The 288,358-nt window shown below is 40.9% G+C and overlaps 2 protein-coding genes across 3 annotated transcripts; both read right to left on the minus strand.

The window, feature by feature from the left end:
* Window positions 1-3,899: 3,899 nt before the first annotated feature.
* LOC140737960 (uncharacterized) lies at window positions 3,900-30,605 on the minus strand. Of its 2 annotated transcripts, none has more exons than XM_073064854.1 (3): window positions 30,489-30,605; window positions 16,394-16,460; window positions 3,900-10,232 (listed from the first exon to the last, which is right to left on the minus strand). In XM_073064854.1, exons 2-3 carry the CDS (start codon window positions 16,423-16,425, stop codon window positions 9,425-9,427), a joined length of 840 nt encoding a protein of 279 aa, XP_072920955.1. In that variant the 5' UTR covers window positions 16,426-16,460; window positions 30,489-30,605; the 3' UTR covers window positions 3,900-9,424. The 2 variants fall into 2 exon arrangements, with proteins under 2 accessions (XP_072920955.1, XP_072920954.1); XM_073064853.1 differs by lacking the exon at window positions 30,489-30,605 and adding an exon at window positions 30,189-30,346.
* Window positions 30,606-79,532: 48,927 nt separating this feature from the next.
* On the minus strand, window positions 79,533-217,461 carry nwd2 (NACHT and WD repeat domain containing 2). The gene is made up of 7 exons (XM_073064855.1): window positions 215,912-217,461; window positions 119,456-119,544; window positions 116,627-116,743; window positions 102,262-102,465; window positions 92,636-92,747; window positions 90,436-91,025; window positions 79,533-83,957 (listed from the first exon to the last, which is right to left on the minus strand). The coding sequence occupies exons 1-7, from the start codon at window positions 216,060-216,062 to the stop codon at window positions 80,022-80,024; spliced, it is 5,199 nt and encodes a 1,732-aa protein (XP_072920956.1). The 5' UTR covers window positions 216,063-217,461; the 3' UTR covers window positions 79,533-80,021.
* Between the last annotated feature and the right edge of the window lie 70,897 nt (window positions 217,462-288,358).

The raw sequence follows: 288,358 nt of genomic DNA on the forward strand, positions 1-288,358 counted from the left end.
GTATTAGGCTGTAGATTTCTATGTTCTATGCTAATGTGGTACTAGAGGGAACAGTTCTTTGTACTCAGATGTTGGTAATATATATAGATGATTTATAAGAGGAGCCATGGAGTCACAGCATCGTGGAGCAATATATCTTGGATATAGGTTCCTTTGGTGCAACAAGTCCATATTGACCACAGTGCTCACCCAGCTAGTTCCAAAAGCTGAAGAGGCATTGGTTTATATGCTGGGGATTTATCCACCTTAATGCATTGCATGGCTGCAAATAACTCCTTCCTGGTAATATGAATGTCCTTAAAAACATCTCCACATGTTTCCCTTATCTTCTGAGCAACCATAATATTCTCCTCAGTAAATATCAAGGAGAAATATTTGTTAAAAATGCCATCCTCTCCTGTGGTTTTGCTGATCTTTGAGGGGCCTTGCTCTCTTGCAAGCCACCCTTTTGACATAGCTGTAGATCCTCTGGGATTTTCCTTGACTTTGCCTGCCAGATCCATCTCATACTTTCTCTTAGACTTCTGATATCCATCTTAAGACTAAATGTAAGATTTCTGTTTGCTGATGAGCTATCAGATGGGATTGAACATCTGGAAGAGGATTCAACAAAACCATTTAGACAAATTGACTGAGTCGGCAAACATGAAGTTATCCAGTCTGGTAGGAAGCAAAACTATTATATAATAGGGGTAACTTTGGGAAATGCTGATTTGCAGAAGTTCTTGGGTGTCCTTGTGCACCAGTTCACTGATTTCAAATATCCAGATTGAGTAAGCAGTAAAGAAGGCAAATGGTTCCTTGGTCTTCAGTGAAAAAGGTTTTCTTTCTTTCTTCCTTTTTCAATCTTTTTATTGATTTAAAAAAGAAGTGTGTATACAAACAGGAAGAGAATATCTCTGGTATAGATGTAAATAGCAGTACATACAGAAGGTAAAATAAACAATATCAGAATCACACATAGTGTTGATCTACAAAGTATAAATTTGATATAGAATGCATCATTCTCCTCTAATCAATTTATGAAGAAAGGAAGTACTATTAGGAATTTTTATATAAAAGAAAAGAGCAAAAAAAAAACACTATTCTAAACAGAAAGGAAAAAAGGACTGGGCAGTCCATCCTGAGAGAAAAACCAAGAGAAGAGAGACTCTCTGATCAAATCCAAGGTTCTGAAATAATAGCTGGAGGAGAATCAGTACAAAAAATCAGACCATATGAAAATGCTGAATAAAAGGTCGCCAGATTTCTTCAAATTTAAAGGATGCATCCAATGTCCGATTTCTTATTTTCTCTAGACTTAAACAGGACAAAATAGAGGAAAGCCAATATAAGGCAGTAGGAGGGTTAGGGTCCTTCCATTTAAGTAAAATGGCTTTCCTAGCCAATACGGTTGAAAAGGCTATCATCTGCTGAGCGGAAGCAGGAGTATATCCTGCTTCTGATGGAATAATCCCAAAAATAGCTGTAAATAAGTTTGGTTGTAAATCCAGATCCAGCACATTCGATAAGGTTTTAAAAACATCTTTCCAAAAATTCTCCAACTTTATGCAAGACCAAAACATGTGAGTTAAAGTGGCCACCTGTGTATTACATCTATCACAAATAGGATTAATGTAGGGAAAAATACAGGCTAATTTATCCTTTGACATACGTGCCCAATGCACTACCCTGAACTGTATCAAGGAATGACGGGCACAAATAGATGAAGTATTTACCAGTTGAAAAATTTTACTCCATTGATCATCTGAAAGTAACTCTTGAAATTCCAATTCCTGGGGAGCTTTAATTTTATCGTTAGATAGCATTCATAAATTCAATAACCTTTTATAAATTGTAGCTATTACTGCTTTTTGGAGTGGTTTAACCTGGAAGAGGATATCTATTATATTAGATGGATAAGCAGAGGGATAATTTGGAGGCAAAGTACGTAAAACATTCCTAATTTGTAAATATCTAAAAGAGTGTACATTGGATAAATCAAATTTATCCACTAGCTGAGTAAAAGACATTAAACAATCCCCTATAAACAAACCTGAAAAAGTTATTATTCCTTTGGTTTTCCAAATTAAAAAAAACCTGATCTAAAATTGATGGTTTAAAAAATAGTTACGATATATTTTACTAGAAAGGACAAAATCATTTAATTCAAAAAATCTGTGAAACTGAAACCAAATTCTTAATGTATGTTTAATAATAGGATTAAGGTCTTGTCTACCAAGCTTAGAGAGCAGAAAAGGAAGAGGAGTTTCAGTAAAGAGGCCAAAGAATACCCCTTCACCGAGTTTTACTTCAATCCCACCCATAAAGGACAGTCATATATGTCTGAATAATAAATCCGACAGGTAATATATTGAATATTTATTGCCCTGTAGTACAGTCTAAGATTTGGTAAAGCCATACCACCCTCCTTTTTTAATTTCTGCAATAAAGGTTTACTCAATTTAGGATTTTTATTGTTCCACATATAAGATCAAATTTTAGAGTCTATTTTGTCAAAAAACCATTTAGGAACAAATGAAGGAACTGCTTGAAATATATATAAGAATTTTGGTAGAACTATCATTTTAATAGCATTAATTCAGCCAATTAATGATAGCATCATAGGAGACCATTTAGAAATTATTTGTTGGATATAATCAATAAATGGGAAAAAATTATATTTATACAGATCTTTAAAATTCTTAGTAACTTTAATACCAAGGTAAGTAATTTTTTTTAGCAATACTAAAAGGTAATTGCTTATACTGATCCAAATGATTATTAATAGGAAATAACTTACTTTTGTATAAACTTATATCCTGAAAAACTACTAAATTCGGAGAATATGGATAACTTAAAAGGAATAGATTTCTTAGGATCTGAAATGTAGACTAACAAGTTGTCTGCATACAACAAAACCTTATGCATTTTATCCCCTCTCTTAATACCCTGAATAATATTGGAATTCCGAAGAGCAATTGCAAGAGGTTCTAGAGCCAAGTTAAATAACAAAGGACTAAGAGGACAGCCCTGCCGGGTACCGAAAGAGGTTTTCAATACAGGAGCAATTTCTTTTTACAGATATACAGAGCCTTTGTGAGATATTACCTAAACCATTGTATCTAGATTTGATATTCCCTGTACTTGTCAGAGTGAATGCAGCAAAGAATTGAAGATTCCTGAACTGGCAGAATGTCAAATGAGGGGAGATAGAGTTACCTATGTTTGTCTTCACCAGATTTTAGTAGAATGAAAGTGGATCTCATTGACACAAACAAAATTGTGATTGGAGTGCATTTCTCCTGATTGGGTATTCTAGAACCGGGCATTGCAGCCTCAGGATACTTTAGAAGTTTTGGACTTTGAGGAGGATGGTGAACATATATTGTTTACCACAGAGGATGTAGGTGTCAAGGTAAAAAATATATGGCATGAGGAACTAAAGGGAAAAGAATGGAAGTATGATTTTCAAAGGGAGGATAAGCATAATTGTGCAACAGGCTTGAAAGGCTGAATAGCTGCCTACTCCTGCCCCGAGTTTCTGTTGCTGTGAAATAGGTTATTCTGCATTACATATTGGGGAAATTTCCCAAGAAATCCACAGTAGGTAGGTAGAATGCATTCAACCCAGGGATTGGTTATGTATTCTAATAGTAAGTACATTTTTCGTAAACAGGAAAAAGTGTTATTTATGTGAGGTTGACCTTATCTTGGTATCTCATATGCACAAGCTTTATCTTTTCCATCACAGCCTACATCATATAAAAAGCATTTATCTTTCTTGTCATGCTTTTTGCTTGAAAATCTCTTGTGCTCTTTATTCTCCTTGTAAGGTTTAAGTTCTTGTTATTCCAAGGTGGTGATAATTTACCAAAGGATGTTTCACGATGACAGTAATCTTACACAGTGCGTTGAAAAAGTGTTCAAAGTAAATTTTATTATCAAAGTACATGTACTGTATGTGACCATATACAACCCTGAGATTCATTTTCCTGCGGGCATACTCAGCAAATCTATAGAATAGTAACTGTAACAGGATCAATGAAAGATCAACCAGAGTGCAGAAGACAACAAACTGCAAATGCAAATATAAATAAATAGCAATAAATAACAAGAACATGAGATAACAGGATAAAGATGCCTTAAAGTGATATCATTGGTTGTGGAAACATCTCAATGGGTGGTATGTGCAGTTATCTCCTTCTATTCTAGAGCCTGATGGTTGAGGGGTAATAAGTGTTCTTAAACCTGCTGGTGTGAGTCCTGAGGCTCTTGTACCTTCTACCTGCTGGCAGGAACGACAAGAGAGCATGACCTGGGTAGTGGAGATCTCTGATGATGGATGCTGCTTTCCTATGACAGCATTTTGTATAGGTGTGCGCAATGTTTGGGAGCCCCAACAACTATTTTCACATTTTACTGTTTCATTTTCTAAACTTGAAATATATTGAAGTAGGATATTTTGAGCTAATCTACAAAACATTGTGAATCATGTCAAATTGAAAGAAAAGTTCCAAAACCAGTCAATTTACTAAAACTTTAAAAAAACAAAATTGTGACGCTGATAAAGTATTTAGCCCCTTCATAATTACTATATGAACTTTCCTCAGATGCAACATACTGTATTACCTTGCCAACTGACCCAATTTGCTGATGTAGAAAATTAGAAAATCAACTATTTACAATGAATTTGTGAGAATAAATGCCCCCTCTGTCTGTAAGGTCCAACAGTATGGTAGATATTCAAAAGGCCAAATGAAAATGAAGACCTAAGAGCATTCAAGACAAGTCAGGGAAATTATAATAGAGAAGCACTGATCCAGGGAGGGGTACAAGACCATCTCAAAGACATTGAACATTCCTCAAAACCACTGCCACACTGCCTGGATCAGCCTGCCCCTCTGAATTTAGTTGCCAGAGAAGAATGGCACCTGTAAGAGAGGCTACTGTGAAACCAGCAGTCACTCTGAATGAGATGCAGAAGTCAGTGGCTGCAACTGGAGATGATAATACATGGCTCCACAATCTCTATTTATAGAAAAGTGGCAAAGAGAAGCAGTGGCTCTAAAAAAATTATTCTTGTCCATAAAAACTTTGCACAGTGTCACTTAGAAGATACTGTAAAGATGTGGATAAAAGTCTTGTGGCTGGATGAGACTAAAGTGGTACTTTTTGGCCTCAGCAGTAAGTGCATTAGTCAGGTAACACCATCTCTACTGTAACGTATGGTGGAGGTAGCATCATGTCATGGGAATGCTTCTCAGCAGTACGGAGTGGAAAACCGTTCAGGGTTGATAGGAAGATTTATGCTTCTAACTAGGGAGAGATCCTGGATAAAAATCTGCTAACTTCTGCCAGAAAGCTTAAACTGCAGAGGATGTTTGTCTTTCAGCAGGGCAACGACCCAAAACACACTGCCAGAGCAACCATGGAGTCGCTTCAAATGAAGAAAATTGAAGTCCCTCAGTGGCCCAGTTAGAGTCCTGACCTTAGCCCAATCAAACATCTCTGGCCAGACCTCAAGATTAATGTCCACTGCCGCACACCATATTACCTGACACAGCTTGAGCAATTTTGCACAGGGGAATGGGCAAATCTTACTACGTCATGTTGTGCAAAGCTAATAGAGATTTATTCAAAAAGACAATAAGTGCAAGAAGTGGTTTAACTAGCTACTGAGCAAAGTGGGATGAATACTTTTGAACTGCTGAAAATTCAGCTTTTGAATTTTTAGTTCTTCATGCTTTACAATTTTCCTTGTTTTTTGGGCTGTACTGTGAAAAAAGGAGCGTATGGTTCACAAATACAAATTCTCAGTTAAATTGATCAAAATCCCTAGCTGCAATACTCATTTATGTGAACAAAGGGTTGGGGGCTGAGTACGTTTTCAAAACACTGTGCGTTCAGATTGCTGCATGCATCTGTCCCGCAGCAGTGGGAATTAAAGCTGGTTTCAATAATGTGGGGGAATCTCAGCATCTTAATGAGAAATATTAATCTAGATGATTCAATGTGGAATGAAAATGAAAATTTGTAAGTTTAGTATTTTAGCCTATAACATAGTGATGCACCATCAATAACTCTTTGAGACGTGAGGCGAGATATCAGCTTTTATTGACTGGAAGAAAGAACAAGCTGCAATTGACCACCATGCTACAGCCTGGAGACTGAGGGCAGGGCTCAGGCCTCAGTCACCTTTATACCGGGGTCTGTGGGAGGGGCCACTGGAGCAGTCAGCGGGGGGGCGTGTCCAGACAGGTATATGTAGTTCACCACACATAGTAAATTAATTTTAAAATGTTGCCTGATTTCCATTCTTTTTCATAAATAATGGAATGGCATCCAATCTTCCATTCTTCCATTTCAGTGCCATAGTTGTTAAACTGATATGTGCATTATAACGAATGTATCTTCAAATTAATCATTAAACTTCAAGTGGAAATCATTGCATGCTGTAGATGTATGATCTTGTATCTTGTTTTATCACCTTGTATATTCTAAACTGTCATTCAGGAAAATGACTTGTGCTCCCTCCTTTTATTTATAGGTTCCTCCTTTGATTTAAGTAATTTTAATCTTTTTCTTTTGCTTTTGAACTTTACTAATTATTTTTGGCTGGAGCTCTTTATTTTAATCCTTTTTTGGGATCTGGATGTCACTGTAGGCCAGAATCTCTAATTGCCTTTGAGAAGAAGATTGTGAGTCACCTCAATAGCACTTCTTCCGGTGAAGGTGTTCCACGTAAGGTTTAACATCACTATCAGTTTCTCCTGCTACCCTCAACAAAGTAAATTTTGATCTCTGTTCCTGCATTCATTTTATAGTTCAAGCAACAATCTGCTGTAGGAATTCAGCAAGGTGAGCAGCATTTGTGGGAAGTCAATGTTGATATTTTGGGTTTAAATCCTGCAACGATTCTGAGAGAGTGCAGTGGCCATCCCGAATTCCCAGTTGTGTGCCATGTCAATTCCCTTTCCCCTTCCCACACTGACTTGTTCATTCTTGCCCTTCTCCACGGCCAGGGTGAAGCCCAATGCACATTGGAGTAACAGCATTTGCCTGAGTAGTTTACAACCCAATGATATGAAGTTTTCCAATTTTGTACTAGCTATCCTGTCTCTTCACACTCAGTCCTGATGTAGGGTTTTTACCTGAAATGCTAATAACTCCTTTCCTCCTATTGATGCTGCTTGACCCGTTAAGTTCCTCCAACAGATTGCTCATTGCCTCTCCCTATCTGGCTCCATATGCTCATTATCCCCCTCACCTGGTTCCATCCCCTACCTCCCCCTTCCCTCTTACCTCTTTATACTTGCTATCTCCCCTCGACACTCTCAGCCCCGAAATATCGATCATCCCTTTGCCTCCACAGATGGTGTCTGATCCACTGAGTTCCTCTAGCAGATTGTTTTTGTTTTGCTTCTGATTACACCACTTGCAGTCTCTTGTGTTTCCATAATTGTTACAGCCTGATTTCACCCCTGGTGAGCCCATATTGTAATGTCTTAATACCTTATTGTCAGCCAACTTTCTCTAATGGCAACTATTTTGGTATAAACAAGGATGCAATCCACTAATAAGAATATGCCAAATATATAAGAATATTTCATATATGCATGGAAACATAGGGAGTAATTTGGAATCAAAATTTAAACAGCAGAGATGGTCTCCTACATTTTGTGTGGGTCCTCTATCGTATCTCCAGAGTGATAGACTGTTGACTTAATTTTGTGCTTAGAATCTGGCAGTACTTGATGTTTACAGTAAATATCTTGGCACTTAGTTAAACCTTTGGAAAATATTACAAAAAATGCCAAGTATGATGAAGAGATCATGATGTTCCTATGGGAATCTCCCAAAGCGTATTGTATGATGTGTTGGTAGATTTGAACTTCCAGAAAATGTTTTATTGCATGCTAGATTGTTTTCATTTTTAACACTTGATAGTTATTTTCATGTTTTGTTGTGTAGGTGAATATTTTTCACTTTTAACTGAGTTTTAAGTGTAAAAGTGATTAATTTATTTTCTTTGCTGATACTTGTTAACAAACCAAGCATGCTGCATTATGAACATCACATAAAATATTAGTTGTAGAAAAATTACATATTTCAAACTGCTATTTAAAATATATTGAATATCCATATATTATATAAAATTCTCAGCTGAACTCTCCCGAACTTCTAGTTCAGAATGCTGATTGCCATTTCCTGTGAGAATAATGAGTTTTCATTCACAACTGATAAATATGTAACACATATATTGTAGTATATACAAAACTTTTCATGACTTCCGGTTCATTAAATAATCATTTGTGGCAGTTTCAATAAGACAGCCCACATCACTTGCAGTTTAGAACTTGTAAAAGCCAAACATATGACTTAATTGTCCTGCAATGATATCACTTCTAAAGTCCCTGTTTAAATGTTCCATCTATTTTCAGACAGAAATATCTGGGCCTAGACATTAGTTTGCTTCTTATCAAGCTGTGAAATTACTTTGTTACATTCCTCATTTGCTTTGATTAATATTCCAGTCACATGTATTTTTACTATAGGATGCAGTGTAAATTTTAATTTTTCATTCTATGATTGCAGTTGTGGACCAACCTATCACATGCTACTGGATTTCAGACCTTTCTCTAGCTCAGTGAATTAAGATACAATATTTATTAAATTTGTTTGACTTTGAATGAAGTTGTTTTACATCTAATAATGGAACAAAGATCTTTGCACATACCAAAGAAATGCATACCTGATATAAGTGGTAGGACCCTATGTCCTCATTTCTACTGCATTAAAACACAATCTTTTCATATAGTCAATATCCTTATGGGAAAACATCAGTATAGTGTATCATATCTAATCCAATCAAAGAAGACAAGACAATTTAATGGGTGATTTTTCTGTAAGAAACTCCCTATGCAACACCACTGTGGAAGTACCATCATTACTTGGACTACATCACTTCAAGAGGGCCATTCACCAATACCTTCTAAAAAAAAATGCCCTTGCCAACAATGCCCAATTGCTGTGAATAAATAAAAGAGCCTGTCATTCTACCCTACAATTTTGAGGAGGATACTGCCAGCGTTCCCCTGTGTAACTTCTGCTGCATCATCTTTTGAATGCTCTGCTCCCGAACAGGAACCTAAACTGTAACTGAATTAGTGAGATTACCCAATATAAGTGTCCAAGATCTCATTCACAGATACTCCAACTGAACCAGTCATGCTGCAAGATCCTTGTTCTCCCACATTTATTCTACAACGGCAGACCCAAGGATTATCTGTCTATCTTTTTGAATACTTCTGTGTATTAAAAAAATAACTTTCTAATATATCAATCAGACTCTTCAGGATCTTGAAGTGCCTTGCATTGTCATTTGAAACCCAACTTTATGTTACAGTCATCAGGTCCACTTTGGTTCAATGACACAGATGACTTAGTCCTCCAGCTCATCGTCTTCCCCAGCAGTCGCAGCCTCCAGTGCTGCAAGGGCAGCTGCCACCTCTGCATCCTGAAACTCCAGCCTGAGTTTCTCTTCAAGCAAACTCCTGCTGAATTTACCATCAATGGCAGAAGGAGTGCCTTCTAGATCCTTTTGTCCATTTAAGGCATTTGGATTTTCATTAGAAGATGGGTTGGAAAAAACTTTGATTTCATCAAGGTCAGTTTCCACATTGTTTTGGTACACTTCATTTTCCCTGGGTGACAATTTATCATTATTCATGTTGGCAATTTCATGATTGTCTGCTACTTTCTCTTCTTCCAGAGCAACAGCGCTAACTTCTGCGGGACAATGTGTAGAGAGTCCATTGGTCGTTAGACAATCATTTTCAGTTCCTGAGCCATGGTGAGGTACCTGTTCATTTTTATTCATAGCTTTTATATTGTACGAGGAGCAATTATTTGTATCAGTGGGGTGTGCAGCAGCTCCAATTGACACTTGATGTACTTGGTTATTATTCAGCATGTTTGTTGCATCATTATTAGCGTTGTCTTTAACATCTTCAGCTATCTTATTTTGTACAGATACAATATTTTTCTTCGATGCATTACTTTCCCTTATTTCTATTTCTGCATCTTGTTCTTCCAGGTTTATTACTTTGTCCAAAGTTGAAGCAACAATATTGTTGGTTTTGTCCTTTTTGTTGTGAAATGTGGCCTCATGCTTAATGTCGTTGTTTTTACCATTGATTTCATTTCTCACAGTGGATGGTAGTTCTACAATAGCTGGTCCAAAGATGTACCTGAAACAAATACAAAAATTGTGTATTTTTGAAAGGATGATTTAAGTAAATGTTAACAATATTAATGTAATGGAATCTATGATTGTGTTGCCCTTCACCTTGAGATCAGAATCTCTTATGGCTTTTATTGGAATAATTCATGATACAATGCTTTGGAAAAAGTATTCAGTCCCCACAACTATTTTCACATTTTACTGTCTCATTTTCTAAACTTAAAATATAATGAAGTAAGATTTTTTGTGTGAAACTACAAAATGTTGTGCATCATGTCAAATCAAAAGAAAAAATCCAAAAGCCATCAATAATTTACTAAAAATTAAAAGCCAAAATTGTGAGAGTGAGAAAGTATTCATCCCCTTTGTAATTACTACGCTAACTTTCCTCAGGTGGAATATATAGTATTACTTTACCAACTGACCAAATTTATTGTTGTAAGAAATTGGAGGATCACTTGTTTTCAATGAATTCAAAAGAATAAATATCCCCTCTGTCTGTAAGGTCCAACAATATGGTAGATTTTCAACAGACCAAACGAAAATGAAGACAAAAGAATATTCAAGACAAGTCAGGGAACTGATAATAGACAAGTACAAATCTGGGGAAGGGTTCAAGACTGAACATACCTCAGAGTTCAGTGCAGTCCAATGTGAAAAATTGGAAAAAAATATGAAAACAGCCACGCTGCCTAGATCAGGCTGCCCTTCTAAACTTAGTTGATGGAGAAGGATGGCAGTTGTAAGAGAAACTGAGCTGCAGAAGACAGTGGCTGCAACTGGAGATGAAGCCCATGGCTCCACAATCTCTAAGGCCTTGTACGTAAAAGATATTTATGTAAGAGTGGCAAGGAAGAAGCCCTGACTTAAAAATAAAGCATATCCTTCCCCATGAAGTATTTGCAAAACATCACTTAGAAGATCCTGTAAAGATGTGGAAGAAGGTCTTGTGGTTGGAAGAGATTAATGTAAAACTTTGTGGCCTCAACACCAAGCACCACGTGTGGCATAAATCTAATACTACGTATCAGCCAGGTCACACCATCCCTACTATAAAGTATGGTGGAGGTAGCTTCATACTATGGGGATGCTTTTACCCCTGACATCTCCTCTGTACCTATTTCCAAGCACCTTAAAACTGTGCTTTCTCGTATTAGCCATTTCAGCCCTGGGAAAAAACTTCTAACAATCCACGCGATCAGTGCCTCTCATTATCTTGTACATCTGTATCAGGTCACCTCTCATCCTCCTTTGCTCCAAGGAGAAAAGGCCAAGTTCACTCCACTTATTCTCATAAGGCATGCTCCCCAATCCAGGCAACATCCTCTGCATCCTTTCTATAGTACAGTATCCACATTCTTCCTGTAGTGAGGTGACCAGAACTGAGCACAGTACTCTAAGTGGGGTCAGACTAGGTCCTATATAGCTGTAACATTATCTCTCGGCTCTTGAACTCAATCCCACATTTGATGAAGGCATACACCATACACCTTCTTAACCACAGAGTCAACCTGTGCAGCAGGTTTGAGTGTCCTATGGACTCGGACCCCAAGATCCCTCTGATCCTCCACACTGCCAAGAGTTTTACCATTAATACTATATTTTGTCATCATATTTGACCTACCAAAATGAACCACCTCACACTTATCTGGGTTGAATTCCATCTGCCACCTCCAGTCCAGTTTTGCATCCTATTGATGCCCCACTGTAACCTCTGACAGCCCTCCACACTATCTATGACACCCCCAACCTTTGTGTCATCAGCTAATTTACTAACCCATCCCTGGATTTCCTCATCCAGGTCATTTATAAACATCACAAAGAGAAGGGGTCCCAGAACAGATCCCTGAGGCACACCACTGGTCACCGACCTCCATGCAGAATATGACCCGTCTACAACCACCCTTTGCCTTCTGTGGGCAAGCCAGTTCTGGATCCACAAAGCAATGTCCCCTTGGATCCCATGCCTGCTTACTTTCTCAATAAGCCTGGCATGGGGTACCTTATCAAATGCCTTGCTGAAATCCATATACACCACATCTACGGCTCTACCTTCATCAATGTGTTTAGTCACATCCTCAATCAGGCTCATAAGGCATGACCTGCCTTTGACAAAGCCATGCTGGCTATTCCTAATCATATTATGCCTCTCCAAATGTTCATAAATTCTGCCTCTCAGGATCTTCTCCATCAACTTACCAACCAGTGAAGTAAGACTCACTGGTCTATAATTTCCTGGGCTATCTCAACTCCCTTTCTTGAATAAGGGAACAACATCTGCAACCCTCCAATCCTCCAGAACCTCTCCCGTCCCCATTGATGATGCAAAGATTTTGAAAATAGTTTTTGAAAGTATGTGATGACAGCTAGTTTTATACATCTGTGCTGATAGGAATTAACTGGAGCAGAGAGAAAGAAATGTGTTTTAAGGAATAGTAGAGATTACCCAGAAAGACTGGACTAAAAGATTGACTAATTCGACCTGGACAGACAGTCTCTCTCATTTGAGGGAACTCTATCTGACCTGCCATACGGCAGGTAGGGAAGCAGAGAATCTTGGGCTTTGTACCCACGGACTGACCACTAAGGTTTCAGCAGGTGTGATGATGACTACTCCAGCCTGTGGCCCAATGCTCAGACTTATTACCTGTGGTTCCCCCACTAATCTCAACTAACTTGTTTTGGGTATGAAGAGCTGGCTGAACCGATTTGCTGCTCCCAAAGGCACCTTCCAGGGCAGGGGGATCTGCGTACTTGGAGCAGACCTTGGGTGCCAAATCCTGAAGTTTTACCCACAGAACACCTTGCCTTTGAAAACTCACCAGTGTCAGAGGGCTTTGAATTTGCTTTTAAATTTCTTTGATTGCAGTGGGATTCAAACATTTTCCTAGTAGATTTAAATAATTAAAACAAAACAATAAAAGCAAAACTGAAAAAATTAACAGAAAATAACATAATGATAACAGATAATTAAACACATCAACATTCACCTTCCTTTCAGACAAATGAATACTGTTTTACTTCTCAGTCCAGGGTGTAATATTGAGTGCCTGTCATCAGTCCCTCTGCTCAGCTCCACAATGCTGCATCACTGGACTCCATGAAGAGTCTCTGACACAGTAGAAGTTCAGAAACACAGCATGACACAATGGAGTGAATCTCAGTCAAGACCGTCTCACTGTAGTGTTGCACCTCACCTCCAGCAAACTTCGTGTGGAACATGATCTAAGTTTCAGGATAATGGGAATCAGGTCCTGCTCAAATGACAAACCACTCAGAACAAGAAGCTGGCCTTCATACTTAGTATCCCTTTACAAATCTGCCCCTACTGTACCGCGCTGCCCTCTGACAATATATAAGCTCTCTGGAAAACATGGACTCTTTATCATGTCTTGAGAAACCCCTCTCAGTGAAGGCAGGTGCTAAAGATAAAATTTTGAATTGCCAGCTTAGTCTTTGGGCTAGTTGTGGTAAAGGGTTTTTGAAGAATAAAACTTCAGACTTGGCACAGAACTCAAGGTCTTATGGACAGCAGTAATTCTTGTCCTATTCTAGATCCAGGATTATCCACAGTAGGTGCCAAGGTGGAAGGATAAACAAACTCATGTCAATACCCTCGCTAAGCCAACGCTCCATCGTTGAGGCCCTAGTCATATTCAGCTTGTTATGTTGATCATATCATTTGCATCCACAATACCAGATTCTGGAAATAGTTGTTCTATTATAAGTGCTTTCAAAGAAAGAGATTACAAGGCAGGTAAAGGATATCATTTAAAAATGTGCTTAGAGCCACTTGAAAAAGAAATAGAAAACCTACAGGCCCTTCGGCCCACAATGCTGTGCCGAACTTTAGAAATTACCTAGGGTTGCCCATAGCCCTCTATTTTTCTAAGCTCCATGTACCTATCCAAGAGTCTCTTAAAAGAGCCTATTGTATCCGCCTCCACCACCGTCGCTGGCAGCCCATTCCACACATTCACTACTCTGTGTTTTAAAATAAAAATTTATCCCTGACATCTCCTCTGTACCTTCTTCCAAGCACCTTAAAATTGTGCTCTCTCATGTTAGCCATTTCAGCCCTGGGAAAAAGCCTCTGACTATCCGCACAATCAATGCCTCTCATTATCTTGTACACCTCTATCAGGTCACCTCTCATCCTCCGTTGCTCCAAGGAGAAAAGGCCGAGTTAATTCAACTTATTCTCATAAGACATGCTCCCCAATCCAGGCAACATCCTTGTAAATCTCCTATGAACCCTTTTTATGGTTTCCACATCCTTCCTGTAGTGAGGTGACCAGAACTGAGCACAGTACTCCAAGTGGGGTCTGACTCAGGTCCTATATAGCTGCAACATTACCTCTCAGCTCCTGAACTCAATCCCATGATTGATGAAAGCTTGTATGCTTTCTTAACCACAGAGTCAATCTGCACAGCAGCCTTGAGTGTCCGATGGACTCGGACCCCAAGTTCCCTCTGAACCTCCACACTGCCAAGAATCTTACCATTAGTACTATATTCTGCCATCATATTTGACCTACCAAAATGAACCACTTCACATTTATCTGGGTTGAATTCCATCTGCCACTTCTCAGCCCAGTTTTGTATCCTATCAATGTCCTGCTGTAACCTCTGACAGCCCTCTACACTATCCACAACACCCCCAACCTTTGTGTCATCAGCAAATTTACTAATACATACCTCCACTTCCTCATCCAGGTCATTTATAAAAATCATGAACAGATGGGGTCCCAGAACAGATCCTGAGGCACACCACTGGTCACCAACCTCCATGCAGAATATGACCTGTCTACAACCACTCTTTACCTTCTGTGAGCAAGCCAGTTCTGGATCCACAAAGCAAGGTCCCCTTGGATCCCATGCCTCCTTACTTTCTCAATAAGCCTTGCATGGTGTAATTTATCAAATGCCTTGCTGAAATCCATATACACTACATCTACTGCTCTTCCTTCATCAATGTGTTTAGTCACATCCTCAAAAAATTCAGTCAGGCTCGTAAGGCATGACCTGCCTTTGACAAAGCCATGCTGACTATTCCTAGTCATATTACGCCTCTCCAAATGTTCGTAAATCCTGCATCTTAGCATCTTTTCCATCAACTTACCAACCAGTGAAGTAAGACTCACTGATATATAATTTTCTGAGTTATATCTACTCCCTTTCTTGAATAAAAGAACATCCGCAACCCTCCAATCCTCTGGAACCTCTTCCGTCCCCATTGATGATGCAAAGATCATCGCCAGAGGCTCAGAAATCTCCTCCCTCGCTTCCCACCGTAGCCTGGGGTATATCCCGTCCTGTCTCGGTGACTTATCGAACTCAATGATTTCCAAAAGCTCCAGCACATCCTCTTTCTTAATGTCTATATCCTTAAGCTTTTCAGTCTGCTGTAAATCATCCTTACAAATGCCAAGGTCCTTTTCTATAGTGAATACTGAAACAAAGTATTCATTAAGTACCTCTGCTACCTCCTCCGGCTCCATACACACTTTTCCACTGTCACACTTGATTGGTCCTATTCCCTCATGTCTTATACTCTTGCTCTTCACTTACTTGTAGAATGCCTTGGGGTTTTCCTTAATCCTGCTCATCAAGGCCTTCTCATGGCCCCTTCTGGCTCTCCCAATTTCATTCTTAAGCTCCTTCCTGCTAGCCTTATAATTTAAAACATCGTGCTGACTTTTCAAAATCTCTGGCTCACTGCTGCTCTCAAGATGGTCTTGAGAGCTTGGAGGTCACGTGTCAGGAGGAGCCTTCTATAACTGGCAGTAGGGGGACATCATCTCACATCATGCCGGGCACCTTCTGCCTCATTTGAGGAAGAGCCTATGGTTCTCGCAATGGCCTTAAGAGTAAGCTTAGGATCCACCAATTTGGACCAGAAACAAGTCATCCCTGATCTTTTGGAAGAAGAATACTGGCCTCCTGTTCAACTCAAGCTTCCACATTTGATGGTCAAGCCATGGATTATATGGTGAAATGTAGGCGATAGTTAGGAGTTAGGTGAAGTAGCAAAAGAATAAACAGTCATTGAGAGCTTACGTTTAAATCTAGTGCAAATTTGATGCAGAGATCTGCAAGCGTTATGACCAAGCAAATACATGTGACACCTTTTTAAGTATGTTGACTCCAAAACTCTATTTTACTCACCTTTTTATCATTCTACAGCACCTGCACCCCATCTGAGCAGCAGTGGTCAAATCTTGGGAGGCATATGCTGTTTAAAATATTAAAAAAATGATATAACAACAAGAAATTGCATTTGAGTTTAATAGTTTCAATAATAGTATGTTCTGTTTACAGTGCCAAGGTGTGTAATATGTGTCCTGCTTCAATCCTGTTAGACATAGCATAGGTACTGGTCCTTTGCCCCCAAAGATTCATGGCGACCCAGATTCCCATCTAAGCTTGTCACATTTGCCTGTATTTGGTCCATAAAAACACTTTAAATATTATTACGTCAGCCACTTCCTCTGGTACCTCTTTCTGTATATGGACAACCCTCTGTCTTTTTAAAAAATAGTACCACCCTGGGTTCCTCGTAAACCTCTCTCCTCTCAGCCTAAACCTATGTGTTCTAGTTGTTAATTCACTAATCCTGTGAAAGAGACTGAAAAAGTTTAGCCTATCTAATCCTTTCATGATTTTACACACTCTATAACACCCTATCTACAATGCTCATTCTTCTACACTCCAATGAATGAAGTCTTAAGCTATTCAACCTCTTCATAACTCAGTCCCTTGAATCCCAGCAATATGCTCATAAATCTCCTCTACACTCTTCCCAGCTTAATGACATCTTTGCTTTGTAAAACTGAACACAAGCTTCCAAATATGTCCTGATGAAGTATTATACAACTGCAAAATGTCATTCCAATTACTAGACTCAGTGCCCTGACTGATGGAGGCCAGGATGCCAAAGGGCTTCTTCAGAATGTTAAGAATGTTAACTCTGTAAGTAAGGAAGAATAAATGCCAATGGCTTGTCACGTCCAAGAAAGTTTGTGCTGATAACTACATAAAGTTATCCAAGTCAAAATTATCGTAGGTTTAAATAATTGCTGCTTTGTACTGAGGTTGCTGATATCAACCTTAAAATCGGTGGCTTAAGGCAGAAAGAGGCAGTTATCTGGGATTTGCTGCTACTCATAATTTTTCCAGTTGGAAACTATTAATACTAATATTTTGATATACAGTAATTAATTTAAACAATCATAATTGCTTTATATCAAGCGGATGTTTTTCACTGATGTATTGAGAGGATAATACAATTGTTTTTAAGAGGTCTTAAATATTGACATTTTTCCAGTGACAGAAGGATATAAGAAATTATAATATTATAATGAGTTGACATATAATTCAAACAGAAGTCGTTTAATTATTGAAAGAATCAGGAAGGGTGTGGTATATAATCTGTTTTATGCTGCAGTACTTAATGACAAATTCCTGGCATTTATTGTACTAAGACAGCACTGCAGGGCACAAAAGGATAAGAAAATAGAACATACAGTGAGGAGGAAGCCTATTGGATGTACAAAATGAACAATAGTGAATTGAAGTGAATGACAAAGCAAGTTAGAAATTGGAAGGGGGTCTAAAATGGGCTATTAATTTATGACTTGTTTTTTGGCATCACAACAAACATTTTCTCTCTCATAACCTTGCAGTGTATTATACTGCAGGTTCAGTGCCTGTATCATAGAAGCACCATACTTCTAGCTCTTAAATCTATGCATGGATCTACATTATGAAAGCCAACCATGTAATAGCACAAGAATGTAATAAAGACAGGCATTAGTCATAAGGTCTATTGAGCTTTTTCCTCCATTCAAGAAAATCATGTAAATTCTTCTAGACTGCCTAACTATCTTAAAAGAAAAAAAGACTTTATATAGCATTTTTCACCTCCTTTTCAGAACATCCCCATATGTTCTATTGTTGCTATTCTTGTCAACCCTGCTATGCTGCCACAATACAGTACATGCCAGAAATCTGTTATAAAGCACAAGACAGAATAGTCTTGATATTGCATCCTCCCTGGATCCTTGTATGATTAAAAAATTTCTGTGCATACATTCAGTGTTTCATGTGTGAGATGTAAAGTAATTAAAAAGTGGGATATTAAGTAGTTTTTACTTTTGGAACAGATGAGATATTAACTCAATAATAGTTTTAAGTGCTTGCAAGTTGCTGCCATTATACATTCCTTTTGATGATTGAATTGATTGTACACTTCAGTGTGATTTTATTTCCTCTGTGCATCTTTTCAGTTAGATTTTACTTGTGTCTTAATTTTTCCATGCCATTCACTATGATAAATATTTTTGTTACTCTTCTCCCTACTTCATTTCCTTGTCAAACGTGAGTCAAAAATCCGTTTGATAAGATGAAGTCCTGATGAAGGGCCTTGGCCTGAAACATCGATTCTTTATTCCTTTCCATAGATGCTGCCTGGCCTGCTGAGTTGCTCCAGCATTTTGTGTGTGGTACTTTTGATAACACATTAGATGTTTGACCCACACTTGCAAGTACAGGAAATACATATAAAATCATGCCAATTATTCTAAGTCTTCTGTAGAACTGTGTAATGTCCTAGGTCTGATGCCATTATTGAACAAAAATCTTCTTGAAATTTTATTTTACAGCATAAAATTAAACTACAAGTTTGATTTGTATGTTTGTGACTGCAAAAAAAATAGTTGCAGTACTTCCTTGTTTGCAATGAAATGCAAAATCGGTTGCTTTGGAAACGAGAAAGAGGAAATGGAAAATTTTATTTACAAGATACTAGGAACTTCAGAACTGGAACAGTATTTGAATATATGTCTCACTAGACAGTGGTACGACAATGAAAAAATGCCATCTGAAAGCCTAATTGAACCTTGGTCTTGCCTGAACAGGATGGAATATAAAAGTGAGGCATCTATCATACAAAGTTTTGATCAGACCCCATCCAGAACATTACACTTAGTTCTGGCACCAGGCCTCTGCAATCATATATTGACCACAGATAAGGGGCAAGGCAGATTGACTGGGATAATATTGGAATTTAAAGGGTTAAATTACAAGAACAGATTCTATAAAGCAAACACGAGGAAATCTGCAGATGCTGGAAATTCAAACAACACACACAAAATGCTGGTGGAACACAGCAGGCCAGGCAGCATCTATAGGGAGAAGCACTGTCGACGTTTTGGGCCGAGACCCTTCGTCAGGACCAACTGAAAGGAGAGATACTAAGAGATTTGAAATGCGCATTTCCCCCTCCCCCCACTACTTTCAAATCTCTTAGTATCTCTCCTTTCAGTTAGTCCTGACAAAAGGTCTCAGCCCGAAACGTCAACAGTGCTTCTCCCTATAGATGCTGCATGGCCTGCTGTGTTCCACCAGCATTTTGTGTGTGTGTTGGTTGAACAGATTCTATAAACCTATTTGTCTTCCCATTAGTTTATAAAACTGAAGAATGATCCAGTGGAATTGCCTAAGCAGATAACAAATTCCATAAGGTAGTTACAATGAACCAATATTATTTGTTGAGAGGATTTACAACAAATGACCACTGTCTTTTAAACAAAACCTTGCAAATTGGGAACAAAATCAGAAAGCACTTCTTTTGTATAAATGGTGGTGGAAGTATGACCTGAAAGTACTGTGGATGCTGGATTAATTAAAATATTCAAAATTGAGATGAAAGGACGTTGGCTTTTAGGGAGATGGGGTGTCCAAGACTAATGGGTGAAAGGTGAGTAAAAGAAATGGGACACAGATTAGTAATGAGCCAAATGAATGGTGGTATAGGTTTATAGAGAGAGATGATTTCTCTGTTCTGTGTTGCTGGTTACTTTTAGTCAACCTTTAAAATGGCCTATTGAATAAGACTTTTGCAAGCTGGCATTTCCCAGAGAGGATTAACCATGGGTTTATCTCATGGTTTTGATCCAAGTAATGTTTTCACATCTAATTAGCCCTTAATGAGGAATTGGGAACATTTTGGGCTTCCTACGGGAGGCTGGCCACCCGACCTGTATCGACATGACTGACTGGTGGTGAAAAGAATGTCCTACATTGTCTATTTTTAACATTTTTTGGGGGGTTCAGCTCAGGTCTGATATGAACAAAACATTAAGTCCTTGTATTTCATGTCAGATTGGGTGGCTGTTTATAGATACTTTATAAATGTATTGTTGCATGAGGGTAAGCCTGTGTGGGGCTCTACAATGCTTGGTGCTGTGTGCATTGACTGTGCCTGACTCAGGTCTGGATTTCAGTCTTGTTCTACACCTGAGTCTCACATCTACCTATCTTCCAGTAATACCATAATTTCAGTCATTGCTGAATGTGCTTCTTCTATACTAAATTCTGATTTGTGCCATTCATATTGCTTTTCTCTCAAAAAAATTACCTGAACCCTTTGCTTGGTTTTGTATTTACTTAAACCTGTTTTGTCTCCAGCCATTTCTATCAGATTCAGTTTGCTTTGAAGATCTATGGTTATGAATTCGATTGTTCAAAATTGTTTGAGGTATTTACTTCCAATCTTTACAATTATTTGATGGGTTCTTCGAAACTTCAGAGACATCTTTTAGGTCTCAAACGTCTGATTCATTTGTTCAGCGTGATCCTTTGTTGTATCTGTCTGCTCACTTGGGTTGCTTGTTTTTTTATGTCATTTGGGTATTTATGCCAAAAGTTAACAGGTCATCTGTTAACCTGAATAGATACAGTGCTAGTTAGGAGAGGGGCCACTTACAGCTCACAGCAACTCGTGCCCCGATAAATTAGATTGATTATTTATTCACCCAGAGTTTTTAGTGAGAATAATTTTGACATTCTCTATTTAAATGGAGGAGTTATGACAGCTTTGGTAGCATTGCAGGAGTACACCCTTGCGCAGCAAACTGTGGAAATACAGAAGTTGCTGCATGTGACTCCCTGCTCTGCCACAAGATGTAGCGCTACAGTAATCTGCAGGACTAAATTAACAAATGGAAGTTACAGAGATGAGTAAACTGTAACAAAAAAGGCACCTGAAAGTGTTATGCCTTTTTGGATGATATGTTACTGAAGTCATGACATCAGTAGTGGGGGAATTAGACGGAGTCTGATTAGGAGGAGTTAGTTTGGCTTTGTCATGCTGGTTGAAGCTTCTAGAGTTTTATGAAGATGTAACCAAAAAGGCGGATGAGGGCAGGGGAGGGGATGCTGTCATTTTGGGCTTTGGTAAAGCCTTAACATTGTAGACTCATTTGGAAGGTCAGGTTCCATGGCAAACGGGGAGAGCTAGTTAAGTGGATTCAAAATTAACTCAGAGGTAGGAAGCAGAGAGTGTTTTTGAAGGATGTTTCTCAGAATGGAAGCTGGTGTCTAGTGGTGTGCCATGGAGGTCTGTGTTGGGAGCCTTGTTATTCTTTATTTATATAAATTGATTTGGATAGAAACGCACAAGGCTTGATCAGTAAATTTGCTGATGGCACAAAATTAAGATGTGCTGCTATATAGTGAAGAAGGTTATTGTCAATGACAGGGGAATATTGATTGGTTAGAAAAGTGGGCTGAGGAGTGGTAAATAAAGTTCATTATAGTTAAGAGTGAGATGATGCATTTTGGAAAGTCAAACTAGATTAAGGCTTAATCTCGGCTGGGCATGAGGTAATGGAACAGAGTACCAGTGTATAGTTAGTTGAAAGCAGTGTTGCAGGTGGACAGGCTGGTGAAAAGAGGTGTTCAGCTGTCATTAGTCAGGGCATTGAGTACAGGAGTTCAGAGGTCATGTCGCAGTTGTGTAAATCCTTGGTGAGAACACATTTAGAGTACTGGTCACCCTATTATAGGAAAGACAAGGTTAAACTGGAAAGTATGTGGGCTTGACTTACAAGGATGCTTTCAATATCTGAAGGCTTGAGTTATACGGAGAGGTTTTTATTCCTTGGAAAGTAGGAGGATGAGGGTTGATCTTATAGAAATGTTTAAAATTATGAGAGACAAAAGATGGATAGTAACAGTGTTATCCCCAGGGTAGCTGAGACCAAAATGAGGGGCATAGATTTGGAGTGAGAGTGAAAAGATCTAAAAGGTATCTGATGAGAACATTTTTCATGCAAAGGATGTTGAGAATATAAAATTACCTGAGGAAGTGATTGAAATGGGTAGAATTGTATCATTTAAGAACCACTTGCATATGTACATGGAGGGGCAATGGTCAGAGGGATATTGGCCAGATAGAGGAAATAGGGACTAGTTGAGTGGGCCCGGACTCATTGGGCTAAATTCTCTATCTATGCTATACTCTTGTGTCGTTCAATGACTCTACTAATCCATGGTCACTGCTTTATAATCTCTGCAGCTCAACTGTGTTGTTGTAGAGTCAGACAGCACAGAAATAGACCCTTTGGCTCACTGAGTCTGTGAAGACCATGAAATGGCCATTTATATTAATCCCATTTTTCATTCTTCCTGTATCCCTTCCAACTTCCTGCAATTTATGCTACTCACCTCCACACTAGGGCAACTTACAGTCATTAGTTGACCTACCAACACACAGATCTTTGGGATGTGAGAGAAAATCATAACACCTGGGATAAGCACATGCAAAGAAGGCATGTAAATTCCACACACACCCCAATGGAGGTCAGGGTTGAACCTAGGTCACCAGTGCTGTGTGGCAACAGCTCCGCTGGCTACTTGTGGTGAGCTACATATACCTGTCTGGACACGCCCCCTGCTGACTGCTCCTGTGGCTCCTCCCACAGACCCCTGTATAAAGGCGATTGAGGTCTGAGCCCGGCCTCTCTGTCTCCAGGATGTAGTATGGTGGTCAACCACTGCTTGTTCCTTCTTCCAGTCAATAAAAGCCGATATCTCGCCTTTACGTCTCAGAGAGAGTTATTGATGGTGCATCACTACTCCACTCAAAATCTCATGCTATTGAAAATAATAACCTTTTTTAATGTTAGAAGTCTGTTTGCTGCAAAAGCTTCTACAGTTTCAGTTGCATGTTAACGTTTGAAAAGTTGGCCTTCAAATGTATGTTTTACTGTGACTGGCCTTAGTTAGTTTAATGATGTCACCATTTCTAGATACCAGAGGTTCCTTATAGCTGGCTGATGCCTGGAGAATTCTGTGCTGGTGAGACCATTAAATTATTGCAGGCAGCGATAAACCCTGTCCAGAAAACCTGGTTCTTATTCATTCTCCTGTTCTGCGATTGTACAGATTTTATCCTTTTTCTGATGTTGAGAGACTAATCCAACAGTTGCAGCAACTGTTAAAAGGCAGAATAAATGTGTTCTTCTTCTTCCAAACAAGAGGAAAAACTGCAGATGCTTGAAATCCAAGCAACACACAAAATGCTGGAGGAACTCAGCAGGCAAGGCAGCATCAATGGAAAAGAATACATTTGATGTTTTGGGCCGGACCCTTCAGCAGAATGGGTCTTCTTTTAGTTTACTTTTTCTTCCTGTTAACACTTCTGGCAAGTTTCCTTGCGAGTCTGTGATCACACATTGATAGTGTGGAATATTGAATTCCTTATATATGTAATGGACCCTTTGGTAAATTCTGAAAATCTCCAGAGTTACAAAATATTATTTAATACCCACCCATTTCATTGATGATCGTCTCTCTTAATGGAATTCGAGAATTAAAAAAAAAGTGCTATTCTTTTTCAAATAAATTCCCAGAACTGCTTTGCATATTTTCACTTAACAGATGTACTCACCTTGTTCTAACTTTCGGTTTTTAGAAGTTCAATTCTTTTTAGGGTCTCCGTAATCTCTCAATAAATGCTAACACCATCTCTGCAAAGGTGGGTTAAAGTAAACTGGATACTTGGTGACTCAACTGTTGCTGGGACCTGAAGGACTAAGTTATGGAGAGAATTTGAGCAGGTTGGAACTTTTTTCACTGGGGTGTAGAAGAATGAGGGGTGATGTTATAGAGGCATATAAAATCATGACAGCAAGGCTCCCAGTCTTTTTCCCAGGGTTGGGGATTCAAGAAAGATAGGCCATAGGTGTGAGGTGAGGGGAGAGATTTCAGAGGAACCTGAGGAATAAATTTTGTACCCAGAAGATGGTCAGTAAGGACTGTCAGAGGAAGTGGTTGAGGTAGATACATTAACAACATTTAGAAGGTAGATGGATAGGAAAGGTTTTAGAGCAGGGGTCTATGGCATAAAAAAAGGTTGGGAACCCCTGATTTAAAAGGATACGAGCCAATTGCAGGAAAATGTGACTTGTTTAGATGGGAACCTTGGCCAGCGTGGACTAATTGGGTGAAAGGACCTATTTCCATGCTACATATATGACTCTCCGACCCCCTCAAAGAAGAAATTCTTCCTTATTTCTGTCTGAAACTAATGACTGTGTTCCTAGTTCCAGACTAGGGGAAACATCCTCTCAGTATCCACCCTCATAATCTTACATATTCAAATACATCAATCCTCTTTCTTCTACATTCAAGTGAGGTAAAGGTCTAACTTGCTCAAATTAATATGTCAGTCCCTTTATTAACCTACTGAATGTTCTCTGCACAGTTTCCATTGCAGGTATATTCTTCCCGAAATATTGACACCAAAACTATGCAGCATACTCCAGGCACAGTCTCATACTGCATCAAAACTTGCTTGTAAAATAAAATTGGAAATTGGAAAGCCTATATTCTATTTACCATTTATAGGCTTTGTGTGCCAAGATCTAGGACCACAGTTTCCATTGTACTGAGACATTTTGTCAGCTCACTCCATTAATAAAAGATACAGGTTTTCATTCTTTCCATTGCAGATAATCTGATATTTTCCTACATTATACTCCATTTGAAATCTTGCCTACTCCTCTATTTGTATCCACTGGTGGGCTCTCTAATTCTTCTTGACAACTTATTAACCCACCTGTCCATGTATCATTACTGAATATGACTACAGTATACTCAATCTCTTCATCCGTCATTAATACAGTTTTTAAATGGTTGAAACCAATTCCCCGGCATTACGCTAGTTCAAATGCCAGTTTGAAAACTACCCAAGTCTGTTTTCTGTTAGTTAGCTGATTTTTTGTCCATGCCAATATTTTACCCCAATCCTATTTGCTTCTGTGCAGTAATTTTATGTGGGATTTTAATGGATGTCTACTAGAAATCCTATATCTGCTTGTGTTCCTTTATCCATTCTATTCGTTACACACTTAAAGAACTAGAGCGAATTTATCAAATGTGATTTCCCCTTTCTTTAAACCAAATTATCTGTACTTGATTACCTTACGATTTTCTAAATTGAGTGGCCATGACCACCTTAATTTTAGATTCCAGCATCTTCCCAAAGATGATGTTAGTGCAACTGATCTGTAGTATCCTGCTTTCTCCAGTTACTGAATAGTGACGTTACATTTTCTTTTATCAGCCCCAGATTACACCTGATAACCCTTTAGACTTCTGTGGTGAACACGGTTTCTACTTCTAACTTATGCTACGTTAAAAAACATAGGTTCATATTTAAGTAGCCTTATCACATTTTAGTGGTTATCACAAAATTTTATGGTAAAGCTGAATTACTTTTTTTAATTTGCCAAAGGAGCCAGTCAGTATAAGATAACAATTAAATAAATAAAACACATAAATAGGCAAATTTAGCCTAAGTAATGCATTGCCTTGGTGTTACAGATCATGCACAGTAAAATAGTGAGCATCAGGCACAATGAGCTGGTATATTGTGTTTGTGCATCATATACCAGGGACTCCCTGTGTGATGGATGTCCTGATTTAATGGAAATCTGATTCTATGCAAATTCTCTCATACATCAGTAAATTATTTTTCAGAATCGTAATAATACCACAAAACATTTATTATTCATTAATGATTGGTTACAGTATGGATACCTTTAGTTTAATTGTGGTAGTGTCAGGGTGAATATTCAATGAAATAAATAAATTGTAGTTGCTGTATGTAGAGCAATATGATATGGATAGCTACAGGCAAGGAACTTTTCTGACTTGCAGTGAAATTGACTAATGGACATCTCAGTACTGCCTGTGTTACCCAAGGGGGAGAAAAACCAACAGAACGCAGGGGACCAATACAGGATGATTGAATTTCCTCAATCAACCCACAGTCCTGATAGAACGAGAGGGAGAACTTGCCTTATTTTTGGGTGCCATTTTGGCTACTGAAAAAATGTGTAAGCAATGTACTGCATACAGTTTGTTGACCTATAAACCCGATGTTTCATATCAACATTAATGTGACTTAATTTTCTTGTTTAAGGCAGACCAGGAAAACCTCCCATGCTGATAATTTGATTCCATGCTGTGCCTTAAAGCAAGCAGCATTGTAAACAATATACCTCATAGAACCTCTGGTGCGTGGAGATAGGATTTCAAATAAATAAAAGACAAATAATTGCATGTTTTGAAAAATCATTAAATAAGTATTAGATTAATTGGATGCTTGTATTTACTCTCATTGCTGCTCTCTTTAGCTGCAGATTACAATGTCAAACAACCGTTTTACTGGAGATTGGTTTTAGTTTTGCCTTTCAATTCAGGGATTGCTCAGCATACCTGCAAAACTACACCCTTTAATCCTTCAGTTGTGGTGATTGTATGTTTTAACAATATGACATTGTTAGGTAGTGGTCACATAAATTACTAACAGGACAAAAAAACACTCCAATTCTCTGTATTTTCTGAATTTTAAATAAATTACTTCTGTGTAAGTAAAGTCTGGAAAGATTTTCCCTGTGTCCATGTAAAAGAACAACTGATTGGTTTAAATTCTCCAAGAAATGTTTTTAAAAAAGGAGGGAGCAATTGGCCCGACTTCTGTACAATATGAAAACTAAGATGCAAAAATGCATCTGACTGCAGATTGCAGACTACCTATTGTGGTGAACTACATATACCTGTCTGGACAAGCCCCTCTGCTGACTGCTCCTGTGGCTCCTCCCACAGACCCCTGTATAAAGGCGATTGGAGGCACTGCTCCTCCCTCAGTCTCCAGGATGTTGTGTGGTGGTCTCTTGCTGCTAATTGTGGTCTCTTGCAGCTAATAAAAGCCTCCCATCTCCGAGAGTTATTGATGGTGCATCACCTATGTATTATTCTATAATTATTACCCTAATTTTTTCAATAATTCTCATAAAAGCTGTTGCTAGACTTGTTCTGCTTCGTCTCAGAGGTGGAGTTTAAAGTGAAATCCAAACAGAGAGTATCGCAGTCACGTTCTCAAGTTCTCTCTTAATGCTTTTTCTTAAATCTACCAATAAGTGGAGCTGGAGAGTAGATGCTTTGTGCAGAAACCATTGAGATTCCATGTTCAATCTATTGTTCCCTTCCTGTTTTCCTCCCCAAATCCCCGATCAGATTGCTAGTCTTGGTTTAAAAAAGCTGATACATCTTTACTCTCATCAAAGCAATGAACCACCTCAGAATGCCTGGCAAGGATCCACATCTCACTGGCAATATGCTCAAGGCTAAATTGTTTGCACTCTTCTGCAGCCTGCTTATGAGTTAAAACTGCCCTATGACAAATTTAAGCCTTTAAATTTCACTGTTAAGTATATTATTTTTTCACATTGTTTTTTTTTCCCAAAATCTTGCCATGTTGCCTTTTTCCTTGCCCATATCTAGCCATAACAATAGAATTTGTGGTAATAAGCTTTTAAAGATCATAATGAATAATAAAAGCTATACATCTTCCTCATCAAATTAAATAATATTTAAAGTAGCTTTCATTTTGCACTGATATCCTTTCTCTCTGCCACCATGAATTTGATTTCTGTTCCTCTTTTGTTATTTGCTTTGGATTTCCAACCAGTGTGACCTTTCTGTTTCACATTAATTAATAACACACTTTAGAAATACTGCCGACATTTACAGTATGTATCTGTCCTTGCAATTCCACTATGGCGCAGAGGAAACCAAGCATTCAAGACCACATCACGAGCATTTCACATTGAATCTACTCACCAAAAATCCCACTGACCAGAAAATGTCAGCTACCCATTGGAAACATTTCCATTCAAAATATACATTTTTTTTTAGTAACACAGTTCTTATTTCTGCACTCAAACATAGCCAATTTTCAGAACACTTTCCACGTCTCCTTATGACATAGATGGAGGCCCTTTGGCCCTCTGAGCCAGTATAGACTCTCAGAGTAATGTCATCATTCTCCCATTCTTATTCACCTATAACCTACTCCTTTACTCCTGCTCAATAATACTGTCTCAGCTTCCGCTCCATCATCTTTCTTCCACCATTCACCTACACAAGAGGTAATTATAGTAGACAATTGACCTAACAAGCAGCACTTCGTTATGTGAGGAAACAAGTGAACTGGAAATCCACGTGACAACATAGGGAGCTTTAAATGGAGAGTGCATGAGATTGGGATTAAACCCGGGACATTGGAGCCCCATTGCTGCCCTGAATTTACAAATTATAATTAAAAGTATTGCTAGCTGTTGCAGTAATGCAACCTACCATCGAGACTGTTGCAAATTCAAGAGCAAATTGGATATCTGTCTATGGAGCAAAACATTTATTATTGTGTTGATTTCAATGTAATGAGACTTAGGAGTGTTCTGCAATGATTTGACAATGTGCTTATTGAATAATCTGGAAACAGATCTTTTGGACCACTGCATCTACACAGATTACTAGCATCAATCTACAATAATAGAACATAGTACATAGAATAGTACAGCATAGTACAGGCCCTTTGGCCCACAATGTTCTGCTGACCCTTAAACCCTGCTTCCCATATATTTCCCCCCACCTTAAATTTCTCCATATACCTGTCTAATAGTTTCTTAAATTTCACTAGTGTAGTGTAATCCTGCTTTGCTTTTCACATCCTCATCAGCTTCATTTCCCTCACCCCCAACCACCACCCATCTATATCTTGGGCAATTTATAGTAGCTAATTAACTGACCCATCCAGCACCTACAGGGAAGGAAACTGGATCACCCATGGGAAAACATGTGAACTCCACAGAAATAGTAGCAGAAGTTAAGATTGAACTGACTTCTCTGGATCTATGAGGTACTACATGTGGCACCATTATGGTCTGCTAGACCATTACTTCCACAAAATGCACCCACTGACTTTTTCTCTGAATCTTCACCTAGTATGAGGAGAGAAATACTTTACTGTATTAACACTACACATTATTCTACACTAGTTCCTTACAATTAATGTAAAACTAAATCTCCTGAGACAAGTTCTGTTTGCACATTATTAATAGGAATACAGAATACATTTGTAGAGTGATTTCAAGCCTACAGCTGCATCTCCAGATTGGGAAGATCATAGGTAAATAGAAGGTAGTTTTCATCCCATCTTTTATAAGGCTATTCAGATGCCTTGTGATAAAAATATTCTTTCCATATAAGGATCATATTAACTCATAGTGTAAGTGAATTTCACTAACACTCTACAAAGCCTATTGCAGCAGGTGCAAGTTCAAAGTCTGAGCTATTAACGTTTACAGTAATCCTGATATTTGTCAGAGAGTATTTCTGAAACAAAGTTGCTCGTTAACTCATTAGGGTGTGGCCTCATTTCAAGCCATATGATTATAATAAACTGTATTCCTTACCCGTACCAAGATGTGCTGTAAAAGTACTCAAAAAATCAAGGGAAAGCAGTGATCGAGCTGTGCAATATCAGAATCTATTTTTTCTAATGGAATACCCCTTTCTGACTAACCACCTGTAGCTTTGTACCTGCTACAGGAGCTTGCTTAAAGATTGAACAAGGAAATGTGCAGCAAAATTAAAGTAGCATGCTGCATTAAAACATGCACCTCTCAGATCCACGTACTGCTTCTCACAAAAAGTGAATGCTTGGCTAAAGTTCACAACACAACAGTTTGGGAAAAACATCCTGATTGCCGGTCGCCACCCTACCTGTCGTACTAAGCTTGCATATTAAGACTAAGGTGCTACTCACAGGCACTGGAAGCCCAAGGTGTGTACCAACAGAACAGGTCAGTGATCCGATCCAGTATGTGACGAATTTTCCAAAGGAAACGCTGAACACGAGCTGATCGTGTTCTGAGTATTTCAGAAAATATGACAATGCTGTTCATCTGACAACTCGGAGTAATAGGTGTGTCACCTTGGTCAATTTGTCTATTTATTTAAATGTAATGAAACAAGAAACCAGAAATGCTGCTGCATCATGTATTAATTATTAAACCAGCCAAAAGTTCCCACTCAATGACACAAGATAAAAGATTAGTTTCTGTACCTGAGGCTTAGGCTCGTTGAGTCAGGAAAGGTGGCTCTGATTATATGTTCTCATGGTTGGTTTCTTGCATACCTTCTACCTTTGAATTTAAGATAGATGTCTGAGGCTGCTTAGTTCTGGATTTGCATGACCTCTCATATTGCTACATTTGGCTAAAGTCATTGGTTATTAAAATACCATGTGACTGGAAATCAAAATAAGTACCTGTCTTCTCGCTCACCAACCTGCAAGTTCTTTAACCCTTTCCTCATCTCTCCCTCTGGGCAATATTTTGCTGAACACAAGCACTAAACCAACAAATGATTTGTAGTAATGTTTAAGAGGTGTAACTCAAATGAAATGTTAGCCTCAAGCAAACCTGCTCATTCTATTGATTGAAACATGGCAAATATATGTGTGCCATGAATGAGGATAATGTACAACTGGATTAACCTTGTATTTTCTTGAGATATTATAACTTTGTGGACAATACAGTTTACTTGCTTGTGTGTTTCATAAAGTAACACATGATATAGCATCAGACCATAATGGTCGAATTGAAATTAATATTAGAGTTTATTTCCTAATGAGAGATCTGTGTGTAAGCTAAAGACATATAACAAGTGATGATCTTGTTCAATTTATACAGCACTCTATCCTTGAGGAAAATAATAGTTCCAGAATTTTTTAATCCTAACCATCTCCATACAAATGTTTTATGATTGATAATCCCCTATAGAATTCCTTTCTCTTCTTCTCGTCTTTTAAACCTATGATATTGAAATAACTAGTCTTGCCCTTCCTGAAGTCCACAATCATCTCTTTGGTCTTACTGATGTTGAGTGTAGGGTTGTTGCTGCAACACCACTCAACTAACTGGTATTTCTCGCTCTTGTGTGTCCTCTCGTCTTCATCTGATATTCTGCCAACAATGGTTGTATCATCAGCAAATTTATTGATGGCATTTGAGCTATGCCTAATCACACATGAATGGTTATACAGAGTAGAGCAGTGGGCTAAGCACGTATCCCTGCAATGCGCTATTGTTGATCGTCACTGAGGAGGAGATAGTATTACCGATGCACACAGATTGTGGTCTTGCAGTTAGGAAGTTGAGGATCCAATTACAGAGGGCGGTACAGAGGCCCAGGTCATTGCAAGTATTTCTGTAAATACTAATGGAGAAGGCATTGTGCCAGTGAGTCTACTCCAGGCCTTGAGCTCTAAAAGGTTGATGCCTAAATCTATCAACCATATGCAAACACCCATGAAGTAGAAAATTGATGGAGACTAAGTATTGCTGGATAATTCCCACAGTTTCTACCTTCACTTATCCTTGCCAGCCGCATAACAAGACTATTTTGCTGGGCTGTTGAGCTGATTGAATATTGGTTTGGGATTAGGGCATGCTGAAATTGGTTTAAACTGATTTATTATAATATTTACCAAGGTACAGTGAAACATTTTGTTCTGCATGCCATTTATACAGATAATTTAATTACACCAGAGCATTGAGTTAGTGTAAGGGAAAAGCTATAACAGAATGCGGAGTAAAGTGTTACAGTAACAGCGAAAGTGCAGTGCAAGCAGACCATAAGGTGCAAGGCCAAAATGAGATAGGTTGTGAGGTCAAGAGCCCATCCTTTTGTACTAGAGGACCATTCCATAGTCTTACATTAGTGGGCTGGAAACGGCTCTTGAGTCTGATGATGTGTACTTTCATGCTTTTGAATCCTCTGCCCAATAGAAGGGCGGTAAAAAGCGAAATAGCACTACATGATGTGTAGGAACGTCCTGGTGAAGGCTTCTTTGTCACTTTCCCTCCTATGTACTCTGCATGGCATTTCCTTACATTACGAAGAAAAGCAAGAATTAATTCCAATGGATGATCAGACCTGTATCCTGTTGTGGTCTTAATGCTGTAACTTGATCCATGTGGAGATTCTTCACCAAATGTAGATCACCAATCAATTTATTCTGCTGTTCAGCAGAATAGTTATTTTGCTTATTAAGATAAAGGATGTCTTTGCTGCATAGTGCATAATGTTCCATTTCAGGAATGGTATCGTACAGCCTGGTGTTGAATAAAGCAAGCCATACACTACTCCAGTATGCTTTAAACCTGAGCTCAAAAGATTTAGACATTGCTATGGCCAGGTGTCATTTTGATTTAAATGACAAATTGCAGAGGTTTTTTTGGTTCAGGGCCTGTATCTACAAAGAATTTGATACAGTTTTTTTTAATAAAAGGTATATCATTGGTAGATACTTCCAACCTATTTATGAAGGTAGAGACGTAAGTGACTGCTGGAATCTGGAGCAACAAGTGATCTGCCAGATGAAGTCAGAAGGTTGAGCAGCCTCTGTGGGAGGAAGGGGATTGTCAACGTTTCAGGTTGCAATCCCGCTTCTGGATTTATGAAGGCAGATTTGGAATTGGAGAAATCAAGGCCAATCACTAATCCATTCTGCCACCTGATTTACTACAGAAGTCTGTGATTTTGTATAAATTGATAAAAATGAAAAGATCCAGTAATAAATCCAATATGGAATGAAAAAAACACTTCTCAGAGAGAAGACAGAATGTGGAACTCTGTTAGATAAAATAGTTGGAAATATGCAGCTGAGGGAGAACATTTGATAAATACAAGAATAGGTGAATAGAATATAACATAAAGTTAATATACTCGATATTGATTGGAGGGGAAGACTCATTTTGTAATGCATAAGCAATTTCAAATAATTTTAATTTTTCATTGCTATAACATTTGAGAGAATGTGTGATTTATTTTATGATATATTAAGCAATACCTCTGGTTCTTTTGTAAAGAGTTACTTGGTGTCACAGTAACTTCATTAAAGCTCCTGGAGTGTTCTCTTTTTAACAAACAATAGTTTCCTTTTCAAGCCTGCTTTGCTGAAAATCTTTCCTTTGGCCCTATTGCCTGTCTGTGAGTAGTGAAGTGAAACCACATGGCAAGGTCTTCAAAGGTTAAGGCATTTTCTCAATAGTAACTGCATTCCTTACAGGGGCAGGCAGACTTTGAAATGTTCACATAACTGGTGTCAAGCTCACGAGAGCTCTTTGCAACTGTTTGGCCACTGCAGGGATGAGACAAAAGCAAATGTTAAGTGAAATGTAATTATTTTGATTATTTATGTTGTTCAATATAGTTATTAAAAACACAGCTATTCAGGAAACCATTGGCTATTCTCAATCAGCTTTTAACGTTAGTTACCTTTCATCTTCCCCTTGGTCTCTTCCCAATTGGTCATTAAAAGTCACCAGAGGTGACAAATCCAATTACCACCAGGAAGTAAACAAGCTAGAGTCCTGGTGCAATCACAACTGCTTGGACTTGAGTGCCCTCAAACCATATTGACTTCAGCAGCACTGTGCCTCCTCTCCACCCACTCATCACCAACAACTCTAGTTAGCACTGTTTTGATGTTCAGATTCTTGGGCATCATTATTTTGCAGGACATCATGTGGGAGAACCGTATCACCTTCACTAACAAAAGGCTCTGCAAAGGATGTATTTCTTGTGGCAGTTGGTAAAATTCCATTTTCCCCAGAACGTGCTGGCGCAATTCTACACTGCCATCATAGAGAACATCCTCGCATCAGCCATTACTGTCTGGTTTGGTGCAGCAATCTCTCACAATATGTGAAAACTACAGCAAACTGTTAGGACAGCAGAAAGGATCATTGGCTGCGGTCTATCATCACTGCAGGACAAAGAAACAGGCAGGAAAAATTGCAAACACCACTCACCATGAAAACTGCCTTTTCTAAAAGCTCCCTTCTGGGAAGTCCTATAAGGCTATTAAAACAAAAACTTCACACCATTTAAAAAAATTTCTTCCCTCCCCCACCCCAGGAGTTAATCTTCTCAACCATTCTAGTTACCTCCCCAACCCTGCTCTATCTGTTACCCACGTCACTGCCACTGCACAGTAATCATGTTAAACCACATTTTATAATGCTATTTACATTGTAGGTTTGCGCGGCTGTTCATGCTTTATGCCATATTCATATTTTAACCTCTAACTTTATTTTTTATATAATTCCTTATTCTTTATAATTGTTGAATGTTGATATTTTGTTGCGTGTTGCACCCTGACCAACACAACACAGCAAACTCCCAATAAATGTAAATGTATATGGCAATAAAGTTTATCCCTGATCTTCCCAATAGCACATAGTGTGGGGTTGAATTATCTACCTGTAGAAGGATTTGGTCACATTTGATGAGAAGCTTCCATTTTCTGACACTTGTTAAGTTATGACATTCCGTTTGCTAGTATATAGGGTACAGATTATATTGAATGGATAGCATTGACTTTAACAAGTATATGCTAAAGCCAAATGCAAACAGGAAACACTGGAAACATTTACCAGGTCTGGCCAGTATTGGTGGAAAGTGTAACAGTTAATGTTTCAGGTTGGACATCTTTCCGTTATGTTTTCGCAGATCCTGGCTGACTTGCTGAGTGTTTCCTGCATTTTCTGTTTTGATTTCAAATTTTTAACAGCTGCAGTTTTAAATTTTCATATTTTAATCCAAGTTTTATTGGCTTTGTTATTGGTTAATTGGGATAGGAAAATTGCTGGCCATTCAGTTGTTGAACAGATTGTAGCTGAGAGATAGAAAAGATATAAAAGATCTTTACTCAGTCTTCTGGAGACATTCTGCAGATGCTGGAAGTCTAGAGCAACAGACAAAATGTTGGAGGAATTCAGAAGAACAAGCTTCTGAAGAATCCAGAAGATCTTCACTCTATACATTTTTCTGCTCTCTGCAGTGATAGTTTATACTTACACAAAGGCAATAATTAATAGCTATAATTACCTTCTTAATTTTCTGTTTAGAAAGCAGACAGTTACCTTTTACAGAATAACATAACAGGAGCACACGCCATCTCACAGAACTACTTTGAATATTAAATACTGGTATCTGTTCCAAAAGCCTCTGAGCACAAAGTCCAGACACTCAGGATACACTGGTTTTGTTCCAGCGTTGAGAGATGGCTTCTTGTATCTACAAACAGCCAGAGTATTAACTGACAAATCAGACCTGTCCTGAACCGTACATCATGTGGCAGAGATATGCCTTTAACAATGTTTTAATACATGAGATGGCCACTGAATATCTTCCCTGATCTCATCATGAAAGTTCAATGAGCACCAATTGAAATGACAATTCATCTACTACGTAGTTTTAATGGTGCAGTGCCAGAATGTCCCATGCCCAATGTTTTTTGATGGCCTTAAAATATCAGTGGAAGTTGAAATATAAATGGTATTTCCTGAATTTCTCATTTGAATAAATGACTACTATATCTATGCAATTACATAACTCCTACACTGTCATCTGCAAGTTAAACTTATTCTGACACAAAGAAATGAACATTTGACCTTTGTCCATTGGAGTGTTCCTGTTTGCCTGCCTTTTAAAAATTATTAGCAAGTACAAGCAAATCCCTGTCAAACCCCGACAGGCCATATTTAAGAGAAGAAGTGTCGCATCCCCTTTTCCAGTTATAAAGGAGCGCAGCCAATTTGTTATTGAAGCAAATGTCCAATGAGGCTGCCTTTTGGGCTAAATCAAACTCAAAAGAGATGTTGTATGGTTTCAAATCGAAACAAAAGGATTCAAGATTCAAGTACATTTATTATCAAAGAATATATAAATTGTACAACCTTGAGATTTGCTTGCTTACAGGTAGCCACAAAGCAAAACACCCAAAAGAACCCAATTCAAAGAAAAAAATAATAAAAATAAATGACGGACACTCGATACACAAGAGAAAGAATAAAAATACAAGTTATGAAAGCAATTGAAACAAACAACAGTGCTTTTGAATATGAAGATCACAACATAAATGTAAGTGTGCACCTGGACCTAATTTACAATAAGCAATGCTGAAATAGAGCAAATTTTCCAGTTTGGTCATTCAGTATCGGTATTATTATTCCTTCAGATGTTGTGGGACCAGCGTAGGCTAGAGTTTCCTCTACCTAATGCCAAAAGAACTTTCTTCCCTTGCAGTACAGCAATATTTTGTGATGTCTTACATTGCAAAATATCTCAGAGTATTTCACAGATGAGCTACCAAGCAAAAAAAATTGACACCAACCGATGTACAGAAATACTTGGAAAGCTGAACAAAACACTTGATTGAAGTAGTAGATTTAAACGGGATTGCTTGAAGGAAGAAAGAAATCAGAGAGGTTTGGAGAGGTTAATTTCAGATCTTAGGGCATTAGCAGATGTCTCAAGGTCATCATTTGAAGTGCAAAGGAAATAGGATTACACGAAGGATCAGTATGGGCAAGTGCAGTGTTGAAGGGCTGTAAGAAGTTGCAATAAATGAGAGGTAGTGGGAAATTAGAATATCAATATGCAAACTTTAAATTTGCACCATTTCTGTACAGGGATCCCATGTTCATGTGGAGTGGATAGATGAGTAGGGCTCTGCAGCAGCAATTCTTCCTGTGTTTCTACTTGAAATATAAAATTATTTGAGGAGACTAGCAAGAGTAGAGGTAGTTTGTTATGGATTGTGGGTTGGAAGGATATTCAGAGATGAAAGGGCATAGAGCCATTCACCCTCATCTCCTCCTTTATGACAATATTTATGATTAGCTTAATCTGGTCAGCCAGAATCTGTACTTCAAAATACCGAGCATAATTTTAAGCATAATTACGTCCACAGGAAGAAGTCTCCAAAGATTGATTCAATGCCAAAAATAGCCAGGCAATAACGAGCTTTCTAACGCACAGAAGACTGTTTTGCAAGTTAATCTTCCTGACATGATTATGTAAATATAAGCTATTTAAAGAATCCTTCAAAGGGATTTTTATTAAGATCTTAAAATGAAGTACGTATACCACCGTGCCAGGATTCAGGTGTACTATGTAAGTGAGCTTGCTGTGACTCATTAATCAGCACTGCAAGAAAAATAGAACAACAGATCGTTAAAATATCCATTTAAATTGACTATGTAGAGGAATTGGAACTCAGATTTAAAATCTTGTTCATTTCAGAGTGATATGATTGACTCTTGTATTTTTGGAGTGCAGTACTTGATCCAGAAATAAACCTCAGGTATATGTGTTCTGAATGTAATCATCAGAAACTCTGGCGATAAAAACTTTTGGCGAGGATTTCATAGGATTTGCTTGGTTTTCTAGTGCATAGTAATCACAGGTTAATATTAATTCATAAACACGAGATTCTGCAGATGCTGGAAATCTAGAGTAGCACATATAAAATGCTGGTAGAACTCAGCATGACAGGCAGCATTTATAGAAAGGAATAAACAGTTGACGTTTCAGGACTGATGAAAGGTCTTGGCTTAAAACATTGGCTGTTTATTCCTTTCCATAAAGGCTGCCTGACCTGCTGAGTTCCTCCAGTATTGCATGTGTTAGTTAATATTAATTCATCTGTTCATGATACAAAAATGCATTCTTAACTAGAGGAGCAGGTTTGGCAACACTTGTGAAAAAAAGGTGGATCCTCGTGCCTCTGCTCAAGAGCAGAAGGGCATAAGAGATTAGAGCAGGAGGAGAATACTTGGCCCTCAGGCCTGCTCCATCATTCATCAAGATTGTGGCTGATCCTTCACATTTCCACCGTTTTCTCTCATTCACCCACACCCCTTGATAATCCCGTGATCTACTGATTGCTATTTTGAATGAACAGGCCTGTCTTGAGGTTAGAGGATTGTTTGTGTGTGTGGGTGAGTGGGAGAGGGGAATGGGGCATATTACATTGGCACCAGAATTTATAACGACACTTGATGCACCATCAATAACTCTCGGAGACGTGAGGCGAGATATAGGCTTTTATTGGCTGGAAGAAAGAACAAGCAGCAAATGACCACCACACAACATCCTGGAGACTGAGGCCGGGGCTGTGTCTCCAATTGCCTTTATACCGGGGTCCGTGGGAGGAGCCACGGTCTGTGGGAGGAGCCACAGGAGCAGTCAGCGGGCGGGGGGGGGGGCATGTCCAGACAGGTATATGTAGTTCACCACATTCACCCCCCCTTTGTTATAAAAGAGAGTCCCCATGGGGCGAAGTTTCTTACAAGTATATTTACAGGTTAAGTCTATCAGGCGGTCGAATCTGTCGCTGCGATCTACGTAGCACCGGCTGTGATTGCACAGGTGCCGGTGGTGATTGTACCGGAGACGGTGGTTGTGCTGGTTCCGGCCTGACTGGAGGTGTCAGCCCACTAGGCGTCAGTGATCCCTCATGCGTGTGCGAGGTGCCCGGTATGGGAGTGTTGTGAGGAGTCTGTGTAGGGCTTGGTGTGCGCGGTGTCACCTCGGGTACAGGGTTCACTCACTGTCAGGAATCCTCAGTTTTGTGGGACTTCGTCATATACCCCGCTACTGATCACACACACACACCGACCCGCACATCCCACCCAGCACCATGCCAACAGCTGTGTTACTGACACCACTTGCAGCCTCTCCACCCTCAAGATCCCTCCCCCACTGCTGTTCACCAACCTGACCCCCGACTGTAAACCTGTGGCAACTAAAAGCAGGAGGTACAGCGCGGGAGACAGGGCCTTCATTCAGTCGGAGGTGCAGCGGCTGCTCAGGGAGGGGATCATTGAGCCAAGCACAAGTCCTTGGAGGGCCCAGGTGGTTGTTGTTCGGACCGGGCAGAAAAATAGGATGGTCGTGGACTATAGCCAGACCATCAATAGGTTCACGCAGCTTGACGCGTACCCCCTACCCCACATCGCGGATATGGTCAACCAGATAGCTCAGTACAAGGTGTACTCGACCATAGATCTGAAATCCGCTTATCATCAGCTCCCATTCCACCCAGAGGACTGCCCCTACACCGCCTTCGAGGCGGGCGGCAGGCTCTATCACTTCCTGCACGTCCCCTTCGGTGTCACAAATGGTGTCTCTGTCTTCCAGAGGGAAATGGACCGGATGGTGGGCCAGTGCCAACTGAAGGCCACATTTCCCTATCTGGATAACATCACCATCTGTGGTCACGACTGGCAGGATCACAACACCAACCTTCAACGATTTTTCCAAGTGGCCAAAGCCCTGAACCTTACTTATAACAGGGACAAGTGTGTGTTCGGAACCACCCGACTCGCTATCCTTGGATATGTCGTGGAGAACGGGGTCATTGGCCCTGATCCCGACCGTATGTGCCTCCTGTTAGAACTCCCTCTTCCCACCACCCTCAGAGCCCTCAAACGGTGCCTGGGCTTCTTTTCCTATTACGCCCAGTGGGTCCCCCATTACGCAGCTCTTGCCTTTGAATTCTGGCTTACATGCTTCCAATCATACTTGGAAGCGATTCCAGTGACTGAGCCTGCCACAGTGTATAAAATCCTCCTATCCAGAGTAAGTCCGAAAGTATTCTCCCTTATCAGAGACCTGCCGACCTACCAACAGGCACTGGACGCCCTCAAAAGACAGTACCTGCGGCCGGTGAACACCGTCTACGCAAGACATCGCTTAGCGACGCAGCGACAGCGAACCAGCGAGTCGAGCGGGGAGTTTCTCCGAGCCCTACAGACACTCGTGCGGGCCTGTGACTGCAAGGGACTGACGGCGGAACAACATGCGGAGCTGCTAGTACGAGACGCCTTCGTTATGGGGATCAGGTCAGTGTACATGTGCCAGCGGCTGCTTGAAAATGCCGAACTTACCTTACGCTTGGTGATTGAGACGGCCGACACGTTAGAGGCTGCTCTGCACAACGCTGACGCTGTCCAGCCGCGTGATCCCCCGCCGGTTCCGTGGACACTGCAGACCCCGCCACCTGCGAGCGAATCCACCACTGCCGCTGCCAGTCACGAGTCCACGAACTCCCCGAAACCGACCACAGCTGCTGCCAGTCACAAGTCCGTGCAGTGTTACTTCTGCGGACTCGAAAAGCACCCCCCGAAAATGCTGCCCGGCCCGAGAAGCTACCTGCTCCCGCTGCGGGAAGAAGGGCCATTTCGCCAATGTCTGTAAGTCTGAACCACGAGTGGAGTCGGGCAGCGCTGCGTGTGAGGCATGGGGGCCGCCATCTTGGATGCTGCCATCTTGCCTGCCCGCCTCGTGCGAGACATAGGAGTGGCCATCTTTGTTGGCGCCACCTCGCCCCGCCCCCGACCCACGGGTGCTTACCGGGCACCAAGACGGCGGTTCAACTCTGGCCTCCGTAACCCTCGACCAGCTTGCAAGGTCAATGATGGACATCCTGGTGGAGGGGCACAGGACTAGCTGCCTGTTTGACACGGGCAGCACTGAGAGTTTTATTAACCCGGACACGGTGCAACGCTGCGGACTCGTGACACGGCCGGTAAGTCAGAGGATCACCATGGCTTCTGGGTCGCATTCCACAGACATCCGGGTGGGTTGTGGAGCGACATTGGTGGTGCAGGGCACAGAATACCGGGGTCTGTGGGAGGAGCCACAGGAGCAGTCAGCGGGGTGGGGCGTGTCCAGACAGGTATATGTTGTTCACCACAACACTTGCGGATTGTTCCCAGCACATCTTTAGGTTGTGTTGGTTGTTAACACAAATAGTGCATTTCGTGGTATGTTTTGATGTGCGTGTGATAAGTAAACACATCTGAATGTGAATCTGAGCCTCTATTGCCTTCTGGTATTCAGCTCTTTGAGTGCAGGGCACACGCCTCACCTCATTCCTATATGTCCTATTCTTTATTTGGAGACCACAATTTCATGGCACAAAACTTCTTAGCCGAGGGAAATTTCCATCTTGCATCAATCTTTTCAAGATCTGTAAGATCTTATTTCATTTTCCTAACTTTAAGAGAATAGAAGTTTAAGTAATCTTTCCTGCATGCCCCTTTAAAAAATAAATGATAAATGGTTCCGTTAATTATCAGAGAATGTATACAGTATACGACCTGAAATTCCACAAAATACAGAGGAACACAAAAGTCCACTTTCCCCCCTTCCCCTCCCATTTCAGCAGAAAGTGTCAGCATCTATCACCCACAAAGCAACAGAAAAACTCCCAAAGAAAGACCATGATCTGCAATCATTGTTTACCAGACAGGCTGTCTCTCTCTCTCTCCCTCCCTCTCTCTCTCCCCCTCTCTCTCTCTCTCTCCCCCTCCCTCTCTCTCTCTCTCTCTCTCTCTCTCTCTCTTCCCCCCTCCCTCTCCCTCCCTCCACAATACACAAAGCTGTGCCAAACATGTCCTTACCTTAGAACTTAGGTAGGGTTACCCATAGCCCTCTATTTTTCTAAGCTCCATGTACCTTTCCAGAAGTCGCTTAAACGATCCTATCATTTCCACCTCAACCACCGTTGCCAGCAGCCCTTTCCGCGCACTCACCAGTCTCTGCGTAAAAAACTTACCCCTGACATCCCCTCTGTACCTACTTCCAAGCACCTTAAAACTATGCTCATTCGTGTTAGCCATTCCACACAATCAATGCCTCTCATCATCTTATATACCTTTATCAGGTCACCTCTCATCCTCCGTTGCTCCAAGGAGAAAAGTCCAATTTCATCCTATTCTCATAAGACATGCTCTCCAATCCAGGCAACATCCTTGTAAATGTCCTCTGCACCCTTTCTATGGTTTCCACATCCTTCCTGTAGTGAGGAGACCAGAACTGAGCACAGTACTCCGTGGGGTCTGACCAGGGTCCTATATAGCTGCAACATTACCTCTTGGCTCCTAAACTCAATCCCATGATTGATGAAGGCCAATGCACCATATGCCTTCTTAACCACAGAGTCAACCTGCACAGCAGCTTTGAGCATCCTATGGACTCGGACCCCAAGATCCCTCTGATCCTCCACACTGCCAAGAATCTTGCTATTAATGCTATATTCTGCCATCACATTTGACCTACCAAAATGAAGCACCTCACACTTATCTGGGTTGAACTCCATCTGCCACTTCTCAGCCCAGTTTTGCATCCTATCGATGTCCTGCTGTAACCTCTGACAGCTCTCCACACTATCCATAACACCCCCAACATTTGTGTCATCAGCAAATTTCCTAACCCATCCCTCCACTTCCTCATCCAGGTCATTTATAAAAATCACAAAGAGTAGCGGTCCCAGAACAGATCCCTGAGGCACACCATTGGTGACTGACCTCCATGCAGAATATGACCCGTCTGCAACCATTATTTGCCTTCTGTGGGCAAGCCAGTTCTGGATCCACAAAGCAAGGTCCCCTTGGATCCCATGCCTCCTTACTTTCTCAATAAACCTTGCATGGGGTACCTTATCAAATGCTTTGCTGAAATCCATATACACTACATCTATGGCTCTACCTTCATCAATGTGTTTAGTCACATCCTCAAAAAATCCTGCCTTTGACAAAGCCGTGCTGACTATTCCTAATCATATTATACCTTTCCAAATGTTCATAAATCTGCCTCTCAGTGGATGTTACCTATTTCACTGTGAAAGGGGAGATCAACAACAGTCGCTGTTATGATGATAAACTGCAGCATTGGTTTTATCCTGAGATTCCCTGAGTCTAGAATTGGCAAGAAATTTCCCCCACCATCGAGAGAAAGATAGAGAGTCATTGCTCGACTAGAGAGAATCTGCGGCAATGAAATTCTGATACACCTTTTCCCATGATGCCTCAGTCAGAGGCATTGGCCTGAAATCGGTCGTCCACAAGGCTGCAACCTGGCATCTTTCATGCCATGCCTGGAGAGTGTTGGAAAATGGCTGTTTAGTCAGTGAGCTCCAAGAACAGGAATTCATCACCATGAAAAACCACAGTTTGAGTGTTGTTGCAGATCAGGGACCTCAATAGAATCCCAGCCACCTTGAAAAGGGAAAAAGAGACATTACACAGAGGAATTTAAGCTGTTTATCTTTTCTGCATGGCCCAAAGCATATCTCTTTTTCAGTAAGGAGAAAAATCTGTACATACATAATACTTCAGTTCCTGTAGCTCTGGTAATCATTTTTATTCCTTTACTCGAATCCAAAGTTCAAAATAAATTTATTATCAAAGTACACATATAATTACCATATACAACCCTCATTTTCTTGTGGACATACTTAATAAATCCATAATAGAATAATAACTATAATAGAATCAATGAAAGAGCACACTTATATAGGTGTTCAACCAATATCCAAAAGTCAACAAATTGTGCAAATATAAAAAGAAAGAAATAATAATAATAATAAATAAACAGGCAATAAATATTGAGAACATTAAGACGAAGAGAAAGTGAGTCCATAAGTTGTGGGAATGTTTCAATGAATGGGAAAGTAAAGTTGAGTGAAACTAACCCCCTTGGTTCGAGAGCCTCATAGTTGAGGAGAATTACTTGTTCTTGAAACTAATGGTATGAGTCCTGAAGCTTCAGTATCTTCTTCCAGATGGCAACAGTGAGAAGACAGCATGACCTGATGATGATGATGGATGCTGTTTCCTGCAACAAAATTTCATGTAGATGTGCTCAAAGTTGAGGAGGGCTTTACTGTATTGGACTGGGCCGTATCCACTACTTTCTGTAGGATTTTCTGTTCAAAGGCATTGGTGTTTCCATACCAGGCTGTGATGTAGCCGATCAATATACTCTCTACTACACGTTTATAGAAGTGTGTCAATTTTAGATGTCGTGCTGAATCTTCACAAACTCCTAAGGAAAATGGAAATACAATGAAATTTTACAAAAATCTGTACATAACAGGCATTGACTGACAAACAACCAATGTGCAAAAGAAGACAAAATAAACAAATAATGATACTGAGAACACCAACTGCATAATGTCCATGAAAGTGGTCTGTAGGTCTTTCACTAAAAAAATGGAAATATAAAATTTGATTTACTAATTGTGATCAGCGCTTGCAAGATGGGCTTCAATGATTTCTGTACAGTGATCTCTGGGTCCTTTGTTGTCAGCATTACCTAGTTTCTTTGCTTTTGTGCACCAAAGTGGATGACTGCATACTTTTACCTATTATATTGCAGCAGCACTGATCCACGTGGCAGCTCATCTGTCACAAGCTATCAATGTGATATAAACTTGTTGATTTCTATTATTTGCTTTCTCTTTGTTACCCATTTCTCGATTGAGAGGAAAAGATGCCATTCAGCAGTCTAGGTCTGGTACTTCATATACAGTTGACAATGGTTTTGAGGTGAGCTTTGGACATTTTGAGTCATCAGGCAACATATAGACAGAGGGAAAGAGTAGGTAGTGGTCCATGTCCTTGGGCAGCAAGCTCACACATCTGTTCTGCTCTGGGGGACTCTAATAGAGACTTTAATGAGCAGGCATGTTGAGATTCTTGGGATAAACTGTGACCTGACTGAAAGCCGATATGAGAGGTCATAGAAGTGTTCCTGATCATTAATTCCATATCTTGCTCCTAATTTCCTTTGATTGTGCCGCGATTCCGATCGTTAATTTCCCATTTGTTTCTAATTCTCTTTGGTGACATCACACCTTGTTTCCATCAAGACCTGCAGCATAAGAACCCCGGCGTTACAACCACTAGTTGCCAGATCGTTGGTTTTGCCAGTGTGGTAATTAACATTTCCCGGCCACTTAGAACCATGTGTTCTAAGTTTTGCTCCAGTTTGAAGTTTTACCTATGAAATCCTGTCTCTCCGTCTCAAAGCTCTGGGTCAAGATCCCTCCTGTTTGCTGTTCAACGTTCACGTCTGCGTAAGCATCCTAACTGAATCTCCGTGCCTGTGTCCTGCACTTGGGTTCGCTTCAGTCACTCATTGCAACAGAACGATCTGACCACAATGGACCCGCGGACATGAATACCCCGCAACAAGCCCTTGCCAGCCATGACTCCTTACTGGGTCTGCACGATCAACTTCTCCAGGAGGTCATGGAGAACCTCCGTTCCCTGTCCGCAAACGTAACGAAGATCGGTGACCAGGTGGACCATGTATCCACTCATCTTACCCCATCTGCTCCTCGAACTCTGTCTAACCAGCCCAGACAGCCTGTAGTGGCAACCCCCTACGTGTCAGCAACACCCCCACCAAGAGAGCCGCACGTACCTGAACCAGAGCGCTACACTGGGGATCTGGGGACGTGCCGGGCCTTCCTTCTGCAATGCTCCTTGGTGCTCGACCAGCAGTCATCCATGTACTCCACGGATAAGTCAAAGATTGCTTATATCATGGGGTTGTTGCGGGGAAGTGCATTAGCGTGGGCTACAGCTGTTTGGAATAATCAACTGGATATCTGCTGTTCTTTCCCCACCTTTATCATGGAATCAGAAAGATCTTTGACCACCCCGTTCGTGGTAAAGATGCCGCTAAGCATCTACTCACTCTCTGTCGGGGCTCACGCAGTGTTGCTGAATATTCTGTGGAGTTCTGGACGTTAGCGGCCGACTCGGGGTGAAACAATGAGGCACTCCAAGGGGTATTTCAGAATCGTCTCAGCAACATGGTGAAAGACAAGTTGGTGGCTAGAGGTGACACCGACAGCCTGGATTCCTTGATCTCCCTAGCCACCAGGTTGGACAATCGTCTTTGAGAATGCCATAGGGAGAGGTCTGTTCGTCCACCACCTTTGGCCACTCCATGGCACTTATAACCATCTCCCACCCGCACAAGCCTCTCTTCTCCTCCTGCTCCTAGAGTAGCTCCCAGCCCAGCCGTTTCCATCGCCCCGGGAGGGGAACCCATGCAGCTGGGACTGAACCGCCTTTCCCCCACAGAACAACTATGGAGATTGAGAGCAGGTGAGTGTCTATATTGCAGCCAGTCTGGTACTGAGGGAAACCTTTTGGATGAAGACATAGCCTCCCAGGCCAGAATTCCTCAGGAGCCGTTGAGTACCCCTCTGGAAGCCTGGGCACTGGACGGTAGACTTTTGGCCTGAGTCACACACTGCACACCACCCCTGTCTCTTAATCTCTCTGGGAGCTCCATCGGGAGCAGGTATGACTAAACTTAATTTCCTCTCCTCAAGCTCCTATAGTTCTTGGATACCCCTGGTTAAACCGCCAAACGCCTGAATTCCCGCCAAACCCATTGGGCATTATATTTTGGCCATTTCAGATTCACACTCACCTATCATCCGGGGTCCAAGAACGGGATGTCTGATGCTCTCTCCTGTCAATACATTTCTGAGGAGGGCCTTCCCAACCCTGAGACCATCCTCCCACCATCCTGTGTAGTGGCTGCTCTCACCTGGGAGATCGCGTCTGTAGTCAAGGTGACCCAACGGACTCAACCTGACCCAGGCAATGGACCCTCCAGTCGCCTCTTTGTGCTTGACTCGGTTTGGTCTCAGGTTCTCCAGTGGGGGCACACTTCTCATTTTGCCTACCACCTCGGAATCGATCAAACTCTGTCCCTTCTGAAGAGACATTTCTGGTGGCCCTCCATGGACACTGACACCTGTTCCTTCATTTTTGCCTGTTCTGTTTATGCCCATGGAAAAGCCTCCTACCGACCACCTGCTGGGTTGCTTCGTCCCCTACCTGTCCCTAGCCGTCCTTCGTCTCACATTGCATTGGATTTCATTACTGGACTACCCCCTTCACAGGGGAACACTGCCGTACTCACCATGGATTTCTGCCTGACATTATTTCTGACCGGGGCCCCCAGTTCATCTCTCAGGTCTGGAGATCCTTTTGTCAAGCCCTTGGAGCCTCAGTAAACCTGTCTTCCGGCTTCCATCCGCAGACTAACGGTCAAACAGAATGAGCAAACCAGGATTTAGAAGCAGCACTGCACTGCATAACCTCCAATAACCCGTCATCATGGAGCACCCATCTCGTTTGGGTCGAATACGCCCACAACTCCCTGGTCTGCACCGCCATCGGAATGTCTCCCTTCGAATGCTCCCTCAGTTACCAACCCCCTCTGTTTCCTGCACATGACATTGTTGTGCCTTCTGTTCAGGCCCATCTCTGCCAGTGCCGTAAGGTCTGGAAGGATGCACGTGTGCCCCTGCTCTGCTCAGCCAAATGCAACTGGAGGATTGCTGATCACCATCGAATTCCTGCACCAAATCATCGGCCTGGGCAGGAGGTTTGGCTCTCGTCAAAAGACATCCCCCTCAAGAATGAATCCAAGGAACTCGCTCCTGGGACCATTTGAGATTGAGAGTGTCATCAACCCCTTGGTGGTCAGACTCAAACTGCCCAGACCCATGCACATTCATCCCATTTTCCACGTCTCCCAATTGAAACCTGTGTCTGTCAGCCCTTTGTGCCCTCCTGCCGAACCCCCTCCATCCACCTGGATCATTGACGACCGCCCAGCATACACCGTCTAATGAATACTGGATGTGCGCCACCGAGGCAGGGGGCTCCAGTATCTGGTGGATTGGGACGGATACAGTCCTGAGGAGCGCACCTGGATTCCACGCTGCTTCATCCTGGACCCTTCCCTCATCCATGATTTCCGTTAAGACAATCCAGACAAGCCTGGTGGTTCACCTGTAGGCTCCTGTTGGGGGGGGGGGGGTATTGTCATGGTCCTGACCATTAATTCCCTATCTTGCTCCTAATTTCCTTTGATTGTGCCATGATTCCAACCATTAATTTCCCATTTTCTCCTAATTCTCCTTTGATGACGGCACACCTGGTTTCCATCAACACCTGCAGAATGAGGCTATATCCACACTAGACTGGATAATTTTGTAAACACCAATTTCGCATAAAAACGATAGGTGTCCACACTATGCATTTTTAAAAATATCTCCGTCTGCATTGAAATGGAAATTTCGGTGAATCTCCTCCTACCACATACGCAGGACACATCTACCGAAAACAAGCGACATGTTTGGTGTCGAATCTCGCCGTGAAAGTGCGCATTTGTGTAGTTACAGACTAGAAAAACTTAAAACGACAGACAGCTGGTGGCTCTCGCGCAGTAGAACTTAAAAGTAAAAGAAAAACAAATACTGGAGCGTATGGAGGCAACCGACAGGGAGTTCACAGACAGATTGACTCGGCTGATGACGAACATTGAAAAACTGACTAACTCTGTTGCATTAATAAAGCCCCTTGTTAAATGTATAAAACATGTCTGCATCAGTGTTATCTTGTATTTCCATACAATGTTACATTAGGCTGTTACACATCTATTGTCAGAGAAGTACTTGCATAAATAGGTAAACCACCTTCATACGAGCAAGGACAGAAATCAGGGCAAAGTGAGTATACTTATTTATTCAGTAAGTTATGGGTCTAAGTACTTGGTGAGTATATTTCTAACTCTTCTGGCTTCAGTCTCGCTGTCGTCTGTTCTGAAATTGTTAGGTTGCGTTCAAGAAAAAAATGAAATAACACGCTGCCGTCTGACAGCGTTTTCAGATTTCTCCGGTTACCCCGTCCACACTGCTCCGGCCTATCCGGCGTTTTCAAAAATACACACTTTGGAGAGCGTTTCTGAAAAGCTTTGGTTTCGGGGGATGAAAATGCCATTTTAGTGTGGACAGAGGGTAAAAACGAAGAGAAAAGGCTTTGGTTATGGATTTATCCGGCATAGTATGGATGTAGCCTAAGAACCCCGGTATTACAACCACTAGTCACCAAATCGTTGATTTTGCCTGTGTGGTGATTAATGTTCCTGACCGCTTGAGAAAAGTTCTAAGTTTTGCTCCAGTTTCAGGGTTCCAGTTTCCTATGAAACCCCATCTCTCTGTGTCAAGGCTCTGTGTCAAGATCCCTCGTGTTTGCTATTCAACGTTCACGTCAGTGTAAGCATTCTAACTTAATCTCCGTGCCTTTGTTCTGCACTTGGGTTCGCTTCAGTTGCTCATTGCAACATGTTCAGCTCCATCTTTGTATGGAGCCTGCTCAATAAGGTTTCCAGCCAGAATGCAGTGCCCAGCTATATGTTACAGCTTGGTGATCTAGCCATTTACGTAACACCCACTGCAGAATAGATAATTAACTTGTGGTAATTGGTTTATTTGTCACAGTTTGTGAGATAAGGTGACAAGCTTTTCTTTGTGTGTCATCTAGACAGGCTGTGTCATACATATCTTGAGGTAGTAAAAAGGAAAACAGAATGTAGAAACAAATTAGACAAACATCACCTCATATTTGGCCTTGGTACTCTGTACCGTGACAGCAGGAAAAGCGATTTCTCCAGCTTCCAGTAACCCCTCCCCTCTGTCTTCACCTTTTCCCCTTATTCCACTGCCCCCATCACCCCATCTCTTTCTCTCCTTCCTCCCTCTTGATCTCCCCATCATCCACATAGTCTTCCATCTGCTTCCCCTCCTTGCCTCCTTTCCTGTGATTCATGGTCCACTGTTCTCTGCTGTCAGATCCCACTTTCTTCAGCCCTTTGTCACTTCTCCCTATCACCTTCTCACTCTTCTCACTCCAATCCCACTCTTCACCTTCCTTCTCGTGCCTTTCATCCCCCTCAGCTAGATCTACCGACCACCCACCAGCTCTTGCTCCACCCTATTTATACCTGCTGTCTCCCCTCTTTCTTTCCAGTCCTGAGGAAGGCCCTCAACCAAAAATGTTCTCTGTCCATTTCCTTCCTTGAATGCTGCCTTACTGCTGAATTCCTCCAGCTCCTTTACATGTTGCTACAGAATTAGAGCTTCTGCAGTCTCTCATGTCTGCAGAATATAGTGTAATGTTGTGGATACGTGTCATTTGGGTGGATCCTCTTTTGTCCTCTCCTATCAGATTCCTGCTTCTTCACCTATCAGCTCCCAGCTTCTTACTTCATACACCCACCCACCTTCCCCCTCACCTATCACCTGTCAGCTTGCACTCCCCCCCCCAACCTATTATTCTGATATCTTCCACCTTCCTTTTCAGTCCTGATGATGGGCCTCAGTCAAAAATGCCGATTGTTCATTTTCCTCCATAGATGCTGATTGACCTGCTGAGTTCCTTCACATTTTGTTTGTGTGGTCAAGATTTCCAGCACCTGCAGAAGCTTTTGTGTCTCTAGATTCCACCTAGCCTGTGCTTATTGCAGCAATATCCGTCCCTGCTTTTCCTACGGATACAGACTCAGGCATCCTTCTGAGATAGGAGGAAGTTTCCATGGGTTGCCATCAAAATGGCACATGCTGCAGGCATCAGGCTCAGTGACTCATAGGTTGGCTTGGTAACGGGCCACGTAGTTCTGAATAGGGTGGAGCATGCTTCAGTCTACTGCAGTCTCCCCTCAGAGACGGAAGTAGAAAATGGCACACCATTTTCTGCCCACTAGAAAATTATCCCATTTCACACAGTCAGGGCCCGAGTGCTTTACAATGGTAGACAAGCCTTTGACATGTTCCTATGGTTATATTAATTGAACAACCAGCTTGGGTAGCTTCCTGAGCAGCTGTAATTTGCAGGAAGTTGCTGTTGGACAAATGAACAATGGTTATGTCCTGAAAGTACAGAAGAAATGGTGAGACTCCCACTTGGTGCAGATAATGGTCAACGGGCATTGAGGTGGAGCCATAGTAACCCCTTAAACTCCACGTCCATGCAGGGTCAAGGTCTTGTTACATCTGGGCATAGGTTTGCCCAAGGTGAAAGGGATCCTCAAGTGAATCACACCTTGACAGCCCATGGTGCCGCAGTCTTCTTGCTCCTGTACAGTCTAGGCTTGAGCCCCCATAATGGTGAGGTTGTGTACTTAATCAGATGACGGAAAGGCGTGAGACAGGCTCGTCAGCGGAATCTCACCGTGAGGACCCTAGTAGCACTTCCCACCGATCTGCTGATCTGATCCAGAAGATGAGTGGGTTGGAAGGGGGGAGGGTGACCAGGTAGTGATATTCACCTCCAGTGGCAGAAGGGGGTGGATTTCTACATGTTGCCAGAACTCCACATACAAGGGGCTAAATCTGTCATTAATTACTGACAAAATTCAGAACCTCTGGATGCAGGACTTCTCAGAGAGATGGAGATAGCAGAAGGCCCCTGAAGATGTGAGAAGACTCCCCTTGCCAGAGTCCTTCTGCTCCTCCTCCTTGGACTCCTCTCACAAGTTGTTCCTTCCCTCCAGCACTCTCATCTCGGTTTCCCATCTCGCTGAGCACCCAGTCCAGCCAGTACAGAAGTATTGTTAATAAGAAGCCACTGTGGCTTCACCACGTGGAATTAAGGGGCCTCTCATGAAACTGACTGCTAGCAAATTTGCAAGAGCTAGATGATCCATTTCAACAGCACAGGTATGGAGCATGTGCTTGCTTCTCTATGTGTGGTCTAAACTGAGTGTTAACTACATAACCGTGATTCAGTCTCCTAGGGGAGGCACCTATCAGCAGTTACACTTGGACTGATGACAGCATTGTGACTCAAATGCACAGAAGAGCTCGGTTGGGAGTCTCAGGATACGCAGAGTGCTGTGCATTGTTGCTGCCTTTTATGACCAATTTTATGCTAGAAGTATTTCCCTTAGAAAACACACATTACGTGATTGAATTTCTAAGCCACTTATTAAACCTGCGCAGAGTCCTGATCAAACCATGCCGGGAGGGGAATGAACCATTATGTGCAGTTCTGATCATTACAGGAAGGATGTGGAGGCTCTGAGAGAGTGCAGAAGAGGTTTACCAGGATGCTGCCTGGATCAGAGGGTTGGACCGTATTGTATTGTCTTCTCTGAAATATCAGAGGCTGAGGGGAGATCTGATGCGAGGTATAAAAATATGAGAAGCTTAGATATGGAAAATAGTTCGAATCTTTTTCCTGAAGCAGAAATGGCAAATACCAGAGGACATTCATTTAAGATGTGAAGGGGAAAGTTTAAGATGACTTGTAATGCAACTTCTTTACACAGACGTCGGTCGGTGCCTGGCATGGGCTGTCGGTGATAGTGGTGGAAGAAGATACAATAGTGGCAATTTAGATTGCCAGATAAATATGCAGGGAAGTGGAAGCGTATGGGTGATGTGCAGGCAGAAAGGATTTAGTTTAATTTGGCATTGTGTTTGGTGCAGACATCATGGGCCAAAAGCCTTGCTTCTATGTTAGTTCTAATTCTGAAGAAGATATAAAAGAGATCTACAAAACAGATAGCAGAGCTGAGAGAATGAACATACCTCAGCAGTCTGGATTATTTCTGTTGAAGAGAGTGGCGCGGTGTGAAAGTATCCTGATAGATCTCTAAGGAACTGGATCAACTGAGATAGAATATCACCATTTTCTGCTGTGATGTACAAACAGGGGCTACAAGTAGAAGATCATCAGAAAAAAAATACAATTGGGAATTCATCATCCAAAGGGTAATTAAATAACTTTAAAATATATATATATTTGCAGGATGTGGGCAATGCATTTGTGGTCCATTCCCAGTCATCTCCGAGGTTATGGTATTCTCTTACCAGGCTATTTCAGTCAGCATATTGCTAAGGGCTTGGAGTAATGGAGTTGAACTCCATTGCTCAGGGACTTTGGAGAACCTAATGCTATTTTTTTTTATGACAGTCTCGTAGGTTGATGGTTGCCATTGATGATATCAACTTTATTTTATTTCCATTTGGATTCCCATCTGATGAAGTGAGATTTTGAACTCACTTCTCCAGTCCTCAAGGTACTTGTCCAGCAACTTAATCACAATGCTGGCAGTTAAGTGAAGCAAACTGATCTTGTCTCCTGGTCCGTAACATTCTGACCCCTGAGACGGCAGAGTTTCCGACAGGTCAAATACTGTAGTCCACGAGCTCTTTAGGAATACTTAAATGAGGATACGTATACTACTTTATAGTCTGTCAACTCACTGCAGCTGGAGATCACAGTATCCCATGAGCTACGGTTCTGAATTTTTGTCACTGTATTCAAAATTTTGTGACAGGATCTGTGTCACATTGAAGTAATTCAGATGCAGTGTTCCCACCACCAGTCAATACAGTAATTATTACATCTGAAAGGTAATTTGATGTATCCATGGGATTGATCTCTAGTGGTCACACTGACATATACTCAGTGCAAGAGGCTTCAGTAGTACAAACACATGAAAGAAACCTTTATTACATATGCAGATCCTTTAACTAGTTCCACTTACCTTTGACTCTCTCGACATTTTTGAGCAGACCCTTACTTTTAGATCCAGCAGCTTCCTGCCTTTAGTCTCAATTCCAATGTTCTTTTCCATCTAAACAATCCGTTTAAAGCCCCTTTTTATGTGAACAACGCCATGCCCCCACTTCCTTGGTTACATGCTTATGATGTCCTCACCTATTCCCATGATAACCCATGATATCCAAGGTTTCACTAATCTCTGCCACATCACAATTTCCTTTCTGCTGCTGAATCTCATCATTGTCACAGTTAGAAAGTTTTAGGACCATGAACCATTAAAATCTGAACCTGGGAGATTTAATGCCTCGGTTTTAGCACAATGTCTTTGAGGAGTTAGCAGCCATAGAATAGCAGTTAGCTATTTTATTTACTCTGCCTTGGTATTCCTGTAAGTTGTACCATATATAGTTAAGTGGTATGTGACCTTCAGCAAGGCAAATGTGTGAATACAGCAAGCCATGCTGGGAATGGCGCACACCTAACCGAGTCACCACCTAACACCCTCACCCCCACCTTCCACTTATAAAATACTTACAGCTAAAACACAGACATTATCTGCAAGCAGCATTGCTTCATCTGATGGCTGAAATACACTGAAAATCAGTGCATGAACTTAAAGTTACTCTTCCCCAGAAAATGTGTTTGGTAAGCTTTCTCTATTTGCTTATAAACAAGAACTACAGTGGTACTTGATTACACTGTTTGTGTCCATGATCACCTTGTTGGGAATGAACTCAGGCTCTTCCTCGACCAAGAAAAGTTTGGCAGATCCTTACGGCTCTCGGTATGAAATCGTGATGAGGTGGTAATGACATTACAAGGGTCTGTGAATACAAGAAAAAAAATCCAGTTTTAAGTGACTGACATAAATGACTCTATGACCGTAAATACCAATCCGAGATTAAGGCTGGTAAATAATAAAGAAATCCATTTTATACATGAAGGATTTTTTATTCTGTATTTCAGTTTATATTAGTTGAATAGCTGAGGTAAAGAGACCAGGAAGTTGATCTGCACCATTAAATGTTCATTGCACTTGAGCCCCTCACTGTAAAGCTGACCATTGCCTGTGGCCTCAGACACTGCACAGTGTGCCTGCCTGTACAGCTCTGAAACCCACAAAGGAAAACACAGCAGGTCCAGAGTGACTGGACACCAAACAACTCAACCCACTGGCCTAGAGGGTTGGTCATTGGGAGCCCAGTCAGTCCTGCGGAATGCGGGTGGGGTCCTGGTGGGATAGGGGGTGCGGGGAGGGTATTGTGTGCCCAGCAAACAAAGCCTTGACAATCACAGCCTGAAGGTGAGGGGGGAGTGATCAATCAGGAGAGGAGAGAAGAGGGCTGGAGATGTGGATGTTCAGGTGTCAAACTTTAAGATGGAGAAGAGATTCAGAGACTGAGCCCTGGGAGAGAGAGGGTGTGAGTCATGGAAATGGTGACTGCAGGTAGGTGGCTGCAGATTGGAACCCAGGGGAAGATGCTCAGACTTTGGTGTATGGGAAATGAGAATTTGGTCTTGAGCTCATAAGAGAAATGTAGTGCTCTGCTGAAATCAATGAAGTTATAGAAGTCAAATATGACTTTTCTGGGGTACAAGATGACAAGTGCATGGTTTTAATCTGATATAAAGACTCTGTTACGGGAGGAGCACTGTAGAAGCAATGATAGCCACGGCTGAGTTCCAAGCCAATACATCAAATGAGCACTGCCTGGTGATTGATCACATTTTCTGGCCACATGCACCTGGTGCTTCTCATGTACAAGGTTGGATCCGTGGGCCAAAGGGTTCACGGGATTGGAGATACAAATGGCTGCAATTGTCTTCTGCTCTGGAAAGAAGCAATTTTCACACATGGCAGTGTTGGAACTAAAACGACAATATAGCGTGTGTTCAGATTTCCAGTGCATAACACTTCAATGTTGCGAAGAGATGTGGCCAGCACAGCAAGTTTATTTGCACTGGGTCGCTATGGCAGCACCTGAGCACTGATCCAGAGGTCACTGTGACTGGGTGAATGTGCAGCCTCAATGGTGGGTGAGCAATCAGACCAAGTAGATCTTTCTGCAAAACCACAACATCATGAGCATCTGCAAAGCTCTGGGGAAGCATGGGCCTTTCCTTCTACTGTGACATAGAATTTGCTGTAAAGTCCTTGGGTTCTTTGTAACTTCCATAAATTATTAGAGATTCGGGTCAAATCTGAGTGATTTGACCTAGAATTTCCTACATTTGGGTATTGTTGACAGGGAAAGAGCGACTTCTCCAACATGAGATTCTATCTGCTTTGCATCTTTCATTGGGGGCACTGCTTGTCCTCAGCAGCCTTTCACCTTACCTGTCTGCCCACTTCAAGGCCTCTTGCAAAAGTCAGCTCCTTCCAGCTACATCCAGCCTGCCAGTAAGTGAATCCCCCTGTACTGTATATGAACACTAATGCTACACATTCAGAGTCCGGGGTGCCTGGTACATTACATGACCTCACTGTTTAGAGCCCAAGACTCTAAATACACAAAATCAGTGTCCATCTCTGACACCGCTTGGCCACGAGTCGGCTCAGAGGCTGCAGCCATTTTCCTATCCTGATTGCTCTATCATGGGCACTGCCTTGGCTATTTAGCAAAGCTCTTCAGCCCAGTGGATCAATAGATGGTAGAGGACATGGATTTACAGAGCACAGAAACAGGCCATAAGCCCACCAAGTGCCCAGTTACACAAATTCCACTTCCCCTCTGTCACCCTCATCAAGTCTCCCACAGTGATTCCCCTGCCATCCACCAGTATTAGGAGCAATTTACAGGAGGTGAGTAAATGACCATCCAGTGCACCTTTGGGTTGTCAGAGGAAACACAAAGAAAAGGGAGGACAGGCAAGCCCCACACAAACATCACCAGCAGTCAGGATCAATTGTAACCCCTGCAGCCGTGAGGCTACGTGCTGCCACGCTGATACCCTTGATTCCAGCAGTAGAGATTAGGGGCAGCAAGCGTCCCAGTTCAATTTGAGTTTATTTTACTCCTTGTATTTTTTTTAAACAAAGAATTAACAAAGGAAATCAAACCATACTGATTAGTGCATTTATGAATCAGGACCCGGCACGGCCTGATCTGAGAATTCATAATTGTTCTCATATCTATAGCTAATACACAGCTCTTGCTGGGTTTGTTGGCTGAGCTTTATCTTGCTGATAGCAATCCAACGATAAATCCAAGGAGGTGGAAATAGGGCAGAAACAATTAACAAGGACTGAGAATTGTGAAGCACATCTTAGACCATCAGACACAGGAGCAGAATTAGGCCATTCAGCCCATTGAATCTACTCCATCATTTCATCATGGCTGATCCATTACCCTCTCAACCTCATTCTCCTGCCTTCTCCCCATAACCTTTCACACCCTGACTAATCAAGAACCTATCAACCTCTGCCATAAATGCACCCGGTGAGCTAGTCTCCACAATTGTTCGTGACACTGAATTCCACAGATTCACCACTCTCTGGCTAAAGAAATTCCTCCTCTTATCTGTTCTAACTGGACATCCTTCTCTTTTGACGCTGTGCCCTCTGGTCCTAGACTCCCCCACCAAAGGAAACATCATCTTCACATACATTCTATCTGCCCTTTCAACATCTGATAGGTTTCAATGAGATCTCCTCTCATTTTTCTAAATTCCAGTGAGTACAGGCCCAAAGCCATCATTCGCTGCTCGTATGATAAACCTTTTATTCCTGGAATCATTCTTGTGAACCTCCCCTGAACCCTGTCCGAAGTCAGCACATCCGTTCTTAAATAAGGGGCCCAAAACTGCTCACAATACTCTTAGTGAGGCCTCACCAGTGCCTTATACAGCCTCAACATTACATCCTTGTGTTTATACTCTAGTCCTCATCACTGATTCAACCTGCAAATGAACTTTTAGGGAATTCTACGTGAGGAGAGTTCCAAATCCCAATGCAACTTGGATTTTTAAATTCCCCATCCGTTTAGAAAATAGTCTATGCTTATATTCCTTCTACCAAAGTGCACGGCCATTCACATACCGACACTGTATTCCATCTGCCACTTCTTTTCCCATTTTCCTAATCTGTCTAAGTCCTTCTGCAGCCTCTCTGCTTCCTCAACACTACCTGTCCCTCCACCTATCTTCATATTGTCAACAAGATTGGCTACAAAGCCACCCATTTCTTCATCCAAATTGATGATGTAGAAGTGGTCCTAATACAGACACTTGTGGAACGCAACTAGTCACTATCAACCAATCTGAAAAAGAATGCTTTATTCCCACTTTTTGCCTCCTGAATCAGCCAAAGGTCTATCCATGCCAGTATCTTTCCTGTAAATACCACGGCCTCTTATCTTGTTTAGCAGCCTCATGTGTGGCACCTTGTCAAAGGCCTTCTGAAAATCCAAGTACACCACATCCATTGTGACTATCCTGCTTGCTATTTCTTCAGCAAATTCTATCAGATTTGTCAGGCATAAATTTCCCTTAAGGAAACCATGCTGACTTTGACATATTTTGTTAAATGCCTCCAAGTACCCCGAAGCCTCATTCTTAACAATTGACTTCAACATCTTCCCAACCACTGAGTCAGGCTAATTCCTTACTTCTGCTTCTTGAATAGTGGAGTGATATTTGCAATTTTCCAGTCCTCTGGAACCATGCCAGAATCTATTGATTCCTGTAAGTTCCCTCACCACTGAGAGGGAACTTGATGATGGTGAGGGCAATATGAGTGAGGTTAATATGAGTGAGGTTGATGTTCTGGAGTATGTTGATATTAAGGGTGAGGAGGTGTTGGAGTTGTTAAAATACATTAGGACGGATAAGTCCCCGGGGCCTGACGGAATGTTCCCCAGGCTGCTCCACGAGGCAAGGGAAGAGATTGCTGAACCTCTGGCTATGATCTTTATGTCCTTGTTGTCCATGGGTATGGTACCGGAGGATTGGAGAGAGGCGAATGTTGTCCCCTTGTTCAAAAAAGGTAGTAGGGATAGTCCAGGTAATTATAGACCAGTGAGCCTTACGTCTGTGGTGGGAAAGCTGTTGGAAAAGATTCTTAGAGATAGGATCTATGGGCATCTAGAGAATCATGGTCTGATCAGGGACAGTCAGCATGGATTTGTGAAGGACAGATTGTGCCTAACAAGCCTGATAGAGTTCTTTGAGGAGGTGACCAGGCATATAGATGAGGGTAGTGCAGTGGATGTGATCTACATGGATTTTAGTAAGGCATTTGACAAGGTTCCACACGGTAGGCTTATTCATAAAGTCAGAAGGCATGGGATCCAGGGAAGTTTGGCCAGGTGGATTCAGAATTGGCTTGCCTGCAGAAGGCAGAGGGTCGTGGTGGAGGGAGTACATTCAGATTGGAGGGTTGTGACTAGTGGTGTCCCACAAGGATCTGTTCTGGGACCTCTACTTTTTGTGATTTTTATTAACGACCTGGATGTGGGGGTAGAAGGGTGGGTTGGCAAATTTGCAGACGACACAAAGATTGTTGGTGTTGTAGATAGTGTTGAGGATTGTCGAAGATTGCAGAGAGACATTGATAGGATGCAGAAGTGGGCTGAGAAGTGGCAGATGGAGTTCAACCCGGAGAAGTGTGAGGTGGTACACTTTGGAAGGACAAACTCCAAGGCAGAGTACAAAGTAAATGGCAGGATACTTGGTAGTGTGGAGGAGCAGAGGGATCTGGGGGTACGTGTCCACAGATCCCTGAAAGTTGCCTCACAGGTAGATAGGGTAGTTAAGAAAGCTTATGGGGTGTTAGCTTTCATAAGTCGAGGGATAGAGTTTAAGAGATGCAATCTAATGATGCAGCTCTATAAAACTCTAGTTAGGCCACACTTGGAGTACTGTGTCAAGTTCTGGTCGCCTCAGTATAGGAAGGATGTGGAAGCATTGGAAAGGGTACAGAGGAGATTTACCAAGATGCTGCCTGGTTTAGAGAGAATGGATTATGATCAGAGATTAAGGGAGCTAGGGCTTTACTCTTTGGAGAGGAGGAGGATGAGAGGAGTCATGATAGAGGTGTACAAGATATTAAGAGGAATAGACAGAGTGGACAGCCAGCGCCTCTTCCCCAGGGCACCACCAGTCAGTACAAGAGGACATGGCTTTAAGGTAAGGGGAGGGAAGTTCAAGGGGGATACTAGAGGAAGGTTTTTCACTCAGAGAGTGGTTGGTGTGTGGAATGCACTGCCTGAGTCAGTGGTGGAGGCAGATATACTAGTGAAGTTTAAGAGACTACTAGACAGGTATATGGAGGAATTTAAGGTGGGAGGTTATATGGGAGGCAGGTTTTGAGAGTCGGCACAACATTGTGGGCCGAAGGGCCTGCAATGCGCTGTACTATTCTATGTTCTATGTTCTATGTAAGATCATTACTAATGCCTCCACCATCTACTTCTTTTAGAACCCCGGGGCGTAGTCTATCAGATCCAGGTGACTTATCTACCCTCAGAACTTTTAGTTTCCAAAGCATTATCTGCCTAGTTATAGCAGCTGCACTCACATCGACCCCTTGACACTCTCGAACTTCTGGCATGCCGCTGGTGTCTTTCACAGTGAAGGTCGAAGCTACTTATTTAGTTCATTCGTCATTTCCTTGTCCCCCATTACTATCTCTCCAGCATCATTTTCCAGTGGTTCAATATCTACTCTCACCTCTCTTCTGCTCTCTATAATATCTGAACAAATTTTTGGAATCATTAGTGATATTATTAGCTAGCTGGCCTACATATTCCATGCTTACGGTTTTTTAGTTGCCTTCTGTTGTTTTAAAAAAACATTCTCAATCCTCTTCCTCCTAATTCACAATAATTATTTATTTAAAAAGACTTTTATGACTTCTAGTGTTCTGTAAGGATCTGTAACTGGGTTTATAGCAATGCAAAGCATTCAAAATGGCTTAATTAATAGGATAGAATATTTACTTGAACACAGCTAAGCATCGTAAACTTGGAAGCAGTGAAGATCAAAGCATTAAAGAATAAAGTGATTTTAATTGGTTAGGTAAATAGGAAGAAGTCTGGTAAATGGATTTTGAAACAAAGAAAGTGAAGTCATCCATTTTGGACCTCAATGTGGAGAACAAAAGTAGAATACAATGTCAGATGTGATGAATAGCTAGAAAGTTCTGGATGTCCTGAGACCTAGAAGTACATACGGTAGATAAATAACATGCCTGAGCTGGTGCAAAAGATAATCAGAAGGATCAAACTGATGTGCAAGAGGGTGGAATTTCTCTGACTCCAGTTAGACTGCACTATCTGGCTCTTGAACCAAAGTGGCTAACTTCTTTGAACTTTACTTGCTGTATCATTGAAATGTTTCCACAACTTATGGACTCACTTTCAAGGACTCTTCATGTCCTGTTCGTATTGTTTATTTATTTATTTATTTATTTATTTATTATTATTTTGTATTTGCACAATTTGTTGTCTTTTGCATTCTGGTTGAGTGCCCAAGTTGGTGCGGACTTTCATTGATTCTGTTATGGTTATTATTCCCTTGTGAATTTATTGAGTATGCAGATGAGAAAATTAATCTCAGGGTTGTATATGGTGATATATACGTACTTTGATAATAAACTTATTTTGAACTTTGAATCTCTAGAGGTATTTATGGAAGCCACACCTTGGAGAGAATGCGCAGGCCTTGAAGGAAGTGTAGCAAAGGTTTATGGATAATATCTGGACCAAAGGTTAAAGTCCAGGCAGCAGTCACCCAAAGTGGGATCATACTTCCTGGAATTTAGAAAAGTAATGGTTGAATTGTTGACGTTTCAGGCCGAGACCCTTTGTGACGAAGGGTCTCGGTTTGAAACGTCGACTGTACTTCTCCCTATAGATGCTGCCTGGCCTGCTGCGTTCCACCGGAATTTTGAGTTTCCAGCATCTGCAGATTTCCTCGTGTTTGGGTTGATTTTTATTGATTTTTTCAAGTTTCAAGGGTAATTAATAGACGTGTTAGAGGTAAAATAGTGCATTCATGAGTAATCCTAATCCCTGAAGATATTTTAAGATTTCGAACTATAAGCTTCATTCCTTTCTCATCACATTTAAAAAGTCTTCTGTAAGCGTCTAGTAGCAGTTTTAGTTTACATAATTTCAGAGTAAAGCATCAATGTTGTATCCTTGAGCTTTCTCTCAATATAATGCAGAAGTGCTGCCTCAGGTCTTCAAAAGGGATTGATTGCAAGGACACCTCTCTGCTTTCAATGACAGTGCCATTTGCCTTTGGGTGAATCCACTGTAACTGGAGATATTCAACACAGGGTTAAGAGCAATCTAGAATGCAGTGGTTTTCACAAATGTTGTTCGACTAGGGGCACATTTCAGTGTTTTTTACCTTCCTGTAGTTTTAATTTAGGGCATTGAGTTTTGATTTTGGATTGAAGTGCACATTTCAGGCTAATCCACGTTTTGATTAATTCTCCACAAAGGCAATTTGCAGATGCTTTCCAATGTGAAAGCTGATATTCAACTTGAATTTATCATTTGTTGAACCATAACATTTAATTTTATTCAGGTTACGCAACAAATAACCTCAGAGCTTTTTGGAGTCATGAAGCTTCATAAGACTATTGTTTAGTATCTCACTTCCTTAGCTAGCTTTTTCTGTGAGGATTAATGAAGAATTGCTTTACAATTTGTCAATTCTTTGTTCCCACTCAGATATTTAGCCTCACCATGTCATAGCACAAAACATGTGATTAACCGAAGAGCTTCGTCTGCAAATGCAGTCAATATTTATATTGTATAATTTTACAAGCCATCCTTTCAATTTGCTGCTAAAAGCTGTTTACTTATTTCCAGTGTGGCGTGACTCCCTTTACCAGTAAAGCTTGATTCAAAGCAGTTAAAAATTAACCTGCTGCGCAAGGTTGCCTGCTTATTCAGACATTTATTCAGGTTGAGCAGGTGTTAGCTAACTCATTTGCAAACACCAGTTTGCCCAGCTGTAAGCAAAAGTGCATCATGAGGAAAAGTCAATTATCCCCTTTTGTATCATGTAAATTAAATTCTGAATTAAGATCAGTCTTGAAAACAAATACGTGCCCCTTACAACATACACAAAATGCTGGGGGAACTCAGCAAGTCAGGCAGTTTTTGTGGAGCAAAATAAGCAGTCTATGTTTTGGGCCGGCAGCAACATCTCAGCCTGAAACATCGACTGTTTAATGCTCGCCATAGATGCTACCTGGCTTGGCGAGATCCTACAGCAGCTCAGGATTTCCATCATATCATTCGCAGACGATGGAAATCCTGAGCTGCTGGAGGGTTTCGCCAAGCCAGGCAGCATCTAAAACCTGGCCACTGATTCTAGTTCCTTCTTTAACATGCAAATCAAAAGATAATAAATTTATTGCTTTTGTTCAAATCGGAACAACCATTAGATTCCACAAAATGAAGAGTTTCTTTACTCTGTTTAGCTTCCTGCTGTCCTTTCTACTCCTGGAAGTGTGTTTTATTATTGATTCAAATTATGCTATCAGGATTTGACCTTCCCAAGGAGGAAGCTGATCTCAGGATTAAATATTGCTGACGTACAAGTGGAACTGTGTATGAAACCACAGCCCAGAATTTCTTGGATTCCTGAGCTACTTCTACTCGCTGTTCACCTCTCCGTTAAATCCACATTTATCCGTGTGTGGAATTTTGTGCTAGAACTTCCTGAACAATGCCAGTGCTGAGCTGATTGGCGAGGCTCTGGGCCTCACTTCAAAGGTCCCAGAAAGTGATGGACACAAGAGGCTGCAGATGTTGGAATCTGGAGCCACACACAAAGCACTGAAGGAGCTCAGCGAGTCAGGAAGCATCTATGGAGGGAAATGGACCGTCAGCTTTTTGGGTTGAGACCTTTTATCAGGAATGGAAATGATAATCTGGTCACAGAGAGAGACAACAAATAAACAGTCCTTCAACTCACTGTGTCCTTGCCAACCATCACTTGCCTGTTCACATTAATGCTACTTTAATCCCTTTTTACCATTCTCTCCACTTTCTCTGATATCCCCAAAATTCTATCACTAATGTACACGCTAAGGAATTTTACCTCCAACCTGATGGCATGAACATCAATTTCTCTTCTGGTAATTTTTGTCTCTCCCCCCACCCCCACATTTCCTCTCTTCTATTCCGCACTCTGGACGCTTACCTCTTCTCCTCACCTGTATATCACTTCCCCCAGGTGCCCCCCTCACCCCCTCACCTGTATATCACTTCCCCCTGGCACCTCTCCTCATCTGTATATCACTTTCCCCTGGTGCCCCCCTCACCTGTATATCACTTCCCCCTGGCACCTCTCCTCATCTGTATATCACTTACCCCTGGTGCCCCTCCTCACCTGTATATCACTTACCCCTGGTGCCCCTCCTCACCTGTATATCACTTACCCCTGGTGCCCCTCCTCACCTGTATATCACTTTCCCCTGGTGCCCCTCCTCACCTGTATATCACTTCCCCCTGATGCCACCTGACCTGCTGAGTTCCTCCAGCATTTTGTGGGTGTTGCTTGGAATTTTACTGTAGCCAACTAACCCACCAATCCATTCATCTTTGGCATGTGGTAGGAAGCTGAAGCACCCAGAGGGAACTAACACGGACACTGGGAGAACATACAAACTCCACCCAGACAGCAGCCAGGGTCAGGGAGCTGCTGGGATGTGAGGCTTTGGCGACCCAAACTCTGCCACCGTGCTTCTGATTACTAACATAGGAGGGGATGTGTATTACCGGAGTTAAATATGTCCCTGTGAAACAATTTATTGAACTCTGGTTATTGATTACTGTTGTCATGATGATTACTGTAATAAGTTGATAATTGAACCTCCTTTCATATGCAAATACATGCTCTCCTCAGCACTTTGTCATACTTTACATAGGCCATTTCGTATTGCTTTATAGTTGGCAAATAATTACAGCTTCCTCTAAGAATGTTCATTTGTTTTTCGTCATCCTTGACTTCAGGGGTCTACCTAAAATAGAGGAGAAGCTTTTCTGAAACTTACTCCCAAACTGATGTCCTTAGGCTGTCAGGCTGTATGGCAAAGACTGCTGGGTAGCTAAACTGTGCTGGTGGATATTTCAGGTGTGCTGTGATTGACTGTAAACTCTCTGATTCAAATTTACAGAAAATGCTTTGGAAATCTGGTCACTGCTGTACTGCTCAGCAAGCTCCCTCGAAGTGCTTTGTGATAATCTTCCTTTCGCACTGAGGAATAAAGTTTGGTTTGGACACTTCATTTGTTTTACCTGCTTTTCTTCAAACATAAAATATCTGCCGTTCATTTGAGAGAACAAACAAGATGGGGTTTCCATTTGGACAGACAAGTTCCTTCAATATACGTAGCACCGAAGTGACAACCAGTCAGCGGAACAGGATTTAACCCCCACCCTCCTGATTCAGAAAACAAGAGTGCTGTGCAATGGCCTGCTTCTGGCGCTGATGTGATGCAGCTACTGGAGCTCTGCTCCAACAATCTTGGTTCACTCCTGACTTGTTGTGCTTTCTGCCTAGAATTTGCACTTCTTTTGTGTGACTGTCTAGGTTTTCTCCAGGTGCTGTGGTTTCCCCTCACTCCCGGAAGGGTGTACATCGGGGGTACCCAACACAGGGTCCACAGACCCCTTGGTTAGTGGTGAGGCTCCATGGTTTGGGAACTCCTGCTTTACATTATCCGGAAACGCGGATGAGTGATAGTATATAAGGGATTGGGGGAAGGAATGTTGATCTGAATGTTGCAACATAAGAGAATGGGAGAGAAAGAGTTCCCTCCTGGATTCCGGTGTTGGAAGATCCTGGTCTAATGCGGAACAAGGATGGTGCATCCCTTACTTCCACGAAATGGGAGACGGAGGGTGGAAAAGGTTAACTCAGTATAGATCCAAAGGTTTACAGGTTAGGCTCCTATTTATATTGTTAAATGCCTAGCACAACAATTTAAATTTCATCTGGGTCATTCCATTCTCAATAGGCAGCTGGAAGGTCAGCAATTTCCAATATTCCTGCACCTACATCTCCCTCCCAACTTAAAATCATTTCCAGTGAAATACAAAACGAGCATTCCAGATGCTTCATCATAACAGAGGAGATGTTTACTGTCAACAGAAATAGCTGCTGTGCAATGTGTGGGTGAAGGTTATTGTATTTTCAATAAAATTACAATCGGAACTTTTCAAGGTATAGCAAGCTTTACTGTATTTTACTGGCGTTTTTCATGAATCCTGTATTCACGAAACAGAGAGATGAACTAATTTAAGACACCCACTGTCAACATAACATCCTTCAGATCAACCATTTTGTGGCGAAGTTCCTTTTAATTTTCATGCTTCAGCACAATTTGCTGGGTGTATCATTGTGAAATGTTTATATTTGCATCAGCTGGCATTCCAACCCTTCTGAGAGAACTTACTAAATTGTACTGAGTTGGAGCTATTTTTGTTTTTTGGGCTAGTCTCCACCTGGAAGTGGAATGGATTACAGGTACTGATTTCATGCAGGGCTATTACTTCCAGATTATGACATTCCTGCCTGCTATCTGGAAATGAAGAAGAATGAGGACAATGTTTCATTTATCTGATTTTGGCAGTGGAAGATTCTGCCACACTGATTTCTTTTTCCTAAAAAGCAATTGATAGGGTGAGCTGTTGGATGTGATGATGCATAATAAATGTGCACGATTAATGATAAATATTAAAATTCTCGTTACAACATTCAAGGGTCTGAGAGAAGATTTTGTTTTGTACCGATTTTTATTAATATAAACAATGCATTCACAAGGCATTTTATTGCTCATCACATGTTTAGTATCCTTTCTAATAAATGCAACTTTGTAACAAAACCTTAAATAAATAGAACATTTATGAAAAATATAAATCTCTGCAAAGCATATAGGGTGATTACTCTCAACAGTACAAATTATTACATTAAAAAAACATTCTGTATGTCTAGGGCCACAATCAAAAAGCTGATCAATATCTGACATATCACCAACAACACCGATATTTGAAATGCAAACACTTCTATAACAATTTTTAATCTTAAATTAATTAGCTTTTTGTAATATTAACTATTAAATAATATGCACAACAAAGCCAATTTGTAAAACATTTGATGAAGAGTGTAATTAAAGGTATCTGCAGTGTCCTTACACTTTGATTGGTTTGTTATGACATTGTTTTGCTACAGCACACTTTGGATTAGATATTGGACTTCTTCAACCTACTTTTTGGCTGAAAAAAGATCAACTTTGAGATGTGATGTCCTCACCTGATCTGCATCTAAAATTCCAAGTGCTGCCTAAAGTAAGGATTATGAATCCTAACATTTGCTTTAGGTCCTGCTGATGAAGTATTTTGCAGATCAATGAAGTGGGGACTACTCAGTTTACAATTCTTCATGTATGAAGTGCGGACTAAAGTCCAATTTTGGCTTTCCTTCAGGCATCCAGATTGACAACATGCTGAGGCGATGGTACCAGTTCCAAATGGAGACTGCCATGAAATTCTAACCCATTAAAACTCCCCCTTCGTGGACTCAATTCAGAATTCTGTCCTCTTCAGTACTGCGCTTGCTCAGATTAATGCACGTTGGCTGAGAAACTGTTCCATTCCAAATAAGACACATTAGACCAATGCTACACCGCATGACAATGCATGTTTTGTACACGGGATGTGCACCAAAATTCCATTGTGCACAAATTTCAAGGCATGCCCACAATCGTTCTAATTTATGAGCACAAAGGCTTTTTCTGTGTTAAGGCAGAGTATGCAGAGTAATTCAGTTAGTTTTAGGCTGGGGGAGTTCCAGTGCTTTAGTCAGTGATGGTGGAGAGTGGGGTGATTGGAGCCTTGGGGTTAATTGTACTGAGGGTGACTTGAGGTTGGGGTTGGCTTTGGGATTCCAATGAGCAGGATTGGGCTGTTGGCTGGTGATGGGTGTCTGAAGAAGATTCAAAATGAGGAGTTAAGTGAGAGCATAATGGGGCCTACCAGCCTCTTTGACAGTGGATTCTGCCTGATCAAGACTGTTTAAGTTGCCTTGTATGGATTTCACATATACCTTGTGAAGGTCCACTTTGATAAGATAGGGCCTGCACTGTCTGCAACGTTTCTAGGCCCTTGAATTTCATTTACCATAATACGTTTTGCTATTTCCTTAAAATAATAGATCAAAGGTTCTGACTGTTTTCAGATCTTCCATTGAAACAGATTTCATAAACAAAAAGGTCATAACGCCGTGAAATGCAGGTAGTTTCAAACTGTCATGCTGGCATTTTCTTTGTGTAAATGTCACCAAGGTCAAGTTTCCCACATGAGTACAGAAGCTGTGAACTTGCTGTTTGCTTTCTTCTAGGGGTTTCCCTTGAGTGCATTAAATCTGGGCTACTTGTGGAGTCCAATCTCAGAGCACAACTTTACCTCATGAGCACTGGAACATCAACCCAATGAAGCTCACTCAGGTTAGTCCTGGCACAATACAGCTACCTAAGCCTTCCAGGGCTACACTATTTTGGATCAGGATGTCAATTACCAACAAGTCAACATTAGTAAATTAACAAAGGGTACAGATATATCGTCTATGTAGGACAGAGGTGAGTATGATGGCTTGCAATTGGTAGCAACTTCTAGGTGATTGTTCTGTCACGTTTGTTTATGAAATAACTAACAGATCTAAATTCAATAGTTTGCTCAGTAATTTTTGGAAGTGAAGGCAAATCTCTGCAAAGCTTTCCTATTGCTTTCCAGAGGAAGAAAATGTTCTGTCCTGTTGGAAAATGCACATTTCTAAAATAATATTTGTAATTGGAGTAGGAGATTTGCTATTTTACAGTCTGGACTGATAGGCTGACAGCAAAGTAAATTGTCACACTTTTGTTGGAGAACACTGAATAACAGAAACATATGCACTGATTACTTGTAACTGCATTGATTGTGGTTGGTGTTCCACGTGTGAAGCACTCTGAATTTTTTACCAATACAGTGAAGGGGTCACACCATGTACTGTCATTTCTGATCTACAAGAATATGTGCTTGCATGGTATAATTGTTCCTCAGAACCTGCTGACATGGTATTAATGCTGTATCAAGTAGCACAGCCATGAAACACTACCAGTTCAACTGCAGCCAGGAGAACAGTCATTGTCCTTGTTTGTGTAGTGATTGTATCCTCTATATTCTGACATCGCTTTTATAATTTGGCAGGAAAACTCCAGCAGAGTGAGAAACAAATGTCTAAATTTTCTTTGGAATTGAAGAGATCTTTTGTGTCCAAAATAAACTTAATGCCATCCAAATATTTCAAGGACACACAGTAGTGGAATGCACCGTATGCCATCGTGTAATATTGTAAGAGACTTGAAGAGCTTAGATTAAAGATGAATCAGGCCATTTCAGCCTTCCTAGTAAAAGTAGCCAGAGTTCCTGTGGTTGACCTCGGCAACCACAGTGTTGTTGGATATCAAGTGAAGTCCTTTCCTGTCATAGCCCGCTAGCTTTCATTTTTTTTCCCAAAATCTGTCATCGGAGGAGATTACTAGGCAGTTGGAGAAAGAGGTTCAAGGGTGTGATCAAATTTTCCTTGAAAAAATGTTACATCTCCATTATCTCCTGCAAATCTCAGTACCATGGCAAAATATAATGGAGAAACATCATTTGGGATGATATTGAGTAATTTGGAAGTATGTATTTGGAGCATACAGAAACCTGTGTAAGTATCAGAGGAAGGACACCACCTCATAAACTCATGCCCCACCGTATCTATGGAAGATTCTGTAGATTCCACATTGACCTCATCAGTCAACTGAGAACTCACAAAATCAGTATGAAAGGCTCATCCTTGATCTTAAGGTAGAAGGGAGAGATTTATTACAGAGCTTGTGAATAAACAACAAATGATAGCTTCCAGTCAATGCCGAGTCTGAGTCAGTGACTTCAAAACAACTGGATACACAACTTAGAGATGGGTTTTGGCATGGGAAGGAAACAGAAAGAAAGGTATTTACCAGGAATTATAATTTCAGATGGGATCATCCAAACACTTACACAATCTAACTCATGTTTAACATACCTTTTGAGAATTGGTTGAGTGTACCTGGAGCATCGGAGGATGAGAAGTGACCTGATAGATGATGAGGGGCATTGATCATGTGGATAGCCAGAGGCTTTTCCCCAGGGCTGAAAGGCTAACACAAGGGGGCATAGTTTCAGGGTGCATGGAAATAGGTACTGGTGGGATGTCAGGCGTAAGTTTTTCACACCGAGAGTGCTGGGTGTGTGGAATGCACTGCTGGCGATGGTGGTGGAAGCAGATACAATAGGGTCTTTTAAGAGCCTCTTAGATAGGTACTTGGTAGTGGCACTTAGACAGGAACTTAGAAAAATGGGGGGGGCTATGCGCTAGGGAAATTCTAGACAGTTTCTAGAGTAGGTTACATGGTTGGCACAACATTGTGGGCCGAAGGGCCTGTAATATGCTGTAAATGCTTATGTCTATGTTCTAAACAAACTAGCTCATGCTCTGTGCTGTGTGATACTCTGAACTGAACTTACATTTAAAGATGCAGTGGAATTTCGACATTGTTCACATTTTTCAACAACCCTGCTTAATGTGGTCTGGATCTGTAAGATTGTTCTTACTCTGGATGAGCTAGATAATCAGATTGGAAGATATAAAAAGACAAGAAAATGGAAATTCCTTGCAGGAAATGGTTAAGCATTGCAGTTTTGAAGAGTGGTAACAATCTAAAATATTTTAGTCAACCGTTTGTCCAAGAGTCAAATTTCAACGTCCAACATGTAATATAACAATAAATTACAGCATCTTAATGCAAACATTTTGGTAACACTTTTCAAGATGGGGTGGTAATATATTTTTTGCTTCTGTATAATATTTAAAAAATACTGAATAATAATACACAGAGTACTTTTTCTCCTGAAGTTTTGATAATTCTACCATGGAGCATAGTAATATTTGGAGGGAAAATATAAAGTTTCAAAAGAGTCCTAACTAGTCTGCAATGTAAGAATGCGATTGCATTTACGTGAGTCAGAAATGTAGTAATTTTTTTTCCCAAGTGGAACCGGAAACATTGTTGGTATGTATTGAGTCACTGAAGATATGAGGTAGCTAATGGAGATGTTGCCCTGCAGCTTCAATGACTTGCTTCTATCCTAAGCTCAGATGCTTTCTGTGTGGAGTTCATACCATTACTTTTCTCTGGCTGCCCTGGTTTTCTCCCACTTCCCGAAGGCAGTGATCTGGCAGGCCAAATTAGCCATATAAATTGCCATCTTGAACAGGTGAATGGTAGAACCTGAGAGGGTGTTGAGGGGCATAGTTTGGAAGATTTGGGGGTAAAATCTCTATGGGTCATTATAGACTCAATGGGCCAAATGGACTTCTATTGTAAGGAAATATGGAATCAGAATAATGCGTATAATGTAACAAAATTCCATTCTACCTTCAGGTGATATGAGGATCCTTGTTGGCAATGTATTCTCACATTGCTTCTCTGCTTTATTAATATACACACAGGTAGATATGTAAAAGGTAAGTACTTTTCTTCTACGTTTCAACCTTTTGAATGATATGGGTAGGTGAGGGCTACATGACAGCAAGGTCCTCAGTAATAAAAAAGCTCTGATAGATTCCATGTGATTATACATAGTGTGCTTACTTCCAGTAACTGAACCAAGCTCACCACCCAAGTCTGGGTTTTGCTTTACGAATGTTTGGTTTTCCACTCTGTATAGTCCACTCACATTGATTAAGTAGTTGATAACTTCATGCCAATAGAAAAACTTTACAGCCAGGAACTAGAAAAAGGCTGAAAACGAGTTTGAAAGTTACCAAATTACAAAACATGAGCATGTCAATTAGACAAACCCTGGAGCCAAATTGACGTTGGCACTGTTCATGCAAAGTTTAAACCACACAATAGTACACAACATATCAAAGAAATGAGTCTTATTCTTTTACACATTGCTCTTTAGCTATTGCACAGTAGGAGTGTTTAGAGGAAACTGGGTGAAGATGATCCATTAATTCTAAAGGATGGAAAATTAGAATGGGCTTGTGTTCTTCCTCACCTACAACTCATCAATACAGTGGATCAAAGCAAAAATATAATTTCCAACACCAGATTGGAAAAATCAGTCATCTATTTTCCTTCAGGTTGTGGGTGTGTTATCTTTCATTCATCCCACAGCCCGGGAAATGAATGCTAACACGGGGAGATCATAGTGAAACCCAGTGATATCCTTCACCTGGTGTGTACAAGCTTAACCTTTCTATGAAATTCATTCGTACATTCATTTATTCATAGGATATGGACTTTGCTGGTGATGCCAGCTCTTACTAAATGACCCTAAACTGAGGACACAGATACAAGTCAACCACATTGGTTTGGAGTTGCATATAGGACAAACCTGGTAAAGATGGTAGATTCCCTCCCCTGAACTCAATGAGGGTAGAACCACGATCTGACAGTTTCATGGTTTATTAACAAAATCAGCTTTTATTCCCTCACATGTCAGTGGATTCCAGTTCATTGGGCCATCGGTTAATCGGGGCAGCCGCTTATTTAGGATAACTCTTAAAGATCAAAAAGGAATTGAAAAAATAGCCAGAATTCCTTTTATTTATTTGGGACTCTATGTGAATTAATTGGGAGTGGAGACTGTTGCTGAACAGTTTCTAATTAACGTCAGTAATGTGCACTAATGTGACAGACACTATACTGTGGTTAGAGCGAACAGTTTTTAAACAGTGCCCGTTGAGTACGCTTGTGTTATGTTGTCCATTTGGGCCAGTGGATGCCGATTCAAAAAGCAATGAAGGCAGTTCATTCGGCCTATGCTGATTTCAAAGTTCAAAGTAATTTTATTATCAAAGTACATATATATCACCACATACAACCCTGACATTAATTTTCTGGTGGGCATTGACAGTAAATCCAAGAAACACAATAGAATCGATGAAAGACCGCACACAACAGGGTGGACAAATACCCAATGTGTGCAAAAGACAACAAACTGTACTAAATAGTACAAACAAACAAATAAATAAATATTGAGAATGTGGGATGAAAAGTCCTTGAAAGTGAGTCCATAGGTTGTGGGAAAAGTTCAATGATGGGGCAAATGAAATTGAGTGAGGTTATCCCCTCTGGTTCAGGAGCTTGGTGGTTGAGCCATAATAACTACTCCTGAACCTGGTGATGTGGGTCCTGAGGCTCCTATTCTTTCTTCCTCACGAACCACCAGCTTTCTCCCCCTGAAGTCAATAAGCAACTCCTTGGTTTTGCTGACAGATTGTTGTTGTAGCATCACTCAGCCAGATTTTCAATCTCCCTCCTAAATGCTGAATCGTCACCACCTTTGATTCAGCCAACGACAGTGATGTTGTCAGCAGACTAAAAAATAACATTGGAGCTGTGCTTAGCCTCACAGTCACAAGTACAAAGTGAGAGAGCAGGGGCCTAAGGACACAGCCTTGTGGTGCACCTGTGCTGACTGAGATTGTGGAGGAGATGTTGTTGCCAATCTGAATTGACTGGGGTCTGCAAGTGAGGAAATCAAGGATTCCAATTGCACAAGGAGGTATTGAGGCCAAGGTCTTGAAGCACAATTAGTTCTGAGGGTACGATATTATTGAATGCTGAGCTGTAGTCAATGAAGACCATCCTGACTGTCCAGAATATTCACTGTCCAGGGTTGAGTGAAGAGCCAACAAAAAGCAATCTGCTGTAGACCTGTTGTGATGGTAGGCAAATTGGAGAGGGTCTAAGTTGCTTCTCAAGCAGATGTTGATATATTCTTCACTAACGTCTCAAAGCAATTCATCATTGTGGATGTAAGTCCTACTGGATGATAGTCGTTGAGGCAGGTTACCATGTTTTTCATAGGCACTGAAGCCTGCTTGAAGCAGATAGGTACCTCAGACTGCCAAATTGAGAGATTAAATGTATTGGATACACTCCAGCTATTTGATCAGTACAGGTCTTTAGTACTCGGCCAGGTACCCCATCAGGCCTGGAAGCTACGCCTGTCGAGCATTCTTCAGTGATTCAAAAACAAGGGGAAATCTGTAGACGCTGGAAATCAAAGTAATTTGCATAAAATGCTGGAGGAACTCAGCAGGCCTGGCAGCATCTGTGGAAAAGAGTAAACATTCAATGTTTTGGGCCAAGACCTGGTCCTGATGAAAGGTCTTGGCCCAAAATTTTGACTGTTTTCTCTTTTCCATGGATGCTGCCTGACCTACTGAGTTCCTCCGGTATTTTGTACGTATTACTTCATGATTGGTCCGGAATTGCCACTTCATATGTGAGATGGCTTTCTGGAGAATGCATCTGAACCTTTTGTATCTTACTTAGTTGCCAGACCTGAATGCCCCTGTTCTGGCCCTCAGTAGCAAGTGAATCTCTTGGTTCACCTAGGGCTTCTGGTTGGGGAACACCTTGAATGATTTTGTGGGGATACGCTCATTTATAACTGCTTTTATGTCCATGAACATGGCACAATCTAGCGACTTGAAGCAATCCAGTAGCCACTCCATTGACTCCCGTGACCACCTCTTTGTTGTCCTTATCTCGGGAGCCTTGCTCTTCAACCTTTGCCTGTATGCAGGTAGGAGGAGGACAGCCAAGTCATCAGATTTCCCAAAATACGGTCTGGGGATGGAACGGTAGGCATTCCTAATCGTAGTATAGCAGTCGGCGAGTGTATTGCGACCCCCAGCACTGCAGGTGGTATGTTGATGATAGCTGGGCAGAGATTTCTTCAAAGCAGCCTGATTGAAGTTCCCAACAATGATTTGAAGTGAAAAGATTTTGTTCATTTATAGTCAATGAAAAGAACGCAGTCGTGTACACTGGATGAATTCCTTCATTGATAACTATTAGGAGCTAATACACTGTTTATAGTACTTGTAAAAGTATTGGTAGTGTTCTAATTTGTTCTGTATTTCATTTAAATGCATAATTTGTTACTCAGTTAAATGGTAGTCCTTTTTAAATTTTTTTAGCTATTTCCATGAAACTTCGGCTAATTAGAGCATTTGTTTAATTGGGGCAGATTATACTGGTCCTGATGTATCCCTATTAACCGGAATCCACTGCATTTAATTATTTAAATTTAAATTCCTCTGCTACCATTATGTGATTCAAGTTCAAGTTTGTGGACCAGTGGTCCAGAATTCTGCCTGCCTGTCTGGTGATTCAATCACGACACAAGTGTATGCACTTGGGGAATAAACCAGGAATGACTCTGCCTTTGTTAACTTACTAACAGTTAGAACATAGAAAACCTACAGCACAATACAGGCCCTTCGGCCCACAAAGCTGTGCTGAACATGTCCTTACCTTAGAAATTACCCAGGGTTAACCATCACTCTCTATGTTTCTAAGCTCCTTGTACCTGTCCAGGAGTCTTTTAAAAGACCCTATCATTTCTGCCTCTACCACTGTTGCCAGCAGTCCATTCCACTCACTCACCACTCTCTGCGTAAAACACTTACCCCTGACATCTCCTCTGTACCTACTGCCAAACACCTTAAAACTCTGCCCTGTCATGTTGGTCATTTCAGCCCTAGGAAAAGCCTCTGACTATCCACACGATCAATGTCTCTCATCATCTTATACACCTCTATCAGGTCACCTCTCATCCTCCATCACTCCATGGAGAAAAAGCTGAATTCACTCAACCTATTCTCATAAGGCATGCTCCCTAATCCAGGCAACATCCTTGTAAATCTCCTCTGCACCCTTTCTATGGTTTCCACATCCTTCCTGTAGTGAGGTGACCAGTTGTTAGAGAAATCAGGAGAATCAAGTTCAAACACGGCCTATGTGAATGAAAAACAGAAGAAATTTAAGAAGTGGAGGCAGGAGGTGGTCGCTCATTGCTTTGTCCTTCCTCTGCCACTCAGCAAGATGATTCTAATCTTTTACCAATTATCTGTGTCAAACACACATCCTCTGACTCTCTTTAAATCTAAAATATCTATTGATCCTTACCTTTTATCAAAATAAACTTTATTTATAATAAAAGTACTTACCAAAGTAAAATGAACAGTGTCTTTTCATTCTTTACATTCACAGTCAATGCTTTCAGCTCCTTTCTATTACATTCATACGTATCAACTGCACTACTGCCACTCTTGTGGCCCTACTACAATAATTGAACAGCTTCCTCACTCAATGCTGCTTCTCGCTTTCCAATTGCAGAAGAACCCTATACTGTGGATCTATTCCACTTAGCCCTTGCGATGGCTCCAACAAGTATCAGTGCCTCCCTCGGCACATATTCCTGCAGCCTGGAATGCACCAGCATTCCTCCACGGACATCTTGAATATCCTTATTAACTGAGCTTCCATGGACTGGATCTGGGTTAATACATTTCAGCTTAACTCAGTCCTGTGTGGCTGACTCTCTATTTCGAGATAGCGATCTCTTATTTTTAGGGACTTGAACCAGAAGAAACATCAGCTCTACTTCCCACCTTGTCAGTGCCCCTTAAAATTTTGTATATTTCAATGAGACAGGCCGTGGCTGCTTGTGCTATGTATGCAAATAAATACAGCAGCAGCTGTGCTCTGTATTCCAATTTTGAAATTCAGTTCCACTGAATACAATAGAACCTTATCTCCAAAGCAGAACACAACACAAAACCATTGCAGTACGAGCATATTTAACGGAAGTGACTGAGGATGGCTGATGTAATGTGAACCACCTGGCCGCAAAGCACAATCCTAGTAATTTCGGTCAATAGCAAAGTGCCTAAAGGGTAATTGCTGGCCAGCATGTTACACACCTCCCAGTCTTCAGTTGCTATAAAGTCAATATTGCCACAGTCAACATCTGTTCTAATGAATGCAAAATTACAATATCCTAAAAATATCTTGTGTTCATTGAGGAAAGGGTTGTTTTACACACTTTTCTCGCATTGGATAAGCCATCTAAATACGAGCTTTCAGATCTGTTATGATTTTGTTTGTAAAAGTGATAATATTAGAAGTACTCTTCTTCATACAATATTTTCATTTTTCTATGTGTCTACTTGTACGATAAAGAGTTTCCTCAACATATCGTAATAAAACTTCACAAAAATATGACGGCCTTAAAGCTTTAGCTGCTCAGGATAAAATCTCCCTCTCACTTCTGGAATAGTCCTCACTGTAGAATGGTAAGCTGTGTTAACAAGTGTTTTTTTTCCAAAACATGCTTTTGCTATTAAATGATCAACAATCTTCACAAATGTAAGGCATCACAATTCTCCAACAAAGGTTTATGCTTCACCTCACCAGGTGACGTTTACAGAATCACACAACTTCAGATTTTATTACCTGTTCCTCTCTAGTATATACTGAAATATCCAAATGGGAAAACTTACTATCTGACACCATGTGTGGAAATATAATAATGCAAGGGTAGGTCACACCTAGACCTTGTTTCCAAAGTAAATAGTTTTATGACTAAGATACTATATCTGCCTAATTGTATATGCAGTTTTAGCTCTTGCTATTTACTGTATGGCAGGTGAGCTACTTGCTGAAATTTGTACCAAAAGAATTTATAATGCTTATGGAACAACATACTGTACAGCACAAGCTATCCAGACTGCTACATTCTCCATAGAAACATGGAGTTATTGAGTAATACAGCAGGGAAACAAACCTTTTGGCCTGACTGATCCATACTAACCATGGTGCCCACTAAGCCAGCTTCTCTTGCCCGCGCTTGGCCCGCATCCCTCTAAACCTTTCCTCTCCATGTACTTAGATAGGTTTCTTTTAAATCTTGTTATTGTACCTGCCTCAGCTCGGTTCACATATTCACGACCTCCTTTGTGTGAAGAAATTGCTCATTAGGTCCTTTGTAAATCTTTCACCTCTCACCTTGAACCGAAGACCTCTTTAAAGTTTCCCTTCTGTGGTAAAAGACTATGTGCATTCACCCAGTTTGTGCCCCTGCTGATTTTATACACCTCTATAAGGTCACCCCTCAATCCCCTATGCTCCTAGGAATAAAGTCCTAGCTTCTCAAACCTCTCTCTCTAACTGAGGCCCTCAAGTGTTCGTAAATCTTCTTTGTACTCCTAGTTTAATAATGTCTTTCCTATAACAGAGTAATTATAATTATACACAATGCTCCAAGTGTGGTCCTACCAAGGCCTTATACTTATGCAACATAACTTCCTGATTTCTATACTCACCAGCCTGGCTTCTTCACCACCCAGTCTACCTGACATGCTGCTGTATACCTGTACACCTATGTCTCCAAGGTTCATCCAATTTCTGAAAGCCCTATATCCCTTTGTTTCCAACATGATTTCAGATCAAAGTCACCCTCTATGAAAAAAAAATTCTTCTAAAAACCCTTTACCTCTTTTATCCTTTACTTTAAATTTCTTGTTGACCCTTGACCTATCTGCTTAGGGGAATAATCAGAATCAGGTTGGATATCACTGGCATGTGTTGTGAAATTTGTTGTCTTTGTGGCAGCTGTACAATGCAATACATAATAAAACAAAATATCTGTGAATTAAAGTAAGTATGTGTGTGTGTGTATATATATATATATATATATATATATATATATATATACACACACACACACACGTACACACACATACCGATGTGGCAGAGAGGGCTGTGGCTCAGAAGAGTGGAGCCATGGAGTCATGTGTAGCTAGCCATCCGGACACAAGCTGGGGTCTGATCAGCCCCGGCTGGGTCACCTGGAGGAGGGTGTATGATGTTGAAAGACCCGAGACCCCCGATGATTCCAGGAACATCACTGAAGATGTGTCCAGAAGCATCAGTAGATGTATGTACACAATAAAATAGATTATATATATATATATATATATATATATATATATACACACACACATACATACATACACATATATAGAATAAAATAGATAAATTAATTAAGTAGTGCAAATATAGAAATAAATAAGTAGTGAGGTAGTATTCATGGTTTCAATGTCCATTCAGAAATTGGATGGCAGAGGGGAAGAAGCTGTTTCTGAATTGTTGACCATGTGCCTTCAGGGTTCTGTACCTCCCTCCTGATGGTAGCAATGAGATCAAGGCCTGACCTGGGTGATGGGGGTCCTTAATGATGGACAGCACCTCTTTGAGGCATCACTCCTTGAAGGTGTCCTGGATACTATGGAGGGCAGTGCCCATGATGGAATAACTTGCCTCAGTCTATGCTATTTGAACCTGGCATGACCTCCAACTGTAGACAACAAGAGATTGCAGGATCTGATTAACTCTTTGTTTCTCAATCTACCTTGTTGTGGCCGTTGCATCTTATTTACCTATCTACAAACCATTTTTTTTCTGTAATTGTAACTGTAACTCTATATTTTGCATCCCATTATTGCCTTTCCTATTGAACTAACTTGATGTAGTTGTGTTTTGGAATTATCTGTGTGGATGGCATGCAAAATTAAGTTTTTTGGTATCTTGGCACCTGTGAACAAACTACCAAAAAAAACTACTGAAGGGATTCAATAGATCAAGATCCATCTGTGGAAGGAAAGGAATTATTGATGTTTCAGGTTCCCGCATCAGAACCTTTTCTCCTCTGCCAAATCTCCTCCCAATCTTGTATACTAATATTCACTATTTTTATATTTAGAAAGTTCAATTTCTTAACAGCCTTGATGTATTACAATGTGACATTATAAAATGGCTGCAGTTGACAAAAATGGGAGGAATCATACAAGACTCCAGCCAGAATATCAAATCATCTCTAGATGTATAATTTTCTTAGAGTGCTTTGTCTAACAAATATTTTTTCTCATTTATGAATTAAACATTGTGGAAAAGTGTGAGCTCAAACAATACACAATACCAAAGTGTGTCTTAAGAAGGAGAACAACAATGTCTGCAAGCTGTAAAAATTGGTATTCTGAGTTGGATTTTCCAAGAGAATAGCTGGAAGTTGCTCACTTCACTGTGCTTCTATTTTAGAAAGTGTAATTTCTTTATAAAAAAAGGATGAAAACCAAGAAATGAAGTGATCAATGTAATTATTCACTGTTGTTACCTCCTGTATTCTGATCAGATCATCAGTTTACTTTTCATTTATTCTGTCCAGTTCAGGACACTGTCCCTCCTAAGAATTTAAGGTTGATTTGGTAAAGCCCATTAAAAAAATACCCGAAAACAAGTTACATCAGTTATTTCAATCAGGATAGTACTATTTAAAGTTAATAGAGAAATATCAGGCCGGATTAAAACATTTACCCAGAAATCCTAAGAGGTAAAACATTATGCGTATACATTAATATCCATAATGAGCCTGCCAGGAGTCAACCAGAGAAACAATGCCAGGAAAAGTTATAGCATCCAAATAAAGAAAAATGTTTTGAATTGAAAAGTTTTAATTTACTCCTGAGATATTGGTCGTCTTGAAATAGTGAATAACTCTTCTCAAAAGTAATAAAACCAAAGTATCTTTGAGTGACTTTTAAAATTACACCCAGCATATTAAAATATTTTTTCTGTATACACTTTCTTTTTGCACACACAAAAACATGGCTTAGCTTTCAGCTGTGAAGTTCTGACATTTGTAGTCTATTTGTAATGTTGAACCTGCTTTATCAGAACTGTAAGGTTGCTTTTTGGTAGGTGTTGTCTCCTGTGTTTCACATGAATCAGAGACCATAATTGGGCTATCCCTGGCAAAAACCTCAGTAGACTCTCTCCATACGCAGTCTGCTATGTGCTTGCATGTAAAATTCGCACGTTTAGGTCTGATTTGCCGAGATGAGTTACTAAAAATATGTCGGCTGTTTGACGTGGCTATTTTAATTTTTAAGGCTGCGTCAACTCGGTCTACGACAGTGTAGGTTCCAATGCTGCCATCGTCAAAGCCCACAATGATGTTCAGATGGCGTTGTGAGAGACTCAGAAAAGCTGGAGTCTTGTAAAGTGAGCATGCTCCAATATTTTTCCCATCAGCCAACCTGACCACGATTAAACTAGACACAGCCTCATTGTCAATATCATCACTGCAGTTTCTGAAACAGATGTACACTAGGTAACGACCATCACGTGATAGTTTCTGACGCCAAATAATTCCAGTGGCAGGAACAAGTCGCAGCTTCCCATTGTGCAAGTCCATGATGTTAATGTTGTCGTCGCCCCGTGACAAAATTCCCAGTTTCCCGTTGGGAGATATCTGAAAATCCTCCAGGTTTTTTAGGAAATTATTTGGAAGCTGCACACGTCTGCACACTGCTTCCTCTGTCACACTCCAAATAAAGAGGGTTTCAGCTGATGTAATGAAAACTACATAGTCTGGAGAATCAGGGATCAGCTTGAAGTTTACTATGGTTGTATCATCGTCACAGCAGAACTTCTTTGTAACGCTTCCTGTCCACAAACTGACAGCCAATAATTTGTTTTTTGAAACACCAATTACGAAGGTGTTAGGGTATGTGATGAAAGCGTTCTGCATGGGAACCAGAATATTACAGACTTTATGACCAGTGGACAGCCTCCATACCCGAGAGATACCTTGGTTACAGAGGGAGACTACAAACTGATCATTGTGTGTAATCAGTAGCTGGGATATCCTCTGCCCATTGATGCGGAAGATGTTGTCTCCAGTAACAGCGTGCCAGATGTATTGGTTGCCTTTGTCATCGGATGTGACCATGAACTCACCTGATGATGTGAGAACACAGTTTTCCACAATGCTCTCATGTTTAAATACAGCTTCTATATATCCCGTACTGAAACTCCATTTATATACAGACTCTGAGCCATCCAGTGTGTAAATTAGTTCACCTTTGCCTGGCAGGAGAAGGCTTTGAATTGCTTTCCCGGTTTTGTCAATGTTCGAGATGGCCGTTATGATGTCTATATCCCACACAGAGAGAATGCCATTGCTTGTCAAAGACAGCAGCAAATTGTGTTGGTTTGATTTAACCAGCTTTACATTGGCTCCTGAAATCTCCTGCAGACTTGCCATGCACTGTCCAGTGTCTCTCCGCCACACAAATATCGATGACATGTGTTCCATCGAAGCAATAATTGAGTCACAGTTTTTAGAAAGGACTGCTGATATGAAGCGTTCATTGTGTTTTGCTTTGAACTTTTCAGTCACCTTCCAAATGCTAGTGTCTAACACCTCAATACTGAAAGCCTTACAGATGAGGATTGAGCTTTGGTCTTCTGACAGCTCTAGGCTCACTACTTCGTTGTCTTTCCCTCTGCAGTCAAAGTCCTCGATCAGCTGAGGATTCGTAATCTCATCTATGTTCCAAACAGAGAGGCTACCTTCGTTATCAATCATCACCAGTTCTTGAACTGCAGCCAGAAGGAGAAGGGATTTTACATATCCCCCAGAAAATTCTGATGTCACTGTGGACAGCTTCTCACCACTTCCCAAGAGGAAAATGGTGGTTGTGTTCAAGCACTGGCCGCAGAATGCATATACTCCATCAGGAGAACATTGGACACAAGTAACTTCATACCAGCAATGGAACTGGTAGAGTGGCCATCCATAAATTAAATCAATCACATGCACATCTTTACTACCCTGCAACCATGCAAGGGCATGGTTAATTGATAAAGTAAAGCCATATATGAAACTGTTGCCTCCACCCGCGATGCAGTGCTTGGAGCCCTTGATCTCCACCTCCGACAGCTGGCATGAATTATGATTGTCGTATATCAGCAACGTATTTTTTGTTGTGGATACCACCAGGTACTTCTCATCGTGCGTAAGCTTCATCCCCAGCACAGCCGAGTTTGAAGTGGTAATTTGCCGCAGAATCTGCTGTGACTCCACGTCCCAGGTAGTGATGGAACCGTTTTCCAGTGCAGCGATGATCACATTAGGGCTTGACGTTGGCAGCACCTCTATCACGTGTGCATGGCTGCTGGTCAGTGGGAGTCGTTCGGGGCTGTACATCACATCCAGGGAGGAGTGCAAAGGCACAATCGAGCAATACTTTGGACCATCTTTGTCGCACTCTAATAGAAGATGCCTCAGCTTTGGTAAAGAGCTAATGACCGGCAAAAGCCTCTGTTGCAGCTCAGCAGACAGTGAGCTTGGGTTCTTCGAGACTTTCAACTTGATGCTTCGCAGAGTCCTTGCCAGAAACTTCAGTTCTTTCTCTTGTGAGTAATTGTAAGCAAGATCTATGTCAGAAAGGACATTGTCAAGGTGACCAATTTTGATCATGGTGTACAACCAGCTGAAGTTCATGATCACATTGTACATGAGGTCATCTGTCCTCTCACTCCTCGTTAGGTGATGCAGCAGCTCAGTGCTTTTCCTGTGATTCACAAAGAAGATATCTGGTTCCAGTGGATTGCACTGGAAGACCCACGGTTGCTCAGGGACTTGCCGGTCAAAGGTCTTCTCGCCAGGCTGCTTCTCCTCATTCACACTCTTGTTGTTGTCCAGAGGTTGGATTTGACTCTGCTCGGGATGAAACAACCGCGGTCTCCCCCCGGACCAAACTCCTAAAAAGTAATCTGCCAAGATACTGTGCATTTCATGTACATCTTCCTCATTCTGCAGGTACAACTTCTGGGCAATCAGATGCAAATGGCGATTCGCCCAAACCAGAAGGGTCACACTTCTCACCTGCCTCTCCACTAAGTAGCCACACAGCTCCTCTTTCAATCTTGCGATGAAATAATATGGTATCCGCAGTGGATTCTGAAGCTCAGAATTTGCTTTGGTTTCATTAAGGACATGGTTATCAAGTGAAAGGACATCTTCCAGTTCCATTTCACTCAGACCGATTTTGGCAATTGTGATGAAACCAAGAGCTCTTGAGACCAGTCTTGATCCACACTTATTTTCAAGAGACCAGAAAAGGTGTTCAATGTTTTCATGTACTGTTCCACAAAGTGAAGTGTCATCAACATCCTTGTGCGATCTCCACTGTTTGACCTCGTGGTAAATCAGGTTAACAAACATGGGCAGTGTACACTTTGTTAAGGCTTCATTGACATAGATCTGCTGACCTGAGGTAACCTTTCTTTTCACTTGCAGAAGCTGATACTTCAAAATTTGGCTGCATACCTTCCTGTCACGCTGTGGCAGTTCAATATAGTTACTGTCATTCGGTATCAAGCATCTCAGCTTTTGCAAAATACTGTGCTTGTTGGGTAGTGTCGACAATATTACACGTACCGAGTGAGGAAGATGAATGGGAAGCCACCACAGTCTGCGTGCTTCCTCCCCTTCTGACAATTGCTCCAGAGCATCAAATATTAACACTAGAGGCCGATGGAAGGAAGACTCATTTAGTAGACTGATGAATAATTCCTTCAGGTCATGTATTTTTTGAGGATAGCTGTGTATGAGACATCGATAATTAATGGCTAATTGTTCACAGAGACTTTGCAGTAAGGTTTTAAGCTCTGTACTTAACTCAGATGTTCCCAAAAATCTCACAGTTATAACTGGATCAGAATCGGGGCCCATTTCCTCCTGAAGCCATGAATAGGCCTGAAATTTAAAACAGTGTCATAAGATTTGATCTGATTGGTCAGAACACATAAAATAATTTAATGTTCATTTCTATTACTTAATATATGAACATTTAGAGAACATACATGAGATATAAGTGATTTGCTGGATGCAGGCAGTCGAAGGTTGGCAGATAATGAAGACTGAAAACCACAATGCAAGAATTTATAGTTTCTTCTGCTAGGGACACAATGTGGGTGGCTGGAATCTCACTTCAATCAAGCCCAATCAAACAGCCATCCATTTAAATTTAACTAAAATAATTGAAGAACTGACTATCTTCCTTTTTTGGGGTGTGATCCTACCAGTTGATTTTCCTTGAGAAGAAATCCTGAACCGGAGGTTCTGGGATGAAGTTAATTGTGATATTTCTGTTTACTAGGCAGCATGTGACCATATACAGGAATTTTAAGAAGTGACACCAAGAGCTGACCATTCAGTCTGCCGTATTTATTCCGCCATAGCTGACCAACTACTTCAAAAATTTACTTTACTGTCTTTTCCCCATCTATCTAAATTACACTAATATTTGAAAATCTACCCATCTTTGTCTTGAATATAGTCACAGTCAAACATTCAGAAGTCCCTGGTGTAGTGAATTCTAAAGACTCAATATCTTTTGAAAAATATTTCTCGATCCTAAATATTAGATTGCTTATTCTTAATCCATGCTGCCTAATTCTAGACTCTCCTGTCAGGGCAAACACCCTCTTAGCGTTTATCTGCCTCCAAGGAAATCTATATTTCAAGATGTCTCTTGTTCTAAACTTCAGGGAGTCTTAAAATCTCAGCAATCAACCCAGTGAACATCCATTGTACTCTCCCTAAGGCACATAAATGGTTCTGTGTCCAGGACAGCTATACAATCCTTCAGGTGTGGTCTCAGCAATAATAGAATCACATTCCATCTTACATTTTCACTCTAACCCTTTTGCATAAAAGTTAACATGCCATTTGTTTTCCTAATTGCTTGTCTGCATGTTATCTTATTACTTCTGTAAAGACACTCAGATCTCTCTAATTGTGATAATTTCCCAGCCTTTCTTCCTTCATAATATATTACATGTTGTTTTAATCAGAATGAATAATTTCATGCTTGTACTCCCTATAATTCATTTCCCATGCTCTAGCCTCTTTTATTAAAACATTCATATACCTTTGCTGCCTCTTACATCATTTGCACAGATATTCTCTAGTATCTCCCATGGTCAGCAAATTGAACACATTACTCTCAGTCGCTCACCAGAGACATTTATATAGTTGCTGAATAGCTGACACCCAAGCACCGATATTTGTGCTATCTCACCAGTTACTACCTGCTGATCGGAGAATGATCCATTTATTTATATTCTCCGTTTCCCATCTGTTAACTCATTCTCAATTCCTGCTAATATTTTACATCCAATTCTCAATCTCTGCTAACATTTTGCCTCTGATTTCATGAGCCCTTATCGAATGCTTCTTGAAATCATTTGAGCATAAATGGTCTGTGTTTACTTCTGCTAATTACAATCTCAAAAAATTCTAATAGATTTACAATAAATTCCCTTTCATTACTAAATGTTAAATCTATCAATTTGTATTAAGAAATTCCAAGTGAGCTGTAATCATGATCTTAAACATGGATTCTAGTATTTTCACTGCCACATATACCTGAATATAGGGGGCATTTAGAAGCAGTGGAGCAGTAAAGCAATCAAAAACCAGCAGAGCAGCCCCTGGACAGCTTGTGCTGCTTGAGGCCAGGGCATTGTTAACAGGTGCTCTGCCTTGCAATAGGCTTCTAGGACATCAGGATCCGTGAACTGAGAAACACAGAGTGACTCTGACATCCCACGGGGAGTGAACAGGGGCTGTGGGTTTGATTGGACATAGTCTGGTGCCATATTATGCAATGTAATACAATTTGTGATTGGGAGTCTGTTTTACCTCAGGAAGGAAGACTTATGCACAATATTCTAGATGCAGTCTTACTCCATACAAGTAGAACAAGATATTTCTATTTTTGTGCTCATAAATTCTTGTAGTGATAGTTAACATACAAATTGTCTTCATAATTGCTTGCAGTACCTGCATTTTCACTTTCATGACTCGAATAACAAAAGCATCTAGGTTCCTCTGAACATGTACACCTTTCTACTTCTCATCATGTAAAAAGTACTCCACGTGTGAGTACTCCACATTAAAGCAGCGGGGATGCCAGGCAGGATAGTGGAATGCTCCTTTTGCAGGATTTAGGAGGACAGGGAGACCTTCAGTGTCCCTTACGATTACATCTGCAAGAAGTGCATCTAGCCGTAGCTTCTTTCAGACCTTGTTAAAGAATTAGAGCTGCAACAGGATGACCCCCGGATCATTTGTGAGGCTGAGGGGTTGATTGACGGGACATACAGGGAGTTAGCTACCACCAAGGTGCACGGCACTGGTAACTGGGTGACAGTCAGGAGGGTAGCCAGTGTAGAGTAACCCTGCGGCCATTCCTCTCCACAAAGGTGTACAGCATTGGATACTGTTGCTGGGAGGAAATGACCTGGCATAGGAAAGCCACAGCAGTCAGGTCTCTTGGGCTCTCTTCTGGGGGATGTTGGGACCTGTACCGAAGGGACGGTTTGCATCTGAACAGGAGGAGGATTAATATTCTTGTGGGAAGGTTCACCAGAGCTGCATGTTGGGGTGAAGGAGGCGGGGTTTAAACCAGAGTTGTAAGGGGATGGGACCAGAGTGCCAGAGCAGGTTGTGGAGTGGATGTGGGGGCAAACGTTGTTCAGCCTGCATACAAAGACAAGAATCGAAAGGTTGAGCATGGCGGGACCAATGTTCTGAATTGTATATACTTCAATGCAAGCAGTATTGTAGGAAAGGCAAGTGAATTTACGGCATGGATCAGTATGTGGAATTATGACATTGTAGCCATTGGTGAGACTTGGTTGCAGGATGGGCAGGACTGGCAGTTCAGTGTTCCAGGGTCCCCTTGTTTTAGATATGATAGAGTGGGAGCAATTAAAGGGGGATGGGTTACATTTCTGATCAGGGAAAATGTCATGTCAATGCTCTGATGGGACAGACTGGAGAGCTCATCTACTGAAGCTATATGAGTGGAACTGAGGAATAAGAAATGGATGACCACGTTAATGGGATTATATTATAGACCACCCAACAGTCCACAGGAGTTAGAGGAGCAAATTTATAGAGAGATTGCAGACTGTTGCAAGAAACATAAATTTGTTATAGTAGGAGATTTTAACTTTCCTCATGTTGACTGGGACTCCCTTACTGTAAAAGGGCTGGATGGGATAGAGTTTGTCAAATGTGTTCAGTAAAGTTTCCTTGATCAGTACATAGAGGTCCCAATTAGAGAGAGTGTGATACTAGATCTTCTTTTAGAGAATGAGACAGGACAGGTAACAGAAGTTTGTATAGGGGAACACTTTGCATCAGGTGGTCATAATGCCATTAGTTTCAAGATAATTATGGAAAAGATTATGTCTGATCCTTGAGTTGAGATTCTAAATGGGAGAAAAGCCAGATTTGATGGTACCAGAAAGGATTTGGCAAGTGCGGATTGGAACAGGTTAATTTCTGGCAAAAATGTACTTGGTAAGAGGGAAGCCTTCACAAGTGAAATTTTGAGAATACAGAGTGTTTATGTTCCTGTCAGAATAAAAGACAAGGTTAATAGGTTTGTGGAACCTTGGTTTTTGAGAGATATTGAGGACCTATTTAAGAAAAAGGAGGTGCCTAGCAGGTACAGGCAGGGAGGAACAAATTAGATACTTGAATATAAGACATGCAAGAGAAGGAAATCAGAAGGGCTAAAACAAGGCATGATGTTGTCTGGCAGACAAGGTGAAAGAGAATCCCTAGGGCTCCCACATATATATAGTAAAGGACAAAATTGGTCCTCTGGTTCATCTATGCATGGAGCAGACAGGGAAGGGTAAGATCTTAAATGGATTTTTTCAACTGTATTTAATCGGGAGATACACATAGAATCTATAGAAGTGACACAAAACAGCAGTGAGACTATGGGCTGTATACTGTACAGATTACAGTGGAGGAGGTGTTTGCTGACTTGAGGCAATAAGAGTGGGTAAATTCATGGGAATCTGACAAGGTGTTCCCTTGGACCCTGTGGGAGGCTAGTGCAGAAATTATCGGGGCCATAGCAGAGATATTTAAAACATCCTTAGCCACGGATGAGGTGCTGGAGGTTAGGAGGATAGTTGATGTTGTTCTATTGTTTAAAAAAAGCTCTACGAATGAGTAAGGAAATTATAGGCCGATGAGCCTGACATCAGTAGTGGGTAAGTTACTGAGAGGCATTCTAAAGGATATAAGTATTTGGATAAACAGGGACTGATTAGGGAAAGTCAACGTGATTTTGTGCATGGTAGGTCATGTCTAATCAATCTTAAGAGTTTTTGAAGGAAATTACCAGGAAATTTGATGAAGGCATGGCTGTGGATGTTATCTACATAGACCTCAGCAAGGTCATTGACAAGGTCCATGTGGGGAATTGGTCAAGAAGGTTCAATTGCTTGGCATTCAAGATGGCATAGTAAATTGGATTAGGCACTGGCATTTCAGAGAAGCAAAAGAGTGGTAGTAGTTGGCTGTTTCACTGACTGGAGGCCTGTGACTAATGGAGTGCCACAGGGATTGGTGCTGCGTCTGTTGTTGTTTGTCATCTATATCAACAATCCGGATGATAACGTGGTAAACTGGATCAGCAAATTTGCGATACCACCAAGATGGGGCTGTACTGGAGAGTGAGGAAGACAATCAAAACTTGCAGTGGGATATGAACGAGTTGGAAAAAATGGTCTGAAAAATGGCAAATTGAATTTAATGCAGACAATTATGAGGTGTTGGACTTTGGAAGGAGAAACCAGGATAGGATTTGCACAATAGGCACTGAGGAGTACAGGATATGGGAATACAGAACCATAATTCCTTGAAAGTGGTGTCACAGGTAGATAGGGTCCTCAAGAAAATTTTTGGCATATTGCCCTTCATAAATCAAGGTATTGAATACAGGACTTATGAGGTCAATTTGAAGTTGTATAAAGCGTTGGTCAGGCCTAATTTGGAGTTCTGTGTGCAGATTTGGCCACCTATCTACAGGAAAGGTGTCAATAAGAGTGCAGAAAAATATTTACAAGGATGTTGCTAGTTCTTGAGCACCCATGTTATAGGTTGTGACATTATTCCCTGGAGCGTAGAAGAATGTGGGGAAGTTTGATAGAGGTATTCAAAATTATGAGGGGATTAGATAGTGCAATGCAAGTAGGCTTTTTCACTGAGGTTATCTGTGACTAAATCTAGAGATCATGTGTTAAGGGTGAAAATTTGGATCTATTTCTCTTGATCTCATTCAAATCATTGGAATAGATTGTGAACAGCTGGGACCCCAGCACCATTCCTTCAGTGCCATCAGTTACAGCTTCCCAATGTGAACACATGCTCTGGTCCCTGCTGTTTCTTTTCTATCCATAAACCAAGTCTTCAACCTAAGCCCAAAACTAATAATCTCATGTAACGCTTTATCTAAGGTTGTTTGAAAGTTACCCAACTTCTACATTCTTCTCGAATCTGCTACTTATATTCTCAAAACAACTTTAATGGCTTTATCAAAAATGATATCCCTTTCATAAATTAATGATTACTCTACCAATGATTATGTTCTTAGTGTACTTTTACCATTTTCTTTATAATAAATTCTGGCATTTCTTATCGATTGATGTCAGGCAAACTGGTCTATAGTTTCCTGTTTTCTGTCTCCTTCAACTAGTGCATCTACTATCAAAATAGTCATCTTGTTGAAACCCTTGGATGTGGGCCATCAGATCATGTGGAAAACTGAGGGGTGATCTCACTGAAATGTACACATTTTTTGATGGAGGGCTTGTCAAGCTCAATGCAGGGATGATGCCTTCCCTGGCTTGGATGTCCAGAACCAAGCCTACAGTCTCAAACTGAGGATTAGCCACTCAGGACAGAGTTGGAAGTAAATTTCCTCACCTGGATAGTGCTGAATCTCTGGAATGATTATATCTATAGAATTTTAGATATTAGGAGAAGGGGGGTGGTATATGGAGTTAGTACAGAATAACAGAGTTGATTTAAAACATTAGCCATGATCTTACTGAATTTCAGAGCAGCTGCAAGAATCTGAATGGCTAACTCTGCTTTCTTATGTTCTTACTGTATATTCTCATATCCTTGTATGACAATGAATGGTAAAGAAAAACCCATCGAGTCTGACATGAACTAACTTCTGGTTACTGAAAGTGGAACATTTTTAATTCTGACTTTCCAATTGAGTTTAATTTTATTTAATTTATGTTTATTTTAATCTGACACAACATAGATTTACAAGGGTAATGCAAATAGACTTTGCCACATCCAATAAAATCATCAGACGTAAAGGCACAAAATATAGATAAGCTGTTTTTACCTGCTGTGCCACCTTTGCCAGAAGAAGTGTTTTGCCTGTACAAGGTCCACCATACACCACAAGTGGGTTCACCTGTCCTGGTTTACAAGGCCGTACGTATTTGTGTATGAGGTTCAAAGCCTCACATTGGTATTGGTAGAAAGAGGCGTACATTTTACAAAGGGATAAGTGCTGCAGCACTTCATCATAAAGTGCATCTGTTTCAATATCAAAGTTCTGTTGAACTGTTGATTGAATAATGTCAATCATATCATCATAGAACTGCTTACAAAGGCCTTCAACATAATGGTTCTCTACATTCTCTGAATATCCAAGTTTCATATCGCAGTGGGTGATGGAGGTGTATACTCTCAGGTTGGAAGAGGCAACAATTGTAGGAATGAACTCATCCCTGAGTTTCACAAGTTTCTCACTTGCAACTGGATCTCGCATAAATTTTCCATTGACCTCTATGATGTCCATGTACCGGCCCATTTTTGGATTCTTCACATGACGATCAATGTTAGCAATTTTCCTGATATAACACACACACTTCCTCAGAAATGCTGGTGTTTGGTTTCCCAAGGCAAACTCAAACTCATCTTCAATTGCTTCATGTAAAGAGAACCAATAATTCATTATCTTTCACATATGGAGTCACAACAATTCAAGATATTTGTCAAGTTGAACTTTATCAATTCATTTAAAAGACTCTTGTCCACAAAGATCTTTAGAAGTTCACAGAAAGCCTAGTGCTGTTGGCTTTGAATTTGACTTAATAGGAAGATCTTCTATTAAAATGAAAGGATATTATTATTCATTGGACTTTATGTATTCACTTGAAACAAGGCAAATCAAAGAACTCTAGTAAGGAAAATAAATGAATTTACTAAGGGGGACCTCTGAGAATTAAAAGTGAACTAACCAAGTTAAGAGGCCACCATATTGTGCCTCATCAGTCATGACAATATGACGTGCTGACTAATATGATTTTAATTTAACTTTCCTAAGCTTAATAGTCCCAAAGTCATAGAGCACAGAAACAGGCTTTTTGTCACACTGTCCACACTAACTACCAAGAACACATTTTCACAAGTCTTGCCTGAATCCCATGTTTTTCTCCTCTCATAAGGTATTCTGGCCTCTTCGCCCTTCCTTTTCACTCCTGATGAAGAACCTTGGCCCAAAACATTGACTCTTTATTCAGTTCCATAGATGTTGCCTGACCTGCTGACTTTCTCTAGCATTTTGTATGTGTAAAATTGAAGGTGAAATGGCTAGACAATTTCAATATATTCTGATAAGATCAAAAATATTTTGTTTCCTTCTATAAATGGTAGTAAATATGTTCCCCAATATTTATAAAGACAACATATTTTAAACTACTATTTATAATATAATTTCCTTTTCAACAGAGGAATGAGATTAATTCAGCAGTTCTTTTAAAGAGCGAGCATAAACGTGAAAGGTCAAATGCCTCCCCTCCTCCCATACTGTAAGATTCTCTGAGATTTTCTGATTGTATGAGAATAAGAGAAGCAGAGGGAAAGACTTTTGAATAGCCATTTGATTAGGTTTTATGAATTACTCACAACACAAGCTGACTTTATCTCGAACCTCATATATGTCTTCAACCTAATCTTCAAGAAATGTTATTGTAACTGTTTTTGGGAACTGAACGCCTTTTAAGTTTCTATTTATTTATTTACTTGTTGAGATACAGTGCAGAATAGGCACTTGGGCACTTTGAGCGGTGTTGCCCAGCAACCCCCAGTTTAATCCTAGCCTAATCATGGGACAATTTGCAATGACTAATTAACATACCAACTGGTACGTCTTTGGATATTGGAGGAAACCCACGCAGTCATGAGGACATAGAACCACTTCTTACAGATAACAAGGGGGCTTGAATCTGGGTCGTTGGTATTGTAAAGTGTTGTATTAATCACTACGCTATCATACCACCCAAAAAAAATTTTGTTTGTTGGTCCTAATAACTTTCCTGATGGCTTTGATTTACACTTGGATGATTGGCAAATCTGCTACTGCACTTCTTTCGAGGTAGGCCAGACTGTAAGTGTCCAAGAGCTTCTGATAACTTTCACTGACAACACTGATTAATTATTATATTCTTTGAAACACAATTTCTAGCCACAACGCAACAGATTTCATTTTCCTTATTGAACTATTTATTTTGTAGTAAAAAAATACAAGTTCTTACCTGAACAGAGATACTTCTTGGCTTTGGAGCTATGCATTGTTCCTCGCTGTTGCAGTAGGTTTACAGCTGTTTTAAAGACTTTCTTAATTTCCTCTGATATTTCCTTCCATTTCTTGGGGTTGGGAGAATTTACAGTTCCATATAACACAAAGTAAGAGATACCATATCAATTTCTTTCAAAATCATCACTAACTTCTGAGAATAGATTGGACTGGACTTGTTTAGAAAATTAAGCAAATGAATTGGATTGTGAGGCACATCTTCTATGCACTATCATGTTAAAAATGAATTCTACCCAGAAAGTATCACACTTTCCATGTGAAATTTTACCTATCACAGAATTGGATCAGGTACTTCTGTGAGTGATTCTCTTTAGTATGCCTGGCTTTTTCTCCTGAATCAGGTCCTTAACTGCTAACATCAAATTAATGAATGATTTTGCCGACACCGATATGAATTTTAGTTCAAGCTCCAATAACTGATGTGGAGCAGATTCACTAAAATAGGAACAGATTGTTACTTCTCTGGCTGTTTCCAGAGGCATACTGTTAACATCACAGTCTTGCCTGAGAGTTTCAGAACTGATGGCAGTCTGCTTGGGCCCCTACAATAGTGCACAGTGTGTGCTACAACATTCTGTGTGTTATTTTTCCAGCGATGAGCTGGTAAGATGCCTTTCCATGAGTTGAGCAGCAGTGCTGGCTGCTGGACCAAACTGAGCCCTGTTCCATCTGGAACCGCAGATGGATGTAAACCCCACTAATGTGATTTCAAATGTCTTTTCAAACGATTTGTTTTCAATTTGGCCCTGAGAACCAATGGGGAACTAATGGTAAGCATAATGTTTTTTTAGTGCCAAAATAGGAATAACCCAATTTCTAGACTATTTACTAGATTGCTGTAGAACCTATCCTATTCACTGATGTCTCTTGGAAAGGAAATTTGCTGCCCTTATCAGATCTGGCCAACTCCCAAACTGGACCAAAGCGATGGACTCTGAGCTGATTCCTATCAAGACAATCTGTTTTCCTAAGCCAACGCAACATGGATGCATGGGTGGTCTGTCCAATGAAACAATGCCAGCTACCAGGCCTTTACATTACAAAGTCCTCTTCACAAGCATTCAGGGACATGTTAGTCCAACATTTCCTTGTGATTCAGGCAGCATCCTGGTAAATCTCTTCTTCAGTCTCCATATCCTTCCTATAATGGGGTGACCTGGACTGCATGTTACTTCAAGCTTGGGTGACCAAAGATTTCATGGTGCAGCATGACTTCGTTACTCTTTTATTCAACGTCTGCTGTTCATAGGTCTACCATTAATCGTATACTTTCTTCTTTCCTTTAACTTCTCAAAGTGCAACAATCTTATAGCTGCTATATATCCCACTGTATTCTTTGATAGTCCTTTATATTGCTCATAACTCCACCGGTCTTGGAGTCATTTGCAAACTTGTAATCCACCTATCTACATTTCCAACCAGATTATTGATATATATCACAAACTACAGAGGTCCCAGCACTGATCCTTGTGGAACACCATTCATCACAGACCTCCCGCCATAATAATGGCCTTTCATCACTATTCTCTGTCTTTGATGGGCAAAACAGTTCTGAATCCAAACTTGCACTTTACCCTAGATCCCATGCATCATTATCTTCCGAATCAATCTACAATGAGGGAGCTTATCAAATACCTTAACGTCCACTGCCTTACCCACATTAATCACCTTAGTCACCTCCTTAAAAGACTCAATCAAGTTTGTAAGGCATAGCCTGCCCCACACAAATTGATGCCGTTTGTCCCTAAGCAGGCCATGACTCTCTAAATGAGCATAAATTCTATCCTAAGTATCCTCTCCAATAGCTTTCCTGCCATTTATGTGAGGCTCACTGGCTATCATTACTCGGATTATCCCTATTTCCCTTCTTGAACAGCTACACTCCAGTCCATGGAGACCTCTCCTGTTGCTACTGATAACACGGTAATCTTTGTTAAAGCCACAGCAATCTGTTCACTTGCTTTTTTGGTATTCTGAGATATATGCCATCAGGCCTTCTGAACTTATCTACTTTAAGGATTTTCAGAAGACACAACACTTACCACCTCCTTAATCTCAAAAAAAAAATCCCAGCACATTAGTATGCCCAACTCTGTTTTCACTGCTGTCCAAATTCCTCTCCTTGGTAAATAGTAATGCAAGGTAGTCACTTAGTACATTAGTTATTTGCTGTGATTCCAAGAAAGATATTTCTTCCTTTTTTCTTGAGTGGACCTACTGTCTCCTTCATCATCCTCCTTTTCTCAGTCTAAGTATAAAATGCCTTGGGATTCTCTTTGATCCTGCTCACCTAGGACTTTTCATGCACCCCTAATGCTTTTCTAATACCCTGCTTGAGCACTTTCTCACTATCTTTATATTCCACAAGGGCCAGTCTGATTTTAGTTTCCTACACCATATGTGAGATTCATTTTTCTGCTTGAAGTACAGCAACTCACCAAGGCTTCTTTGGTAATACTGTATTTCCAAAACATGGAATTATTCCATACATGTCAAGATTGCGAGTGCATCGGGACACTTGCACCTCCTTGTTCCCCTTCAAGTCACATGTCCTCCTGACTTGCCTTGGCCTTATTAGGCCAAAATTTTGGGACTTCCTACTAAAAAGCACTTTGGGAGTTTCTTCACCATATAGATTGGGAACAGTTGGAAGTGGCATCTCAACACCATCATCACAGGACTAATTAGTTATGAGCAATAAATGTTTGCCTTGATATTGATGACAGCATAGTGAGAATAAATAAATAATAATCCTAGTCTTAAACATAATGGCACAATGACATGGCAAACAAAAAATATACAGTCTTCTTTTCCAAGAATATCTAATTGTATTATGAAACTACAACACAAGTAAATTCACAGATTATTCTGTTTGTCTATAACACACAGAGTTAGAACTCCTCTGGAAAAGGACAGTAGTAGAATTAGAGGACATCCTCCTCCTATCTGTGAATGCAGTGGACTCATTGATCAAGTTGTCCAACTTATCATAGAACCATAGAAAATTACAGCACAGAAACAGGCCTTTAGATAGATAGATAGATAGATAGATAGATACTTTATTCATCCCCATGGGGAAATTCAACATTTTTTCCAATGTCCCATACACTTATTGTAGCAAAACTAATTACAAACAATACTTAACTCAGTATAAATATGATATGCATCTAAAATCACCCTCTCAAAAAGCATTAATAAATAGCTTTTAAAAAGTTCTTAAATAGTTTACTAAAATTAATTGAATGGTAACTTAAGCTCAGTCCTAACCCCGGCACTTTAACATATCTTACCCCTGGCGGTTGAATTGTAAAGCCGAATGGCATTGGGGAGTATTGACCTCTTCATCCTGTCTGAGGAGCATTGCATCAATAGTAACCTGCCGCTGAAGCTGCTTCTCTGTCTCTGGATGGTGCTATGCAGAGGATGTTCAGGGTTTTCCATGATTGACCGTAGCCTACTCAGCACCCTTCGCTCTGCTACCGATGTCATACTCTCCAGTTCTGTGCCCACGACAGAGCCCGCCTTCCTTACCAGCTTATTAAGACGTGAGGCATCCCTCTTCTTAATGCTGCCTCCCCAACACGCCACCACAAAGAAGAGGGCGCTCTCCACAACTGACCTATAGAACATCTTCAGCATCTCACTACAAACATTGAATGACGCCAACCTTCTAAGGAAGTACAGTCGACTCTGTGCCTTCCTGCACAAGGCATCTGTGTTGGCAGTCCAGTCTAGCTTCTCGTCTAACTGCACTCCCAGATACTTGTAGGTCTTAACCTGCTCCACACATTCTCCATTAATGATCACTGGCTCCATATGAGGCCTAGATCTCCTAAAGTCCACCACCATCTCCTTGGTCTTGGTGATATTGAGACGCAGGTAGTTTAAGTTGCACCATATCACAAAGTCCTGTATCAGTTTCCTATACTCTTCCTCCTGTCCATTCCTGACACACCCCACTATGGCCGTGTCATCAACGAACTTCTGCACATGGCAGGACTCCGAGTTATATTGGAAGTCTGATGTGTACAGGGTGAACAGGACCGGAGAGAGCACGGTCCCCTGCGGCGCTCCTGTGCTGCTGACCACCGTGTCAGACCTACAGTCTCCCAACCGCACATACTGAGGTCTATCTGTCAAGTAGTCCACTATCCAAGCCACCATGTGAGAGTCTACTCCCATCTCCGTTAGTTTGTGCCTTAAGATCCTGGGCTGGATGGTATTAAAGGCACTAGAGAAGTCCAGGAATGTAATCCTCACAGCACCACTGACCCCATCCAGGTGAGAGAGGGATTTGTGCAGCAAATACGTGATAGCATCCTCCACTCCCACCTTCTCCTGATACGCCCTTCTTGGCTGTGCCGAACCATTTTTCTGTCTAGTCTCACTGACCTTTACCTGGGCCATATCCCTCCAAACCCCTCTCATCCATGTACCTGTCCAAGTTTTTCTTAAATCTTAAAGGTGAGCCTGCATTCACTACTTCAACTGGCAGCTCATTCCACACTCCCATTGCTCTCTGTGTGAAGAAGCTCCCCCTAATGTTCCCTTTAAACTTTTGCCTTTTCACCCTTAACCCATGTCCTCTGGTTTTTCTCTCCCCTAGCCTCAGTGGAAAAAGCCTGCTTGCATTCACTCTATCTATACCCATCATAATTTTATACACCTCTATCAAATCACCCCTCATTCTTCTACGCTCCAGGGAATAAAGGCCTAACCTATTCAACCTTTCTCTGTAACTCAGTTTCTCAAGTCCTGGCAACATCCTTGTAAACCTTCTCAGCACTCTTTCAACCTTATTAATATCCTTCCTGTAATTAGGTGACCAAAACTGCACACAATACTCCAAATTCGGCCTCACCAATGTCTTATACAACCTCACCATAACATTCCAGCTCTTATACTCAATACTTTGATTTATAAAGGCCAATGTGCCAAAAGCTCTCTTTACGACCCTATTTACCTGTGATGCCACTTTTAGGGAATTATGTATCTGTATTCCCAGATCCCTCTGTTCTACTGCACTCCTCAGTGTCCTACGATTTACCTTGTATGTTCTACCTTATCAGGTGATCAAGAGTATACAAGAGATTTATTAACAGTTCAAATGCGACTCAAGAAAGTTGGATATATGAATTGATGAATGCCCAATGTTATATCGTAAGATTGTGATAACAAAAATGCGATCCAGATATTTCTTCTACCTTTCACAGATTTTTTTTAACTTGTCACATTGGCTGATTTTTCAAAAATGTGCAAATGTAGCAGAATTGAAAAAGTGAGTTCACTAAATACTTAATGTGGTTGACCTAAGCATGAACTTAAAGCAATTGGAAACATAGATAGTGCGTTGGCCTTTATTATGAAATGACATGGTACCACATGAACTCCATACTGCGCTGTTCCCCCTTAGAATACCATGGCCCTACATTTACTTAGAAGCTGACTTGGAAACTCCATTCCTGTAACTTCCTGTTTTGGCATTGAGTTACACTCAAATAGTTATTGACAGGGGTAGAACCTGCTACGCCCAAATTTGCATTGATATATCATCAGCAGAGATTGAGATACAGTACATGTATTGGGAGCATGGTACTGCTGAACTTCCAGATCTACCTGGTTCCTGGAATAATGTTTGGATTGCCTTACCTCTTTTAGTGTCCTAGGTAAAGGTACCCATCCCTGATAAGTAAAATTTATTAATATTTATATATGTAATTAAACCATATAAGTGATTAAAACATAAAAGATTTCTTTGAAAAAAAGATTTACTAAGAACATTTAGGTAATTGAAAATACTGACTTTTATTAGTAAAATACCAAATACTGAATACCGTATTTAGCCCTATCTAAATCCAAAGTCCCAGCACTGAGGAAGATGTAACTTTTCACGCCCAAGGTTGGAAGGAAATTGTTTTATGTAAATTACCCAGAATGCACAGAGAAATAGACTACTGGGAACTGAGTGAGGAAGTGGGATTAATGGGAATAATCTGAGAGCCAACATAGACTCAATGGGCTGCAGGTCCTCCTCCTATGTTGTATGAGAAATATGACATCTATGTGTAGGTGAAGGGAGAAATGCAGTCTGCCCTCCTTATCTGCGGATTCAACCAACGGCGGATCGGGAAAGCCCGGAACTTCTCTCTCCAGCACTCGTTGCTTGAGCAGATACAGACTATTTTTTCTTGTGGTTATTCCCTAAAGACTACAGTTTAACAACTAGTTACATAGCATTTACATTGTATTAGGTATTATAAGTAATCTAGAAATGACGTAAAGGTACAGGCAGTCCCCAGGTTATGAATGAGTTCCATTCCTGAGTCCGTCTTTAAGTCGGATTTGAAGTCGGAACAGGTACATCCGGTATTATTTAGCGTCAGTTAGTCAAACGTTTTTCTTAGTATATAGTACATATTTTACCTTTCTATGCATATAAAACACTTAAGAAACATACGTATTTCAATAATTTAACCACTGCATTGCTTAGAAATAATTTTAGCTTTCATCGGGGCAGGGTCTTTCACATGCTCCATTAAAATTGTTCCGATCGTTGACCGACTGTAGCCTAATGCTTTTCCAATGACCGATGGCGTTTCACCTCTTTCCGATCGCTTTATTACTTCCATCTTATTTTCAATCGCGATCGTGATTATTTTTGTGAACAGAAACACTGCAGATTCAGAGCTGAACCGCCAGGTCCTAATGTCCACTGCACGGAGACATGTTAAATAAAGTTCAGGGTTCCGCTGGGTCCTAAAGACCACCACACTGATATATGTTAAATAAGGGACTTGAGCATCCGCGAGTTTTGGTATCCGCGGGGGGGGGGGGGGGGTCCTGGAACCAATCCCCTGCGGATAAGGAGGGCCGACTGTACGCTCTCAGAGTCTGCATAGATTGTGTTTGGACTGATAGTTTTCATGAGCCATCCAATGTGGCTTTATTATTTTCCACAATGATATTTACGACAAAAAAAATCAAATCATTTGATTCAGAGTTAAAAAATAAATACAAGTCAAGGTGAAACACAGAGGTCACCTGAATGGAAACAAAGTGCTGCAGGTGGTTATAAGGCTAAAACTTAGTAGTGTGTATGAGTGCTTACTTAGGAGCTGGAGTAATGCTATAGTGTTGAGTATGAAGGCTACCTGTACTGAATGATTCTGCTCTGCCGCTAAACAATTATGCTTGAACTACAACCACAGTGTGACTTTATTGCACAATTGCATAGCCCCTAATGTCCAGAAAACTATCAATCTCTGTTTTGAACTAACCCAGATACTGAGGCTTCACAGTTCTCCAGGTAGAGAATTCCAAAGGTTCGTCACCTTCTTCATCATTTCTTCCCATTTCAGTCGTAAATGGCCTACATCGTATTCTGAGACTGTTATCCTGGGTCTGACTCCTTAACTAGGGTGAACCAGCCTGTAAGAATTTAGCGAGTTCCACTGAAATCTCCCCTCAGTTTTCTTTCAAATTCTAGAAAATTGAGGCCTAGTCTATGCCAGTTACCCTCTTATGACAGATCATGGAACCTGCCTTGGGAATCCTCACTGCAGTCCCTTTATTGCAAGTGTATTATTTGTTAGTCATGGAGATCCAAACTGTACACAGTAATTGCAATGAGACATCTTTACTCCTGTACTCAAATCCTCTCATAATGAAGGCCAAAATACATTTGTCTCTCCATTTGCTTACTTTGACTGCTTATTTACTCTGTAACTCATATACAAGGGCATCTACCATCCCTTTGAACATCAACATTGTTCATTGTTTCAAAATATGAATTAAATCTCTGCTTTTCTATTTTCTGCACAAAGTCGATATTGTTACATTTTGTGCAACATTTATTGCATGTGCCATGTTTGTGCCCACTCAACCCCTTTATGTTCTTTTAAACGCTCTTCCTATGATCTGTCACTTTAACGAGGGCACTACCTGCATTACCTGCCCAGGCAGCAGTACCAACATTAAAAGCACTAAACAATCCGCTGGAGAAACTCAGGAGGTTGAGGAGCACCTGGGGCCGGGGAAGGATTTGTCAATGTTTGTCAGGCTTCATGACGGGGAATACTTGTTGATATTCATAGAGTTTCAACCAGAAACATTGGCAATTACATCCCTCGCGCCCACCCTAACAGATGCACGTCAGCCTGCTGAGTTCGTCCAGCAGGGAATTTGTTGCTACATATCCCAGCATCTAGTCTCTTGTGTCTGGCAAAGTTGAAAGGTTGCATATAAAACTACTTAATTTGATCCAGCTTCTGCACCTACCTTACCAGCCACAATAGTCCTTGATTAGCGAATTATGAGCAGTTTTAAAATACAACTGCAGGATGTGGGCAGCACCTGCCAAGCCTACATTTCCTAGCCCAAATCTAATTTCGTAGCAGCTGAGTGTTTTTCTAGGTCATTTCAGAGGAATCGTCATATTGTTCTGCAGCATGTGGGACAATATTGAATTCTCCAACTTTAAATAACTTTCTCTTTCTTTTTTGTTTATATTGAACTGGCTTTATTTGATTTCCGCTCCCCTCCTCCTATTTTTATTTCATTTTTATTTTCTGTGCTGCTGGGCACGTCCCAGTAGGCCAGCCTACACAACAATTCGTAGACTTAACAATGTGAGCAATAGCTCACACAGACAAAAGAGCTTAATTGCCATTTAGGAGCTGGATAATTTCAGTCAATCACAGAAATTCTCTTTATTCTACCCAATATTTGCTCCTCCCTTCTCTGCTACCTAGACCAACTTTTTTTTTAAACTTTTCACAATGCTGCCTGACCTGTCATGTTTTACTGTACTGAACCAGGTCACCAGGTGGGCAAAGATTCAAGGAAGTTTTCCTGTCCTTTTTGAAAGCTGTAACGTTTCACCAACTTATTAAAATGCTTGTCTAATGTCCGCTCAAAGAAATAACGAGGACCTTGAGTTCACTTCTCATGAGCACCCAGAAGGCCAGCATAAATAGTGGAATGGATCCCCCGACTCCAACCTACCCACCCATCCACTCAACTATGAAGCACCTTGTGCAGGCTGCCTCAGGACCCACAGAAGCGCACCAGAGCCAGGTCATCCTCAATCCCAGGCGAATATTCAAAGGAGATTGCTGACGCAAGCTTAATATTACAGATTTATTTAAATGAACTTAAAATTGCCAGCTGGCTATGTGGTATTTAAATTCAAATCTCCATCTCAGATTTCTGAGTTAGTTGTTGAGTTACACATTCACATTTCTCTACTATTATATCTCTAAACCACTGATCTCATGGATTAAGTTTGTCACCGGATGCATGATACCTGACACTGTAGGTTATACCTCAGTCAAGTGCCTTAGACTAGATTGGTGTGGAGCTCCAAGCCATTGTAACACTGTTTATAAGATGAATATTTTAATAGATGTTTCCACTGACACACCTCCTACACAATAAATTGCTCTAAGCTCGTACACTAAAGGAGCCTAAGGAAAGCACATGAAGAATTTAAAAAGCCATTCAAAATTATTCACAGCCTCAGGAAGCAAGCACAATGGAAGCATTCGGAATGATAGTGAACATTACCATATTCTGATAATCTTTCAGCATTTCAGACTCTGGTTTGAGGTAGTATGTTGGTGGGACAGAGTTTTCATCTCGACAGTACCACTCTTCCAAGATTTTTGTATCCAGCTGAGCCTCCACGGCAGCATCCAGAATCATCTCAAATTCGGAAGTCTCAACCTCTCCGGGTATGCGAACACTGCCATACTTTTCCCCAAACAGTCCCTGTGAAACCATAAAGGGGTCAGTACATTATTCCTGTTGCAGATAGACTACATCAGCTGAAGAAATGCCAAGATCTATCCTGCAGTTATAAGAATAGTCCCTTGGTTTCAAAGCTCAAAGTAAATTTATATCAGTGTACGTGCATGTCACCATATACTACCCTGTGACTCATTTTCTTGCAGGCATTCATAGTAGAACAAAGAAGCACAATAGGACCAATGAAAAACTACACACAAACTTTGATGGACAAACAATCAACATGCAAAAGAAGACAAGATATGCAAATACATAAACAAATAAATAATACAGAACTTGAAAGTGATTCCATATGTTGTGGAATCAGTTTAGTGTTGGGGTGAGTGAATTTATCCACACTGGTTCAGAAACTTGATCGTTGAAGGGTAGTAACTGTTCCTGGACCTGATGGTATGGGACCTAAGGCTCTTGTACTTCTTTGCGGATGGCAACAGCAAGAAGAAAGCATGTGCTGGATGGTGGGGGTCTTTGATGATGAATGTTGCTTTATTCTGGCAGCACTTCTCGTGGTATGTGTTCAATGGTGGGGAAGGTTTTTCCTGTGATGGAACTGGGCTGTGTCCACTACTTTTTGTAGGCCTTTCTGCTCTTGGACAGTGGTGTTTCTATACTAGGCCATGCTGCAAACAGTCAGGATACTCTTCACTGTGAATCTATAGAGTTTGTCAAAGTTTTAGATGACATGCTGAATCTGCATAAATTTCTAAGTAAGTAGAGGCATTGCTGCGCCTTCTTTGAAATGGAGCTTTCATGCTAGTCCTAGGACAGATCCTGTGAAATGATAATGCCAAGTAATTTAAACTTACTGATCCTCTCCACCTCTGATCCCCTAATGAGGACCAGCTCATGGACCTTCGGTTTCTTCTTTCTGAAGTCAATAATTATCTCTTTCGTTTTGCTGACATTGGGTGGGAGGTTGTTGTTCTGGAACCATTCAACCAGATTTTCAGTCTCCCTCCTCTACGCCTATTCGTCACCAATCTCGATTTGGCCAACAACAGTGATGCCGTCAGTAAGGTTAACTATGACATTGGAGCTGTACTTAGCTTCACAGTTGTAAGTATAAAGTTGGTAGAGCAGGAGCTAACACGCAGCCTTGCGGAACACCTGTACTGATATTGAGTGCGTAGGAGGGTTTGTTGCCTATCCATACTGACAGGGATCTGCAAGTGAGGAAATTGAGGATCCAGTGCACCAAGGGCTATCAAGGCATAGGTCTTGGAGTTTATCGATTAGTTTCGAGGGAATGTCAGTGTTGAATGCAGAGCAGTAGTCAATGAAGAGCATCATGATGTTTGTACCTTCACTGTCCAGATGTTCCAGAGCTGAGCAAAGAGCCAATGAAATGGCATCGGCTGTTGACCTGTTGTGCCAGTTGGCAAATTGAATTGGATCCAAATCACTCCTAGTGCAGGAATTGATATGTTTCATGAGCAACCTCTCAGAGCACTTCATCACAGTGGATGTAAGTGCTACTCGATGATAGACATTAATGCAGTTTACCATGTTCTCCTTGGGCACTGGTATAATTGAAGCTTGCTTAAAGTAGGTGGGTTTGATAAAATAGACTCTTGACCTCAAAATCTCTCTTGCCATGACCTTGCACCTAATTGTCTGCCTGTACTGTGCTTTCTCAGGAACACTTCATTCTGCGTTCTGTTGCTGTTTTCTTTTATACTATTGCATGGTATTGTTATAATAAAATGATCTGTATGGATGGCATACAAAACTAAGTTTTCACTGTACTTGGTAAAGGTGACAATAATAACCGGTTTACCAAGATCTGATCTCACTTCATGCTCGTTACAAGATGGTGGATTCATTATTTTGTACAGTCAGCTTGTGGCTGCATTCCTCTCTCTGGTAGGTAATGGGGGGGGGGTCAGAGGTGAAATACCTACTGTTAGCAATTCTAAAAGTCTTTCAAATGATGGCTAAGGCTTATACATGGGGACCAGTAGTGATTAATCAGTGAGAAAGATGTCTCCAACTCCAAAAGAATCTGTTCTCTTGGATGCTGTAAAACTTTAATTATTCCATTCAAGATCAACAGTTCCAGAGTTTTCCTTCATTACTTGCACAGAATACTTTGGTATGATTGCTCAGGATGAGTCAGCACTGAAGTGGATATAGATTATGACAGAACATTTTCAGTAGCATACACACCTATGATAGGAATTTGGGATCAGAAGTTTTTCTGTTAGCCTATCTAGACAGCTTTTTTTGAGGTCAGCCAGGCTTCCTATGACCTGCAAGCATGGCTGCTCAGTTTATGCATTGAATTTGCTCTCATTGTTGCTAAATCAGTGTGATTCAAATTGGGCCATCAATGTTAGCCCTCCTTACCTGTATTATTGGTATTAAGCAGCACAAACAAAACAGTTAAGAGTCCTAGAGTAATATAGCACAGTAAAAGACCCTGACTAAGCTCATCCCATTTACCTGCATTTGACCCTAATCCTTTCCTATCCACGTATCTCTCCAAATGTGTTCTAAGTGTTATTGTACCTGCTTCAGCCACTTCCTCTGGCAGCTTGTTTCATATATGCACCACCATCCAACTTGAAGAAATTCCTTTTAAACCTCATGTTCCTTTTAAATCTTTTCCCTCTCACCTTAAGCCTATGTCCTCTGTTTTTGATATCCTTTTCCCTGGAAGAAGAAAAAGGAAAGGCATTCATCCTCTCATGACTTTATGCCAAAACAGGGGGAAACTGTTCTTACTTAAGCTGTATCCATTTTACAGCAAAGCTATTTAAATGGTGATGGAAGCTATTTACCTTAGGTTCTGTTGCTTAATTGAAACCTATTGTCCACTAGGGACATAGAAGTTAAGTAATTAAAAACGGAATTGGCAGTAACACAAGTGACTGCTGGGAAAATTTGTTAAGGAAATGAATCTGACTCATCACTCCTCTCAAATACCATGTCGTACCACAGGTGCTGGAGCAAGTAAGGACAAGGCATTTGATTCTCGATATACTCTTTGTGGTGACATATTTCTCCCTAAGTATGCACAATACTCCAAATGTTAAGTATTAGACCTCTCTATTCTATTAAGTTCTGTGAGTCATCTGTACCCATGTGCTTGTGATGTGTCTACAAGCATTTTCTTCATTGTACCTCTCTGTACTTGTGCATAAGGCAATAAATTTGACTTGACTGTATTGCCAGCAGAGGATGGAATTTGTATCAATTATTTCAGTTTGAATCTATTGTCAGAGAGCATTCACTCCAGCACTGTTGGTCTGGATTTTCTCCTGTGGGCGATAGGTGGGACACTATTCCACCAGTCCGGCCACCAGGTGTCACTGCTGACATTTTCCGGCAGATGGAATGTGTGTGCAGCCTTGTCTGTCAAGTGTACTAGAGAGAGGTATAAACATAATTTAATCCAAAAACATATTTCAGACGATTTCAGCCAAACAATAATAAACACAAAAAACACTGATACGATCTGGGTACACAGCTAGGGGTGTGACTTCAAGTGATTGCTTTAAAGCTTAAAACTTTAAGTGATCACTTTCATTCGCTCTGCTAGAGCAGACAAGCAATGGAAACAACACCTTGCATTTATATAGCCTCTGTAACTCAGGAAAACATCCTAGGACTCATCTTAGTTCCCTCTCACTGGAGAAACAAAGTCCAACAGAAAACCTATCCCATACCCAGCCACATTACAGTGGTGATCCTGAGGTGGGACCTAAGCAGTGCTTCTAACTAGGAGCCAAGTGGGACCTGATGAATTCCCAGCAATCTGTGTTTATCAGTTAATCCAACATACTGCTATACAGCTATTCTGTTGTAAATACTCCCCTGAATTTATCTAATAACTAATGTATCTCAACTTGTGATGATATGAGAATTATCGTTATCTACCTTGTGGCTACCTTACAAAATGTTCAACGATAGCATCTTTTTTCATTTTGGGCAAAGTATATTCAGCCAATATTATTAAAAGATTCATAACTAGCCATTCAATATGCTGGATTTGGGGGCTTGCTTCTCTGCTCATCAAATTACATAATACAGACTGAATATGAAATATTATAGAATAATCTGGGAATTTTGTTTCTGCATATCCTTAAAAAATGTTCATGTAAAGCCCCTCTTAGTGACTGACTTGGCCTCTGATAAATAATGGTAGCCTACAAGCATCCAACAAGGAGACAATCTAAGTAGATTTTTAAGTTGGTCACCGAATCCTGTCTAATCAATACCCTTCTTCTGCTAGACCATGGGAAATATACGGTAGGAGGTTTGTTGAAATGCATGCATTAATTTTCAGACTAATGAGAGCCTCGAGGAGCTGGGGGCTATCATCCATCAAAGCAGATGCACATAGAAGGGATCAGGAAAGGTCAATTGCTCTCTCACGTAAAATCCAATATGATTATCCATGACCTTTGTTAAGACATACTGCTTGATGATATTCCAGTAAAATTTAATATAGAAAGCACAAAGTCTAGCAAATCGAAACATGACAAATTTTAACATTTTGTAGTATTTGTCCATGATTCTATATTGCCTAAGGAGAAATTCAGACTGTGACACTGTATTCCTCTAGTTAAGCATTAAATAACTCTTGGATGCAAGCTGAAACTTGACTTGAAGTAACAATCAAAATGTCAGCATCAAATACAGGATCAAAAGCATAATTATAATTAATAACATTGACCAATTGAATTTTGAATTTCTTGTTTAATTTGGTGACTGGCATCTCCTTCAGCTGGTGCTGAACTTCATGCTCTTGGAGTTTGGGGCAAACATTATTCATTATGCGCTAATGAACTGATCAGCTAATCTGTTAATGAGGAGTCGAGTCCACGAGTCCACTGGAGCAAGGCTTAATTAACAGACAGAAAATGCTTATGGCAAGGCTGTTTCTCTGACAGGAAAGAGGAGAAGAAGTCAGTTTGAAAACTGTTTGAAAGGTACAGTACCTCAGATTATTTATCCTTTCCTAGACAGACAGACCTTTTGAACAATGAGTATATTTATTAGTTGACATTGAGATTTACACCTCTCCAATCCCAGTGATAGTGCAGTGTGTTCACTACATTATTGTTAGCAGATATCTTGATTAATTTTCTGCCCCAGGAAGGCATTGCAAACTTTCAGTCTCTATAATGGGACCATGTGGACAGCAGATCGAAGCAGTGGAAGAATTTTACAATATCCTAAATAACTCAATGTCAGCCACTATAGGCCCCACTTGTGGCAGAGTCTGTGAATCCTGCATAGGATTATTCAGTCTCCTGAGGACTCACAGAACTGGAGCAGAAATAAGTCAACTTTAACCCCAAGGAGCTGCCTAAGAGGGAGAAGGATCAGTTTTGAGTGGTGGGTGATTAATATTAATAATGGCCAGCTTCCAGATAAACACCGCCAGGCATAAATTAGGAATTGCACAGAATCAGTACTGTTTTGGATTAGGCTGTGGAGTATGTATTTGTTTATCAATTGCAAATTTGCCAAATGAGGCAATTGCATGCTTACTGAATAAGTGGTTAATATCAGATCTCAGTGTTAAGCTTAGACAGTGGGCTCTCCTCGATATTGTGCACCAATGTTTGGACAACACAGCAACGCAGATTGTCTTGAAGACTCCATCTGTGTTGTCTAGCTGTAGAGAGGTTATACCTCACCTGGTGAGGATGATTACTGATGATATAGAAGGCTGAAGTTCAGTAAAAACAAGAGGGCAGCAGATATGGAATGCCACTCACTGCTTCACAGGGCATTAATTGTCCAGTATGACTGTTTTAATCACATTGGATGTCATGGTAAGTGCTGATAAATTAAAAAGGTCTTGGAAAAGAAGTAAGTTTGGGTTGGTCTATACGTTCTCAAGGAGCCTGCCTGTTGTAATGCCCCTCTAAATGCAAAGCCCGGAGGAGGAGGAGGAGGAGGTATTGAAATGCCTTAAAACAGAAGCCAGGGAGAAGGAATCAGTCAGACAGCGCACGTCCATAGGTTTCGAAGACACCGACTGGTTTCATACTGGTGTGCAGTACTCTGCAGCTGATAGGAGGTGCTGAGGGCTTGGTTCTTTTTGTATGAGAAATTTGCACTTTGTAGATACTCCTTGCTTGAGGAGAAATTTATTGATGTCTTGTCATTCATTGCTGTTTTCTTGGGATGCCATTAATATCTTAAAGTACAGTCGAGGGTCAAGCTTAGGTAATCTGCGTCTGTCTCAAAAATCAGTCTGACCATTTAATTCTATGTTCATTCCTGCCTCAACAGTGACATCGAGAAGGTAAAATATTCTCTGTGGATCGAAGGTTGCCCAGTACTTGGCCATGCTTTAAGTTCTGGTTAGATTGAGCTGAGAAGAAATTTTTGCATCCAATGGATAGTGAATGTTTGGAATTAACGACTCAAAAGGGCTGTACTGAGCCAGGTGCCAAATTTGTTCAAAGCAGAGATTTTTAAATATTAAAGATTCTGAAATTATGGGACTACTTCTTCTTTAATTATGACATTTCCCAATTCTGTGTGAAAATGAGATTAGAATATTTAGCTAAAATATAATTTCACAAATGAGCAAAATTATGTTTTGTATCTTATTATTATACATAGTTGATCATACCAATTATCTTCCTCTCTCCTTGGTGCATCATTTGATGTGATTCCTGCTATGATTCTGGAGCATTGCTAGAGCTGTGTAAAAGACTCATACAGAGCGATTTAACATCGAACGCATGGAAACGTTCTTCAGTACTATCTGTGTTGCTCGAAACAATAAGCAATTACTGCACAGCAAGAAGCTGTTAAGTGAAGTTTATCATACATAAGCATATACATCACCAGGTAGATTGAATTCAAGTTGTTCCTAAGCCTGAAAAAACTGGTTCCTTAGCTTAAATGTACCAGGAATTCAAATGCAGTGCAAGTATTAAAGAGACCTTTCTAGAAACACTTTTTGTTTTTAAGTTTCAGAATGGACATTGTGGAAACCCAGTCATTCTGAATAATGTGGCAATTTGTGAAACTCACTTCAGTACTTCTATATCTGGTATACCGTACTCCATGGAATGGCATCGTTTTCTGTGTAGTTCTCACCTTGCGCATTAGAACTTGAAGTTGTTATAGAATTGACTACAGATACACTGTGTAAAGGGTTATTCTTCACTTTTTGTTTACTTATTTATCAAAGCACACACTTCAACCATGTGCAGTGAAGCAGGGAGGCTGTTTGATAATTTGGGAGGTCACTACATGTTGTCTCTGACGCAGTGGGTGAGGTGCCTTGTCACTGATCTATTTATCTCTTTGTGCTTTGTGATGGTCCTAAACTCTGTACTGCTTGCACTGTCATTACAGGACAAGTGTCTGAAGCAAGGTGAACCAGCTCAGGTGGCCCTGATGGAGGGGGCAGGGAAAAGGCTCATTTTCAAACACTGCATGCTCTGAGAGTATACAGGGAGGAACTTCCCTGTCTCCAGCTCTGTAAAGTTGACTCTGTGCAGACAGAGCTACATCAAACACCCATGCTTCGACTGCTCTCCGCAAAGCGTTCAGGTCACTGTTACCCCAAACTTTATGTTCTCTGGATCATTCGAGATTGTATATACTGCATATGCTGTCCTCACCTACCGCGATATGAGCCTCCCCATCCAACACATCATTCTCCATAACTTCTACCATCTTCAATGAGATCCTGCCATCAAACAGAGCTTTACTTACCCATGCCCTCTCCCTACCTGTCACCCTCAGCAGGGATCACTCCCTGTGAAATTCCCTTATCCTTTCATCTGCCTCCAGTAATCTCCCTCCTGCCACATATCCCTGAAAGTGACAGAAATGCTATGCCTGTCCATTCACCTCCTTCCTTACCTCCATTTATGGCCCCAAATAGTCGTTCCAGGCAAGATAACACTTCACCTGCGAGTCTGTTGGGGTCGTCTATTGTATCTGGCGCTGTCAATGCAGCCTCCTCTACATTGCTGAGTTGTGGGACTGCTTCCATTCTATCCACCAAAAGTGGAATTTCCTGGTGGCCAACCATTTAAATTTGTAAGCCTATCCTGTTCCCAAATGTCAGTCCATGGCCTCGTCTTTTGCCTCAACGGTGTCACTCTCAGGAGGAGGAGTAACATCTCATATTCTGTTTAGGTAGCTTCCAACCTGTTGGCATGAACACTGATTATCCGTCTGGTACCTTTTTTGTTCTCTCTCCCTTCCCTCTTCTTCTATTCTCCACTCTGGCCTCTTCCTGTTCTCCTCACCTGCCTTGTGCCTCTCCTTCTTCCCTTTCACCCATAGTCCACTCTCTTCCCCTATTAGTTTCCTTCTTCTCCTGCTCTTTACCTTTCCCACCCGCCTGGCTTCACATATCACCTTTAGCTTGTCCTCCTTCCCCTCCCACCACCTTTTTATTCTGGCATCTTTCCCCCTTCAGTTCTGGTCCTGAAGAAGTGTCTTGGCCCAAAACATTGACTATTTATTCATTTCCATTGACGCTGCCTAACCTACTGAGTTCCTTCAGCAGTTTGTGTGTGTTACTGTATATCCCAGATTTCTGAGATCACGGCATTATTGACACCATTTATTATTCCTGTTTAATGAAAAAGGTTTAGTGAGCATCATTTTCAAATCATAACAGTGCCATAAAACTTACTATTAGATGAGGTTTATGCTGGTCCTTCTCTTGGTAGCACCATTCCAAAGTTACTTGCCTGGTCTTTGTAGTGCCCTTGTTATAGTCATAGCCAAGCTGCTCTTCAGTGGATGAATTGTTATGGCCCTGGCAGGTGCCAACAAGCATTTCCGGGTGCCAATTGTTGAATGGCATCACTCTAATTTAAGTGTCTGTGTACATCTGTGAGGGCACCACAGAGAATGAGTAGTCAGTGGAAAATGCTGGTACCCTGATACAGGATAGCTCCATCCAGCTGCATGACACTATAGGCATCCTTTGGGATTCATGTATCTAATAGAATGGCATTCTCATTTGGGACAATGAAGATTACGTCACTGCTATCCTGGTCCCTTGATCTGTAATTGGCTCAAAGATGGTACTGTCTGTGTCTTGATGGCAAGAAAGTACTTTGTGTTGGCAGCTTGCTCATCCTGATGAGAGTGGTCTGTTTTAGGGTGACCACAAGCAGATACCTGGTGCAGACTGAGAACCTGATGCAGCTTACACATAATGACCAGTACCTCAGTAGATGCAACAATCTTCTCTTTCTGTCCAAGTATAATAACAACTTTTAAAAGCCAGCTGGACAGTTCCATGGATCGGAAAGTTTTCAGAAGATTATGGTTTAAGTGCTGGCAAATTGGACTAGCTTGGATGCAACACCTTGGTCGACAAGGACCAGTTGGACCCTGCTGATAACTCTATGAGTTGCTCAGTGGGAGTGTAAATGTCACTGAGGTGCTGACAACTTTCCAATGAGAAAGGATGTGTTTCTGATTCCCTATAGAGTCCTGTTAGAAATACATTTCTCTAATACTCATTCTCTTCTCTTGCAGCTCACTGATAGGCTGGACAACAGATCAAACATTTCCATATGTAGTCTTCACAGAATTCATGGTCGTCACCCAAGCTTTATGGAACAAAACTAATATGCAAACTCACCTTCAGGAGATCTGACACTTTAGCATCACTGGTCCCCTGACCCATGTCCCTCAGCCTAGTCCTTGCAGTGCTAACATCTGACTGGTACTTGGATTTGTCAGGCAATGCCTCTTGGCTGTTATCTCATTTAGAAACATGGAAAACATAGAAAACATATAGCACAATATAGGCCCAAAGTGTGTGGAATGGGCTATCCGCGGCGGTGGTGGAGGCAGATACAATAGGGTCTTTTACGAGACTCCTGGATGGCTACGTGGAGATTAGAGAAATAGAAAGCTATGGGTAAAGCCTAGGTATTTCTAAGATAGGGACATGTTCAGCACAGCTTTATTTAGAAACAGCACAACTTTCGGCCCACAAAGCTGTGCTGAACATGTCCCTATCTTAGAAATACCTAGGCTTTACCCATAGCTTTCTATTTCTCTAATCTCCACGTAGCCATCCAGGAGTCTCTTAAAAGACCCTATTGTATCTGCCTCCACCACCGCCGCGGATAGCCCATTCCACACATTCACCACTCTCTGTGTAAAAAACTTTCTCCTGATATCTCTCTGTACCTACTTCCAAGCACCTTAAAACTATGCCCTCTCATGCTAGCCATTTCAACCCTGGGAAAAAACCTCTGACTATCCACACAATCAATGCCTCTCATTATTTTGTACACCTTTATCAGGTCACCTCTCATCCTCCGTTGTTCCAAGGAGAAAAGGCCAAGTTCACTCAACCTATTCTCATAAGGCATGCTCCCCAATCCAGGCAACATCCTTGTAAATCTCCTCTGCACCCTTTCTATGGTTTCCATGTCCTTCCTGTAGTGAGGCGACCAGAATTGAGCACAGTACTCCAAGTGGGGTCTGACCAGGGTCCTATTTGCAAACTAATTGATATCAGGGCTGTAGTCCTTAAAGAATACTTGCTCAGTAAACCACAGTGTTAAGGTAGCTACCTGAGATATCTTCCTTCTCTAAGGACTGGGATGCAGACCGAGTATCTAGTATTCCCAGTGACTCTGTAGCAATAATTCCTGGAGGAGAATGGTGATGATGACAGTGTGCTTCACCACATGTGTATGCATCCAAAAACTAAACATTTATTATGCTCTGGAAAGCAAGTTATGAGGGTGGGAAGCCTTCCAGAGGGTTGCTTAGGAATTTGACTTCCTCTCAGTTTCAGCATTAGGCCCTTAGCTCAGTCTGGTGAGCCTGTGGAAAGGTTCACCATGTCTGCAATGCAAGGTGGTGATGTCAGCACACAGGAGGGAGATTAAAAATCTGGTTGAGTGGTGCCACAACAATAACTTTTCACTTAACGTCAGCAAAACTGAAGAACTGATTATCGGCTGACTGGAGCAAGAGGCTGGAGCTCCTCATTAGGGGAATGGGAGTGAGGAGGGTCAGTAGCAATAAATTCCATGGTGTTAACACACCAGAAGATCTGTTCTGGGATCGGCACATAAGTCAGCAAAAAGAAGGCATGACAGTGCCTTTACTTTCTTAAAAGTTTGCGTGGATTTGGTATGTCACCAAAAACTATGACAAGCCTTTATAGATAGCCAGTGGAGAGAAGCCTAACTGGTTATATCATGGCATGGTATGGAACCACCAATGGCCAGGAACAAAAAAGACTACAGAAAATGGACAGACCAGTCTATCAAAGGTGAACACCACCCCACCGCCCCCCACCACCACTGAGTATATTTACAGGAAACACTCCCAGAAGAAAGCAAGCAACTTCCATCGTCAAAGGCCCCTACCATCCAGGCCATGTCCTTTCCTCACTAATAACATTCAACAAGGAGGTACAGATGCTGTAGGTCCTACACCACCAGGTTCAGGAACAGTTACTACCCTACAACCATCAGGCTCCTGAAATGGCTTGGATGCCTTCGTTCACCAGTGCTTTGAACTGATTCTACAATCGACAGATTCACTTTCAAGGACTCTCTACAGGTTCAATTATTTTTACTTTGAACAGTTTGTCTCTTTTGCCATTGGTGTTTGTCAATCTTTATTTATGGTGGTATATGGTTTGTCAATCTTTGTTTATGTTAGTATATGGTTTGTCAATCTGTATGGTATAATTTCAATGTAGTATATGGTATCATATGTACTTTGATAATAAATTTACTTTGAACTGTTATTAGAGTATCAAAGTGTTCACAATGATTGCTGCAGTTTGGTTGTTGTGTCTGACCTATCAGTCATAAAAAGTGCTGAGGCTATGAGGAGCATATAATGACAGGAACTGCCTTGGTTGTCATGGGCTTGCTGTTGGTACATGCTTGTGCATTGTGTGCTGTGAGCTGTTGGATAGGAGTTGCATCTGCGTTATAGTTTATCAGCTACAGTTAGAAAGTTCAGACCACTCACGTTGACAAAGGAAGGTAGATCATAGAGTTACTTTCTATATTAAGCCCAGATCTGGGAAATCTCACTCCATCAGGTTGATCACCTGCTCCAGTGTACTTTGCCTGCCTGATTCACATCATGTAACTCTTCTTTCCTACCTTTGACAGAAGAACAGCAGGGTCTTGGTCCAAGAAACAACAGGCACAACCTTTGCATTCCACTGCCTCTTTCTGAACTAATTCATTGCAACGTCTCTCAGACGTGAAATTGCTGTGGCTTAGTGGTCAGGTGTTCTTTAAGGACGGGAAGCCTGATGACAATTAGTGCATGAATCAGTTGGCAGCTGCGAGGTACTACAGGACTAATGATAGCAAAACGTTCAGCAATAAATTCAATGAAATGCAGCACGTACACACTTATCTGAATTACATCCCAGCTGCACCAATAGGAACTGGTGAGAAAGAATCCCTCACCCACAATGCTTTTGTTAGGGTTGGCTGAAAATATCAGAGTTTATTCTTGGATTTTAAAGGTCATGAACTCAAGGGAAAAGAGATGTAAACTTGAGTTATTTCATGCCGTGTAATCTCGAAACCTAACAAATATACAAGAAAGAGGTTTCAGTTTGAAAACTCTTTAGCAGCACTGGGAGAGAGATAAAATCCTATGGTGTTACAGGAAAGATACTGGCATGGATAGAGGAATGGCTGACAGGCAGGAGGCAGTGAATGGAAATAAAAGGAGCCTTTTCTGGTTGATTGCCAGTGACTAGTGATGTTCCTCAGAGGTCAGTATTGGGACCGCTACTTTTCATAATGTCAATGATTTGGATAATGGAATTGATGGCTTTGTGGTAACGTTTGTAGCAGGACTTAAAAGACAAATTGGAAGAATGGGCAAAAATGTGACAGGTGGAATACAGTACTGAGAAATGTATGTAATGCATTTGAACCTTGTTGATGACCCCAGAGGGGATGATATTAAGATAAATATTATATTCATGTGTCACCATAATACTTGATGAGGGCAAGGTTTACAGACTCTGTCTCACAAGTAGGACCTTGTATTCAGAACTGCACAACTTTCTCCGACTGCTGAATTTATCTAATCTGTAAATATGTATTTCCTAGTCCCTATATGAGGAAATTAATGTGGTGGCGAAGGAGCTGTGACATCTGCAAGGATTTATGATTTTATTGAAATGGAAAGTACCTCAATAATTGTAAGGGTGTAATCCAGATCTGTCTGGAAATAGAGATAAAATATCCTTATGCATTTCATATAGTCTGCCACGTCTGTGAATATTGAGCTTTTGAAATTTCATTCTGATTACTTATAGCATGATGAAGAAATTGATTTTGACAAACATATTTAAAGGAATTAAAGAATATAAAAAGCCTGTATATTTATTTGTCCTTTTAGTATTTTAGCATTGTCAGAATCCCTACGTTGTCCGGAACCTTCTGGAATGGATGAGTCATCTTCAAGTGGTACCTCCAAGGTCTAGGTTCTCAATACCAACTCTGTACCATCTTGGTTATCTCATAGTGTTCATCTTTAAATTTAGCCTATCGACTGTCAATTCTATATTGGGTCTTCTTGCTCATTTAAGTATCAACTTTAAAAGAAATTATGAGCAAAGACAAACTCCAGGAGGCTCTGGCTAATAGAGTGCAAGTGCAATACCATTTGTTAAATTAATTGAACTGGTCTCTCATCTCATCCAATTATTAAATCAGGAATGGGTCAGACATGCAACAGTAGGCTTATTGGAAATTCACACATATACTGTTAACAAATTTTCAATTATTGTTAATCCACTTGCAGATTTCCAATTAACCTTCCACATGTGAAGTCCTGCTGATACCAACTTTTATGACCTTGGCTTCTTCTTCTGCTGACAAATTGATGATCAGAATTTAACTTCAAAAAGGTCAAGTTCAACAGAGGGATGAAAGAATGCTAATCATATCAAACGCATCATATCCTAATCTCCTACTGAGCTTTGGAAATCCACACAAACATTTTCTTTCTTTTCCTCTTTCATCTGTATTACCACATGCTTCAAGCATAGCAACGTTGCATAATAGTCTGGGGAGAGAGGATTAAATGCAATCATTTGAAAACTTCAAGCTCTGAAGCAAAACTTAGAACTTTGAGCATTAAATGTAAATAGTTATATACCCACAACAAAACATGGACCAGCAGAGGTTTTCAGGCAATCTTCTAAAAGCCTCATCCGAATTCTGTGGAGTTCTGGCTTATCCCATTCTTCCGAATCCAATCCCCAGTAAACATCTATTACCTGCAATTTTGAAGTATGAATAGTAATCATCGATGATATATAGCTATTTGCATAAAGTGTATGAACAATAGAGAAAGCAATAGTAGCAAATGAAGTGCTGGGTAACCAGAGGCCCTGAAATTTCCATTTGACAAACCAGTTTACCAAAAACCAGTACTTTTTGTGTTGGTCCACGTAGTTCAGTGTAGTTTTTATATTGTTCATGTAGCACCATGGTCCTGAAAAACGTTGTCTTGTTTTTACTGTGTACTGTACCAGGAGTTATGGTCGAAACAACAATAAAAAGCAACTTGACTTGACAGAAGTCTATGGGCTTCTGATTTATTTCTTTAGCGATACAATGGGGAAGAGGCCCTTTCGGCCCTTCGAGCCACACTGCCCAGTAACCCCACACAAACCCAATCAGGGGAAAATGTACAATGACCAATCAACCTGGTAACCTGGTACTTCTTTGGACTGCGCTGAGGAAGCCAGAGCCCTCAGGGAAAACCCATGCATTCTACTGGGAGGACATACAGAGACTCCTTACAGAGGATGCCGGAAATGGACTCCGAACTCCTACGTTGAGTTAGTATTCCACTAATGGCTACACTACCGTGGCACCCATGATTCTGCAAGTGGTTGGAAAGGGCAAAATAATGACGATTGACAGAGAGAACAGATGATGCAATGTCTGATCAAAACTGCCATAAGTCAGTTCCAAGTGTGCAAACAAATAACTTCTCTGAGAGCACAGAGGATGTCTTGGTGAGAGAAACGCAAACACCAAGGGGTGAGATTAACAGGATGAATCGAGGAAACAAATTTTGAGGAATGAGTAAAACAAACTCTCCTGCGCAGTTATATTATTTCAATAAAATTTCTATCTTCCTCAAATATCCCACTGCAGTTTAAAAGCTTCTTGACAATATTTGCACCAGTCTCTGAAATCTCTAAGTTAGTAATTGAAATAAATCCTTTGAGATATTTAAATTACAATTCTTACCACAACTCAAGATGCTGGGTACCAAGCAGGAAGTGATAACTGATAAGCTGGCGGAGAAGAGCTTCAGTTGCTGATGTTTGCATCCGTTAGTACAGTCCCAATAATTCAGACAAAAAGTTAGTTTAGTGTGATTGTTGCTAGCAGAGGAGAATAACACAAAGGTGTTCCAATTGTGCAAAAGGTCAGAAATGCAAGAAATCTATGACTAATATTCGTGCTCTGTGGCATTAAAGGTGAAGCTAGATGAATCTGGTAAACCTGAGGAAATATTAATATCTCACATTCTTGTATTTGGTTTAAATATCTAGTGTTGTATCAACTGACAGGAGGCTAACGGAAGTGGTGAACATGGTGAAGATTAAATGAAGTGGGTATAGAGCTTCTGATGGCAGAAGGAAATATGATTGCACACTTCAATTCACTCCCGATGGTCCTTCCTTCTACCTTTCTAATGACAATACTGATTCTCCAAAATGGCCACTTAAAAATCTTAAAACCAGCTGGAGAACTGTATCTAACACTTGGAATCAGCAGTACTAAAAAACAGTAGTGCAATTATTTAGTGAACTGAATGTAGTACGTGGTGCTGCAGTTCGATGTGCCCAAGCTACTGTGAAATTTAAACCCTACTTCACACATCATTATACAAGTGCACATTTAATGACAGTATGAGTTTAATAAGTGAACATACTGTGATGAAAATTGTTTTCCACACTGATGCCCAATTTGCTTTTCCATGCCGGTGCACTTTAACAGATGAAATTAAAAAGAAGCTGTTTCGTTCTGGCTCCCTGTATAGGCAAAAGCTCCAAACTTTCTTACAAGGATGCTATCGGCTGCAATGGTTTAAGGAGATTCTTCAAGCTAATAGGAGCCCAGGAACCAACTGCTTTCAGTCTGGATTAACTCAGTGGCAGAACAAAAAGTCTTTCATTTTGCCTCAGGCTCAGTACCGGACAAGGCAATTAGCAGTTTACAATTAGGCAGAGCACAAATATAAAATGTGATGGAAAGATTTAGATAATATACAGATAATGTCTCATAAATCCAGTAATTGAAAAAAAAACTTTCATCAGAAGCATTATTAAACACATTTTCTTTCATTGACTTCAATCAAATGAAATCAGTAGGCCATTTTGCTTTGATTATGTCACTACCCAGCACCTGAAGACAAACACTTACATGACCAGATATTACTGTGGAGGCAAAATAATGTTCTTACTTTCATACATTCCAAAATAAACATGAATTTATTTACTGTAACAATTGCTTGATGAAAAGTATTGTTTAGTTGTCATCGGCGTGATAAGGATTGAAAATGTATGCTGCTTTTTCCTTTCAAACACTTTGTAATTGATGATATAGTTGATTGTATTCTGCCTCATACATGACTACAACATCTATAAAAGCATTGAAAGAGAAAAAAACAAGCTTTATATGAGGGTAGGAGTTTGTTTACCCCTTTAGGAAGAACAATCTGGGCAGCTAAGCCACCTAACAGACACCTGTATGCACATTGCCACAAAGAGAAAGATCAAAATAATATGGCAGTGATGATCTCAGGATATGTCACAACACTTCACAGTCAATGAAATGTCGCTGCTGTTGTAACACAGAGGGAATTGCAGTATAAATGTACAGGACAACTGTTCAGCTCACACTCCCAACAATTTCTAATCATTTGCTCATCGTTCATCCTGCCCAGGTGTGAATGTTCTCTCCATTACCTGGAATTCAAGTCCATAGTTTTCCCTGCAGAATTCCCGCAGTTTAGGGTACACATGCTCCTTCAGTGACTTCCTTTCTGCTTCTGTGTCTGTGAGGAGATATGCATCAAAGCACCACAAGTTATTTCCAACTGTCAAAATGGAAAGAGGGTTTATTTTCATGGGCAAAAACATATAGTGGCCAGGGAAACATGCAGCTTTTTCTGGAAAACAGTAAGAACCACTCATGTTTAATAATTAGTAAAAAAAATCATCACCTGAAAAGTTGTGTGCCTTGTACTTTCAAAGATAGAGGTATGAAAAGACACATCAGAAAAAAAACAATCATAACAGAATTTTGTTTCAGTATTTTAAACACAGTTGGTAGCATTTATAATTTCTACGTTGATTTTGTCACTTTTGAAAATATTCCATCAACCTATGTGGTAATACAAACATTTTTAACTTAGACCAGGCACATACAGTATTTCAGATGTCCTCACTTTTGCAAGTGCATTTGAATAAACTTCTACATCTAAGCCTTGAGTCCTTTTATAGACTTTATTTGTCACAGCTTCAAAATTACTTTGCATAAGACCAACACAGATACAATCTTCATAACGTTTCCATAACTTCTCCCTATTAGTCAAAAAATTGTTGTTTGTTTTGATGCTAGAAAATGATCTGATAAGTTTTCACTATTTTTGAAGCTACAGCACCACGATCAATTGTTCCATAGACCAGCCCATTACATTCCTATTCTTTATCATTCTCTGACTAGAATCTTGTCACCCTGCTAGAGATAAGTTATACTTTTATTAGCAAGTAAGATTATCTAAGGGAATGCATCTTGTTTCAGTCAGCAGTGAAGCGACAATATATACAATTCACCATGAAACCCACAAACAATGGCATGGTTTTCCCTCTTTCTATTGTCATTTGTTCCCACACACCACCTGTTGGGGATCTGGTGCCCCAGCAACTGATATCACCAGGTAGGCTAAGTCACCAATCAGGTCGAAGAATACTCAGTAAAAGTTGGGCAAGAAGTAAAATGCCCTGTTTTTTATTAGCTGAACCTACCTGAAGTTGGCTCACTGTTCAGATGCCCTTGCATTTACCTAATCTGAATATCAAGGTCAGACCGATGCTGGCCCTTTACACCCAGGTCATAGCAATGGGAAGCACAGTGTAGAGGTCTCATCTCTGGAATGCTCCTGACGGGCTTTGATGGGTGACAAAGATGTGAGCGGAGCCTTGCCTTCTGTCAAAGTTCTCAAAGCTTTAATCATTTTTGAGACATTTAAAAACAATTAAAATTTACATAACATACACAAAATGCTGGTGGAACACAGCAGGCCAGGCAGCATCCATAGGGAGAAGCGCTGTCGACGTTTCGGGCCGAGACCCTTCGTCAGGACTAACCGAAAGGAAAGATAGTAAGAGATTTGAAAGTAGTGGGGGGAGGGATCTCTTACTATCTTTCCTTTCGGTTAGTCCTGACGAAGGGTCTCGGCCCGAAACGTCGACAGCGCTTCTCCCTATGGATGCTGCCTGGCCTGCTGTGTTCCACCAGCATTTTGTGTGTGTTGTTGTTTGAATTTCCAGCATCTGCAGATTTCCTCATGTTTGCTCTTAAAATTTACATAAATTATTTTAAAAAGATACTTACAGGACTAGGTATATATATAAAACTAGGGTGTCTAAGACTTTTGCACAATACTGTATTATGTCTTTCCATTTACAAAATCACACTTAATACTACTGATCTAATACAAAGTTAAGTACTCTTAGTTCTGTTCCCAACCACCTTCCTATCTTAACCAATATGTAGTACTGTGCAAATGTCTTAGGCATCCTAGCAATAAATATATGTATATATATATATACACACACCAAGACTTTTGCATAGTACTGTATAGTCACCCTTTGTTTTCTGATTCATTAACTTTGTATTTCCAGTGACATCTGACCCAACATCAGGTCTGACTGGGCATGACAATGGAAAGGTAGGTCCCTAGTGTAACCATTGCTTCCATTAGCACAATAGATAACACAGAAGAGGAGTAGGATATTTCTTAACAACACCTGTTATATTTTTGTGTTTGACTATGCATCTACAGATATCAGAACTGGCACCAACTTTGCAGATGAACCACAGTGCATACTGACATTTTAATTGTCTTTACAATTGTGAATGACTGTTACTTAATCACCTGTGTTGCAGCCATCATTTATACACTATTATAACTCAGATTGACTAGTTCGGTGGATCTGAGGGTTAAAAAAAATCATAACATCATGCAAGTGTATAACCAGGCATGTGCTCCTGGTGTTGACGTCAATGAAATTTGCCGATGATAACACTGTTTTTGGCAGAATCTCAGATGCCTCAGAGCTGTACAGGAGTGAGTTAGATCAGAGAGTTGAGTGGTGTTGCTGCATCAACCTCACACTTAAGCAAGGAAGACCAAAGAACTGATTGTGGACTTCAGGAAAAGGAATTGGGGAGAACACACACCAGTATTCATTCAGGGGTCAATGGTGGAAAGGGTGAACAGATTCAGGGTCCTGGGAGTCAAGATCTTCAAGGATCAGTCCTGGGACCAACACATTGATGCATTCAAGAAGATGGTATACCAATGGCTCTACTTTGTTAGGAATGTGAGGAGATTTGGCAGGTCACCAAAGGCTCTTATAAATTTCTATAGAGGTATGGTGGGGAGCATTCTGACTTCTTTTATCACACCCTCGAATGGAAGCTCCAATGCACAGGATCACAAAAAGCTGTAGAGAGTTATATGCTCAGCCAAGTCCATCATTGGCACAAGACTCACAACCATTCAGGACATCTCCAATAGTGGTGCTCAGTAAGTCGGTATCTATCATTAAAGATCATGAGAGCACACTTGGAGTATTGTGCGCTGTTTTGAGCTCCTTATTTTAGAAAGGATATATACTGACATTGGAGAGGGTTCAGATAAGATTCACAAGAATGATTCTAGGATTGAAAGGGTTACCGTGTGAGGAACGTCTGGCAGCTCTTGGGCTGTGTTCCCTGGAGTTCAGGAGAATGAGGGGGGATCTCATAGAAACATTCTGAATGTTAAAAGGCATGAACAGATTAGATATGACAAAGTTATTTCCAATGGTAAGGGAGTCTAGGACAGGATTGAAGGACATCCATTTAGAATAGAAATGCAGATAAATTACTTTAGTCAGATGGTGGTAAATCTGTGGAATTTGTTGCCATTAGTGGCTGTGGAAACCAAGTCATTGGGTGCATTTAAGGCAGAGATAGATAGGTTCTTGATAAGCCAGGGCATCAAAGGGTATGGGGAGAAGGCAGGGGAGTGGGGATGACTGGATGAATTGGATCAGCCATGATTGAATGGTGGAGCAGATTCAATGGGCTGAATGGCCTACTTCTGTTCCTATATCTTATGGTCTTATGGTCTTACCATCATCATCTGTGACAAGGTCTCTTCTCTTTACTACCATCAAGGAGGAGGTACAGGATCATGAAAACTCTATCTCATTCATTCCAGAACAGCTTCTTCCCCTCCTCCATCAGATTTCTCAACAATCCGTGAACCCATTATTCCTCCTTTTCACAATATTTGTTGATTTTGGTAACTTACATATATATTTTTATGCCTTTGTATTTCATTTCATTTAACACTTGTTCATTGTGATACATCCAAAAAAGCTGAGAAGTCAACATTTACTTAGCATTCTGGTTACAAATGAGGAGGAAGTCACAGACTGCATGCGAATGATCTACTCTTATTCTCGCTGATCTCTTGTCCAGGCTTTCCCAGTTTCAGTTACATCACTTACTTTAAGTTAATGAATTGAAGTGTAATGGAAATCTCAGTTTTCAAAACAGAGGCAATGGAAAAATGTATTCATATCTGAGCTCCATGAGAAAGGTCAGCATTTGTTGCCCGTCCAATATGGCCACGTTCTTCAACTGCTGACGTTCTTTTGTGAAGAAGCTACAGCATTAAGAGCTTTAGCACTGGCAGTGAAAGAATGGCAATATGTTTCATGTCAGATGTTGTGTGACTTGGAGAGCAAATTGGTGCTGGTGTTCCCATGCACCTTTTGTACTGGTCACCCTAGCTGGGAAATGTTCTAGGTTTAGGAGATGCTGTCAGAATACAATATACAGAACAGGAGCAGGTAGAGGCCATCCAGTCCCTCAGTATGGCCCTGCCATTCAATATGATCATGGCTGAACTGTGATAAAATTCATAAAATTAGTCCTCAATATGTTCTGAGTATTTCAGCTACCACTAATACAAACAAATTAGCATTTATTTCTTCTCTTTTGTGCCAGTTTCCCACAGTCCTCAATTCCCTAATTTTTGAAAAATTAATCTCCTTTAAATCATAATATTTAATATGCTGAATGATCTGGCCTCCACAGCCCTTCAGAGCAAATGATTCCGGAGATCTTTCCGCCTCTCATGCACTCTAATCTTAAATATGGCAACTACACTCAGTAGCCACTTTATTAGATACAAGAGAGAAACAAGGTGTGACCTCCTGCTGCTGTAGCCATTCAACTGCAGGGTTCGACGTGTTGTGTGGTCAGTGATGCTCTTCTGCACACCTCTGTTGTAACATGCGGTTATGTGAGTTATTCTCGACTTCCTGTCAGCTTAACTAATCCGACCTCTCTCATTAAAATTCAATTTCACCATAAAACTGCCACTCACTGGATATGCTTTTTCTCGCACCACTCTCTGCAAACTGTTGACACTGTTGTGCATGAAAATCACAGAGATCAGCAGTTTCTGTGATACTGAAACCATCTTGTCTGGCACCAACAATCATTTCATGGTCAAGGTCACCTAGGTGATATTCTTTCCCCATTCTGATATTTGGTCTGGACACCAACTGAACCTCTTGGTCACGTCTGCATGCTTTTTTGCATTGAGCTGCTGCCACATGAGTGGCTGATTAGATGTTTGCATTGGCATGCAGGTGTACAAGTTCTGAGGTTCTCCCACTAGTGGAAAGATCCTTCCCTGCCAAGTCTCCTAGAGTTCTTAAGACCAACGGAGCATTAGAAAAGGAAGAATGAGATGCCAATTAATCATGGTGCTGAGTTTCCTGAGAACTGTTGGAACTGTACATGAGGAGAGGTGGAGAGGGTTTTCTAATATACTCCTGACTAGTGCTTGTGAGATGCTGAACATAATTTAGGGTGTCTGGAGGTGAATAATTCATTGTGGGATACCGGGACTCTCAGCTGTTCTTTGAACCATAGTACTTATGTGATCAGTCCAGTGGACTTTCTGGTTATTAATTGTCCCAGAGTTTGATAGTAGGAAACTCATGAATGGAATGCTAGTAAATGTCATGTGTAGGTAATTAAGCCCCCTTATTGGAGATGTTCAATATTTGCCACTTGAGTCGCATGAATACTTATAAACTTATGTGAGAATTTTTAGTCAGTCTTGCTACATGCATGCCTGGTCTGTTTCCTTTTGTGAGGTGTAGTGAATAGATTTGAACACTGTGCAATAATCAATATGCCATCCTAAATCTGACATTTCCTTGGAAGGTCTTTGATGAAGCAGCTGATGGTGGTTGGGTCTGAGACTGCCCAGTGGCACTCCTGCAGTTACTGACCTCTGACAATCACAACTACCTTTCTTTGTGTGAGGTTTTGTTCTTCATGCCATTGACTTTAGTTTTCTTCAATTGGTGGCTGACACATTCAATCAATCTACTCCTAGACTACTTTCACAGCGTGCTACAAAAATGTGAAAAAAATATTAAATCCATTTTGCACACAATGAGTTGAAGGAACCGGTTGCATCTAAAAGCAGAAAATTCTGAAAGTATTCACGGTCAATAATCTCTCATCTGAATTCTGATAAAGTGTCTTTGACCTATAACATTAATTTTTTTCATTCTCTGCCGATGCTATCGGACCCACTCAGTAATTTCAGCATTTTCTATTTATATTTCAGATATCTGGTGTCTGCAGACTTTTTGCTTTAGGATTGGTGTTTTGCTGATAATCGTAAATTGATCTTGTTGTATATTTGTGATCACAACATTGTTCATACTGTTAAATTCAATACAGTCTTTGCTCTCATTGCCAGCTTCTTATCATCCAATATTTATGACAGGACAGGACATTTTGACCTACTGATTAGTATTCCTTCAGTGAAAGTGCTGTGAAACTTGCCTTTCTTTATGTATAATAGACATTTTGTAAATTGTTATACACTCAGTACACTCACTTTATTACATACCTCTTTACAACAGCACGTTAATGCAAATATCTAATCAGTCAATCATATGACAGCAACTCAATGCATATGAACATCCAGACATGGTCAAGAGATTCAGCTGTTGTTCAAACAAAATGTCAAAATGGAGAAAATAGGTGATCTAAGTAACTTTGACCATGCCAAATGTGGTCATTTAAGTGCCTCAGAAAATGCTGATCTGGGAGTTTCCTACTCATCAGTCTCTTGATTTTACATAGAATGCTGCAAAAAACAAGCAAAAAAAAAAAAAAATCCAATGAGCAGCAGTTCTGTGGGTGAAAACAGCTTGTTAATGAGAGTGGTCAGAGGAGAACGGCCAGACTGGTTCAAGCTGACAGGAAGATGACAGTCACTCAAATAACCACTGGTGTGCAGAAGAGCATCTCTGAATTCACAGCACGTCTAACCTTGAAGTGGATGGGCTACAGCATCAGAAGACCATGAACGCACACTCAGTGGCCACTTTACTAGGTACAAGAGGTACCTAATGAAGTGGCCACTGAGTGTAAATATCTATGATTGAACTTATTCTATTGGCTGCTCACAATATTCAAGATTCAAGATTGTTTAATGCCATTTCCAGTCCACAAGTGTAAAGGAGAACAAATAGTTGTTACTCCAGATCCAATTCTGCACAAAAGACAATAAGGTAAATAATGCCAATAATAAAAACACAATAAATATAAATACGCGAGATAGCTTTTGTACATAGATTGTCTGTCCTTCAAGTGACACTAGGCACAGGAGTGTCTATGCATAAAGTGGCTGACAGACGATAAAGTGGTGGTTTGGGGTGTGTGGAGGGGTGGGTTAGTGAGTGAAAGTGTCCATCAGCTTGGGGAAAGTAACTGTTTATGACTCTGAGTGTCCTGGCATCAAGGTTCTGTAGCCTCCTCATGATGGGAACGGTCCAAACAGTCCATGAGCTGTGGGCGGGAACCCTAATGATGTTACTGGCCCTCTTCCAGCACCTTTCTGTATATATGTCCTTGACGGCAGGTAGGCTGGTGCCGATGATGCACTGGGTAGTTCTCACTACCCGTTGTAGAGTCTTCCCGTCTGCTGTAGAGCAGCAGTCCCAGGAGTTTGAAGCGGCTCGCAGTTTTTACTGTTGTGATTCCAATGTAAAGAGGGGTGTGGGTGGTATGGGTCCCCCTGAAGTGATAACCATCTCCTTTGTCTTACTGGTGTTGAGAAGGAAATTATTTGCTTGGCACCAGGCTTTGTGCCCTGCCACCTTATTTCTGTAGGCCATCTCGTTGTTGTTGGCAATGAGCCCCACCACTGTCTGCCATCGGCAAACTTGACAATGTGATTATTGTGATTACTCATGAGAAATACCTTAAGACTTGTAGATAAGAGCAAGCATTAACAATTTGTATGAGTAAGCCTGTTCTTCTGAAATTCTACTATAGAAGCTCTGATTGTAAATCTGGTTTTCAAAGTTGAAGGTAAATTTATTATCAAAGTACATATATGTCACCATATACAACCCTAGGATTCATTAAACACAAAGTACACTGCAGATGCTGGGGTCAAAGCAACACGTACAACACACTGGAGGAACTCAGCAGGTTGGGCAGCATCCGTGGAAACGAGTAGTCAACGTTTTGGGCCGAGACCCTTCATCAGGACTGAAGAAGGAGGGGGCAGGCGCCCTATAAAGAAGGTGGGGGGAAGGGTAGAAAACCAATCAGAGGAAAGATCAAGGGGTGGGGGAGGGGATAGGCAGGAGAGGTGAAGAAGGAATGTAAGGGGAAAGCACTATGGGGATCTTAATGATATTACTGGGCCTGAGTTCCTCTAGCGTGTTTGTACCTGGGATTCACTGTCTTGCTGACACAAATTCAGTAGCCATAATAGAATCAATGAAAGACCGGGCGTACACCCAGTGTGCAAAAGACAACAGACTGTTTAAGTACAAAAATAAAGAAGAAATAATAATAGTAATAATAATAATAAATGAGCAATAAATATCAAGAACTTGAGAAGAAGAGTCCTTGAAAGTGAGTCCATATGTTGTGGGAACATTTCAGTGATGGCACAAGTGAAGTTGAGTGAAGTTATCCCCTTTGGTTCAAGGGCCTGATGGTTGAGGTGCGATAACTGTTCCTGAGCCTGGTGGTGTGAGTCCTGAGGCTCCTGTACTTTCTTTCTGATGGTAGCAGTGAGAAGAGAGCATGGTCTAGATGGTGGCATTCCTGATGATGGATGCTGCTTTCCTGTGACAATGCTCTGTGTAGATGGGCTCAGTGGTGTGGAGGGCCTTACATGTGATGGACTGGGCCATATCTATTACCTTTTGTAGGATTTTACATTCAAGGGCATTGGTGTTTCCATACCAGGCTATGGCGCAGCCAATCAATATACTCCATCGCACATCAATAGAAATTTGTTGAAGTTTTAGATGTCACGCTGAATCTTCGCAAACCCCTAAGTAGGTAGAGGCACTATTGTGCTTCCTTCATAATGCACTTATGTGCCAGGCCAGGCCAGGTCCTCTGAAATGATAACACTGATGAATTTAAAATTGCTGACCTTCTCCAGCTCTGATCCCCTGTTGAAGACTCCTGATATCGGCCTCTGGTTTCTTTCTCCTGAAGTCAAAAATCAGCTCCTCGGTCTTGCTGACAATGCGTAAGAGGTTGTTGTTCTGGCAGCACTCAGCCAGATTTTCAATCTTCCTCCTAAATGTGATTTGCTACCGCCCTTGAATCGGTCTGCGGCAGTGGTGTCATCAGCAAACTTGAATATGGCATTGGAGCTGTTTCAAATATGTGCACAAAATACTTCTGAATGTATAAATGCAATGACCCAAATTTCAAGTAAATTCTGGAAGTTTCCTCATTCAAATAATGCATGAAGATTTGCTGAAGGTGATCCATCTGAAAAGAATGTTGAGGTGCAGCTCAATTGCTCCTGAACTTTTCCATTTAGGATCCTTCAGTGTCTATCCACGTATTTGCCCTCTTCTATTTGTTCAACAAGAATTGCAAGTAAGAGCAATAAAACTCAGTCTGTCCTGCACAAATGTTCAGTTACATGATCAAGATTTGCTCAGACTATTTTTCTCTCCTTCCTTGGCACAAAGCCAATACAGATTTACTCCCCACAGCTTCAAGAAGCTTTTCACTATTCAATTAAATTAATTAGGCATTCCATGCATGATGATCCTTTCCTCTTCTGATGCCTCTCACTGCTCTTTGCATTCTTTATATATCCACAACCTTCTTCCCACCATTCTGTTCTCAAGTTCAGTATTTCATCCTCACTTTAACCCCATCTGCTTCTGACATCTTTCTTTCTCCAACACTTCGATGTGCTTATACTAACAGTTTTTAACATGCTGCTCCTTACCGTCATTGCAAAACATAATTTCTCGCATTCACGGCTGCCGAAATATTCCTCTTAGCAAGCCTTCCCCTTTAAGAGCACCTACTCTGTCTTCACAACACTTCTTGCCAGATTAGACAGCCTTACTGCATGGTGTATATTGAAGTCTCAATTTGAGAATGATCAGCATTCCAGCCAAGCCCATCAGGGGCACCCAAAGTCAGGTGTCTTACTGCAGAAATTCATTATTTAAAATGTCACAAGAAAATAAATATTAATGCTGAAATTTTAACAAGTAACTACACAAAGTGTTGAATGAAGAGTGACACATCTTCTGGATTAGTAAGATTTGTACATGATATTCCATTCTCATTATTCCCCTGTAGTCCTTATCACTATAATATTCCAGGCTAAATATTAATTGGCTGAGATTCCTACAGAACATGTCAGAACTAAGAGTACAGAGTAATTCAGTGATCCGAAACGTTGGTGTTCCTCGGGGGAGTGCCACAGTATTTTAACCCTAGCTTGTTATGCTATTTCATTCAAACTACAGAATTTTGAGCAGGGTGAGACAGTACACCAGGATCAGGATCAGGTGCGTCAGTACACCAGGATCAGGATCAGGTGAGACAGTACACCAGGATCAGGATCAGGTGCGTCAGTACACCAGGATCAGGATCAGGTGAGACAGTACACCAGGATCAGGATCAGGTGCGTCAGTACACCAGGATCAGGATCAGGTGAGACAGTACACCAGGATCAGGATCAGGTGAGACAGTACACCAGGATCAGGATCAGGTGTGTCAGTACACCAGGATCAGGATCAGGTGTGTCAGTACACCAGGATCAGGATCAGGTGAGACAGTACACCAGGATCAGGATCAGGTGAGTCAGTAAACCAGGATCAGGATCAGTTGAGACAGTACACCAGGATCAGGATCAGGTGAGACAGTACACCAGGATCAGGATCAGGTGAGACAGTACACCAGGATCAGGATCAGGTGTGTCAGTACACCAGGATCAGGATCAGGTGTGTCAGTACACCAGGATCAGGATCAGGTGTGTCAGTACACCAGGATCAGGATCAGGTGAGACAGTACACCAGGATCAGGATCAGGTGTGTCAGTACACCAGGATCAGGATCAGGTGAGACAGTACACCAGGATCAGGATCAGGTGAGTCAGTAAACCAGGATCAGGATCAGTTGAGACAGTACACCAGGATCAGGATCAGGTGTGTCAGTACACCAGGATCAGGATCAGGTGAGACAGTACACCAGGATCAGGATCAGGTGAGTCAGAACACCAGGATCAGGAGCAGGTGAGACAGTACACCAGGATCAGGAGCAGGTGAGACAGTACACCAGGATCAGGATCAGGTGTGTCAGTACACCAGGATCAGGATCAGTTGAGACAGTACACCAGGATCAGGATCAGGTGTGTCAGTACACCAGGATCAGGATCAGGTGAGACAGTACACCAGGATCAGGATAAGGTGTGTCAGTACACCAGGATCAGGATCAGGTGTGTCAGTACACCAGGATCAGGATCAGTTGAGACAGTACACCAGGATCAGGATCAGGTGAGACAGTACACCAGGATCAGGATCAGGTGCGTCAGTACACCAGGATCAGGATCAGGTGTGTCAGTACACCAGGATCAGGATCAGGTGAGACAGTACACCAGGATCAGGATCAGGTGAGTCAGAACACCAGGATCAGGAGCAGGTGAGACAGTACACCAGGATCAGGATCAGGTGAGACAGTACACCAGGATCAGGATCAGGTGTGTCAGTACACCAGGATCAGGATCAGGTGTGTCAGTACACCAGGATCAGGATCAGGTGAGACAGTACACCAGGATCAGGATCAGGTGTGTCAGTACACCAGGATCAGGATCAGGTGTGTCAGTACACCAGGATCAGGAGCAGGTGAGACAGTACACCAGGATCAGGATCAGGTGAGACAGTACACCAGGATCAGGATCAGGTGTGTCAGTACACCAGGATCAGGATCAGGTGTGTCAGTACACCAGGATCAGGAGCAGGTGAGACAGTACACCAGGATCAGGATCAGGTGAGACAGTACACCAGGATCAGGATCAGGTGTGTCAGTACACCAGGATCAGGATCAGATGAGACAGTACACCAGGATCAGGATCAGGTGAGACAGTACACCAGGATCAGGATCAGGTGTGTCAGTACACCAGGATCAGGATCAGGTGAGACAGTACACCAGGATCAGGATCAGGTGAGACAGTACACCAGGATCAGGATCAGGTGTGTCAGTACACCAGGATCAGGATCAGGTGAGACAGTACACCAGGATCAGGATCAGGTGTGTCAGTACACCAGGATCAGGATCAGGTGTGTCAGTACACCAGGATCAGGATCAGGTGTGTCAGTACACCAGGATCAGGATCAGGTGAGTCAGTACACCAGGATCAGGATCAGGTGAGACAGTACACCAGGATCAGGATCAGGTGTGTCAGTACACCAGGATCAGGATCAGGTGTGTCAGTACACCAGGATCAGGATCAGGTGAGACAGTACACCAGGATCAGGATCAGGTGTGTCAGTACACCAGGATCAGGATCAGGTGTGTCAGTACACCAGGATCAGGATCAGGTGTGTCAGTACACCAGGATCAGGATCAGGTGAGACAGTACACCAGGATCAGGATCAGGTGTGTCAGTACACCAGGATCAGGATCAGGTGAGACAGTACACCAGGATCAGGATCAGGTGTGTCAGTACACCAGGATCAGGATCAGGTGTGACAGTACACCAGGATCAGGATCAGGTGAGACAGTACACCAGGATCAGGATCAGGTGTGTCAGTACACCAGGATCAGGATCAGGTGTGTCAGTACACCAGGATCAGGATCAGGTGAGACAGTACACCAGGATCAGGATCAGGTGTGTCAGTACACCAGGATCAGGATCAGGTGAGACAGTACACCAGGATCAGGAACAGGTGTGTCAGTACACCAGGATCAGGATCAGGTGAGTCAGTACACCAGGATCAGGATCAGGTGAGACAGTACACCAGGATCAGGATCAGGTGTGTCAGTACACCAGGATCAGGATCAGGTGAGACAGTACACCAGGATCAGGATCAGGTGAGATAGTACACCAGGATCAGGATCAGGTGTGTCAGTACACCAGGATCAGGATCAGGTGTGTCAGTACACCAGGATCAGGATCAGGTGAGTCAGTACACCAGGATCAGGATCAGGTGAGTCAGTACACCAGGATCAGGATCAGGTGTGACAGTACACCAGGATCAGGATCAGGTGTGTCAGTACACCAGGATCAGGATCAGGTGAGACAGTACACCAGGATCAGGATCAGGTGAGATAGTACACCAGGATCAGGATCAGGTGTGTCAGTACACCAGGATCAGGATCAGGTGAGTCAGTACACCAGGATCAGGATCAGGTGTGACAGTACACCAGGATCAGGATCAGGTGTGTCAGTACACCAGGATCAGGATCAGGTGAGACAGTACACCAGGATCAGGATCAGGTGAGATAGTACACCAGGATCAGGATCAGGTGTGTCAGTACACCAGGATCAGGATCAGGTGTGTCAGTACACCAGGATCAGGATCAGGTGCGTCAGTACACCAGGATCAGGATCAGGTGAGACAGTGCACCAGGATCAGGATCAGGTGAGACAGTGCACCAGGATCAGGATCAGGTGTGTCAGTACACCAGGATCAGGATCAGGTGTGTCAGTACACCAGGATCAGGATCAGGTGAGACAGTACACCAGGATCAGGATCAGGTGTGTCAGTACACCAGGATCAGGATCAGGTGAGACAGTACACCAGGATCAGGATCAGGTGAGACAGTACACCAGGATCAGGATCAGGTGTGTCAGTACACCAGGATCAGGATCAGGTGTGTCAGTACACCAGGATCAGGATCAGGTGAGACAGTACACCAGGATCAGGATCAGGTGAGTCAGTACACCAGGATCAGGATCAGGTGTGTCAGTACACCAGGATCAGGATCAGGTGAGACAGTACACCAGGATCAGGATCAGGTGAGACAGTACACCAGGATCAGGATCAGGTGTGTCAGTACACCAGGATCAGGATCAGGTGTGTCAGTACACCAGGATCAGGATCAGGTGAGACAGTACACCAGGATCAGGATCAGGTGTGTCAGTACACCAGGATCAGGATCAGGTGAGTCAGTACACCAGGATCAGGATCAGGTGTGTCAGTACACCAGGATCAGGATCAGGTGTGTCAGTACACCAGGATCAGGATCAGGTGAGTCAGTACACCAGGATCAGGATCAGGTGTGTCAGTACACCAGGATCAGGATCAGGTGAGACAGTACACCAGGATCAGGATCAGGTGAGACAGTACACCAGGATCAGGATCAGGTGTGTCAGTACACCAGGATCAGGATCAGGTGTGTCAGTACACCAGGATCAGGATCAGGTGAGACAGTACACCAGGATCAGGATCAGGTGAGTCAGTACACCAGGATCAGGATCAGGTGTGTCAGTACACCAGGATCAGGATCAGGTGAGACAGTACACCAGGATCAGGATCAGGTGTGTCAGTACACCAGGATCAGGATCAGGTGAGACAGTACACCAGGATCAGGATCAGGTGTGTCAGTACACCAGGATCAGGATCAGGTGAGACAGTACACCAGGATCAGGATCAGGTGTGTCAGTACACCAGGATCAGGATCAGGTGAGACAGTACACCAGGATCAGGATCAGGTGTGTCAGTACACCAGGATCAGGATCAGGTGTGACAGTACACCAGGATCCGGATCAGGTGAGACAGTACACCAGGATCAGGATCAGGTGAGTCAGTACACCAGGATCAGGATCAGGTGTGTCAGTACACCAGGATCAGGATCAGGTGTGACAGTACACCAGGATCAGGATCAGGTGAGTCAGTACACCAGGATCAGGATCAGGTGTGTCAGTACACCAGGATCAGGATCAGGTGTGACAGTACACCAGGATCAGGATCAGGTGTGTCAGTACACCAGGATCAGGATCAGGTGAGACAGTACACCAGGATCAGGATCAGGTGAGACAGTACACCAGGATCAGGATCAGGTGTGTCAGTACACCAGGATCAGGATCAGGTGTGTCAGTACACCAGGATCAGGATCAGGTGAGACAGTACACCAGGATCAGGATCAGGTGTGTCAGTACACCAGGATCAGGATCAGTTGAGACAGTACACCAGGATCAGGATCAGGTGAGACAGTACACCAGGATCAGGATCAGGTGTGTCAGTACACCAGGATCAGGATCAGGTGTGTCAGTACACCAGGATCAGGATCAGGTGAGACAGTACACCAGGATCAGGATCAGGTGTGTCAGTACACCAGGATTAGGATCAGTTGAGACAGTACACCAGGATCAGGATCAGGTGAGACAGTACACCAGGATCAGGATCAGGTGTGTCAGTACACCAGGATCAGGATCAGGTGAGACAGTACACCAGGATCAGGATCAGGTGAGACAGTACACCAGGATCAGGTTGAGGTGTGTCAGTACACCAGGATCAGGATCAGGTGAGACAGTACACCAGGATCAGGATCAGGTGAGACAGTACACCAGGATCAGGATCAGGTGTGTCAGTACACCAGGATCAGGATCAGGTGAGACAGTACACCAGGATCAGGATCAGGTGTGTCAGTACACCAGGATCAGGATCAGGTGAGACAGTACACCAGGATCAGGATCAGGTGAGACAGTACACCAGGATCAGGATCAGGTGAGTCAGTACACCAGGATCAGGATCAGGTGTGTCAGTACACCAGGATCAGGATCAGGTGAGACAGTACACCAGGATCAGGATCAGGTGTGTCAGTACACCAGGATCAGGATCAGGTGAGACAGTACACCAGGATCAGGATCAGGTGAGACAGTACACCAGGATCAGGATCAGGTGAGACAGTACACCAGGATCAGGAGCAGGTGTGTCAGTACACCAGGATCAGGATCAGGTGAGACAGTACACCAGGATCAGGATCAGGTGTGTCAGTACACCAGGATCAGGAGCAGGTGTGACAGTACACCAGGATCAGGATCAGGTGTGTCAGTACACCAGGATCAGGATCAGGTGAGACAGTACACCAGGATCAGGATCAGGTGAGATAGTACACCAGGATCAGGATCAGGTGTGTCAGTACACCAGGATCAGGATCAGGTGTGTCAGTACACCAGGATCAGGATCAGGTGAGACAGTACACCAGGATCAGGATCAGGTGTGTCAGTACACCAGGATCAGGATCAGGTGTGACAGTACACCAGGATCAGGATCAGGTGAGACAGTACACCAGGATCAGGATCAGGTGAGACAGTACACCAGGATCAGGATCAGGTGTGTCAGTACACCAGGATCAGGATCAGGTGAGACAGTACACCAGGATCAGGATCAGGTGAGATAGTACACCAGGATCAGGAGCAGGTGAGACAGTACACCAGGATCAGGATCAGGTGAGACAGTACACCAGGATCAGGATCAGGTGAGATTGTACACCAGGATCAGGAGCAGGTGAGACAGTACACCAGGATCAGGATCTGGAGTAGGGATAGTCAGTACTGCACCTTTACGTTTCCACCTCCATAAATAAAATTATAGCTAATCCTGTATCTCAAGCCCAGGTCTTTTCAGATTGACAAACCATGGTCCTTATGAGTACAAAAATTCCCACTTCTTCATTTTAAATTGCTAAATCTTTATATTATCCTTTTTAAAGATCAAGACTTTGCACCAGAAAGGAAATACAAAGAATTATGATCTAAAGCACCAAGAGTGAGTTCAGTGATTGAATTGTATGGTGGCCTTTTATTCCCTAACTTTGATTGCTGATTTCCTTGACAGAGCACAGAGAGGAAGGGCAGGAGTGTGTACTCACAACAAAGTGACCTAATTTTCTTTTCTGGGTTGAGTGGCTGGAAAACCAAGTCAGCACATACCAGGCAATAAAACAAAAAAAAAACCGATTTAACCTCCTGTTGAAGTCTGCTAATAGCCTTGTAATCTTGGTAATCACTCATAACTGAGTTACACCCTGGGCAGAATAGTCTTACTTGATTCTTTTCACTTTCTGACTATAAATACATTTAAAAAATAAAATTAAGTATTTTTCATGACAGGTTAAAAGAACTATTTGTTTATTGCCTACTGTATGGTAAATGGTTAAGAAAGCTATTATTCAACCTTAGCTACAGCATGTCACAGATAATTTCTATATATTTTTTTTAAATACAAAGCTTACAAAAGATTAAAACACTTCACTTTTAAGCTAGAAACTGCAGGATGAACTTCACTATTTGTCCAGGCATTTAGGAATATTTTGAGTGGGGGCTTGCATAACATCATGGTGCTCCTCCACCTCTTAAGACACTCCTCTTACCTGGTAAGGCTCTGAAAACCTGTGCCAACCAACTGTGGGAGTACTTAAGGACATTTTCAACCTCTCACTGCTACGGATGGAAGTTCCCACTTGCTTTAAAAAGACAATTATACCAGTGCTAAAGAAGAATAATGTGGGCTGCCTAAATGACTATCGCCCAGTAACACTCACATCGACAGTGATGAAATGCTTTGAGAGGTTGGTCATGACTAGACTGAACTCCTGCCTCAGCAAGGACCTGGACCGATTGCAATTTGCCTATCGCCACAATAGATCAACGGCAGATTCAATCTCAATGGCTCTCCACATGGCTTTAGACCACCTGGACAACACGAACACCTATGTCAGGATGCTGTTCATCGACTATAGCTCAGCATTTAATACCATCATTCCCACAATCCTGATTGAGAAGTTGCAGAACCTGGGCCTCTGAACCTCCCTCAGCAGTTGAAACCTTGACTTCCTAACCGGAAGACCACAATCTGTGTGGTTTGGTGATAACATATCCTCCTGCCTGATAATCAACACTGGTGCACCTCAGGGCTATGTGCTTAGCCCACTGCTCTACTCCCTCTATATCCATGAATGTGTGGCTAGGCATTGCTCAAATATCATCTATGAATCTGCTGATGATACAACCATTGTTGGCAGAATCCCAGATGGTGACGAGAGGGCGTACAGGAGTGAGGTATGCCAACTAGTGGAGTGGTGTCGCAGCAACAACCTGGCACTCAATGCCAGTAAGACAAAAGAGCTAATTGTGGACTTCAGGAAGGGTAAGATGAAGGAACACAAACCAATCCTCATAGAGGAATCAAAAGTGGAGCGAGTGGGCAGTTTCAAGTTTCTGGGTGTCAAGATCTCCGAGGATCTAACCTGGTCCCAACATATCTATGCATTTATAAAAAAGTCAAGACAGTGACTATACTTCATTAGGAGTTTGAAGAGATTTGGTATGTCAACAAAAACACTCAACTATATAAGTACCGTAGAGAGCATTCTGACAGGCTGCATCACTGTCTGGTGGGGAGGGGGGGGGGGGTGGTGTGGTGGCTTCTACACAGGACCAAAAGAAGCTGCAGAGGGTTTTAAATCCAGTCAGCTCCATCTTGGGTACTAGCCTACAAAGTACCCAGAACATCTTCAAGGAGCAGTGTCTCAGAAAGGCAGCGCCCATTATTAAGGATCTCCAGCACCCAGGGCATGCACTTTTCTCACTGTTACCATCAAGTAGGAGGTACAGAAGCCTGAAGGCACACACTCAGCGATTCAGGAACAGCTTCTTCCCCTCTGCCATCTGATTCCTAAATGGACATTGAACCCTTGAACACTATCTCACTTTTTTAATATATATATTTTTTGCATGAATTTTAATCTATTCAATATATGTATACTGTAATTGATTTACTTATTTATTATTATTATTACTTATTTTTGTTTCTTCATCTATATTATGTATTGCCTTGATCTGCTGCTGCTAAGTTAACAAATTTCATGACACCAGTGATAATAAAACTGATTCTGATTCTGACATCTAGAATCTGTGATATGTCAGCTTTGAATGATCATCTCACCATGTCAAGATCGCAATAGTATCAGCTGGGAGGAATTATGCGTATCTGTTTTGAGGGGGAGGATCAGGTGTGTAAGGTTTAGTTCAATATATTGTGACAATGTTGAACGGTGGAGTAGGTCTGGGGAGTTGAATTACTGTTGTTATTAGTTCATGTATTCAGATGTACATGAGACCATAAGAAACGGAAGGAGGTGTAGACCAGTCAGCCGCTCAAACCTGGATAATTTCATGACTGATTCGACACTGGCTTCAGTGTCTCACTCACTCCAGATCCTTTTAGTTTAAGTGCCTGTCATTCACTGCCTTGAATGACCTGCCCTTACAACCTGAGAATTCCAAAGAGTGATAAGCAAATTCTTCCTTATATCTGTCTTAAATGGGGGACTGTTTAATCTGAAACAAGGTGCTGCCTGTGCACAATGCTCCTCTGGTTGATATCTTCTGGCTAGATCAACATATATTTCACTTCTTTTATGTCTTTTACGTTTCAGATTCAGATTCAGTTTATTGTCATTTAAAAACCACAAATGCAATGCAGTTAAAAAATGAGACAACGTTCCCCCAGAATGATATCACAAAAGCATATGACAAAATAGACTACACCAGGAAATCCACAGAATGTTTGGCAATCCCCAATCCAGAGTCCGGAGAGGCTGCTGCGTATTAATATCGCGCTACCGTCTAGCGCGTTCCCCGGAAAGGAGCTCCAAATCCACCAGACAAAACAAGACCAAAAACTAAAGCTACAAGACCTGCACAAAACCACATAATTACAACATATAGTTACAACAGTGCAAACAATAGTATAATTGATAAAAAACAGACTATGGGCACAGTAAAAATAGTCCAAGATGTTAAAGAACTGTAAGTTCAAAAGAAATCACCACAGTTTGCACAAGTCCCCAGGGTCCCGACAGACTAGCCATCCCACGCCAGCGGCAGAAGGGAATACCCCCGCTATGGACTTCCACGGCACCACCCGACTCAGCCTCGCAGACGCAGCACACAATGGAAGCTCCGTCGAAACCAGCCTCGCAGACACAGCACACACCGAAAGCAACCTGAGTCCGTCGAAAGGACTCCGAGTCCGTCAAACCTCTAAGCCGACAATCATCCCCTCCAGCACAGCTTCTCCGTGCACCATCCTCTGTCGAGTGTATTAAGATGGCCCCGCCAACGGCCATCGGCAACGCGGCCCCAAGGACTGGGGGCCTGTTCTTCTTAGCAGAGTCCCGGACCTCACAGCAGCAGCAGCAATGAAGAAGGTCTTCCTGGAGATTTCCCGATGTTTCTCCGTGCTTCCACGTCCATTTTCAACCGATTATGATTGCGCATGGCACCCCACTTCACAAATAACAGATAATCAGTTCCGGAGTGGCTGCTGCGGAGACTGCCTTTTATCACTGGTGAGATCGCTCTGCTCTGGAGAGGGGAGACTGCCTTTTATCACTGGTGAGATCGCTCTGCTCTGGAGAGGGAGAATGTTGCCCAGGTTTTCTGCATTTTAGATGTGGACTTGGACTGTGAACTTTTTTAAATTTTATGGCATTTTGTATTCTGTGTTTCTCACCCAATCTTTCTTGTTGATTTGTGTGTGGGGGAGGGGGATTTGGCAGTTGATGCGCCTGTTCCATTTTTGTGCAGCGAGGAGGGGTTTGGTGTTGATGATAGTGCTGCTGTTCTTTTCTTTCTTGGTTTCATGGCTACCTGAGGAAGAATAATTTCAGGGTTTGATAATAAATGAATGTTTGAAACTTTTTGAACCTTTTTATTTCTATCCAACTAGCACCCCCAGTAGGATAAAGTTCCTCTTGACATTCACCTCTCATTCTTCTAAGCTCAGTACATAAGGTCAAAGTGTTTAACCTTACCTCATATGTTAATCCTATTATTCCAGGAGTCAACATGGTGTACCTTCTCTGCAACCATGTCCTCCTTTAAATATGAAAACCATAACAGTGTACTAGACCTTAAGAGCAATCTCAGCAGTGTATCAAAGCTTTCCTACATTATATCCATTTCACTATACTTCCCAATTACTTCCTAATTGACTTCATGCATTTGTCTTTCATGTACTTAGATTCTCAGGTTCCTGTGTATCACAATATTTCACAATCTAACTCCATTTAAATAATAAATTAATTCTCCATCCTTTCTTCCAAAATGGATTACTCACATTTACCACTGCATTTGGACTACTCACCAGAGGTAACAAATCCAAGTACCACTGGTGTCCTGCTGTAATCACAACGACTTGGAGCTGAATGCCCTCAAAACCACGGAGATGCAGATCAGCTTCCGGAGAAATGTTTCCGCTCTCCACTCATTCATCATCTGCACCTCTACAGTCAGCAACATCTTAACATTCGGGTTCCTGGCATCATTATTCTGCAGGACCTCATGTGGGAGAGCCACGTGTCAATCATTAACAAACGGATTGGCAAAGGATGTATTTCTTGTGGAATTTGGCAAAATTCCATCTTCCCTAGAGCATACTGGTACATCACAGAGAACATCCTCACATCAGCCATTACTGTCTGGATGGTGCAGCAATCTCTCACAATATGTGAAAACGACAGTGAACTGTCAAATCAGCAGACAAGGCCATTGGCTGCGGTCTATCATGTGTCCAGGACAAAGAAGCGGGCAAGAAAATCTTTGTGGATACTACCCAACCTACAACCTTTTTCCAAAAGCTCCCTTTCGGAAAGCACTATAGGACTATTAAAACAAAAAACCTCACGCCATCTTAAAAGTTTCTTCCCCAGGTAGTTAATCTGATCAACCATTCTTGTTATCTCCGCCCACTCCCCTCTGTTCTTTACCTCATCACTGCACTGTAAACACTTTTTATAATGTTGTTTACATAATAAAACACACTGTAAAATCACTGATCCCTGTGGCAGCCCACGAGTTATTAATCAATCCAAAAGTGACCTATTTATTCCGACTCCCCATTTTCTATTAGTTTATCACTTCACGCAAACATCCTATGCCCAATCTTGTGCAATAACCTTGCATATGTCATTTTATTAAATACTTGATGGAAATCCAATTAAATGACATCTGCTGGCTTGCCCTTATTCACTCCATTTGTTATGTACCCTCACAAATTTGTCAAACATAATTTCTATTTCACAAACCATTGCAACTGTGTCTGACTGTGTCTTTTGATTTTCAAAATATCCTTGATAAAGACTACAGCATTTCCTAATGACACACAACAGATTAATTGACAGACTCATTCGTTTCCTGCTTATAGTCTCCCATTTTTCTTGAATAGTAACATTATTCTTGTCTTTCTCTAATCCTCTGGAGCTCCTTCAGAATCCATAGAATTTTGAGCAACACACAGTCTGCTGGAAGAACTCAGCGGGCCAAGCAGTATCAGTGGGAGGGAAGAAGCTGGTGCTATTTCAGGCAGAGAAGCTCCATGGAATGTTGTTAGATTATATTTACCATTTTCGTAGCCACTTCCTTTAAAACATTGGGATTCAGCCCACTGGGTCCAGGAGACCAGCTGAACTTTAACGCCAAGTTGCTTAGTACTTTTTTATCTATTGGTAAGGATTATTTTGTTATTCCTCCTTATAACCTCTTAATTACCTTTTTATTATTAAAATGATCTTTGTATCTACCATGAACTATGAGCTAAGATAATTACTTTGAATCTCTGCAATTTCTCTATTTTCCACTATTAATTGGTAGGTTTGCTAGCATGGTTCGGGAGGGTTTAAACTAATTTGCATGGGGGATGGGAGCCGGAGCGATAGATCAGTGAAAGAAGTGCATGGAGTAAAGCCAGATCCAATAAATAGAGAGGCTTTGAGGAAAGAGAAGCAGAATAAAGGGTATAAAGGTAGTAAGGTAGAAGGGCTAAAGTGCGTGTACTTCAATGCAAGAAGCATCAGGAACAAAGGTGATGAACTGAGAGCTTGGATACATACATGGAATTATGATGTAGTGGCCATTACGGAGACTTGGCTGGCACCAGGGCAGGAATGGATTCTCAATATTCCTGGATTTCAGTGCTTTAAAAGGGATGGGGGGGGGGGAAGGGGAGGAGGGGTGGCATTACTGGTCAGGGATACTATTACAGCTACAGAAAGGATGGGTAATGCAGCAGGATCGTCTTTTGAGTCAGTATGGGTGGAAGTCAGGAACAGGAAGGGAGCAATTACTCTATTGGGAGTATTCTATAGGCCCCCTGGTAGCAGCAGAGATACCGAGGAGCAGATTGGGAGGCAGATTTTGGAAAGATGCAAAAATAACAGGGTTGTTATCATGGGTGACTTTAACTTCCCTAATATTAATTGGCACCAGATTAGTTCCAATGGCTTAGACGGGGCAGAGTTTGTTAAGTGTGTACAGGATGGATTCCTGTCACAGTATGTTGACAGGCTGACTAGGGGGAATGCCATACTAGATCTAGTATTAGGTAATGAACTGGGACAGGTCACAGATCTCTCAGTGAGCATCTGGGGGACAGTGACCACCGCTCCCTGGCCTTTAGCATTATCATGGAAATGGATAGAATCAGAGAGGACAGGAAAATTTTTAATTGGGGAAGGGTAAATTATGAGGCTATAAGGCTAGAACTTGCGGGTGTGAATTGGGATGATGTTTTTGCAGGGAAATGTACTATGGACATGTGGTTGATGTTTAGGGATATCTTGCAGGATGTTAGGGATAAATTTGTCCAGGTGAGGAAGATAAAGAATGGTAGAGTGAAGGAACCATGGGTGACAAGTGAAGTGGAAAATCTAGTCAGGTGGAAGAAGGCAGCATACACGAGGATCAGATGGGTCTATTGAGGAATATAGGGTAGCAAGAAAGGAGCTTAAGAAGGGGCTGAGAAGAGCAAGAAGGGGGCATGAGAAGGCCTTGGCGAGTAGGGTAAAGGAAAACCCCAAGGCATTCTTCAATTATGTGAAGAACAAAAGGATGACAGGAGAGAAGGTAGGGCCGATTAGAGATAAAAGTGGGAACATGTGCCTGGAGTCTGTGGAAGTGAGCGAGGTCCTCAATGAATACTTCTCTTCAGTATTCACCATTGAGAGGGAACTTGATGACGGTGAGGACAATATGAGTGAGGTTGATGTTCTGGAGCATGTTGATATTAAGGGAGAGGAAGTGTTGGAGTTGTTAAAGTACATTAGGACGGATAAGTCCCTGGGGCCTGACGGAATATTCCCCAGGCTGCTCCACGAGGCAAAGGAAGAGATTGCTGAACCTCTGGCTAGGATCTTTATGTCCTCATTGTCCACAGGAATGGTACCGGAGGATTGGAGGGAGGTGAATGTTGTCCCCTTGTTCAAAAAAGGTAGTAGGGATAGTCCAGGTAATTATAGACCAGTGAGTCTTATGTCTGTGGTGGGAAAGCTGTTGGAAAAGATTCTTAGAGGTAGGATCTATAGGCATTTAGAGAAACATGGTCTGATCAGGGACAGTCAGCATGGCTTTGTGAAGGGCAGATCGTGCCTAACAAGCCTGATAGAGTTCTTTGAGGAGGTGACCAGGCATATAGATGAGGGTAGTGCAGTGGATGTGATCTAAATGGATTTTAGTAAGGCATTTGACAAAGTTCCACATGGTAGGCTTATTCAGAAAGTCAGAAGGCATGGGATCCATGGAAGTTTGGCCAGGTGGATCCAGAATTGGCTTGCCTGCAGAAGGCAGAGGGTCGTAGTGGAGGGAGTACATTCAGATTGGAGGATTGTGACTAGTGGTGTCCCACAAGGATCTGTTCTGGGACCTCTACTTTTTGTGATTTTTATTAACGACCGGGATGTGGGGGTGGAAGGGTGGGTTGGCAAGTTTGCAGATGACACAAAGGTTGGTGGTGTTGTAGATAGTGTAGAGGATTGTCGAAGATTGCAGAGAGACATTGATAGGATGCAGCAGTGGGCTGAGAAGTGGCAGATGGAATTCAACCCGGAGGAGTGTGAGGTGGTACACTTTGGAAGGACAAACTCCAAGGCAGAGTACAAAGTAAATGGCAGGATACTTGGTAGTGTGGAGGAGCAGAGGGATCTGGGGGTACATGTCCACAGATCCCTGAAAGTTGCCTCACATGTAGATAGGGTAGTTAAGAAAGCTTATGGGGTATTAGCTTTCATAAGTTGAGGGATAGAGTTTAAGAGTCGCAAAGTAATGATGCAGCTGTATAAAACTCTAGTTAGGCCACACTCAGAGTACTGTGTCCAATTCTGGTCGCCTCACTATAGGAAGGATGTGGAAGCATTGGAAAGGGTACAGAGGAGATTTACCAGGATGCTGCCTGGTTTAGAGTGTATGGATTATGATCAGAGATTAAGGGAGCTAGGGCTTTACTCTTTGGAGAGAAGGAGGATGAGAGGAGACATGATAGAGGTGTACAAGATATTAAGAGGAATAGACAGAGTGGACAGCCTGCACCTCTTCCCCAGGGCACTACAGCTCAGTACAAGAGGACACGGCTTTAAGGTAAGGGGAGAGAAGTTCAAGGGGGATATTAGAGGAAGGTTTTTCACTCAGAGAGTGGTTGGTGCGTGGAATGCACTGCCTGAGTCAGTGGTGGAGGCAGATGCACTAATGAAATTTAAGAGACTACTAGACAGGTATATGGAGGAATTTAAGGTGGAGGGTTATATGGGAGGCAGAGTTTGAAGGTCGGCACAACATTGTGGGCCGAAGGACCTGTAATGTGTTGTACTATTCTATGTTCTATGTTCGATGTAATTCTCCCAGTCTCATCTACTGAGCTACTAACGTTTACTCTGGCTATACTCTTCCTTTTAATACTCCTGTCAGTAGTTATTATTTGACATTTCTGAGTTGCAACAATGATCAGAATTCAAAAGAATATAAAGGTCATGGAGTTTATAATGTTGTTATAGCGTGCCTGATTTTGTATGCTTTTTAAAGTATGTGTCACTTCTTAAACATGTAAAACAAAACAAAAGCAAGTATACAGAATGAACGGGAAGGCTGGCCTAAACATTCAGTCTAAAAGCAACAAAGCTATCTCACTAAAGCAGTCACCTTACTTATTGGAATCTATATCCATTTTAATATTTAGAATGTTATGCCAGGTACATCTACAGACAACAAAATGTCATTGATCAGTTTTCCCAAATACACTCACAAAGCAGAAATAGCATCTTTCTGGTATGTTATTCTTAGCTGATGTATATACAGTGCTGTTCACAGTTAAAATATCAAATTTTATTCATGAATAGGAACTAATAAATTCCCAGGGTTACCAAAATTGAATTTGTTTATTTACTGCCAATAATGAAGCCATTAAAAAAATTCTCTGCACCTGATCTCTCTGTTGAGCCAAGCCATGGTGCAAGTACAGATAACTTCATGGATTATTTTATTATTCATAATATACAGACAAAAATGTCTCCTTGTGTGTGCAACAATACGGTCCAAACTTGACAGTGATCCTCCCAAATTTGTGTGGCTTCTCTCTGTCGCTGTCCATGAAACTATACTCCAGTATGGACCATCACGCTTTGTACAATAACGGATGAAGTAACAAAACAATCCAGACAGAAGAAAAAGTGATTCAGGTAATAACAAATTTTGGTGAAAGAAATTACAAGGTAAGTTGAGATGAAGTAAAGAGAATGGGAGGAACCATAAGACATTAATGGAGACTTAGTCTGCCCCACCTTTTGATTGTGGGTGATTTATCTCCCTCTTAACTCCATTCTCTTGCCTTCTCCCTTTTGACATCCTTACTAATCAAGAACACATTAAACTTCGTTTTAAATATACACAATAACTTGGCTTCCTGTCTTAGCCACCTGTGGCAATAAATTCTATAGATTCACCACCCTGTGGTCCTAGACTCTCCCATTATTGGAAACATCTTCACATCCTCTCTCTAGGTCTTTCAATGAGATCCCACTCATTAATCTAAAATTCAGTGAGTACAGGCCCAGAGCCATCATAACATTTCTCATACATTTCATTGCCAGGATCATTCTTGTAAACATCTTCTTGTCCGTCTCCAATGCCAGGATATTGTTTCTTCAATATAGGGTTCGAAACTGCTCACAATACTCCAAATGTGGTTTGACTATTGCCTTATAAAGCCTCAGCATTACATCCTTGCTTTTTTATTCCATCCCGATCCAGAACCCAGATTCCACTGCCGCCAGTGCTGGTTCCTATGATCCCGGACACCTTCAGACTACAATTGACATGACCTCTACTCTGGCTCCATCCTGGACCTTGACCGCCAGCACCTCCAGGCCCAGACTTTACGCACTGCTGCTGGGCCCCAGTCTCCCCTTTCCCCACTAGCACTCTGCAACCCCATGTCTCTCAGACCCCACCATCAGTTCTCGGGTCTTCGGAGCCTCCATCTCTCACCCTCCCCACCTTCCCTGAACACCCCAACCCTCCTCTCTCCACTGACAACACCAGCCCTCTTCCACTCTCTGATTCCTGTTCTAATCCTTGTTGTGTTTTCACAATTCCCTCAGGCTTCTCCACTCTGAGGCAGAACATTCTGTCCTCAGTAAGGGTTTCACCTTTGTTCCCTTCACCTGCACCTCAGTGAGTTCTGCACCCTCCACAACGTCAAGCATTTACGAGCCTTATTCTTTAACAAGGATTCCACACCCCACACTGATGACCCCTTCTATCTTCAACTCTTCTTGGACACCCTGCCCTTGCTCTTGACCTGCTCTGAATCTTCATCTCGAAGTGCTGATGAGACACCAATCATCCTGACTTCATAACTCCTCTCTCCTCCTCCAACTTGACCCCCTCCAAACACACTGCCCTTCGATCTCTCCACAACAATCCCAATCCTACCATCAAACCCACAGACAAAGGTGGTGCTGTTGTAGTGTGGAGCACCGACCTCTACCTTGCTGAGGACAAGTGGCAACTCTTAGACACCTCCTCATACCTATCCCTCGAGGAGTTCCTCACTCCTCATCAACAGAAACTGTCTCTGACATGATCACTGACCTCACCCACTCTGGAGAATGCCCATCCACTGCCACCAACCTCATAGTTCCCTTACCCTGCACTGCTCGCTTCTACCTCCTATCCAAGATCCTCAACCCAGACTGTCCAGGTAGGCCTGTTGCCTCTGCCTGCTCCTGCCCTACTGAACTTGTGTCCTCATATCTCGATTCCATTCTATCCCCCATGGGTCAGTCCTTTCCCACTTACATCCCTAACACATCTCATGCTCTGGATCTCCTCAGTAACATTCAATATCCTTCTCCTGACCACCTCATCTTCACCAATGATGTTCAGTCTCTGTATACTTCTATCCCCCATCAGGAAGGCCTCAAAGCTCACCATTTCTTACTTGATGAAAGAACCAGCCAATCCCCCTCCACCACCACCCTATTCCACTCCAGTTCTTCCCACCCAATCTCCTGAAAAAATGCTATACCCTTTTCTCAGTTTCTTTGCCTCCGCCATATCCTAGGAACAAGGTGTGGCTTTTCACTGCAGGATATCAGAGATATCCTCCTTCTTTAAAATATGGAGTTTCCTCCCCTCTACTATTGATGCTGCCAATAGTCAAGGACCCAATTGTAGAGGGAGGTACAGAGGCCCAGGTTCTGCAACTTCTCAATCAGGATTGTGGGAATGATGCTATTAAATGCTGAGCTATAGACGATGAACAGCACCCTGACGTAGATGTTTGTGTTGTCCAGGTGGTCTAAAGCCGTGTGGAGAGCCATTGAGATTGCATCTGCTGTTGACCTATTGTGGCAATGGGCAAATTGCAATGGGTCCAGGTCCTTTCAGAGACAGGAGTTCAGTCTAGCCATGACCAACCTCTCAAAGAATTTCATCACTGTAGATGTGAGTGTTACTGGGCGATAGTCATTAAGGCAGCTCACATTAATCTTCTTAGGCACTGGTATAATTGTTACCTTTCTGAAGCAAATGGGAACTTCCATCCGTAGTAGTGAGAGGTTCAGCCACATGCATGACTGAATTGAAGGAGTTGTCTGAGCATTGGCAGTTCAGTAATGGACTTAGTGATGCACTGAGAGATTGTTTAGTTTGTGGAATCTAGCAATAAGGCATTCAAAAATGCCTCTTGACTGAAGCACAGTTAAGAGAGCAGTTGAAATTGCAGTATCAATGGAAACAGCAGATAGAGATGTTGTTGCATTACATTTAGGAATGAAAGTGAGCATGAGAAAATTGCAGGGTCTAAATGGACACTAGCTAGGCTGAACAAATTGTACCTCTGTGACCAGACCAATGAAGATTTAAGGGTGAAACTTGCAGAAAGCAGAACAAGATAGGACACATCCAAAGTGCATGTCAGGCAGACAGTGAAGAGAAGCAGTCAAGTTGCAGTTTCAAAATGAGCACTAACTGCATGCTGTTGATGAAAAATCTGATAGATAATGATGACAGTGATGCAGGATTGGGTAGATTTGAGATTTTCAATTTGAAAACTTACAGAAGACAAGAAATATAGCTTACACAAGAAGTGAATGGCAAATGAATTAAAATGCAATTGGACACTGGCTCAGCTGTTCCAGTCTTTCCACAAAATGAGTTTGAATGGCATTTCAAAGATACCAAATTTAAGCCTGCAAATATCCAACTAAGAACTTATATTGGAGAAAAGAAAACTCCTGTGGGAATGACATTGAAATACAACAACCAACAAGCCACATTAAGCATGTATATGGTAAAAACTGGAGGGCCAGCATTGTGGGAATGTGATTGGTAGACACAACTACTCTGCAATTGGATCCTTGACCTCCTAACTGGAAGACAACAGTCTGTGCAAATTGGTAATAATATCTCCTCCTCGCTGACGATCAACACTGGCACACCTCAGGGGTGTGTGCTTAGCCCACTGCTCTACTCTCTGTATACACATGACTATGTGGCTAGGCATAGCTCAAATACTACCTACAAATTTGCTGACGATACAACCACTGTTGGTAGAATCTCAGGTGGTGACGAGAGGGCATACAGGAGTGAGATATGCCAACTAGTGGAATGATGCTGCAGCAACAACCTGGCACTCAATGTCAGTAAGACGAAATAGCTGATTGTGGACTTCAGGAAGGGTAATACAAAGGAACACATACCAATCCTCATAGTGGGATCAGAAGTGGAGAGAGTGAGCAGCTTCAAGTTCCTCGGTGTCAAGATCCCTGAGGATCTAACCTGGTCCCAATGTATCGATGTAGTTATAAAGAAGGAAAGACAGCGGCTATACTTTATTAGGAGGTTGAAGAGATTTGGCATGTCAAGAAATACACTCAAAAACTTTTAAATTTGTACCGTGCAGAGCATTCTGACAGGCTGCATCACTGTCTGGTATGGAGGGGGTAATGCACAGGACCGAAAAAAGCGCAGAAAGTGGTAAATCTAGTCAGCTCCATCTTGGGCACTAGCCTACAAAGTACCCAGGACATCTTTAGGGAATGGTGTCTCAGAAAGGCAGCATCCAGGGCATGCCCATTTCTCACTTTTACCTTCAGGTAGAAGATACAGAAGCCTGAAGGCACCCATTCAGCAATTCAGGAACAGCTTCTTCACCTCTGCCATCCAATTTCTAAATGGACATTGAAGCTTTGGACACTATCTCACTTATTTAATATACAGTATTTCTGTTTTTGCACATTTTTAAAAATCTATTCAATATACATAATTGATTTACTTGTTTATTATTATGTTTTATTTTATTTTTTTTTCTCTCTCTATACTAGATTATTTATTGCATTGAACTGCTGCTGCTAAGTTAACAAATTTCACGTCACATGCCGGTGATAATAAACCTGATTCTGGTTCTGATTGTTGGAGATCCATCCTCCATTTGCACGCCACAGCCCCTGTATGAGTATTAACAGAATCAACTGAATGTGAATTAACAAAGGTACTGGATAATGCAACAGTTGTGTTCAGGAATGGCTTTGGAAAGCTGAAACATACCAAGGGTAAAATGGTGTTAAAATACTCCAGCCAGAAGCTCAATAGAGTGATAAAATGATTAGAATATAATGGACTCAGAACACAATGCAACTAGCTTGACTCTTTAAACTAAGCATCACTTACTGTGGTCACACCATTGATGCACAAGAGTTACACAAGTTGTGCTGAGAAAATTCAAGCAGCGCTGGGCACCCTAAGGATAAAGGGCTTGTCACAGTTGTGGTCCTTTTTAGGATTTGTCAACTACTGTAACAGATTTCTGCCTAACCTGGCTATTGTGATCCACCCTTTGAACTTATTTCTACAGATTGGGAAGAAACGGCCAGGGACAAAGCAGTGCGAGATGGCTTTCAAAAAGTTCAAGGAAATGGTGATGTCAGACAGTGTACTCACACATTATGATCCGCACTGTCCGGTGAAGCCCCATAGCCTTTGAATCAAGTTCTCTTACACTGCAGAGAAAAATTATGCACAGATTGACAGAGAGGCCTTGAGTCTTGATAGGACGTAAAATGTTTCAACCTGTACTTGTATAGGAGAGGGTTCACCCTCGTTACTGATCATCAACCACTTGTGTCCATTTTCAATCCACAGAAGGGTGTTCCACTAACAACAGCAGCATGAATGCAGAGATGGGCTCTGTTTCTTGGAGGACACGGTTACAAGATTGCATTCAAGAGGATGACTAATCATGGAAATGCGGATGGATTGTCCTGTTTGATAATAGAAAAGGAAATACTGGAAAATTTTACAAAACAAAACTCCTCTTGACACCTTCTTCCTAATGCAAACCAAAAGACTCCCTATTATGGCAGAGATAATCCAAAGGGAAACCAGAAAAGACCCCACACTATCATAGGTCTAGACTGCCACCTGAAATGGCTGGAATGTGCAGCAGAAACTCCTATTTTCACCAGCACCGAGATGAACTTGCCCTTGACAGGGATTGTGAGTTGTTTTACTATCCAAGATGAGAGTTAAAGTGTTGGAGGAGCTACATACCAGTTATCTAGGCATGGTTAAAATGAAAGCGTTGGCTCAAAGCTTTGTCTGCTGGTTTGAGACAGAGCAGCTGGCCTTGCACCGCGCAGAGTGCCAACACATTCAGAAGATGCCAAGAGCAGCGTTTCTCCAACCCCGGGATGGCCTGCATTGCCCTGGCAGAGGATACATGTGGGTTTTGCCAGACACAAACTTTTTGGTAGCAGTGGATGAAGCTACACTGTAGCTGGAATTGTTGACATATTGAGAAGTCTCCTTGCAAGGACTGGTGTTTCAGAACACTTCATCAGTGACAATGGACCACAGTTTGTTGTGGAACAGTTTCAGTCATTCCTATAAATGAACAGAATAAGACATATTATATCTGCACAGTACCACTCAGTAGCAAATAGCCTGCTGGAAAGGTATGTCTAGAGTGTAAAGAACGCACCGTGAGCATTGTCAGTGGAACACAGTACACTGACACTGAATCAGAATCTCTCCAATTTCTTCCTTGCATATCACAATGCAGCACACTCCACAACCAACAACTCACCAGCTGTGCTATTCCTGGGTCATTCCTTGTTTTCTCCTTGGATCTCCTCAAACTCAATCTCAGAAGGAGTATGTAAGACAAACAGCTGAGACAAATTGAAAGCTCCTCAAACATGAGCTTTGATGTTTCACTCCTGGACAAGCAGTGCTGGTGAAGGAATATAAAGATCATCAAAACTGGGTACTTGGAAAGATTAAAACCTGTGGAGATTGCATCTGATATTATCTGGAGGCAATGCAGAAATCAGTTGAGGAGAGCAGAGTCAACTGTTAGAGAAGAAAGATGGGTACCACTGTCAGAAACACTTCCTGCAGTTTCAGAGTGAACACCAACAACCACCACAGAATAGGCTCCAGAACCTGAGATTGTTTCACAGCCACAAGTCTCATTTGCCAAGCAGAGTGATCCCCCTTGTTAGGAAAGATGTTACCCCACAAGAGTAAGAAATCCTCCACAACGATTAAATCTTTAGGCCTGGATAGGACAATTTAAAATTTACTATGCTGTGGATGTCTATACAGCAGTTGAATTTATAGTATACTGTGTTAAGATGCTGTGTATAGTTTATAGTTGAGATGCATTCAATATTGATTTGGAGATTTCAACCTCTCACTGTTATGGGCGGAAGTTCCCACTTGCTTCAAAAAGGCAACAATTATATCAGTGCTAAAGAAGAATAATGTGAGCTGCCTTAATGACTATTGCCCGGTAGCACTCACATCTACAGTGATGAAATGCTTTGAGAGGCTGGTCATGACTAGACTGAACTCCTGCCTCAGCAAGGACCTGGATCCATTGCAATTTGCCTATTGCCACAATAGGTCAATGGCAGATGCAATCTCAATGGCTCTTTGCATGGCTTTAGACCACTGTAGCTCAGCATTTAATGCCATCAGTCCCATAATACTGATTGAGATGTTGCAGAATCTGGGCCTCTGTACCTCCCTCTGCAATTGGATCCTCGACTTCCTAACCGGAAGACCACAATCTGTGTGGATTGGTGATAACATCTCTCCTTGCCGACAATCAACACTGGTGCACCTCAGGAGTGTGTGCTTAGCCCACTTCTCTACTCTCTATATACCCATGACTGTGTGGCTAGGCATAGCTCAGATTCCATCTATAAATTTGCTGATGATACAGCCATTGTTGGTAGAATCTCAGGTGATGATGAGAGGGTGTACAGGTGTGAGATATGCCAACTAGTGGGGTGGAGCCACAGCAACAACCTGGTACTCAATGTCAGTCAGATGAAAGAGCTGATTGTGGACTTCAGGAAGGGTAAGATGAAGGAACACATATCAATTCTCATAGAGGGATCAGAAGCAGCAAGAATGAGAAGTTACAAGTAATTGGGTGTCAAGATCTCTGACAATTTAACCTGGTTCCAACATATCGATGCAACTACAAAGAAGGCAAGACAGTGACTATACTTCATTAGGAGTTAGAAGAGATTTGGTATGTCAACAAGTACACTCAAAAACTTCTAAAGATGTACCGTGGAGAGCATTCTGACAGTCTGCATCACTGTCTGGTATGGGGCTACTGCACAGGCCTGAAAGAAGCTGCAGAGGATTGTAAATTTAGTTGGCTCCATCTTGGGTACCAGCCTACAAAGAACGCAGGACATCTTCAAGGAGCAGTGTCTCAGAAAGGCAATGTCCATTACGCAGGACCTCCAGCACCCAGGGCATGTCCTTTTCTCACTGTTACCGTCAGGTAGGAGGTACAGAAGCCTGAAGGCACACACTCAGTGAATCAGAACAGCTCCTTCCATCTAATTCCCAAATGGACATTGAACACTTGGACGCTAACTCACTATTTTTAAACATACAGTATTTCTGTTTTTTGCAAGATTTTTAATCTAGTCAATATACATATACTGTATAAAGTATACTGAATAAGATTTACTTATTTACTTGTTATTATTATTACTCTTTTCTTCTATTTTACATATTGCATTGAACTGCTGCTGTTAAGTTAACAAATTTCACGACACATACCGGTGATAATAAACCTGATTCTGATTCTGAGATTAAAGCTAGGCAGGGAGGAGTGTGTGTATTTAATATTTCAGTAATATGTTGATAATGAATTTTTGTTTGTTTAAATAATTTGCTACTAAAAATACATGAATTACATACGTCATGATACTACCACATGATACACGCGTACCTCGCTTAAAGTAAAAACAAAGTACTCGATTTATCACCCAAACTTCTTGTTTTCCTTTCAATCAGTTTTTATGTTTTGGAGTTACAATACATTAACAGTAACTTCTTTCAGAATCCTAAGGTATAGGCCATCTTGTTCAGGAGACATATCTACCTTTAAACCTTTTTGCTTTCCATGCACATTAGTGACTATGCTCCTGGCCCCGACTCACTTGAGTTTCTGGCATGTTGCTGTTGTCTTCCATTCTGCCACATAATACTTATTCAGTTTGTTTGCTATTTCTTTGTTACCCATTGCTACCTCTCCAGCATCTTTATAAATCTGAAAAAAACTTTTAGCATCCTCTTTTATATTATTGGCTAGCTTACCTTCATATTTCATCTTTTTTCTCTTTATTGTTTTATTATTTGTTTTTTGTTGGTTTTTAAAAGCTTCCTGCTTCTGCTGAATTTCTCCTAGAAACTCAAGCCATTCCTGCTCTACGGTCAATCTTGTTGGTGTCCTCTTCCAATCACTCTCTCATGCTTGTGTGATTACCTTTCCTCAGCTGTGATAGTGATACATCTGATTTTAACTTCTACCTCTCTAACTACAGGGTGAATTCTGTCATAATTATATGGTGATTACAGATGGTAAGCTCTGTCAGATAGCAGTTTGGTTTAATGCCTTGTTTCTGCACAATTAATTTGATATATATTTGGTGAGGAGTTTAAAGTCTGATTTTGTGACTACTTTTGTTGACAAGCTATGGTCAGAGCAGACACAATGCAGAAAATCATGCATGTGGATTCTGTGCATTGAAGTCAGGGACTGTGCAGTTTCAGTTTCTTACTAAGGACTCCCAGCATGTATGTCTCCCTGCTGGGAAAACAGGATCAGACCATTAGCTGAGCTCATGGTAGTTCTGTTACTAGCATGAATGATTAATGATCACTTAGTAACACCTTTATTTCTGCCTTTTCCTATTATGCTTGTTTATGCAGGCTCTATAATGAGTATAGAATTTACTTGGAAGTGAAAGGAATTATATTAACAATCTGAATGCAACTCTCGCAATGATATATTGCAGGTACCAGAATGGTGAGTTTTAGTAATCAGTCATCACTATGACAACGAACATCCTTGTCATTAAAAGCTGTGAGGTGTGAAGTTACTTCTATCTTGTGTTATGATCTTAGCAATTCATAGTTGTTGCTTCCATTTCATGTCAGGGAAATGAACTTCAGAAACCAATTACAGGTTTATTTATAATGTCAGGGTAATTCCGTATTTCCGGAGCAGTAACATAACTTGAAGAGTTATTTATTCTTTATTATTATTCAGATTATTCCTTTTTAACAGTTAAATTAACCTTATAAAACAATTAATTAATTCAATTAATATCAAGGATAAATTGTGACTGGTAACAAAGATCAGCATGGGTTTAACAAAACACCTCAGCAAAGTGAAACACTAAACCCACAACTTCTTCTCAACTGCCTTGCTACTAACATAGTGCTTTAAGAGTGAAAACTGCTTGATCTACTGTGATGAAGTGCTTTGCGAGGTTGGTGATGAAACATATCAACTCCTGCCTGAGAAGTGACTCAGATCCACTCCAATTTGACTACTGTCGAAACAAGTCAACAGGAGTTGTCATTTCATTGGCTCTTCACACAACCCTGGAGCATATGGACAGAGAAGATGCATACGTCACAATGCTCTTCATCAACTACAGCTTGGCATTCAATTCTATCACCCAGTCAGAACTAATCATACTCTCTGAGTATAGGCATCAACTGAAGACTGCAACAGAAGTAGTGAGGACCAAGAAGGTATGGACAAGGGAGGCGCATAAAGTGCTTACAGGACTGCTTTGAATCGGTAGACTCGACTGTATTCAGGGATTCATCTTGTGGATGAGTGTGGATGAGTACGTCACAGCTGTCACTGACTTCATTAAAACCTGTGTGGATGAGTGTGTGTCTATGAGAGCTTACCATACATACCCAAATCAAAAGCCATGGATGAAAAAGGAAGTTCGTAGTCTGTTGAAGGCTAGATCTGTGGCATTCAAGTCTAGTGCCCCATTCTATACAAGAAAACCAGGTATGACTTGCAGAGGGCTGTCTTGAGAGCAAAGGAATAATTCCGAACACGGTTGGAGGTGGAATTGGATGCATGGTAACTCTGGCAGGCCATTACTTTCTACAAAGCAGAACCTAACATCATGAATGGCAGTGATACTTCACTCCTAGATGAGCTCAATGACTTCATGCTCACTTTGAAAGGGAGAATAAAGCCACAGCTATGAGGATTCCTGTAGCACACAGTGACCCTGTGATCTCTGTCTTACAGGCCGATGTCAGGCTATCTTTCAAGAGGGTGAACCCTCGCAAGCTGACAGGCGCTGATGGAGTATCTGGTAGGGCTCTGAAAACCTGTGTCAGCCAACTGGCAGGGGTGTTCAAAGACATTTTCAGTCTCTCATTGCTACAGTCTGAAGTTCCCAGCTGCTTCAAAATGGCAACAATCATACCAGTGCCTAGGAAGAGCAGGTTGAGCTGCCTTAATGGCTATCAATCCAGTAGCACTCACATCTAGGGTGATGCAATGCTTTGAGAGGTTGGTTATGGCTAGAATTAACTCTTGTCTCAGCAAGGATCTGGACCCATTGCAATTTGCCTGTCACTACAAAAGGTCTACAGCGGATATGTTCTGATTGGCTCTTCATGTGGCCTTGGATCTCTCAAAAATTCAAATTTCTAGGTCAATTGGCAGTTTATTTGCTAAAGCTCAGCATTTAACACAATCATTCCTCCAGTTCTGATCAAAAAGCTCCAGAACTTGGGCCTCAGTACCTCCTGCGGCAAACGGATCTTTGACTTCCTAACTGGAAGACCACAATCTCTGCAAATCAGAAGTAACATCTCCACCTTGCTGACAGTTAAGACTGGTGCACCTCAGGGATGTGTGGTTAGCCCACTGCTCTACTCTCGCTACACCCATGATTGTGTGGCTAGGCACAGCTCAAATGCCATCAATAAATTTGCTAAAGATAGAACCACTCATGGCAGAATTTCAGATGATGACAAGAGGGCGTACAGGAGCAAGATATATCAGCTAGTTGAGCTGTGTCACAGCAACAACCTTGCATTCATCGTCAGTAAGACCAAAGAACTGACTGTGGACTTCAGAAAGGATAAAAGAAGAGAACAAACACCAGTACTCATAGAGGGATCACAACCGGAAAGAGTGAGCCATTTCAAGTTCCTGGGTGTCAATATCTCTGAGGATCTAACCTGGATATCTAACATATCAATGCAGCTACCAAGAAGACACGACAGCAGCTATAATTCATTAGGAGTTTGAGGAGATTTGGTATGTCGCCAAAAACACACACAAACATCTACAGATGTGCTGTGGAGAGCATTCTAACTAGCTGCATCACCATCTGGTATGGGGAGTGGGGGGGTTTGCTACTGCAATGGATCAAAACAAGCTACACGGAATTGTAAACTCAGTGTGCTCCATCATGGGCACCAGCTTTCGTAGTATCCAGGACATCTTCAAGGAGCAATGTGTCAAAATGTGCCATCCATTATTAAAAATATCCACTACCCAGGTCATGCCTTGATCTCATTGCTATCATCAGGGAGGAAGTACAGAAGCCTGAAGACTCTCCCTCAATGACTGATGAACAGCTTCTTCGCCTCTGTTATCTGATTTCTGAATGGACATTGAACCCATGAACACAACCTCACTACTCTTTTATTTCTATTTTTGCACTGCTTATTTAATTGAACTATTTAATGCATATTGCTGTAATTCACAGATTTTTTTTGTATTGCACTGTACTGCTGCTGCAAGGACACCAAATTTCTTGACATATGCTGGTGATATAGAACCTGATTCTGATTCTGATTCTGATTCAATAAGCTTCAAAACCTTGGCTTCAATACCTTTTTGTGCAACTGGATTTCCTCACTTGTAGATCTCTGTCAGTTCAGATTGGCAACAACATCTCTTCCACAATCTCAATAGCACAGGCGCACCACAAGTCTGGGTGCTTTACCCGGCTTTACTTTCCTTATGCTTAAGTCTATGAGGTTAAGAACATCTCTGATGCCATATTTAAATTTGCTGATGACACTACCGTATTTGGCTGAATCAAATGTGGTGATGAATCAGCATGTAGGACGAAGATTGAGAACCTTGCTGAGTGGCGCCGTAACAACAACCTCTCACTCAATGTCAGCAAGACCAAGGAGCTGGTTATTAACTTCAGGAGGAGGAAACTGAAGGTCCGTGAGCCAGTCCTCATCGGGGGATCAGAGGTGGAGAGGATCAGCAACTTTGAATTCCTCAGTGTTATTATTTCAGAGGATCTGCCTTGGTTCAGCACGTAAGTGTCATTGTGACATGGCAAAAGCACAGCAGCATCTCTAACTTCTTAAAAGTTTTCGAAGATTCAGCACGTCATCTAAAACTCTGACGAACTTCTTTAGGTACGTAGTGGAGAGTGCATTGCATCAAGGTCTGGTATGGAAACACCAATGCCTAACTAAAAGTAGTGACTACAGCTCATGGTAAAGTCCTCCCCACCACTGAGCATATCCATATTGAACACTGTCACAGGAAAGCAGCATCCATCATCACGGACCCCCACCATCCAGACCACGCTCCCTTCTTGCTGCTGCCATCAGGAAGAAGGTGCAGGAGCCTTGGCACCCACACCACCAGCTTCAGGAACAGTTATTATCCCTCAACCATCTGTTGAACTCAACTTCACCCACTCTATCTCCTGAAGTCAATAATCAGCTTCTTGGCATTGCTGACATTTAGTGGGAGGTTGCTGTTGCCACAACCTATGTACTCACTTTGAAGGACTCTTCATCTCATGTTCTCAATGTTTGTTTGATTGTTGGTTTGTTTGTTTATTTATTTATTTTTCTCAGCTAAAGCTGGTAAAACCTGAGGTATGGGCATTGTCAAGCATGCTCATTTCTCAATTGCTAAGAGCTTTCAGACTACTCTAGTAGTTTTGTGGCTTTCTGAACATAAATATTGCTGGGTAGGCCTAATTGTTTAATGCTATTATGTAGTGACTTTGGGATGGCATCAGTTGCAGGTATTTCTATTGGGACAATGTATACCCTGTTCATGTTTCATAATCTAACAATGTTCACTTTTAATTCAGTATATTTCTAGTATTTTTCACTTATTGATTTCTGTATGTTATGTGTGTTTGGAATGGATATATCTATTAAGTAAATTGTTCCTGCTTGTTTATCCTGTAATTTATCCTGACCGATATTATGGATTGTCCTATCTGAAATAATGAATCAGTCCTAATATAATTTGTAGGACTCTGATTCTAAAGCTGGATCAGGCTTGCATTTATTGTAAGGTATGTTGTCTTTCATGAGTTTGTATTTTAAAGCCAGATTTTGGTGAATGATGTTTGTCACTTGATTGTGTCTGTGTAATTAATCAGATTGAGTTAAACTGCTACAGGATCCTGTAATGTGCTGGATTGTTTCTGGCTTCTCTTGGCATTTATCCTCTTGAATTTCTTTGTCTTTTATTATGTACGTTGATGATTTTTTGTGTTGATCACCGAGTCTTGTATTGCCCCAAGGAACCCATCTTTTTCTGGGAAGAGGTCTCCAACTCTGAGCCAACTCTAACTTATTAGTATTATAAAAATTTTAAAACATTTTTTCTTAGCTCAACCTGTATAACCTTAGGTGTGAGCATAACCAACCACACTCATTTTGCAACTGTTAGGAAATTTGGACTATTCTAGTTTATTATTATGGCTTTCTGAAGATTTACGTAAATATTACTGTGTAGCCCTAATTGTCTAATGCTATTGTGCCGTGCCTTTGGAATGATTCCAGCTGCAGATATTACTATTGGGACAATGTATACCCTGTTCATGTCCCAAACTCCTTCAGTTTCCTTGTTAACTAATTTTAATTAATTAATTAATTAATAATAATAATAGTTATTATTTTGTTTTCTTATTTGCATAGCTTGTTGTCTTTTGCACATTGGTTGTTGTCCATCCTGTTGGGTATTGTCTTTTATTACTTCTGTTGTGTTTCTTATATCTGCTGTGAATATTCACAAGAAAATGAATCTCAGGGTTATATATCATGATATACAGTATTGTGCAAAAGTCTTAGGTGTACACACACACACACACACACACACACACACACACACACACACACACACACACACACACACACACACACACACACACACACCTCCCCCCCCCAAGACTTTTGCTCAGTACTGTATGTGTACTTAGATAAATTTACTTTGAACTTTGAGCCAAGCCACAGCACGGTAGCATCCAAATGAGTCTTGAGACTGTCAGATTGCTGATTATTGAATTGCAGAAACAACACTCATCACTAAATGAAAACTGCTTACCCTGATCAATCTGCCATGGTGCCAATGCAATGGGGAATACTCCATACAGTTTGTGTGCTCTGTACCACAATTATTAACTTCATTGCTTTGCAGTGAAGCCATAAAGCATCTGCTTTTAATGTAATTCACACAAGCTAGTAGAGTTTCACAAATTAATTTCACCTTAAGTGGTAAACAGCTGTTTCTACATTATTCAAGGACACCTCGACTTGTTACTGAGGTTTGGCTTTGAATTTTGTTTGATAATTCTCCTGTGAAACGCCATGGGACTTCTTTCATTGAATGGAGCTACTAAATGCTTTCAAGTTATAGCCTTAGAGATGTAATCCTCATATATCACATTTGGGCAGTTTTATTAGAGCAAAGTGGTTGGTGAAATATCTCCCAATTTAAATAATATGAAAAAATATTGTTTTAATTTATATACCAATGGTGCCATTTTATAACAAATTTCTTTATATTTGTCAGATATTTAAAAATGTCTCCTACTTCATATTTTTGGAATGCTGGAAATCTGCCAATACTTGGAAGCTTTCTGTAATTAGGACATTTAGAGCAATTAGAAAGGCACATTGCATTTAACACTACTAACAAACCAAGCAGACAGGACTTAGGTAACAGCATAGCTTTTTGTTTAGCTAATGAAGAATTCTTTGGTTAAAAAAAAGCACAAGTACAATGCTTCTGCAAAAATAACTTTGTCTACAATAATATCTAACGTTGTAGAAACATTGAAAGGTTCTCAAAGTGATGTTGTCTTACATAGAAGTGTTGCAAATGTCTTTACAGCTAATGAAAGATCAGATAAAATCACAAAGAAGATGCAATGAAACAACCCACCCAAGCGCTTCTGAGATTCCTATACCAGCCTACAGATGGCACTGATAGGTGGCAATGCTTTGCATGCAGCTCCGATGGGAATTATTAAATATTCCCGTTTAGGATGACTACAGCTGAAATCCATAGTTACAGACATGGCACTACTGTGAGCAACATCACCTTAAGATGTTTAAAACATCTACCGTTCCTCAAAATTGGTGGCCTCCGGACCCCAGACTTGGGTTGCAAGTACAGTTCCCCTTTAAGCTAACAGAAGTGTGGAAAGTGGTCTGGTCTGCAATTACAATTGAAATGCAGAAGCCTTAGACCCCTGTTCCTGACTATCCTGGTAGTAAACATATATTCTGTGGAAAATAATATCAAAGACCTCAGAGCAAGATTGCAGTACCAGAGGGACATCAGGGTCTGCTGTGAAGCTTGCTTCATAGAAACAGGACTAACAGCCACCATTTTGATCTCAGCAGCCCGAAGGCTTCACCAGTCACTGAAAAGACAGGTTTTAAAGGTAGAGGAGGTGGAGTATATTTCTTGATTAATTCATCGTGGTGCACAATCATGGTGGTTCTGTCTTAATGCTTCACACCTGTCTATTTTATCTGCCGAGGGAGTTTACCACCATCATCTTGGTAGCAGTGTACATTCCACCTCTGGCCATGTCGAGCAGGTACCAGAGGAGCCGAGCAGTGTGAACAGCAGTCACGAAACAACGCACCTTGATGCCTTCCCTATCAATGTGGGGGATTTCAACCAGGGCAACTTGAAGAAGTCTTTGAACAGCTACCACCAGTGTATCACCAATGGAACTGGAGGTGCCAACACATTTGATCGCTGTTGTTACACCATCGAGAATGCTTACCGCTTCATCCCAAGCCCACACTTTGGAATGTCTAATCACCTGGCTGAACTTCTACTTTCAGCTTACAGGCAGAGACTGAAGACTGCAGCACCAGTGGGCATGCTCAGTGGAGATGGAGAAGTGCTTACAGGAATGTTCTGGAGTCAGTGGACTGGACTCTATTCAAGGACTCATCTTCGAATCTGAATGAATATGCCACAGTTGCCACCAACTACATCAAGACCTGTGTGGTTGATGTGTGCCTTTGAGAACATATCGGGCATATCCAAACCTGGAGCCATGGATGGACCTGGAGATCTGTAGTCTGCTGAGGGCTAGATCAGTGGCATTCAAAACATTCAACTGCTCAAATCCCTGCAGCATCTGGTGACCCTGTGATCTATGGTTTGGAGGCCAATGTCTAACCATCTTTTGAGAGGGAGAACTTTCGCAAGGCATCAGGTTCTGATGGTCTATCTGGTAGGGTGCTGAAAACATGTGCCAACCAACTAGTGGGAGTGATCAAGGATATTTTCAATCCCTTACTGCTAGAGTTGGAGGATCCCACCTGCTTCAAGAGGCTGACAATCATATCAGTGCCCAAGAAAAAAAGCTTCCTCAATGACTATCACCCAGTTGTGCTCTCAACTACTGTGATGAAGTGCTTTGAGAGTTTGGGCATGGCCAGAATCAACTTCTGCCAAAGCAAGGACCTGGACCCACTGCAATTTACCTATCGCCACAATGGGTCTACAGTGCATGCAATCTCACTGGCTCTCCACTGGCCTTGAGCCAATTAGACAATAGTAATACCTACATTAAGCTGCTGTTTGATGATTACAGTTCAGTGTTCAACACCATCATACCTTCAGTACAAATAAGCAACACAAAAATCTTGGGCCTCTGTACCTCTTCTGCAACTGGATCTTTGACTTCCTAATTGTGAGACCACAGTCAGAATGGATCAGAAGAAACATTTCGTCCTTGCTGACAATCAACACTGGTGCACCTCAAGGATACATGCTTAGCCCACTGCTCTATTCTCTCTAGTCACAGCACAAAAGCCATCCATAAATTTGTTGATAGCATATCTATTGTTTGCTAGAATTTCAGATGGTGATGGGTTGTTGTACAGGAGTTGTACTGGAGCAAGATAAATCAGTGGGTTACATGGTGTCGTAGAACAACTTTGCACAATGTCATTAAGACCAAAGGACTGATTGATGCAATTACAAAGAAGGCTATTTCACCAGGACCTTGAGGAGGCTTGACATGACACAAAAAACTTCCACAAATTTCTACAGATGTGCTGTAAAGAACATTCTAACTGGTTGCTCACTGTCTGGTATGGAAAGCACAGGATCGGGAAAAAATTGCAGTAAGTTGCAAACTCAACCAGCCTCATCATAAGCACTCACCTCACCAGCATTGAGTACATCTTTAAAAGGCATTAGTTCAAAAAAGCAGCATCCATCATTAAAGATCCCATCACCCTCTTCTCATTGCTACCATCAAGGTACAGGAACCTGAAGACACAAACTTAGTGCCTTAGGAACAGCTTCTTCTCCTCTCCCATCAGATTCCTGAATGTCTGAATGACAATGAACCTATATGCACTACCTCAAATATATATTTCTTTCTTTTCTCCTTTTTGCATGACTTTATTTGCAGTGAAGATGATTACACTACAATCCAGTAAAAGAAGAAATACAGAAATAATTTTGGAGGAATATGTACAGGAGCATAGTTGATGCCTGCACTGTCTTAATTCTATCATTATCTTAATATCACTTCTCACATTACCCTATTGGTACCCACCTAATAGTGCAAGCTCCAATAACTGCAGGTAAATAATTGTGTGTCCTATATATATTTGAAAATAAGCTGAATACTAACTCCAAGTCAGAAGGATGAATGTGTTGTAACCGATCCGTGACCATTAAATTATTACTATTTAAAAATTACTCCGTTAGTCGGCCGATGGTTTACTGGCATCAGCACTGGACTTTGAGACAAATTATCACGAGTTTGAATCTGGCTGGCCCCACTTTCCATCCATGCTGGGTTGAGCATTGAGCTAGCAAGTTGGCCTCGTAAAAATCAGTCAAATGTTACAGAAGTGGCAAAAATGTCACCCAATGCACTACAAGGTGTAAAAAGGCACAACAATTACTCTAACTTAAAATCATAAATTTGGGAAGCTCAGTGTATTACTACATGAACAAGGACAGATATTTCAAATTATGAATTCATTTCTAAATGTAACTGCAACTAGTTTTGAAGAAAAAAACTACACCACAACTGAGCATGCCTGATAAAGTACGTTTGTTGAAGCTGAGTTTTATCGTTGTGACTTGGGGAATTCATTAACTGTTAGCATTGTTGAGGGACCTTGGGATAATGGAGGCTCTCTGCATAGCTACCTTCTTCTAGAATGGTAATGTGACAACTTTTGCCAGTTGCACTCATCAGCCTCTTAATTTTACAGAACATTGCAGCAAAGAAGGAGGCCAGTTAGGTTCTCTGAATGAACAATCCAATTAGTCTCACACTGCAACCTTTATAAGAACAAATTCTGAAAAGTCAGAGGCTTGTCTATTTGTGCATGAGGCAGCTAGTTTAATCTCTCTTTCAGTGCTCCTTCAGCACTTCCTTACTTGCAATATTGTCCATCCATGAATTTAGCTTTCTTAGTGTTTGTGGGCTCAAACCAAATTGTCTAAAAAGTTTTAGTAAAAATGTTTCTGCTGGAATTGCATGTAGTATCAGCATCATGTGATTTTACCCATAGAGGTATGGAGTCATACGGCTCAAAATCAGGCCCATTGACCCATAAAGTTCATAGCAACTATCAAATATTTACTTGCTCGATTCATAGCCTCCCATGCGGTGATGCTTCAAGTGTTTCTCTGAATACTTAAATGCTGGGACAATATAACCATATAACAATTACAGCACAGAAACAGGCCATCTCAGCCCTTCTAGTCCATGCTGAACGCTTACTCTCTCCTAGTCCCACCTACCTGCACTCAAGCCCATAAACCTCCATTCCTTTCCTGTCCATATACCTATCCTATTTCTTTTTAAATGACAAAATCGAACCTGCCTCTACCACTTCTACCGGAAGCTCGTTCCACACAGCTACCACTCTCTGAGTAAAGAAATTCCCCCTCTTGTTACCCCTAAACTTTTGCCCCTTAACTCTCAACTCATGTCCTCTTGTTTGAATCAATGGAAAAAGCCTATCCATGTCAACTCTATCTATCCTCCTCATAATTTTAAATACCTCTATCAGGTCCCCCCTCAACCTTCTACGCTCCAAAGAATAAAGACCTAACTTGTTCAACCTTTCTCTGTAACTTAGGTGTCGAAACCCAGGTAACATTCTAGTAAATGTCCTCTGTACTCTCTCTAATTTGTTGACATCTTTCCTATAATTTGGTGACCAGAACAATGATCTGCATATTTTGTAACCTTTATCTGGTCCCTCCTCAAATCTGCCTGCTCCAAGGAAAATAAATCTAGTATTTCTAATCACTACTCATAACTGAAATGCTGCATCTCTGACAACATCCTGGTGAATTACTTCTGCATCCCCTTCGATGCATTTGGGCCCTCAGAACTCCACAGGTATAAGTGTGTCAGAGTATGCCTGAAAAGAATGACCAATTTCATCTCTTCATTAGTTACCTTTTACAAAGAGGTAGTCAAATCCTGATCACCTGAACAATTCTCTTGGATAATATTAAAACCTTGAGAGGTGGTGACGAGTTAGCTTCCAGAGACACTTGATCTAAATATATTAGCAAAATTTCCAGACACATGGATTTCCAATTGAAGCACAGACTAAGAGAATACTGCCTATGATTTGTCCATTGTACCCTCTGGTACATGACAATCATCTATGTTAATGAATTAATCAATATTAGGAAACTTGCCTACATAAGAATGTACATTAGCTGATTTGAACTCCTCTTTAAGGTTCAGTTAAATCTGAAATGTGGGTATGTGTGTTGAATTAAAACTCCACTTCCAGATATAGGCTTTCCCCCCTTCGGCTTTGATGTGCACCTCAGAATTAATTTTGTGAAAAATGAATTCTCAGAATTAATTCTCTCTGGCATATGCTGTGAAATTTATTGTTTTGTGGCAGCAGTACTTTGCAATACAGAATAATAATACTATAAACTACAATAAGAAGTACATATAAAAAAAGAAAATTCAATTAAGTAAGTAGTGCAAAAAGAGAGGGAAGAACAGTGAGGTAGTGTTCATAGGTTCATTGTCCATTCAGAAATCTGATGGTGGATGGGATGAAGCTGTTCCTGAAATATTGTGAATGTATCTTCAGGCTCCTGTAGATCCTCTTTGATGGTAGCAATGAGAAGAGGCCATGTCTTGGGTGATGGGGGTCCTTAATGATGGTTGCTGCTTTTTTGAGACATTGCCTTTTGAAGGTGTCTTGGATATTGGAAGGCTAGTGCCCATGATGGAGCTGGCTGAATTTACAACATTCTGCAGCTTTTTCTGATCCTCTGCAGTGGCCCCACCATACCAGGTGGTGATGCAACTAGTAAGAAGACTTTCCATGGTACATCTGTATAAATTTGCAAGTGTCTTTGATGATGTTCCAATCCTCCTCAACCTCTTAATGAAATATTGCTGCTGTCGTGCTTTCTCTGTAACTGTATCAATATGTTGGGCCTAGGAGAGATTCTCAGAGATGTTAGCATCTAGGAACTTGAAACTGCTCACCCTTTTCACTGCTGATCCCTTGATGAGGACTGGTGAGTGATTCCTTGGCTTACTCTTCCTAAAGTCCACAGACAATTTCTTGGTCTTACTGATGTTGAATGCAAGGTTGTTTTTACAACATCACCCAACTAGCTGATCTACCTTGCTCCTGTACACCTCCTTGTTACCATCTGGAATTCTGTCAACAATAGTTATGTTGTCGACGAATTTATAGATATTGATTGAGCTGTGCCAAGCCACACATTTGTGGCTGTAGAGACAGTAGAGTAGTGAGTTAAGCATGCATCCTTGGGATGCATCAATGCTGATTGTCAGTGAGGAGGAGATGCTATTTCTGATCTGCACAGACCATCGTCTCCCAGTGAAGAAGTCAAAGATCCAGTTGCAGAGGGAGGTACAGAGGCTCAGGTTTTGGAGCTTGTTGAGGCTATGAATGCTAAGCTGTAGTCAATAAACAGAGCCTGACGTAGGTACTGCTTTTGTCCTGGGTGATCGAAGGCTGAGTGGAGAGCCAGTGAAATTGCATCCGCCCTAGATCTATTGTGGAAATGGTTAAATTCTGTATGTAATTCTGTAAGCAAGTTTTTGTACTAATGATGATAAAACTTAATATTTACCTTGCCACTGTGCTGCAAAATGAACCTTTAATTTCAATAAATATTACAATAAAATTTTGGGATTTAATATCATTGGAAGGCAAGTCATGAAATAACATTTAATTTGAGTTTAATGGCCATGCCTCTGGCATTTCACTAAATTGATCTGATTTCTGTTCTTTAACATTGAAGACAAATAGAGAATACATTTTTATTCCTGCGTATTCCTTTAATTTCTTTCAGAATTCCACCAAATGGCCCACTTGTCTGTGATTATATATTCCTTAATGCATTTTATTAATTTTAAATTGACTAGTGAACTTTAAACCAAAAGTTATTAATTGCCAGTCTTTGCACGGTATTTGCTATCAGTCAATATGGAGATGAATATAGTCAGGATCATTTTGAGGATTTCAACTCAGTCTCTAATGAAATGTAACACCTGTGACAATTATAATCTGAGGTTTTCAAGTTTCTCCATCAATACCCCTGTTAAATGTCAGTTACATAAAGTCCTCATTATTTTTTTATATATGTAATGCTTTTGAATAAAAGATGAAAGCATTTGAATCTCAAGAGATTCCCACTGTTAGAATTCTCAGGTTAGGAATAGAATCATAAAATGATTGAGCGCAGAAGGCAACCAGTCTGACCACCATCACTGTAGAACAGGTTTTTGGAGAAATTTTTGTCCCATTCCTGGTCCTCTCCCCATAAATTTGCAAAATTTCTAATTACTGTTTGGAAGCTGTAATTTTGTACAATACAGGTAGATAATAAAGAAGGTATATAACATGCTGTTGAAGAGACAGTTAATTTAGTAACAACAACATAATACATATTTTCATAATTTTACTGTATAAAAGTTTAGTAGAAATATACTAAATTCATATTTCAGTTTGAAACTCGCATCAAGCTTTTGCAACAATATTTTGTTGAAAGTAATTTTATCCTTTTTCATTTATCCTGTGGAATTGGGATCGGATCTTTGTCATTTTTAGTCCCAAATTTAAAAGGTTGGCTATTCTACAGTAAGCATCCCAAATTACATTCCCCGAGGTGTGTGGGAGCAACACTTTGAAATACTAAATGACCGCCAAACTGCACTCTATTTGAAGAGAAAAAGAATGCAAAGATCTTAATCCTAATACTAGCCCTGCATCTGACTTTGACTAGCACAGGTTTGAATAGATCATTTATAAGGAGCTACACTCAGTGGCCACTTTATTAGGTACACCTGTACGCTTGCTCATTAATGCAAATATCTAATCAGCAAATCATATGGCAGCAACACAATGCATAAAAGCATGCAGAGATGGTCAAGTGTTGCGCTTGTTGTTCAGACCACACATCAGATTGGGGAAGAGATGTGACCTAAGTGTCTTTGGCTGTGGAATGATTGCTGATAGCAGACAGGGTGATATGAGTGTCTCAGAAACTGCTGATCTCCTGGGATTTTCATGCTCAGCAGTCTCTAGACTTTACAGAGAATGTTGTGGAAAACAAAAAAAAAATTCCAATGATCAGCAGTTCTGTGGGCAAAAATGCCTTCTTAATGAAAGAGAAAAGAGGAGAGTAGTCAGAATGGTCCAGAATCAGAACCAGGTTTAGAATCTGTCGTGAAATTTCAAGCAAACAGGAAGGCAACAGTAACTCAAATAGCCACATGTTGCAACAGTGGTGTACAGAAGATCATCTTTGAGCTCACAACACATTGAATCTTGAAGTGGATTGGCTACAGCAGCAGTAGATCTCAAACCTTCACTCAGTGGCCACTTCATTAGATACAGGAGGTACATAATAGAGTGGCCATTGATTGTCAATCCAACCCTTATGCTTGAAAGAGCCTGAATTATTTCCTGAACTTAAGGTAGTCATCATTCTTGGAATGTCCAATATTCCTGTTAACCAGATACCGTAAAATTGTCTGCAGCAATTGCAATCTTGCTGTAGTTTTGAAATCAGGTTGATAGCATAAATGTACTAGCTTGACCAGTACAAGGAGGCAGAAGTATCAGTAATGGTATCTTCAATGCAAGGCTAGTGCTAATTTTTCTATTTTTGTCATTCTGCTGCTAACCTAAGAAGAAAGAGGAAGGACCCTATAAGACACACTGCTGAGCAAATTGGAGAGAATTTTTGTTTCCTAGCAATTGTGTTATGTTTGCAGTCCCAGAAAATGTTGTGTTAAGTGAAATTTTGTTAGTTGCAAAGACTGGATGAAATGCATTGTGCATGTTGGGAAGGTGCATTCCCCTGGATGGGGCATGGTACATGATTTACTAAAACACAAGTTAGATACTTACGTGAAAAACATGTATCTTAAATTATCAATGGAGCTACAGCAAAATTTCATTAACAGTATGTTTGTAAATTGAGGAATACCTTTATTATATCATATACAAAAACAAATGTGTTTTCACAAAGAATTTCAGTGTATTATAGATTACATACCAATATTTCATTTTTTTCTACCGGAAATGATCATCTTTGTACAGTAAGGAATCGACCTACTTTTCTGTCAGATATTTGTATGGAAAATAAATCGAATAGCACAGCTAGCAAAAATAACAAATTTTTCTGTTACATTTCTGAAGATGTTGTATGATGTCTACGTATCACAAGTAGATCAATTACACTTTTCCTAATGCAAATTATGAGGCACACATAAACTTTATTGCAGCATTTTCAGCAAAACCTGGACGTTCTTCAGTAACTGAAAACCCTATTCATAAAATTAACTTTTTCTCTCAGCCACCGAAGATGAGAGATATATAGTATGCTTACTGCTTCTGGAAACTTCTTCCACCTCCTTCCAATGATCCCCCTCGATATTTGGAGATGTTGCTTCCCATATTCTTACTGCTCTCACCTCCCATGGGGAGCTAATAGACAGTGCATGAAATGCCAGGCCAAGAACTTGTGACAGACTTTTGCAGCTCTCTTGATGGCTGACAAAGTAAGAACATAACAGCTCAAAAGGAGCAGAAATAGACCATATGGTACTCTCACCTGCTCCGTCAATTTGTAAAATGATGGCTTATCTTGTGCCCAAGTTAATTCTCAGGTTCCGCTTGTATCCAAAAATCTGAAGATTTCAGCCTTGAATATACTCAATGGCTCCATGAAATCAATTGCAAATACTTCCAATGCTTTCTGTGAAGAAGTTTGTTTTTCTCCTCAGTCCCAATTGATCGACCCCTTTGCCTGAAACCATGCCCCCTAGACCTAGGCTTTCTAACAGAATGAAATAGACTCTCTACTCTGTCAATCTCTCTCACTGTATAGTTCTATATAGCTCTAAATCTCCTTGTATAGCAGGGAAATCTATGATATGAATAACATTAATAGTTTCTGTCAAGTGCTTGTGTGAAGAAGGTGATTACAATGTCTGGAGCATACTAATTAACATTTCTGCTTAAAACCTACAAACTGATTTTGATACTGTTTTCAAGTAACAGATTTATTCTTTAGCAACCTTATCGACTGTGAAATATCTTTGTGCAAGTCGGTTACCCACAAAGTTAATAACATGAACATATAGAATTTATAAGTTTGGCTACATTTCCTAAGATGAGTGTTCATTACAGAATTCACGTATGCAGAACAGATGAATATTCTTTACAGATCATTCCCACACAGAGATACATTTTCATTAACATACATCATATATACTGTACTTTATGGCCACATGTCTTACGGTCAAACTGTGTACCACATAATTCGTAGCTATTATACCATAAGAGAATCAAATGTATCAACATATGTGATCATCACATGTTTAGTAGACAATATCTGAGTAGATTTAAAATATTTTACTAGCCAGCACCATGATACATATTCTTTGAAGAAATAAAGGCTCCAATTTGTCTGAAGTTAACAAAGGGAGGTAACTTATTCAGATTTGGTCCCTTGATTTGCTGCTGTTATATAGATTTGATTATATTAACATCTTACATTAACACTTAGGTTTAGAAATTTAAATTAATTCTGATTGCAAAACATGATCTAAACTGTAATTTTAAAACATTATTTATATTACATGATCTGGAGTTCTGTGGCAGAGAAAGTCTGGGATGACAAGAGCTTTCAACCTGCTGCAATCTTAATCCACTTTGATGTTGCTAAGATCCCAAGAGCCTTGTTTGCCTGATTCATTGAAAGCTTTGCTGTGGTAACAGATGGGATGGTATCTTACAATTTTCCCCTTGTCAAATAGCCCCCTGTTTGGCTTTTGCTTGTCCTCCATGCCACACAAATGAGATTGGATTTGTGGAGACAGAATTTACCTGATAAATTCAAAATGGTCCCATGGAAATAATACAATTTGATGTATTTGCAGTAAATGTTGAGACATTTACATTTGCAGAGCATCTTTAGAGCATAATTTTGAAACCAAAAGTACATCTGGTAGCACAGGTGGATATAGCAGATCTTATGGTGCTGAAGACGAACAGTTGCCTTGGTGTTTTGCAGAACATATTGCCATTCACTGAGACACACGAAAAGCAATCAATCTATTTTTCACCCATTTCTTAGCAGACAAACTTTCCTGTGCACAAAAGGAATCACTGCACTTTACTTGCACAACAGGTATAACTGTACCTTATAATAATCTATTAAAATTGGATTTAAGATCCTTGGAAATTCCTGAAGGTGTAAAAAAACCCACAAAATAAATTTTCCTCTCAATTATATCTTTTAAATGTTTTTCACTCTAACAATGAACTTGTGTTGGTATAGGGTTATATAGCCATAGAATCTTAAAACACTACAGCACAGAAATAGAACCTTTGGCCCATCTAGTCTGTACCAAACCATTTAAAGTGCCTACTTGCATCAACTTACACCAGGACCGCAGCTCCTCCATATCCCTACTATCCATGTACTTATCCAAACTTCTCTCAAATGTTGAAATCGAGCTTGCATGCACCTCTTGTGCTGTCAGCTCATTCCCAACCCTCTGAGGAAGAAGTTTCCCCTTATGTTTCCTTTACACTTTTCTCCTTTCCCCCTCAACCCATGACCTCTAGTTATAGTCCCACGCAACCACAGTGGAAAAGCCTGCTGGCATTTATCCTATCATAATATTGTATACCTCTATCAAATCTCGTTGTTATCTTCCACGTTCAAGGAATAAAGTCCTAAGCTATTCAATCTTTCCTTATAGCTCAGATCACTCAAACCAGACAACATCCTTGTAAACTTTCTCTGTACTCTTTTAACTTACTCACATATTTCCTGTAGGTAGGTGATCAAAACCACACACAATACTCCAAATTAGGCCTCAACAATGTCTAATACAATTCAACATAACATCCCATCTCTTGTACTCATTACATTGATTTATGAAGGCCAATGTGCCAAAGGCTTTCTTTACGACCCTATCTATCTGTGACACCACTTTATGGACCTGTATTTCCAGAACCCTTTGTTCTACCACACTCCTCAGTGCCCTACCGATCACTGCGTAAGACCTACCCTTGTTGGTCCTACTGAAGAGCAACACTTTGCACTTGTTTGCATTACATTCCATTTGCCACTTTGCAGCCCATTTTTCCAGCTGGCCTAGATCCCACTGCAAACTGTGACAGTCTTCCTCACTGTCCACTACACCCCCAATCTTGGTGTCATCTGCAAATTTGCTGATCCAGTTAATCACATTATCATGTGGTTCATACTGAACTATTTATCAGCCTAGTCCCATTGACTTGCACTTGGACCATTGCCCTCTATACCCACCCATCCATATAACTATCCCAATTTCTCTTGTGTTGGAATCAAACTTGCATCCACCACTTCCACTGCCAGCTCGTTCCGCACCCTCTGATTGAAGAAAATCCCCCTCATGTTTCCCTTGAACATTTCACCTTTTGCCTTTATCCTCTGACCTTTAGCTCTATTGTGTAATTGATAGCAAATAGGGGACACCAGTTTTCTAAATCTGTCATTTTTCAATGATATCTGAAATGAGCACTTTGTGAAGTGTGTAGAAATTGTATATGCCCACTGATCACAGTTCTTGAATGAGATGGATTAAAAAAAAACTCTGCGTCCAATTCAGTAAGTGTGAAGTAAATGCAGATTCACCACTCAATGGGGATTCTGGTTAATTGACAATATTTGTTGATCCAGTACCAGGTACTCATCAATTCACTACTCATGTGGACATGTGAGAAGTGAAAAGCAAAGGATAGTCAACCTGCGTTTATTAGCGTGAACAGTAAATCAGAAAATAGTGTGTCTAAATTTAACTATATTACACAGAGTTAAAATATTAAATTTCGTAGCATTTCAAGTGAAGAGCAACAGTTACTACTGTTTTATATAACATTTAAAAGATGTTACACAAAATAAAAATAAACCGTATTTTTACATTTGTTACAAATTCAGGGGGTCCATTGATGAGATGTCTGGGAAGGTCAGCATCAGGTTCATTATCACTGTCTTGTATGGTGTGAAATTCAATGTTCAAAGTTCAAGGTAGATACATCATCAGAGTACTGATAATGGTCCAGCAAAGACAAGAAAATCATCCTGGTGGAGTTCACAGTACAATGGGAGGAAGGACTTGAGGAGGCTCACAGGAGGAAGGACCTGAAGTATCAGTCCTTAGTCGGGGAGTGCAGGGACAAAGGATGGACAACATAGCTATTCCCCGTAGATATCAGCTGTAGAGGGTTCCCAGTAAGGTTGGCATGGAGGTTGCTGTCTGCACTGGGCCTTGATGGAAAGAGCAAGAACTAAGCAGCTTGTAGGATGGGGGAAGAAGCAGAAAGAGCCTCTTGATGGATATGGAGCAGGTGAGAGGAGTTGAGCTGGAAGCCAGGAGCAGATTGGCCGTGACTTGGCCACCACTGCTGATCCACCATTTGGAGAGCGTAGTGGTTAAGGGTTGAAATACTCTCTGAAGGTTGGGCACCACCTGATGACATCTCCTTCTGGCCAAAGGCTATGGCTACCTCATCAGGTAACTGAAGAGAGCACCCCAATGTATGGTGCAAGCGACACCTGGTTCACCAGTGACTTCCATGAAAGACTGGATGGCAATCGAGGAAGGTTGATGATGTTGGAAAGGCAGCTGACCTCCAGGAAAGACTGGCATGGGCGTGCAAGGCTAGCAACCTTGTGTGTAGCTCTCACAAGAGGGCACCGTACACGCTATGGATGAACTAAATACACAATACCCCCAAGTCTCCGAAGAGTGGGAGAGGATGAGAGACTCAATAGTTTAGACATAACGGCAACAGCCAGGACAGGAAATACAATAATGAGAAGGCTCAAGCAAACAACACTGACCACAGAGGCATTCATTGCAAAAAGCCATTGTGGCAAATTCTGCACAAGCATCAAAGATCTCAAAATACGCCAAAGCAGGTCCAGCCGTGGAACGAAGGTGACTCAAGTGCAATGCACGGACACAACATTCAGTGAGACAATGGAGAACTCTAGCCAGAAAGCACTCCACAGATCTGATGATCTTGCCGCACTTGAGCCACCCCAGTGCCAAAGAAGTCTCTCTGGCATCCTAATCCACTCATCAAGGAAAGAGAGGATCAGACATTCTAGATCATCAGACAATGTATCCTGGAACTGTCTGATGACTGCCTGGATTGCACCTTGGAAGCTACATTGGCAGGTCCTGTCCACAGGAAAATCAACTCCCTCACAGTCATTGTGTTCAACTTTGTGAAAGAGCGATTTGGCCCAATGGAGAAGAAAGGGGATCTTAAACCATTACGGCAACCTGTAGTCCGTGTATGACACTCCCCCTACACCACCACATGGGGTCTGAGAGAGGATCTAACTGCAAGCTTTGTGGTTAGTGGTGTTCACTGGCACACATACTGTCAGGATGCAAAACAGCTTTAACACAAGGTTGGTATAGATGGCGCCACGACATGGTCCTGCTGTCCCTTGCTGACACACTAGAGCAGGAGAGGTGTAAAACGAGACCAGCTGGCAGAGAAGCAAACAGGGCAGCCATTTTCATCAAGGAGAGGGTCACACCAGTCATATCAAACAAGCCTACATCCAATCTGCTGTAAACTGCCAAATGTGGGGAGGAAGCTGCAGTTCCCGGAGATGGTGCAAAGGATACTTCAACCAGACATTGTACTGTGATCCACTGAAGACAAGAAAATCATCTTGGTGGAGCTCACAGTACCATGGGAGGAAGGATATGGGATGTGAGGAGGCTCAAGAGAGGAAGGCCTTGAAGTACCAGGCCTTAGACCAGGGTTACAGGGACAAAGGATGGCAGACGTAGCTGTTCCCCATGGAGATCGGCTGTAGAGGGTTCCCAGCAATGTCAGCATGGAGGATGCTGTCTGCATTGGGCCTTGATGAAAAGAGCACCACTGCTGACCCACCATCTGGAGAATGTAGTGGTTAAGGGTTGAAACATTCTCTGAAGGCTGGGCACCACCCAGTTGAACTCTACTTACACAGGCACAATCAACTGGTTAAATATCATTCAACAAAATCTTGCTTTAAAATACAAACTCATAAAAGACGCCATACCTTACTATAAAAATAAGCCTGTTTCAGTTTTAGTTACAGAGCCCAATAAATTATATTATCATCAACCTATTACAGATCGGACAATCCATAATAACCTTCCAGATATAGTAGCACAGGATAAAAAAACCAAGAACAGCATACTTAATAGATGTAGCCATTCCAAGCACACATAACATACAGAAATCAGTAAGTGCAAAACACCAGAAATATGCTAAATTGGAAGACTGTGGAACGTGAACAGGGTATACAGTACATTGCCCCAGTAGTAATATTTAAAGTCACTATACAATAGCATTAAACAGTTAGGCTTACACAGCAATATTTATGTAAATCTCCAGAAAGCCACAATACTAAACACTACTGGAATAATCCAAAAGTTCCAAGTGACTGAGAAATAAGTGTGCTTGGCTATGCCTGTACCTCAGGTTTTACCAGCTTGAGGTGAGAAAAAAATAACAACAAACATAAATAAATAACCAATAAATATCAAGAACATGAGATGAAGAGTCCTTGAAAGTAAGTTCATAGGTTGTGGGAGCATTTCAGTGATGGGGCAAGTGAAGAAGTGAAGTTGAATGAAGCTATCCCAAATGTTCAAAAGCCTGATGGTTGAGGGGGTAATGACTGTTCCTGAACATGGTGGTATGAGTCTTGAGGCTCCTGTACCTTCTTCCTGATAGAAGCAGTGAGAAGAGAACATGACCTGGGTGATGCAGTCCCCGATGATGGATGCTGGTTTCCTGTGACAGCACTACGTGTAGATGTGCTCAGAGAAGGGGAGGCCTTTACCTGTGATAGACTCGGCCTCATCCACTCCTCTTTGTAGGGTTTCCATTCATTGCTGTTTCTATACCAGACTGTGATACAACCAGTCAATTTACTCTCCACCGCACATCTATAGAAGTTTCTGAGGGTATTAGATGTCATGCTGAATCTTTGCAAGCTTTTGAGGAAGTAGAGGTGCTGCCATATTTACTTTGTAATTGTATTTACGTCTCGGGCCCAGGACAGGTCCATTGAAATGATAATACAGAGGAATTTAAAGTTGCTGACCCTCTCTACCTTTGATCCCCCAATGAGGACTGGCTCATGGACCTCTGGTTTCCTACTCCTGAAGTCAATAATCAGCTGCTTGGTCTCGCTGACATTGCGTGGGAGGTTGTTGTTGTGGCACCACTCAGCCAGATTTTCAATCTCCCTCCTTATGCTGATTTGTCACCACCTTTGATTTGGTCAATGACAGTGGTGTTGTCAGCAAACTGAAATATGATATTGGAGCTCTGTCTTAAATGTAAAGCGAGTGGAGCAGGGGCTAAGCACACAGCCTTGTGGTGCACCTGTGCTGATGGGGATTACGGAGCAGAGAAATTGTTGCCAGTTTGAACTGACTGGGGTCTTCAAGTGTGGAAATCAAGAATCTAATTGTACAAAGAGGTATTTTTTGTTGTGGCAGCAGAACAGTACTAATTACTATAAATTATAAACTAAATAGTACAAAAAAAAGGAATAATGAGGTCTGGTTCAGGGGTTAGTGGATCACTCGGAAATGTGGTGATGGAGGGGAGGAAGCCTTTCCTGAACTGCTGAGTGTGGATTTTCAGGCTTCTGTACCTCCTCCCCAGTGACAGGAAAGAGAAGGTGGCATGTCTCAGATGGTGAGAGCCCTTAATGATGTGTGCTGGCTTCTTAAGGCACTGCCTCTTGAAGATGTCCTCAATGGTGGGGAAAGTTGTTTCTATAATGGAGCTGGCTACGTCTACAACCCTCTGCGTCCTTTTGCGATCCTGTGCATTGGAGACTCCATAGCTGGCTGTGATGCAACCATTCAGAATGATTGCCTATAAAAGTTTGCAAGAGTCTTTGGTGACAAAATTCCTGATCTCCTGATGAAGTAGACCCAATGGCATGCCTTCATCATGATTGCAACACTGTGTTGGGCCTCAGAGATCTTGACATGCAAGAATTTAAAGCTCCTCACTCTTTCCACCACTGACACCTTAATGAGGACTGGTGTGTGTTCTCCTGCCTGCCCCTTTCTGAAGTTCACAATCTACTATTGTGTCTTGCTGATATTGAGAGCAAGGTTATCATTGTGACCTCACATTACCAGCTGATCTATTTCACTTCTGAATGCTTCCTGGTTTCCTTCTGAGATTTTACCAACAACAGTAGTATTATCTGCAAATTTATGGTGCTTGAGCTATGCTTAGCCAGGCAATCATGAGTGTAGAGACAGTAGAGCATGTGAGCTAAGCTCACATACTTGAAGTCAGTGAGGAGGAGATGCTATCACTGATCTGTACTGAGGGTGTCTCCTGATGAGGAAATCAAGCATTTAGTTGTGGAGGGAAATATAGAGGCTCAGATTTAAAAGCTTGTTCATTGATACTGAGAGGATGATGGTATTGAATTCTGAGTTGTAATTGATAAAATAGCAGCCTGAATTATGTTTTGCTGTTGTCAAGGTGCTCCAAAGCAATGGAAAAAGCCAGTGAGACTATGTCTACTGTAAACCTGATACAGTAGTAGATGATACATAGCTGGTCCAATTCATTGCTCATCCTAATCAAATGCCTGTTATCCTGCTAGCATTTAGGGCATCAATGAAGGTCCTCCATCTCTGTCTGTCCTTAGCCATCTTCTCTATTGTGCCCCAAGTGTGGTTCAGGGTCTTTGTTTCTGCCTGTACAGTATGGTGCCAAGTTGTCTTTGGTCTCCTGCATTTGCTCCGCCCTTCAGGGGTCCAATGAGTGCTGTCTTGATGATGGAGCTGGCTTTTCTCATCACATATCCAGTCCATCTCCAATGTTTCCTCATGATGATTGTGGCTATGTCCTCTTGGTTGCACTGAAGGAGTAAGGTGTGGTTGGAGATATTTCCTGCCCAGAAAATACAGAGGATCTTCAGGAGGCACATGACGTGGAATGACGACAGCTTGGCAAGGTCGTTCTCTGTCGTGCGCCAGCATTCCGAACCTGGGTTCATTGTTTAGGCAGTAGTTAATTCTAGCCATAAGCGATCTCTCAAATTAGTTCATTATTTTAGATATTACTGATACTGAGTGATATTGCCTAGACATCTCACCCTGCTCTCCTTGGAAACTGGTATGATTGCTGCCCTTTTGAAGCAAATGGGAACATCAGACCACTGCAGCGAGAAGTTGAAGCTATCTCTGAACCCTCCAGCCAGTCAGTCAGCACAGGTTTTCAGTACCCGGCTAGGTATACCATCATGTCTTGATGGTTTGTGTGGGTTTACCATCTGGAAGCATGTTCTGACATTGGCCTCCAAGGTCTTTATGAAGTTGGTGACGCCTGTGACATATTCATCAGATTTGAGGATGACTTTCTGAATATCATCCAGTCCACCAATTCAAAGCAGTCCTGTATACACTCCTATTCCTTCCTTAACCATAACCTTGTGATCCACACCATTTGTGCTGTGGTCTTCAATCTCTGTCTATATGTCAGGAGTAGAAGTGTAGCCAGGTAATTGGACTTGTCAAAGTGCGGTTGTGGGATGGCGTGGAAGGCATTCTTTATGGTGGTGGAACAGTGATGGGAGTATGAACAGTTACAACATTTAAGAGGCATCCGGACAGATATTTGACTGAATAAAGTATAGAAAGTTGCAGCATTAATACAGGTGAGTGGGATTAGTATAGATAGCATGATAGTTGGTAAAGGTGTAGTGGGCAAAATGGCTTGTTTTTAGGCTGTACAACTCCATAACTCCATAAAATATTTCTGAAATATAATCAGCTTTATAACTGAGAGCACTATGTGGTCAATCTGAAAGACCATAAAATACATGATCATTTTGAGCACATATTTGTTTGGGTATACATGGGATATAGGACACCATTCACATGATTGAATTCATCCCTGAATAACTAAAGAGAATTATTGAAAATCTTCAATATTGGGCCTTACACTTCTTACCTATCAGACTCATTAGGCTCAAAGAGTTAGCAGCAGTAGTGAATCTTAAATAGCAACACTCTGATACTTACAAATTAAAAAAAAGCAAAATAACCATTTCCAGCAATCTTTTTTAAAATCCTTTTCCACAATAACAGAGCATCGTATCATTCTAGCTGGAAATGTGCACTTCTGACTCTGCTTTTAGAGGCCTTGTAGTTCAAATGGTGCCATTAATGGTTGCGTTTTACAAGTCAGTATTTCAGTTGACCGGAAAAAGCAAATGGACATTGGTATCCACAAATACAGAGAGACTTGTAGCAAAATCTACAGTTCTACACTGGAGACATTCTCCTTGAGCTCTTGGCCCTTCTTCCACTGTTTGACTGAGGGTAGCCTAACATAAATCATCAACTACATTATGTGATTTCTTCCAGTCAAGTACCCAACTGCAGTGAGCTATGTCAGTTTTATTTCTCCTTTAACATGGGGTCAGGATGCTGCTGGCAAGGCTTGAAGAGGTTCACTGACTTCACAGACTATCTCAAAGGGCTGTTACTTTAGTTAGATTTTATATAGGCCAGGCTAGGTAAGAATGGGTGATTTCCTTACTGGGGGGATATCAGTGAATCAGGTGGGCTTTAATGGCCTTCTGGAGGCTTCATGTTTATTATGACAGGTGTTAACTTTTCAGTTTGTGGTTTTATTTAATTACATAAACTTAAATCCCTCAGATGCAACTTGTGTCCCTACATCTGCAATCATGGCCTCTGGATACTAGTCCAGTGAATTTATTAATGCACTAACCAATATTTATACGATTACTTTTAAATATGCTAAGCATTAGCACAAAATGTTACTGTCATGAAATCAAGCTGCAAAATGACACCCCAACTTCTCTTCTCTGTCTTGTCCATTCAGTTTCCAAAGTTTGATGCACAAGTCCATCTGCATCCATTGGTTGCTGATCTAGTGAAGAATCTGAAGCTCATCCAAAATACTGGGGGCCCGGAACAAAATCACAACTTTGCTAACACCTTTCCATAACAGCAAAATAGTGAAGCAAGTTGAGTAGATGTCCCATTTTCCTATATTGACAGATCGATTTTTATAGAGCAACAGGCTCAAAATGATGGAGTGTGATGAAGAGCACTTAGTAAATGCACTCCTTACACAAGCTCATCCACTCACACACAACCATTGCCTTGTCATACTGCTGCCACTGTGGTGAATGTATGCACTTCAATGTCTTCCCCGGTATATTCTCATTGTTCTCACTGGATTCCCTCCAATTTGCTGCATGAGTTCAGAGTCAGACACTAAGGTCTGGTTTGATTTCATCCTTTATTTGTTCTTGACTGTAAGTGTATGATTGAGTTAAGCGTTCTGCTGTTGCATGCTATCTTTTCACGGCAGGCATGTGGCATCTACTGCGTCCTCAACTGAGCTGATGTGCTTGGGTTGGCGTTATGGTGCTTTTCCCACCATACATGACAAAATATTCCATTTCTTTAGTGATGGAAATGTGTAAATGTGCATATGTTGTTTTTACACTGTGTTTAAGGTAGACATTCCTGTTTATTTTGTAATATGATTTTAATTGTTATGGGGTGTATCATATTCTAATTCATGTGTCATTGTATGTTAACTTTGTTGGTAGTTAAAGATGGTCTGTCCTCGTGCATAATAAAAGGAGCTCTTCACCCTCAATAGTAGAGAGAGGGACGGGCTGCCAGAGGTTCATGCTGGATAAGAGTAAGTACAGAGCTATTAATGTGTTTTCTTGTAGGTAACTTTCTGTAAATATTGGTATTTTTCTTTTCCCTAGCTCTCATTGATTGTTGTATGTTAGATTCTTGGCACACCTAATAAGTGCCAAGTGACTCCAGCCATTTTTCTTTTGGTCATAAGCCATGTTCCTAACATGGAGGAACTGGCAATATTATTTTTATAATATTATCAATAAAGGATCCTAGCTTGAAACTTCCACTGTTCATTTCTCTCCGTATGACTTGCTGAATTCCTCCACCAGTTTGTGGGTGTTACTTTAGATTTCCAGCATCTGCAGAGTCCATTATGTTTAATTTTATATTATGTTTCCTTAAGGACGTCATAGCTGGGGTGGAATAGTGGGGATAAGCTCTCATTATCTGCTCCCAATAGTGTGCGTCTCAAATAGCCTCTGAAAACCAAGGCCAGCTCCTGGCCTTCTCATGTGGCTTAGTTAGAAAGCTCAGCGGAAACACTTCTACTGACAGGAGAAGGGGCAAAGGTGGGTTACTGGTGTCTTAAAGCCAGTCACTTCAGAGAGATAGTGCTCATCGCATGTGGTTGGCATCTCATCTCGGAGAAGGAAAACTGATCTCAAATCTCCATTGCCTTGTGGCTATACCTGCTCATGGGAAAGTTCTTTGGGAGTAAACCCTGAGGAAAAATTTAGAACTGGTGTCTCTAAGGCAATCTTATGTTGAGTTCAATGCTGAATGGCAGCTTCTGCAATGCCAAACTGTATTGGTCTCTACTGTTCCTTTGGATTCATCAGCTGCATGGAGAGGGTAGCCTGCTGCATATCATACTGCCCTGGCTTACATACACAGCAAGGATGCCACATCCATGGTCGACCCTGATCAATGGAAGGCTTTACTATTTTATTAACAACTTTGGTTTTACTTTTAGCTCCTGCTCATAATGGGCCAAATGCAGCAAATAGGAACAATGATCTTGTCTGGTTCATGTCACATCTGATTCTTTGTCTTAACAGTGGGATTGGTTGTTAAATTTTCTAAGGCAATAATGTTGGTTCCTACATTAAAGAATGGTTACTTACCTGCAGTAAGGGGAACCAATGGGCACTCTAAGATTTGTGTATAAAACTTCAGAAACTGAATTGATAAGACAGAAGACAAGAAAGAAATTCTCAATGGGAGCCAAAACATTTCTGAAGAATGTCTATTAAAAACCTTAAAAAAAAACACCCATTCATGTTCTGAAACTTCAGTAATTATGCACAGCATTGGGCAGCAATTCCATCAGAGTTGTCTTGTTAATTCTACATTATTTGTCATTTCAACCAGCTTCAGCTTTCTCACACAAAAATGCTTGTGATTGATACCATCGTTTTGAAGAATTCAGTGGCAAATATTTTACTGGCTCTGAAGACTGACAAATCTTTGAACTGTTGCCTATGCAGTCAAATAAAAGTAATCTTGTTTTCTTAGAACAACAGAGTTAAAAGTAGTTATTATAATTTATAGAGCTAGAAAAATGCTGATACCTAGATTTCTTTTTAACGTCATCCCATACAGCTTTAAGAGCTATTCACAGCAAATATAACAGAGTTTTGTAATCTAGAGCATTACCTCCTGCAGTTATCCAGGATTCTAATGACAGATACTATTTTGATTTGTTGAAAAATATCTTACCATTGAAAACTGACAAGACTAAGATGAGAATATTCCATTCTTGTTAATTTTTACCTTTGTTCAGCTGTAAGACAGAACAATTTTACAAACTGGCTGTCAATCTCAAAAAGATCTCACAAAGCACAATATTAAACCTCCAAGATGATAAAAGCACCATCTCCTTGACTGTCAAAATTAATCTCCAGAATATCAAGTGTACCTGCTAATAGCAGGAACTGTAGGTTGAGGATGGATCTCCAATATGAGAAATGATGATGATGAGGGAGGGTGAGTCCATTTATAATTTCCTCTGTATGTCTAGTAATCTCTGGCCTACCACCAGGAATATTTACATAGTGTGTAATTCACACTACAACGTGTGAGTCAGGGACAGGTAGCTGAAGAGTGACATGTCAAAAGTAGAGGTAACCTTATAGAAGGCTTCAAACACAAGAAAGAATTTGATAGCATAGATGTAAATGGGAGACCAGAACGAGGGTACATAAATCTCACTTTACCTCCTTACGTGCCCATCACCTCACTCTGGTTCTCTTCCCCCATCCCTTTCTTCCATGGTCTTCTGTCCTCTTGAGTACCCTACTTTACTCCTTGTGTACCCATGAATGTACCGCCACCCACAGCTCCAAACTGCTAATTAAATTTTCTGACAACACTACATTAATTGGCATTATCTCAAACAATAATGAGGTGGGCTACAGGGAAGAAGTCATCTTTCTGACACAGTGGTGTCAAGAAAACAACCTCTCCCTCAATGTCGCAAAAACAAAGGAGCTGGTTGTGGATTACAGGAGGAATGGAGACAGGCTAACCCCTATTGACATCAATGGATCTAGGGTTGAGAGGGTAAACAGCTTCAAGTTCCTCGGCATCCACATCACTGAGGACCTCACGTGGTCTGTACACACCAGCTGTGTGGTGAAAAGGGCACAACAGCACCTCTTTCACCTCAGACAGTTGAGAAAGTTTGGTATGGGTCCCCCATTCCCAAGAACATTCCACAGGGGCACAATTGAGAGCATTCTAACAGGCTGCATCACTGCCTGGTATGGGAACTGTATCTCTCTTAATCGCAGGACTCTGCAGAGAGTGGTGCCGACTGCCCAGCGCATCTGTCGTTGTGAACTTCCCATGATTCAGGACATTTACAAGGACAGGTGTGTTAAAAGGGCCCATAGGATTATTGGGAACCTGGGTCACCCCAACTACAAACTGTTCCAGCTGCTACCATCCAGGAAGCAGTACCGCAGTATAAAAGCCAGGACCAACAGGCTCCGGGACAGCTCCTTCCACCAGGTCATCAGACTGATGAACTCTGCTGACTTGAGTGTACTCGAAATTACACTGACTGTTCTATTTATTATAAATTACTATGACTGCAGATTGCACATTTAGATGGAGACATAATGTAAAGATTTTTACTCCTCATGTATGTGAAGGATGTAAGAAATAAAGTCAATTCAATTCAGTTCTATCAGATTCCCCCTTCTCCAGCCCTTTATGTCTTTCCCTAATCAACTTCTCAGCTCTTTACTTCACACCTTTCCCCTCTCCTGGTTTCACCTATCACCTGCTACCTTGTACCTCTTCCTCCATAGCACCATCCAGAGACAGAGAAGCAGTTTCAGCGACAGGTTACTATCGATACAATGCTCCTCAGACAGGATGAAGAGGTCAATACTCCCCTATGCCATTAGGCTTTACAATTCTACCGCCAGGACTTAAGAACTTTTTAAAAGCTATTATTAATGCTTTTTGAGATAGTGATTTAGATGCATATCATATTTTTTACTGAGTTAAGTATTGTATGTAATTAGTTTTGCTACAACAAGTGTATGGGACATTGGAAAAAAAGTTGAATTTCCCCATGGGGATGAATAAAGTATCTATCTATCTATCTATCTATCTATCTATCTATCTATCTCTCCTCCCCCTGACTTCTCACTCTGACTTCTCCCCTTCCTCTCCATTCCCAATGAAGGGTCTCATTGACTGTTTACTCTTTTCCACAGATGCTGTCTGGCCTGCTGAGCTCCCTCCAGCATTTCGTATGCATTGATTTGGATTTCCAACATCTGCAGGTTTTCTTGTGTTTGTTTTACATAAATCGGAAATAGTTGATACAATTTCAAAGGTAATTTAGCAGAAACCTTTTCTTTCCAAGAGAGGGAGCACAACAAAAATAAAAACAATCCCAGTGTAAAACTCATTGAACATGATGGTTAACCTCACTGGTTAAATACCAGAGTGAGATTGGACAGGCATGGTCTCTTTTCTGTGGAATGGTGGATGAGGGGAATCGTGATAGAAGCTTATAAGATTATGAGAGGCATGGAGAATCTTACTCCCAGGATCAAAATGTCTCATATTAGAGGGGCCTGTACTTCAAAGGGGATGTGCAGGCAAGGTTTTAGGAGGAGAATGGTGGGTTCTTGGAAACAGAGTGGTGAATTTTACGTTGCTACTTGTGGCAGTTCGGCTCCTGTGTTTCCTCCATAAGAATGGTAATTGTATTTTAGAAAAGCAGTTGACACGATGCTCTATACAAATCTTTCTTATTATGGTGCATTTTGTTGGTTATACGATATGACACAAATTACCCTCATCGTTTCAGAGTTAAGCCATTACAAAAGGGGGCCAGATCATTTTCTTATCAGGAAAGTCTGAGTAAAATAAATAACCATAAATTTCATCCCTCTACACTCTCCCATGTGGTGAATAAGAATTATAAAGCTGCTAATTGACAAAAGATTCAACAGCTGGTAAAAACAGTTAAAATAGTAGCTCAATTTCCATAACCTTAAAAATATACTTTCTCACCAACATAAAAGGACCCTTCCCTAATCAATACTTTCAGAGTAGCTCCTGAAGAACTTATCATAATGACCAAATAACTGCTTTAAATGCCAGAAGCTTTAGAGTATTAAAAAAGTGTTGTGTGTCAATCTGATGCTGTTTATAGAAGTCTGATAAATATTAGAAAAATTAATTGTGAGTGTCCCTGGACAGTACTACTGGATTTCCTTGTGTAATGTCACAACACCTCAACTTGGTATGCTGTTCGATTGATCTATTCTGAAATCTCACAGCTGCTGGCACTGAGCCTCAGAGCTGAGGCCTGAGCAACAAGTCCTTCAAGTAATATAACTTAATTTAACAAGTAATATAACTTAATTCAACAGCTATCAAGGAACATAGCTGTTTATGGAATGCAAGCTGCAAATCTGGGAGGGAGTTGGGAGAAAGATACAGTACAGAAAAAGCCCTTCAGCCAAAAGAGTATGTGCCAAACATTAGCCACCAATTTACATGAATCCCATTTTTTTATTCTCCTCAAAATCTTATCAGCTCCTCATAGATTCACCTACATAACAACAGCAATTACTCTGGCCAACTAGTTCATCAACCCACTCATCATTGGGTTGTGGGAGTAAAGCCAAAGGGAAACTTATGTAGTCATAGAGAAGAATGTGCAAACTCCAGTCAGTACTGGAGATCAAAATGGAACTGTGAGGCAGTAACTTTACTAGCTATGCCATTCTGTCACCCTGGCAAATTGGATTGTTCCCAAAAGGAAAGTAACCTGTACAGACTGGGTACGAATAGTACCTGCAAGAAACAGGAAGTCATGGAGATTCCATAAGATCATAAGACATACGAGCAGACTTAGGCCATTCAGCCTATCGAGTCTGCTCTGCCATTCCATCATGGCTGACTAATTATCTCTCCCAACTCTTTTCACCTGTTTTCTTCCCATAACCATCAACAATCTGGCTAATAAACCTTCACCTTAAATACCCAATGAAATGCCCTGCACAGCTGTCTGTGGCACTGAATTCCATGGATTTACCACCCTCTGGCTAAATAAATTTTACCTCATTCCTGTTCTAAATGGATGTCCCTCTATTCTGAGGCTGTGCCCTCTGGTCCTAGATGCCCCCATTGTAGGAAACATCCTCTCCACAGCTACTCTGTCTGGGCCTTTCAATATTTGATAGGTTTCAATGAGATCCCACCTCATTCATCTAAACTCTAGCGAAAACAGGCCCAAAGTTATCAAACACTCCTCATACATTAATCTTTCCAATCCTGGAATCATTCTCGTGAACCTCCTCTGGATGCTCTCCAATACCAGCACATATTTTCTTAAATAAGGGGCCAAAACTGCTCACAATACTCCAAGTGCAGTCTAGCCGTGCCTTACAAAGTATAAACATTACATCCTTCCCTTTATATTCTAGTCCTCTTGAAGTGACTGCTAACATTGTATTTGCCTTCCTTACTACCGACTCAACCGAGAAACATAGAAACATAGATAAACTACAGCACAATACAGGCCCTTCGGCCCACAATGCTGTGCGGAACATGTACTTACTTTAGAAATTACCTAGGGTTACCCCTAGTCCTCTATTTTTCTAGGCTTCATGTACCTATCCAGGAGTCTCTTAAGAGACTCTCGTAACCACCTCCACCACTCTTGCCGGCAGCCCATTGCACGCACTCACCACTCTCTTCATAAAAAATTACCCCTGACATCTCCTCTGTACCTGCTTCTAAGCACCTTAAAACTGTGCTCTCTCATGATAGCTGTTTCAGTTCTGGGGAAAAGTCTCTGACTACTCACATGATCAATGCATCTTATACACCTCTATCAGGCCACCTCTCATCCTTCGTCGTTCCAAGGAGAAAAGGCCGAGATCACTCAACCTATTCTCATAAGACATGCTCCCCAATCCAGGCAACATCCTTGTAAATCTCCTATGCACCCTTTCTATGGTTTCCACATCCTTCCTGTAGTGAGGTGACCAGAACTGAGCACAGTACTCCAAGTGGGTCTGACCAGGGTCCTATATAGCTGCAACATTACCTCTCGGCTTTTGAACTCAATCCCACGGTTGATGAAGGCCAATGCATCGTATGCCTTCTAAACCACAGAGTCAACCTGTGCAGCAGCTTTGAGTGTCCTATGGACTTGGACCCCAAGATCCCTCTGATCCTCCACACTGCCAAGAGTCTTACCATTAATACTATATTCTGCCATCATATTTGACCTACCAAAATGAACCACCTCACACTTAACTGTGTTGAACTCCATCTGCCACTTCTCAACCCAGTTTTGCATCCTATTGATGTTCTGCTGTAACCTCTGAAAGCCCTCCACACTATCCACAACACCCCCAACATTTGTGTCATCAGCAAATTTACTAACCTATCCCTCCACTTCCTCATCCAGGGCATTTATAAAAATCACGAAGAGAAAGGGTCTCAGAACAGATCCCTGAAGCACACCACTGGTCACCGACCTCCATGCAGAATATGACCTGTCTACAACCACTCTTTGCCTCCAGTGGGCAAGCCAATTCTGGATCCACAAAGCAAAGTCCCCTTGGATCCCATGCCTCCTTACTTTCTTAATAAGCCTTGCATGGAGTACCTTATCAAATGCCTTGCTGAAATCCATATACACTACATCTACTGCTCTTCCTTCATCAACATGTTTAGTCACATCCTCAAAAAATTCAATCAGGCTCGTAAGGCACAACCTGCTTTAACGAAGTCACGCTGACTATTCCTAATCATATTATGCCTCTCCAAATATTCATAATTCCTGCCTCTCAGGATCTTTTCCATCAACTTACCAACCACTGAAGTAAGACTCACTGATCTATAATTTCCTGGGTTATCTCTACTCCCTTTCTTGAAAAATCGAACAACATCTGCAACCATCCAATCCTCCGGAACTTCTCCCATCCCCATTGATGATGCAAAGATCATCGCCAGAGGCTCAGTAATCACCTCCCTCACCTTCCACAGTAGCCTAGGGTACATCTTGTCCGGTCCCAGAGACTTATCCAACTTGATGCTTTCCAAAAGCTCCAGCACATCGTCTTTCTTAATATCTATATGCTCAAGCTTTTCAATCCACTGGAAGTCATCCCTACAATTGCCAAGATCCTTTTCCCTAGTGAGTACTGAAGCAATATATTCATTAAGTACCTCAGCTATCTCCTCCGGTTCCATACACACTTTTCCATTGTTACACTTGATTAGTCCTATTCACTCACGTCTTATCCTATTGCTCTTCACATACTTGTAGAATGCCTTGGGGTTTTCTTTAATCTTGCTCGTCAAGGCCTTCTCATGGCCCCTTCTGGCTCACCTAATTTCATTCTTAAGCTCCTACCTGCTAGCCTTATAATTTTCTGGATCGCTATCATTATCTAGTTTTTTGAACCTTCAGTAAGCTTTTCTTCTTGACTAGATTTTCAACAACCTTTGTACACCACGGTTTCTGTACCGTACCATCCTTTCCCTGTGTCATTGGAACGTACACCATGCAAATATCCCCTGAATGTTTGCCATATTTCCACTGTACATTTCCCTGAGAACACTTGTTCCCAATTTATGCTTCCAAGATCCTGCCTGATAGCTTCATATTTCCCCTTACTCCAATTAAATGTTTTCCTAACCTGTCTGTTCCTATCCTTCTCCAATGCTTTGGTAAAGGAGATAGAATTGTGATCACTATCTCCAAAATGCTCTCCCACTGAGAGACCTGACACCTGATCAGGTTCATTTCCCAATTCCAGATCAAGTCCAGCTTCTCCTCTTGTAGGCTTTTCTACATATTGTGTCAGGAAACCTTCCTGAACACACCTAACAAACTCCACTCCATCTACAACCCTTGCTCTAGGGAGATGCCAATCAATATTTGGGAAATTAAAATCTCCCACCTCGACAGCTTTGTTATTAAGACATCTTTCCAGAATCTGTCTCCCTATCTGCTCCTCGATGACCCCGTTACTATTGGGTGGTCTTAAGAAAACACCCAGTAGAGTTATTGACCCCTTCCTGTTCCTAACTTCCACCCACAGGGACTCAGTAGACAATCCCTCCATGACTTCCTCCTTTACTGCAGCCGTGACACTATCTCTGATCAACAATGCCATGCTCCTACCTCTTTTGCCTCCCTCCCTGTCCTTTCAGGAGCATCTAAAGCCTGGCACTCTAAGTAATCATTTCTGCCCCTTAACCAGAGGGAATCCTGCATTAGGACTCCTCTAAGTTTTGAATTTTCTCCCCGGTTAGAAAATAGTCCAGCCTTTATTCCTTTTGCTAGAGTGCATGACCTTATACTACTGTACAGTATATTTCATTAACAAATTCTTTGCCCATTACCCCAATCTAAGTTCTACTGCAGGCTCCCTGATTCCTCAAAATTACCTACTCCTCCACCTATCTTTGTATCATCCGTAAACTTGACTACAAAGCTATCAATTCCTTCATCCAAATTATTGACATAAAATGTGAAAAGAAGCAGTCCCTACATTGATCCCTGCTGCGTACCACTAGTCACCAGCAGCCAAGCAGAAAAGTCCCCTATATTCACGAATGAGTAAATCTGCAGATGCTAGAAATAAGAGCAACACACACAAAATGCCGGAGGAACTCAGCAGGCCAGGCAGAATCTATGGAAAAAAGTACAGTCGACGTAACAGGCCAAAACCCTTCAGCAGGACTGGAGAAAAAAAAGATTTAAAGTAGATTTAAAAGGTGGGAGGAGGGGAGAGAGAAACACCAGGTGGTAGGTGAAACCTTTAGGGAGAGGGAGGGATGAAGTAAAGAGCTGGGAAGTTGATTGGTGAAAAAGACAGAAGGCCATGGAAGAAAGAAAAAGTAGGGAGGAGCACCAGAGGGAGGCAATAGGCAGGCAAGGAGATAAGGCAAGGGGCAAAAGGGGATGGGAAATGGTGAAGGAGGGGGAGTAGGGGGCATTACCAGAAGTTTGAGAAATCAATGTTCATGCCATCAGATTGGAGGCTACCCAAACAGAATATTAGGTGTTGTTCCTCCAACCTAAGTGTGGCCTCCTATTCCTATTCCACTTCCCATTCCCAGGCCGATATGGATCTCCCAGTGGTCATCCATTTTAATTCCACTTCCCATTCCCAGTCCGATATAGATCTCCCAGTGGTCACCCATTCTTATTCCACTTCCCATTCCCATAAGAATTCTTTGAAACTTCCACCACCTCCAATGGGATCCCGCCACCAAGCACACCTTTCCCTCTCCCCTACTTTCTGCTTTCTACAGGAATTGCTCCCGATGCGACTCCCTTGTCTATTCGTCCCTCCCCACTGATCTCCCTCCTGGAACTTACCCTTGCAAGAGGAACAAGTACTACACCTGCCCCAACACCTCCTCCCTCACTACCATTCAGGGCCCTAACCAGTTTTTCCAGGTGAGGCGACACTTCACCTGTGTGCCTGTTGAGGTCATTTACTGTGTTCTGCACTCCCAGTGTAGTCGCCTGTATATCGATGAGACCCAACGTAGCTTTGTCGAGCATCTACGCTTTGTCTGCTAGAGTAAGTGGGATCTCCCAGTGGGCTCCCACTTTAATTCAACATCCCATTCCCATTCTGATATGTCCATCCATGGCCTCCACTGTTGTGATGGGGCCACACTTCGGTTGGAGGAACAACACCTTACCACCTTATATTCTATTTGGGTAGCCTCTAGCCTGATGGCATAAACACTGATTTCTGGTAATGCCCCCCATCTCCTTGCTTCACCACTTCCCATCCCCTTTTCCTTCTCTCATCTTATCTCCTTGCCCACCCATCACCTCCCTCTCACGCTCCTCCTCCTTTTTCTCTCTTATATGGCCTTCTGTCTCTTTCACGAATCAACTTCCCAGCTCTTTACTTCATCCCTCCCTCTCCAGGTTTCTCCTGTAACCTGGTGTTTCTCTCACCACTTCCCCTACCTTTTAAATCTACTCCTCAGCTTTTTTCCCCAGTCCTGCCGAAGGGTTTTGACCCGAAGTGTCAACTGTACTTTTTTCCCATAGATACTGTTTGGCCTGCTGAGTTCCTCCAGCATTTTGTGTGTATTGGTCCCCTTTATTCCATTCTTTGCTTCCTGCTAGTCAGCCAGTTTTCTACCCATGGACTCATCTTTCCTGTAATACCATGGACTCTTACCTTATTAAGCAGCTTCATGTGTGGCACCTTGCCAAAGGCCTTCTGAATATCCAAAATAAACAACATCCACTCACTCCTCTTTGCCTAACCTGCCTGTTATTTCCTCAAAGAATTCCAGCAGGATATTTTCTATAGTAGGGAAGTCTAGGACCAGAGTGCACACCCTCTGAATATAAGGATGTCCCTTTAAAACAGAGATGAAAAGGAATTTCTTTAGCTAGGGTATGGTGAATTTGTGGAATTCATTGCGATAGATGGCTGTGGAGGCCAAGTCATTGGGTGTACTTAAAGCAGAGGTTGACATGTTCTTGATTAGTAAGGGTGTCAAAGGTTATGGGCAGAAGGCAGGAGAATGGGGTGGAGAGGAATGATAAATCAGTCACGATGGAACAGTGGAGCAGGTTCGATGGGCTGAATGGCCCAATTCTGATCATATGCCTTATGGTCTTATGAGGTCTCGAATATCAGTGGGTACGAAGAAGTTATGTTAGTTTTGGCCCTTTATATAAAATTTTTTTCAGGGAAACAGTTCGTAAAGTTAGTTGATACTTTTAAAAGTAGTTGACACTTTCAACATTCGACATGCTGTGCTGCTCGCTGGATGTATTTTGCCTTTCACACCATTTTCTGTAAAATCTGTTGTGCATGAAAATCCCAGGAGATCAGCGGTTTCTTAGATACTTACAGCTTCTGTACTTCTGGTCAAGATGGCACCAGCAGACAACGATTCCTCTGGAGACATCCTCCAGATAGTCAATTATTTCACTTTTTCTACATGTTCCGCTTATTCTTTTTACCTTAACTGTACTTCGGAAACTGTTGGAGCCTATGACGTACAGTTCAGAGTTGAATCGAGTGATCTTGAGCTCAGCTGTCCACGAGAAGATTCCAGGAGACGACTGCGAGCATGAGCTGCATTGAGAAGACCAGACAGCGTGGCTACGGCCGACTGCATTTCTTGCCGATCAAAGTGTCAAGGAAGATTGAAGCATCGAGGCGAATGCAGAGGAGGCTGGGTTGGAAGTTGTTCTCAATGGAGTTCGTGGGTCAGCAGTCACTCCCACTGAAGGACCGAGTTTGAGTGGTCACTCTCCTTGATGCTGATGGAGTATGTTTTTGAGAATATGAGATTTATGTGATTATTGGTGTGAACTGTAGTTTATATTCGTCTCCTTCAGTTTTCTTTGTATTTCTTTTTTGTTGCTGATTGGCAGGTTGGGAGTTTCATGTCCTTGTTGCTGTTTTCTGGGTGGGTGATATGGTAGCTTTTGTGTGAGGGAGGGGTTGGGGATTTGGGGTCTGATGTTCTTGTTTGTGTTTTCCCATGTGGGTGATCTGTTAGTTTCTTGTGTATGAGAGAGCAGGTTGGATGTTTGATGTTATTGTTGCTGGTTTTTTTCATTGTGGGTGCCATGCCAGTTTTTTGTGAGGGTGGGGGTTGGGGTTTTGCAGTTTGACATTCTAGCTGCCATTTTATGGGTGGAAAATCTAAGTTTTTGTGTGAGGGTGGGTTCGGGGTTCCAGAGTTTTTGTTTCTTTTTCTTTTTCATGTGTGGGGGATTGATGCCTTTTCTTTCAATGACTTTCATGGTTTCTCTGTATTTCATGGGTATCTGGATAAGACGAATCTCAGAGCTGTATTTTGCATACATACTTTCATAATAGAATGAACCTTTGAGCCATCTTGTCCGGCACCAACATTCATTCCACAGTCAAAGTCTTTTAGATCACATTTCTTACCCATTCTGATATTTGCTCTGAACCTCCTGACCATCCATGTGTGCTTTTATGCATTGAGTTGCTACAAAATGATTGGCTGAATAGATATTTGCACGAACAAGCCAGTGTACAAGTATGCCTAACAAAGTGGCCACTGAGTGTGCATCTGCCAGATTCTGTTGTGAGCCAGGTACTGCTCCGTTTCTGTGCTCCGAGTGCCGATGATAACAAAGTACGTGTGCAAGCAGAAGTACTTTCTTTTATAGAAAGGGACAGCAGACTGCAGATGCTGGAATCTGGAGCAAAAATCAAACTGCTGTAAGAAAGCAGCAGGTTTTGCAGCATCTGCGAATGCTGTTGGCATCAATTTCGATTTCTCTGACCTGTTAACTACACCCCTCTGTTTCTAACTCCCACCCACCCCCTACCCATCCACTAACACTTTGTTTTCCATTAATCCTCTAGCCCCTTCTCTTTCCCCATCCACTGCCCATTCCCTACATCCTTCCTCCCCTTGATTTCCTACCACCTTCCCTTCACTCCATTTTCTTCTGTCTTGCCATGTCCGATTCCATCTTCTTTAGCCTCTTCCACCAATCCCTTGCCAGCTTCTCCCATTATTCCCTTATCCCCAACTCCCACACCTTCCTACCTTCCCCCTCTCACCTGGGTTCATCCATCATCTGCCAGTTCGTTCTCCACCCCTCCCGTACACTCTTACTCTGCCAGATTTTATTTTTATCCATTTGTTTTTGGTATAAAGATGAATATGACTTTGTTCATTCTTTGTCTTCTTTCTTCAGCTCTTTGTTCATAGAGTACAGTTAATGAGTATTATTACTTTGTTAGGAACGTCTTATCAGATGGCTGTAACTACAAGATTTACGCCTCATTCTTGACTTCCAAATATTCCTTGGATAATATCATCTCCAGATTTAACAGAAGTAAAATATCAAGATAGGTTTGGAAGTCAGTGAAATCAAAGGAGAGAGAATACTGCAAATACTGTACAAACGGGTATTATACTCAACCTGGATGAATAAATGCTCAGTATACAGATATTGAGGGGTAGAAGCAGACCATGGGCCATTCAGCCCATCGAGTCTGCTCTGCCATTCCTTCATGGCTGATTTATTATCCTTCTCAGCTCCATTCTGCTTCCACCCTACAACCTTTGATGCCCTTACTAATCTGCTTTAGTCATACCCAAAGATGTGACCTCCACAACCATCAGTGGCAATGAATTTCACAGATTCGCCACCCTTGAAAGAAAAAATTTCTTCTCATATTTGTTCTAAGCATGGGGTTCCCAACCTTTTTTATGCCAGAGAACCCTACCTTTAACCAAGGGGTCTGTGGACCCTAGGTTCGGTGCCCCTGCTCTAACAGGTTGTCCTTGTATCTTCTAGTCCCAGAATTGCCCATAATAGGAAAGATCCTCTCCACGTCCACTCTTAAATAGACTTCTCAATATTAGATCCAGGGTAGGTTTCAGTGTGATCCCCATTCATTCCTCTAAAGTACAGTGAGTCAGGGGATGAGGTGAGTTGGGTGGTGAGGGAAATCAGAGGGTGAGGAGGGAGGGCCATCAAACGCTCCTTCTATGTTAATTCCCAGAAACATTCTCGTGAAATTCCTTTGGACCCTCTCTCATGCCACAAAGCCTCCAATTCATCCAAATCCAATTATAACATGAGAAGAATCTGTTCCAGCTCCAATCGCTATAGAACACCACTGGTCACCCCCAACCAACCAGAAAAGGAGCCCCTTATTTCCTCTCCTTGCCTCCTGCTAGTCAGCCAATCTTCCTGCTTGTCAAAGGTCTTCTGAAAATTCAAGTAAACAACATTTACTGACTCTGTCAATCCTGCCTGTTATTTCCTCAAAGAATTCCAATAGGCTTGTCAAACAAGATTTCCCCTCAATGAAAGCATACTGATTTTGGTCAATTTTATCATGTGCTTCCAAGCATCCTGAAATCTCATCCTTAATAATAGACTTCAACATCTTCCCAACCACTGAGGTCAGGCTAACTAGCCTATAATTTCCTGTGTTTTGCCCTCCTCCCTTCTTAAAGAGCAGAGTGACATTTTCAATTTTCCAGTCCTCTGGAACTATTTCAGAATCTAATTATTCTTGAAAGATCACTACTAATGCCTCTACAATCTCTTCAGCAAAATCTCTTTCAGAAACCCGGGGTGTAGTCCATCTAGTCAGGTAGCTTATCTACCTTCAAATCATTCAGCTTTCCAAGCACCCTCTTTAGTATTAGCAACTACACTCTTGTCCTCCGCGCTCTAGAATTTCTGGCATACTGCTTATTAAGTTCATCTACCATTTCTTTGTCCCTCATTACTATCTCTCTAGAGTCATTTTCCAGCTGTCTGATATCCATGCTTACCTCTCTTTTCTCTTCATATATCTGATAAAACCTTTTGGCATCCTATTTTATTCTATTGGCTAGTTTACCTTCATATTTAATATTTTTCTCTCCTTAGCATGAGGATGTATCAGAATGATATTGGGTTCTATAATACAAAGTGATAACTTTAATGAGAGCCAAGGCATTCGAATGATGAGTAGAAAGTGTCAGAGGAGAAGGGGGAATGAGGTGGGGAAAGGGTAATGTAGTATGAGGAAATAACAGATAATAATAATGATTCAAGTGGCAAATGGAGAAAGATGTGGCCACAATTAAGATAAATACATTATCCAGGTACTGTTTATTTTTATCATCCATCAAAGGGAAAGGAAATTGAGTGGCAAAAATTGGTGATTCATGTCTAGGACAAATTTTCATGGTGGTCAATTGTGAAGGAAATAATTAGAAGCTCTAGACGGAAAAGGTCACTTGTGGTTTGCTTAATTTCTCACATATCTAGGATTTACAGGAATCAATCTGGTTAACTTTTGCTGCACTCCCTCTATTGCAGGTATATCCTTCCTTTGGTAAAGAGACCAGGTCTGTGTACAACATTGCAATTGCAGTCACACTAGGATTCTATATAAATGAAGCAAGATACCTCTACTCATCTACTCGAATTCTCTTGAATGAAGACCAGGTACTCCACAGTTTATGAATAGCCGGACTTGCGCACAGTCGGTATATACATATGCATGTTTGGGAAAACAGCTGAACGGATTTATCGGCTCTCGTGGAGCTGCAGATATCTGCTGCTATGTGAGATCGCCATTCATGGCTGCAATTCAGATTTGTGAACATTTCATAGGAATTATATAATATGTAATTAAATAAGTAAACTGGACAACTTTGTCTCTCTGTATAATAAACACCTTTGAAACACTCACATTTTAAAACTAAAAAATTCTATTTTGATGTCATTTGAATGACCATACATATAGTACTTATACATTATATTTAAAGTGCTATGTCCGTACCCATACATATAGCTTGTCTATCTTCTCCAAAAGCCTTTCAGCATTCTCCTCATGGCCCATACTGCCACCTAGCTATATATCTTCAGCAAATTTAGTTATGTTACAAATTGATCCCTCATCATCAGCATACAGGGCAAGTGGAACTTCAGAATTGTTCATTCTAATCCCCAAAGCCACCCAAACCCTGCCTTTGACTTGAAATGACCCATTTATTTCTAATTTCTATTTTCATTTGTCTTTTAGCTAGTCCATAATCCAGGCGCATATATTACTTCTAAAACTGCAAGTCCGAATTTTGACTAATAATCTCTTGTGCAGTATGTTATTGAAGGCTTTCTGAAAGACAGAGTATGCTGCATCAATTGGTTGCCCATATTTACTCTGTTAGTCACAGCCTAAAAAATATTCCAATGTCTTTGTAAAACTTTCATATATCCATGTCAGTTATACCCAATCTTATTAATATTCTCAAAGTGTCCTGTTACTGCTTCTTTTGTTTCTCCCCCATGTTTTGAGGTACCTGTTGTAGGGAATCCATGCATCTGAAGTACACAGAAGGATGGGGATCACTAGACCTTGAGCTTTGTGCTGGATTTGAGACTTTGATCATAGAACATTCTTTTCCTCAGACAATCAAAGACTGTGTTGATGTCCCAGATGTGGTAGTAGAGTTCATTGGCAATGCCTTTGCTGAGAAACAGCTCCCAAGGAATATGCGATAATGTAGCTGTATTTAGTGTCAAAGTCAAGTCAAAGTCCTGTCCCGAGCCTTTGTGGCTCATCAGGACGGTGCTTATATTAGTGTTCCCTATATATAAATATGGCTTAGGGTATCATTATTAATTTTTAAAACTCTAAATGCAGAGAGATGTGTTGTATATTGCTGAATCAAGGAATGGTCACTCTAATGACTATTTGACAGATGAACTGTACAGTCAATGCAATTGAACAAAACCCTGGTACTGAGATAAGATAATGATGACTTGACTTACTGACCAAAATAGGGTGGGGGGGGGGTGGTGTTTGTGTGTGCGCGCACGCGAGAGAGAGAGAGAGAGAGAGAGAGAGAGAGAGAGAGAGAGAGAGAGAGAGTTAGAGATAGAGATAGATATTGGGTTCACCTGCTAGTTTACACCAGCTTGTTCAACTCTGAAAGAGTGACCATAAACTGCAGAAGTCTTATGACCAGTGTTTCAGATAACATCAGCTCCATAAGAAAACTGTGAGGACTGCACATTGGATAATATCTCTAACCTCCTAGTATCTGAGGACTATAACGATGAAGTTCATTGTGTGACAGAAGGTTTGGTGGAGCAAGGGGAATTGAGATGGGTGGTGTTTAGTACAACACTGAGACAGGTGGTAACTATAATTTCTTTGATGTGATTAGTACAGGAACCAAATAGGTCTTGGAGATTAACTATCAGTAATGGAACAAAATGTCCAAATTCGACACCTCAAAAGTGGTAATCAAACCATGTCCTTGTTGATGCAACATTCATATAATAAAATTTTTACATTTCTCGATATCAGTAATGGATTTTGGTCAATACCATTAGCAAAAAGAGTGTCGGCATATTTGCTTTCAAATTTCAGGGGCAACAGCACCTGTGAACTTATTTATCCCAGAGATTCTGCAATTGTCCTTCCACTTTTCATCAGAGGCAAGCAGAATAACTAAAGGGTTTCTTAAATTATTACTGTTCAATCCAATGTTAGGCAATATTTTTAGATTACAAATCTGGACTTCAAAGGAGCGTGCAGAGGAACTGACAGAATTGTTTGAACTCTTGAAGGTTCTTATTCAGTCTTAACCCAAAGAAAACACAGGTAAGGAAAACAGTGGGCAAGTTACTTTGGTTAGGGGCAGGGAGTGATTGAAGAGGATAGAAAGCAAGCTATACAGAGTGTTCCTTCACTAGAAGCTGTAATGGCTCCAAGACCCTTTCTAGGATTGGTTGTGTTTTGATTACAGAAAAGGCTCTGTTGAAGACGCTAATCCTTTATATGAACTGACTAAGAAGGGAAAATCCTGGGAATGGCCAGAAATAAATACCAACAGGAACCTGCAAAGCAAGCTGTGTAGCAAGGCAAACCATTCTATATTTAGGAGTATGCAACAGTAAAGGTTACATCAGCTGTGCTATTTCAAGAAAAGCATGGGAAGCTGAGATCAGCAGCGTACACCTCAAGGGTACTGAGAGTAGTGGAGAAGTTATACATAGTGTGTGAAACACATTTGCTAGCAGTCTTTTGGTTCAACATTTCACCTACTTTGTTGGACTGAACCCAATCCAGATTCAGATTGCACACACACACACACCTCAGCTTTGCTATTTGATGGCAGAGATAAAGATAGGAATGAGAGTCAAAACAGGATTGCATGATGGACCTTGTTAGTACAAAGAAAGAAAAACCCTACTTCCTTAGCACAACAGATAAAGGGAAGAAACTTCACTGTGATGTTATAGGTTGAGGAAACAGTCCATTTTCAAACAAGGAGCAAGAGTGTGCATTACAAATATTCATTGACATGTCCTCTAGTGTTTAACTAGGGACAGGAAAAACAGGGTGCTGAGTAGAAGTGGTCAAGGAAGGGAGAATAGTAGAAGAAATTGCATTAAAGTTACCTTCAACTTGGTCACCTCAGATGACAGAATAAGTAGCTGTTGAAATAAGCTGCTTATTGCATGAACATTTACTTGGATCTATACCTGCAACATTTTGGCTGAGTACCTCTATGGGTTCACACAGCAGTTCAAGCTATTCTGGAAAAGGTGAAATTAAGTCTGGAACAGTACGGTATGTTGAATGTGTGGCCCATTTGAAAGCTGAATAATATTGTCTGGAAAATGGGAAAACTGATGTGATTTAGCTAAATGGGATGCCAAAGAGGGATATGGGAACTGAAACCTTACAATCAGGCAATAGCTCCGATAGAGATTAACCAGTGTTCACTCTTTGACATGGAAGCACTCAAAGATCCAATGGAGAACTGAAGAGGGTCATGACAAAACCTGCATCCTGTTCAGCCAAATCTCATCAGCTTTCCATTTTCCAGATGATTTCCCATTTTCTATTTGGGATATCTTCAATAAGTGGCTCCCTAAGGACAATGTTTTTTTAATTAGTTATTCATCCTGAACTAGTATTGTTTATTTTAATGTAAGTTGTTGTGATAATTATATGTTATATGTATCGAAGGTTATATGCTATGCAGTGGAAAGTTCAGATTCTGTATCTTTTGTTAGAGTGATCCTGATAATATTAAATATGTTGGGATCGAAGTGAGGAATTGTGATGAAGTAGCAATTTTCAGCATGCTCAATTACATGTATATGATTTAGTATTGCTTAACATAGAATCCATGTTAATTTAAAAATATCTAGCGACAGAAACAAGTGCAGTGTATTGCCTAATCATTGAATGGTCACTCTAATGACTGTGAAATATTAACTGTGGAGAAAGTGTAGCTGAATTGTACAATAGTACCAAGATAAAGATAAAGATATATATTGACTAAGTATATAGGATGACTGGATCTGGTGGCCAGACAAAGCCTGGCATTGACTAAAGAAATAATGAAGCAAAAAATAAACTGCTGGAAGTACTCGGTGGGTTAAGCAGCATCTGGAGAAGCAAAGAGAAAGTCGAAACTTCAAGTTGAGATCCTACATCAGGACAGAGAGTGGGAAAGGAGGGTTGAGACAGAGGCTGGTAGGCGGTAAGTGGTGAAGACATTTACTGAGGAAGGACATGAGGCTGTGGTACCAAGTAAATCTGTTAAGGACACACGTGGAATTGAAAGTATAATGAAATGTGTGAAGACTTGACCTTGCTGGAGAGATCAAAAGAAAAAAGATAGAGGGGTGGCGAGCATAGGGCCCATCTGCTTGTTCACCCTAACTTGTTCTCTCACTGTGTAAGAAGTGGCTAAAACCTCATGAAGTTAAGGACCAGAGCTCAAGTTCAAGTTTATTGCCCTGAACGTACATATCCAAAGTATCTCGAAAGTGAGATGTTTTGCAGCAGCACTGTACATTACTTACATAACAAACATAAGACCATAAGACACAAGAGTAAAATTTGGCCCATCAAGTCTGTTTAGAGCTTTGCAGAGACAGGATTCGAGCTATAACCAACCTCTCAAAGCACTTCATTATCTAGGATGAGCTGAAATGGCCAACATGAGGGGCCATAGTTTTAAGGCGCTTGGAAGTAGGTACAAGGGGTTGTCAGAGGTAAATTTTTCATACAGGGAGTGGTGGGTGTGTAGAATGCACTGCCAGTGATGGTGGTAGAGGCGGATAAATAGGGTATTTTTAAGAGAGCTTAGAAAACTAGAGGGCTATGTGGTAGGGAGTTTCTAGGCAGCTTTTAGAGTAGGTTACATGGTCAGCACAACATTGTGGGCAGAAGGGCCTGTAATGTGCTGTAGATTTCTATCTTCTATATAAGTGTTTAAGGGAAACATTTGTCATTGAGGCAGTTCGCCCCTCTCTTCTTATGCACTGGAGCAATTAATGCCAGATTGAAGCAGTTGGAAATGTAAGAACCCTGAAACAGGAAGTTGAAGATGTTCCTGAACACTCAAGCTAGATAGTCAGTGCAGGTATTTAGTAAGCTTTAAACTTAACGGGGAGAAATGCATCACTGATGTTTATACTTTTCATTCTTGCCTTGTGGGAGATAAAGGCGTGGAAGTCATGTCACAAGAGTGGATTGCCTATTTGTGTCTAAAATATAATCTGGAATTGGTTCTTAACTCTCACAAGGAGGTCATGCCTGGAGTTCTTATAGGGGTCTGGAGTTCCTGTAGGTCTCTGGATCACCAGCCCTGAACGTTACAGAACTAGCTCTCAGCAAAAAGTTTTCCTGGTTCATCAGCAGCTTCTGGTCTGGGAAGACTACACAGACCTTGATGAAGATGGCAGTGATAGTGTTACATTGATTCAGATCTGTGGATGATTCACTGAATATAGTCCTGCTCTGAGGTCCTCTATCTTGATTTCTAATGACTGCCCATTAGTCAGGTTAGTTGGGGGGGGGGGGGTGAAATTGTGGGGTGGTATCCCATTTTGCGAAGCTTCAGTCATATCTGAAGCTCTCCCTGGCATCCCCAATTTCTGGAACAATGGAGGCCTCCCTAACTTACCTTCTGGGTGGTCTATTCTGCTGAGTCTGGTGGGACTGTCTAGTGTTCTGAAGTTTGCTACGTAGCTAAATGGCTTAAACATTGTTTGTTACTGCAGTCATTGTGGCTGCGAATTTCAGTTTTGAAAGGAAGGAGCAGGAATATTTTATTGTTCCCTTGGGAGCTGGCTGCAAAATGTCACCACACTCCTGCTTCATCATGTGATACATAGCCATCAACATCAGTGTGTGCAGTCCATAGGAAACATCCAAGATTGGATAACGTCTGTAACCTCAAAGTCACTGGGGTTGTAACAATAATGTCAATTGTTTGACATTATTGTCTGAGCTCTTGATTATTTAAAAACAATGTTTTTTTGAGAACGTGATACGAATTGAAAGTGGCTCAAAGTGAAGGTCTTGTCACAGACAATTTTGGTCAAATTTCAATGTTGCTCAGGGTGGAGTGGAGGGGTTGAGGTGGAGGTTGCATTGACTTCCAAGCTATGCTCATTTGGTTCTGATAGGCAGGCCACATTATTTGTCTATTTGACTCCAGGTTCCTAAAGTGAACACCCTATACCAAGCTTCATCAGGAAGACACGGGAATGCTTCGAGAATAATCTGGCCCATTTGGACAGAGTCTGCAGATCCCACATTGGCCTTCTCATCCACCTCATTATGCACAGAACTGGAGTGGAAGTGAATCATGTTAATCTCCAAGGAAATAGCCAAGTAAAATGGACAAGATATAATGTTGGATCTATTTCTGGAGCATGAATTCAATGGATGAGGCTTTGGTGCAAGGTTCAAAATATTATTAGATTTAGAATAATTAAAGAAAAATGCAAGGGATTAGCAAATGTTAAAATACTTAGCAGAAGGAGAGCTAATTTCAGTGACTGATGGTGCAAAAGAATAATAAATATCAAGAAAGAGGCCAAACTATAGGCAGATTTCCATGTTGTGAAAAAGGAAGGCCATATAAATCTATGGTTCCCTAGACGGAGATGAAGACCATAAGATATAGGAACAAAATTAGGCCATTTAGCCCATCACATCTGCTCCAGGTTAAAATTAGATAGAAAAATGGTTTACTAAAATAAGGTTTATCATAGCATCTATGTTTCTTTTGTTTATTTTATAGTGCATGGGTATTCCAGGCTAGGCCAGCAGTGATGTGATTGCCTATCCCTATTTTCCCTTCAGAATGTGTATGAGCCACCTTCTTTATGTTGTTACAGTGCTTTTAGTGCTGCTAATGGGGTGCTCAAAGATTTAGTCCCAGTCAAATAAAGAACTGAGCAGAAGAGAAAGGATCTAAAAACGGGAGTACGAGAGGCAAAGACGAAGTGAGAATTGATAAGCAGCTAACAGATGAAGGAAACAAGCTTCTTTTATGAATGCATAATTAGTTAAAACTAAAGGAAGAGAAGGCTGGAGAGAGCTGAAAGGAGACATATGGCATGGCATTAGCTACTAAATGAGTATTTTGCATATGTTTTCACTAAAGAGGAGCTGCCAATTTCATTATAAAGGAGTGGACTGCAGCAATACTGAATAACATAAGAATGATAAAATGATAAGTACTTAAAAGGCTGCAGACATCAAAATAGAAATAAAACAACAGCTTGATGTAGGATGTGTGCTGAATTAATGTGGAAAGGATACAAACTGAAGAGACTCTGGTCACACTGTTCCAAATCTCCTTAAGTTAGGGGAGGTTATCAAAGGAATGGTAGTTTTCAAATGAAGCATCTCTGTTTATATATTAAAAAAAACATCGGCAATTTGGTCAGCAGTATGCAATGGGATAACTTTACAGATAATAATCTAATATGTTTTAAAAAGCTAATTAATTTTGTTTCAGGTAATAAATCAAAGTCAACGTAGATTTCAAAATGACATATGATTGATTAACTTAATCAAGTTATTTCTTGAAGTAACAAAATGATTGATGAGAATATCTGATTGATGTTATAGTCTTTCAAAACCCATTTGACAAAGCACTGCATAATAGACTTGTTAGTCACAATAATAACATTGGAATGAAAGGGACAGTGTCAGCATAGATATAAAATTAGCCGAGAGACAGATGTTGAGAATAAAGGTGAATAGTTGTACTCTACACTGGGTGGTATTTAGATTTTGGATCATTATTCTTTTTGGCATGCACAGAGCAAGATCTTCCAAAATTCTAGTCACTGGCTATTTCCTAAGCAAATCTCACCAGCAGAGCGGCCATTCCTTCACCCCGATTGACCTTGTTGAACTCCTGATCAAATTCAGCAGTTAGCTTATCTGAAGGATCCAGCATCTTGCACATAATAGATACAGAGTAAGCACCATATAACTGTGACTGCTACCAATAGATTGGACTGTCTGTCTCAGTAGTGACTGGATCTAGCATGAAGAATGAATTAACAATGAGGAAGATAGCAATAGACTTTTGGAATTTGTAGACTGCTGACACGATCAGACATGCAATGGATGAAATTTAATGCAAATAAATCACAGTGGTAGAAGGAATGAGAATAGGCAATAAGAACAAAATGCTGTAATCTTAGCATTGCTCTATGAATTGAGAGGATTTGGGTGCATGCTCATAAATCTGTGAATGAGATAGGATGAGCTGTGAAGGCAGTTAAAAGGTTTTGTTGGATTTATTGTTGGTAGATTTGTGAAGTAATATTATTTCAAACAAATAGGTGGCTTGAAATATAACTGCTTAAAGGATACTTTACCTGGTGGAGAAATCCAGAAAAAGTAGGCAAATTTTGGACTGGGAACCCCTATTTAAGATGTATATGAGGAAGTATTTTGTCAGTAAGTAGGCCCTGAATCTTTAGAATTCTCTAGCCCAGAGAATATATAGAATTTAATATATTTTTGAATATATTAAAGGTTGGATAGATCTTATTTTGTCCACAAGGGAGTCAAGAATCTGACAAGCATGAAGTGGAGTTGAGTCCAAGATCAGATTAGCCATTATCATACTGAATGGCAGAACATGCTCAAGGGGGTGTATGACTTACTCCTGCTCCTATAGCTCATGCTTACACATTCTCTTTTATTCAGCGTCTGAAGTACAAAATAGAAGAGTTAAAGCTAAATATTTATAAAATGTTGGCTCATACATAAGTTTGGAGTATTGAGTTCTCTTCTGCATAACAAATTTTATGAAGGAAGTGTTATTACAGAAAGTGCAGAATAATTTACCTGTCTGGTATTGAAAAGAGAAGCTTCAATAAATGGAGTGACTATGTTAATCAACAGAGTAGAGAAAATTTCACATAATATTTTTAAAGAGCAAATTAGGGGAACCTCTTTCTTGTGCCAGAGTGATTGATATCCTTATGACACAGGTTTAAGGTGAGAAGCATAAAGAAGAGGTGACACCAGAAAACAGTTCTTTTTCACGCATTGAGCTGCTGTGATCTTCAATGTCTTCCAGGAAGAAAGGTGAGAGCAAATTCAGTAGTAATGTTCAAAGGAGAACTGGATTACTAACTGAAGGGGAAAAGTTATGCTAAATTATGAGGGAAGCAACAAAAACCTGGCCCTACCATAGGCCTTGCACAGGCATGATCTGCTTCTGTGTTGCATTATGTTGTGTTGTAAAGATATTGCCATATTGTTAATCAAATATGAATCATTCCAGTTACTTACTACATACTCTCATTCTCCATAGAAGAGAGTATGTATACAAAGTAATATCTTCACAACTGCTTTTATTTATTTAAGTTGTCAAGATGAAGATGAAAATTATACATCACAATATTCAAAAGTATCCCTGGCTTGTTCTGACAGAGTGCTGGTGTAAATAACATTATATAATAGTTAGTATATACTACTCCAAACCTTGCTCTTAGCTTCTACCCACCCTTGACTAAAAGGCTTATGTATCTCTTTCCATTGTCTTCTTGTGATAAGTAAGGGCAGGAAAAAGGCTGAAAATCAGTTAAGTCATCCTAAAAAGTGAACTAAAACTAAAATACAATAACCCACAATGATGTATAAAACCACAAAAGATGGAAAATTAGCAGAAAGTTTCAGTAACATTAAAAGCAACATTTTTTCTACTACTTGATGGTTTTAAACAAAATCTGATCCAATTCATACATCGGGCAGCTTCCAATGTGGGGAACCACAGTTCAGACAAGTTTGTTGCAGGTGCAGCAGTAACTATAATCAGTGTTGTAATATACAGTTTGTTTCTCAGTTTGAGATGCATGTAGATCATTAAACATTGGTGCAACATTACAGTGGAGGCCTGTTACTAAATAAAGTTAAAGGAGCTCTTCTGCTTTGAGCCATTGTCGGGATTCCCAGACACACCTAAATTCTTCATTGATGGTTCAAATGTAGACCATATCCCATTTAAGTTTATCTTTGTTGGTCGAAGAGGGTTTGAAATGACAATGATCCATGCTCCTGGCTATCAAATTCAGAGGCAGCTTGGACCATTGGATAAGAAATACATTCACCTTCATAGCCATCTGCCTAAAGCAAACCCTCTATTTGATGTTTTAGGAGCTTTTGCTAAGACAGATCTCATAGCAAGACAAAGTGCATAATACATTGCATGTTGCCCATGCTAGACTCCCTCCCAAGTGTTCTCAGATGACATTGTCACAGGCCTAGAATTACTCTCAATATGGTTCCATGTTTCAATAGAGACAACACGAAGAGCACCAAGAAATAAATGAGTCAATTACAATACCAACAATTAACATACTACTTTCAGGATCTGAGGTATCAATAAAAGGACAAATCCAAAGTGATGCCAGGCATTGAGAGCATAAAGCATTGATATTATTTTTGTAATATCCCTTGTTTGATGTTAGAAAGGTAGTTTCATCATCTGAAATATATATTTTAGAAATGACAGCTAATCCTTAGCATGATTACACACGTCATATGACATGGTACATAAGACACATTTGGATATGTAAAATTGCTCGAGTTTAATATTCTTGACATTTTCCTAAGGGTTTCCCAAAAGCATCCCAACTAGCTTAAGCACCAGGAGCATTACTTAAGCATGAACGTACATCTTTGCTCATTTCAATCCTCCCTTTGGGGAAAAAAATTGTTCATTAGAGTGCAAGGTTTCAAACTGAAGATTAAGAACACTGATTCTCAAAAGAACTGTTCTGAAGGTTTTGAATCACGGCAGGGCATAGGCTTTGTATAGAGGTGTCATATGCCGTAAGTTCATAGTACAGCTCAAACATGCTACATACTCAAAGGCATATCTATTCCTTCAGAAAGAATGCATTAACATTCCCTGATAAGCACTGTTCAAAATATCATGGGGACTGGGCATTCCCGGTTGTGCAAAGTTCCACACCGGTAAGTAATATAGGTAGCACTATATTATATTACCATGCCTAGCATTTCATAATGATATTATTGTCCATCAGCACAATTTACAATGCGAAGTATCAAACCTTTTGAGTTACAGCTTTCTCTTTGTAAGAAGTCCACCAATTCTAATTCTATGGTTGCTACAGGAAACTTCTGAAAAGAAGTAACAGGTCAGAGTCAGCACTATAGGGTTGTAGTTCAACTTTTATAGACAATAGACAATAGGTGCAGGAGTAGGCCATTCAGCCCTTCTAGCCAGCACCGCCATTCACTGTGATCATGGCTGATCATACATAATCAGTACCCCATTCCTGCCCTCTCCCCATATCCCTTGACCCCACTATCTATAAGAGCTCTATCTAACTCTTTCTTGAATGCATCCAGAGACTTGACCTCCACTGCCTTCTGGGGCAGAGCATTCCACATATCCACCACTCTCTGGGTGAAAAAGTTTTTCCGCATCTCTGTTCTAAATGGCCTACCCCTTATTCTTAAACTGTGGCCTCTAGTTCTGGACTCACTCATCAGCGGGAACATGCTTCCTGCCTCCAGTGTGTCCAATCCCTTAATAATCATATATGTTTCAATCAGATCCCCTCTCATCCTTCTAAATTCCAATGCATTTAATCTGTCCTTTGTAGGAGTACTGCCCTGGTAATGATATTCTCACCATTCTTAATAGCAACATGATCAATTTTTCTCAAACGTTTTTCACAAAGGCTCAATTAATTTTGTGGGCTTTGTAGAATTTCCTGGGTTACAAATTAAGTCTTTATCTGATACCATATTTTATTCATGCTGACCTGTGCAATACACTGACATGGTTAATGTAATTTTAAAAAATGCTGTTCCAAGTTATGCAAATTACAATGAAATTATCAAGGTTATTCCGTACTTTGCCTGGGACTTGCAAAGACAAGAGCTTCTTGAGGAGTCATTCTGCGCTGTGATATTGGTACAATTATATCTGAAATTCTGACTTATTAGGGATCAAGTAGGCTTTTCAAACTTGGTGCTCAACCACTCCGGCTGTATTGCATCCTTGAGATTCTGTAGGTGATTCACTCACTGTTTGAGAAGTATTTGAAAACCATTATAATGAGTCTATTGCTTCATGTGAAGTTTAACATTGAATATAATCACCTGTTGAAAAGCATAATTTTAATGGTAAGCCGTAAAGTTGCAAGGAAAAAAGGCATGGTGCTTCAAATTGAAATGATTGGTTCAGTTATTTTGAGAGGAAATGTCATTTCAGTTACATGTAATGACTGAAAAAGGTGGGATTGATCAAACCAGAGCATGATTGAATATATTTAATGAAAGATGATAAAGAATCCAGACAAAACAACGTGAAACTGTTTCCATTGGCAGTAGGCTTGAGAACCAGAGGATACAGATATGCTGAACTGCCAGAGTTTTCTGGCAGAAGTGCCAGCAAGTTCAGCATTTCTGTAAGTGCATGACTGAACACCAAAGTCAAGAACACAATGACAGCTGCTTGCTACAATTGCTCAACTATGCTCTGACACCAGGCTCTTCGAGTTCAGTGACGGAGCAGGACATTGTGACAGTTCTGCCGGGCAGTCTGACTGAACAACCTGTGTAGGTTAGACCTGCACTATGAGCGCTCCTCTATCGGTTTCTCTGAGAAAGGGGGAAGCAGACAGGATTTAACATGGGTTAGTATTTTTAGATCTTATTTTCCATTTTGAGTATATTTATATAGTTTCAAGTGTTTTTTACTTTCTACCACTACAACTAATAAGCAATCTAATAATCCCAAACACATTGAGAAAGATTTTGATCCATGTTACCCATTTTAAATATGTCCTGATATTTTCTGTCCATTGATTATACATTTGTAATATGTTAAAATTACCTGGGAATGTGCCAATATTTTTTGAAATTTGTTGCTTAGCTACTTAGTATATAAACCACCTATTAGTATTTTATTAATCCTTCAGAACTTTTAAGAATATACATTACTTCAAAAATGTACAAGCAACACTTTTCCCACAGATTTGCGTAAGTGCGTAAATATCTTCAAATGTATTCATGTCTAAAAGAGTGTGTTCTTGGAAACTTCAGAGAAAATTTAATTTATCAACTGCAATTATGCTTGGATATTTTTCTTTACCAACAAAATATTTTTAGTAATTTAATAGCACCAAGCTGCATTTAACATTTACTTCCCTCAGCATAAATCTTTAAGTTTTCTTAATCACCATGAAAATGATCCTATCTCGAACACAACAAATGCTCAAAGGCTCTGAGCAATTCTCAATTAATCTGTCAGTGCTAAACCTGCATTACATCATGGTATCTTGTAGCTGTTAATTCTTCAATGAAATTAATTTACTAAAAATAAACACAAGTTCAATCTAAAAAAATAACAGCATTTGTGCTCTGAATCAGCAAGATTGCACTCAATTCGATACACATTTACGCTGTATCTACTTCATTATCACATCATCTGCAGACCACTATGTGTTTGCAAGCACAAGATGCTCAATGAATCTTTAGACTTGGAAATAAAACAATATAACACTTAAATGAAAAAAGTTCAGACTATAAAATGGAACACTATTTATAATATCATGAATCAATCCTATATATTTCACTCATGACTTCACTGCTTACAGAAGCCTAACTTCCCTCATCTTCATTTAATAAGTAGCATTAAGGCTGTCCCCATTAAATGTCTTTTAATATTAAAAATGATGGGACATTTTGCTGATATGAATTTCACGTTACTGCTATGGTCGCAAGTTCCACCTTCTTCACAATCAACGATTATAGCAGTGCCTAAGAAAAGTAGCGTGAACTGCCTTAATGACTATCATCCAGTAGCACACAAATCTCTGGTTATGATCTTGTTCGTGGCTAGAATCACCTCCTGCCTCAGCAAGGACCTGGACCACTGCAACTTGCCTGTTGCCACAACAGGTTTATAGCAGATGCAATCCTAATGGCTCTTCACGTAGCCTTAGATCACCTGGTCAATACAAATACCAATGTCAGAATGCTGTTCGTTGAATATAACTCTGCAGTTAATGCAACCGCTTCCCCAGCCACAGTCCTGAATGATAAGCTACAGAACCTGGGCCTCTGTACCTCCCTCTGCAATTGGATTCTCGACTTCCTAACCAGAAGACCACAATCTGTGCTGATTGGTAATAATATCACTTCCTCGCTGATGATCAACACTGGCTCACCTCAGGGTGTGTGCTTAGCCCACTGCTCTACTCTCTCTACACCTTTGATTGTGTGGCTAGGTATAGCTCAAATGTCATCTATAAATTTGCTGATGATATAACCATTGTTGGTAGAATCTCAGATGGAGATGAGAGGGCGTACAGCAGTGAGGTTTACTATCTTGTTGAGTGGTGTTGCAGCAACAACCATCATCAATGTCAGTAAGATGAAAGAGCTGATTGTGGACTTCAGGAAGGGTAAGACAAGGGAACACAAACCAGTCCTCATCGAGGGATCAGAAATGGAGAGAGTGAGCAACTTGAAGCTTCTGGGTGTCAATATCTCTGAGGATCTAACCTGGTCCCAGCTATAAAGAAGGCAAGACAGTGGTTATGTTTCATTATGAGTTTGAAGAGATTTAGTTTGTCACCTAAAACACTCAAAAACTTCTATAGATGTACCATGGAGAGCATTCTGACAGGCTGCATCACTGTCTGGTATGGGGCCTACTGCACAGGACTAAAAAAACCTACAGGAAGTCATCACCTCTTTGGGTATTAGCCTCCTTCAAGGAGAGGTGCCTCATAAAGGCAGTGTCCATTATTAAGGATCCCCACCATCCAGGACATGCCCTTTTCTCATTGTTAGCACCAGGTAGGAGGTACAGAAGTCTGAAGGCACACATTCAGCGATTCAGAAACAGCTTCTTCCCCTCTGCCATCCCATTCCTAAATGGGCATTGAGCAAATGAACACTACCTCATTTTTTTAAATATTATCTCTGTTTTGTAGTATTTTGAATCTAACTATTTAATATACATATATATATACTTATTATAACTGAATAACTTACTTATTTTTTTCCTTTCCATATTATCATGTATTGCATTGCACTACCTCTGCTAAGTTACCAAATTTCACGGCACATGCCGGTAATAATACACCTGATTCTGTATTAAAATCACAAAGGCATATAACTACATTGTTTAATTTTCCAACAGACATTAATCACAAAGGAAAATTTCAACTTTCTTCACTGAATAAGTTTAAAAGTTATTACTGCTGGTGTCAGAATGCAGTAATCTCTCAAGTGTAAATAACACATTAGAAAAATCATTCTCCTGCCAGGGCCGTGGCTGTGCTGATGGGCAGTAGAAGCAGAGAACAGCTTGGTGTCTAAACACCCTGAAGCTTGACTCTGATACTTGCGAAGGATAGGGGCATATGATGTCATAAAATAACCAATTAAATCATAACATTCACCAGTGCCAGCTTACCTGTTAGCCTAACACTCAAGATGAATTTGCCTGTTGTTGACAAGACCAGCTCAGTCACCAATCAGAGCTGCCCTCCAAAGGTCAAATAGAAGTCTGGGAAATAATTATAAATGTGACATAATGGAAGAAGACAGTGTTCTCCAGGAAGTGAGACTTTAATTTGTGGAGATGATCTCCTGCCATGTAAGGTGATACAATGTATAATCTTTCACCCAGCAGCAATCACAATCACTATGTTTATAAATAGAAAAGTTTCCACTCAAAAAGTTGTCAAGTTTTGTTGATAGCAGCTGATTGATATGGATCAAATGCGAGAACTGTGAACTTACATCCCATGGCCACTTTATTAGGTACACCTGTACACCTGCTCATTAATGCAAATATCTAATCAGCCAATCCTGTGCAAGCAACGCAATGCATAAAATCATGCAGACGTGGTTAAAAGAGGTTCAGACCTAAACATCAGAATGGGGAAGAAATGGGATCTAAACAATTTTGACCATAGAATGATGTTGGTGCCAGACGGGGTGATATGAGTTTTTCAGAAACTACTGATCTCCTGAGATTTTTATGCACAGTAGTCTCTAGAGTTTGCAGAGAATGGTGCAAAAAAGTGAGTGGAAGCTCTGTAGGCAAAAGCTAATGAGAGAGGTCAGGGAGGAATGGCTATACTGGCTCAAGCTGACTGGAAGGCAACAATAACTCAAATAGTCATGCATTACAGCAGTGGTGGGCAGAAGAGCTTCTCTGAATGCACAACATGTTGAACCTTGAAGTGGATGAGCTTCAGCTGTAGGAGAACATGAACATACAGAAACACACTCAGTGGGCACTTTATAAGGTACCTCCTTTACCTAACAAGGCAGCCACTGAGTACATTTCAGCACAGCATTTGGTAAATAAGGAAAAAGGTCCTTGAGATTTTACCTTAATGAGATTTTAGATGAGTTTTGAATAAGATTTCAATGAAATTTGAAATCCTCATATTTGAGACAAAACTTCACAGTTACCAAGCAGCAGAGATCCCTGTTCTACCAAAAGCTTCCAAGTCTTGGACTGCCTACAGTAGGCATCTCAAACACTGTAAAGATAGCACCAAAGCTTTCTCCACAAAATTTTCCAGGATAACAAGCCAAAGACATTGTTCTCTCTCCCAAGCCAACATCCCCTACACTGAGGTCCTTGTTAAATTAATTTGGCTTCGCCAGGAAGGCATGATATTTGCATGCCTGGCACCAAACACTCTGCGCTGAGCTCTGAGAAGGAAGAAATTGCTAGGTGACACAGAAGAGATTATTCACAGATGCTTACAAAGCCCTCTTGAAAAATACAGCAATCTCACTGATTCTAGGGAATACTTGTTCTATGACTGCTTAAAGTAGAGGATGATAGTGAGAACCTCACATCCATGCAACAAGAACATTCACTGTAAATGGTGAGTAGAGAGCCTTGCTTCACTAACTACACAGATAGTGGAAACATCTTAGGGAATCAGGAGGTGAGTAATTGACTTGCCCTTCTAGCATAACATTGATGGAGTTATTATGTTAGAGAGAGATACAGCATAGAAACAGGCTTCTTTGTCCAGCAGAACCACCTATTTGCATTATACCTATATTGACCCGGTTTTGAATTTTTCTCGCATTCTGATCAACTGCCCCCTCCCCACCCCACAAATTCCATCACACATCCCTGCAGCAGGGACAAATTAAATAACCAAGCATTCTGGATATCTTTAGATTGTGGGTGGAAATTGAAACAGGTGGAGAAAACCAGGCAAAGAGAGAATGTGTAAACTCCACACAGATAATATCTGAGGTCAAGATTCAGCCCAAGTTTCTGATGCTATGAGACAACAGCTCTTCTAGCTGTGTCATTGTCCACACCCGCAGAGAAGCCACTGGTCGAGTTGAATTTCTGGCTCATAGATATCCCAAGATTTTGATGCTAGTGGATTTGACTCTGTACTGGAGATCATGACTTTATGACATGTGAGGCATGAAGTTTAGTTATCAGTGTATTCCTGAAATTGGTATATACAGTGAGGAACTACTTCTTTACCTGAGAGTTGGGAATAGATAATTTGTGCCCAATCATGGGTAATCACTCTGACTTTATGATGCAGGGTAGATCACTCATAAAATAGCCAGAATAGCTAATCCAAGGATACGACTCGATGTACCTCTTGCAGTGATGATCTGGGATCATGGTGTACATCAACAATCTCAATTGTCCTTTCAAAGCTAAGTATAACTTAAACTAGAGCAAGGTTTCCCCCGTAATTTCCACAGAGTTCAATTTCACTGGGCAATACCTTGTCCCGAGGTTAAGTTAATTATTTGGACCAAGTTTGCAATGAGTTTCTCTGGCAAAATGAACAGCAATAAGCAAATTGTTGCTGTGTAAATTCCTCTTGACAGTATCATTAAAAACACCTTTGCTTTCTTTACAGATCACTGGGAGTTGCCTGATGAAGTGGTAACTGTCTGTATTGAATAAATCTTGCTTAACATCAGCAGCAAATCTGTAGCAACTTTCCTCTTTGCTGCGCAGAGCCCAGTTTTGTTGTTAACCTGGAACAGCTTAGTTAGAGTTATGGAAAGTTCTGAAGCAAAAGACTTAAGCACAGTAACTAGATTATTAGTACAAATCATTGCTTATTTTTATACAGCATATTCAGCTGCTCCTTGATAGTACACCAAGTAAATCAAAAGAGCTGAACATTGACTTTTATGCTGATGGGGTCTTTTCAGGAAGAAAACGAATGGATCATTTCTTATGCCATTTATAGCTAAAGAGAGTTGCAAGTACATTGGTCTTGTCTTTTGCAGCATTTGCTGGCTCTATCATCACAGCAGACTAATTTCATGGCACACGCTCCTCCCATTGCTTAATTTCCACACCTTCCATAACTAAATGTGGCAGAGTTGATCTGATCTGCTTGTTTTGTTCTTCTGTTTTAAGCCCTGTCCATGGTTTGCTGTTCACTCCTTTGCAATTATGTTGCCCAATCTGCACCAGACTGTAATGTCATGTTTAGATGTGCCTGATGCTGCTCCACTCACCACTCACCTGACCTAACTATACTGCTTTAGCAGCTGTAAAATTAGATCCCCAGTTTGAGTTGTTGAATCTGTTCTTAATCTACTCCATTTCAGCACCACAATAGTATTACTCCACACAATGGACTGCATGGCTCCAATCTCCATGCTACTGGGCCATGCCAAGATCACACTATTACTCCAGTTGCCAAAATCCCAACACAACAAACAGATTTCCTAGAAAGAGACCCAAGTATGTTTTATCTTCAAATTTATTCTCATTACATGCTCCAAAGGCAAGTCGTCAAAACAATGACTATCTCATCCTCTTGCATGATCAGTCTATGTAATTTTGGCAACAAGTACTCAGAGGTTAGTAAAGGGAGTTTGCAGGGTTTCTGTAGCTGAGTCTGCATATACCCTACTCGAGTTAGATTGTTGTTTTTTTTTCCTCAGACAAATTTTCTTAGCAGCTTTGACAAAACTAAATAGTCATTTGAAGGCAGACCAAGGGTAAACCATATTATTTCTGGAGCCTCACACAGGTCGTACGGGGTAAAAGCTACTCATTTCATAACTGAACAAGCTGCTTTCTTTTTCAACTTACGGAAAAATAACGTTAACAGCTTAAACACTGCCAATAGCCCTCATTTCAGCTTTACTGCTCACAGAAAACCCATGATTAACCTCCTGACGATGCTGTTTCCGTTAAGCGAAACTTAGGACAAGTTTTCTTTTAAAGAAGAAGAGATGAGGCTTAAAAAGTGAAACTAGTTGATGCTGAATGTCTTACCTTCGGGATTGCAGCTGATGAAGACCTTGATGCTCCTGCTGCCCGGGAGATGCTGAGGGAGAGCGGTCACGGCTCCAGCCAGTGCCGCCCTGCGGAGCGCCGAGTCCCGGGGAGAGGGCAGCCTGGAGCCCGGTACCGACCACATCAGCATGTTGACTGGAATAATAAAGAAAAGGGGGCAAGCGTGCTCAATGCTAAATAGGGTTTTTGTGGTGGGCGGGTGCAGAGAGTAAAGGAACGGCAGCAGCGAGACGCTCGCCGAGAGCGGTGGCAGCAGGCGATTAAAAGCGGGACAAGAGGCGGCCACCAGACGCCATCCGAGAGGCGCAGGAGCTTCGCCGGCCGAGTCACAACTGGTCAGTGAGACTGGCTCCCAGCCTCACATCACCCCGACTGCAAAAGCAATAAATGGCAATAATAATAGCAACAATGATAAAAACAGTGGGCGCCCGATTCAGAGCAAATGCCTGAGGCTCAAAATATTTCAAATCAAATCATTTTGGCTCAATCACCATAAAAATTATTTTGTCCTTAGAAATAACTTAGTTTATTTTAGAGTACTTTTTTTGAGGGAAAGAAAGTGAGTGAAAGTCGATGGAGGCGTGATCAGGGATTGGGTCAGCTCATGGTTGCTGAGTGGAAGCTGCCCGGTAACTTGTGGGCGAGGGCAGTGGAAGCGCCCCTGGACTAAGCGCCGGCAGAGGGACGGCTCTTCATCTCCGCTGAATGGCGGAGGAGAGGGCTCGGGGGTGTGGTGGATTTCTAGAACAGGCTTTCCCTTCAGGCTGTCATTGCAGCCGAGCCCGGCTCCCTACTTCAGATCAGAGGTGGGTGAGCTCCTCCTTGACGGGGCGGGGAAAAGTGGGGTGGGGAGGGCTGTGGAGGTTGGTGGTGCAGGCAAGTGCTTCCGATTCCCCTTCCCCTCACTCGGCGAGGACGGGGTCCAGAGCCCCTGATCGATCGCTGCTCAGCCTTTTCCCTCTCGCCGATGGCAGCGTCTCCGCGGTCACTGTTTCTTTTACTGGAAGATTAAGCTGAGAGAGTGATTTCCGGAGTCGGGATAGTTCCGGAGTGATGAGCGCTGCCCTCTCGATCACTGACTACCTCGTTGGGTGGCCGTGGGGATGGGGATGGGGGGCGGTAGTGGAAGCTTGTGATCGAGCTCCCTTTGTCACGGCAGCTGAGAGCTCTGGCGTCGGCGTTGTCTCCTGAAGTAACCGCCGGACGCACGGATGCGTGGCCAGCCGGTCACCTGGAGCGCCCGTCTGCCAGAGAGCAGTTTAATCTCCAGATGTGACTGAGCTGAGCTGAACCGTGAGGCTCTCGGAGTGAGTAGACGCTGCTTCTCGGAGCAGACTGAATTCTGATTGAGCAGCGGCGCGGTATAAATGCGATGGGTTACAGCAGAGCCACATGTGGATCCAGCAGGTGCACCGCCACATCCTGACCAACCGCAGTCACATCCAGGTCTCTGAAGTAGTTTCATCGGCGGCTCGCGTTCCAGTGAAGTTTAATTTTTAATAAATGCAATCGATATGTGAACCGTAGGACACGATTGCACCTTTGAATTAAATGTCACGGGATAAAAATGAATAAGCGCCCCAACATCTGTCAATGTTCCACAGTAAAGCAAATATTAAACCGGTCAATAGAGGGAAGCAATATTTCACAAACACTGGACAAAAAGTAATAGATTTAAAATCCAAAGGGAAGGGAACATTTACTGTAACTGCTTATCCAGGGTTAGAACTTTAGATCTGGATACACAATAACATCCGAGGAATACTGAAGGTCTAATTTATTGACACTTTCCTACATTCGTATGTAGGCAGAAAATTGACCGCTGAAGCTTGAATGAACCCACATCTTTGGACTTTGGTTCTCCAGTTTGCCACTAAATTCGAGGAAAAAGAAACAGAATTCCCTTCTACCTACAGGCATGTTCAATTAGCATCCAACACAGGCATGAGTCGGCATAATTCTGCCAAAAGGATGCACGTATCCCACTCCATTTCTCCCCTTTGGTCGGAACGCTTGTAGTTTAAGATAGGTTTTGCGAGCAGCGTGCACGGAACTCGCGAAGGTTTCTGCAGCAGAATCGTGGAGTAGACTTGAACTGGGCTGTCCTGGACCATTCATTTCTCGGACAAATAATTGTTATTTCTGAACACAGTATTATTAAAACAGCATTTAGGAATTCTTTCATCGTTTGTGTGAATTGGAATCAATCTGTTAATTTGTTTTTCATTGACAATGATTGGAAGATGACATTGAGGAAAGTAATTACCCAGTCATAAATTATTGCAAACGAAATACATTAGAAAAGCTTATATTGGAGATAATTTTGTGTATTGTTTGTCATCATAGATTAAGGTCATCATCACTAAAACGTTCCACTCTTACCGGCGTACACCGCCGTTAAGTGTTTTAACCCATCTGTCCGCCCTATTGCAGCCACCATCAAATCTGTTAAATGCGACGGTTTATCACTCTCTTCCTACGCCTCTGCACCTGGCAGTGTATTTTCTTTCGTAATTCCTTGTGATACTCACACTCACTGGGTTATCATTCCCTCTTTTCTATTTTAAACGCGTGGCCACGACGTTTTATCGAGATTTCTCTGTAGTATGGACTAAGTTAACATAAAAAGGTGCTTTAGAGGGTTTTGAAATGTTTTCGGCATATTCCACATTGCTCATCCAAAATGCCGGGAGCAGCTGACGAGGCACTGAGAGATTTCAGATTTCCTTTTTGAATTGATCATCACCGTTTAACACGCGAGCCCGTTGTTTGCCGAATGTAGCGTGACGCCTTGTTTGTTGGGATTTGAACTCATTACACTAGGATGCTAATCCAGGCATTGTGTGCAAATGTTGAGTAAGAACCCATCTTGAGAATACTTCACCTAATGTTAAATAGCCCACCTATTTACATGTACGTATGTCACAATGTGGGAATAGCATGAAAAAACTTCATAATCCCCCTGGAATTATAGCCCACTGTAAATTTTTACTAAGGAAAGCTGTAAAGAAAATACATTGTTCTAAGTTGGATAAACAACGAAAAAAAAAATCACATTTTGACTATTAATAAGCCAGATAAATAATTTCAACAGTATTACATTACTGCTTGATGCTATCCATAAAAGTAGTGGTCAAAATTTTTCCAGTGATTTATGAAGTATCTTCCCCCAGTCCCACAGCAAATGAGTGCCAGTCATTAGACTCACACTGATCCTGATGTGACGGACCTGTAGCCCCTCGTTGATACAAATGGATAAGGTTTTTGAAAAGGAGAAAATCTACAGATGATGGAAATCCAAGTGACACGTGTAAAATGCTGGAGGAACTTAGCAGGCCAGGTAGCATCTATGGTAAAGAGTAAACAATTGACATTTTGGGCCCAGACCCTTCATCAGGATTCTGAAGTCCATACTTAATTTTTTTTTTGCTTGTTGCACAGCTGAGCTTGTTAGTCATCTAAAGGGCTTTGTGTTACAGTTTTTCTTGCAGGTGAAGTACATTTGGTTAAACAGATCTTTCTGATTAAAGGCCATCCATCTGAAATGTTAACTCTATTTGTCTTCCAGTAGATTTTACCTGCTTGCTGATTATCTCCAGCATTTCCTGCCTCATTTCTATTTTACCGCATCCACAGCATTTAGCTTTTATTTGAGATCTTACTACTTTTGGGTAAAGTCCTGGGAGCAAGTGTAGTGATGGCTGTCTAGAACTGTTGAGCCTCTGTGGAAACAAAAACAGATATGGGAGTTGATTCTTTAGGATGCAATTGTGGATTTGGTCAATATTGGTAATTTATCCATGTAGGTATAAACATGTCAATTGCTTCTTGCTTATAATTCATTCTGTCAACCAAAGCCATAATGGTCAAGGTGATAAATTAAACTTATTTTTGTGTCAATGTATCCTAAGTTTTGCAAATTAAATGAACTGGAAACCCATGAATCTATTTTCTTGGTGGTCAATATGGAGAATCTTTTAAGGGTCATAAATTTCAATGAGCTCATAATCACTGAATTCATGAATTTCAGTTCTCCCAGAGCAGCATTCATGCTTGGTAAAATTATTTCCCAAGACTCTGGAGCTAATGTGCACACACACACACACACACACACACACACACACACACACACACACACACACACACACACACACACACACACACACACACACACACACACACACACACACACACACACACACACACACATTTAGATAAATACTCAGTAGTGACTTTATTAGATACTCCTGTACACCAACTCATTAATGCAAATTCCTAATCAGCTAATCACGTGGCAGCAAGTCAATGCATAAAAGTATGCAGCATGGTCAAGAAATTCAGTTGGTTTTCAGACCAAGTAGCAGAATGGGGAAAAAATGTGATCTAAGTGACATTGACTTTGATTTGGTTAGTCCTGACGAAGGGTCTCGGCCCGAAACGTCGACAGCCCTTCTCCCTATAGATGCTGCCTGCCCTGCTGTGTTCCACCAGCATTTTGTGTGTGTTGTTGTTTGAATTTCCAGCATCTGCAGATTTCCTCGTGTTTGACTTTGATTGTTGGTGCCAGACAGGATGGTTTGAATATCTCAGAAAATGCTGATCTCCTGAGACTTTCATGCACAACAGTCTCTAGAGTTTACAGGGAATGGTGCAAAAAGCAAAGAAAAAACATCTAGTGAGTAGCAGATCTATAGGTGAAAATGCCTTGTTAATGAGAGAGGTCAGAGGAGAATGGCCAGAGTGGTTCAAGATGACAGGAAGGCGACAGGAACTCAAATATCCACCCATGTTGAATCTTGACGTGGATGGGCAACAGCAGTGGGAAACCACAAACATACATTCAATGGCCACTTTATTAGATACAGAAGGTACTTAATGAAGTGGCCACTGAGTGTAACTTGCAAAACTTAATTTGGATATTTGTTTGATGCTACTGGAAAAACAACAATGAAAATTGTAAGTTTATTATAAATACACACAAATGACTTGAATCCTCCATTATGTGATTGCCTCTTCATTCTCTGTCAGTATCCGATTCATATTAATAATATCCTAGTGAAGCTCATTGAGCCATTTTTGCTGTGATAAAAAATTCATGCTATCTATGTTGTTGTTTTATAATCAAGCAAAAAGTTCCAGCCCCATCTTCACATAACCTTCTCCATATCCGTGATCACAGAAAATCAACAGTTTGCTGTAAATTTAGGCCCTTATTATGCACAGAATAAATAAAAGGAATACCTTACTGTTGTAATTTTTGAAGTGCAGTTCACCAGAATGTATATGAAGAGTTCCACTATCCTGCCGTTATTAGTATGTGCACATATCACATACAATTGAACCATCAGCTGCAAATATTTGCAATATTTTAACTCAGGTTGAATTGCACAGGGACTGGTTCCAAATCAACAAAACAAATAAAGGAATATAATGGACAATATTAGGATGTTGAAGCTAAAGGACCAACAAAATTCCACTTCCAGCTAAAGTGATGTAAAGGCACAAGCACCAGCTTTTAAATGGCACAATTTATCTTGTTGCACTTAAAAAACACAATTGCACTTAGAATTGTTTTCCCAGTACGCATGAAAATTAATTTTACATTATATAAAGATCCCATATGACAAAATATAGAGGAATTGTCACCCAGTTTAAAAAATGTAATACCAAATCAATTTCACAATTTACAACTACATTTGAAGTTTAATCATTACTGTTATATAGGAAAAATGGCAGCAAATTCATACACAAGTTTCCGGCAAATAGGAATGTTGAAATAGTGATTTGATTGAGAAATAAGTTCCCCAATCTTGTTTAAAATAGCCCCATATGGTCTCTTGCTGAGAGCAGATGAAGCCCCAGTTTAATATTTCATTAGACAAATTACATTATTGATGATGCAGAAGCCCTTCATCTGGGCATTGCTTAGTTATGTCCCTAATTGTTTAAGGCAGTGATTTATGACCTCTGTATCTTCAACTCATGGGAAATCCGCAAAGTATCAGAAAATTGTACCCGCTCATTAATGCAAATATCTACTCAGCCAATCACATGACAGTGACTCAATGTATAAATGCATGCAGATATGGTCAAGAGGTCAAGAGGTTCAGTTGTTGTTCAGATTAAACATTAGAATGGGGAAGACATATGATCTATGTGACTTTGACCATGGAATGATTGTTGGTGCCAGACGGGAAGGTTTGAATATTTGAGAGACTGCTGTTATCCTGAGATTTTCATGCACAACAGCCTCTAGAGTTTACAGAGAATGGTGTGAAAAACAAAAACAGAAAAAAATCCAATCAGCAGCAGTTCTGGGGTGAAAATGGCTTTTAATGAGAGGGGTCAGAGGAGAATGGCTATACTGGGTCAAGCTGACTGGAAGGCAACAGTAACTTAAATAACAATGTGATACAACTGGTGCACTGAACAGCATCTCTGAATGCACAACACGTCGAATCTTAGTGGATGGGCTACAGCAGCAGAAGATCACGAACATACACTTTATTAGGTACAGGAAATACATAATAAATTGGCCAATAAGTGCAAATTCAGTTTTATTGTCAATAATTGATCACAGCGAAGATGAGGGTGAGCCAATTACTATTTACATTCAGTGTGTTACTGGATCACAATTTTGAACAATTGTCACTTGATCTGGTAGGACTCCTGGATGATATGTCCCTCCATTTTGAATTTGCATATGCACAATGATATCCACTACAAGATGAAATATATCATGATTCATATGAATATAAATTGAAACTTGATTGAGACATTTTGTGGTCCAGTAATTCCTGTAGTCCGGCATGTTTTGAATCTGCAGTGCAGATATATACTAATTAACTAATTCTTACTAATGTTCTAAAATTAACTGAGTTTTGTACTAACTTGCAGCTATTTAACCTGTCACGGTGATCTCAGCCGGCAGCATTTCTGACACAGAGAAACCTTGGCTTATGGACCATTCTCAGAACCTTTATGTGACTCGAGTTGTCTATCATTAAAAAAAGAACGGTTCTGCTCAGAGGAAGCTGATCAAGGGCAATTGATTCTCCATTATCTGGCAGCACTCATGTCCCAGCGATGCCAGAGTAGAGTTTATAAGTGTTTTTCATCCATTTCTGAGATCCACAGATTTGTGAAGATATGAAGGCATAAGCAGAGATTTATTAGAATGATTCCAGAGTTATGGGACTTCAGTTATAACAGAAGATATAAAGCTGGTTAAAATCATGAAGGATCTAGACAGAGTGGGTGCAGTGAAATCTTTTTGCGTTTCAATATAGCCAGGAACCAGGAGACGCAGAGAGAAGATGACTGGCAGGAATAAAATGCAACAAAGTGAAAAAGAAAAACTTTTTATTGCTCTACTCAGCTCAAACAAAACAGACAGGTGAAATAAAGAGTAGGTAAAATGTCCAACTGCAGGAGATGTGGCAAGACTCTATTTCGTGTCAAAGAGCTCTGTCCGGTAAAATAAGTGAAATGTCACCAATGCAATAGAGTTGGCCATTTTCAAAGTCAGTGTCACTCAAAAGCAGTTCTTCAGGAGATCAAGGAAGACCATGATTCAGATGAAGAGAGAGATTTCCTTGAGGTTCTAGATCCAAATATACAAGACTGGTGTACTATGGTTCAGTTGCAAAATGAAGTAGTGATGATCAAAATGGACACTGAAGCATTCCCGAATAGCTGTTCACAAAACTGTCGAAGAAAGCAGGCATTATGCTAAACCCAACAAAGAATGTGCTCATGGGGCCAGGAAAACATTTCACAAACTGAGACTGTTCTTAAAAAGTGGAAATGGTGGAAAAAAGGAGGAAAACAGAGAGAGAGAGAGAGAGAGAGAGAGAGAGAGAGAGAGAGAGAGAGAGAGAGAGAGAGAGAGAGAGAGAGAGAGAGAGAGAGAGAGAGAGAGAGAGAGAGAGAGAGAGAGAGAGAGAGAGAGAGAGAGAGAGAGAGAGAGAGAGAGAGAGAGAGAGAGAGAGACAGTTATAATTTGACAAATCTTTTTTATGTTTATGTAAGAAACATAAGTTACATGTTATGGGTAAAATGAACTGAACTGAATCACTCAATTTCAGTGACCATAATTTCAATGCCGTTCTAAGGACACAAAGTATATACCTGTACCTATTTTTTCATTTTTTTCAAGAAGGGGGAAGTGGTAGTTAGTAGTATTATTCCTATGCCATTCTGTTGTTCACTCACACATGGTCGTTCCCATACTGTACAAGCAGGGTTGTCAATGAAGTTCAGTTGAGTACCCTGCATGCTGGCGTCCTGGTGTGCTCTGCACTATCCCTCAATAATGAACGCATCACTTAAATTTGGAATGTTGTGCAGGGAATGGATGAAGGTATATGGAGAGAGAAATGGTGGGGCAGATTCAATCATCTTGTTCAAGAAAAACCAGATAAATGCTTAAAAGAAGAAAATAATTACAAGCCTATGAGAGAGAGCAGGACAGCAGGAATTAACTGGACTGAATTGGCATAGACTTAATCGACAGAATGACTTTCTTCTCAAATTGCTAATTCTGCTGTCAATCATGGACATAGAAACATTTATCATGCTTATACAACTATTCAAAAATAATTTAGGAAATATATAATCAGGACTCTGAATTATATTTAAAGAATAAAGAATATTTTCAGTGAAAGTAGTTGGATGAGGAGTTCCTGGTGATGGAATACCTGAAAAGAAATTAAAACAAATGATTGCCGATCAACTCATTCTCCCAAATTAACTCCAGCTAATTTATTTTGAACCCAGAGTAAATAATGCATAAATCAGTAAATAAATTAGAATCATATCATTTTCTTGTGATATTATAAATTCTTGGGTTAATTGCATGATTTTATTTGGACTATAGATCTGTCATGTTTACAAAAATATGTTTCATAATCAAGGTATATCTATAAAATTTTGTGGTACCATTAATGAGTTTATAAACAGAAATAATGTCTAAGGTGGATAGGTTAGAAAGCATCCAAAATACGTTCAGGGATTGTGATGCCAGATTTAACCACTTTAGTTGCTTCTGATACAAGCAAAATGCTGATTGCTAATTTGCAAGATTGCAGGGTGCAGTCAGCATCATCTGGACTGTTGAGTGGATGCATGCCTTAACAAAGAGTGAATATAGCAAATGGCACTACTTAATCCTCGACTGTGTGCAGAATTTACGGGCAATCACAATTTAAAGCTGATGTGTATTGTGCCTGCAGAAGGTGTTCAAGAGCTCATTCTGATTCAGGAGATTTTGAAGAATACCTCAGCATGGGAGAGTGTTGGATCCAAGATATTCCAAATAGCACTGGAATATTATGCAGGATGGGGGGGGGGGGTGAAGAGAAGTGAGATGTTTGATCCAAAAGATTTAGAGAACCCCCTGAAAAGCTCTTTGCAGATATTCAGGGTAGATAGTGATTGTAATCAATGGGAATATCAGGCCAATAGACAATAGGTGCAGGAGTAGGCCATTTGGCCCTTTGAGCCAGCACTGCCATTCAATGTGATCATGGCTGATCATCCACAATCAGTTCCCCGTTCCTGCCTTCTCCCCATATCCCTTGACTCTGCTATCTTTAAGAGCTCTATCTAACTCTTTCTTGCAAGCATCCAGAGAATTGGCCACCGCTGCCTTCTGAGGCAGAGCATTCCATAGATCCACAACTCTCTGGGTGAAAAGGTTTTTCCAGAACTCTGTTCTAAATGGCCTACCCCTTATTCTTAAACTGTGGCTTCTGGTTCTGGACTCCCCCAACATCGGGAACATGTTTCCTGCCTCTAGCATGTCCAATCCCTTAATAATCTTATATGTTTCAATCAGATCCCCTCTCATCCTTCTAAATTCCAGTGTATACAAGACCAGTCACTTCAATCTTTCAACATATGACAGTCCCACCATCTTGTGAACCTACACTGCACTCCCTTAATAGCAAGAATGTCCTTCCTCAAATTTGGAGACCAAAACTGAACACAATACTCCATGTGTGGTCTCACCAGGGCCTTGTACAACTGCAGAAGGACCTATTTGCTCCTATACTCAACTCCCCTTGTTATGAAGGCCAACATACCATTAGCTTTCTTCACTGCCTGCTGTACCTACATGCTTACTTTCAGTGACTGATGTACAAGAACACCTAGATCTCGTTGTACTTCCCCTTTTCCTAACTTGACACCATTCAGATAGTAATCTGCCTTCCTGTTCTTGCCACCAAAGTGGATAACCTCACATTTATCCACATTAAACTGCATCTGCCATGCATCTGCCCACTCACCCAACCTGTCCAAGTCATCCTGCATTCTCCTAATATCCTCCTCATATTTCACACTGCCACCCAGCTTTGTGTCATCTGCAAATTTGCTAATGTTACTTTTAATCCCTTCATCTAAATCATTAATGTATATTGTAAATAGCTGTGGTCCCAGCACTGAGCCTTGCGGTAACCCACTAGTCACTGCCTGCCATTCTGAAAAGGACCCGTTAATCCCTACTCTTCGTTTCCTGTCTGCCAACCAATTTTCTATCCATGTTAGTACCCTACCCCCAATACCATGTGCTCTAATTTTACCCACTAATCTCCTATGTGGGACTTTATCAAAGGCTTTCTGAAAGACGAGGTACACTACATCCACTGGATCTCCCTTGTCCATTTTCATAGTTACATCCTCAAAAAATTCCAGAAGATTAGTCAAACATGATTTCCCTTTCATAAATCCATGCTGACTCGAAATAATCCTGTTACTGCTATCCAAATGTGCCGCTATTTCATCTTTTATAATTGACTCCAGCATCTTCCCCACCACTGATGTCAGGCTAATTGGTCTATAATTCCCTGTTTTCTCTCTCCCTCCTTTCTTAAAAAGTGGGATAACATTAGCTACCCTCCAATCCTCAGGAACTGATCCTGAATCTGTAGAACATTGGAAAATGATTACCAAAGCATCCACGATTTCTAGAGCCACCTCCTTAAGTACCCTGGGATGCAGACCATCAGGCCCTGGGGATTTATCAGCCTTCAGTCCCATCAATCTACCCAACACCATTTTCTGTCTGGGTCCTGAGAACCATTGTAGAACAAATGGAGACAATTACCATCACAAGTGCACACTTCCCTGAAATTGGTGACACAGGTAGATAGGGTGGTGAAGAAGGCCTTTTGGCACATTTCTCTTCATTGGTCAGGCCAATGATTACAGGAGTTGGGACATTTTATTGCAACTGTAAAAGATATTGATGAGACAACACTTGTGTGCTGGTTGCCTGACTATAGGAATGATGTTATTAAGCTGGAAAGAATGCAGAAATGATTCATGAGGACATTACCAGGACTAGATGGCCTGAGTTACATGGAGAGTCTGGATAGGCTGGAAACTTTTTCTCTGCAGAGTAAGAAGATTAGAGGTACTGTAACTCTATACAGGTATATAAAAACATGAAGGACATAGATAAGGTGTATGGTCACACACAAAACGTGCTGGAGGAACTCAGCCGGTCAGGCAGCAGCTATGGAAGGGAGAAAACAGTCAACATTTCCATAGATGCTGTCTGATTCACTGAGTTCCTCCAGCACTTTGTGTGTATTGTTCTGGAATTCTTACATCTGCAGAATGTCTTGTGTGCAGGTGAATGGACAGAGTCTTTTTTTCTGGGGTAGGGGAATCTCTCACTAAAGGGTTTAAGGTTAAGGTGAGAGGGAAAAGATTTAAAGGGAACCTAATGGGCAATTATTTTCCACAAATTGGATGGTGGGATATGAAATGAGCTGCCAAAGAAAGTGGTATAGGCCAAATTATACCATTTAAAAAATATTTGGACATGTATATCGATAAGAAAGGTTTAGAGTCATATGGGGCAAATGCAGACAAAGAGGAATAGCTCAGTAGGCACATTGGTTGGCATGGACAGATTAAGCTCACGGCCTGTTTCTTGCTTTCTCACCTATGATTTGAACACAAGTTTAATAATCTCATCGTCAGGATCAGTAAATGTATCTTCAAACGCCACTCCTCACTTCCTATTTAATTAGCTCCAGTCATTTCCAGCTCAGGATCTAACATTTAGATTTACTTCATACCCTTAATCATACCAGTCCTGAAAACCTTGCACATTACCCAAGCTTTGCCATTACATTCACTAACACTCTTCATGACTTTTTTTTTGCACAACAAGATGACATAACCAAACATCAGGGCAAAAATTAGGGGAGAGTTGTGAGTTCATCACGTTACCCTCAGTGGAGATAATAGAGCAGCATCAGAAGCTGCAGGTCTTTTCAAGCTCTGCTATAGTGGGCACAGGTACTGTACAATTAAAGCATAAAGATGTGTAATATGCAGGCAACTTCCACAGCAACATGATGCACCTTGCAGAGCTTTTGGAGGGATCTTGTCTCAAGAATGAGTAAAGTAAGGCTATAGGACTTTCTGATGATATATTTACCCATGGAAGAACTGGTCATTGGCATTGGACATCAATATGGCATTGGCATGTTTAAGGGTATGAGGTAAATTTAAATGTTAGAATCCCAGCTGGAAATAATTGTCGACAGGCGAACACAATGAATACAATGAGTACATGCAAGCTTTTGCCAAGAACTTGGACACTATAAATGGCACTTCAAAGAGGATTTGATAGCCTGCTTTCAGCCATTCAACAACCTCCAGCAAAGTGTACACCTACTTCTTGTCGGCAAGAAGGATGGTTGCTTTGAGGAGGATGATGGTGAGAAAAGGGCATTGCAATGGACCCGTGGCATTGCCTATGACATTTCCATTTCTCACCTTCTGCAGCCAGCTTCATCCAGTGCTCCAATACAATACCTGATGTTTTCTTTTCCTCTTTTTTGCACTACTTCTTTAATTTAATTTCTTTTTTATATACTTAATATAATGTATAACTTTTATTATAGTGTGTGGCAAAGTAGTGCTGCCACAAAATGACAAACTTCATGACATATGCCAGCGATATTGATCCCATTGCTATGTTGCAACTGACTACGGACCAGTCCTGAGAAGTTGCTCACGAGCTTGAAATAAATACAGAACTCAAAGCCTTCTGATGCTCTGCCATCTTCAGGACATTTAACCGTTCTGGTTCACTAGGGCCCTTCTCAACCAGTGAAAATCTGGCACCTTAACCAGCTCAAGGCAGGAGGTGGAAGAATTTCTGTGGATATCACACAGGGATCCCCATAGGCATCAGGGACTAGAATTCAACCTAAAGGTTTCCCAACCAAGAATCACAGCAAATGAACTGAACTTGGTAGGAGGTCCAGGATATTATCAAGAAAGCAAAGTCATCTGCCACCCCAGTACCAAGTAGTATACACTACAGGGTATATAAAAAATACCCAAAACTCCTCCAGAGGTTGTGGAAGATAATGAGGAAGATTTGGACCAAAGGCTCTATCCCACCAAGCTGGAAAATGGCTGAAGGATGCTTCATTCCCAAGGAAGAAGATTCCTCTACAATCACCCAGTACAGGACAATCTCCCTCCTAAGCATGGAGTGCAAAATATTCTTCTCAGTGTTTGCAAGAAAGCTGACCTGTTACTTAATGGAGAACCACTATATCAACACATCAATCCAGAAAGGTGGCATCCCGGGTTTTTCTGGATGCCCTGAACACACCTTAATAATCAGCCAATTGATCCGCGAGGCCAGGCAGAAGAAAGTCATCATAACTGTCATCTGGTTAGACTTAGCCAATGCCTATAGATCAGTTCCACATGTCTTCAGCCAGGTTGGCCTGGACCGCTACCATATCCTGCCAGTATCACGAATCATGATCACTAGTTACCCAGGAGGGTTCAAGCTATGCTTCACTTCGGCCCACTTTACAACTAGGTGCAAGACTGCCAAAAAGGGATTCAAATTAGTTGTACCATCTCCCCCCATCTTGTTTGTCATGGGTATGAATTTCCTCATATCAGCTGCAGCAAACATAACCTGAGGACAAGTGTTAGAGCTCAGCATCTGACAACTCGCAATACAGGGGTTCATGGATGAGTAACCACCGTAACCTATGTCCAAGCAAGATAGATATTGGAAACCCTGGACAATGTAGCCGCCTGGGCTAGGATGACCTTCAAGGCCAGAAAGTCCAGATGCATGGTGATCAAAAAGGGCAAGGTTACCATCAAGTTCTGTCTTCAAATATAGGGAAAATGTCATTTCATCCCAGTAAAGAGGAGAGTGGTTTAATGTAGCAATGGCAGACGGCGTCAACATCACTGTAAAGCAGACTGAAGAGTGGCTGGAGAAGATCGACAGAACCGGACTCCATGGTAAACTTAAAGACATGACTATACCAACATGGTCTTCTACCAAGACTGCTCTGGCTTTTCACGGTGTACGAGTTCCCCATGACCACTGCAGAAGGCATTGAGAGGAAAGTCAACAAGCACCTGCGCAGGTGATTGGGAATCCCCCCAAGTTTTTCTTCAGTGGGGCTTTACATAAGATCAGGCCAGCTACTGTTCCCGTTGTCATCGGTAGTGGAGGAGTTCAAGGTGCAAAGTGTAGAGTTATGTTAACAATGAGGGGCCCCAATGACAAGCTAATAAACCAAATAGGAATCACAACAAAATCGGGCTGAAAGTCGGCCGCCAACTCAGCCCTAGACCAGGCAGTGAGCTCCCTGTAATTGAGAGATATCATCAGCAACCCATGCCTGGGACAGCAAGGCCTTGGCTCAGTACACTTCCAATGATGGGGGAGTGCAAATGCAAGGGATAGGCGTGGCATGGTTCAGGCAGAGGTACGGATCTGTGAGGATGAAAGGCAGGTATTGAAGGCAGTGGACTTGTGGTCCTAGGGCACCTGAACAAAATGGGATCTTCCAAGTGCAGGATCACTCAGGGAGAGCTTTGGAGACTGGAGCCCTTCCACATTTCTTTCCTCCTGTAGTCCGCATATGACACTCTCCCTACACCATCGCAGCTGCAGACATGGTGTCTGAGAGAGGATCTAACTGCAAGCTTTGTGGTCATTGAGGTTCACTGGCAGACATACTGTCAGGATGCAAAACAGCTTTTATGCAAGGATGGTATAGGTGACGCCACGACATGGTCCTGCTGTCCCTTGCTGACACACTAGAGCGGGAGAGGTGTAAAAGAGACCAGCTGGCAGAGAGACAAACAGGGCAGCCATTTTCATGAAGGACAAGGTCACATCAGTCATATCAAAAAGACCTAAATCCAATCTGCTGCAAACTGGCAAATCATTGGAGATGAGGGTCGATGTGGGGAGGAAGCTGCAGTTCCCAGAGGTGGTGCAAACCACACTTCAACCAGACATTGTACTGTGGTTCACCAAAGACAAGAAAATCATTCTGGTAGAGCTCACAGTACCGTGGGAGGAAGGATATGGGATGTGAGAGGCTCATGAGAGGAAGGCTTTGAAGTACCAGTCCTCAGTCCAGGGTTACAGGGACAAAGGATGGCAGACGTGGCTGTTCCCCATGGACATCGGCTGTAGAGGCTTCCCAGCAATGTCAGCATGGAGGTTGCTGTCTGTGCTAGGCCTTGATGAAAAGAGCAAGAACCAAGCAGTCTGCAGGATGGGGAGGAAGCAAAAAGAGCCTCTTGATGGATATGGAGTAGGAGAGAGGAGTTGAGCTAGAAGCCAGGGGCAGAATGGCAGTGACTTGGCCATTACTGCTGACCCACCAGTTGGACAGTGTAGTGGTTAGGGTTGAAATACTCTGAGAAGGTTGGGCACCACCTGACGACATCTACTCCTGGCCAAAGGCTATGGTTACCTCATCGGAAGAACCCAGTGTATGATGCAAGCTGATGCTTATAACATGAAATGAGACATTCTGGTTTCCTTTCTGAAGCTTATGTGTTGAACTTTGTTATTAATGAGTTGTCACTTTTAATTGACTTAGTAAGTATTATGTTACCTCAGTGACCATGTGATAATCACTATGTACCTTGAATTTGAGTACATAGCTAGGGGTTATCAGGTGGTAGACAAATAGCATGACATTGAATACCCTTTCGCCAGGGAGATTTAATTATGGCCACCATAACTGCTGCTGGGGATGTATGAACAAATTAGATTTGGAAAATTAAATTAGTATTATGATCAAAGTAAACAAAATGAATAGTTGAATGAGTTAACAAGAAGAGTGTGATGGTTTAATTATAAATCAGGATAGATTTCCTCAGTAATTTGTGCAGGCAAATTTTGCACAATTAAGATTTACTTTTAGCTCATATAAAAAGAATCTGGTTTTTGTCTATCTCATGTAAGTGTTAAAGTTATTCTTCCGTAGGGCTCTTTGAGATTTCACTTAGAAGAGTACAATTCCCTCACATTGTGTTTTTGGAATTTACTGAAACGATGACCTATGTCTCAACTGGTTTTAAGGCCATGTTACGAAATGGTTAGTAAGGAATTATTGCATAAGGAATTGGACAATGAAAAACAGGATGAAAATTATTGACATTTGTTGTTTTAAGGAAATGCATCTGAATAATGCCAGTTAATATATCTGTATCAAGGAGCAAATGAGTTTGTGCAGACACCTTGATACCAAGGTCCAGTCTGTTAATATGTCATCCTCTCTACATTTTAGTATAGAGGTTAGCTCAACGCTTTACAGCATTGGCTGTGAGATCAGGGTAAGATTCCTGCTGCAATCTGTAAGCAATTTGTATGTTCTCTCTGTAACTTTGTGGGTTTCCTCTGGGTGCTCTGGTTTCCCCCCACAATTGGAAGATGTATGCTTGAGGTTATGAATTGTGAGCATGCTGTGTTGGCACAGGAAGAATGGCAACACTTACGGGTTGCACAGCAGAATGCTCGCTGATTTGCTTTGAGACAAATAATGCATTTCAATGTATATGTGACAAATAAAGCTAATCTTTAGAAAAAGTTTGCTTCTGAAGGTGTTAGCTGCTCTGTAACTCTTGGATTCATAACTACATTGAATCCCATCTTGGAACTAATCCAAGTTTGATAGGACCAATAGGAAAGTTGTTATTGGAATTGGATTTTGTAAGTCATGACTTCCAGAGTCAAAATGATGCACTGGACCATTTTACCAATCAATGTAACTGCATTTTACATTATATTTAGAAATAGTGTCATGGTCTGCTACAGCACGGGCCCAGGTCCTTTGTGTTATCTATTCCATGCTGACCTGATCTTCTGCCTAGATCCATCTATCTGTACTGGGAAAATAACACTCCAAACCCCTCCCATCCATGTATCTATCCAAACTTCAATTAAATATTACAATTGAGCCCACGTTTACCCCCTTCACTGGCCTTTTCCGTATTTACACCACTCTCTGAGTGAACAAAGTTTTCTTGCAAATTCTCCTGAAATATTTCTCCTATACCCTAAACCTATATCCTCTAGTTCTCATTCTAGTCTCACCCAGCTTGAGAAGAAAAAAAAGGCCTGCATACATTCACCCTATCTTAAAACCTCATAATTTTGTGTATATATAAAATCTTCATTCACTTGCCTGTGCTCCAAGGAATAAAGTTCTAACTTCTTCAAACTTTCCCCTTAACTCAGGTCATCAAGTCCCAACAACATTCTTGTTTGCACTCTATAAGTTTATTGCTACTTTTCCTGCAGGCAGGTGACCAGCACTGCACACAATATTCTAAATTTAGCCTTACCAACATCTCATACAACTTCAGCATAACATTCCTACTTTTGTATTCAGTGTCCTGATTTACAAATGTCAGTGTACAAAAAAGGTCTCCTTGTGACTGTATTGAGTTATGGAGTAGTAGAGACTTACAGCACAGAAATAAGCCCTTCAGCCCATCTAGCCTGTGCCAAACTGTTATCCTGCCTAGTTGGATCGACCTGCACCTGCAATGGAGCCTTCCATACCCCTCCATCCATGTACTTATTCAAACTTCTCTTCAATCTTGCACTGAACCCACATCTACCATTTCCACTGCAGCTTGTTCACAGTAGTACCACACTCCAAGTGGAGACGATCCCCCTTTCGGGAAATTATCAATCTGTATTCCCAGATCCTTTTGTTCCACAGCACACATCAGAGCCCTACTCTTCACTGTGTAAGTCATACCCTGGATTGACCTCCCAAAGTACTTTGCCTCACACTTGTCTGTGCTAAATTCCATCTGCCATTTCTTAGACCATTTTCCCAGCTGTTCAAGATAATCGTGCAAGCTTTGATAGCCTTCTGTTCTGTCCACTATGCCCCCAATCTAGGTGTCATCTTTAAACTTGCTGATCCAGTTAAGTACATTAGCATCTTATCATTAATATAGATGATAAACAACAACAGACCCAGCACTGATTCCTGTGGCACACAACTAGTCATTGGCCTCCAGTCAGAGAGACAACCATCTACTACACTCTCTCGCTTCTCCCTCTAAGTCAGGGGTGTCAAACTCATTTTAGGTCACAGGCCGGATTGAGCAAAATGCAGCTTCATGCGGGCCGGATCAGTCGGACGCGTGCGAACGCAGCTTTCGTTGCCTCCGTTTTTTCAGCCTGCTCTCATGTATCTCAGTCTCTGCTATAACTACAAAGTGTTTCACTTTACAAATTCCGTTTCTTATGAAGAAGACTGCCGAGCAAGACTGCCGAATAAACACTAAAAACCCTGAAAACCTGGTACCTGAATAAACTCAGCATTAGCCATATCATACGCCATAGGCGCTTCGATTACTGGGGCCAGCTTTAATAGTAATTAGATATTATCTCGCGGGCCAAAGATAATTCCACCGCGGGCCTTGAGTTTGACATATATGCTCTAAGTCAATGCTGGATTCAATTGGTTACTTCATTCTGAATCCCATGCGACTTGTGGCCAATTAGCAGGTGGGTGATCTGTTAGTGATTTGTGTGTGAGGGGGGTTGGGGGTTTGATGCTACTGTCACTGTTCTTTTTTGTGGGTGAGGGAGTCAGATATTGTTATTGTCATTGTTTTTTTGCGAGTGACGGGGTTGGGTATTGTTATTGTCACTATTTTTTTCTTTGGGGAGGAATTTGGGATTTTGGGGTTTGTGAGTTTTGTTTCTTTTTCTTTTTCATGCGGGGGGGGGACGCGAAGTTAATGTCTTTACTTTCAACAACTCTCCTGGTCTTCCTGTATTTCATGGCTATCTGGAGAAGACAAACATCAGAGTTGTATTGTACATGTATACTTTAACAATAAAAAAGAACTTCTGAACTTTCTGGACTGGTCTCCTATACAGGATTTCATCCAAGGCCTTGCCAAAGTCTGTACAGATGACATCCTCTGCCTTTCTTCTTCAGTCTTCTTGTTAACCTTATTAAAACTTTAATAGGATTGGTTAGACATAACTGATCAGCAAAAAGCCACGTTGATTTTCCCTAATCAGGCCCTGTCTATCCAAATACTTATATATACAGTACTTTCCCTTAAAAATACCTTACAAAAATCTATCCATGACTGACAGCAATGGGCCATGATTTCTTGGCTTATTCTTAGATCCTTTCTTGAACAGCAGAATAACATTAGCTATTTTTTAGTCCTCTGGAACCTCAGGCATGGAAAAGGACATATTAAGTATCTCTGCCAGGGCTCTGTCAGTCTCTGTACTAACTTCCAAGGTTAGTGTCAGGCCCTGGGGATTTGGCCTTAAGATAGCTAGCACCTCCTCTTCCATTATCCGGATAAGGTTCATGGCCTCACACTCTTTTGCCTCACACCTATAATCACTGATTTTGTCACCCATGTAAAAATGGAGAAAAAGTTCATTTACGATCTCTTTCATCTCTTTTTGTCCCCTATATACATGACCATAGTGACCTTCGAGGACAATTTTTGACCTTGTTATCTTTTGGCTCTTAATATAGCTACAGAAGTCTTTGGAATTCTCTTTCAGCTTGCGTTTGTGTCCCCTTTCAGCCCTCTTGCATTTCTTAAATACCTCAATTGCCTCATTTGATCTTAACTCCCTATACCCGATATGTGCCTCAATCCTTTTTCTTCACCAGGGCCTCAATATCCTTTGATAGCCAAGATTCCCCAAACCTGTTAGCCTTGCTTTTATTCAGAAATATCAGAAACATTGTTTGTTATTTTTACAGTGGATTAACTGTATGGCATAAATGTGACATCAGCAAGGAATTCTGATTTAAAAAAAATAATTTTAATTCTGTTTTACTGTTTTTTCTTCAGGGATATTGGATATATTTTTTGATCAGTCCTTTAGGCAACTTATAATTTTTGAATGGGGTTGTCCCATTAACTTATAGGACTTTAAAACCATGGGGAAACTACCTACACAGAAATGCATAATATAATAATGAAAATGAAGAAAGAATCAGTCTAAAATGGTGACTACTAGTCAAAATTATTATAAATTAGTAATTAACTTGCTCAATCACATATCAATTTATATCTTGATGCCATATCTGGCAACCAACACGAAGGGTTAACATAAATTTAGTTGCACACATGCTTCCTCTTTCAATTTAAGCATATCATGCAAAGGAATGAAAGCTAGTTAAGTGGATAATTCATCTTTTTTTTTTCAGAATATTACTTTCAGTAACCAAATCAATACTAGTCTGCTTCCTTTGTTAACAGGCTAAATTGCTCTTCCAATTGACAATAATGTAACAAGGTGTTTCTTGGACCATATCCAAGAAGTCGTGGATATTTTTTCTTCGTGATTGCAAGGTCAGTGCAATATGGATCTGTATAAGCTCTCAGAGGTTTCATATTCTGACTTTCTGTTTGCTGCTGAGCTAGATGAAATTTGGTAGCTGGATAATAAGCAGCTTCAATATTCTTAGAATATTTAGCGAAGTCTTTCTGCTATCTGTTTTCATTTGTGAGACATCAAGCCTTATGATTGAGTTTACACATACATTTTTGCCAATTTAATGAAGTACTGGATGAGCATTAGCCCATCTCATGTCATTTTCAGTTGCATCAGGAGAGGAGGGAAAAGGGTGAAAATTGGAAAGGAGAATCAAAGGTAGAATTTCCTCAGACCTGATTCCAGTCTGCAAATATGCAATAGAAAAGTCTGTTTCTATGCATTGAAAAGACTCTATTCTGATTTTCTTAAAATTGTGATGATGGAGCAGGGACAGTTTAGAGGAATTTCCCAGCCTAGGTCCCATTAAAAAAAGCTTTGACCCTTTCTGGTAGGAACCTCCGAAAATGCAAACAGCCAATATGGTCCTCAGCATGACGGAAAATCGAATGACCACACTTCATGGCTTTTATTGCACATCAAAGCTAACTTCGGCAAGTTAATAATTCTACTCAATAAGGTAACAAAGTTAAGAATTTAACATTTTTTCTTATTAAAATATAATCACTGTTTTTAATGTGAGGTGAGATGAGGGCCTCTGTTGGTCAGAGTTGACCATGGATATTGTGTCCTAGCTATCTAGACACGCAAGCCTGGGCAGTACGATATGAAGATCAAGCCGTTGCCCACATAGCAAGCTCCTCCTCTCCACGCATCTGATGAACCCAAGGGAACTGCAGAGACCAACACAGTTTGGCACCAGCAGCATCACACAAGTTGCCAGTCAGCACTGAACTCAACGTATGACTGCCTCAGGAACTTCAGCTCCAGATTTTACCCTCAGGATTTACTCCTGAAGCCTTCTCCATGAGTGGGTATGGCCATAAGGCAATGGAGGTTTGAGATCAGAGTTTTCCTTCTAGATGAGCTGCCAGCCATGGCTGGTTTTAATAATGACTCAATAATAATCAAAAAAACCCCGAATATGCTGGAAATACAGAATAAAAATATAAAATGCTGGAGGCAGTTAGCAGGTTCGGCCATATCTCTGGGAAAAGAAATGCAGTCAACGTTCTGGGGCGATGGCTATTTGTCAGAACTGGGAAGGAGAGAAAAAGAGCTCAAGCTGCAGAGAGGGTGATATCTATGGTCAGTCAGGTAAAACTGGAGTGACCATGGGGAGAAGCTGTAGAGCAGGGTATCTGGTCAGCAAGTGAATGTGAGCAGATTGAGAGTGAGAATATACTGTATGCTAAAAGATGTAGGAACTGCAAAATGCAGAGCAATGAGACACGTCCAGGTCAGGCTGGGCATGTTGCCCATTTCCAGAGGGAAGAAAAGAAAGAGAAAAGGCCAAAATAATATCTGATAGAGTCAGAGAAATCAATTTATTTGAAATTGTAGAATTCAATATTTAGTTCTCAAAGCTGCAATCTGCCGAGATGGAAGTTGAGATGTTGCTCTTAAACTCTGTGTTGGATGTCATTGTAACAGTGCAGGAGGTCACAGTTTGATAGGTAATAGTGGAGTGGCCCATTTGCACAATTCTTCCTCTGGTGCATCAATGAATGTACTGCTACTGCTTCCCGCAGCCCTGCAGAACCTGACAATTTCATCATTTATGCTTCCAGCTTTCCCCTCACTCTTCACCTTTCATCCCATTAACCTCCACATTCAACAAACCATTCTCTGCAATTCCTGCCACTTAAAAGAGATTCTATCAGCAGACAATCTTTCTCTCACTTCTTCCCTGTCAGCATATCATTGGGACTGTTTTCTTTGTGAATGTTTGGTCCACTTTTCTATTCCCACCAACCTTATGGTACTTTCCCCTACTTCCAAGTTGATGTAATATTTTGCCCGCTCCCTTTCCACATCCAGGGACTCAATCATCCTTTTGAGGTGAAGTAGTGATTCACTTGCACTTCTTTCAATTTAGCATACTGCTTTCAGTATTCGCAATGTGGTCTCCTTCAACACAATATGATATAGTCACCCAATCAAACATACATTGGGTGACCACTTTGCAGAACAGCAGTGCTCTGTCCTAACTTTCAAGTTGCCTGCTATCTTAATTCTCCATCTTCCTGCCACTCTGAATTATTGGTCTATGGCCTCCTGTTTTGTTGATATTGGATGTATCCGTTCTGGAGTCCTAAACTTAAACCAAGTCCTTAAGTCATATAGTTATAGGTGTCAATCGGTATCCTCACTTTTGGAAGATGTCAATTTATAATGCAAAGACTAATTTATTTAATTTCTTTAGTCTCTTTTCTGAAGGGATTTAGCTATCAATGATCACTATTTCAAGTGATGGGTCCCTCCTCTCAACCAAGAATGACATGCTTGCAGCTAACGAAGCGGATTAAACACAGTGATTTTAATTTAAATTGAGCACATTCATTTAGAAGAGCAATTACTAACAGATTATAATTGTACAAAGGTGCAATTCCTATCAGCTACAAATACATTCCAATGAGTTTCAGATGAACAAATCATCTGTAGCAGACTTTGGGAAGAGATCCTTCTCAGCTCGATGCTGAGGGGTGGACGATAATTCCTCCCCACCTTTATTGCCTTCTAATATTTAGATCTTTAGTTTTGGAGACATCTAGTGATGGACCTCATCTGCATGTAATGTTTTCACAACTGCATTGATCAATCTAGATGTCAGGAGCCATAGTTTAATGTAGACAATGTTGCTTCTTCTGTTTAGGTTGCAGTACGTTAGGAGAGCAGGAAGCAGTAGCAATACATTCACTGATGCACTGGAGAGAGAATTCAGATGCAGGAGCTTTAGTTTAACACAGACAATGTTGTTCCTTCTGATTAGGTTGCATTAAGGTTAAGTCAACAACAGGTTTCCTGAGCCTGGACAGAGTTGTTTCTCAAAAGGATGGCTATATAGTACCAGTTAAAGATTAACAATAGACTTCTTGAACCTTGAATTGTTGAAAAAGCTGAGTTAGCAAAAGGCCTCCTGCTAATGGATAGTGAACATACATCACACTGTACTTTCACTGTGAGGCCTCGCACAAGCTTGAGGATCAGCAACCCATCTTCCATATGGGAACATGACAGGCAGGTTCAAGACGAATCCTACAATTTCAAATAAATAGACGTTTCTGCCTCTTTCAATCATCCATCTGTTGCGTTGCCTCATTGTATGTTCCCAGCTTTCTACTTCTCCCAGCAAACAGCTAGAGCAGCGAGAATGGCTCCAGTGGCAGTGCTTTGTTCTTTGTGTGAGACGACGGAAATCTGGGAGACCGCCAGCCTCCCTGATAACCACATCTGCACCAGGTGCACGGAGCTGCAGCTCCTGATAGAACATGCTAAGGAACTGGAGTTGCAGCTCGATGACCTTCGGCTCATATGGGGAACTGAGAGGTGATAGGGAGGAGCTACAGGGAGGTAGACACCCCTAAATTGCAGGAGATATGTAAATATGTGACTGTCAGAAGAAGGAAAGGAAATAGGTAGCCAGTATGGAGTACACCTGTGGCCATTTTCCTCAATAATAAATATACTGCATCAGGGAACCCCACCATCCAGGCCATGCTCTCTTCTCACTGCTGCTAACACAAACAAGGCACAGGAGCCTGAGGACCCAGACCACACAGGTTGGAAACAGTTATTACCCTTCAACCATCAGGATATTGAAGCACTGTTTCCATAAGCACTTTTAAAGACTTTTCATTTCATGTTCCTGGTATTTATTGCACATTTATTTATTATTATTATTATTATTATTATTATTATTATTATTATTATTATTATTATTATTATCATCATCATTATTATTATTATTATTATTATTATTATTATTATTATTATTATTGTTGTTGTAGTTTTATTTTTCTTCAGCTCAAGCTGGTAAAACTTGAGGTTCGGACAGAGCCAAAGACACACATTTTTCAATTTCTAGGAACTTTCAGACCTTCCCTGTGGTGTTTAGTATTGCGACTTTCTGGAAATTTACATAAATAATGCTGTGTAGATCTCATTGTTTAATGCTATTGCTTAGTGACTTTGGGGTGATACCAGTTGTAGATATTATTACTGTATTGGAATAATGTATACCCTGTTCATGTTCCATAGTCTTTCAATTTCCTCTTTTAATTTAGCATATTTCTGGTGTTTTCACTTACTGATTTCTGTATGTTTGGAATGGTTATATCTCTTAAGTACACTGTGCTTGCTTATTTATCCTGTGATATTATATCCAGACAATTATTATAGATCGTCCTATCTGTAATAAAGGCTTGGGCATAATAAAACTTGTAGCACTCTGATTCTAAAACTGGATAAGGATTATATTTGTAGTAAGGTATGGTGTCTTTTATGAGTTTATATTTTAAAGCAAGATTTTGGTGAATGTTTGTCACTTGATTGTGCCTGTGTAAGTAATCAGATTGAGTTAAACTGCTGCAGGATCCTGTAATGTGTTGGATCATTTCTGGTTTCTCTTGGCATTATCCTCTTTCATTTGTTGGTGTTTTATTATAAGACCATACAGCCATTTGGTCTAATGAGTCTGCTCTGCCATTCAATCACGGCTGACCTATTTTTTCCCTCCTCAGCCCCACTCTCTGGCCTTCTCCCCGTAACCTTTGATGCCATGGCCAATCAAGAATCTATCAATCTCTGCCTCAAATACACCCAACAACTTGGCCTCCACAGCTGCCTGTGGTAACACAAATTCACCACCCTCTGGCAAAAGAATTTTCACTGCATCTCTGTTTTAAATGGACGCCCCTCTATCCTGAAGCTGTGCCCTCTTGTCCTAGACTCCCCCACCATGGAAAGCATCCTTTCCACATCTACTCTGCCTAGGCCTTTCAACATTAGAAAGCTTTCAATGAGATCCCCCTCTTCCTTTTAAATTCCAGTGAGTACAGACCTGGAGCTATCAAACATTCCTCATATGATAACTCTTTCATCCCTGGAATCATCCTTGTGCGCCTTCTCTGAACTCTCTCTGATGCCAGCATATCTTTTCTTAGATGTGGAGTCAAAAACTGTTCACAATCCTCAAGGTGAGGCCTCACCAATACCTTATAAAGCCTCAGCATCACATCCCTGCTCTTGTATTCTAGACCCTTTGAAATGAATGCTAACATTGCATTTACCTTCCTCATTACTGACTCAACCTGCAAGTTAACCTTTAGGGTGTTCAACACAAGTCTAGTTGCAGCTCAGATTTTTGGATTTTCTCCTTGTTTAGAAAATAGTCTGTGCATTCAGTTCTTCTACCAGTGCATAACCATACATTTTTCAAGAATGTATTGCATTTGCCACTTTCTTGCCCATTCTGCTAATCTAAGTCCTTCTGTTACCTCAACGCTACCTGCCACTCCATCAATCTTCATATCATTTGCAAACTAGGCAACAAAGTAATCTATTTCATTGTCTAAATCATTGATATACAGCATAAAAAGAAATGGCCCTAACACCAACTCCTGCAGAACACCACTAGTTACTGGCAGCCAACCAGAAAGATATCCTTTTATTCCTACTTGCAGCCTCCTACCAATCAGCTAATTCTGTAACTATGGCAGTAACTCTCCTGTCAGACCATGGGCTCTTACCTTGGTAAGCAGCTTCATGTGTGACACCTTGTAAAAGACCTTCTGAAAATCCAAATATACAACATCCACTGCATCCCCTTTATCTATCCTATGTGTAATCACCTCAAAATAATTTCAACAGGCTTGTCAGGCAAGATTTTCACTGAAGGAAACCATGCTGACTTTATCCTATCTCGTCCTGTGTCACTGAGTACCTCATAACCTCATCCTTAACAATTGACTGCAACATCTTCCCAGCCACTGAAGTCAGGATAACTGCTCTATAATTTCTTATCCGCTGCCTCCCTTCTGTCTTAAAAAGGTGCAGAGCGACATTTGCAATTTTCCAGTCCTCCAGAATCATGCCAGAGTCAAATGATTCATGAAAGATCATTACTGATTCCTCCATAAACTCTACCGCTACTTCTTTAATGTATTTTTGACTTTTTTTTTGTGTTAAGCACGTGGTCCTGCTTTGCCACAAGGAATCCTTCTGTTTCTGCGAAGAGGTCTCCAAATCTGAGCCAGGTGTTCGACGCTTCCCTGTTGACACTTAGCCTGCCCAGATCATGGAGATTACTATTAGTATTTCTTTTCTTAATTTTGTTTTTGTAGAGTTTGTTGTCTTTTTCACATTGACTGTTCAGCTGTGTGTACACTTTCATTCATTTGATTGTGTTTCTTGAATTTACTATTACTGTTCGCAAGAAAATAAATCTCAGGGTTTTGTATATGGTGACATATATGTACATACATAATTACTTTACTTTGAACTTAAAACTGCTTCTATTTCCACAGTATTTGGAACTTAGTAATTGCAGACAATGCTACAAATACTCAGCAGATCAATTGCTAAATGAAGAGCACGACCCCCTGCCCCACCCCCAAGGAGAGAGAAACATAGTTAATACCACAGGTCAAGGACCGTTCATCCCTACAGGCCTTGAAGCAGGAGATGGAAACTCATTTCAGAAGGCTTATCTGGTTTGGAGGACACAGATGATTATAGGCTGAGCATCTGTGACTTTTTCCAATCCTGTCATCGATTTGCACAATTTCTGCTCGTTAAGTTCAAAATTGGAACTCAAACTGCCAGAATTTTAAAGAGTTGTCCAATTTAGCACCAAGAAAAGCTCTGTCACAGTACTTCTGGAACTGATTCCTTTTCAATTACATACCCAATTATCTTTTGCAGCACTGAAAATGCTGGAGGAACTCACTGGGCCAGGTTGCATCTATGGAATGAAATGGTCAATTGCGGTTTCAGGTTCAAACTCTACATTAGGACTGAAAAGAAAGAAGATGACCAATATAAAAAGGTGGGAGGGGGGAATGGTGGAGTAATATCTGGTGTGCAATAGGTGCAAAGGTGCACACCTATGTACCTATCATTCCTTTCTCACCTAGATCCATCTGTCACCCCTCCAATTCCTGCTACATCAGCCACTCTCCCTATTTTTACTCTTCTTTATTTGCAGTGCTGAGAAGGGCCTCTGCCTGAAAGGTAGACTGTTTCCCTCCACAGGTGCTGTCTGATCCACTGAGTTCATGCAGCAGTTTGTGTGTGGCTCCAGATTTCCAGCATCTGCAGTCTTTATCGTTTAAAAGTTTATGTTTCCATCACTCTTTTGGTCAGTGAATTTGAAATTATAAAGACCCTCTCTGAAATAAAGACTATTTTCTTAATTTCATTTCCAGTTACTTTTCCAAATCATTTTAGAAACATAGAAAACCTACAGCACAATACAAGCCCTTCGGCCCACAAAGTTGTGCTGAACATGTTCCTACCTTAAAAATTACTAGGCTTACCCATAGCCATATATTTTTCTAAGCTCCATGTACCTATCCAAAAGTCTCTTAAAAGACCCTATTGTATCCGCCTCCACCACTGTTGCTGGCAGCCCAGTCCACGCACTCACCACTCTCTTGAGTAAAAACTTACCCTTAACATCTCCTCTGTGCCTACTCCCCAGCACTTTAAACCTGTGTCCTCTTGTGGTAACCATTTCAACCCTGGGAAAAAGCCTCTGACTATCCACACGATCAATATCTCTCATCATCTTATACACCTCTATCAGGTCACCTCTCATCCTTCGTCGCTCCAAGGAGAAAAGGCCGAGATCACTCAACCTATTCTCATAAGACATGCTCCCCAATCCAGGCAACATCCTTGTAAATCTCCTCTGCACCCTTTCTATGGCTTCCACATCTTTCCTGTAGTGAGGCAACCAGAACTGAGCACAGTACTCCAAGTGGGGTTTGACCAGGGTCCTATATAGCTGCAACATTACCTCTTGGCTCCTAAATTCAATTCCACGATTGATGAAGGCCAATACACCGTATGCCTTCTTAACCGCATAGTCAACCTGTGCAGCTGCTTTGAGCGTCCTATGGACTCGGACCCCAAGATCCCTCTGATCCTCCATACTGCCAAGAGTCTTACCATTAATACTATATTCTGCCATCATATTTGACCTGCCAAAATGAACCACTTCACACTTATCTGTGTTGATCTCCATTTGCCACTTCTCAACCCAGTTTTGCATCCTATCAATGCCCTGCTGTAACCTCTGACAGCCTTCCACACTATCCATTACGTCTCCAACCTTTGTGTCATCAGCAAACTTACTAACCCATCCCTCTATGTCCTCATCCAGGTCATTTATAAAAATCACGAAGAGTAAGGGTCCCAGAACAGATCCCTGAGGCACTCCACTTTTGACCGACCTCCATGCAGAATATGACCCGTCTGCAACCACTCTTTGTCTTTTGTAGGCAAGCCATTTCTGGATCCACAAAGCAATGTCCCCTTGGATCCCATACCTCCTTACTTTCTCAATAAACCTTGCATGGGGTACCTTATCAAATGCCTTGCTAAAATCCATATACACTACATCTACGGCTCTACCCTCATCAATGTGTTTAGTCATATCCTCAAAAAACTCAATCAGGCTCATAAGGCAAAACCTGCCCTTGACAAAGCCACGTTGACTCCTCCTAATCATATTATACCTCTCCAAATGTTCATAAATCCTGATGTTCATCATAATGTCAATCATACATTTTGATGTGCTACTTAACAGCACTATCTTTTTAATTCACTGAACTACACTTCAAAAGGTATTTATTGGTTTTCAAGCACTTCTAGTTGTCCTGAAGTCATGACCAATATGAATAAATGGCTTTGAAGAGTGCAGAGTAGGTTTTCAAGGATGTTATCTGGAGTCCAAAGTTTAAATAGTGAGAGGTATAATGCTATACAGTATTTTTTAGGCATGACGAAGAGTGTAGACACTGGAATCTGGCACACAAACCAGAATGCTGGAAGAACTCGACATCTGTAGCAGCAAAGGGATGTTTCAGGTTAAACTCTGCATCAGGTCTTGTCTTGTCCCAGTGCTTGCATCCTGATGCAGGAGCTCATCATGATATATCAGCTATCCTTTTCTCTGCACAGGTGCCATCTGATTCATTGCATTCTTTGAGCAACATACACAGAATGCTGCAGGAACTCAGCATTTCGGCCAATTTTTTTTCCATCGATGCTGCCAGGCCTGCTGAGTTCCTCTAGCACTTTGTGTGTGTTGCTCGGATTTCCAGCATCTGCACATTTTCTCTTGTTTGTGATTCTTCCAGCAGATTATTTCTGAATCTTCAAGAGTTTAAATGGTAAAAGATCATGTGATTAATTTTCATGGTTTAAGGAGGAACTGAGAGTGAATAGAAAGTATTTTTGCCTGCTGGAGAATCTAGTCCTATGGTCTGAGAGTATAAACATTGGAACCAGGGTACTAACGAGAATGAAGTTAGGAAAGGAAAATCAGGAGTGAGATACAATGCACAGACAGAAAGAGCTGGAAGAAATCTGGTACATTAGCTTTAGTCGTGCACAAGATGAGCAAAGCTGGTTTTCAATACCCGGATCTGAATGCAGCACGTGTGGTGTAGGTGCTTTCACCATGCTCAGTTATTTTAATCACATTTCAGCAAAGAGTTAACACATTGCTCTGGGCCTGGATTTACATGTAGCCCAGACCAGGCATAAATGACAGATTGGCTTAAGGATGGATGAGGAAATGGCAACATTTGTGAACTCCTCCTCTTGTTGACTTCTGAAGACCCCACTGCATTCTCCTCCCTAGGGAGAGAAACACTTAAATGGGAAATGAAGAATCATAACTCTTGGAAATGTGAAATAAAAATAACATGTGAGAAATACACATGAACACACAGGAAACTTGAAGGAGGAATAGGCCAGGCACCCTCTAAATCCTTCCTCTCCATTCAATATGATCATAGCAGATCTATCCCAAGCCTCAACTCCTTCTCTGTGTTAGATCGCAGGATCTTCAGTTCCGCAGGTTTCAAAAATTCATCAGCCTCTATTTTAAATACTTGTAATTTTCTGTCCTATATAACTCCCTACCCTCTGGAGAAGAAATTTCTGCTCACCTGTTCTAAATGACCAGCATCAACCTACATAAAATGACATTAGCACAAGTGACAAAGGCTTGATGAAATATAGGTTTCAATGCGTATTCTAACAGAGGAAAGGCTAGTAAAGCAGTAAAGTAGTTTAGGGTGGGAACTGCAGTGCCTATAGCTTGAGCATCTGAAAGACCAGACGCAAGTGAGTGGGGCAAAAGAGACAAACATTCAGAAGACTATCAATATTTCAAACAATCCAAATCTAGAGGAAGTTACAGAATTCAGGAAGGAAGGGGCCACAGGAATACAAGGACGCAACTTTAAAGACTGGCTGAACTCTTTAAAGCTTCATCGTTGGTCACTGGGATAATGGTTAACAGAACATTGTGTGAGGAGCTGCCAAACTTTTAATGCAAAATGCTGGAGAAACTCAACATATCGGGCAGTATCTAAGGAGAGGAATGAATAGTCGGTGTTCGGGCAAAGACCTTTCAACTGGACTGATGGATTTGAGTACCAATGAAGGGTCTTCTTCTCTATAGTTGCTGCCTGACCTACTGAGTTCCTCCAGCATTTGTATTTGTTCCTCTCGATTTACATTTTAATGCATTCGGGTTTATGGAGGGTATGAGTCTGACTCCTTCCCCCTTCCTTTCCAGTCTTGATGAAGGGTCTTAGCCCAAAACATGAACTATTTATTCTTTACCATAGATGCTGTCTGGCTTGCTGAGTTCCTCCAGCATTTTGTGTGTGTTGTGTTGGATTTCCAGCCTCTGTAGTTTTTCTCGTGGATGAGGTAAAAAAATGTTAGATATGAGAACACTAAAATTATCAAAATAGATATGTCATAATAGGCATGATAGATTGAAAATTAGCAGTGAATTGATCTCATTTTTGATGATGAACTTTCTGGAAACACCCAGGAGGCACCCTTGGCTCTACAGTCTCATATAAATAAAACATCAGTTCGGCCCAATGCCTTCCGATTTTCTGTGTCTGGCAAAAAACAAAATTGCCTTGGATCAGCAAATAAAAATACTATTCTGAGTAGTAAACATCTATCTCAAAGAGTGCACATTTGATTCCTTTTATAATTTTAACAATACTGCTGGTATAATATATGCAAAGTTTTGTAGATCTGTCCAATTCCTGACCTTGCTATATTTATCAGTAACTTGAAGAAATGTAACCATGAGGCTATTTGTATCTTTAAATTGTTGTGAATTAAAATAGAAATAATATGTACTTTGAAAATCTTTTGATGCTCTAAAATTCTAAGTAAAATGCGTAATACAACCTAATTATTCCTGCTCTCCCAAAAGGTGCAGATGCCTGTGTCATAGATTAAGCTATTTGAGAAAAAAAAAATGACCCACTTGCAACTGCAATTTAACCACAATCATTTAAAATAGCTCATACCAAGTATAGTTATAATAGGACTCAAATAGTTTCCTCTCCATGGAGAAGAGCAGTTTGATTGCAGAGGTTAATCAAATGGTACTTTTGTGCAAAGTTTGACATGGATTTAGCCTGCATGGCATTGGAAAATGTGAATTGGATTCCCTAACTGATTAGGAATGTCCTTCCTGTGTTGCTTGATTTCCCTTTCTTCTCAGGAACTTGGACAGCAGGAAACTACTCATGTACTTTGAACTGCTGGTGTAATCTCAAATGTGTGATTAGTTTATAGTCTCAAATGCACACTGCTAGACGTATGTTCTGTTGAAAGGAAACCATTGCTATAATGATAAGCCCAATCAGAGCACATGGATCCTGCTGAGAAGGTTTTGGATTCATCTTTTTAACCCCATTTACTGTATAATGTCTTTTGGAAGCAAAGGGAAAAAAGTAAATGTAAATTACATCCAGTGGCCACTTTATTAGGTGTACACCTTCTCATTAATGCAAATATATAATCTGCCAATCATGTGGCAGCAACTCAATGCATAAGAGCATACAGATGTGGTCCAAATGTTCAGTTGTTATTCAGTCTAAACCATATATGTCAAACTCAAGGCCCGCGGCCAAATCTGGCCCGCGGTGGAATTATCTTTGGCCCGCGAGATAATATCTAATTACTATTAAAGCTGGCCCCAGTAACCGAAGCGCCTATGGCGTATGATATGGCTAATGCTGAGTTTATTCAGGTACCAGGTTTTCAGGGTTTTTAGTGTTTATTCGGCAGTCTTTCTCGGCAGTCTTCTTCATAAGAAACGGAATTTGTAAAGTGAAACACTTTGTAGTTATAGCAGAGACTGAGACACATGAGAGCAGGCTGAAAAAACGGAGGCAACGAAAGCTGCGTTCGCACGCGTCCGACTGATTCGGCCCGCATGAAGCTGCATTTTGCTCAATCCGGCCCGTGACCTAAAATGAGTTTGACACCCCTGGTCTAAACCATCAGAATGGGGGAAGAAATGTGATCTAAATGACTTTGATTGTGGTGCCAGATAAAGTGTTTGAGTATCTCAGAAACTGCTGATCTCTTGGGGTTTTCACAAACAACAGTCTCTGGAATTTACAGAGAATGGAGCAAAAAAAAAACAAAAAAATCCAGCGATTTCTATGGGCAAAAATGCGTTGATAATGAGAGAGGTCAGAGGATAATAGGCAGACTGGTTCAAGGATACAATAACTCAAATAAACATGCATTACAACAGTGGTGTGCAGAAGAGCATCTCTGAATGCACAGCACTGTTGGCCAGAAAGAACTACAATCTACAAATTAGTAAATTTGGATGAATCAATGACAACAGAAGCAGACAGACCAATTGCCTTTGCTCTTGCCATGACGAAGGAGATGGAGACTGCCATTTTCTGAAGAGATGCAGTGTTCTCCATTTTGTGCGATGAAGTTGCTTGTCTTGATCAGTGTTTTAAAGTAGACACAATGATACTCCAGGTAATCTGCACTAGAGATCATTTCCAAATAAGAAGTCATTTGTGAGGTGTTCTTTGGTTGGATATAACATGCAGGTTTGTCACTTTTGGTGTCTGTATCTGATTCAAGCTGGTTGCTGATTGAGAACAAAGAGCCATAAATTACTGATGGTCACTTTCTGGAAAGAGGGCAATAAATGGATGCTGGCTTGGTGCAGAACCAATAAGGAGATGTTAAAGGTCAGACATATGACCTATAGCCAATGACACTGGAATGTAACATTTCAACTGGTAAGGAATGGATATAAAAGCAGAGATTTTCAGATACAATATAGTGGTGACTCTGTAGGAGATTCACCATCGTGGATGTGAGGTACACCACGGACAGAGAGATTCGAAACAGGACTATGGGGAACACGTGGCAAGCAGCAGAAGCTCCTTTTTAACTGGTATTATATTTCCTATTCTTAGACTGTTCATGGAAAGTCAGGAAAACTTAGCATGAGGGGTGATTGATAAGTTCGTGGCCTAAGGTAGAAGGAGTCTATTTTAGAAAACCTAGCACATTTATTTTTCACCCTCCCCTAGTGTTGCCACCAAGTCCTCATGGACCTCCAGTGATAAGCCCTTGAGACCGAGCTAGCGGATGACTGCACGAAGGCCGATGTCCATTTTCTCAGACAGTGCTTACCTGCAATTTTCAATTATTTGAAACAGAAATACCCACAGAGGTTATTAACTTCAAACTTTCTGCATAATCACTCAGAGTTGAACTGCAAGTGCATGAAACGAGAGCTGTATAACTCATCTCCTTCTACCTTAGGCCACAAACTTATCAATCACCCCGCTGTGGACCACTTCTGGAGGTCCAAGACGCCAACTTCTACAAAGAAGTGATCCGAATGTTCCACGGCCGCTTGACTAAGTGTGTAAATGTGGGAGGGGACTATGTTGAAAAATAAATGTGTTAGGTTTTCTAAAACTGACTCCTTCTACCTTAGGCGAACCTTCGTGACGAATTTATCAATCACCCCTTGTAGGTGTGCACACAGTTATTCAGTTATATAAGTTCACGTGTTGTTCCATTGAAACAAAAAAGGTATTTGTCAGTAATTACAGATTCTCTCTGTGCCTCCCTGATCATTATTACAAGAGGTAATTCTTGTACCAGCATGCTGAACCTTGAAGTGGATGGGCTTCAGTAGCAGAAGATGATACTTGGCTATTCCTAATAAAGTGCTACTGAGTGTACAGTTGATATAAAGTCTACTTGACAGGTGTAATATATGATGGTCTCTTTTTGATCCTACACACTTGTGCTGTTATTTTTGGTGGGACAAGTGACTCTCAGAGATATGAAATAATTACCCAAATTAATCAGAATATACCATAATCAAATTATAGATGTCTGTCAATATTTGTTATTTAATTCTCTGATTGTTAACTCTTCCAATGTGTTCCTTCTCTAAACCTGCATTATCTCTAATTTCGATTATAATCAAAATTGATCATTGGATTCTGTAGATTTGTCCTTGTTTATTTGAAAAATATTTGAAAGTCAAAAACTTTGGGAAAACTCCAACTCTATAGGTAAGGATTCCCCAAGAATTGGTCAAAGAATACAGAAGAGAAAAAGTTGGGAAGGTTATAAAATGTCAAGCTTGTATAGTAGTGGTTTTGTTAAAATATAAATGTTAATGTAACAGGAGAAGAAAATAACATAATTTTAAAAATCACCTAAATATTTTTTTCCCTGGTGGTTTGTGAACCTATTAACTTTTAAACTTTAAAAAGAAAAACTTATCTAACCACTTTGCATTTTGATGACATATCCTCTGCAGAAAATATTGTTACAGAGGGGACAAAATTAAAAGCAAAATTAAGTCAGGGTGATGGGACCTACATAATCAAAGAGAAAAGTTTTTTTATGTTAGTATTGAAGAGTTAAGTTAGGTTAAGAAAACCCCTAATAGAAAGTGGTGGGCAAAGGAATGGAAATCCAGGCTATGGATGTGATACATTGCCAGAGAAGAATTCCCAAGTAGGATGTAGCAATATGCCCAAAATGCCCAAAACTTCAACTGTTTACTCTTTTCTATAGCAACACGTCTGGACGAAGGGTCTCGGCCCAAAACACTGACTGCTCGTTTCCACAGATGCTGCCTGACCTGCTGAATTCTTCCAGCTTGTTTGTACGTGTTGCTTTGACCACAGCATCTGCAGTGTACTTTGTGTTTACTCTTTTCTATAGATGCTGCCTGGCTTGCTGAGTTCCTCCAGTATTTTGTCCGTATTACTTTGATTTCCAGCATCTCCAGACTTTCTCTTGTTTGTGAAAAACCTTGAAGATGATTTATTAAGTATTGGAAACCAATGAACCTGCAAAATTTGGATGAATAGCACATATGTGCTGTTCATCCTGAACTGCTTCCAATTAATAATTTGATCCATGTGTAGACATTGGTTGGTCATGATACTGTCTTGCCATAATGAGAAGTAGCAGAGTGGGCAGATTGTATTTTGGTTAGACTCTGTCCCTACTGTCGAGAGGTAAACTGACAATAGGCAAATGGGACTCTAATCACCTGCCAGCTCTCCTCAAATTAGCATACCATCTTTACTTAGATAGAAAACACTATTCCTTCTTGAGTTCCCTGTCAGAATACTGAAACTATACCTGGTAACACATTGGGAGTCCGATTCACAAGAACAGCAACTGCTCAGGAACGTGGTTTGCCACCAAGTGTCAATTGTAAGTATAGATAGGCACTAAATGTAGCCTTACTAATGATGTCCACACACCATTAGCAATTAAACAGGAGAGTGACTTTGGCAGCCATTAGTAAATGTAATCCTGCCTCTGCTCTTGAAGGGAACTGGCAGGTAGTAGCCATTCCATTTGCCTACTGTCCTTGGCCCTGTAGGTGACAAAGATATAGAAAGGGATAGGGTCAGTCTGAAACATTGGCAGAAATGTATTATTCAGTGAGTATACAAGGGAATTGCTTGACTATTTTGTCTGACAGTTCTCAGATTCAGGTAATATTTCTAATGTGATGGTCATCATTGATCAACTGACCTTCGATGTGATTTTGCCTGGCACTTGAAGTTTCCGTCTTTCTGGAGCTTATTTTGGTTTGGTGCAAATTAATTGGTTTGCTCATCATGCAAACCAAATAGTGGTTATTTGCTGACCAGATTGTTGAGTTCAGAGCAACAGATTCAATTCAATTGAATTCAAGTTTGATTAAACATTTAACCATATACTGATACTCATGAATACAGCCAAATGAGACAACGTTGGATCAAGGTGCAAAGACACATTACTAACAGTCACACACGGTAAGCACACACAAGATCACAATCACATAATAAGAGTCCTGAAGCCTACCACTGCCCCCCCCCGACACCGCAACTTGATACATATATATACACACACACACAAACATACATATACATATGTATAGTCCAGATCCCCCAGCCCACCCGATATCAACCGGGAACTGGCCCCCAACTCCCACTAGGTGATACCATGGCTTTAAGACCCAGTCCTTATCTCTGCACCTGACTCCCTCTAGGTGAATCTGTGGCTTCAAAACACAACCAGGCAAACATATTTATAGGCCAGATCTGTAAGAACCCTGTGCTTCATTTTCCAAAACAAAATAATGAACCAAATGGAGCTTTACAATATATCAGATTTCATACTTATTTTCAACAATACTACAATTTTGATTTCAATTTATTGAGTAAAGTGGAAGTTAGTGCCCAGCTGACCTATTCAGCTTTGATCTCAGGCTGCTGGATATTATTAAAGCCTTCTGGATGGTGATGGCTGTTTAGTTTCAGACACTTGCATTAGACACTTGCTTTTATATCTCGTTCTGTCAAAAATGAATGCTAACTTTGTATTTGCCTTCCTTATCATTGGCTCAACCTGCAAGTTAATCTCTAGGGAATCCTGCATGAGGACTCCAAAGCCCCTTTGCACCTGAGTTTTGAACTTTCTCCCCATTTAGAAAACAGTCCACATCTTTATTCCTTCTACCAAAGTGCATGATCATATACTAACCCTACACTATATTCCATTTGCCACTCCTTTGTCCATTCCTCTCACTCATGTAAGTCCATCTGTAGACTTCCATTTTCCTCAACACTACCTACCCCTGCACCTATCTTTATATCATCTGCAAACTTGGCTAAAATTCCATCAATTCCATCATCCAAACCATTAACATATAATGAGGAAAGAAGAGGTCCCAACACCAAACCCTGTGGAACACCACAGGTAGCTGATCGGAAAAAAGCCCACTTTATTCCCACACTTTGCCTCTTGTCAGTCAGCCAATCTTCTACCCATGCTAATATCTTTCCTGTAATACCAGGGGCTCTCATCTTGTTTAGCAGCCTTACGTGCAGCATCTTATCAAAGACCTTTTGAAAATCCAAGTAAACAAAATCCACTGACTCTGCTTTGTCTATCCTGCCTGCTATTTCCTCAAGAATTTCCAACAGATCTGTCAGGCAAGATTTCCCCTTAAGGAAACCACACTGACTTTGGCCTAGTTTATGATGTGCCTCCAACTACCCTGAAACTTCTTTCTTAATAGTGGGCTCCAACATCTTACCAACCACGGAAGTCAGTCTAATTGGCCTATAATTTCCTGGTCTTTTGCCTCCCTCTTCTTAAAGAGTGCAGTGATGTTTCTGATTTTCCAGTCCACTGGAACCATTCCTGAATCTAGTGCTTTTTGAATGTTTATGATCTGAGTACATACAATTCACCACACACTCTGAGATTCTTTTTTCCTGTGGGCATACTTAGTAAATCTATAGGATAGTAACTATAAACAGGATCAATAAACAACAAACTATGCAAATCAAAAATACATAAATAGCAATAAATAATGAGCATGAAATAACCAGATAACGAGTCCTTAAAGTGATAGCACCAGTAGAAAGAGGGAAGGATCACTACTAATGCCTCCACAATATATTCCGCTTCCTTGTTCAGAACCTTGGTGTGTAGTCCATCTGGTCCAGATGACATATCTATCTTCAGACCTTTCACCTTGCCAAACACCTTCTCATTTGTGATAGCAACTCCACTCATTACTGGCCCCATCACACCCTCAAATTTCTGGCATACTGCTGGTGTCTTCTGCAGTGAAGAGTGATGCAAAGTACTTGTTAAGTTTGTCTGCCATTTCTTTGCCCCTTATTACTACCTCTTCAGTGTCATTTCCCATATGTATGATATCCACTGTCACCTCTCTTTATATATCTGAAAAACATTACGGTTCATCCTCCAGAAAAAGCAGGATCTCCCAGTAGCCATCCATTTTAATTCTACTTCCCATTCCGACATGTGTGACCATGGCCTCCTCTACTGTTGTGATGGGGCCACACTTAGGTTGAAGGAACAACACCTTATATTTCATCTGGGTAACCTCCAATCTGATGGCATGAACATCAACACACACAAAATGCAGGAGGAACTCAGCAGGCCAGGTGGCACCTATGGAAAAGAGTAAATAGTCGATATATCGGGCCGAGACCCTTCATCAGGACGAGAGGAAAAATATGAGGTCAGAGTAAGATGGTGGGGGAGAGGAAGAAGAAATACAAGTTAGTAAGTCATAGGTGAAATCATGAGGGGGGAGGGGTGAAGTAAAGAGCTGGGATGTTGATCGGTGAAAGAGATAAAGGGCTGGAGAAGGGGGTATCTGAAAGGAGAAGACAGAAGTCCATGGAAGAAAGGGAAGGGGAGGAGCAGCAGAGGGAGGTGATGGGCAAGTAAGGAGATAAGGTGAGAGAGAGAAATGGGAATGGGGAATAGTGAAGGAGGGGGCATTTTACCGAAAGTTCAAAAAATCAGTGTTCGTGCCATCAGGTTGGAGGCCACCCAGATGGAATATAAGGTGCAAACACGAGGAAATCTGCAGATGCTGGAAATTCAAACAACGCACACAAAATGCTGGTGGAACACAGCAGGCCAGGCAGCATCTATAGGAGAAGCACTGTTGACATTAGTCCTGACGAAGGGTCTCAGCCCGAAATGTCGACAGTGCTTCTCCCTATAGATGCTGCCTGGCCTGCTGTGTTCCACCAGCATTTTGTGTGTGTTGTTGGAATATAAGGTGTTGTTCCTCCAACCTGAGTGTAGCCTCATTGTGGCAGTAGAGGAGGCCATGGACTAACATGTCGGAATGGGAATGGGAAGTGGAATTAAAATGGGTGGTCACTAGGAGACCCTGCCTTTTCTGGCAGACGGAGTGTAACTGCTCGGCGAAGAGGCCTCCCAATCTGCGTTGGGTCTCACCGATATACAGAAGGCCACACTGGGAGCACTGGACACCCCAACAGACCCCACTGGTATCCTCAACAGACTCACAGGAAGGAGTGTTTGGGGCCCTGAACGGTAGTGAGGGAGGAGGTGTAGGGGCAAGTGTAGCACTTGTTCTGCTTGAAAGGATAAGCACCAGGATGGAGGTCAGTGGGGAGGGATGAATTTTTTATCCTCTTTTATATTATAGGCAAGCTTACCTTAATTTTTCATTTCTTCTCTCCTTATTGCCTTTTGTTTTTTTTAAAGCTTCCCAATCCTCTGGTTTTGTATTCACTTTTGAATTTGTCTTTTCTTGCTTTAGTGATGTCTTTACTCCCTTGTCAGCCACAGTTGCCTCATCTTCCTTTTAGAATACCATTTTTTTGGGACAGATCTGTCCTGTGCCTTCTGAATTGCTCCTAGAAACTCTAAAGCATCAAACAATTCATTCTACATGCCATTATTCTTCATCTCTGCTAACCAGAAGCTCTTGAACTCAGACCTGCGAGTTACCTTGTCCTTTGGAGTGCTAGCAACTGCACTGCCATTGGCCCCTCCCCAGACTGGAATCTTGTGTACCAATCATGCCACTTGGACAGCCTGTATATTACGTGCCATATGAGTTCATGATCCATGTCTTCCTCTTTCATTTCCTCACTCTTCTACCACCACCTGGTTAGCCTGGATTTCTTGGCAAATGAGTGGCTGGCACATTTGTCTGCCACCTGGATTAGAAATAAAAGTGGTGAGTGATTCATGAATTGCCATTGCAACATCAGTACCTCCAGAATTTAGACCTTAGTGCATTTTGCAAACAATAAGGATGGAATTAAAGATCAGAATTTCAGTGAAATGTCTGCAGAGAATATCAGTACCAGATTTTTCAGTCTGTTCTTTTAACAAATGCATTCTGTTTACTGTAAATAAATGGTACCTCTAACTTCCCCCTGTCTTTAAAAAAAAAGAGAGCAAATTGATACAACTATACAAATTTGTCACATGGTGATTTCTAGGCTTTATTTATTTGTATGAAAACATTTCCAAAGAGATCGTGACTTTAGCTGAGAGCATCTGAACTGAATCTATTGATTTCTTCTCTCTGCTGTGTTTAAATGCATTAACTTCAAGAGGATTAGCAATACTTACAATATTATAAAACAGCATCCTGGGCTCAGCCTCTCATAACTGGAAGACTAAGAAATATACAGGAATATTTTTAAAGGATGTGAATTAGTTTTCTGTTATATATAAATGATGTAAGAACAGGAGGAAGCAAGTTTGAGTCAAAAAATTGTACCAGAGAAGTTGAGAATTTTATATATCCCAAGACCTGACAACGTATATCCTAGAGATTTGACAAAGGTAGTTCTGGCGATAATGGATACACTGGCTGTTATTTTTGAAAATTCTATAGATTCTGGATCTGCTTCTGTGGATCAGAAGGTAGCAAATATAAGCATATTATTTAAAAAGGTGGTCAGGGAATGGGGGTGGGGTGGTGGGAGAGAGAACAATGAATTAATATCAGCCTGTTAGCCTAATATCAGCAGTAGTGAAAACACTGGAATCTTTGGAACACCTGACATTAACAATAGGATTGAGAAGAGCCAGGCTGGATTAGAGAACAAATAAAGAGACTAATCAGCTGGTGAGTCCTTTGAGGATATGACTCATAGAATTGACAATGCTGTAACAGTTTGTACGACATTATGACAGACTATAAGTATCATTGGTGGATGAAAAGGAAAGACTTGGAATAAACAAGTCATTCACTGATTAAAATGTTCTAATAACACAAGGATTGGTGCATAGGCCCCAGCCTGTAAAAAATCTGAATCAACCATTTTACTGTGGGGACCAAATAACATATTTTGAAAGTTGCTGATGGTAAACCGTGTGGGATTGACTATGGGGGAGGTTGTAAAGAAGCCTTATGGGTAAGTCTGCAGGCTGAATGACTGATGACAGCTTGGAAGGTGGAATGCAATATGGAGAAACTTTTAGTTTGCCTACATTTGTGTACAAAGCATACAATCTAAGTATAGGTACTTCTTATGTGGGTTTGCTGCCATGTCATCAAAGCCTCTTAAAAAAAAACTTCTGCAGCTGCTCCATGATAGTATGCTGATTTTTTGCATCATGCCCTGGTATGCAATTGCAACAGAGAGGAGCACAATAGGCTGCAGAGAATAGTGGGCGCAACTCCCCACTAAAGAAAGCATTTAACGCGCCAGTGCCTCAAGAAGATAGCATCTATCATCAAAGATCCTTATGACCTGGATCATGCCCTGTTTGCTCCCACCATCGGCCAGGAGGTACAGAAACATGAAGTGTCACGCCACCTGGTATACGAACAACAGCACTGGGACCTTACAGGGAACATTGATTGTACCTTTAACTCGTAGCACTTGTGCATCTGACAACAAACTTGACCTCAAGGCAATCTGCATTTGCTCGGCACTTGTACACAGTCACTGAAGACCAACATGCAGGTGAGGGAAGCAATTAAGAGGGCAAATGATACTTTAGCATTCAATGTGAGATGATTTAAATATATGAACATGGATATCATTGTAATTTTTTAAGGTTAGGGTGAAACTGCACCTGGGATAAGGTGTAGAGCTTTGGTCTTCTTACTAAAGAGAGGATGTACAGGGATGTCAGCAAAGATTCATTAGACTGACAGCAGAGATAGCAGGTTTGCTGTATGAGGAGACATGGAGGCAGACCAGGTTACATTTCCATAGGATGTAGAAGAATGTGAGGAAATCTCACTGATACCTGACAGGCTTGATGTTGGAAGGAAGATTATACCAGCTGAGGAATCTATGACCAAGGAAAATGTTTGAGAATAAGAAGAGGCTGTTTAGGACTGAAGTCAGGAAAGAATTCTTCATGCCTGAGGTGATGAACCTTTGGAATTCTCCAGGGGATCAGGAACTGTATTCATTTAAAACACAGATCGTGGGGTTTTTGGATATTAAGGGAATCAACATTTTCAAGTTAGTGCAGAAAATGTCTCCGATGGAGGAGGTCAGACATAATCTCAATCAATGGTAAGTTGAGCACTAATGGCTGCAAGACCTATTTTTGCTTCTATTTTTCTTGTGTTTACAATACTGCAATACAAATTCAATGATGTTGAAGGTAAATTGATATAATAAATCAAGTAAGTTGTGGTCTGCTGTCAGATAAATTGACTGATAACTTTTCCAGGTTGTTTAAAATCCCAAGTGATTCACAAAAGGAAGGGATATTGCCATGCTCAAGTCTGATCAGAATTTAGGCAATTTAGTTGACTGTAGTCCCTCCATAGACTCTGTCTACACTCCTTGTAGTCTCAGTAAAACAGCCAGTATAATCCAAGATCCCTCCCACCACAGTCATTCTCTCTTCTCCCTCCTCTTTTGGACAAAAGATTAAAAAAAACCCAGAAGTATGTACCACCAGGCTCAAGGACAGCTTCTATACCTCTATACCCCTGTTATAATGCTACTAAATGCTTCCCTGGTGTGATAAAATGGACTTTTAATTTTGCCTCTTTATGATCTTGCACCTTTATCATTTATTTACACTGTACTTTCTCCATAGCTGTCACATTTCATTTTGCACTGTTATTATTTTACTTTGTTCTACCTCAATATACTGTGTCATGATTTTATCTGTATGAACAGTAACCAAGACAAGTCTATCTCAGTCTATCTCAGTACATTTGACAACAGTAAACTAATTCTAATTACAGTTCCAATTCTAATCTGAGCAAAATGGAGGTTTATGGGTTAAGCCTTCATTAGCTAATTTCAAAAATGGTATATAACAAAGTACTTATGAATGTCAGAGACCACATGGATATGGCAGGTGTTATAGGTGCTCATCTTTTTGATGAGTAAACACAAGACTTGATTTGTACCATAAAACTAAAATATTCAATACATGGAGTACAGTGAATCAACTGAGTTACAGGAGGCAAGGCTCTCAGCCTAAGACGTCCACTGTACTCTTTTCCATAGATGCTGCCAGGCCTGCTGAGTTCCTCCAGCATTTTGTGTGTGTTACTTGGATTTCCAGCATCTGCAGACTTTCTCTTGTTTGGAGTTACAGGAAGAATATGTCTGGAGGCTTCCTCACATTCTTCTACAGCTGGTGAAGGTAAAGAGGCAGATTTGTAGAGGCAAACTTGCATTTTCAAGATTCTCATGCAAGGCACCAAAAGCTACAGAAAAGACATTGAACAGTGGAAAATTGGCTGCAATTACTTTATAAGCAAATTTAGTCACTACTTTGTTTACATCTTTCATTTTATCAAATCAATCTCTGCAAATCAATTGTGCAGGAAGGGTTATAGATTTAAGATGTAGTATTGCAGTAAGTTGTGCATTGTTTGACAATGGATGATTATGTTTTGAGTTGCTAGAGTTGTTAGCAATGTTAATAAAATGGTCAGCCAGTGTTAGTATTATCCTCTAAGCCAAAATTGCTTGAAGTTTAATAGTCTATAGATAACTGTGGAGCAATAAAAATGTTTACTAGTAATTTGAATGCCTAATTACTGGGAGAATGATTAATTCTTTAATGCAATTTTACAGCATGGATGAAAGTTGTGAAATTGATAATTTGATTATACCACTGTGAGTGTGATTCAGAATTACACCATGGTCTTAATTTCACATCAGCTAGATTTATGCTTAAGGGATTTAATACAGTGTGAGTCTATTGTATACTGCAAATTCAATCCAGAGTTAATTTTAGTAACCACCTGTCACAAACAAATATATGTAGGAAACTATTAGCTGGACTATCAGAATCCCAGCATTGTAATTAAATGGAACATGCTGTAACTGATACCTTATAACTAAAGCAGCTATTAGTGTCTACAACAATAGAGGTAACAAGAACTGTGAAGGCTATAAATCTAGATATAAAAGCATGATTGCCGGGATTGAGTAATAGATCATGCAGGTGTGAGGTGACCAACCTACAAACTGCTTTTCTCCCTAAGAACCATACTTCACAAAATGCATGTTTCTATGCACTTGGTCAGTGAGGGGCTATTAAACTAGCTACTCCGTAATAAGTTTCATCACTCAACCTGGAACTCTGTAAGGGACCAGAAAATAGCTGCTGACCATCTCTAAACATCCCTCCCTCCACCAACTCCAAGTGGCCTCCCTAGCATTTTTAAAAGTTGCATTGTAACTTCCTGACTTATGAACTCAATGCCTCAACTAATAACTGCAAGCTTGCCTTGAGCCTCCTTTTTCACCTTATTAACCTGTGTAGCCACTTTCAGGAAACTATGAACTTGGACACCAAGTTCCCTCTGTACCTTAATCCTGCTAAGGTTCTTGTCATTAACGATATACTATCCCTTTAGTCCAAAGTCCCAAAGTCCAACACCTCACACATGGCTGGATTAAACCCCATCTGCTTTTTTTCCACCCACATCTGCAACTTATCTATATCCCACTGTACCTTTTGGAGGTCTTTTGCATTATCCACGATGTCACCAATCTTTGTATCATCTGTGAACTTACTAACCCCTCTGTATATGTCTTCATCCAAGTCATCAAGAACAGAAGAAGTTCCAGTACAGATTCTTGTGAAACATCATTAGTCAAGGACCTCCATCCAGAATAAATCCCATTGAACACTACCCTCTATAGTTCACAGCCTGAAAATAAGGGGTCTGCCATTCAGAGCAGATACAAGAAGGATTTTTTTTCACCCACACTAAGGTGAATATTTGGAATTCTCTACTCTTTGCTGAGTATATTTGTTTAAGAGTTCCATTCTCTGGGCGCAGAACTAGGAAAAAGTGAAACAACAGACTTTTAACATTGTAAATCAGCAAATTGTTTGTTATACCTCCCTTCTTGCTGTGAAATGGGGACACCTCTTTTTCCCTTTGAATTGTTGGGTGAGCGAGTAGTCTTTGGGGTACTGAAAGTCTGTGTCTTTATTGATGCTTTGCTGCACGCTTGAGTGCTCGGTGGACAGTGCTGATTTTTTTTTCCTAGTGGGGGTGGGGGGGTCGTTGCCTTGCTGATGCTTGTGCGTGGGAGGGGGAATTTGGGGGGCTTTGGGGTTCTAATGTTATAACTGTCGTTCATTCTTTGGGGCACTCCTCTGTTTTCATGGATGTCGGTGAAGAAAAAGAATTTCAGGATGTATATTGTATACATTTCTCTGACATTAAATGTGCCTTTTGAAACTTATTGGGCAGGAGAGACTAAAGCATGAAAGCACATACCGCCCGGCTTAAGGACAGCTTCTATCTCATTGTTATCAGACAATTAAATAGGCCTTTTGTACAATAAAATGGACTCTTGACTTTATTGTCTATCTCATAATGATCCTGCACTTCATTCTTTACCTATACTATACTTACTCTGTAGCTTTTATAGTTTATTCACATTATCATTTTAACTTGTTTTACTTCAGTGCATTGCGTAATGATATGGCCTGTTTGAACAGCATGCAAGACAAGCTTTTCTTGGTATCTTGGAACGTGTAACAATAATATAACCAATTGCTGTTGTTGTTCAGTTGTAAAGTCGAGTCCGACTCAGCGTGACCTCATGGACTCCTGCACACCAAGCCTTCTTGTTGGAAACAGCCCCTCTACAATCCCCCAAGGTGATCCGTATTGTCTGAGTAATATTATTTATCCATCGTAGCCTCTGTCATCCTCTCCATCTTTTACCTTCTGTTTTACCTAACATGAGTGTTTTCTCCAAGGAATCCTGTCTTTTCATGATGTGGCCAAAATATTTGAGCTTTTGTCCTATAATAACACCTCCTACTGAGCAGTCTGGCTGTATTTCTTCAAGTATTGACTTGTTGGATCTTCTTGCTGTCCAACGAACTCTTAACACTTTCCTCCAGCATCTGAGTTCAAAGGTGTCGATTCTTTTGTATTCAGCCTTACTAATAGTCCAGCTCTCACAGCCATACATCACAACTGGAAATATCATAGACTAGACTACATGGATCTTCATTGACAATGTTATGTTTCAGCTATTCAGTATTTTATCTAAATTTGCCATTGCTGCCTTCCCCAGAAGTCCCTTAATTTTGTGGCTGCAGTTACCATTTATAGAAGTCTTTGAACTGAGGAAGACAAAATCCGTCACTGTTTCCACTTCCTTTCCACTTATTACCATGGAGTTAATAGGGCTGCTCAACATAATCTTGGTTTTCTTAATATTGAACACCAAGCCAACTTTTGCACTTTCTTCTTTCACTTTGAAAGTGAAAAACTAATACCAACACCAATACCAAAACATGTTACTGAAATCAAGCAATATGCAGTTTGTTCAGAGAAGTGACAGCAAAGTACAAGATCAGGTACAAACATATTGGCCGATTCCTGCTTCCATTTCTTATGTTCTTACACCTGCATGTATAAGCAGAGGAGAAGGAAGGCACCCTTCTAATTTCTCTTATGCTCAGTGACTGGATGACAGGCCTGTCAATTAAACAAGTGGCTTTCCCCTCTTCAAAAGATATTTCTGCTATGTTGTTGTAATGAAGTAGTAACTTCTTAGTTATTGCCTCTCCATTACATTAACTCCTTAAATGCGTGCTAGAAATTTTTTTTTGGGATATGCAAGTTGTCTTTTTGTTGGGGGACTTTCTACAGGCATTTCAGTATTATAGCCGGGCCATTCTGGAGTTCAGAGTTCAATTCTGGCACTATTCTGTAAGGAGTCTCTGTATGTCATCCCCGTGGAATGAGTGGGTTATCTTTGGGTCCTCTGATTCCCTCTCACAGTATTGGGTAGGGTAATTAGTTGCTGTATATTGCCCTGCGATTAGGTTAGGGTTATATCGGGGTTGTTGGAGGTTGCTGGTCAGTGCGTCTCAAAGCTCAGAAGGGGCTACTCCACACTGTAATGCTAAATAAATAAAGTCACGGTCCAGGCCCAAGCATTCTCTCCCCTCTATTTTCTTTGTAAGCAGCTACTGCAATGGAAATTCTCTGTCCCAATAGCTATAGCACATTTCCATAAGAACAAAGTTAAACCTTAATTTGAAATATACAGCCTCAATGTGACACATTTTACATAGAACACCATCAAAAACACCACAGGTACAATAGTTAATTTTGGGGAGATCTTGAGCCATCTAAAATCACTTGTCCTAATCATAGATTAGTTATCTATTATTGAAGAAGCAAATATATACAACAAAGTTAGGCACTGTGACGATTTATTACTGTAGTCTTCTAGTTTGTGGTTTATTTGCCTTAGGCATGCTGGTGTTCAGTTGGTAATTGAGCTGTCAAAAGGCATTTAATAATAGATCATGTAACAAATGCTCTTCCTTGTAATGCAGTGTGCATAAATATTTCTCAAAGCCAACTTGTTTGACAATTGACCATTTTCTCTTTTAAATCTGATCTTTTATCTCCAAATCAAAGGTGTAGCCATGGGAACTATCATGGGTCCAAGCTTGTGAAAATATGAAACAGTCCTTTATTTCACTGCTACTCTGGACTCCTCTGTCAGCTCTTATTCAGTTATATCAGTGCTGCTTCCTGTTCTTCTACAGAACTCAAAAGTTCCTTCAGCTTTGCTGCCAGTTTCAGCTGAAGCTGATGATGTTGCAAAGTGGTTGCCAAAACTATGAATCTGGGAAGCTCTGGAGATTGCTTGTAGGTGGCGAATGCTGCAACCATAATGTATCGATGGAGGTGAGAGGCAGTATTGAAAGAGGGTATCTGGATCACAGTCTAGAAACTACTTTGTCCTGGATGTATAAAGATTCTTGCTCTTTGTCTGGGCTATGTTCATCCAGTTAAATATTATGCTCCTGAATTCTGCCTTGTGGATTTACTGCACTATGTGCTAGGAGGAATAATAATGCTCACTCAAGGGTAGCTGATCTCTTTACAGATCCTACAATAACCGATAATCCCTGTTCTTTGTTTTCCACCACCTTCTTGAGGGACTACGTCTTTAAAACATCCTTGATGTGTCTGTGACGGGGCAGGGTCAGTCTACAGTCCTCTACAGCCTCCTTGTGCTCTTGTGCATTGGAGTTTCCATAACACGCTGTGATGCAACCAGCAAGAACGCTTTTCATTGTATAGAGTCTTTGGTGATAGACTAAATCTGCTCAAACTCCCAATGAAGTAGAACCTGTGGCATGATTGCATTAATGTGTTGGGCCTTCGGAGGTATTGAAGCCCAGTAACCTGAAACTGTTCACTGATTCCACTGCTGATCCCTGAATGAAGATTGGTGTGTTTTCTCTCAACTTCCCCTTCCTGAAGTCCACAATCGATTATTTGGTGACCACCACTCAACAAGCTGATCTACCTTACGCCTACACGCCTCGTCAGAACCATCAACAGTGGTGTTATTGCTGAATTTATAGATGGTATTTGAGCTGTACCTAGCCAGATGGTCATGAGGGTAGAGAGTAGAGCAGTAGACTCAGCAGGCATCTTTGAGGAATTCCTGTGCTGGTTCTTAGAGAGGAGGAGATGTTTTTAGTGATTGCATTGATTATGGTCTCTTGATATGAAATCAAGGACCAAATTGCAGAATAAGGTACCAAATCCCAGGTTTTGAAGCTTGTTGATGATGGCATTCAATACCAAGTTTTAACAATAAACAGTAGTCTGACGTAGGTATTGTCATTGTTTCGGTGCACCAAGCTGACTGGAGAGCCAATGAGATTGCATCCACTCTGGACCTGTTGTGGCGGTTGGTAAACTGCAGCAGGTCCAGGCCCTTGCTCCGGCAGGAGTTAATTCTAGCCATTTCCTACCTATTTCCTACCTATAATTCTAGCCATTTCCTACCTTTCAAGGCACCATCACACATGAACGCTCGCAGATAATTATCACTGAGCAACTCAGACCGCTATTCTTGGCCACTGGTATGATTGCTGCTCTTTAGAAGCAAGTAGAAACTTCCATCTACAGCAATGAGAGGTTGAAGATGTGCTTGAACACTCCAGCCAGTTGGTCGGCACATGCAAATGGTCAGTATCATGCCAGTTAAACCACTGACACCCCTTGAAGGGTGATCTGACATCATTCTCCAAGGCAGAGGTCACAGGGTCACCAGACACTGTGGGAATTCACTCAGGTACAGTGTTATTCTCCCTTTCAAAGTGTGTATAAAATATGTTGTGTTCTTTGGGAAGTGAAGCACCACAGTCATTTATGATGTTAGTTTATGCCTTATTGGAAGCACTGGCTTGCAAACCCTGCTATAGTCAAGTCAAGTCACTTTTATTGTCATTTTGGCCATAACTGCTATGTACAGTATATAGTAAAATTGAGTCAATGTTTTTCAGGACTATGGTGTTACATGACACAGTACAAAAACTAGACTGAATTTCATAAAAAAACAACTACACTAGACTACAGACCTACCCAGGACTGCATAAAGTGCACAAAACAGTGCAGGCATTACATTAAATAATAAACAGGACAATAGAGCAGTAAGGTGTCAGTCTAGGCTCTGGGTATTGAGGAGTCTGATAACTTGGGGGAAGAAACTGTTACATAGTCTGGTCATGAGAGCCCGAATGCTTTGGTGCCTTTTCCCAGATGGCAGGAGGGAGAAGAGTTTGTATGAGGGGTGCGTGGGGTCCTTCATAATGCTGTTTGCTTTGCGGATGCAGCGTGTAGTGTAAATGTCTGTAATGGCGGGAAGAGAGACCCCGTTGATCTTCTCAGCTGACCTCACTATCCGCTGCAGGGTCTTGTGATCCGAGACGGTGCAATTTCCGAACCAGGCAGTGATGCAGCTGCTCAGGATGCTCTCAATACAACCCCTGTAGAATGTGATGAGGATGGGGGGGTGGGAGATGGACTTTCCTCAGCCTCCGCAGCTATTCGTAGCTATTGTGTGTCTTGGTTTGTGTTTCTAACTTCACATGGAATGGCCTTTTTGATTTCACAATTACCTTCTTTTAGCTGTACCTGAATTCTTGTAGGGTTTGGGTCATCAGTCCTGAATGCCACAAAGCTAACTCTATATAAGAGGAAACCTGAAGGGGTAAGAGAGATTTAATGAGTACTTTGCTATGGATGCTGGAGCAGGACTGTGTGTAATTAACTATGGGGATGTTCAAACACTTATAAACAAATTATGTAAGTTAGGGGAAATTAATTCAGGAATAATTAAATTAAATATAAGCTGGTTGGGGGCTTACACACATTGCCCATTTTACTGGACATAATAAGTGGTCATTGAGCGTATGTTTGTGGCTGTCTGCTGCTGTAGCCCAGCCACTCCAAGGTTCAACGTGTTGTGTATTCAGAGATGATCCTCTGCACACTAATGTTGGAACGTGTGGTTATTTGAGTTACTGTCGCCTTCCAGTCAGTTTGAATCAGTCTGGCCATTCTCCTCTGAACTCTATCATTAAAAAGGCATCTTTGCCTATAGAAATGCCCCTCTCCCTTGCTTTTCGCACCATACTCTGTAAAGTTCAGAGATGATTGTGTATAAAAATCCAAGGAAATCACCAGTTACTGCAGTACTCAAAGCACCCTGAATGGCACCAACAATCATTCCATGGTCAAAGTCACTTAGGTCACATTTCTTCTCTATTCTGATATTTGGTCTGAACAACAATTGAACACCTTGACCACGTGTACATGTTTTTATGCACTGACTTGTTGCCACATGATTAGCTGTGGAAGTATTTGCATTAACAATAGGTGTTCAGTGGTACCTAATGAACTGGTCACCGAGTATAGATCAGTTACAGATATGGGCAGAGAAATGGTAGATGGAGTTTCATCTGAGCAAGTGTGAGGTATTGCATTTTGGAAGGTCTGACGTCAAAAGAAAATCTGCAATTAACGGCATTGTTGTGGAAAGGGTTCTTGGCAACCAAGCCCATAACTCACTGAAGGTGTCCACAAAAGTAGATACAGTGGTAAAGAAAGTGTGTTTGTCTTCGTTGGTCAAGGTATTATGCAAAAGAGCCATGAGGAGAAGCTGGATCTATATAGAACATTGGTTAGGCTGCACCTGGGGTATTGTGTGCAGTTTTGGTCACCCCATTTCAGGAAGATGTGGAATATATAGAATAGTTAGATTAGGTTAATGTTAATCAGTGTTGTGGGGTTGCTGGGGTGATGTGGCACAAAGGACTGGAATGGTCAACTCCATGCTGTAAAACTAACTAAATGAAATGTATTAGATAAATAGATAGATAGATAGATAGGTAGATTTACCAAGATGCTGTCTGGATTAGAGGGTATGAGTTATAAGAGAAGTTTGGACAAACTTGGATTGTTTTCTTTGGAGAACTGGAAGCCGAGGGGAATCCTGACAGAAGGTTATAAAGTTATGAGAGGCATAAATAAGCCAGAGCAAGAGGTTAAGTAGGATTATGATGCTGAGGCAAGAACTGAAACTTGGCTTAACAAGGGGCAGATATTTAACATTCATGAATAAAAGATAATCAAGAAAGATAGGGAAAGAAAGGCACTTTGATTAGGGAGAATATTGCAGTGTCAGGAAGCGAGGATGTCCTTGGACAGTCAAAGATATACGTATTTAGCTAGATTGAAGACGTATCAAAGTGATGATTAAAGTAGCATAACGGAATCTGGTCTTTATTTCTAAATCTCTACTTATAATTGAGCCCACAAGAGCAAGGAAGGCACGACGATTATTTATCAAGCATTGATTCAGCTACAATATGAGATTTTGTCTAATTATGAGTGTCACACTTTAGGAAAAAAATGAAGAGCTCATAAAACTGCAAATATTTGCATACAATTTTAGAAATGAAGGGCTTTGGTGACATGGGTAGATAGCAGAAATTGTGGTTGGTACTCTGGGGAAAAAAAAGTTTGAGAGGGGATCTGACTGAACTTTGAAGCTCATAACCATAAGATCACAAGATGTAGGAGCAGGATTAGGCCATTTGGTCAATCAAGTCTGCTCCACCATTCAGTCATGGATGATCTTTTTCCCCATTCTCAGCCCCACTCCCTTTCTTTCTCCCCATAACCTTTGACACTATGTCCAATCATGGAACCTATCAATCTCTGCCTTAAATATACTCAATGACCTGGCCTCCACAGCTACCTGCGGAAACAAATTCCACAAATTCACCACATCTCTATTTTAAATGGACACCTCTCTATCCTGAGGCTGTGCCTCCTTGTCCTTGACCCCCCATCATGGGAAACATCCTTTCCACATCTGCTTTGTCTAGGCTTTTCAACATTTGAAAGGTTTCAATGAGATCCCCCCTCATCCTTCTAAATTCTAGCAAGTACCGCTCAGAGCCATCAAACATTCCTCATTGCCTTTGCCTTCCTCACCACTGACTCAACCTGAAAGTTAACCTTTAGGATGCTCTGTACAAGGACTCCCAAGTTCCTGCGCACCTCTGATTTTTGGATTTTCTCCCCATTTAGAAAATAGATTACACATTTATTTCTTTTACCAAAATGCATGACCATGCATTTTCCAACATTATATTTCATTTGCCACTTTCTTGCCCATTCTCCTAATCTGTTTTAAATCCTTCTGCAGCCTGATTCCTCAACGTGACTTGCCCCTCCACCATATCATCTGCAAACTTGGCAACAAAGCCATCTATTCCATCATCTAAATCATTGATATACAGCATAAAAAGAAATGGTCTCAACACTGACACCTGCGGAACACCACTAGTCACTGGCAGCCAACCAGAAAAGGATCCTTTTATTCCCACTTGCTGCCTCCTACCAATCAGCCAATGCTCTAACCATGTTAATAACTTTCCTATTATACCATGGGCTCTTAACTTGGTAAGCAGCCTCATGTGTGACATCTTGTCAAAGGCCTTCTGAAAATCCAAATAAACAACCTCTACTACATTCCCTTTATCCATCCTACTTGTAATCTCCTCAAAGAATTCCAACAGTTTCATCAGGCAAGATTTTCCTTTAAAGAAACCATGCTGACTTTGTCCTATCTTGTCCTCCACCAAGTACTCTATAACCTCATCCTTAACAATTGACTCCAGCATCTTCCCAACTGCTGAAGTCAGGCTAACTGGTCTATAATTTCCTTTCTGCTGCCTTCCTCCTTTCTTAAAGAGTGGAGTGACATCTGAAATTTTACAGTCCTCCGGAACCCTGCCAGAGTCCAATAATTCTTGAAGGGTCATTACAAATGGCTCCACAATCTTTATTGCTACCTCCGACAGCCTCTAGGGTGCAGTTCATCTGGTCCCAGTGACTTACATATCTTTAGGTCTTTCACCTATAGATAGATAGATAGATAGATAGATAGATACTTTATTCATCCCCATGGGGAAATTCAACTTTTTTCCAATGTCCCATACACTTGTTGTAGCAAAACTAATTACATACAATACTTAACTCAGTAAAGAATATGATATGCATCTACATCACTATCTCAAAAAGCATTAATAATAGCTTTTAAAAAGTTCTTAAGTCCTGGCGGTAGAATTGTAAAGCCTAATGGCATTGGGGTCTATTGACCTCTTCATCCTGTCTGAGGAGCATTGCATCGATAGTAACCTGTCGCTGAAACCGCTTCTCTGTCTCTGGATGGTGTTATGTAGAGGATGTTCAGAGTTATCCATAATTGACCGTAGCCTACTCAGCGCCCTTCGCTCAGCTACCGATGTTAAACTCTCCAGTACTTTGCCCACGACAGAGCCCGCCTTCCTTACCAGCTTATTAAGACGTGAGGCGTCCCTCTTCTTAATGCTTCCTCCCCAACACGCCACCACAAAGAAGAGGGCGCTCTCCACAACTGACCTATAGAACATCTTCAGCATCTCACTACAGACATTGAACGACGCCAACCTTCTTAGGAAGTACAGTCGACTCTGTGCCTTCCTGCACAAGGCATCTGTGTTGGCAGTCCAGTCTAGCTTCTCGTCTAACTGTACTCCCAGATACTTGTAGGTCTTAACCTGCTCCACATGAGCAACTCCATATGAGCAACTGTAATAGTAACTGCGCTCACTTTTCTTCCCTCACACTCTTCAACATCTGGCACACTGCTAGTGTCTTCCACAGTGAAAACTGATGCAAAATACTCATTCAGTTCATCAGCCATCTCTTGTCCCCTTTTATTATTTCTCTGGCCTCAGTATCCACTTTCATTTCTCATTTAGTATACTTGATAAAGCTTTTTCTAGCTGCCTTGATATTGTTTGCAAGCTTGCTTTCATATTTCATCTTTTCCCTTCTAAAGATTTTTAGTTTTTAGTTTTTAGATTTTTAGTTGCTTTCTGTAGGTTTTTAAAAGCTTCCCAATCCTTTATTTTCCCACTACTTTTTGCTTTGTTGTATGCCTTTTCTTTTGCTTTTGCTGAGGAGTTGGTTCAGGAGGAAGAGTTGTAGATTTCTGGATCATTGGGATCTCTTCTGGGGAAGGTGGGACCTGTAAAGATTGGATGGGTTGCACCTGAACTCGAGGGAGAGCAATATCCTCACAGGTAGGTTTGCGAGCATGGTTCGAGAGGGTTTAAATTAATTTTCAAGGGTGGTGGGACCCGGAGCGATAGAGCAGTGGAAGAAGTGCATGGAGTAAAGCCAGATCTAACATCTAGAGAGGCTTTTGAGGAAAGAGAAGCAGAATAAAGGGTAAAGGTAATAAGGTAGAAGGGCTAAAGTGTATGTACTTCAATGCAAGAAGCATCAGGAACAAAGGTGATGAACTGAGAGCTTGGATACATACATGGAATTTTGATGTAGTGGCCATTACAGAGACCTGGCTGGCACCAGGGCAGGAATGGATTCTCAATATTCCTGGATTTCAGTGCTTTAAAAGGGATAGAGAGGGGGGAAAAGGGGAGGAGGGGTGGCATTACTGGTCAGGGATACTATTACAGCTGCAGAAAGGATGGGTAATGCAGCAGGATCATCTTTTGAGAGTATGGGTGGAAGTCAGGAACAGGAAGGGAGCAGTTACCCTATTGGGAGTATTCTATAGGCCTCCTGGTAACAGCAGAGATACCGAGGAGCAGATTGGGAGGCAGATTTTGGAAAGGTGCAAAAATAACAGGGTTGTTATCATGGATGACTTTAACTTCCCTAATATTAATTGGCACCAGATTAGTTCCAATGGCTTAGATGGGGCAAAGTTTGTTAAGTGTGTACAGGATGGATTCCTGTCACAGTATTTTGACAGGCCGACTGGGTGGAATGCCATACTAGATCTAGTATTAGGTAATGAACTGGGACAGGTCACAGATCTCTCAGTGGGTGAGCATCTGGGGGTCAGTGACCACCGCTCCCTGACCTTTAGCATTATCATAGAAAAGGATAGAATCAGAGAGGACAGGAAAATTTTTAATTGGGGAAGGGGAAATTATGAGGCTATAAGGCTAGAACTTGCGGGTGTGAATTGAGATGATGTTTTTGCAGGGAAATATACTATGGACGTGTGGTTGATGTTTAGGGATCTCTTGCAGGATGTTAGGGATAAATTTGTCCCGGCGAGGAAGATAAAGAATGGTAGGGTGAAGGAACCATGGGTGACAAGTGAGATGGAAAATCTAGTCAGGTGGAAGAAAGCAGCATACATGAGGTTTAGGAAGCAAGGATCAGATGGGTCTATTGAGGAATATAGGGTAGCAAGAAAGGAACTTAAGAAGGGGCTGAGAAAAGCAAGAAGGGGGCATGAGAAGGCTTTGGTGAGTAGAGTAAAGGAAAACCCCAAGGCATTCTTCAATTATGTGAAGAACAAGAGGATGGCAGGAGTAAAGGTAGAACCGATTAGAGATAAAGGTGGGAAGATGTGCCTGGAGGCTGTAGAAGAGAGCGAGGTCCTCAATGAATACTTCTCTTCGGTATTCGCCACTGAGAAGGAACTTGATGACTGTGAGGACAATATGAGTTAGGTTGATGTTCTGGAGCATGTTGATATTAAGGGAGAGGAGGTGTTGGAGTTGTTACAATACATTAGGACGGATAAGTCCCCGAGGCCTGACAGAATATACTCCAGGCTGCTCCACGAGGCAAGGGAAGAGATTGCTGAGATTCTGGCTAGGATCTTTATGTCCTTGTTGCCCATGGGAATGGTACCAGAGGATTGGAGGGAGGTGGGTGTTGTCCCCTTGTTCAAAAAAGGTAGTAGGGATAGTCCGGGTAATTATAAACCAGTGAGCTTTACGTCTGTGGTGGGAAAGCTGTTGGAAAAGATTCTTAGAGGTAGGATCTATGGGCATTTAGAGAATCATGGTCTGATCAGGGACAGTCAGCATGGATTTGTGAAGGGCAGATCATGTCTAACAAGCCGTTTATTTATTTATTTATTAAATTTTAGAAAATGACAAAGAATAAATGTGATGATAAAATAGTGAGAAAAATAATATTAACCCTCCCCCCTCCCCTTAACCCTCCCCCCCTTAACCCTTATCTAAAGAAAGAAAAAAAAGAAGAGAAAGATTGCCTGGATATCGGAGGATCCCCACATGCTCCATGGAGTTCAAAATAATTTTAATATTTATTTTTACTTTCCCCAATTACTTTATAATTTTATCTTCAAAGGACCTATGTATTTAATCCTATCTTTTGTAAGTATGGGAGCCAAATTTTCAAAAATATATCATATTCATTTCTTAGATTGTATGTAATTTTTTCAAGTGGAATACAACTATGTATTTCATTATTCCAACAATCCATAGTTAAATATAAATCAGATTTCCAAGTAACTGCGATAACTTTTTTGGCTACTGCCAATGCAATTTTTATAAATTTTTTCTGATACTTATTCAATTTAAGTTTCAGAATTGTCCCTTCAATGTCTCCTGATAAAAATAATACTGGACTATGTGGGAGTTGTACTCCAGTAATTTGTTCCAATAAAAGTCTTAGATTTATCCAAAATGGTTGAATTTTAAAACAAGACGAAGTAGAATGTAAAAAAGTACCAATTTCTTGATTACATCGAAAACATTGGTCAGACATATTTGAATTTAATCTATTTATTTTCTGTGGTGTTATATATAATTGATGTAAAAAATTACATTGTATTAATCTAAGTCGAACATTTATTGTATTTCTCATACTATCAGAACATAATCTTGACCAGTTTTTTCCATTAATTTTAACATTCAAATCAGATTCCCATTTTTGTCTTGATTTATGAATTCCTGATTTAATTGTCTGTTTTTGAATCAAATTATACATACAAGATGTAAATTTTTTAATTTTTCCTTTTTGAATTAATATTTCTATTTCACTAGGTTTTGTCATCAACACTGTTTGTCCAGCTTTTCTCGTTAATAAGCCTTTAATTGAAAATAACAGAAAAGAGTGTTATTTGATATTTTATATTTATTTTTTAATTGATCAAACGACATCAATATACCTCCTTCAAAACAATCACCTATATATTTAATACCCTTTTGGAACCAATTATGTAAAAGTTTATTATCCATTGTAAAAGGAATAAGCCTATTTTGAATTAAAGTTCTTTTTGCTAATAAAGATTTCTTTATCTCATCATCCATATTTACCTTATTCCATAAATCAATCAAGTGTCTTAATATAGGAGATTCTTTTTTTTTTCCCGTATCCATTTGGATTCCCATTTATATATAAAATCTTCTGGTATATTTTCTCCTATCTTATCTAATTCTATTCTAATCCATGCCGGTTTTTCTTCATCAAAAAAAGACGCAATAAATCTAAGTTGATTTGCTTTATAATAATTCTTAAAATTTGGAAGTTGTAACCCTCCTAAATCAAATTTACATGTCAATTTTTCCAATGATATTCTTGACATCTTTCCTTTCCAAAGAAATTTCCTTACATATTTATTCAGTTCTTGAAAAAACTTCTGAGGTAATTGTATTGGTAAAGTTTGGAATAAATATTGCAATCTAGGAAATATATTCATTTTTACAGCATTAACTCTACCTATTAATGTTATTGGTAAGATCATCCATTTATCAAGATCCTCTTTTATTTTTTTTAATAATGGCAAATAATTTTGTTTATATAAATTTTTTACATCATTATCAACTCCAATACCTAAATATTTTATCCCATTTATTGACCATCGAAATTGAGTTACTAATCGACATTGATTATAATTTCCTTTGGTAAGGGGTAAAATTTCACTTTTATCCCAATTTACTTTATACCCTGATATTTTCCCATATTCTTCCAATCTAAAAGATAATCTTTGCAAAGATTGCAATGGGTTTGTTAAATAAATCAAAACATCATCAGCAAATAAATTAATCTTATATTCTTCTTGATTAACTCTAAAGCCCCCAATGTCTGAATCTGTTCTAATTAATTCAGCTAATGGTTCTATTGCCAATACAAATAAAGCAGGTGATAATGTGCAGCTTTGTCTAGTTGACCTCGTTAAGCAAAATGGTGTTGAAATCTGACCATTTGTAACTACTTTAGCTTGAGGATTAGTATTTAAGGTTTTAATCCATTGTATGAAAGATTTTCCTAACTCATATTTTTCCAATACCTTAAATAAAAAGTCCCATTCCAATCTATCAAATGCTTTTTCTGCATCCAAAGCAACTGCCACACTCATTTCCTCTCTTTTTTGTGCCAAATGAATTATACTAAGTAACCGGGTTATATTATCCATTGATTGTTTTTAATAAAACCTGTTTGATCCATATGTATTAATTTTGGTAAATATTTAGATATTCTATTAGATAAAATTTTTGCTATTATTTTATAATCTGTATTCAACAAAGAAATAGGCCTATATGATGTTGGTTTTACAGGATCTCTATCTTTTTTTGGCAATACAGTTATGATTGCTGTTAAAAAAGATTGTGGGAGTTTATGCATTCTTTCCACTTGGTATATTAATTCCATTAAAGGAGGAATTAATAAATCTTTAAATTTTTTATAAAATTCAGGAGGAAAGCCATCTTCTCCTGGAGATTTATTACTCTGAAGTGATCCTAAAGCTTCTTCAACCTCTTTTAATGTAAAGGGCATATCTAATCCTTTCTGTTCTTCCAAATTTAATTTTGGAAGGGTTATTTGTGATAAAAATTTATCTATCTCAGCAATCTTATTTTGTGATTCTATTGATATAGTTCAGTATAAAATTTTTTAAAAGTTTCATTAATTTCTAAAGGTTTATAAGTAACCTTATTTACACTTGTTCTAATTGCATTTATTGTTTTAGAAGCCTGTTCTGTTTTCAACTGCCAAGCAAGAATTTTATGTGATCTTTCTCCTAATTCGTAATATTTCTGTTTAGTTCTCATAATTACTTTTTTTGTACGATATGTCTGGAGTGTATTATATTGTAGTTTTTTATTAACAAGTTGTCTTCATTTTTCTTCTGTCATATATCTTTGAGATTCTTTTTCTAACTTTATGATATCTTTTTTCAATTGATCTATTTCTGCCATATATTCCTTCTTAATTTTAGATGTATAACCTATAATCTGACCCCTTAAATATGCTTTCATCGCTTCCCATAATACAATTTTATCCTCAACTGAATGTAAATTTGTATCCAAAAAAAATTGAATCTGTTTTTTCATAAAATCACAAAAATCTTGACATTTTAATAAAATTGAATTAAATCTCCATCTATAAATCGATTCCTCCTTATCCATCATTATCATTGTCATTATCAAGGGGGAATGATCTGACAGTATTCTTGCTTTATATTCCACACTTTTCACTCTATCTTGATAATAAAAATAAATCAATCCTTGAGTAAGTTTTATGTCTATTTGAATAAAATGAATAATCTCTTTCTCTTGGATTAATTTTTCTCCATATATCAATCAGGTTTAAATCTTTCATTAATGATAAAGTTAGTTTTATTACTTTTGATTTTGTAGCAACTTTAGTTGACCTATCGAAAACTGGATCTAAACAAAAATTAAAATCTCCACCTATTAATATTTTATCATGCGCATCAGCCAAGTTCAAAAAAACTTCTTGTATGAATTTTGCATCATTTTCATTTGGTGCATAAATGTTCATAAAAGTCCATAATTCTGAAAAAATTTGACAATGTATAATCACATATCTCGCCACAGAATCAATTATTACATTTTGTATTTTAATTGGTTAAGATTTATTAACCAAAATTGCAACTCCTCTCGATTTTGAATTAAATGAAGCTGCAATGACATTTCCAACCCAATCCCTCTTTAATTTCTTATGTTCTGTTTCTGTTAAATGTGTTTCTTGTAAAAAAGCTATATCTCCTTTCATTTTCTTAATATGTTAAAACTCTTTTTCTTTTCACAGGTCCATTAATTCCATTAACATTAAAACTTAAAAAATTAAGTAAATTAATCATTCATAATACCTTGGGAACTTTTAAAAATTCTCCATGTTGCTATGAGTTTCTCCCCAACCATCCAGGCAAAAAAGAAGAAAAATAGAAGAAAGATAACTAATATATAAGAAAAAAAAACAAAGTACCCCCCCAACTAATGTTGCAAATAAAAAGAACACAACATTACCTCCCCCCCATTTTACGGGTCATGGCAATCGCCATGATTGTACACATGAAACTCGCAGCCATCGATCAGGAGCTCTTCCAGCTCCCCCGCAAAAAAAAAGAAAATATATTAGTGAAGAAAAAAAAGAAAATAATTAACGTATCTACTCCCAATCAATACTCCTCAACTATTTTTTTTATATAAATGTCCATCAAGTCCAACCTTGTTTCAGTCTTCATCATTAGTCCATTTCATTTCTATAATTCTTTACTCCTCTTCGTGGAGATCAGGTAATTCTTGTACAAATTTCTCTGCTTTCCAGTAGTCAACGAAAAATCTTCTTTCTTCATTATCCAGGAAAATTATCAATTTTGCTGGGTAGCTCAATAAAAATTTTTAGCCCTTTTCCCATAAAGATTTTTTCACTGGATTAAATTCCTTCCGCCTCTTCAGAAGATCATAACTTATGTCTGGATAAAAAAAAACCTCTTTTCCCTTCTATTATCAATGGCCCATTTCTCTTTTTAGCACCTTGAGTAGCTGCCTTCAAGATCATTTCTTTATCTTGGTACCTTAAGCATTTTATCAAAATTGATCTTGGATTTTGATCTTGTTGAGGTCTTGGTCTTAAAGCTCTGTGTGCTCTTTCAATTTCAATTACTTGGCTTCCTTCTTTCATTTCCAAAATTTTCGGAATCCATTCTTGAAAGAATTTTATTGGATTTTCTCCCTCTGTACCTTCCATAAGACCAACAATTTTGATATTATTTCGTCTACTAGAGTTTTCAAGCGCATCTATTTTTTCCAACATCTGTTTTCTTTCTATTGTCCAGGCAAGATTATTGTCTTCTATCTTATCTATTCTTTCAGTGTTTTCTTCCACTTTTACTTCCATCTCTTTAACTTTATTATCCATCTTCTTTTGTTTTTCCACCACATTATCGAGTGTATTCTGCATCCTTCTTATAGCTTTTAATTCATTCATAATATATATCAGGATATCTTTTATGTCTCCTTTAATCTCCTTCTTCTTTTCCTCTTCTTCTTCCTCTGAATTTCCCAAAGAGTCTGATTCCACTTCCGATTCACTTCCAGCCGTAGTTGGGATTTGTAGTTTTGTTAATATCTGTTCATGCATACTTTCGCGCATGCATTGTTCTTGCCGTTTCTTCTTAGAGACCGCTGACATTGCTGCAACTTCCTGTCCCGCATCATCAGAAGTGCCATGCACTTCGCCGGGAGGAGATCCAACTTGAGTCCGAGGCTTCGCTGAGACGGTTAGGCCTTTTTCCCCGCCGATTTGTGCAGTCTTCGAAGTAGTAGCTTTCTTCTGTTTCGGTTTAGGAGCCATATCAAAAGATAATCCTGAGTTACTTATAAATAGTTTCTAGTAGATATTTGTTAACTCTTCTTCATTTAAACCCTATTTCATTACTTTTTACGAGGGAGCTGGATTCCCAACGTCTCGATCCTACGTCATCACGTGACACCCCCCTAACAAGCCTGATAGAGTATTTTGAGGAGGTGACCAGGCATATAGATGAGGGTGGTGCAGTGGATGTGATCTACATGGATTTTAGTAAGGCATTTAACAAGGTTCCACATGGTAGGCTTATTCAGAAAGTCAGAAGGCATGGGATCCAGGGAAGTTTGGCCAGATGGATTCAGAATCGGCTTGCCTGCAGAAGGCAGAGGGTCGTGGTGGAGGGAGTACATTCAGATTGGAGGGTTGTGACTAGTGTTGACCCAAAAGGATCTGTTCTGGAACCTCTACTTTTCATGATTTTTATTAACGACCTGGATGTAGGGGTAGAAGGGTGGGTTGGTAATTTTACAGATAGCACAAAGGTTGGTGGTGTTGTGGATAGTGTAGGGGATTATCGAAGATTGCAGAGAGACATTGATAGGATGCAGAAGTGGGCTGAGAAGTGGCAGATGGAGTTCAACCCGGAGAAGTGTGAGGTGGTACACTTTGGAAGGACAAACTCCAAAGCAGAGTACAAAGTAAATGGCAGGATAGTTGGGAGTGTGGAGGAGCAGAGGGATCTGGGGGTACACATCCACAGATCCCTGAAAGTTGCCTCACATGTAGATAGGGTAGTTAAGAAAGCTTATGGTGTGTTAGCATTCTTAAGTTGAGGGATAGAGTTTAAGAGTCGTGGGGTAATGATGCAGCTCTATAAAACTTTGATTAGGTCACACTTGGAGTACTGTGTCCAGTTCTGGTTGCCTCACTGTAGGAAGGATGTGGAAGCATTGGAAAAGGGACAGAGGAGATTTACCAGGATGCTGCCTGGTTTAGAGAGTATGCATTATGATCAGAGATTAAGGGAGCTAGGGCTTTACTCTTTGGAGAGAAGGAGGATGAGAGGAGACATGATAAGGGTATACAAGATATTAAGAGGAATAGACAGAGTGGATAGTTAGCGCCTCTTCCCCAGGGCACCACTGCTCAATACAAGAGGACATGGCTTTAAGGTAAGGGGGAGGAAAGTTCAAGGGGGATATTAGAAGAAGGTTTTTCACTCAGAGAGTGGTTGGTACGTGGAATGCACTGCCTGAGTCAGTGGTGGAGGCAGATACGCTAGTGAAATTTAAGAGACTACTAGACAGGTGTATGGAGGAATTTAAGGTGGGGGGTTATATGGGAGGCAGGGTTTAAGGGTTGGCACAACACTGTGGGCTGAAGGGCCTGTACTGTGCTGTACTATTCTATTAGCTTTGACTTCCCTTGTCAGCCATGGTTGTACTATTTTGCTATTTGAGTACTTCTTTGTGTTTGGAATACATTTATTCTATACCTTCATTATTTTTCCCAGAAACGCAAACCATTGCTGCTCTGTTGTCAACCCTGCTGATATTTCATTCAGTTTACTTTGGCCAGCTCCTCTCTCATACCACTGTAGTTTCCTTTACTCCACTGAAATACTGCTGCACCAGACTTTACTTTCTTTCTATCAAGTATCAAGTTGAACTCAATTATATTTTGATCACTGCCACCTCAGGGTGCTTTTATCTTAAGCTCCCTAATCACCTCTGGTTTGTTACATAACACGCAACCCAGTACAGCTGATCCCCAGGTAGGCTCAACGACAAGATGTGATTCCTCTGGGAGGTCATTTCCCCATAACAATACCCAAAACAGTATATTTATTATTGAGTGGAATGGCCACAGGGGTGCTCTGTGCTAACTGCCTGTTCACTCTCCCATTCCTTCTCCTTACGTTCACCCAGCTACCCGCTTCCTGCAACTTAGGGGTGACTTCTTCCCTGTAACTCCGATTGATGATCTCCTCACTCTACTGTACAAGCCAAAGGTCATCCAGCTGCTGCTCCAGATCCCTAACATGGTCTTCAAGGAGCTGCAGCCAGATGCACTTCACGCAGATGTAGTTCCCTGGGAGACTCTGGGTCATCTGGCACGAAGAACACACAACGTCCATTTAAACTACACAAAGTACCTCTCACACAATGAGGAAAAAAGGGAAACTTAACAGAAACTTACCTGGACAACTTACCCAGAGCCAATGCTTCTTCTGAGCTGAAGCCTCCTTTGAGCCAAAGCCTGACACCCCCACTCTCACAACTGGCCCTCTCCCAACAATAGCTGCACCACTTGTCACTTCTGTTCTTTTATTTACTTCTCTCTGCACCACTCGCACCACTGAATGGGACTCCAGAATGACGCTGAACGCCTGCGAAGCTCTCCTTTAAAAAGCTCCTGTCGCTACTTGTGACTCTGGAATGACTCATCTAGGTTCTAGACAGTCAGTAGCCAGAAAGCTTAAATATGGATGGGTTAAGTACAGAAAACATAAAATTGAAATGATGGATTAGAAAATTAAACATGATATGAAGAAAAGAAACAGCAAACGATAAGTATCGATAGTATGAATTAAATGGTGAATGTGAGTTCAATTAAATATGTTTTTCTTTGAAAAATAGTAAGACTATGAGTTGAAGAATATGGAAGTTAAAAGAGGTTTCCTAGAGTTTTGAGGAGTTGGTGAAAATCCTTAAGGATTAGTAATCACACCTGTTGAAAATGAAGGGAAAGGAAGATACTGTATCTTAAGGTGAAAATTTATTTGCTCTAATGAGCAATCATGATTAGAGTATGAAGTACATAATAAATCACAATTTAGGTAAAGATTCATATTACTTTGTTAGACAATTAAACACTTACAATTTTGTTTTACTAATTATTACTTTAATCAGGCATTTTTTTTCCTCTCAGGTGAGATTGGTGTCCCCCATTTTGCAACGCTGCATTTTATCCCAGGATAAGCCTGTCCTGGACCTGAATGCTGTTTGTACAGGTGATCATGATGAGGAATTGCTGTTGTGCCGTGCTGGGTTGGAGGAACCACGTTCATATTATTTTAAGAGGTTTGACATCAATAATTGGTGGAGTTGCTGCAAATGATTGGCGGAATCCCACTGAATTCCACCACCTTTGTTTATAAAATAGATGCTTCATGTTGCAGTGTTGGACAAAGTTTTCATTGATAGCACTGGGAAAATAAAGAAAGCATAAACAAAATTGCCCTTGGTCATGCAAACTGTAAGTGCTGTTGGGCAACCATCCAATAGCAGAGCAGCATCCTTCATGATCCTGTAGCCTGTATGATCACTGTACGTTCCTAGCCAAAATAGACTGAAGAACTATTAATGAGTGCTATAACCACGTTTGTTGGTTTCTATATTGAATGCAATGTAAAATCAGATACAAAAACCAAGATGAAGATAGTTTCAAATGCTTAAAGGTTATTACCAAAGTATACAACTCTGAAATTCTTCATTTCTCTGGGTGGCCATGAAACCAAGAAAGAAAAGAAAGGCAGTATGTTCATCAACCCCCAAATCCCACTTCCTGGCAAAAAAAGGAACAGAAATGGAACAGCCACATCAACCCCAAAATCCCTCCTCCTGCATAAAATCCTAACAAAATAAATCTGGCATGTCGACCTTCAAGTCCCTCCCCCTGCACAAAAAAAATAAACATAATGGATCGGACACATGGGCCCACAAATCCCCTCTCCACACAAAAAAACAAGAAGATCGGGTGAAAAAACACAACATAAAAACTGTGACACTGAAAAAAAAAGTCTACAGACCAAGTCCATACTCAAAATACAGAGAAATCCTGGGCAATACACTCCAGGCGCAGCGACAAGCTCTCCTCTCTCCAGTAAAGAGCAACCAATCAAAAGGCGGCACTCACCCTCTGCACTTACCTTGATGCTTCAAAATTGATATACATGTTTTCAGAAATCTTTTGTAGACATTAGCGAAATATCTCTTGTTCGTTGGCTGTTTCTTGTTTGGAACCTTCACAAATGGATTGACATTGAAAGCATGAAGAGGGTTAAAGAAAGAAGTTAAAGTTGACAATTTATGCAGCTACATTGCAGTCCTGTATTCTTATGGGAATGTATAATAATATGGAATAGAGACCCATACACTTACCTCAGCTTTTACCTCAGTTAATGAGACATCTCTATTCTCGGCAAAATTACGATGTTCTTGGGAACTAATATGGGCGAAGATGTTATAATGTGTGGAGACCATTCTTCTACTTGACCACTGCAATGTCTGGAAAAGCAGCATTCAGTGGTATTTCCAGGAGGAGCCAAATGGAAATTCCTGGCCTCTAACTACGGGATGGATATCCTCTGCTTTTTTTTACAATGATGTGTTTAGCTGGAAATAAGCGATACCTCTTACACTGCAGCACCTTCTTGATCCTTTTACAGAGTTGCAACATGAACTTAAGAGTTGGGGATTTGGAAGTGGGGTTTGAACCCACAGCACCTGACATGAGAGACGAAATTGTCACTAAATCTGCCACAGCTGACTTTCAAAAATATATAATTTGTTCTATGTAGCTTGGTATCAAATTCTAGGCTTTTGTTAAGTTCAAAACAAATGTCATAGACAAAATCATGGTGTACATTTTGAAGTCCCTGCCAAGGTTTATATATAATGCAGAGCATATTTAATTTCAACCAGTCACAGGCTACATCACCATAGGATGCAGAATTATTAGAAAGAACTTCATTATGTCCCAGATGGTAGTGTGATGCTTAATTAGATGATGAAGGAGAATTATATGATTATATTTTTTATCATGAAAGCTGCACGATCTATTTTCCTGCATTCACTAGAAGATTTGCTTCAGCATTTCACCATGAAGCCTACTTTGGCACCATTGGCAGATTTAATATGTGTAACATGTCCCTTTTATTATGAGAAGTATATGTATAAGTATTTACAATAAATTAATATCCTAGAAATATACAATGTTTATGCTTTTGGAAATGATAATTCTGTAAATTAAAATATGTAAAGATTTTTTTAAATGCTCAGATGCATATCATTATTTCTGATCTTAGATGTATTCAAGGGATGAAATAGGAAGAACTAAAGCAATAAAATTTTGAATTAATTTTCAGGCTGAGCGGATGTAGATGAGCAGCTACCCTGGTGCGAAGTAGAGATGGAAGTGCCTCCAGCGATGATAAAGGCCTTAAAGATCGTGGTTACAGTTCACACTGCAGTTCTCTCAATAACTGCAGGATGTCCAGATGGCAGTCAATTGAAATATTAAGCTTGCTTGAAATCTGCAGGTTCAGTGCTTTTATCTACCAAAAGCATTATGTTTGGCTCCACAGCAGATCTTTTATGAATGCCACAGGTGCTGAATTATTTCTAAATTGGCGCTTAATGTTGGCACCTGCATTGTGACGGGGCGGAATGCCAGATCAGTCAAGGCATTATTTTAAGCAAAATTACGCCTCCAGTAAGAATGGTGAATAAAACTGATACTTTAAAATTACTTGACTCATCAGTATCTGAGCTGGACATGTTAAAAAGTTTAACATTGTATAATAGGTTTTTTTTCATTTTTTTTGTTGTTCCTTTGCCAGAGGGTATAGGGCTTGGCAACAGTAGAGGAGAATGTAGGAAATAAACCAAAGGAGTTTGGAGGATGAGCAGTAAATGAGATGTAAAATAGTAGGCATGAGGATATCTCTTCTAATGCAGAATACCATTATGAAAGTTACAATTCCTCATGTCTTATGAGGATGTGTTGAGTGAGCTAGGACTTTTTGGAGCTAGGGAGGATGAGCGGTGACTTGACAGAGGTGTAAAAGATGACAAGAGGCATAGATTGAGTCAATATCCAGAGACTTATTAACCCAAGGTGGAAATGGCTAATACCAGGGGACTTAATTTTAAGGTGATTGAAGGAAAATATAGGGGGTTGTCAGAGATAACCTTTTTATACAGAGAGTAGAGGATGCATGTTACGCCTTGCCAGGGTAGGTGGTAGAGGCAGATATATTAGGGACATTTAGGAAACACAGGCAGGCAGGCAAATGGAAGATAGAAGAATGGACGGTCATCCGGGAGGTAAGTCTGAGCTTAGAATAGGGAAAGTTTGGCAGACATCATTGGCCAAAGGGCCTCAACTATGTTGTATATTCTATGTATGCACTTGATCTCCTGGAATGGGGGCATTATTATTCATATTTCTCACAATATAGAAGGGGCTATCAGTCCATCCAGTCTGTGCCATCTCTCAGAGCATTCCAATCAGTCCCATTCCTCCACCTTTTGCCTTGAAATATATTTTCTCTCATGGTCCAGATCCTCTGTCAAGTATATAGATAAACAGGTACAATAATATAATAAAATAAATTAACTATGGTAGACAAATAAACAATGTAGGATATCCCTGGGGTAAGGGAGGAAAGCAGAGAAACCAGAATAAATGCACACAATCCCAGGGAAAATGTACAAACATTACAGCAGGGCAGTACCCAAGGTCACAATCCAACCTGGGTCGCTGGAGCTGAAGAGTGGCACTATCTGCTGTGCCTCAGCACTGCCCTGTTGAAATCCTTGAAAGCTGAGAGGTCTGTGAACGATAGCATTTTTAAATCCTTGCATTCTAATATTTGTTAAAAAATGTCTGAAAGTACTTCAAAACCATCACCAGCACTGGCTAGGGTAAACGGGAATGCTCCTTTCATGTTCATCTTGCCATATTCTATCAAGTATTTAGGACTTGATGAAGGTGCAAAAGTGATTTATTACAATCATCTCATGGTGGAAACCTACATCAAGGAGCACTGGACTAGACATGCCCAGGTATCATCCATGATGAAGAAGGCAATGTTTGTCATCGAAACGTCAATTAAAATTGATACTCGTACAGGCTGGAAGCCTGAGAATAGTTTATTCATCATATACACCAGGGAAGCACTGCTTGTGTAGGAAGCAGTTTCCATATGGACATTGGAACAACACACAAAATGCTGGAGGACCCCAATGGGCCAGGCAGGATCTATGGAGAGAAACGGCCAGACAACATTTTGGCATTGATCTGAAATGTCGACTGTCCATTTCCCTCCATAGGTGCTGCCTGACCCACTGAACTCCTCCAGCATTTTGTGTGATTTTGAGCTTTTTCTTATCTCTCAATATTGATATTGGAAGTATACTTGAAGGGTTACATTGCTACTGCTCTATAAAAAAAAGCAAAGAAATTAGAGTATCTTCCAATAAAAGGGCACAACAATCATGTAATTACTTAAAGTGTTCTCATTCATTATTCACAATAAGGGACTCTTTTGATGCAATACATGCACAACAGTACACTTCTTAATTGCACAAAGGAGGTGAAAAAATTTCATTATCTTGTTCAGAGAGTAGATGTTTCACTTTAGTAATGCAGCAACTCTTTTCTCTGTCTTGATGATATATTGTTATGCAGATGCCAGGGGTTACCACAAACCACTTAACCTTATTGAAGTAGGAGTAAAGAAGGACTAAATTGATGGCGTCCTCAGTGAAAATAGTTACGTGGCCTACATGCAGTGGCTATAAAAACCCTTCACTAAGTTCCTGCCCACACTTCTGTGAAATAAGTAATGAGATTACATTTAATTTTTTAAAAGATTGAACCAAGACGGATAGTAATGAAGAATGTTGAAGTTAATCATCTCTCCATTCTCGATGCACTCTAACCTGAAAGACTCCAATTAAATATCAGAAAAATAATAGACATTATGGTTAATTGTTCCAAGAATACATTACAAAACAATGTTACTCAGCAAGTAATGCACCCTCTGTGGAGGGAGAATCAGAGTTAACATATCAGTTATTAAATTTTTATTAAAACTGTAATTGTGGACCAGCTTATTTAACTCTGAAGAAATGGTACTTTTTTTACATCTGCTGTGTCCTTTCAAAGAGAATTCTCTTACTGTGGTCAGTTGAAAAGCTGCTTTATTGGTCAGCATAGTGACAAAAAGAGTCAGTTTTTGGTTAATGTAGCTACACATTGCACACTATCTGTTAGTGAAGATCCCTGCAAGAAATCCTAAATGAGGCCTCAATGCCTAAAGTGATGCAATAAGGTGTTGGTCTTGGTGCTACAGGAAGTGGCATAACCTCACTGCCGTGCTTAAGGTCAGTAGAGCATAGGCACTGTTAGTTAGAGACCTATTGCTGATTCAAATTTCACACACTCAGCTCACACCTTACAAACCCTTCAACTGTTCAACAGTGATTTGGACACACACTGAAGCATGCTCGTGAAGACATTTCTCCATCTCGTGCATGAGAAGGTTGCCTGCAAACAGCAGCTGCCAGAACAGAGGTTTGATCTGTGTGATGGAAGCACGTTGTTGGTCTAGGAGTGACTACCAGATCCCGTGACTGCCAACAGTTCAAAGATCATTGCTGGTGACAGTAAGCTCACATCCAACTCACCCGTCATGTCTGTCACTCTTTGTAGCAGTGTACGGACATATTCTCCTCCCCTTCCGTCTCTCTCCAACTCCTGTTTTTGCTCCTCCAATGTATCCTCAAGGTGGCAAGGTTATGGAGCATGTAGGTGAATCATAAAGTCATAGAGCACTGTGGCACAGAAACAGGCCTTTCAGCCCATTGAGTCCGTTCCAGCCTGATCTTCTGGCTAGCCCTTCCTACCTGCACTTGGCCCATAGCCCATCCAAACTTCTCTTAAATTTTACAATTGAAGCTGCGTTGCCTCTTCTCTTGGTAGTGTGCTTTACACTCACAATCTGAAGCTCCCCCTCAGGTTTCTCTTAAATATTTCACGTTTCACCCTAAACCAAGGCCCCTAGTTCTAGTCTCACCTAGCTTGAGGAGGAAAAGCCTGCATACATTCATCCAATCTATGCCTCTCATCATTCTGTATATCATATAAGATCTCCCCACACTCTCCTGTGACTCAGCAAATAAAGTCCTAGCCTATTCAACCTTTCCCTATAAGGTGATAAAATACTATAGGATCTTCTCTGGATTGTAGACAGCAAAATCTCATCTTCATGACCTGTGGCCCTGTGCCCGTAGTTATAATCCTGCTCCCTTACTAGCTCACAAACCAGACTTGAATTTTATAGAAATGTAATAAAAGGATGAAAGGGATAAATAAAATATTGGCTGGGAGGTTGCTTCCACTGGTACATGAGATTCAAGATCTGGGGAAGTACATTTAGGACAGGGATGAGGAGGAAACACTTTTCCCAGAGAACCTATGGGATTTTCTGCCCAGGGAAACTATAGAACCTGCCTCATTAAATGTATTAAAACACAATTAGAGATATTTTTCCAAAGTAGGGGGATCAAAAGCAAGTATGTGAAGCTGAGTTCACAGCCAGATCAGCCATGACCTTATTGAATAGCGGAGGAGGGTCAAAAGGGCCGATGGCCATTCCTGCTCCTTTTACCCATCATCCTATGGCCTTGAATAAGGAGCCAAGGAAGAAGGGAATAGAAGTTGTGCATTGAAAGGAATCTGTCTGATTGGGGCAGCATCTGGTTGAAGTTGCCATGCAAACTTTCTGGATACAGAACGCTGACTGTCAGCATTTACTGCTGATTGCCACACAACCCCTTTACTTTCACGGAACCGTAGTTTCTGCTTTTCCCAAACATTTGTAGAGACTCCAGTCTCACCTGGATATAATTTCCTGCTGCTTCAGGAAGCTCGCTATCCTGGCACTGTGTGTGTTCACAAC

Source organism: Hemitrygon akajei, chromosome 13 (genome assembly GCF_048418815.1).
Source record: "Hemitrygon akajei chromosome 13, sHemAka1.3, whole genome shotgun sequence".
Classification (NCBI taxonomy): domain Eukaryota; kingdom Metazoa; phylum Chordata; class Chondrichthyes; order Myliobatiformes; family Dasyatidae; genus Hemitrygon; species Hemitrygon akajei.

What these genes read in the sequence shown, in the direction of transcription:
- LOC140737960 (XM_073064853.1), bottom strand. Translation starts at nt 30,327, where the DNA reads ATGAACAGCATTGTCATATTTTCTGAAATACTCAGAACACGATCAGCT. An exon ending in ACCTTGGGCTTCCAGTGCCT is followed by an intron (nt 16,461 to 30,188) that starts GTGAGTAGCACC and finishes TATTTTAAACAG; the next exon opens with CATATGCCTCCCAAGATTTG. An exon ending in TGCTGTAGAATGATAAAAAG is followed by an intron (nt 10,233 to 16,393) that starts GTGAGTAAAATA and finishes TATTTGTTTCAG; the next exon opens with GTACATCTTTGGACCAGCTA.
- nwd2 (XM_073064855.1), bottom strand. Translation starts at nt 216,062, where the DNA reads ATGCTGATGTGGTCGGTACCGGGCTCCAGGCTGCCCTCTCCCCGGGAC. An exon ending in ACTATGGACTTGAATTCCAG is followed by an intron (nt 116,744 to 119,455) that starts GTAATGGAGAGA and finishes TCAAAATTGCAG; the next exon opens with GTAATAGATGTTTACTGGGG. An exon ending in CTGCTGGTCCATGTTTTGTT is followed by an intron (nt 102,466 to 116,626) that starts GTGGGTATATAA and finishes ATGGTTTCACAG; the next exon opens with GGACTGTTTGGGGAAAAGTA.